The sequence below is a fragment of the Miniopterus schreibersii genome (assembly GCF_964146895.1).
Source record: "Miniopterus schreibersii genome assembly, chromosome: 12".
Taxonomy (NCBI): Eukaryota; Metazoa; Chordata; class Mammalia; order Chiroptera; family Miniopteridae; genus Miniopterus; species Miniopterus schreibersii.
The window spans coordinates 19,351,633-19,639,990 of NC_138112.1; positions in this window are offsets into that span (position 1 = coordinate 19,351,633).

Sequence of the window (288,358 nt, forward strand, 5' to 3'; positions counted from 1 at the left end):
GAAACAAAATTATTTTTGTTCCTTTTACACTGTTAATATGTTTTTTGTTGCTGCTGTTTTAGAAGAAATATAAGGAGACATTATAAAACGTCCCTTTTCTACCACAGCACAGTGTAACAATAGCCACTGCCTACAGAGGACAACAGAGAGTGAGAACTGAATCAGAAAGCAATGAATATCTGATGAAATTTTATTTTGAAAGAATAAAAGCATTTTTGCAAACATTCCAACTTTTCTCTTTTGAACTTTAAAAGTATTTATATTTCCAGTGATTCATAGTTAGGCAAATGTGTTTGTTTTGAGGAAATATCATCAAACAGCTGTCTTGTTTTAAAGAAAGTAGGTGCTTGTATATACCATTGCCATCCTCACCCATGCATTCTGTGACTGTTGAAAAACAAGTTATCAGCAAGTGACAAGAACATTTTACGTGGCTACAGGCATTCGCCTTACTAGGAATTTTCAAAGCCCAAATCTACATAAATTTTCAACTCTGACAACCATGACAGAGACTTGGTGAGTCTGGGTAAGAGTTAGAGATACACTAATTTAACGCTTCACTTTATAGAGAGTCAAGAATAATAAGTTGTTAGGAAAAATGGTTGTAGAATCAGGATTGGAGTGTTACTGTGACAACTTTGGCACTTAAGACCTTATGATTCTTGGTCAAGTTATTGAATCTGCCCCTGTCGGTTTGCTAGGGGTCCAGGTGGTCAAATAGGACAGAGAACAAAACTGAAAATAATAAGATTGTATTCACTTACTGTGACAGTGTAAGCAAAAGGGGAAAAGAAAAAAAAGACACTGAGTCCATAGTGTTCTATTTCCCCTCAGGAAGGGCACCAGGTGAGGGTCAGATGGACCAGTGCAGATGAAGGGACTTTTCTCAGTTCTGAGGAGCCCTGAACAAAAGGGGAGGGAGAGGTAGAAAGGTTACGAGTGGAAAAGTACTCCGTTAGGTGGACAGAAGCGTTATGGTCAAGACCCCTTATAAGGAGGTCTCCACTGAGGCACATGGTAGTGCCTGAGCTGAAGCTCTTGAAAAGGAATCTCCAAATGGAGGTGACTGAGCTGGGACCTAGAAATGTGTCTAAGCTTGGCTGACCCAGAGGGACCAAGTCTGTAACTGCAACTCCCTTCAGTACGGTACACAATGTCCCAGCTGTGAGCTACATCTCTGGGGAAGGCAGCTTTCCCCATGGGGCATGGCAGGCAAAGCCTTTGTAGTTGCCTGTGGTTGGTCATGAATGATTTCACATAGCTTTTCTGCCTGGAACTGGACTCCTCACTTCCTAGTAGCCAGAATAGACTTCAGTAATTTAAACAGTTGAAAATTCAACAGCTTAACATAATTAAGTTCCATTTTATGTTAATCAAGTAACACTTTTCCAAATGAGGGCTTAGGAATCCAGGCGTTTTCCATTTAATGGCATTGTCTTTATATTATGTGGCCTTTGAGGTCATTGTGAAAGAAAAATATATATAATAAAAGAATCTCAGGAAATTATGACCTGATCTAGAGTGGCATTTATGACCCCTGCTCACATCTCATTGCCAGAACCCAGTTATAGGCCTATAAACTATAAGGAATATTGGGTAACATAGGCTTCCTCTGTGCTCAGGAACAGAAATCAAATAGAATTTGATGAAAACAAAAATAGCATTGGCTCTACCACACACTCAGATTATTTTTTCACCTTTAAATGCCTATAGTAATACTTCATAATATTTTTTAAGGGTTAAGTGAGAAATTGCCTATAAAATGATTGGCATCACATCTAGAACATATCACTATTAGTATTACCTGAGGAAATCCCCGATGTTCTTAGCGAATACTTATTCTTACACAAACAATAAGAGGTATGCCAAGGCAGCTGTGATTGTAAAAGGTGCTATCAGTTCTCCAACTCCACTGAGGGAAGAAAAGAGAGAAAAGCAAAAAAGAGAGAAGAAAGCAGATTAATAACAGTAAAGGCACAACTATTTCAAAAGGAAATATTAAACAATAGAATTAAAATATTCGAGTGGAAAATTAGACATATAGACCACAAGAAATAATACAACAGTCCGGCCGGGTGTGGCTCAGCGGTTGAACGTCAACCTAGGATCCAGGCGATCAGGGTTCGATTCCCGGTCAGGGCACATGCCCGGGTTGTGGGCTCGATCAGTGACTCTCTCATCATTGATGTTTCTGTCTCTTTCTCTCCCTCTCCCTTCCTCTCTCTGAAGTCAATAAAGATAGATTAAAAAATATATATATGTAAAGAAATAATACAACAGAACATGAAAGTATAATCGATGATCATTTCAGGGGGGAAAAAGAAAACTAGAGTTGGAAAAATAAGTTTATATTGCAAAAATATATGTATAATCAAGAGTTCCATTTTAGTCTAAACCTTAATCCAACTGCACAGTGAAGGCAAGGCATCGCTTATCTGTCTTATGTTAAGATGAAAAACATTTTTCTGCGTGATGGATAAAATGATTTATTCATGAACAGCATACAAAAAATAAATCAGAGGTGCTGACAAAAGTTTTTAAATACAAAGGGTAATGTTTGGCAAGTAAAAAAAATACCAAAAGAAAGGCAAAAATAGGTAAGATTTGAAATATAAGAAATAGCTTGTTTAAAAAAGATGTATTCTTGAAAAGAGGTATGTACCATTGTCATTAGTAATATTCTTGCATATTTACCAGCCCTGGTAGACCTGCATTATTTGACAACAATAATTTGTCTCATTATATGACCTAACTACAAAATACAAGTATGTCTTTGTCTGACTTATTTCACTAGCATCAGTCCTTCAGTGTCCATCCACATTATTAAAAATGGCAAGATTTCCCTCTTTTTATGACTAAATATTATTTCATTACATATATACCCTATCATATACACACACACACACACACACACACACACACACACACATAATATTAAACATACATACCCCAACTTTATCCATTCATCCATTGATATGCTTAAGTTGTTTCCATGCCTTGGCTATCATAAATAATGCTGCTTGAACATGGGGTGCAGATAACTCTTTGACATAGTATTTTCATTTCCTTCAGATGTATACCCAGAAGTGGAACTGCTGGGCCAATGGCAGTTCTATTCCTAATTTTTGGAGGAGGATCTTTACTGTTTTCCACAGTAGAAACTGCTTTTGCTCCATCCCATAGATTTTGATATATTGTGTTTTCATTTTTGTTTGTCTCAAAATACTTCTTTATTTTCCCTTTAATTTTTCATTTGATCCATTGTTAGTTCAGGGGAGTGTTTAATTTTCATGTCTTTTTAAGTTTCTAGTTTTCTGCCTGTTATTGATTTGTAATTTCATATTACAATGAACCCAAATCAGCTGAGAAGTGGGGTAGTAGATGAAAGCAATTATTAACAATTTCAAACAAGGTCTGTAATAACTAAGCATATTTTCTTCCATGTTTTTCTGCATTCATTTGTGTATATTAACCACTCTCACTCTCCTCCTCTTCCCCAAACTATTTTATATAAGGTGTGCTAGCGAGGGTTAAACTAATGTCTCCTAGAAAACCAAAGGAAGATTTTGGCTGAAAAATGCGTAAAATGAACAACATATTTGGATAGATAGATAGTTATTGTGCTATGGTCTCTCCTTTTTTAGGGAGAAGGTGAACGTTAGTTTATACAGCATGTAATTTCACTGTAAAGAAAAGCACTCTAATTGACATTGATCTTTTAAATTAAACACTGATGAGAGACTGTACAGATGCTTGACAGGGAAAGGGGTGAATGGGCCAGACTGTCTTCAGGGCTCTCCTATCACAGGGGTTGGATGTTAAGAAACTATTTCAGAAACTCTGCTATTAGAGTTTCAAATTCAAAACTGCCAATGAAAAGCATTCCCTAGAAGATCTGAAAAATAAAAGACAAGCGGCAGCCATTATTTCTGCTATAGCATTGGCAAGAATGCAACAGCTTCAGTAGGCACCATAAAAAATTTTTTCCAAGTAGCTTTGCACATCCTGTGGCAAATTATGCGCATCGGTACTGCAGGCAGTTGAATGCATCAGAAGGGACTTCTGAGATTTCTGCTTTTTCTAAATTCCTGATGCTAGATGCTCCTTTATTTACCTTTTTCCCTCCTTGATCTTCATGACTGCTGTTCTTCCAAGGTTTTGTAAGCCTCTAATTTTCTCATGTAAATTCCATCTACTTTAAAACTAGACTCCGTCCCTTTGTATCTAACAAACGACCTCATTCTTGATTTATCCTGTACTAAAATGTGTCCTTCAGAGATGCTGAAAATAGTGATTTTTCTCCTTTAGATAAGCAGGAATGCATGCTATACTTTTCTGTTACATATGCCCCATGTTAATATGTAGGCAGTAAAAAATCTTGTTAAGTACACTGTATTTTTTTATATTTTGTATTGTTTGATTACAATTATGATTTCAAGGTTTGGAAATTTGGTCATTTGCCTGGTTATAAAGATTTAAGGCTTAGGACAAAGATCATGCTTGGCATGTATTTTAACCATGTTGCCTTTGGTGAGGTAGGGTGAGGCCAGATGCAGATCAAGAGGGAAAACCTGGGAAGAGTTTGAGAGTTTTGTTACACCTACAGTTGCCGAAGGAGAACACAGGATGCCTCACGGCTACCCCAATGCAGAGGCACCCTGGGGAAGCACAGAGACCAGTCTCAGGCAGAGGGAAAGAGGGCAACTGTGGACAACTGTGGCTTTTATTGTGTTGTTTTTTATTAGGAAGGAAAGGGTAAGACAGTGCAAGAAGGTTTATGATTTTTTCCCCTTTATATTGAATTTACTGGGGTGACACTGGTTAACAAGTGTTTTGATTTCTAATTTGGGGGCTAGGGGCTGCCCCTAGTTTTCAGGTACTTGGTCCTGAGGGATTGGGCCAGCTATAGAGTGCCGAGTGTCCTAGAGTGTGGGAGAAAATGGGAATATGAATTAATTGCCTTTTCAAGAAGAACTGATTGGCCTCTAGTCAGAGCTTCAAAACTGGGTATACACAGCATTTTTTCAAAAGCTCTGTCACAGCATGCCATACTGTAAGTACACACTCATACTTAAGAAGAAAATATATTTCGTGTGTGTGTATACGCAAACACGTCTGGATGTATGTGTGTGCATAAACATGTGCCCACACATTTGAGCTTTCGATGTTAAAAATCTTCATAGATTTTTACATTGTGCTGAGGGGAGCACTAGCCATAATTACCTGGCACAGTGCTTCATAATTTAATGACCGCTAGGATTTTGTAATAACAAATATTCATAATACATAGAAACCAGTTTGGGGGGGGTACTAAAAATACACCCTACTTTCTGGATATATGTATCCTTTAGATTATCCTCATATTTCTGGAGGTAAAAATAAAATCTCTGAAATAGTTATAGTGTACAGGGCCTACAGATTAGGGACTGTAGAAGAAACAGTGAATTTGAAGTCATAGAGAGTACCCAAATTAAGTTATAATAAACATAAAGAAATCACTCTAAGCACATCATAATCAAATTATAGAAAACTGGTCAGAGAAATTATTAAAAGTAGCTAGAGGACTAAAAATGATTACCACAGGGTAACTGAGGAAAAGTTTCGACAACACTTGGGACCTATTAATAACTAAAAGAAAATCATTGAAATTCAAATTTAACTGTGTCCTGTATTTTATATGGCAGCCTTACCAATAACCCAAAAGATATGCCATATGTTTAAAGCACGGTAAAATTACCTTAGGTAGAAAGCTCTGAGTGATGATCCGGTGCGCTGGAGATGAGACCAAAAGAGCTCAAGGGGAGAACTGAAGTTATTCCTGCTGGGGTAGTCAAGGCTTGAGACTTTGGTTTTTGTTGTTGATGGTTTTAACATGTTTGTTCACTTACCACTGCTTATTTAATGTTGTTGAACAGCTTAACAGTGGGGGGTAGTTTAGCATGGCCGCTGGAGCTCCTGTAGCATCTCTGTCACAATTCTGCTATTTTATAAGCAAGCCCTCTGTTTTCTTGACTGTGAACCTTTATTTCCTCTATTCAGTGTGTCTACTCTCTTTTGGATCAGGTTTATTTCTGCATTTTTCCTACTTACATTTCAAAGACAAGCTCAAAAGTAACTTCTCCTGTAAAAGTTTTCACAAGCTACAAAAATACATCACCATCCAAAGAGAAAAACTTAGAGATTACCCAACTTTTCCAATGTATACATCTAGTATAGTAATTGACGTATAATTTCTACCTGGATAGACCTTCTTCCTGAAAGACAGGGACAATATGTTATTAACAGTATTGTTAGTTACTATTTCCACAGGGCATAGATCATTGACCAACAAGTGCTCAAAATGTGAGTTCAATAAAATTAAATTTATAGGAATAAAAACTCCTTAGGGTGGCCAATAGTTTACTGACATTGTGCTAACACTGAGAAAGGGCAAGTCCTGCTATACTTTCTGGCCAGCTGCCTCATACAAAAAGATATCGCACATATTTGAGGGAATTGTTGCTGCGGCTCTTGAGGGAATTTATTACCAAGTTTAGCAAATGCGCTGGTACAGATCAATGGGCTGCTATGTTGACCTTTCACTGATTGTTTGCTTTGATTCGGGCACTTACAATAAACTATGCTCTCAGCATTTCAACTCTGCTCTTCAACTCCTTTTTTAAAATGTTGTGGCACCTTTGTCAATAGGCATTGCTAGAAAACCCAATTGATGTTTTTGTTTTTACTTCTTTGCTTTTTTCTTAGTGATGAAAAGTTTGTTTAGAAAATAGCAGAGATCTAAAAATGTCCCTACAGAATAGTAATTGCTCCTTACAGGAGATTTTTGTGTGGTGTGCAAATATAATTGGGTGTAATATGAAACTCAAAATCAGGAGTGCAGGATTGCACTACAAACGCATAATTACAAGCAATATTGGAGCTGAAGGATGTTTAAATTTCTCAATTAAAATATCATTTGTACATGTCTATGGAACAAACAAAATATAAACTAATAGTTCAACACTAACAAGGTGATGTATGTTGATAGAGATGTACCTCTCTATGTTCATGTTATTTATATATGTATAATTTTATCCCTTACAATTAACCGAACAATTTAGCGAGGTGAGAGTTAGATATGACTTATGGGTGAGTAAGGATATTCACCTCTTAGTAACAGTTGTGATTCCAGTAATTGAAAAAAATATATAGTAAGAATCAGTGCTAATATGTATTGAGGAGTTTCTGTCCACTAATTCCCTCCTAAATTCTCTTTACACATTTTCTCATATAATCTGCACAACACTAATAGGTTTTATAGATAAACTGAAGCCTGGAACAGTTAAATAACATCCCCACTGTTACAAGAGCTATAGGTAGGAAGCAAGATTTGAATGCCATTTCTGATCTCCCAAACCATGGCAAACTTCCTCTCCAGCCTTCTATAGTGTTTTATGACTAAGAAAACACAACTTAGGAATGGAGTGGGGGGGGAGGTACATTACGAACAAGAACACAAAAACTATAATAAACACTGAAGAATCAGGTCAAGGACTGATGTGAGAGAAGTCTAATGATGTCACAAATGCAAAGTTTTCAGATGAGGCAACTGGAATTGTCATGATAGATGATATAAAGCAATGGATTCATTCATATACTTGGCAGATATTTACTGAATGACTGCTATGTGCTTCCTAGTGTTCGAGCCTCTGCTAGTAGAGTGATAAATCCCATAGATAAAACTCTGCTCTTAATCAGTTAAAATTTGAATAAAGAGGGATAAACAAGCAGGTAAACTATTACATGAATGAAATCATTTCACCAAAGGATAAATATTATGGAGACAATAAAAAGTGAGCTATGGAGTATAAGTACTAAGGAGCTGCCAATTTACATTGAGTGATAGGTAAGGCCTCACATAAGTGTTGATATGAGGCTTGAATGACAGGATAAACACTTTGGCATATGGCTGATGGAAAAGCTTTCTAGGAAGAGCGAAGGTAGATGGCAATCATCCTAAGGTGGAAAAGGGTGTGTGCCAGTTGAGGAAAAGCCATATTCATAATTAGCAGGTCCTGATGTAAGATCAAAATGTGAAGCCCCTTGTTTAAAAGTATTAAGACTGTCAAGACAGCAACAGCAGATAATTAAACCAAATTGAGACCCTTCTGAACACAGAGCCCTGTGTGAGCGCACAGGAAACCAGCACTGAAAGTGTTAAGGGGAGACAGAAAATAAGATATGGCTGGAGGAGGAACCAGATTACACTGAGCCCATTGAGCCCAGGGAAGGGTTTGGATTTTATTCTAAGTGTGATAAGAAGACAATGGAAAACTTGAAACAGGAAGTGATGAGTCTGATTTATAATTAGAAAGGCCTAGCTATTGTGCAGAACGGGACACAGGGGCCATGAGGAGAAATCAAGGAAACAATTGTGAAGCTGGGTCAGTAGGTCTGGAGTTTGTAGAAAGACTTCAGAGGGAAGGACCAGTATTCATAAAATAATCAGGCAGTGAGAAACTATCAACAAGGGATATATAAAGATACATAGATGAAACAGTGCTGTATTAGACAGTAGTGAGGGGAGGGCAGTGTGTTGGCAAATCTCCCAAAGATAATATATATCCAATGTATACTGTAAATTTGGCTTCTATTAAATTGTATACTCTACAACTTTTAGATAGCCCTAATCTACACAATTTTCTTTAGTGTGAACTGCCTCTAGATTGTTGATTGTGAGATTGCTTTTGATTTTTGCCAAAATCTTGTATTTCTTGGTAACTCATGGTTGCAAATGATCAAGTGTACTTGAGAATGAATATTGGTTAATATTTTCTTTGACATCAATTAGTAAGAAAAGCATGAAACAACTCGGGTATTCTGGAATTTTATTCATTCATCACTGACTTAAGTGACTTCTGTGTTGAATAAGGTGTTTATTAATTAGATTTTTATATTTCAGATATTCATGAGTCACTGAAGTGACCCTTTCTTGGCTCTTGTATGTAATGCTTTTTTTTTTTTCCCAATCATAATCCACGCCTGCTTGGTTGTCCTTTAAAACATGATAAGAAGGCTGAAAAAAATTGTGATTTAAGGGAGTAGGGATTGAAATTCAAATCCTGCTGACATTATTCATAGCCCCCGTGACAATGGGCATGTTAATACTCCAGGTCTCCTTATCTGTAAAATTTATAGTGATGTGTAGATTAAATTAATAAATCTGATACCTTCCAAGTAATAAAAGAATATGTCCTCAGTTTTGTGCTATTCACAATGTGGTTATTACGGACATGACACCTACTTAAGTTTAATCTGAATTATTAATGTTTTCTTCATTACTTAAAAAATCAACAATACACTAGAGCCTTTGTAGTATTTCCTAGTTTCCATGATGTGAATATTCCAGCTGGGTCCAATTTAAATTTAACACTACGATGCCAACCAATGCAGAGTTAAGTAGAAATATACAGTAACACATTTATGCAGTAATAGACATTAAAATCTCAAGAGCATAAATAGTAAAATATGTCTAAAATGATGAGTTTTGGGTAATTATTAGTTTGATTGAGGTAACATTAGTTTACATTATATGAATTTCAGGTGTACATTAAAATTTAACATTAGTATATACTACATTGTGCTCACCACGGAAAGTCTAGTTTCTATGCATCCCCATACAACTGATCCTCTTTACTCATCTCTCTCCATCCCACTTCCCCTCTGGTAATGGCCAATGTGCTGTCTGCCTCTGAGTTTTTGTTTTGTCTATCACATAAGAGGGAAATCATACAGTATTTCTTTCTCCAGCTATTGTTTCTCCCTTAGCATAATACCCTCGAGGTCCATCCATGTTGTTGCAAATAGTAAGAAAGATTTCATATTTTTAATGGCTGAATAGTATTCCATTGTGTGTGTTTGTGTATTGCAAACCTGCTTATCCATTCACCTATCAATGGGCACTCAGGTTGCTTTCATATCTTGGCTATTGTAAATAACGCTGCAATGAACACAGGTGCACATATCTTTTTTAGTTAGTGTATTCATAATCTTTGGAAAACACAAAGTGGAGTAGCTAGATAATGTGGTAGCTCCAGTCTTAATTTTTTGAGAAATCTCCATAGTGGCTGTAACAATTTACATTCTCACCAACAGTGTATGAGGTTTCCCTTTTCTCCAACACTGGCTATCATTAAAAAGAAATAACAATTCTAGAAGATGTGAGGTAATATCCCAGTGTGGGGTTTTTTTTTATAATTAGTGATGCTGAGCATCTTTTCATGTACCTGTTGGCCATAGGCATGTCTTTTTTTGGAAAATGTCTATTTAGATCCTCTGCCCAGTTTTTAATCAGGTGGGATTTTGGGTTTGTTTTTTTTTTGGCATAAGTTTTGGATAGTAATCCCTTATTAGATGTATGATTTGAAAATATATTTTCCCATTTGGTAGTTTGCTCTTTTGTTTTGTTTGTTTCCTTTGCTGTGCAGAAGCTTTTTATAGTTAAGGTTAGTTCAGTTTTTTTTGTTTCCCTTGCTGTTGGAGTCAAATCCACAAAACATCACTAAAATCAATGTCAGGGAGCTTAACACCTACGTTTTTTCTATGATTTTATAGTTTCAGGTGTAATATTCAGCTCTTTAATGAATTTTGAATTAGTTTTTGTGTATGATTTAGGAATGTGGTCTAATTTTATTTTTCCATGTAGCTGTCTAGTTTATCAACACTATTTAAGGAAGAGACTTTCCTTTCTCCTTTGTATGTTCTATGTCATATTTAGTTATTCATATATGTGTGAGTTTATTTCTGGTTTCTCACTTTTGTACCATCTCTCTGTGTTTTCTGCTAGTCTGTACTCTTTCAGTATTGTTTCAACCCAGGGACTGGGATACATCTGAAGGCTTTGGTTAGTCAGGGCCTTATGGTTCCGTGCAAATTTTAGGGTTATATTTTTTCTATTTCTATGAAAAATGCCATTGGGATTTTGATAGGGATTGCATTGAATATACAGGGTATCCCCCCAAAATGTGTACACACTTTGAATGATTATAAAGTCAGTGTTTATTAATGTTCATTTTCAATATTTAAAAGAATCTACAGAGACATGAATAATTTTTTTTGTCAATACCTGTTTTCAAACTGTTCTGGTCCAGGCACTGCTGATAATGCAAAGCAATCAAAACCATCAATAATTATTTGTATGCCCTCAATTCATCAACTGTTGCCAAAGTCTAGTGTCATTTTAGGATAAATTTTCTTTATTCAAATCTTAGTCTGGCTTCAGTCATTATTTCAAATCAGTTAAACCTGAAAAAGAGTAATGTTAACAGCTGTTAAAGTATGTATGGCACTCTACATAAGTTGCTCTAGGTACTATGGACATTTTAACAATGTTAATTTATTTAATCTATCAACTTGGGATATTTTCCCCTTTCTTTGTGGCTATTTCAATAATGTCTTATAGCTTTCAGTATACAGGTCTTATTTTAATTTATTCCTAGGTATTTTTTTATTGTTGTTGGGAATATTTTTTTTTAACTTCTAATAGTTCATTCTTAGTGAACAGAAACAACAGATTTTTTATAGTGATTTTATACTCTAAAACTTTACTGTATTCATTTTTATTTCTAATAGTTATTTGTGGCCTCTTTTGAGTTTTCTAGTGATAGTTTTACTTCTCCCTTTTCAATTTGGATGCCTTTTGTTTTTCTTGTCTGATGGTTCTGATTAGGACTTACAATACTTTGCTGAGTAAAAGCAGTGGACATCCTTACCGTTTTTGATTATACAGTCTTTATTATGCTGTTACATTTTCTCTACACCCATTTTTATAATGTCTATCTCTGTTTGACGAGACATCATCCTAAACCTCCATAGTTATTCAAACAGGGTTCACTTAGTTATTTGCATATATTTACTGTTCCCCCCCCTCTTAAACTGGACAATTAAAAAATATAATATGCAAATCAAACTAACCAACCCTGGGGTTGTTATTGCTGGTGATTGTTTAATGACTTTCCTGGAATAATCTGTAAAGTCTGATATTTTTCAAGTGCAGTCATAGAAGTCTCTTCTATTAGTTTAGTGATAAACTGGAAATTTAACAGATTTCCTTAAATGTCTTGAAACAAGCCTTTCTACAGTGCTGTGTATATGTTCTGGGGTCTGCTTTTACTGTGCCTCCAGATAGTTTACAAGGCTGCCTTAATCTTACCTTTCAAGTCACACAGATGTGAGAAATTAGGATCTCTCCTGGACATGCAGAAAGCACTGAACATGCATGGGAGGTTTTTGTGTTCCCAGAAATATATAGGACGTTTGCAAAGCCCCATCCATTCTCCAGTTTATCCTTCTAATTTTTTTTTCCCACCATCTTGTTAACTCTAGTTTAGGTCTCTGCAATGTTAAACAATTGCCACTAATTGTTTTCTAAATTCACCCATATGGATAGGGCTGTTCCTCAGATCAGATAAAGCCAATTAGGTAATGAACTTTTCTAGGTTCTGCCAGATAGGTTAAATAGTGACAATTCTATAAAGGTAGGGGGCTCCGAACCCATTCTAACCCCTCAAGTGACGAATGGCTGTAAGTCTTCACAGATACTGCTGTGCTAGGGAGAAGGGAATAGGACAAGTTAAAATGCCACAAAACTCACTGTTCTTACCATAATCTGGGCTTTCTTCTTGTAAACTCTTCAGAGTATTGCAAATTTGAAGGTAATTTTCAGAGTCCTGGAAAAAGTTAATTTTCACGGTTTTTGTTCTTGTTCTTATTGCATTTAAGGACTTCTGAAATTCTCTATTTTATAATCTACAATGCCTTCCTAAACATACAAATGAAACAAACATTTTTTGTTTAATTTTGATGATGACATCACTCACTATAACCGTTCACATATATAAATCACAAAGTTATTGAATATCCTCAGTAATTTAGGTATTATTTTAAATAAAACTTTTTGAGGGAAACAAACTACCCAGTTTTTCTGAACAAATTACTTCCTTGCCAAATTACCCAAAATAACCCTAGGATAAAAAATATTTATTTAGCATCACCTGAAAATCTTTGAAATGATGTGCTTTGCATATCAGAACTACATAATTCTGATCTGAATCCCAGTCTTCTCATATCCAATCTCAACAAAACTTCCCTGAACAAACTCTTTTAGTCCTATTTGAGGTTGTGTTTTGAATACAGGGTGGTACAAATTAGGTTTACAGTTGTTCATATAGAAAAATAATACAAGAATAAACTCTAGCTCATTACTACCAATTGTAAACCTCCAAAATGCCCCAGAACTAATATTGTGTCAAGCATAGCTCTGAATTCTTGCTACATATAATAATTTAACACAACAACCCTGGGATAATTACTCAGAGATGTTAAATAACTTGGCAGAAATTTCCAAGCTACTGAGGGTTAGAGTCAAGATTTAAACCCATATTCTATGATTCAAAGACGGTAGTGTCGATTTCTATGCTTTTATGCATGTAGATAAAATATGCCCCTAAGAGATTATGCTAGTAAACAGTATTATCATCATATCCATTTTCCATAGCAAAATTATCATCACTGTTCTCAAGAGAGTGGAACAAGCCTACAGGAGACAAATCCCCAGGGTGTGCCTTAAACTCATAAGTTTTAAGTTGGAAAACATGGTGTGTTTTACTTAGGAGCTACTGGGCGGGGTATTGTATATGCTGCAACTGGCAGTTGTATTCCTAATAGAAACAGGCTTGGAAAAATGCCAGCAAAGCATGAATTAAATTTGCACCTGATCATATTATATCCACAGAAATCCCATAATAACTGGCAAGGGAAAACCCTAGTTTGTCAACAAATGCTTAAGGTAAACACGTTCTTCAATGTTCTGTGTCCCTGGTTCAGCCAAACCAGAGGGGAGCAATTAAAGCTATACCTGAAAAGGAGCAGCGTGTTCTTTCTTCACACACTGCTGGGGTTGACGTTTTCCATAAGCTGTGTTCCAAGGGGATACAAGCTGTCTGAGCGAGAAGTCTTCAGGACATGTTCTCTACGCAGTCATTCCTGCATTTTGCATGATTTGAATCACATTTGCTAGTCTGGGAAAACCTCTCTGCAAAGCCTCTGAATCATAAATGTGCTACATGATTTTCTAAAACATACTGCAATGTGATTCATACACCCAAGGGCAACATAGGGTATTAAATCAATGTCAGGCTTTGTTTTTTCCATCAGGTTTGATTCTGCAATAGGACTATTTAGCTTGAAGATATTTTTGTACTTTGAAGAGTAACTTTGAAACTGATAACTAAAGGAGGTCAAGGAGGTATTACAGATTGTGTTTATGTGTATATGTACAGAACAAGAAAAAGAAATTAAGAAAATTTGTATTAATAGATGCCTTCTATTAATTGTTGCATTATAGATACTCTTATGTTACAGCATATATAACATTTTAATGAACAACCAAACTAGTCTATAAACTCTATAAAGATAGAATCTTTTATTTGGTCCTATATTTCTAGCATATTGCATAATACACAAACTAATTCACAAGCAATTCACAATTTATGTTTATAATAGCCATGAGACAAATATTCCCAATTTATAGATGAGCTAATGGAGTCTCTTTTGCTGTTAAGAAACTTGCTAACTTTTTATCCTGCTAGTAGTGGCAGATCTCTCTGTAAATGAGCTCTCATCTGTTAAATGAAATAGTAATTACCCAATCTGTTTTGCAGGAAATTGATGGGATAGTGAATCTGATCTTTCTAGACATGGTTAATCATATATTTCAAAGATGATAGATCCTTTATGAAACTCATATCCCTCACTTTTCAGTTCAATCAGATGATACCCTTTGGTGTTGAGGTAGTACCCACTCAGATTGGGTAATCCATTAATAGAATAATTGAAAAATGCTTTTATACCCTTAACATTGCTAATGGTTTAATTCCACACAAGACACTCTTACTTTTATGTTATAATCCCACCTGTACCCCAAGGTCCAATTCAGAGTATACTTTACCATATATAACCTTTCCTAACCATTTAATTCTGAGGGCTATCTATTTTCTATCTGTGCCTATAATATTTGGTATATATTTGTAACTCACTTTTGATCAATTAACCAAATGTATTATTTTCTTTAACTTTCTGAATGATGGTCAATTTTATTTGTCAACTTGGTGAGGCCACAGTACCCAGATATTTGGTCTAACATTTAAATCAGCAGACTTTGAGCAAAGTGTATCACCCTTCATTTCAATCAGTTGAAAACTTTAATAGAAAAATAACTGACCTCACTGGGAGAAGATATTCTGCCAGCAGATGCCCTTCAGATTTGAACTGCAGCTCTTCTCTGGGCCTCTATCCTCAATAATCATGAGTCACTTCCTTAAAATAAGTCTCTCAAGCATCCTATTGTTGTTTCTATGGGGAAACCTGACTAACACACTCACTTAACTAGAATTTAGTATTTTATCACATTTTGTGTATTCCTTCAGGATCTTCCTTTCTTAAATATTTACAATACATATAGTATGAACTCTCAATAAAGGGCACCAGTACAGCACTTAGGTCCTATTTTCTGAGAGAACATTATTTTTACATCCACTCCATCAATACACCTAACAACTGCTTCTGTTACTGCACTGCTGGTCATGACCCTGAAACATATTTTTAAGGAAGTAAGTTTGGTACTAGGAGAATATAGTTCAACCCTTAGGAAAGAACATAAAGTTCATTCCTGTCCATTCAAGTGATAGTTATATATATTTAATAATGGCATAATACTAATTCAAAATAATTTCCACTTACATTGGAATACGTTTTCTGATTGCTTATCTGGTTGTGAAATAATTTCTGTTAGTGCTGTCAGTGTTCTTAAAAAGTCTGTTCATGATAAGGCAAAGTTAGATGGTCGTGGTATACTAGACTATGAGAAATGAATGCTAAATTTAGCCCCTGTATTTCTTTCACAGAAAGTGTCTTTCAGTTATAAATTCAAACATAAAAATTCACAAAGCCTGATGAATTAGGAATAAATTGCATTGTCACTGAGGTCCTAGGTGGTCTAAATTATACCTCAAAGTCTTAAAAATATGCTAGATATACAAAGTAAAAAGAAAATTCTTTGGTGTCAGATAAAGTATAAATACTAAATGCCAATTATGGTGTTAACCATCAGTCCTTAAAGCTTTTATACAACAATTAGATTATCTCAGAAATGTTAATGACTGTAGTGTGAAAGCAAGAAATCTTTAAGCAATTTTACAACATCACCCTTGGGCTGTATCCTCTATTTCATGATATAATATAAAAGAACTTATCTTGTCAGGAACAACATAGTTCTTAAAGTTAGAAAAAAAACCTGTTACTTTCTCAACTGATCTTACTGTATACAAATACATCTAGTGGATTTTATCGACCCCAAATGCCAAGTCTTCCATAGAAACACATGGGGCTTATGCTCAATGGCATGCTGAGAAATATTTAACTGGGTCTCAGAACAAGTCCCAGTCTGTAGTGTCCCAATTACTTTGGTGAAATATGCCATCATGGGTGATTTCGACCACTATGTGATCACTGAATTTGGAACTGGGAAGAGAGGGGTACAGTCAGCTCTCAAGAACCAGTATATCTGGTCCAGTACACCATTGCCCACTGGCCCTCATTGCTCCTATGTCTTGAATTATGTGATTAGTTGGGCTCCACAGCTTTGCTTAATCATTCACAAACATACCATTTTGGAAGTACGATTTGACACATTAACATTCCCAATTCTGATTAGTCTCTAGCAGATTTAAGCACTGAATATGTAGTAGCAACAACAGTGCAGCATAATTACATAACACTTTACATTGTATAAATCCCTACATAGATTATCTCATTTAAACCTCAATTTCCCTTTAAGTTATATACTATTTTCACATTGTATAAGCAAAATTAGACTTGTAAAGGTCAAAGTATTTGCCTCTAATGACAGGATGAGAAAGGACAGAGTCTCATGAAACCAAAAGAGATAAGTAGCCAGGAACACCACTGCTGAATGGTTCTGAGTTTCCAAATTTAATATAACACCAGAGAAGTAAAAAATTGTTGCCTATAGCAGGTAGCAGAAAATATACAAAGTGTGATATTGCAAATGTTTGGAAATTCATTCCCAACAAGCATGTTCACCATAGCATTTGATATTTAGAGAGGAGGAAAATAACTAAATATAAAGCATTATATTTGTGTCCTTGTAGGAAACAATTTTCTCCATTTCATAGGCAGGAAGACAAAAGTCAGAGGATGAGTAGTTTGCTCAAAGAAACAAGCATCAAAACAAAGTCTGAATTTTAAAAAATTCTATCAGTTTGCTGGGAATCATTGAAACAATGAAAATTTTTTTCAGAAATACTAATAAATTTTTTATAATCTTTTAAAAATGTTATCAAATATTTATGCTTATCTTAAATTAGATAATATAGGCTTATAGTAGATACACAAACTAAAAAGATTATACAAAAATTGTATAAAAGAAAACATTTTGTCTTGGAATAAGAATGTCAGGATATAGAGTCAAGATGTTTTAGAGAAGATACTGAATCCTGCCAATGCCATTTTGACTAATGAGTTGTAAGCCACAGTTTCTAATAAATATTGTTTTATATGTCATATTTAATATTGCCACTCACGGGTAATGCAAAAGTTTTAAAACTTACAAATGCAATCAATGTACATTAAAGAAAACTTAATCAATGATCCTACCCCAGAGATGTTTGTTAGATTTTGGTATTTATGTTGGAAAGTTTGTATTTCTCAGTTTATATATCTTTGTATGAGATCATTGAAAACCAGAATACAATGTTTGAAATCTGCCTTTCTCTTCAGTAATATTATTTTCAAATATATATTTCTGAATCACAATTATCAATGACTATATAACTCACCTTATAGGCACACAGTAATGTATTTACCAACCTGCTATTCTTGGATATGTTATTTTCAGTGTTCTGTAAGCATGTGTATATGACGGTTATATTCCTGTATATCTTTGTGAATTTATGTATCATTTCTTTACCAATTCTTATTCTTAGATACTGGATAAAGAAAATGGACATTTTAAAAAATTTTGATGCATATTATTAAATTCTCTCCTTGAAAGGTGGTACCAACTGCTAAAAACAAGAAAAAAGGACCAAAACAGCCTTTTATTCTATTACCCACATCACCAAACTGAGACTTAGTTCAGTTTTGGTTTTTCCAGAAATAGACATTTAAACCAGTCAATTGGGAATCACCTGATACAGTAGTTAGGTAATCTGTGTGATGAACCCCTGCCATCCCCTAAAGGACAGTCTTGGCAATAACCAACCTGCCTTACCCTAACTTCCTTGCTCCCTTCTGGCTATAAGAGTCTATCATTTTGTACAGCTCCTCGGAGCTCCTTTCTATCTTCTTGATCAGATCCTGCCCCAATCAAAGTGAGTTTTGGTCAAATAAACTCTTAAAAAATGTTTAATATATATTAGTTTATCTTTTAAAAGCAGGACCTGAAGGAGACCCCTCTGGCCCCCAGAGGCAACAAGCAACTAGGTACCTGTTGACCCCCTTAGGCTCACCGCTTCCTTGCTGCCTCTCCAGGTCACGGGTCAGTCCCTCTTGTATCCTAGCTTGAAGCTTTGGCCCTTTGAGCTTCTAGACTTCATTTGAGCATTTCTCTTTTTCTGGACTGGGTCCAGTGTGAATAAATGTAGTTTTGTGGCTGAACAAGTTGATCAACCTTCCCAAAGATAATCATAAAATACAGTGGAGGTCTCTAAACCTAGATAAGCCTATCCATCTATGAAAGTGTCCTACAGAAAAAGAGGTCTCAGCCAAGCACTCACCATAAAGGGTAGAGGGAAAAATACTTTTCCACTTCTACTGTTTCTGGTGACTAGAATGGGACCTGCTAGGACACCCTTCTCATTCCAGAGCGTGCACACAGAATCCTGGAAAAAGCCAGCAAACCGTGAGAATTCTTACCAAGCTCATTTCTCCAAGATCTCTATCTGTAGAGCCTGGTGGTGAGAAGGTGGTAAAATTTCACATTGTCTCTTTCTTTTCAAATTCAAACTGGCATGCAAAAAACCCAAAAACAAATTGTAAGAGATCTTTAAGTTGTAACACATGAATATTTTTATGGGGTACCCATTGGTTGTTGGTCCTTTCTAAGGGAAAGCTGCTGCCTTCTTGTTTGTCTTGTCTGCCTCGGCAAACTTCAGGCTGGGGACCCCCCCAAATTCTGCTGGACAGAAATGTAGATTGCACCCCATTTGTGCCTAGGGTCCTACTAACTATTGACAGCTCTTCAGGAAATTGTCTTTTTTAAAAATTGTCTTGAAGTGGCTCTAGGTCTTGGGAGGTTCGTATGCTTTGTGCCCTCTTTGGGGATGCATCTTACATTGTTTAATATTTACTGTTTGCCTCAATTGAAACAAGATATTTGAAAAAATGTTTGTCCTCTAAGCTAAAATAAAACGATGTGCCCAGAGGGAAAGACAGACACTCTGAAGTCTTTTGTGGAAGGATTTACTAAAACATTCCAGAGTCAAAAAGCTTTAGGTTCAGATGTAGGAACCCTTTGATTTTTATCTCGCTTGAAGATTTCGCTGATATAAAGAAGCAAATTGAGGATAATGGAGCTGGGTGGGCAGTTCAGCCCCTTGATATCACTGAAGCTGCAATCCAGTTCTTCGAGGAATTAAAAGCAGCATTGTGAGGTATAAAAATGTCAAAGCTCTATTTGTACGTGTGAAACTAACATGATATTGTATACTAACTACATTTCCCTATCTTACAGATATTTGCAAAACCAGAAATAGCTCCAAGTTCGTGTGCCTTCAGCACCCCTGACAACCTCTCCTACTCATCTTCAAAATGCTTACAGATATTGTAAAAGGTCAGGACTTGGGAAACAGAAGTGTCCTGCTCTTAAGAAAACGGAGAAAAAACATAAACAGTAATTACTTTAGGCTTCTGATCAGAGACAGATACACTCCAAAATCCTAGGAGAAAACTTTCATCCTTTCTTTGTCCCTTAAAGATAATAAATCTTACCAAGTCTTTGAAATGTAAACACCACAGGAGGCAAGTACAACACTGCCACGGTCACAGGAGATGGAAGGTAAATAAAAGGGGCAAAGAGGCTTCTTAAATACAGATTGTTATGAAGGCACCCTTGCTGAAAATCTAGACCACAGCCTTTATAAAATTACATCTAATCCTCACTTAACAATGTCAATCGGTTCTTGGTACTGCAGCAAAGTGATTCCACTTTTACCACAGCCCGATTGGCATAAACACGAATTAAATCCCTGGGGCATTTCATTAATGTTACAATGAAATGAGGTTAAACAAAACAATATTATTTGAGAACCTGCTATATGTTTCAAGAACACACACAAACCTTAAAAGTCTCTTTCACAAATATTAGTAAAAAGCTTTCGCCATCCGTCACTTGACCAAGTAACCTTAACTTATCCATCTGCCAGAAACGCAATTTTAATCCAACCGTTCTTTTATAAACTAGTGAGTTTTGCATTATTGTATCTATCTCATGGCTAAAATTTTTAAATGAAAGCTGCAAGGTCTCTGTTTGCATCTGTCTGTATGTTTATATATGTCTCTGTATACTGTATATGTCAAAATGGGTCATAGTTTTTCTAACTCTGAATGGTATTGCTAAAATTAATTTGTAAAGAACTTTATTTAATTGGTTGAAAGACAGTCATATACCCTCAGAAATATAGACTACTATATAGAGACTAGTAAAAACATTATAATGTCAATAGTGTGCTTATGTAAAACTAAAAGTTACATCTGATAAAACGACAGAGAATTCCTCTGGACTATTTGGTCTGCTCTTGATAAGAGATCGTGAAAGGTTTTTTTGTTGTTTATTTATTTATTTTTTTACCACCTTTAATCTACCTGGAAAGCAAAGATTTTGTGTCTTACCAAATGTTTTTCAAGGTCATATGATCTAGGATAATCTTCAGTAAATAAAAGCTCATTTCAGTTTGTTAGTTTAAATAAAGCAGGCGTGTCTTGAGTTATTACAATTGAATATATCACTTTCATTCCACCTAGGTTTACTGAAAGTCAAATGGGCTAATATTATCTCTATTACAAAATTTGTGAGCAAGAAAGTAACTTCAGATGATACTTAGGGTCTCATGAAATTTAGTCACTAATCTAAACATAATTGCTAATAGCAAGTAAATTAAAAAGATGTAAGATAAAAGTTTATAAGATTTTCAACAATAATCATTCTTTATGGTATGTCTACCTAAGAATAATTTGAGAACTCAAAACCTTAGAGTTATCCTGAGATACATTAAATGATGGATATTCATTGATATCTAGATCATTTCCAAAAAAGACAAAATACTGAAATATTAATTACTGAACACAGGTTTCTCTACCTTCGCCTTTCTTTTACAGGGGGACTAAAAAAATACGTGGGTCTATTTGTATACATATTTTCTGCAATACTGGAAAATTTACTATTAGGAAGAATATACTTCTAGAAATGATGCCTTGAACCTTGGGTCCACATCACCCAATAAATTAGGGAACCACTTTCCAGATTCTTGGAACTGTACACCAGCTGAAGATCTGAAATGAAGACTGACTGTAGTAGAGGTTTCTTCCCACAGGCAGATGGAAGAGCTGTCCATCTCAGGATGCCAAGATCACGATTTAAGATCTTTACATCCAAGATGAAACTTTTATTCCTTTTGCCTTTCTACTGCTTGTTTTCAATCCCCCTTTTTTAATGTAAGGAAAGACAATGCTCCTTTACTCTGGTACTATTCCTGAATCTTCTGCTAACGCAATAGCTAGCTGCCCAACAAAAATTCCTGGACTCTCTAGCCAGAGTTGTTCTTAATAATAAGACAGATATTATCTTTTAGTTGAGCAAGGAGGTATTTGTGTTATGGCCAAATCACTTATTGCCACTTATGTAGCTGAGTCTCAACTTCCTCAGAAGCAGCAGCCAGCTGGCTTAAGAAAGGGACCCCTTGAACTGGGCCTGTCTTTCACTGATTTGATTCCAGTTGGTTTGGCTCTAAAGTGAATTTCAGACACTGGGAACGATCGTGCTTATGATAATAGTCTCCCTCGTACGCTGTATTCTCTCAAAAGTTGTAAATGCATGTTCACAGCCACTAACCACCAAGATGATCCCCCTAAGATTAGAACATCAGAAACAGATCAAAGAGAATGACTGACTCAGGAAATGTGAAGCTGACATCATGACCCGTGAACACCCCACAGAGACCCAGCAGAAAACAACTGAGAACTCCCGAGCTGCAGGGAGATTAGTGTCAATGCCTTAAATTTTGATCACATCTCTCAGCTTGCCTGAGAGGCGTGATCAAAAGGAGGGGAATTGTTAAAAACAAGACAACTCCAGATGGAGTCACTTATGCTAAGTCCCACATCACCAAAACCAAGACTTAACCAGAAATGGAATCTTAAACCAGTCAATCAGGAATCACCTGATCAACACTAGACAATCTGCCTGATCGACCCCTGCCATCCCCTAGCTTAGGGGAAAGTAACTTTGCCATAAGCAACCTAAGTGTCTTAGTCTCTTTCGGCTAGAAAAGTCTTTCATTTTGTACAGCTCCTCAGAACTCCTTTTTATCTTCTACATTGTATGCTGCCTGCTTTAAATTGATTATTGCTCAAATATACACTTAAAATTTTTAATATGTCCATTTATCTTATAAAACAACCTAGACTTAGGCAGTAAGACTAAACAAGGTAAATATCAAATGTGACTGGGTTTATCTGACACTTGCCCTACTCATGTGTTTCCCACAAAAGAAGTCCTTGGCTCTTCCTGTCTGCCTTATGCAAAAATCAATACCGCACAAGCAACTGATACAACAAAACTAAAAAAGAAAAATTATTGAACAACTGCTGCAAAGCCCATAAGACACAGAGAGTGAGCACACCATGTGTGACTAATGAAACATTTAATGATCCCCAAGGTCCTCAGCCTTCATTCTTCCTACATTCTCTGTTTACTCCCTCAAGGAGCTGCCAATTTATTCAGAAGCCTAAGCACAATGAATGCTTTCCTATCCGCTCCTCACCCCTTGCCTGTGCTATCCCTCAATTTGAAAGGAGAGGCAAAAAGTCTCCTTAGCAATTTTCATCTACTTGCTTTCACTTGTTTCTTTCTTGTGGTTTCTTTTTCAGATGAAACCGTCAAATGAGTACGTGCCCATATGGATTCCAGGTGCAGAAATCCCAGATTCAAGTAGAGTAGACTCTCTCCCTGAGTTTGCAAGCCTGAGTTTCCTACTTATATAAGTAATAATATCATCGTAATCAGTTTTTAATAAGATTATTTAACCACGCTGGCAGTTACTTTTCCCAGTTCTGTCCTCTTAGCCCTTTAGTAAATCCTTGGAAATAAATATAAAATAATTGATTTTTCAGGTTTCACAGACAATAAATTGGAGAAAATTGTCTATATTTAGAATTGTCTGTGGTCTTGTTAAACATACTAGACATCACCCTTTGTTTATTAAGCCATTTTAAATAGCTATTTTTGATTGAACTATCTTGATAATTTTCTATTGAATTTATATAAACCATGGATAATATTTACTCTTATTTTAAAATCATTTTCATTTACACAATCAAACTTTCTTAACGCAGTCTTTATCTGGAGAGAATAATTTCAAAATTCCAAGTCTCCCATGGTTTTATGCAATGACTTTGGGGGTGGGGGCAGCAGGGGGGCAGTATCTGTTTTATATTTTCCCTATAAAAAAGGTATCAGCATTAAGAAAAAAGATTTAGAACTAAATAATCCAAGAGACAGTCATATGACATGTGAACAAATTTTAAAGGAGGGATTATCTATTACCTTTACATACCAGTCACTCTTCTGTCAGCTTTAAAATTTAAATCTAAAGTATTTCAACAAAGAGCTGTTTAGCTTGATATAAATAGGAATACATTTCAAGACTTTCTTCCTAATGCCCAGAATTTAGAAAATGTATTTACTTTAGTTGAAAATATTCATGTTTCATTCATATGCTATTAAAAAAATCACAACTTAATAATAAAAAATTATGTTAACTAGTCATTTCATTAACAGGAAGTGAGGGTTTTAAAACTGGTTTAGTGCTTTTGGTTTGTTTTTCTTAATATCTTTGCTCTTATTAAAGTAGTACGTTAAAAACATTCCAAGTAAAGATTATCTAGATTTCTTAGGCTAACTCTTCCATTCTTGGCTATGCATTATGTTGAAGAGAAAATGATATAGAACCCAGACAGCAGTGAAGGAGACTGTGAAAGCGCCAGTGAATGACTGCGTGCCAATCTACTCCATTAAGATTTAGAATTAGTTCTCTTTATGATTCGCAAGGTATTCTTCTGGCAAAAGAGAGAAAGGAAGTAAATGGAAATATAGAAAAAATAAGTATTTTGATAGATCTATTTGAAAAGCAATCCCTCACAACTGCTTTTCATTAAAATACAAACAAGAGCCTGGGGGCGTGACTCAGTGGTCGAACACTGACCTATGAACCAGGAGATGGAGGTTTGATTTCGGACAGCGCACATGCTATGGTTGCCGGTCGATCCCCAGAAGGGGAGGCAGCCAATTAATGACTCCCATCATTGATGTTTCTATCTCTCCCTCCCTCTCTCTGAAATCAATAGAAACAAGAAAAAATAATTATGACAAAATGTTAGAAAAATGTTTCACTTATATAAAATTTATAAAAGCAATCAGACCACAACTGCAATGCTGAAAATACATGTATTAAAATAGATATCTGATTTCATTGGGGTAACAGATGCTTGACTAATTCAAGATATCAACAAGGATGTGAAAACAGTAGGCTATAAAGTCACCCCATGATGTGTCAGAGCTTGGAACTTGTAAAAAATGCAGTTCACTGAATTGCTAGCTTAATTGTGTGAACTGCTGTTGCTATTAAAACTTGATTTTTAAAACTTTATTTGATTTCTCTACTGCATCACCACCCACAGCTTAAAGTATACTAATTATAGTTATAAATTTAAAAACACTGTGTACTGAAAATCTAAAAATTCTAATAAAATATGAAATTGAAAGGACATCTATAAATTATAGAAAAGAATTATGTTTTCTACAAATCACTTTTTTGGGGTGGGGGTGGGTACAGGGAGATGTGTGTGTATGTGGGGGGGGGAGTTCTTGTTTCTGTTTTCCAGATTCACTCTTATTGTTTTCATATTTCCAGGAATGCCAAGGCTGGTTACATAAATATGTTAAGCTAGGCAATCAGGTCACACTAATCTGATCTCAATTAAATTACTTAGCAGGAGTATACCACATGGAGTGTCTTCTCAGTAGGCTTAAAACCATAGATTATCAACAAAAAGTACTTTGGTAATGGGAGGCCAAAGGGGATGGAGTAAGAACTGTAGGGAAAAAAGAATCTAAAACATCCAGTATTCTTCATCCAGAAAGTAATCACTACCTGTTAGTCCATAGACATATAGATTAAGTACCTGAGTACTAGCACAGAAATTAATTCTGAAATTCAAGAATTAAAACCCCTGAGGAAAGTCACACGTCCCTTTCTTGATGCTCATAAACTCTCTCTTTGCCTCTGTCTCTTGTCCTCAGTTCCAATGTTAATTGCATTCCTTTTAGCCAAGAGTTTCTGAACCCACTGGGCGTCAAGGTGTGCTTTTTGTGTTAAGAGGTAATATGTCAAATAGGTTTCCCTGCTTCTAATAGGCTTCAATCAAACTAAATAGGACTTTAAACAAGCATTCCAAACTCCACAAGATCTGCAAGGCCCAGAGAAGGAATTTTGATGTGGATCATGGGCAAATTGAAATCAGGATTTTGGTTGTTGCTATGAGTTGTAGCTTTGGGGAAAAACACATGAAATGGCAACCTGGTTTTCTTGGTAACTCACATTTCTATTTTCTTGCCTTTTCACTATTTTGGTATCTCTATTTTGGGGCTTTTTGATCTTTCGGATCCATCTTCCCTTTATTATTTAGAATTCCCTGTCTAGTGCATTCAGACAAATCCGAGCTTCCCTTTATGGGAGGCCTCCCACCTTGGCCACCCAAGGGCTTAAGAACAGGATGAATAGAGGGGGATATGGGGCAGACTGGTTTTGCTTACCTAAGTTAAAGGCGTTTGGCTAGTCCAAACTCAACTCACAAAGGCATGAAATTTGGAACCAAAGCATAAACAATAATACACTACAAATTTGCCACATTTGCCAGATGTGTTCTTTGGACCTACTGCCCTTGGGGTCCTGTGCCATACTCTCATACACATACACAAGAAATTTTGAGTATTTGATATTAGGAACAAGTATTTTTCCATAAGATTGTTAGTGACTTGGACAGTAAAAATATTCCACCTCTCTCTCTCTCTCTCTCTCACACATACACACACACACATAAAATGAGCAAGAAATAGCCTTTGCTATTTTAAGCAACTGTGAAATTTTGGCTTTATTTGCTACCATAACAGAACCTAGCCGATCCAGACAGTTATGTTAGTAAGGAAAGTATGGTTTGACCTTAAATACAAATGCCAGTAGCAGAGAATATGGACCTAACCTAGTTGTATGTGCTTAAATGCAAATTAGTAGAGAATGTATTAGCAAACCTAAAACGCTTTGAGATACATCAGTAGAGTTAAATTTCATTGTTACTGTAAAAATGTACACGTTAAGCTTATATTTTGTCAAAAAACATGTATACACTGGCACATGGATTTTTTTCATATAATAGATAAAAATATGTTTTATAACATTCCCAAATTAAATAACACAAGAAATATGATAAATGAAAACATCAGGCTCTTACTCAAGAGAGATAACAACAAAGCACATGAGGGAAACCGAAATAGCCTAAAAACGACATAATGTATCATGCATCACAACAGTGAATTTTAAGTGGTTCGTGAAAACACCTTCTTCAGATTTCTCTCAAAATAAGTTCCCTTGAGTCCTATGTGTGAACGTGCTTTAAACAAATTTCTTATCCCCTTTAAAATGCCAATGTACCTCATCTCCTCATGCTTGGCAACAACTGTTGAGACAATTTCATTAGTTCAATATTGCAAGTGTTGTGTAATAAGAATTCCGAAATACGGGTGAATTTTATTATAGTGACTGCTGCATAATTTTTGGCCCCCCAAATACTATTCCTGGAAATGGCAGGAAACCAATTTAACATAGTCATATTTGCTGTGCATGAAGCAATATACAACTGGATGTTGCAGATACTTGAATTACGTAAACTTATATATGTCACCAAATTTTTTATTTAAAAATATGCAAGATATTCAAAATACATAATTTGACCTTTGGAAATATCTGGGTAAGGTTTTAATGTGATATTAATGAAACTCCTTGTGCTTGGGACAGTTTCTTATAGGCAGAGACTCATGTTTGTCCTGCAACAAAAAAAAACACTCCACATTGAAAGAAGAAAGCCTGAGTCTTTTTTCTTCTTTGAGGCTCATTTGACCATGTGGCTGGTTCAAGGGCTTTTCATTTTGATTTCTTATGAAAGCCTTAATTTAAATACAACACCACAAAACCCCTTGGGACTTTTATCTACAAAACAAATGAGATGTGTTACAGAATTGTCAAGTGACTCTGAAGCTCTTTATTAGTGACAGTGATTTCTCTTATACCTCTATGATACAACAGGGTTTAAATGCTTTCTGAACTCAAGTGTGCAAGTGGATAGAAACAGCACAGTTTAATGGGGGTGATATTAGAATCAGGATCAGAAAAACTGTTCTAGTTTATAGCTTAACTAGTGAAAATTGACCAGATGAAAAGGAGAATCACCTCTCCCTACCCCATATTATTCACAGGAAAATAATAATACTTTCCCTTCTCAATTATCTTCTAGAAAGGACAAAGTTTTAACAAATGAGTTATGAATTTCTTGTGTAAGTAAAAAGAGTAGAGGAAGGAACTGGTTAACCTCTTTGTTTTCTGTGTAGTTAGTTCCTTAATTTGGGGGACAATCATCTGGAGTTCGATACTAATCAGAGCAATAGCAGAACTGAAATTGTTCCCAGAGGCCAGCATTGGGCTTTTTCAGCCAGGACCTTAAGCTGTGGTCCAAGCTGAGAGTGTAGCCCCACAGAGTTCATTATGCTTTCTTCTCTTAGCCAATATTTTCTTCCAAGGAATTTTCCATCTGGAGTAGTGATGGCTAAGCCCAAGCAGATATTGCTGTGGCAGTTTTATATCATGGATTCAAGAGCTTCTTTCTTTAGTTGTAATTATGGGAGCCCTTTATAACCGAGTCCTGATAGGATGCATCTCTGTTTCACTTCACTTTCACCCCTTGTGTGAATTCCCTTTTGTTTGCACACTATCTGTGTGGTGTGCACCTCATTAATTCAGGTGGTTAGAGTAGATGATTCTTAAAAGTTCTTTCCTATCTCTATTACTTGAAATAGTTCTCATTATCTTTTGTCCTATGTCTTACACTATACACTTGTGAGCTGCTTAACAACATTTTGGTCAACAACAGAGCACACATAAGATTATAATGGAGCTAAAAAACTTCCTGTGGCCTAACATATCCATTATGGACGAAAACTCCCTTTTCTGGAAATGGATGCCTCAAAGAACTTTTCTCCACCAAACCACAGGATGGGGACATGACCTGCACTTGGATACTGAAACCCTTTTAGAAGTGAAGGGTCTATTGTCCAGGAAGATCCAAAACTCTTCAACCAAAACTTGCCCTGCCAGCACTTCCACATAGCTGTTCCCACCTAACCCCTTAAAAACCTACCCTGAATTCGGGATCAAGGAGACAAATCAGAGCAGTGTCTCCTGTCTCCTTGTGGGTCAACCCAAGAAAAATAAAAGACTGTTTCTTTTTCTCAAAAGCCTCTGTCATATTTTTGGCTCCTATGCACACCGGCAGAGGGCGTTGTTTGGTAACACCTTCACATCAGCACTAGCAGACTTACCATCCGCTTTCATATTAGGTAACGAATGATGGCTCTGAATTGTTTAAACCATCCAGATAGAGCAGTTAATTCAACATCAGTAAATTCAGCCTCATGTCCAGGTCTAGCTGTTTCTTTTAACATTGTGAACAAACTACTTTGGCCAGACATGCTGCACAGGGTTCATAGCCTGGGAACAAGAGACTATAACACAGTCTATCATGTTCACCTAATGATGCATTTCTCAGAACATAGCCCATCATTAAGCAATGCACGGCTGCACTTAAAAAACTTAGTATTAGAAACACACGAGCATTTTGGTGTTGCACACTGACCGCTCAATTTTTAACTTCCTTTTGCATCATGTTTTCTATTTGTAATTATCTCTCTTCTGGACTGAAACATGGACAATTTTTCACACAAAAAACAGAATAGATATTGTTTCACGGACCTTATTCTACCTGCACTGATTGTGTCTCAGTGTAGGAAAAAACAACTATTGTCCTAATCTGTTGCTACAACTAAACACAAAAACAAATGTAACAGCACCGTGGAAAGTACAGAAGCACACCCTCATTCAGTGAGCTTGCCATCAGTTCAGCAAACCTTTCTACGTACTATTTCAGAAGAAAAGGGAACCAACTTTCCCAGCCATTTATCAGAGATCACGAATCTATCATTTCTAGAAGAATAAGACATAAACACTAAAGTTAGAGAAGTGAATCAATATACAGTGTTTTTCTCCCATTTATTTAACCTCCCCTTTATGTTCTCAGGAAGAAAGAAAGAAATACATACTTACCCTGTTTGAGACCAAGAATAGGTAGCAAGCAAACAGCAGCATGTAATCAACAGATGGAGCACAAAATATAAAATGGTATCTTATCAATTTGATACCTGGAAGCATTTCCACTTTTTCAGAATGTGTATATAATGTGTGAGGTATATGGAATTCAAAATAAACCCTTCACGTTTCCTTTCCTGTATTTTATTGATCTAGTTGGCTTTATAAGACATCTTGGAAAACTTATTCAGCCATCATTAAATGTTATAATACCATTATTTTTACGATTACTGTAACTGTAAATTTCTTTAATAAACAGACAAAATGTCTCAGACTCATTCTGAACTAATCTGTATCTAGCACCCGTTGAGATTTCTTTTTAAATGAATTATATAAATTTCAAAAACGTGATGGAAAAAGTCTTCTTAGTACATGATGTTGGGAAAACTGGAAATCCACATGCAAAAGAATGAAACTAGACTGCTATCTGAAATCATAGTCAAAAATGAACTCAAAATGGATTCAAGACTTGGATATAAGATCTGAAACAATAAAATACATAGAGGAAAACATCGGCACTAAACTTATGCACCTTGGTCTCAGAGGGGTTTTTGTGAAACTTGATCCCAAAGACAAGAGAAGTAAAAGAAAAAATAAAATAAATAGGACTACATCAAACTAAAAAGCTTTCCACTACAAAAGTTAAACCACCAACCAAACAAAAGGTCAGCCAAACAAATGGGAGAAGATATTTGCAAATGATACCTCCACTAAGGGGCTAATAACCAAAATATGTAATGAACTCATTTAACTTCAACCACCACCACCACCAATCTGATTTAAAAATGGGCAGAGGACCCGAATAGACACTTTTCCAAGGAAGACATACAAATTGCCAACAAATATATGAAAAAGATGCTCAAATTCACTAGCTATAAGGGAAATGTAAATTAAAACCACCACGAGATACCACCTCACACCTGTTAGAAAGGCAGTTTTCAAAAAGACAAGACACGGCAAGGGTTGGAGAGGTTGTAGAGAAAAGGGAACCCTCATCATTTCACTGCTGGTGGATTGTAGACTGTTCAGCCACTAAAGAAAACAGCATGGAGGTTCCTCAAAAAATTAAGAATAGAATTAATATATGACCCAGCAATCCCTCTTCTGGGTATCTACCAAAAAAATTGTGAGAACACTTATGGGTAAAGACACTTGTACCCCGATGTTTACTGCAGCACTATTCACAACAGCCAAGACATGGAAACTAAGTGTCTTTCGATGGATGACTGGATAAAGAAGATGTAAAAATAAGTTTTTATCATATTTTATATCTTTGTAGCTCCTCAATGTAATCCATGGTGTTATCTACGTAGGATGTCAAGATAACCTTTTTTGGCCTTTATTTATTTTTTTTGGCTTGACATCTATTTTAGTATTCCAATTCTATACATTTAACCTGGTGACCGTATCCTATTATCTCCATCTCCTCAAGTTAATATCTATGTCCTGTCAATCACTGTTTAAACTTCTTGCTATATAAGACTGCCGGCATGCAAATTTTTTTGATTTACAGCCCCTTATCTTATTCCATTAATTTCTGCATCTTCCATTTCAGTTCCTGGCTGCCTCCCAATTCTGTCTAACTAAATTGTTTTAAGATGACTATCGGATATCTAGGTATTCATTATTTCTGGAAGCTGTCTCCTACCTTTCAACCTTTATATGATATATATAGCTGTCAAAATCCTGGACATAATCCCAAGCACTGAGTTTTCTACTAAGAAACATATTAAAGCTGTCACTGGGATATTGAGAAAAGACCTAAGAGATGTTAAATAATGGTAACAACCTTAATCAAATTTTCTAAGTTTTGTTACATATATTAATAAAAGGAATGAGTGCCATGTTTACTCTTTAAGGTCAATGAGAGTCAATTATTTTTCTTGATCTGTTAACAGATATATTGCAGAAACTGACATTCTTTTTCATCTAAAGTACAATTTAATGAACATTCTCAAAAATAGAAAGAACTGAAGTTTCTAAAAGGTTTTTGAGTCCTCTAAAAATACAAAAACATCTCAAAAAGAAGTGTCAAGTTCATTTATGTTCTTGAAGTTTTTGTTTGTTTTTTAATGTTTGTTTTTTATATGGCAGTAAGAGCCATATAAACATAAAATGGCATGTTTATTCGAAGCTTGATTCTGTATCAGTATTAATCTCTCATTTCAGATAAATAACAATACCTAATTCTCCTTTTAAAAGTTTATTTTTAATTGCCTTATTGATTTTAAGTTTTTCAAGTTGTTTGAAATCCCATCTCAGTTAAGTAAGACAATCTTCCTAGTAGATAACCGTTCACATTCTTAACCATGTTATCCACTGGAGAGGTTTGGCAATCAAAAATGACCAGATTTATGGAAAACCAGAAAACCTAAAATTATATTTTGCATATTTTAAGTTAAATTGTAATATTTTTAAATAAATTTAAATTATATGCTCTAAAAATTAAGTTACACTAAACACCATTGATTAGTAAAATGAAGCTTTCAGATATCAATAACAAATTGATTTTAAAGCATTGATTTAATGCATGTTTTTCTAACCTTTTTACAATATTTTTGTATAGCTCTTATTTCACCTGTCATTTCCTTAAATGCTTCTAGATTTATTTGAAAATACCATCTATAAAGATGTTAGTCTAATACAAAAAAGATAACTGCTCAGTGAATCTACAGGAACTTGACAGACCTAGTAGCTTAAAACCTTAAGTCATAGATAAGAAAAGTGACTCCTAAAAATGTGATTTCATTAATATCCTAGAGCAATTTTAGATCAAAACTGGAACTAAGACCCAAGTATTTTTATTTTTCATCCCAGTGTGTTTCCTACAACTACAACTTGAACACTCATTGGTAACAAACTGATTTCTAAGATATGTTGATTTCTCCTTTATTATTTTATAGAGGCATATACATATTACATGTGTGTTGTACATAATTTTAAAACGTATATTTATAAATGTGTGTTATTTATAGTTATGTAATATGTAGTGAAACCATTTACTACACAAAATTAGAGGTATTACAGCAACATCTACTCTTCTTTAAATAAATAATTGGTTCTAAATATAAGCCTTTGAGATTAGTAATCTTATTAGTACAGTGAAACATCTCTGGAATCAAGCCTCTATATTAAAAAGTAAATACCAAGCAATAAATAATTGGATAAAATGGAACCATATAAATGGCTTATCCAGTCATTTACTCATTTTTTTAATTTAGCATTACTGTTGAAAGTATTACAGATGTACCCCTTTTTCTCCCATTGGTTCCCTCTATCCTGCACCAACTCCCCCCCCCCCAGGCCTTCACCATCTATTGTCTGTGTCCATGGGTTATGCATATGTGTGTATAAGTTCTTTGGTTACCTGTTACTATTGCTGCATTATGTAAAAACAATAAGAAGCAACACTGATTCCAAGGATTATGATGGGAGTATTAAATATTAATAACCAGAAAAATAAATATTTTCAGACAGACAAATTCAATGAAGATACAGTACAGTGTGCTAAAGGGTAATGGAGAGATCTGGCCTTGTCTTGGGGATCAAAAAAGCTTTTCCCAAGAAAGCACTGTTTAAGCTGACATCTGAAGGATGGGCAGGAGAGGTACATTTTAAAGTATGATTTGGGGGCCCCTGCAGCAGGTGTGGCAGGGCAGTGAGTTCCAGACAGACAGATCAGATTGGAAAGGGCCTGGGCTTGGAGAGAGAGAAGCAATGGTGCAGTCTAACCTGGATGAGATAGAGAAAGCCTCAGATGAAGATGTAAACATGGCAGAGAACAGCTCCTGCAGAGCCATGAAGGCATGTTAAAGATTTTTCTTTATCCTAAGAGAAAAAGCGTTGTCAGTGAAGCATTTTTAGTTGAAAGGTGTAATGACAGGATGTCTATTGTGAGAGATCACCTCAGCTGTGGTATAGACTACAGACTGGGGAAAGGGCACAGTGGATGTAGGGACATCAGCCAGATGTTATAACAGTGTGTGAGAGAAGTGGTGGTGGTGACTTTGGTTCCTGGTCCAGTGGCACATACACAGTTCTGTCTCTGTAAAATCACTCAAGGATTGTATTAATCACGGATCTGCTTTAAAGGAGCAGAATGAGTTTTAGCTAAAGGAGTTTTAAGAGACTAGAGAAACTAACTGTGGAGGAGCATTACTAGTCAGCAGTCACTTGGCTTCCTTATGGATAAAAGTTCTTTGAGGCATCTGTTTCCAGTACAGGGAGTTTTCATCTATACTGAATATGACATCATTAGGCAATGGGAAAGGGAAAATATACATAAATATAAGCTAGCAAAACAAATTTTATAGAGGAGAGGGGAAAAATAAAAGTACTTATGTAATGTGTATTAACTGGGCATATATTTTGGTAGGCTCAATAATTTTTGCTTATGGAACAATTTAAATATTCTAATATGTTTATAGTATTTAAATGACATGCTTGAAGGATTTACAACCTCAAAATTACATTAATCAAGTCAGCCATAATTCCAGTCTTAATATTCTTACATCATAAAAATATCTCACAGTGTCTATAAATATATTCCTAACTATCACAGGTTCACACTTTAGTTTTAACTATAACAACTCAAACATAGCAACATATAAGTTAAGTGTCTTATGCTACAGTTATCTAATATTGTTTTAGTGTAAGCTTGCTTTTAGGCCATCCCCCTTCCCCTCTAGAGCAATTGAGACATCCTGATCCATGCTGATCTCCCCGACCTGCTCTACAGAACATTGCACTTGCAAATATTATTGCCTTGTATGACTTCTTAGTTGCAGGAGAAAAAAATAAATGGTGTGTGTTAATCAAAATTTTGTGGCACATTTATAGTAGTTCCAGGATCCATGACAATTCATCCAGAACTAATATTCTTAGTTCATCTTAAAAAAAGATTTAATTAATCAGCAACCCATTGAGGAAATATTATTGGCAACATTTTTACAGATGAGGTAAATGAGGTTTAGAGAAGCTAAATAAAATTCCAACATCTTGGGAGGTAAGATGAATCATATGGAAACAAGATGGTGGAAGGCTTGGGTTTTATTTTGTCTTTTTCCTCCAGCAAGAAATTAGGCAAACAAATGAGAAACACACACACACACACACACACACACACACACACACACACTCTACATGAAGAGACTGAAAGAAACTGAAACACGAGCATACACGAGGCTCCATCTGAGGAGGGGTAAGTGTATCCCTTACCCTTCCAGAAACATTTCAAAGTTTTCCAGGAGAGGGAAATACCTCCGTCCCTTTTCCTTCCTTACAGAAATTAACAGGTTTAATTTCAACATGAAACATTTTCCCCCTTATATACCAAGATATAGTTGAATAATTCCCAAGCACGACATGGAAGCTGCCTTATTTGTTGAAATGTGAACACATAATTACTGTCCCCTTGCATTATTAGTGAAGTAGTTGGTCTCATATGGCTATCCCAGGGAGCGTAAAATGAAATACATATTCATATACTCTCTATTTACTAATTTATAAGGCAGGCATTGAATATTTAATACCTGTATGAATTAATAGAAAAGCTATAATGTCAACAAAATGGATAGGCTATGCTTGAACTACTCTTACGTGCCCATCTCTCTCTCAGTTATCTATCTGCAAGAGATGTAATAGATAAGGACTGGGATTTTAAGAGCCCCTACATTTTGTTCATCTCAAGAGCCTCTAATAAAAAGCATCCATCTAGTATCCAAGATTTCCATGACATAGCATTTTCCAAAATGTTGGATTACTTGCTAGGGAAGCAGTTCAAAGAGATGATGCCGTATTTTAAAATCAAATACCCTCTCATTTCAACCTAAAAGAAATTCTAATATAAAGTTCAGGTGGTTCTCCCAAATTTAATGGGAGCACCTATTTTCATTAAATCTCTCACTTTGCCTGCTGGACTAACAAATAACATGGGCACGTTCACAAGGAGTTCAGCTTGTAGAAAGTGGGAAACAACCTTGGTTAAAGTTGTAAAGGACAACAAGTAGAAAACAGAAACCATATGCTTGAGATATATATATATATATATATATATTGTAAATAGCAAAGATTTAAACCAAAATGGGAAGACTGCAGCTGAATATTTCACTATGTGCCTCTAAGTGTGGCATCTGTGTGCCTAAGGCTTCCACTCCAGACCACAGATTTATTTGCCATGTTTGAATCTCTAAAGATTCCTCTCTGTGATTCATTTCCCCCTCAACCACTCTGAAGAAAACAAAATTCTCTTTCATTTGCTACCAAAAGTTTTTATCAACAATAAAACCACAGCATAGAGATTATTGCTTTCAGCTGCATGGGCAGATGTAGGCACACTCATGTCTAACTTGCTAATTGAATAGATCCATAAATTATCTGTGAGTCACAAATAGACATCCTGCAAAAGAAGTAAATGGTGTGCTTGAATTAGCTTCCACATTCTCCTCGATCTCTTACATTTTTAAACATTTCTTCACATCCTAGCAGAACATCACGATGCTATTCTGATTTTTTTCTTTACTTTTCTCCCTTCTGTTTTTTATTTATTTTTTATTTATTGCAATTTCATTTTTTAAAGTTGAAACTACTGTATTTTTCTTTACTTTAAAATCAGTGTCACAGAAAATATTTACTGACTATGTGCTGCATTTGAATTCTGTGTGGGTCATATGATTATTGCTTGTAAGTATCCTTAAAATATTCTGTAAGGCAAAATACTTTGCCCTCCTGAAGATTTAATTTACATTTTTACTACATAGTCAATTCTCCTTTGATGTTTTGAGATCTTTTCTTAGATAAATCCCAATATTGTTTGAAATTTAGGAAGCTGTATTTGGATTTTACCTTTGAAAAACTTAGGTACAGGGACTGATTTAGGTTTCAGTCTCTTAGCATTTATATGTTGAGGTAGAAATCCATACACTAGGCATATATATTTCTTTCAAAGCCTCAGTGTTTGAACCTATTGCTTGTGGGACATAGATAGGTGGTTTAAAAAAAGTTATTGGGCGTACGAAGGGTTGATTGGTTCACTTTTCTGAGACCAAAATTCAATCTTGACTCTTTGCACTATAGAATTTTATTACCTAAAATCAAATATCTTTAACATTCTGATTCTATGTCTTACTTAGGAGAAATAAAAGCTTATGTAGAGAAGATTATTACAGTTAGAAAATTTATATTTGAGACACATATTTATTCAGTTACTGACAAGCAAATTTAAATGAGTTATTTAACCTCCCTGGGCTTCACTTTTTGTATCTATAAAAAGGTACTAATAATGGCCAGTGCCTAGTTCAATTCCTGGGACTCAGTGTGCATTTCAGAAATGTTTCCTCACAGATTTATTTTATAGAATCATTGTAAAAAAAAAATCACATACTGTACATTAATGCATTTGGCACTTATAAGGCATATGAATGTATTGATTTTGGAAATTTTATTAACATTGGATACCTTACTATAATATTTGACAATTAAATAGAATAGGATTGTTTTGATGGAGAAAGGCTGAAGAGGCACCTGGCCATTTTTCATACACTATCTCATATAATCCTCCAATAATCCTTTAGTGTATAAAATATTATTTTCTACATTTTATAAGTGAAAAAACAAGGGTCTCCTACCCAAGGGTGCAGTTACAAAACAATTATAAATTTATATTTAAAATACAGGTCTCTTTTGACTCTGGAAATCTATGTTTTTATCTACCACACTATAGTGGTCAATAAGGGGGAAAACACACACTCAAATGTAACATTTCAAAGAGAGTATCTTCAAGAGTGTATGGCTCCAGGAGAGGGTTAAAAACACCAGAGCACAACATCATGCTGAGAAGATGAAAGAGGCCAAAGGGAACAAGCAAAGGTGGGGAGAAAGTACAAACGACGGCCTACAGAGCTTGTGGACACAGCAAGCAAGTTTCCGGAAACATGGAACTCCATTTAAAATATAGGTACAAAAAATGTATACTATAGGGAACTGCTTCAATCAGAATAGTTCATTTATTTGTCAATAACCACCACCACATTCTAGTGGCTTAAAGAAGCAAGGTATAGTTCTCATTTATACGTCATGTTCATTATTGGCAAAATGGAGGGCACATGATTCCTCAAGATGCTAAGAGATGTGCTTGTGTTTGTGGCATGAGTTCAAGAGGGCTTTAATTAATGAGGATTCAAGGTGCTTAAGCCAAGGCCATAGATGTATCAGAAACAGGAGAGAGAGGGAGGAAGAGATGGAGAGATGGGGAGGAGGAAGAAGAGGAGAGGACGATGATGATGATGATGATGAAGAAAGAAGGGAGCTTGACTGATAACAACACAAATTCACAGCAATGATTGTCCTGAGTCTCTTCTTTACATCTCCAATCAAAACAAGTCTTTCACCTGGCCAGTGTTGCTCAGCAGTTGAGCATCTCCCTGTGATTCAGGATATCCCTGGTCAGGACATGTGCCCCAGGTTGTGGGCTCAATCCCCAGCAGGGATCATGCAGAAGGCAGCCAATCAATGATTCTCATCATTGATGTTTCTCTCTCTCTCTCTTCCTCTCCCTTATATGTGGAACATTTTCCATGGGGGCCAGTGTGCCCACAGTGATACCTCTATCCCATTATAATAATAGACCAGACTTGACTAATCTGTGGAGTCACAGATATCTCATACATTGTAACATTAATATAGGTCATTGACTATTGCCACCAACTGTTTTAATGATGCTATAAAAGACCAAACCAAGATAACTAGATACCATATTTTATGTTCAGTTGCTGGCATGGTGTTAGCAATAGAAGAAATATCTGAAATAATGCCTGTAAAAGACAAAGGAGAATGGAAAAAGGAGTAGGTAGGGTAAACATTTAGATTGCAATGCTGGTCTAACATATGGAATGGAGAGAGGGATAGCAAGAGGGTTGAGTAGCAATATTTTTACTCTGTGGTGCAGCTGGGAAAGTCCCCTCTAGACCAATAGGGAGCTCAGATGCAGACATTGCCTGGAGAAGAGCTGTGGTTTGAGCAGAAATGGCCAGACCCCAATACTTGACCAGGTTCAGTCATTAGCTAAGGCTGAACAAGAATCTGGGCTCAGCTCAATTCTGCAGTGGGTCTCAAAGTTGCTTCAGTTGGAGCTGTCAACTTAATTTACTTCTCACAGATGATTGGCAGGATCTTTCTTTAAAGGAGGGCTAAGTGACAAACTTCCATAGCATCCACACATGCCTACAATATTCTGCAGAGCTAGATCAGATTCCAAACACTACATTTTATACAAAGTATAAGCAAATGAAAGTAGGTGCGTAGAACTGGAAAAAAGTAGAGGAAGGAATAAAGAAATAAATGAAGTGTAATCAAGATAAGAGAATTCAGAAATGTCTGATAGTGCCCTAAAATATAAGTATGATAGGCAGGAGGAAAATATTATCATAGAGTCCCATCAATGTAAGCAATATCCAGCGCCTAACAATGACAGTCTTTAGAAGTAGTGAGATCCTCATTCCTAGAAATACTCAGAGGTTAATTTACTACCTATCAGAGATATTGATATGGGATCGCTGCAAGAGAAGTTGGCCCAGGTGCCTTCAGCTCTACATGTACAGTGTCCTGTGAGTTTTCTAGACTTAGCTACTGCAGAATTTAGAGCAAGCCTCTTCATTTCCCCCACATTATTCTCGTTATGAGAAGTGAACAACCACAAAGCAGAGCAGCTTTTTGTAAATTGTCACCCAACGCCTACAACTGCAGTGGAATGCCATGTTATACAGTCATGAATCGCATCTCAGGAGATTAATAGGAGAAATAACTGATGTCATTCTCTGTGCTCCAAGTGCTTTTTGCATGTGACCTCATTAGTCCTCAGGGCATTCCTGTAAGGTAAGTTGGAGGGCAGCATCCCTACTCTCATTATGAAGAAAGCGAAATGAGCAGGGGGATGATGTGACTGGCTCAGAGTTCTCTATAATTCAGGTATATAGCGAGAAATTGAAATCAGGATTTCTGTCCCAATGTATTAAAAACAGGCAGTTTTAAAGCTGTTCTTCAAGGTCTGTAACTTAAAAACACTAACAAACACAATCTGAGAATATGAGAAAGAAGCAGTCCTCACCCTGTGGGCCCCAGCTATTCTCAGCGTGAACTTCCATTAGCCTCTTTGTGAAGTGTAACTGTGTGGAGGCTGATGTTGTGATGTGGCTCCAGGGTTTTAATAGAAATGCTTACTAGGTCCCAGGATGTAAAGCAATAAAATTATAGTCTCTCCTTTGAGTCAGGATGGTAGAATAAATTAACTTGCCCTCTAACTTGACCTAGCAAAACTCAGATGCCATTATTATCACTAATTAATATGTGATCACCCACCATGTAGTAGGTGTTGCTTTGCTCAACTAAATAGAAAAGAATGGAACTGAACAGATACAAGACAGCAGACATTGGTAGGGGGATAAAAAAGAAAAACAGGACAGAGGAAAAGCACTTAATTGTAATTGGGAAGACCTGGGTTTTTGTTGTGTTTTTTCTACTAACATTCTCTATGACTTAGAGCAGCTTACTTAATATCTTTATATATATTTCCTATTTTGTAAAAAACTAAATTCATAAATGATTCTGAGTTCAATCTAGTTCTAAGATTTTATTAATGGTACCTTGTATTTTTATATTTTTATGTTTTTAAAGACTCAAATCCTGAACTACTTCACCTTGACTGACAGACTGCTGAGGGTGTCATTTATAATATCACTCCTCCTCGAGCTCCTCCCATATATAGGGTTCCTGTATTTTAGTTAACAGAGAGGATCCTTTAATTTCAGTACAAAATAAAGAGGCTTTTAGAAGTATACTTTGGTGTAGGTTCTTTTTGTTTAACAGATGTTAGTCAAGTGATGCAAACATGTGAAGAGAGGAATGAAAAACCTGGCACTGAGCAAACATGGAGCCAGGTAAAAGAGGTTGAGATTGAGGGATGCACTCATTTCTCTTTTGGAAATAGGCATCAGAAACTGAAAGTCAGAATCACAGCCAAATTCTAATGAGGTACACGGAACTATAACTATTTATAATAGCAAATAATACATAACTAAATAATCGTTATGTATTATTATAGAAGATACAGTATGTCAGAGAAATGGGTTGCAGTCCCAGAACTGTAAGTTATGAGGCACTAAATAATTTTTAAGCGAGGAGATTTTAGGGGATGAGATATGAGTGAACAACAATTTTTAAAACATGACTTTGCTTCATGTTTAGAAGACAAGCGGGTTTTGGTTTCTCTGCCTTTTAAAAGTAAAGACTACTTCTGATTTCCTCTTTGACATATAGAGAGCTTGGAGTTGTTGCTCCCATCCTAACAACAAAAATAAAACTGAACAAACTGAAAAACAACTCTTCTTAGATCCACCAGAAAATTTGGGTCATAGGGCAGGCCACAATCCCCAAAACTAGAGACTGAGGTCGATATAGAGCGTCAAAACTTACTTGGCGCCCAGGAGCAGAAACCTGCTCTTGGAGCCAGTGCCAGCAGGAACACTTAAACTATAATAAATTACTGAGACTTCTGGTCACGATGGCTGTGTAGGTAAATGCAGTACTGGCATCCTCCCACAGCCACATCAAAATTACTACTAAACTACAGAACAACCATCATTTGGAACCACCTGAAACCTAGATGAATGGAAGTCCTATAACTAGGAATTTAAAGAAGCCACCACATCAGCACTGGCAACAGGGGTGGAGATGCAGAACGGGCTGGTCCCATACAGGGGATAAAAACCAGGAGGGATATCCGGATGCGGATACCCCAAGGAGCGAGAAGTCCCAGCTCCAACCCACAGTTCCAGGGCCAAGAAGCGATGTCCCCAAAACTTTTGACTGTAAAAACCAGCAGGGATTGTGGCTGAGTGAGACGGAGGCTGCTGGAGTCCCAGGCAGTTCCTCTTAAAGGACCAGCACACAGACTGACTCAGACTCACTCCTCTGAGCTCCAGTTCAGGGCAGCAGCTCGAAAGGCACCAGAGGCATACAGGGAAGAACTGAATTGTCTGGCATCAGGGTGAGAGCTGGGGGCACAGCTTTCTTCCAGATAAAAGTGCTGGCACAGCCCATTGTTTTGTTTCTGAGACCTCCCCCAACAAAGCCAGCAGGCTGGTGTCATATATGAGTCTCCATCAGCCTGGCTCACATTGCTCACCTCAGCCTAAAAATTCCTGGAGACCCTGCTCTACCCAACTTGTGGGCCCACCCAAGCTGTTTCCAGGGGGTTTTCCATATAAATGGCCTGCCTTGGCTCATACTTCAGACTTTCCTAAAATCTCTCAAATAAGCAGCATCTGGTATCGTGCCCCATACCACTTACTAAATGCCCCCAGGTCTGGCACTAGCAACAACCAGTATAACAACAGGCATATAGATCAATGAAACATTGACCCAAACCATTATAATCAATTAATATTTGATAAAGGATGCAAGATCACATACAATGAAGCAAAGACAGTCCCTTCAATAAATGATGCTGGGAAAATTGGACAAGTACATATAAAACACTGAAACTAGACCATCAACTTACTCCATATACAAGAATAAATTCAAAATGGATAAAAGACTTAAATGTAAATCATGACCCATAAAAATCCTGGAAGAAAACAGGCAGTAAAATCACAGATATCTCTCATAGCAATATGTTTGTCGATACATCTCCTAGGGCAAGAGAAACAAAGAAGAAAATAAACAAATGGGACAACATCAGACTAAAAATCTCCTGCACAGCAAAAGAATCAATAAAATGAAAAGGGAGCCCACTGTATGGGAGAACATATTTGCCACTGACACATCTGATAAGGGGTTAATTTCCAAAATATATAAAGAACTCATACAACTTAACAAAAGGAAGATAAACAACCCAATTAAAAAATGGGCAAAGGACCTAAATAGACATTTCTCTAAAAAGGACACACAGGTGGCCAAGAGACATATGAAAAAATGCTCAAAGTCACTAATCATCAGAGAGATGCAAGTTGATAATTTTTTATATCAGGGTGCTGATTCCCTTTTATCTTTTGTGAATCTATTACAGGTGTTTGCTTGGTGGTTATCATGAGATTTATATAAACCATCTTATAGGTATCAGTCTGTTTTTTTCTGATAACTTCAATGTATATAAAAACTGGACCCTTTAGCTCCCTCTTATGTTTTAATGCCATAATTGACCTCTTTGTAAATTGTATATTCTTTAACAAATCTTAATAGCAACAGATAGTTTAAATATTCTTGTCCTTCAACCTTACACTTTAGTTGAGTGATTAAGCATTATCACATTACAAAGTAGATTTCAGCTGAATAGAAAAAAACTTTATAATCATGAGAGCCTGGCTGAGACACCCTAGGTGCTCAGCAAACCTGGTCAGTTCCGCGATGGGCACATGGCTATGCTGCATTTCCTAGTCCCTTGCATCCAGGTGACTAAAATCTAGTCAGGAGAACACTAGCAGAAGCAATGTACACACACTCAGGCCTGACACATAAGATCTCCAATGCGTGACCCTCCATCTCTTTTTCTCCTGGGCCAGTTAAGTGGCGAGTACTATAAAGACTTAGAGGATGGTGGTATCATAAAACAAAAAGATCCTATGACCCTACTGATCTGAATCCCATGCTTAGACTTTACTGAGTGATAAACAAACTTATTTGTTAAGCTACTGAGATTTGGCGTTTATCTGTTACAGCAAATAGTATCACTTGCACTAAGTACATAGTCTTCAAAAACAAATTATATTTCCATGTGTCAGTCATTTGCTTGTTTTCTCTCACTTTCATACTCTGCTCTTTTTGGCAGAGAAACTGGCTCTTGAAAGTTTTTTTGTTTGTTTCCAGGTCACTTTGCCTATTGCTTTGATTAATGAAAGCTACCGCAGGAGACTAGAGGGTTAAAGGAAGAAAGAAGCCCAAATGTTTCTCCCCCTCCTTCAATACCCACTTTTGACTAAATGGCTACTTCTTTACATTGCTATGGAAAAGCTGAGCTCCTGCAAGTAGGACTTAGCATGGTTCCAGTTTATGGGGTATGGCTTTGGCTCCTAGGTTATGATAGCACAGTCTTCTTCCTTGGTCACTACTGAACCTAGAATTGAGAGCAGCCTCCTGTACTTGCTAATCTGTTACCTCCTATGTCTTGATTACTTTTACAGCTTTTCTAACAGCTTTATCATTGATTTTCTGTGTTAAATTCCTTCTATTTAGTTACCTGGTATGGGCTTTGTTGTCCTAGCTGGATACTGAAATACTATAGCAGTTGCTAGCAATGATATATACATAAAATTGAAATATAGGATAAAGCTCTGAGTTAGATGATATCCCAGGCCACTGTAATTTTATTTATTAAATGTCTCATTATAAAACTCAAGTAATAACTTTATTTCAAAGATTAAATAGAAAAGCTAAAAATAGTGTATTAGTATGTTTTCAGCTATACAAGAAAACTAACCTCAAGACGGCTTAAATAATATAATCCAACTACTTTTATAACTGAAAATACAAGGGTAGTGGGGGTGCCAGAAACAGTAATATTAGGGCCACAGTTCCATTCCTCTGTTTCAACTCCATGCTCCTCCATACAAAGTCTTCATCTAGAGAATCCATCTGGAACCTGGCTTTGGTTATAATTGCAACCTAGTGGTCAGTGGCATCTAGGTCTAAATGTTTCCTTGTTTAATTCCATAAACACTTCATTTACCATCATCCAGATGTTTCAAAGTCCTTAGGTTTGCTCTGTTTGTACTAACACTGAACAAATATTTATACTCAACGTAATGCCATGGTCTCATTGGCTCATTATCAGTTTCTCTAATGGTATTTGCTTACATTCATCATGGCCAGTCCTAGAACTGGACGCAGTGTCTGTCCCATCCAAATCATGTAGCTGTAACCCTTCCAGGGAGTGATGGCTCCCTAAAGGGAAAGCATGTTTTTAGAAAGAAGGAAATGGGAGATGGATGCCATGTACATATTCAACAAGTGTCCACTACAGTGAGTGTTTTGAATTTCATTTCTTCTTCTGAAATAGAACTTTTTTTTTTCTTCCTGTCACTCTGACCTTTACACAGCTCTGAAATTAGGTTAGTATGAATGGAATATATCTGGCCATCATCTGCTATCTCATAGGGTCTAATAGAATTTTCAGAAAGGGAGTTTTTACAGAAGTAATGGATAAAATGTAATGAAAAGCTGGATCAATGTTACTCCCTTAAAATCCTCTTGTAAAAGTAATTACTAAAACTCACTGTGAATTCAAATATAAGTGCATTTCCTAAATTACTTCAAAATGTACGTGGCCAATTAGGAAACGCATTTGTAGATTGCTTTGCTATAGGAGCTTAAGACATATTGAGAGTGATAAATATGATTAATGCAATAAAACATTATAGCCAAGATGTGTGGGTTTTCCTGCAGTACTCTTTGTAGAGTTTATAATCTATGACTTGTTATTAGGATCAAGCAATTAAACTTTCAGCAAGGTGCTATTTAATGTGCATATATTAATAGGTATCATGAATGTACCTGAGTGTTTAATCTGGCCAGAATACTGTGCTAAAAATATCTCATTTAGTTATCACTACAGTCTTATTAACACTATTACTTCCATTTATAAATAAGGAAGCTGAGTTTAAGTAAATAGAAAGAAGTAAAGGGCTCTTAAACTGCTTAAGTACAACTAATAATAGTATGTCATAGAAGACCCTTGAATTTTTCTTGATGTCAATTGATTCTTTACTGCTGTAGCCTGATCTTAGCTAAGTAAACAACTTTAAATAAAGTGGGAAGCAGCACTTTTATTTTTTTATATATGTTTTTATTGTTTTTTTTGAGAGAGAGAGGAATGGAGAGGGAGAGAGATATAGAAACATCAACATGGATCCGCTGCCTCCTGCACGCCTCCTGCTGGGGATTGAGCCTGCAACCTGGGCATATGTCCTGACTGGGAATCGAACCTGGACCTCCTGGTGCATAGGTCAATGCTCAGCCACTGAGCCACACAGGCTGGGCAGGAAGCAGCACTTACTTAGAGCAGGGAATATTAGTACCCTTCCCAATAATAGTAACGATAACAATAGAATCACATCTGGTTTAAAAGCTCTTAATGAACAAAGCAGAAAAAACAAGCCATCGAAAAATGAGTAGAGAAGGAGCCCGTATGTTACACATACTCCAACAAGAACTGCCTCTTTTCCAGCTTCACATTGACAGTGGCAAAATTTAAGATAGAACTCCAGAGCCACAAAAGGAAGCAGAAGATCTGGTGGAGCAGAGAGCTGGGAGCTAAGGGCATGACCCCTCTTGCTCTAACTTCCACATTGGCAGTTGTGAACAAGATGTCTCAGAACTACGTGCTCTTGGCGAGGAATCTAGCCTTCTTTCCTCTCTGTACATACAACTTCTCTTCCAGTCTTTATGCTTTTCATCTGATACCAAAACACTCAATATTCACTATGTCAGCCATCCCTCGTTTTCCCAATATAACGCACATGCAGGTCTGCACATTCCAAAATTTTACCCATCTCCAAAATTCTCCCCAGCTCCTGAAAACTTTCCACTGTTCCACTGGAACTCACATGCACTAATGAGCATAATCCCCTGTAATCTTAACACCTCAGAATGTTCCCTTCTCCTTGCTCTAACAGAAACTTCATCTACCTCTGAAGATACTGCTTCTGCAGCCTACTCAAATAGTGAATCTGTCTCTGTAATACCCCCATAAAATGGAGTGATTGCCCCTCTGGTTGTTGACACTTTCAATGACTTTCTTTTTCCTGAGATTTTTGTCACTACCTTGAACATTTCTGTCCCACTTTTGGCTGATTTCACTATCCGTGTAGATTATTATAGCACTACTGTTGACTTCTCAAGTCCTTCGCATCTTCCCTTCCATTCGTGATGACTTTAATTACTTCAACCATTCACTTCCTAGGCATGCCCTACATCCAGTCGGTGCCAATTGCCATAACCCTGTCATCTCGGTTTTAACCATCCCTACTCTCCAATGCCTCATGTGTCCAGCTCATATACTCTAGAACAATAGTAGAATCATCAACAATCCATTCACATTGATCAAATTTTTACTCTAGACCCCATAACGAATCCTTTTTTTCCTCTACCCTGGTAAGTCCCACCATCCAATCAGAATAATCACTTTCATCTTAAACTGTCCTTTCCCACTTTCACTTAATCTCTTTAACCTATTACATTCAGCATTTTGCCTATTCTGACTCTATATCTATATAATGGAATGAGACTAGAAACATATGCAAACATAGACCATGCCTAGTATATTATTAAAAAGAATACCAAACTTCAAGTATTCTCTTAGCGCTGCCCAGAAATCACATACGGTTTCCCTAGGCCACCAGACACTCTCCTGGGTAATATTTTCAAGCTTTCGCATTTCTCCTGTAAATCCTAATGCCTCCTGTATCATTTCTGTTTTAACATTACTTTCCATCTCACTAAATAAAGCAAACATTAAAAGCGGTCACTCCGTAATTATCTACCTACCATTTCCCCCTGTTATTATGGGCATGCTGCGTGCGTGTGAATGTTGATTTGTCCAGTCTGTACTAGAGCTCTTAGTCATTTGCCTACCAAGGAATGACTGCAGCCGTTTCTCTCCCTCTCCTGCTTCACCCAACCTTATCTAAGTCATTACTATCAGCATATATTATTATGCTGATGCATCTATGCTGCATATGCATATAATTTATACATATTATTTCTCCCATTAAAAATTAATTCTCTAATGACTGCTATTCTCCCCTTTATTTGTTATTTTTCCCTTTGGAGCAAAATTCCTTGATAAAGTTGTTCAGACTAGTTGCCTATAATCCTCTCTATATATACTCACTTCAATCCATACCAAAAGACATTTGCCCCTAAATTTTTAGCTAAATTCCTCTATTAAATCCAATGGTTATTCTTTTGTTCTCTTTTCTTGAGTATTCAATAAATATTTGGCACAGTTATGCATCTCTCCTTTAAGTATGTACTTTACTTGAATTTCAAGAACACACTGTCTGGTATAAATCCTGCCTCTCTGGTTAATTCATCATTGTGAGAGACAGAATAATGGTCTCACCCAAGATGTCCATGGCCTAATTCCCAAAACCTGTGAATATGTTTGCCTTACATGGAAAAGAGACTTTATAGATATGATTAAACTAAATATCTTGAGGTGGACATATTATCCTGGCTTATCCAGGTAGGCCCAGTGTAATTACAGGGTCCTTATAAGAGAGGGGCATAGGAGAATCAGATCAGAGAGAGAGACGTGATGGCAGGAATACAGGTCAGTGTGATGGAACTGCTGGCTTTCAAACAGAGGAAGGGGCCATGAGCCACGGAATGCAGTGGCCTCTAGAGGCTGGAAAAGTCAAGGAACCTGATTCTTCCCTAGATTCTCCAGAAGGAATTCAGTTCTGATGACACTTTGATTTCAGCCCAGTGGAGCCTATTTTTAGCTTCTGACTTTCATAATTCATAGAAAATTAATTTTTTGTCTTAACTACTAAATTTGCAGTATCTTGTAATAGCAGGAATAGAAAACTAATACAGGCATATTCTCCTCTTTTGGTCTCTCTTCCTAATATTGGAGCTTTCCAGGAATTAGTTCTTAATTTTTCTTACCTTCTCTATTTTCCTCTCCTCTCGGCTCCCCCTTCACTTTCTATCTCTTTCCTTACTTTCCCATCCCTTTGTTCCCTCTCCTTTATCTTCATTCTTTGAGTGATCTCCAGGTTCATGGCTTTAAAAAATATCTAAATGTTAATTATTCCTAATTTTTTAAAATTTCCAGGCACAGTGTCACTTCTGTTCTCCATACTTCAGTAATTAACATCTCTACTTAGAGCTAATGAACATCTTGGCAATGACAATTTTTTAAAATATATTTAAAACAAAAATCACACAAACATAAAAAGTCTTTCCTATGTCCATTAATGACAATCCCATTCTTGCAGCCCCTCCATCCAAAAACTTCGTAGTCATCTCTATATCTTTATTTTTTTTCTCAAATACCACATCTAACTTCTCAGGAAATCCTGTTTACCTGTAAAACATACCTAAAATCTTCTTTTGACTATCTACACTGCCGCTATCTTCACCCAACTGACCATCATCTCTCACTGGATTTTTGCAAAACTCACATCGATGCACCTATTAATTTCCTTCCTCACCTACAGTCTAATTTCCATGCAGTAGCCAGAATCATCCTATGAAAATAAGCTTCCAATGGCTTTTGCTTACTCAAAGCAGAAGTCAGTGTCCTCACAATGATGTATGTATGTATTTATCTGACCTCCCAATTGCTTCTCAGATGTTACCTTCTCCTACTCATCCATTTGCTCTTATTAATTACCAAAACATCGGCACTCTTGCTGTTCCATGCTTGTTGGAGCACTGGTATTGCATAAAAATATCCTGCCTAGATTGTTTTTCTGTCAAATATCCATGTGACTCACTCCCTTACCTCCAGTAGGTCTTGGTTCAAATATCTATTTTCTCAGGCCTTTCCTTACCACCCCAGCTTAAGTCATACTGCTCCCAACCTGTCACTCCCTATCTACCTGTCCTGCTTTATTTTCCCAGTAGCTCTTATCACCATCTCACACACTACATAGTTCATTTGTACATTTGTTTCCTGTCTATTTCTATCAGCTAGGATGTGAGCTCCATTAGGCTAGAGATTTGTTTCATTTACTGCTATATCCTCAGTGTCAAAAACAGCAACCAAAACATAGTAGGGGCTTGATAAATATTACTTATATTTAAATAAATATACTTTATAGCCCAGAGGACAGATAAGATCAGGGATTAGATTCTCTTAGAAATCAATTTCATTATCTTTCAGTAATGAATATTTTTATTCATTCATTTTTCATTCAAGAAGCATTTATTCATTGTTTACTATGATCAAGTCATAGTAAATTGATTGGCAGTAAACTGAAATTTTTAAAAATATATATATCTTTATTATTTCAGAGAGAGGAAGGGAGAGGGGGAGAGAGAGATAGAAACATCAATGATGAGAGAGTCGTCATTGACTGGCTGCCTCCTGCACACCCCTCACTGGGGATAGAGCCCAAAACCCAGGCATGTGCCCTGACCTGGAATCAAACTGAGATCTCCTGGATCCTAGGCTGATGCTCAACTGCTGAGCTGAGCCATGCCTAGCCAGGCAAACTGAAATATTTTGATAAGCATCATGAAGGATACAGCAAAGAACAAGACTCAGTTTGGATTTTGAATGATTCCTCTCAGGCAGGAATTTTTTTTTAAATCACAAAATAAAAATAATGCAGGAAAGACTATGGTAAAAACCAGGATAAAAGCAGAAGTGAGGAAGCTTTATATGTAAAGAGTGATTACTAAAGTATTTTAATCATGACAAATATAGAAAAAGTAATGTTGGACATTTCTCTCTAAGCTTCTGTTTAACCAAACTTTAATTCAGGATTATATTTATTCTCTAATTTCCCCCAAAATAATTTCTTGTATAATATATTAATTACTGTTGGCTCCAAAAAATTAGGATGCTCATGACCTTAACATATAAAAGGAATGTCAATTCATTTCTATTTAGCCATGATGCATGTTAATATTTCCTATAGAAAGGCAAGGTGTGTCAAACACTATATAAAATAATTATGTTGTTATGTGGGTCTAACAGCACTTTTTTCTACAAATAGATTAAATATCTTCCACATAATATTTTCTGATGTTCACCTAAGATGGATAGAGGCAGCTAGCATCATAGATCTGTCTTTCTTTAGACTCACCAGGAACAAAAATAATACTAACTTAGGCCATCCCTCTTGTAAATATTCATCATCATTCCACAAGCTAGATCAAGAAATAGAATAGTAGATGGACTAGGACCAATCCATCAACTTTACTTGAAGGAGCATATATATGCATATATACTGTGGACTGCAAGAAATAGCATTTTATTTAGATAAGGAGGTTGGCATTAGTATTATTGAAATTCTCAGTATTATTGGGAGCATAATTTAATATGGTGTATGTAGATTTTCTTTATAGTTTTTATGCCCCATACTTCTAAATATCACATAAAATATATGGATAATAGGAAAGCATGCATTCATTAAGTTAATAGTGAGAGTCCATAATTGCCAGTAAAAGCAAGTCAGTTCGATTAAATGGTTACATTATAGCAATATAGAAAATTAATTCCAACAGTGATAATTTTTATTATCTGAAATTCATCATCAGGAGAGAGGCATATTGGAATATTAAAAAAACAACAACTCTGCACATGCTCAAACTCATGACATCCCCTATTTTCACCTCCATTACCCTGGTCCACTTTTAATGTGCTTAATCTCCCAGAGTGAAAGAAGTAATTTTTACATTTTCCATTACTACATAAGAGCACAAAGTAGAAAAAATTATTTTTTATTAGGCCAGAGGTAGAAACTGCATTGGGTTAAGCATCTGACTCAGGTATCTGTTCCATTTCTGTCATTTAGTAGCTGTATGATCTCAGGACAATGATTAAATTTAATAGAGATATTATTACCTCAATTGGTAAATGGGACTAAATAGATCTGCCCTGCTCACCTTAAAAGTTTATAAAAATCTGATGAAATGTACATATGAAATTTTTGTTTTTACAACCATGAAATTGTTGCAATGTAAAGCACTTTTTATGGCATCATTCTAAGCTTCATCATTAATTGCCATTATTTTTCAGATTAATGCAATGTAGTTTAAACCACACTGTCAAACCAAACTTAGCATGCGACTCTGATTCAGAATTACATCTGAGCACCATCAATATATCAAGCTCTTACAGCCTACTTGTTTCCATGGTTACATTTTTCTCATCTTGACCCTTCAATAAGAATGCGTCTTTAATTTTTACTTTTAATACTTGAATTTCTTTAATCACCTTCCTGGTGATTTCATTGATGCCTGTATTTTCCACCATCAACCCTTGTGGGCCGATTCGGTAATCTTCATAGAGCAACATTCTGATTAACAACGTTTAACTTGTACAAAGCTAACTTCAGTATATCACCTAAACCTTACACTCCTTTCTGCTTTTTTAGGCTCAACGTGATGGAGTTTTTTGTTTTGTCTGTTTTATTTTTTGGGCATCTCTTTGTTCCTCACCTCTTTTACCTAATCAATCTCTGATACCCCTTGCTCAGGTCTTGCTCCCACCGTGGCCAACATTGGTAAGCACATTGGGATGACCTTCATTAGTAAAATAGATTACCCAATTTCATACACAGGGCTTTACATGCTTATCTATTGGACTCTTCTTAACTGCAGAGGCCTTTTTTCCTGAATCTAGCACAAGGCTTAGTGCAAAGTATCTGCCGGGTAGATGAAACTGAATTAATGCATAAAAATGTATTTCCTTCTTGAATCTTGCTTTAACTCTTGCATTCATCCTTTATTGTTTTGTTTTAAGGTTTGTTTATTTTGGTGTGTACATGCATTCCAACTTTAGGTTTAAATCTAGTATAGCTGTATAAGCTCTCTCTGAACTGGATAAAATGTGCTTTGGTGTATTGAGGAGGGCAAAAGGGCATATACATTCAAAGGACTTGTCAAATTTATAGTGAGCTGTGAATCAAATTCATGTGTTCTGAAACACGCACCCAAGTTCTATTCACATGTTCACACATCCACGGATTAAATATTTTTAAGTCACCTTTGTTAGGAAATTATTTACACAAAATAAAATGCATACAACTTAGGTGAACAGTTTGAAGAGTCTTGGCAACTTTATACATCCATGTAACCAACCCCATAATGAAGATATAGAACATTTTTATCAACTCGCCTTTGCCTCCTGCCACTTTGCAGTCAGTTCTACCCCACTCTTGGCACCAGGCAACCCGGGATCTGTGGCCCCACCCCTCCAACCCAGGCCCACAGGGAAAATTTCAGAATGCATAGCTCCTGAAATGTCCCTCCAGTACTTTCTACTGAAAGATTAACACTATAATCACTTTAAAAGTAAAATATTTAATGTTATCCCATTTTTTTATTGTAGAGCATAAATTGAAAGCTGCATTCAGAGTTGAGAGATAATGAATGAATAAATAGCATATAGGATGAGTTTTCTTAAATTTATAAGAAGCTCCAAACTATTTTGAAAGTAGTTGTACCATTTTACTCTCCTATCAGCAGTATGTGAGAGATGCAGTTGCAATACATTCCCTTCAACACTTGGTACTGGCAGTCTTCATGCTCTAACCACTCTCACGAGTCTGTAGTAGTACCTTGTGGGATTTTTTTTTAAGACATTTTTTTAGTGTAGTTTCTGATTCACAGAACAATTAAGAAGTATGGCTATTTCCCATGTATACCTGTCCCCCAAACATGCACAGCCTCCCCCATGAGTGGTGGATTTCTTAAATTGATGAACCACATTGACACATCATAATCACCCAGAGTTTGTAGTTTACATTAAAATTCACTGTTGTTTTTGTACATTTGATGACTTGGACAAATGTATAACATGTATCCATCATTATAGTATTATACTGAGTATTTTCACTGCCTTAAAAATCCTCTGTACTGCCAATTCACACTGCCCACACCCTGCCACCAACTTTAACCCTTGGCTACCACTGATCTTTTTACTCTCTTCATAGTTGTGTCTTATCCAGAATGTCATATACTGTAGTTGGAATCATGGATCCAACAATATGAAGCCTCTACAGATTGTTTTTTTATCACTTAGCAATATGCCTTTAAGTACTTGTACCCTGAGACCTTCTATGGAAGCCCTGGGCCTCTAAGTTCTCAGGTCTCAGGGGCAGCCATAGACTCTCAGTTGCATCCCAATAGAGGCTTCTCCACTGGGACACCCTCTATTTACCCCTACAGGTCACAGCCCCTGTACCTGCCCCCCAACAGGCCCAGTTTGGAGTAGCTGTTAAGGGCCAGTTTCCAGATTTCTCAGCACTGCAAGCAACAGAACTGGGGAGGTTACTAGCTGGAGTTCTCTACCCTCTACCTTCCTTCCTCTACTCTCCAGCCTTGTGCCCTAGACTCTGCCCCACCCTCCTTGCTTCAGGGGCACCAGGATCTGCCATGCCCCTTTGATTTTTATCTACTCCTCTGCAATATGGAGGCAAAAATGATTTCCTCCCCTCAGGGACCCCTTGCTCAGCAGAGGCTTCAATCTATGGCTAGATAGTGCATTTTAATTTTTTAAATTTTTTCTTAGTGCTGAATAATATTCCATTGTCTGGATGTAACAGTTTATTTATTTATTCACCTACTAAAGGACATTTTTGTTTTTTTTCAAGTTTTGGCAATGATGAATAAAGTTTCTATAACCATTTACGTGCAGGTTTTTGTGTGGGTATAAACTTTGGGTTAATACTAAGGAGCACAATTGCTGGATTACATGGTCAGAGTATGTTTAATTTTGTAAGAAATTGGCAAATAGTCTTCCAAAGTGGCTACACCATTTTGCATTCCCACCAGCAATGAATGAGATTTACTGTTGTTCCATATCCTCTCCAGCATTCCGTGTTGTCAGTGCTCTGCATTTTGGCCATTTTTATAGGTGTGTAGGGGTATCTCATTGTGTTTTTAATTTGCATTTCTCTGGTGGCTAATAATGTTAAGTATCTTTTCATGATTTTATTGGCCATTTGTACATCCCCTCCTGTGAAAAGCCTGTTCAAATATTCTGCCCAGTTTTTAATTGGTTATTTTTTATAGTATTGAGTTTTGAGACTTAATTTGATGGTCCAGGTATAGGTCTTTTGTTGGATATATTGGAAGTATTTCCTCTGCTTACCTTTTTATTTTTTTACATTACCTTCAGTATCTGGATAGTCAATCATTCTAATACTTTTTGTTGAAAATGTTATCCTTCACCACTGAATTTTCTCAGCACCTTTTTAAAAATTCATTGCCTATACATGCATGAGTCTGTTTCTGAGCTCTGTTTTGTTCCACTGATTTAAGCTTATTCTTATGTCAATATCGCACTGCTTTGGTTACTTTAGCCTTATAAGAAGCGTTGAAATTGCAAATTCTTCCTTCACTTTCAAAATTGTTTTGGGTTTTCAAGATAATTTGTGTTCTCATGTGAACTTCTGAATGTCACTTTCTTAAAAAGAAAAAAAAAACACTGGCATTGAGTCTATAGATTGATTTGAAGAGAATCTTAACTGTGTATAACATGAGGTAGGTTGGGGTGGTGAAGGAGAGCAAGGCAGTGGTTGTGACATTTTAATGCTATGGAGATAATGCTAATTGCAACATAAGATTGTGGATTTACTACTTCTATTGGCTTTGAAATACCCTTTAAAAAATGGAACAGTCACCCCGGCCAGCTGCCAACTTAACACACATTCAGAATGCTAGAGGATTCCTTGTAGTAGCTTTTAAGAAAACTCTAATTTTCTGCAGATTGTTAGAAAATAAGACCAAGTATCTGGCAAAGCTAAAAGGAGATCTACTTATATTCAACATACCTCTGATATAAAAATCAAGGTCCTGGTGGGGAAAAAGTGAGATAATGATATTTCGAATCTAGTTATTTTGATGAATAGGTATTAAAAATATAAATACTCGCAAGCTCTACAGACTTACAGAAGCAACCCTGACAATTCCAGAAGAGTCTACACTCAATAGAGACAATAATGGATATTGAAACAAGTGTCAAGTGTTTCATAAAGATAATGCTTATTCTATTTAAGACCTGCATCCACTACCCATCATTGCTGGGTGTGTGTGTGTGTGTGTGTGTGTGGAGAATAAAATATTATTCAGCCATGAGAAAGGAATACATCTTGCCAATTTGCAATAACATGGACGGCCATTGAACACATTATGCTAAGTAAGATAGTTAAACAAAGAAAGGTAAGTACTATATGATACCACTTATATGTGAAATCTAAAAGAGCCAAACCTGGAAATAAAAGAAATGAAAAAAAAAAGCAGAGTAAAAATGGTGGTTTCTAGAGGATGGGGCACGGGGACATAGGACAGATGTTTCTTAAGGGTGCAAACTTACAACATATAGTCAATAAGCCTTAGAGATCTAATGCACAGTACAGTAGATATAGAACACAATATATTGTAACAGACAAAGGTGCTGAGAGACTGTAATTACTGCAGGCACTGAAAGAAGGGTAATTATGTAAGTGATAGAGGTGCTTGACTTAAGTGGAATTCCTATCTTTGTGTAGCTTCTTTCTCTGCCCTGTTCTGCTTCCTTTCCTCCCTTACAGATTTCATGGTAAGAGCACACATTCAATAAGGGTTGGTTTCTTCTCTGGCCATATAACAGTGAGGACCCCGTCACTTTTGAAAGGTGAAATATGGGAGGATGATGCAGGGAAAGGGTGTGCACAATTTGGTGCAATCGTTCAGGCCTTAGATAAGTGGATTATAAAAATAATTCTAAAGATTTTGGCTATTGCTTAGCATAATTTTAATGCTTTCAGTAGAGCAAGTGATTAGCTCAGATGAATATCAAGCCCTCTATGCCAAAGTCAGGGGCCTGCTATTGCAACTGAATTATCTGGGTAGACTAAAGAACCCTGAAGTCTCCAATTACATAGAACTCTGGGATTTCAGGAGCTGTCTACTTACTTTGTCAGATGATAGAAGCCCCTGCTTTGACTGAAGACTTGGCAAGTGCCTTACAAGACAATGCTTTTCTCTCTCAAAATCTGCACCTCTCTCTCCTACTGGCCACCAGAAAATAAACATAATTATACCTAAGCATTACCCAACTGAGGAACACTGGGACTTGTAAGGGAAGAGAATGCTTATGTTCCAGAAGATCTGGCTGACACGTACTGGCAAGAGCTGGGAGCGTTTGCCTGACAGTAAATCCTGAAGGTGGTGGATAAAGAAGAGCAAACTATGAAGCTGGACGAGGGAGATTTTTTCTATATGGAGATCTCCCCCTTGACACAATATTTAATATCTTGTCAAAGGCCTGAGGATACAGCTCTAATGCACTCTTATGGAAGGCATAAGAGGAAGCTGATGGAAGTTTGGTAAAAACTATAAACCTTATTAAATTGGTATGGATGCAAACATTTCCAAGATAAACTACAAAAAGTGGGAACAAAGACTCAGAGAGATGAGTGTGCTAACGTGAACTGACCACATAAAACCAAGATACCAGGGGCTGAGGGCATTCTTCAAGAGGGCTGAGAGGGTGTTTTTGTTTACCAAACGGTAAGGAACATGCTGATAAGGGCAGGTAACAGCACCTTTGAGAAACACAGTAGTGGCTGGCTGTCCTTTGTAGTCGATTGGATATAATCTCTTCTTCCTTTTGAATTGCCATAGCATTTGATTATGTATTGTTTATAGGAACCTAACTAAATTCAAGCTTCGTATCATTTGTGTTCTTGTTTCCTTACCTTCCCATTCCCTCCTGTTTGATTCTGAACACTTAGCATTATGCCTGTTACATGATAACTGTTAAGCACATCATGGTTAAATTTTTAAACATGAAGTCCATTTATATCACCTGAAACACCAAGCATACTATCTTGAAAATAGTAGGCATTCAGTAAATAATTGTTCCAATAAACTGAGGTTACACTACCAAATTAATCTTCCTACAGTACCATTATCATAACATTAGTGCTCTACACAAATGTCTAAAACAATTTTCTATTAAGTTAGAGAATAAAATTAAACTCTTTTGTGTTATAGAGCCTTCCAACATCTGTTCCTAACTTTTGCACCTGCTCCCAAACATTATAACTAGGCTCATTGTTTACATCTACTCTAAATTAACCTTGTGCTTAAACTAAAGCAGCTTGTTTTTACTCTACTCTCCCAAATTCTCTGTACTTTCCATCTTAAATTGTATGCATATTTTTATTTTACCTCATAACCCATTTCTAACCAGCCTGGAAAAATTGTCTGGTGCTAACTAAGAATTCTTATTTTATGCCTCACAGCAAGTAAACTGGTCCCTATGGCTCCCCACTGTGTGCGAGGGTGCGTGGTGCAAAGAATGGGGGAAGAAGGCATGTTATGGGTATCATCTCTCTCCTTCCTTTTATTCCTACCTGCTCTCTTGAGCCTGAGCTTCTGAGATACTCCTCCATCTCACTGGTCTATCACTGGCTAAAGGATCCAAAGCCACTGTAATAAGTATCATCACCACCTGTACTTCTGTTATACTGTACACTGGCAATTTTTGTCTCAGTAAAACTCTGCAATTCTATTGTTCAGCACAGAAACTGTCAATTATAAAATTCATAATTCATCAAATAGAATTAAATAAATTATTCAAGAGAAGTATTATTCTTGGAAGAGTAATCAGGTAAGAATTTCTACCAGATGTTTTTACAATGAAGATATCATGAGCTTGCTAGAGGTGTTAATTTCAATCAAGTTTAATATATAAAACAGATATAATAATATCTGTGGACAAAAAAGGGGGGCTCTGTAATAAATTTGACGAGTCTAGCACCAAAAGTAACCTCATAAGATAATTTGATCATAAATTCCTAAATAGGCAGATCATGGTACATGGTCTCATCCCAGCCACATAACTCCTTTAGTAAAATGTGTATCCTTCTTTGCCTTAAGCAAGTCCTGTCCATTGTTCTTGTGCATCTAGGTTAACATATCTTTGAAATGCTAGACGCCTGGGAGGTATAACGATCCTCAAGGGAGCACATAGTACTGTGAGCTATAATCTTCCTATGTCTCTGCTTAATTCCAAATGTATAAAAGAAACTGCAAAATCGTCATTCTCTTGAGCACTTTCTGTCTTTTGAGATTTTCCTTTTCAGCACTTGCTGTGTTTAACTCAAACTCAGGTTAAACTCAAAAATCCTCTGCAGGTTTGGCCATTTCTTACATTGACATTGACATATGGTCAGCAGGATTCCAAAGAAGCCCACCCAGGCCCACCCCACAGAACAGGACCTGGTGCTGGGTACCAGCAGGGGGCCTGTTGTGAACCACTGGCTTCTTCTTTGCATTTGGGTGAACTTGGGTGAGTTTTCTCTTGGAGTGCGGACCTCCCTGCTTTACACAGCAGGTCTGGATTTCATTTGAGCGGTCTTTGAAAAATCTTCTAGTGGAAAAGGGTAGAGATAACCCAGGGAAGGAGAGAAAAAAATGGGCACTGCTTTTAATTTTTGCTTTTTATTGGAGTGTTTGCCTGAGAGTCTGAACTAAATCTTTGCCGGTAAATGAGACAACTCTCTTTAGCTCTGAAAGAGAAAGGACGCTTGCTCCCTCATCTCAAATCTCAGGTATTCTTAGGTGACTAAGAATCTTTGGGGGATTGTCTGAGGAAAAATCTCCTCTAAGTCATGAAGCAGTCCTATAGGAATATCCACTGTGTTTGACTCATCCTGAAACATGCACATGCAGGCTAGTTTTTCCTAGAAGTCTGTGCGGATTTCAAAAGAAAAATTAAAATTAACATGGGAAATATGCCTCCAAGACCAAGCCTCACAATTGTTAGTCCCCCATTAATACTCCTGCAGGATGAGGGTCCTTTGATACTTCTAAATTAAGCTTTTGCATGCACAGTTAGAAAATGTTGGCTATAAAATTAGGCACAGTGAATCAAAAGCATATTTAATTGGTCTCTTGAATCTTCAAAAAGATTTAGATAAATGGATCAACCTATTTTGTTGCTTAGGTGGTCACCCAATTCTTTAAAATACTAAAAACAGCTTTCCTTACTTTATTTTTTAAATTGATTTCAGGGAGAGGGAGAGGGAGAGAGATACATCGATGGGCTGTCTCCAGCACACCCCCCTACTGGGGATCAAGCCCACAACCCAGGCACATGCCCTGACCAGGAAAGAAACAGACCTTCTGACTCATGGGTTGATGCTCAACCACTAAGTGACACCAGCAGGCAGCATCCTTATTTTTAAAAAAGGGAAGGTCATTTGGAAGCTGACTTATCACGGATAGATAAAATTGTAAATGCCTCCAAAACAAAATTTGGATCCAACTATTCTTTTATAAATGAGTGAGTTATTCTCATTGCTAAAAGGTCTGTGTCTGTCTGTGTGTGCCTATATAAGTAAGTTGTAAATGTGAGATAATTTTCTGAAGATCTGTAGGATAACTTTTAATGCTCTTTTTAGGGAGTATGTAAATGTTATATGACATGCAAAGCACAAAAAATGAAACAAACAGCAAAAGTCAGATCATGATAGTTCACAGGATAGAAATGATCCAGGGTGTTTCTCACAATGAAAGACTTCCTTCCATTTACCTGCTCTTCCCTTCTCGGAAAATTCAGTCTCAACTGATATCCCATGGTTACTGTATTGTCCCATCCCCAGTAGTTCACAGTTTCAACAAGATGATGTCAATACTGAGACTTCCTAGAAATGAGCCTTCATGGTGCTGTGAGACCACACTATCCGACCAAAAGATTGGTCATCAATGCATCCTTCATATTGATTTATGACCAAAAGGTGGATTTGTGGATGAAATGCAGGCTCTGTAATAAATATGACAAGTCTAGTGACTGAAAGTAACCTCAAAGGGTGATCTGATCATAAATTCCTAAGTAGGCAGGTCATGGTGTGGCTTCACCCCAGGCATTTAACTCCTTCAGTAAAAGGTGTATCTTTGCCTTAAGCAAGCCCTGTACATTGTCCTTGTGCATCTAGGTTAACATAGCTGTGAAATGCCAGAGTAATTCTATTTTTCAGACCCCTTGGAGGCATAGCCACCCTTAAGGGAGCACATAATACTGTGAACTATAATATTTTTAATGCCCCCCTTCTTAATTCCAAATGAATAAAAGAAACGGAAAAACTGTCATTCTCTAAGCATTTTCTTAGTCTATTGAGACCTTGCTTCTAGGTGTGTCCTCTGCTTGGCTCAATAAACTCAGAAAAATCCTCTACAGGTTTGGACATTTCTTATCTTGACATATCACATCAAAATCACACCAAAGTATAGTTCAGAACAAATAGCTCTGTGGGGAACTCAGTTACCAGCTCTCTGTTGACCTAATTTCACTTGGTTTCATTCATTTGTCAGCCACTCAGCTTTCTCCCATGTTATAGCATCTTTCCTTATTACCCATCCATCAGGATGTCTTTAATTTCCAAAAAACATTTTTGGTTGAGTTTGGTAAGTGGTCTTGCAATAAACTCTCTTTGGACACAACTTCAATCATCCACCATGGTTCAGTGCAAATCAAATTTACTCAAGTCCTTTTTTTTTTAACCAGATGGTTAATCCAATTTTAAAAACTTGTAAATATCATTGACAAAGTGTCTCTCATTGTCCAAACTTTGTCAGAGCCTCTGAATCCTCTCTTTATTCCTTGACTTTTGATTTCCCCATTCATCTTTGCATTGTCCACTTTTAACAAGAATCTTAAGTAGATTTAGCCAGAATCCCTCACCCTCAATAATAATCTTTGATAGCTGACAAATTCCTCCCCCCACAACCCCCGAACATCCCCAGGTGACATCTTACTACCCTGGCCTGCCTTCAGCAAGAATTCCATTAGGTCACCTCAATGTCCACTGACCACCCTCACCCACATTCTTGACTATAAATCTATGTTTTCCTTCTATTCAGAATTGAGCCCACTTTCATTCTGATGTCTCTTTGCTTGAAAATTTATTTTCCCTTTTCAAGTACATTTATCTCATTTTTGAAAGTAGATAATAAACATTCACAGAAATAAACATTAATTAGTAACTTTCTTATTGATTGTTTAGGGAAAACCAATCATTCTTCTAAACCAACAGAGCTCTCTGGAAAATTGACTCCTAATTATTATGCCTTTGGTTTGTAAAAGCTTTCAAGAGCCCCCTTTTCTTCCCAATATTAGTGGTATTACTAACAATAATAGTATTTTAACAATACCTGTATTAAATAATAAAAAAGTCAATATCAGCACCAAACTGAGAACTCTGCAGACATGATAGTGTTTAATACTCTGTCAGTTTGTTATTCTCATTCCATTTCAATGCACTGCCTTATGACTGTGCAATCTGTATAGGAAAAAACCAGCACCAAAATCTAGTCATTCAATCGACCATACACCCATCTCTTCTTATTTTCTATTTGACTAGTATAAAGCTAAAATATCCTAGACATTTATCTCATTTTATGTATATTCTTTATTTGGTCTGAAGTACAAGCAGATCAGTTATTAATAAAACCATAAAAATTGATTTCCTTCCTTCCCTCCTTCCCTCCATACTTCATCTATTTCCTCTCTCCTTTCCTGCTTTTGAGAAAAATATCATGCTATCCTATTACTCACAAAAAGCTTATTTAAGTAAAACCTAAAGGCTGCATAATATTTCAGGACTATTTCGAATCATATTTAGTTCGACACTCTTTCTGTTCTATTTGGCATAAAATTCCACATAGGCAATTTTTAAACTGATCATGTAACAAAGAGCTCATACGAATTTACATTATATTTTATAGATGCCATATCCAAAAAAAATATTTCCTGCTTTCTTGGCAAGTTAGCTTGAACATATCCAATTTTAGATATTGAACATCAGCCAGTTTAGTATGAGAAGAGGCTGAGATACTTACATGCAATAAAAATATTTTTGCCAGATGTGCCCTGATTGTCCAAAAAAGTAACATTCCACTTGGGAAAAAATGTGATAGACTGTGCTCAAAGTTTTGGAATCTTCACCCATTCTTATTTTAGAAAGTGTGTTGCCGCTCATGATTATTATTTAATGTACAGGCATACCGTGTTTTATTGTGCTTTGCTTTATTGAGGTTACAGACGTTGTGTTTTTTATAAACTGAAGGCAAGACCCTCCCCACAAGCAAAAAATTACAACTCACTTTATTGCAATACCCACTTTATTAGGGTGGTCTGAAACCAAACCCACAATAGCACTGAGGTATGCCTGTACAAGTGTTGAGTTATAAAATTATTGCCTATAATTTACAAGGTGACTATTTAGTTATGCCATGTGGGGACATAATCCATATGTTAAAATTGTAGACATGTTTATGATGAATAGGGACCTAATATTAAGATAAGTCTCAGCTCCATGCTTTATAATATGAAAGTGTACTTAATAAGCAAATAAATAAAAATGAAAAATTGAAATTGGAAGCCTTTTATTATAAAAAACAATGACACACCATTATTTGCTATCTACAATTTAATTTATCCTATTTAAACCTTTTAGATAAAAGAATAAATAATTCAACACAATTTAACCATCAGTGATTTTATCAGAACATAGATTTCAAGACGACCTGGATTAAATAGAAAACCACACATTAAATGCAATTTCCTTACTTTTTAAAAAATTCAATTCCCATTGGAGGAGTAAGTGTAGGAAAGAAAAAGTCACATGTTGGAATAATGTCTGGCTTCTAATCAGCACTTTGACTCCTGAAGGCTAGTTTCTCTCTAATCACTTCACAAACCTCCAGAATTCAATTATTCTAAACATCAAATGAGGATTTCCCACCATGTACACAAAGGTTTGGAACTGGGCAGGATAACTAATGTAAAATGTTTTAATCCCTTTAGAAGAAAAATGGAGCAAAACTTAACAAAAATTTTAGTAACTAATGCTTACAAAATCCTTCCTAGAAACAAACAAAAAATTCTGTGTCCTCTGCATATGCTCACTCATTTGAACCTCAAAACAAACATATGAAACAATTGCTAGGATTATTATCTCCATTTTACAGATGAGGAGACTGAGTCCTGGAGTTAACTTGCCCAAAGTCACATAGAAATGCAAATATTTGAAATATAAACCCAGGCAGTTAGCCATTCAAGTCTGTGCTCTTAAATTATGCAAGACTGTCCCTCCGTGATTACAGTTGGCTGAAGTATTTCATAAAGATAATACTCCCAGCAAACATCATTAGTATATACACCCAGAGGTCATGGCTGACATCAGTAATTTGTCTGTTGGAGTCCAGCTATCTGTCATGTTACAAGGAGATCAGGCAAAGTCACCTAACTGTACCTGCTGCTTGTAAGAGTTAGATTTACATTTAGTCCTACTATCGCAAATGGAGTCAAGTTATGACCTATGCACAGACCAATTAAACACACACACACACACATTGTTAAATTCAGTGTTATCAAAATTGTGTTTTGGTCATTGATGTCGCTTTCCTTGGGTATCATAAATTTAAACCTGTCCTGGGAACTGAATATTCATTGTTATACTAACACCTCCAGAGAGTAAAAAGGACAATACTCTCCAACTAATTTTTTAAAGTGACTATGCCTTACACTGTAGGTATAGTACAAGAATGAGATATTATATGTCAATTTCAATCATAAAAATAGATGCAAAATGTCTAAAATATGAGCAAACCACATCAAGTAATGTATTAAAAAGATATTCATCATGGTCAAGTTGAGTTTATCTTGGTAAAACAAATGTAATTTAGCATCATGCTCAAGTTGAGTTTATCTTAGGAAAACAAATGTAATTTATCTTAGAATACTTGTGTGTGTCTGTAATTTGTATTAATAGATAAAAAGAGAAAAAAATAATGCCAATTATTTTACTTAATTTATCACCCATTTATTATAAAAACTCTCAGCACACTAAGAATAAACCCTACATTCTTAATCTCATACTGGGCATCTAATTAAAACTTGCAGCAAACATTATTCTAAATAAGAGTAAGAAATAATTAAGAAATTAAGTTTCCTGTGGCTGTTATAACAGTTACCATAAATTGGGCTGTTTAAAACAACAGATATTTGTCCTTTCACAGTTCTGGAGACCAGAAGTAGTAGTAGGCTCAAATCACGGTGTCAACAGGACTATGCTCCCTCTAGAGGCTTTCTGGGATAATCTGTGTTTTTTCTTTAATAATAGTTTATTAAATTTATTGGGGTGACAATGGTTAATATGAATATATAGATTTCAGGTGTGAGTTTCTATGTTACAAGATCTTCTTGTGGCTTCTGTTCTTCCTTGATGTGTGGCTGGGTCACTCTTATATCATCTTTTATCATACTTGGTCTTGGGTAGCTAGTAAGTAATGTGATACCAGGAAAATGCATTCTATAAAAATTTTAATGAAAGGAACAAAGCTGTATCTGTAACAGCTGTTACGACTGCTTGCATTGAAAACACCTAAGAATCTAAGGACATGGTTGTTAACTTAGTGGAGTTTTTGGTGTTTAGTTGTATAAGTTCTTTATAAATTTGGGATATTAACCCCATTATCAGATGTATCATTGGGAATATGTTCTCCCATTCAGTGGGTTTTCTTTTCATTTTGTTGATTGGCCCACTTTCAAAACTTTTACTCAGCGTAGTACTGGAAGTCCTAGCCATAGCCGTCAGATAAGGAGAAATAAAAGGCATACAAATTGGAATCAAGAAGTGAAGCTGTCACTATTTTCAGATGGCATGATACTGTATATAGAAAATCCTAAAGTGTCCACCAAGAAACTACTAGAACTGATAAATGAATTCAGTAAAGTAGCAGGATACAAAATAAATATCCAGAAGTAGGTTGCATTTGTATACACCAATAATGAACTATCAGAAATGGAAACTAAGAAAACAATCCCATTTCCAATCACAACAACAAAAATAAAATACCTGGGAATAAATTTAACAAAGGAAGTAAAAGACTGTACTTGAAAAATTATAAGACACTAGAGAGAGAAACTGAAGAAGATACAAGTAGAAACATATACCATGTTCATAGATAGGAAGAATTAACATCATTAAAATGTCCATACTACCCAAAGCAATCTATAGATTCAACACAATTCCTATCAAGATACCAATGGCATATTTTACAGAACTAGAACAAATATTCCAAAAATTTATATGGAACCACAAAAGACCCCAAATAGTCACAGCAATCTTAAGAAGAACGAAGTTGGAGGTTTCATTCTACCTGCTATCAAACTGTACTACAAGGCCATAGTAATCAAAACAGCATGGTACTGACATAAACACAGATATAGATCAATGGAACAGACCAGAGAGCCCAGAAATAAACCCACGAGTTTATGGTCAGTTAATATTTTACAAAGGAGGCAAGAACATACAATGGGGTAAAGAGAATCTATTTAATAAATGGTGCTGGGAAAATTGGACAGGTACAAACAAAAAAGTGAAACCAAACCACCTTCTTACACCATATACAAGAATAAACTCAAAATGGATTAAAGACTTAAATGTAAGACTCGAAACCGTAAAAATCCTAGAACTAAACATAGGCAGTAAAACCTCAGACATTTCTCATAGCAGTACTTTTTCTAATATATCTCTTTGACAAGGGAAACAAAAGAAATAATAAATGGGACTACATCTAACTAAAAAGCTTTTGCACAGCAAAGGAAAACATATTTATTCTTTTATTTTTCAGTTTACTCAACATGCCAAACTCTTTCCTACTTTAGGGTCATTGTATAATACCCTTACCCCCATTCCTCCTGGAGAACACTTTCCATATATCTTCACTTAACTTAATTCCACCTAATTTTCAGGTGGCAAATTCAATGTGCTTTCTCAAGGAAGTGTTTCCTTTCCATTTCCTGGCATTGTCCTGTCTTTCACACTCAATGAGCTGCCTTTTTAGTTTTCATCATAATGTTTGTTTCTATCGTAATTAATTATTGGATGATTCTTTGTTGAATTTTGCTTATCCCCCAACTCTAAGCTCACTTACAGGTCATACCTTAATTATCACTACATATACCCTTTTTCTAGCACCATGCTCTGCATTGAATGGGCATCAATAAATGCATGAATAGTTGAATAGTTGAATGAATAAAAGAAAAGTATGACCAAAGATGCAATAAAATGAGACTCTACTGCTAACACAGAATCTTGTAACTATTATACAATAAAAACTTATTTAACTGAATTGGAAAAAAAACTATTCATTGTTAACACTCATAATTTAAATATTCCAATGAACAGCTGATAAGCAAAAAAGTTTTTAAAAGTTTAACTTGGTCAGCATATATTGATTGAGCATCTACTATGCCCAAAGCATTCTGTTAATCTCTAGGGATTTAATGGTAAAACCAACACATATGCCCTGGCTTCAAAATGCAGGATAATTAGGCTGTGTTTTAAACTGACAGAACATCATTCTCTCTATTAGGTCATTAACCCACCAAAGCATAATTGCTCCCTAAAAGGCACTTTGAGCTGTTTGCCTGAAATATTTGAAAGGAGACTTCACAAAGGAGCCCTCTACACTCCCTTGACAGCGTATTTTATCCTGAGCACTTCTCACAGTTAGGGTGCTTTCAGGGTGCCAAGTCCAACTTTTTCTACACTATCTCTTCAAAAGAGATTGCTGTTTAAAGAACTTGCAATGAAACACAGGTATATTACATTATTATAATAAGCTATCAGTACCTTAATGTTGACATTACATATTAAAGCATCTTAAGAAATGTTAATATTTTAAGACAGAACAATTGAAATACAAGCCCTACGAAGCCAGAGATTTTATGTTTTGTTCAATGTCATGCCTCAGTGCCTAGAAAAGTACCTAGCTTAATAAATATTTATTGAAGGAGTGAGATAAATATATGCAAATATTTTTCATATGATTGCAGTATGAACTATCAAAAACAAAAGTATACATATATTTATATGTAGGGCCACATGGATATTAGCACAAATGACTGGAAGTGAGAGGAAAAGATTTATGGGAGGGATTGGAATTAAACTGATTCTGTAAGAACATAAAAGATTAAAACTATTAGATAGTAGGAAGGCACTCCAAGTAGAAAGAACAGCATGAGCAATGATGAAAAGGAAAGAAAGCAAAGGCTTACTCAGGAATGACTAAGTTAATTAGTCTGGCAGAAGTAGAGGTTTCATCAAAGTGTGAGAAAGTAACATTGATAAACAAAACACAGAATGATAAGCAATGCAGTAGATATGATAGGATTTTGAAGGGATATTGAATAATTTAGAATTTATATTAAAAACCACTAGAATCACAATCCTAAATTACTATTGCCATTTAATGAATATGTCACTTATCTCCCCAATTTAATTCTAAGGTTTTTTTTGTGGGTTTTTAAAATTTAATTTATTGGGGTGACAATGGTTAATATGCACATATAGGTTTCAGGTGTGGGTTTCTATGTGACAAGATCTGTATACTGCTCTGTGTGACCACCACCCGAAGTCATACCTTCTCCTGTCACCACATATTAAGACCCCTTCCCTCCCCACCCCCTTCCCTCCTGAGCTTGAGAGGTGATGGTTTTGCATTGAGATCCTGCCTTCTTGGATCCAGTGCTCAGGAAACAGCATTTAGTTATTCACTTTCCATATATTGATTGGGAGGCTACACTGAGCCTGGCACCACTCTGAAAACTGGCCAAATGTTTAACAGACAGAGATTGTAAGAGATTATCAGTGATCTTGGACCATGGACAAATTTCTATAGCTTACACAGGGTTTAGACCCTCTAAGGATGGATAGCAAAACCATGGAGCAAATCAATCTTTTAGCCATAATAACACCTTAACACCATCACAACTCCACAATTAATCCGTAATATATAATATTGTATAATTTACTATTTTTATTAAGCATCTCTTTCTCATGTTCCATTCTAGTCAAAAATCTAGTATAGCTCTGTATGGCCTATCATGTTAGGTTTAACTTCTGATTCTCATTCAAGCCTTTCAACCTTTTGTCACCTAATATGAATTCTCTCTCCAACAAGATTGTTTTCTAGTTATTTCCATTGAAGCTAAGAAACACAAACCAGGTCATAAACCTGCTAAGTCCTAAAAGCAGGGTCTGCCCTAGGGAATCTAGGGCATGGAGTCCATAGTTTATAAGACCATGCAAACCAGGCAGTCATTTTTCAACTCAGCACCCTGAGATAGGAAGCAGTTGGCTCCATTTAAATAAGTTAAAAATAGACTAACTAGCAGTTAAAATTTTCAACACAGCAAAAAGCAGCGAGGACAAGGTTTATTCTTTGATCTCCAAAGGTATGCTTCATTGAGTCTGATAATGGTGCATGACGTGAAGAATGCTAGCTATATGTACTCCAGTCTCACATTACCTGGGTTTTACTTAGTCATCAGTGTAATTTATCTAAGGGCAACTTGCCGATAAAAAAAGAGCTCAGCTTGAAGCCTTCTAGCTTACACAGCAGGAGTCTTCTAGAAATTTTACTGCTGGTAAGGAAATTCTTATTTATAGAATCAGGGATCCTTGTTAACATTTTGACTGCATTGGCTTGCAGGCAGAAAACTTGATTTTTTTTTTTTTTTCTATTTTCAAAAGGCTGGAATGTATGCAGAATTAAGTACTGGTTCTAAATACAGAAAACAGAGTAAACCAGGATGGCAGTAAAAGTATTCTAAAATAAAATATCTTTCTCATTGATTTAAAAGCACTAGATGCTTTGGGGCAAAGGGAGTTATAGATTAGAGTTATAACTAAACCCTACTGATGTGGTGTTCTCTGAGGAGTTGCAGTTTGTGAGGGTGTCCATGCTGGAATAGAGGAAGCTTGGTAATAATATTCAGGTAGATTTTGCACTGTCTAGGTAAACATTTTTACCAAGTTGACAAAAAAATAGTATAAACGCATGTTACAAATAAGGACACTTTTTAATTACATATAAATGAGAAAAAAGGAAATTCCAATATCAAATAACAGCATCTATAAATATTCCACAACAAATACTAAGTGGGTTATTCTCAGATATTTGCTAAGAGCTCCAGGTTTTCCTTTGGTCCTGCCTGAAAAGAAACTGATTGAGTTATCCCTGCTGTGCATGGTAGATGCACAAAGAATAGTTGCCTAGCTATCATCCCTTCCCCCCTCCCTCCCTCCCTCCCTCCCTTCCTTCCATCCATCCGTCCGTCCGTCCGTCCGTCCGTCCATCCATCCATCCATCCATCCTTCAGAGAGGTTTTAGTTATTAAATCCAAGTTGTGAGCCAAGCACTACCTCTCACAAAGGGGCTCAACAATTTAGTGAGAGACCAAATAATCCAAACACAACTCCTGAAGTGCTATTATAGTTTTAATAGAGAACAGACAGAAGTGTATGGAAGTGGAGAGAGCCTCTCTGTGGATGGGCTATTTGAGCTGGGTCTTAAAGAATGAGGGAGAGTTGACCAGGAGAAAAAGGGGGAGAAGGTTTTCTAGGTAATCATAGCAGCATATAAAAAGGTCCAAAGTAGCAGATTATGCCAACAACAAAACACTGGTGTACCCATGTCAGGGTGAGAAGTTAAAGAGAAAGTTAGATGTATAGGGGGCACTGATAAGAAATAATTTATGGCTGGATTTTATGTGGCAGAAAAAGACTTTTTATTTTTTAAAAATATAGGCAACATGCAATTAAAGATACTTTAAAATGAGAGCTGAGATGTTCTCATATTTTTGTTTAAAGATATTGACATGAGGATAAAAATTGACAATGACTGAAATGAAGATTTACAATAATAGTGAAGGCAACAGAGAGATTAGAGTAGACAGAAAGTAGAATACACCAACCTGAAAGGTGCAAGTGAATAGCCCTGTACAGGATTTGAAATGTGATACGCTTAATTTTGTTAGCTATTAATTTGGTTGCTATAATAAAACTTGAAATTTATATTATGTTTTATCACTCAACAACAGATTACACTTTGTTTTTACAGGAGAACTTTTTGTGTGTTTTATTGTCATTAAAAATTCTTTTTTTTGTTTTTGTTTGTCATCCTATATAAATTGTTGCCTTCTCTATGTTTTTCTAAACTCTAGAATACATTAACTATACTTATATACACATTATTTATGAGAAAGGTACTTTAGGCCTTGAATGTTATGCTGATATTAATATGTTATAATCCTTTAGTATCTTCAAACTTCATGTGTTTCTCCTGACAAATCAGGAAAGCGTTCATGGAAAAGTATGGCATTTAGAGACTAGTAATTTAGCAAGTGTCACATAAGAAAGTCAATATTTTAGCATTTTTACTCCAACTGTAGAATCAATTTCCCTACACCATACTATCTATTTTATAGATTTCTTAATGTTATCTGTATTTCAAATCATACTTAATTTATTTTCTTTGTATAACTCTGGATCTCTATGGCTTTACTAAAAACTGATAATTTTAGTTCAATCACAGAAAGATTGAAGTTACTAAAATTCTCACATATTTAAAAGACACTGGATGGAAAAACAGAGTACTGAGGGACCTGATCTTAAAATATTTATTTGAATATAATGAAAAAGAATAATTTCAAGTATTCTTCTTTGTAAAGTACTTAACACATTTGGGTGTTCAATAGATGTAAAATATGATAATAAATACTAAAGAGGCATCACTGTTGGAAGAAGTATATGTAGTAGAAACAATGGCATGAGCCATCATTCAAACAAAGGAGTTAGCATCAAGGTTATGAGCTTCATCAAGTCTTACTCTTGGTTCTTTATGAAAGAATGTCATAGATGAATAGTCAATAAACCTCAAGCTTTTGCATTAAATACGCTCCATTGAAAGGTCCAAAATCTGTTATGCTTGAGGACATAAAATTTCTGAGTGGTAGGGCATTCAGCAAACAGTGATCAGTTTAACTTAAAAACCAAATTTATTGCAATAAAATGATCTTGATTCAATTACTGCTCTATAGTGATGAATGCTTACCAATCGCCAATAAATCAACTCTCTCAAATAATTCTTAGAACCTCTAGAAATGTACCATTGAAGGCGTATGACCAGGTTGACAGGATTTCATTCTCATGGCCTCCGTCTATCTTACATTTATAGTCTTCTAGAATTTGATTTGTTTTTAATTTTATTATAGATAATATGAAGAAAAGACAATTCTGCATCAAAACTCTGGCCCATTTATGAACCAAAAGTTCCATTTCCTTAGATCTCTATATTGAATATAGCTGAGATATGCTAGAATTCCAAAACCAAATAAAAAGATAAAACAAAAAAAAAAAACTTCTATAATTTAGAAAACATTACTATCTTATTTTTTGTCACTTTCAAAAAATTGTTAAGTATATTCTTTAATTATTGTCTAATTATTTACTTCCCAACTGTGTACAATCTAGTGTTATGAAATCAATCATTCCACTGAATGACCTTTTCATTAAAAAATGCAGCAGTTACTTCTCAGCTCTCTCAAATGAAATCTTGGTACCATTAAATACTAAGGAACATGTCTTTCAGTTTTTTTCTTTATCTTTATTATGTTTAGCAGGGATTGTCAAACTGTAATGTGTTTCATTATCTATTGTGTAGCTTTCAAAATGTTCAGCTCCCAAAAATGTCAATCCATTTATTACTCATTTGTTCAATCCTACAACACAAAACAGTTTAAGGTAAGAGAGCAAATGCCTTAAAAAAGAGCTCCAGTTTTGTACTGTGTATTTTCTTTTATATATATGTACCTTCTTTTTTAATTTTGGTAAAGTTTATATGTTTGTATTAGTGGTTATATTTGCATTGACATCAGCACTTAATTTAATCTTTTAATCTTTTGTCTGTTGATATTAAATGGTATTTTTTTATTCCCACACATGAGCTATCTAGCAATCAGTGATTTAAATCTGTTTCCCTTTCTCTCTTCTTTCTTCTTTGATTTTTAGTTAATCTAATATACAAAGGTTAACTCAATGGACCAAAATCCTAATTATAAGAGCTAAAACTATAAAACTCTTAGAAGAAAAACACAAACTTTCATGATGTTGGACTAGACAATGTTTGTTTTTTTAAGTTGTGACACCAAAAGCACAGGCACAAATATGAAAAACATATAAATTGGGCTTCATCAACATTAAAAACATGTGTGTCATCAAAAAAGTAAAAATACAAGCCACAGAGTGGGAGAAAGTATTTGCAAACTTCTCTCTATAAGAGACTTGTATCTGGAATACATAAGAACACTTAGAATTCAATAATAAACTCACAATTATCCACTTAGAAAATGACCAATGGAATAAACAGATATTTCTACAAAGAAGATACACAAAAGACCAATAAGCATATGAAAGTTATTAAAAACCGTTAGCCACTAGGACAATGCAAATAAAAGCCACAACACTTCATACATACTAGGTAAGCTATGAAAAACACCACAAGCAAACAAAAAACCCCAACAAGTAATAACCATTGTGGCAAGGATGCGGAGAAATTGGAACCCTCACGCACTGCTAATGGGTATATAAATGGTGCAGCCTTTTTGGTAAGCAGCCTGAGAGTTCCTCAAAAGTTTAAACTAAAAGTTGTTGCCTCACTCCCAAAAGCAATGGAAGCACACATTCACACAAAAACTTGTACATGAATCGTCAGAGCACAGTTATTCATAAAAGTCAAAAACTAGGAACAACATGTCTGTGAACTGAAGGACAGATATACAAAATACAGTCTATACACACTAGACATTTTTTTTAATAAAGGGAAGGAAAAACTGATACAAACCACACATGGATGACCCTTGAAAACATTATGATAAATGAAAGCAGCCAGTACAAAATGACTGTACATCATATGATTCAACTTCTATGAAGCGTTCCAGACAGGCAAATTAGCAGTTGACTATAGTCAAAGAAAATGGGAGGTGGGAAATAGTAACTGATGACTAAAGGATATAGTGTTGTCTTAGGGGTGATGAAATGTTCTAACATTGATTGTGGTGATGGTTGCACAACTCTGAATATACTAAAAGTTATTGAATTGTACACTTTAAATAGGTACATTTTATAATATGTGAGTTATATCTCAATAAAGCTGTTACTCAAAAAAGTCAATTATTTTCTTCAGACATCATGTTTTTATGTTCTTTTGAAACCAGAGAATAGAATCCCTGAGTGTACTCTAAATTGTGGAAGTTCAATATAAATATAAACAGGAATTTTGATCAGTTTTCTGTCCTCACAAGAAATTGGAGAAACCGATCAATCAGATCTCATAGGGAGCCTAGAAACAGTAGCTAAATGGAGCTTCCCAGAGAATGGAAAGCTTTTCAGAGACTTAGAAATGTATGAGCCCTCTCAAAGACTGTTCAGAATACTAAGTATCTTAATAATCTAGGTTAGGTTATTTTGTAATGCCTTTTATGATATTTCTATATTTTATGGGAAGAGATGGCTCACAGTAAAACTAACACAAATATTTATATCATAACTATGTAAATAGTATGTATGAGTTGAACCAAAACTGTTTCAGGAAACAGAAGTTAAGAAAAACTAATTCAACAATACTTCAACTAAACCAGCTGAGTTTTTCTTTATCAGAGAAATCTGTATTGACTGGTACTTTAGCATTCAAAGGCATATGTCTTTTCAGTTAAATGGATACCAAGTGCAATATTGTTAGGAACTAGCTGGATTTGGGTGATAAAATATGAATAGGGTACAGTCTCCTTTTCAGAGTTTAAGACAAGAGAAGAAAGCATCCATTACACATGTGTATGAGGCATTTCTCCAGCTGATATGTGAAGTCAAACCCTTCCACAGTCCTTGATCTATCACTAGCCTTTTTAAACAGTCATTCAAGTTAAGGTCAATGCCATCATTTCTGATAAAACAGTATTTTGCTATCATAGCCAATATTCCTAATGCTATCATACTAGAAGTATAACTAGAGAGCATTCAAAGTAATTAATGTGGTCATTTGTGTATCTGGCCCTTATTGTCAATGTACTAAAATCCAATTTCTGTTTTGAATACAAGCCTAAAATGTCCACATTGTATCATTGAAACAGCAGATGTCAATTTGATAAAAACACTTTTGAATCCATCAAAGAGCTGTGCCTAGGGTAGCCATAAAGTCAAACATGACTGCCTTGATTGCTTGGAGATGAGACTTTCAGGGCCCTTTCAAATACGAGGTCATGCAATAAACTATCTTTAAAATGGCCTTCTGCCTTCTAGTTTTCTAATTTCTAAGTGAAATTGCTTAGCACCTTGAGAGGGTGGGGAATACTCATTAAAATAGACATTCAAAAGATAATTTATTTTGAAGGAGGGGCTGAGATGACAGTAGAAGGAAATGAAAAGATCAGTGTTAACTACCAACTGATATGGCTTCAAACGTATGCTCCTTATGAAACAGAAGTTCTTCAGAGTCACAGCAATTATAAAACAAGAGCTTCATCCTGTGGATTACGAAGGGATAGTTTCAGGTCCTCTGATGAATGCTGTGAGCCTCCTCAACATTCAGGCCTTTGCATGATAGCACTCCAGCTACTCGCAGGAAATGGAGCCCCAAATCAGCGATTACTTAGACTCTCGCCCTGACCAAAACTAACTGGATTTTTATTACCAGGACTTTAACCTTCAGAGCTTGAGTTACTTTGAAATGGATCAAATCAAGGAATGTCAAATAGCTGCCTTAATTTTAATAAAGAGAAGCGAATGGGTTATGATCAGTAAGAATAATCCATTATTTCTTTACAAGAGCACTGTCTAGGTGCAGACTAAAATGTATTTCATTTCTACTAAATAGTTAATTTTTAAAAATAGTAGCTAGAAGAGAAAATACTGACAGAATTGAAAAGTGAAACTGGGAGCCTACCAGTGAGGGAAAAAATCCAGAAGCTCACAAACAAAAGAAATAACTAGCAGAGTTCTCCAGGATCATTTAAGAGTATTAGCACATGGACAACAACCAGGGGGCATCAATTATAGCACATCATATCAACTCATGTGTTAAAATAATTGTGTGTCACTGAAATACTTCCAAAGTTCAATTTAGTGTTTTAGAAGATAAAGAATAGTGCTTGGAAAGAGCTTTTAAGAACACTTAAATTAATTCTGATATAAAATCAACTTTAATTTTCTTAAAATTCACATATAAAGAATGATCCTTTCTCTAATGCTTCAGAGCTCATGAGATGGTGCTGTGTGTGCTTCTGAATGGGCAGTCACACATTATTTAGGCATTTCAATCCTACTTAAACCTGGCCAAAAGAGCATGCTCTATTCTTACGCAGATTTATTCTACTTCTCACCTCTTTAGCTGCACTACAGCCTTCATGATCAAAATATCTGCTTTAAAAATATACCATAATCTTTTCCTAAGAATGCTGACCCTCCCTTCAAGGTTGTATATACCTAGGATCAGCTTCACAATATGCATCCAACAATAAAGCAAAATTTGAGGGTAGAAGGAGAGTTTATAAGATAGCAAAATATCTCCCCTATTGCCAATGCAAAGTGCATTCCTTTTTATATTAATTCCTTGGGTTTTTAAATGGTTTGGTCTAATAAGATACTTTCTATTAGAATGAAAATACCCAAGGAACTGGAACATTTCTTAAGCCTTTAACAGTGTCCTCATTAGTGATATTTAATTGACAGCTAGCAGACATGCCCGAGGGAAGACTGCACCTAGACTGATGAGCAACCGTGGAGTCATAGTTTGGGCCCACTATTGGCTTTAACAATTCTATACTTAGAATAATACTAAGCTTCCTCCTCTTTATTTCACTTGACTGTTTTAGGTTAATAGGCTCACTTTGTTGGTCATTGACTGTCTAGGTTTCTTAGAGACCAACCATGATATATTTGAATGTACCAATTTAAAGATAAACCCAAAGCAACTGGCTTTGTTTCCACCATTTCATAGCATATTTAGCTCCCCATAAGCTCAGTTTATATAGCAGTTTGGAGCTGGAAGAAAATCTTAAACTGTTTTCATATATCATTTTATTATTTTTATTTTCATTTATTTTTAAAATATGTATTTATTGATTTTATGGAGATGAAGGGAGGGAGATGATAAATAATAGATAGGTGATGATAGATAGATGATAGATAGATGATGATGATAGATATAGATAGATAGATAGATAGATAGATAGATAGATAGATAGATAGATATAGATGATGATAGATATAGATAGATAGATAGATAGATAGATAGATAGATAGATAGATAGATAGATGATAGATAGATGATAGATAGATGATAGATGATAGATGATGATAGATAGATAGATAGATAGATATAGATGATAGATAGATGATGATAGATGATAGATGATAGATGATGATAGATAGATAGATAGATAGATGATAGATATAGATATAGATAGATAGATATAGATATAGATAGATGATAGATGATAGATAGATGATAGATGATGATAAATAGATGATAGATAGATAGATAGATAGATGATAGATAGATAGATAATAGATAGATAGATGATAGATAGATGATAGATAGATAGGTAGATAGATGATAGATAGATAATAGATAGATAGATGATAGATAGATAGATGATAGATAGATAGATAGATAGATAGATAGATAGATAGATAGATAGATAGATGATAGATAGATAGATAGATAGATGATAGATAGATAGATAGATAGATAGATAGATAGATAGATAGATAGATAGAACATTGATGAGAGAGAAACATTTATTCGGCTACCTCCTGCACACATGCTACTGAGGATCGAGCCAGCAACCCAGGCAAGTACCCTGACCAGGAATTGAACCAGTAACCTCTTGGTTCATGGGTCGATGCTCAACCACTGAGCCATGTTGGCTGGGCTATTTTTATTTCAGAAAGTAATACATCTATAGGATTTTAAAAGTAAAATGGTATTACAAAGCATATTATGAAAAACAGTGATCCCTTGATTCTACCCTTCCTCCCTAGCCCTGCTGTAAGAATAAATCAGCTCAATATTTCAACTCTTTAACTGTTTCTTCTTGTATTTGCCTCCAAGTTTCAGAACGGCAAACTCTTAGACAAGGCAAGTTTGGATCTAGTTCCAGGAAAGTGGCCTGACATTGGATCACTCCTGCTAGATAATGCAAGTATTTCTTGGGATCTTAATAAGATTTAACAGCCATGATGCTGCTGACTTGCTGATTTGGCATGACTTTTTCATTTCTGTCAGATGCAGGGGAAGTTCAGACCCTGAACTACCAACTCTTCCCTGTTTATGCTTGGCCTAAAGCCTCATTTATGGGCCTGTGTAATGAATCTGACCCATCCATTTTCTGGTGATCCCCCCACTTTAGGTCTCCAGTCACCAAATGTGTATGCCCCTTGCCACTGGCACTGTCCAGTGTCAGGCAGTCCTGCAGGAGTGGCTATGCCATCTCCTCCAAGGGTTCTTACAACTACTGCTCCATAATACCAATAGGCCCTTCTCATCAGTTTCCTCAAATTGCTTCTAATGAAGAGATATATGCTCCAGAGAGTCTTTATCTGTGCTAGAGAAGAGACAAACAGTTCTTCTATGAATGGGACTACTCTTTCTCTACCCAATTCTACTCATTTACTGTCTGCTGGTGGTAGTGGATAGAAGGCAAAGGTGTCACCAATGTCAAAGGAGATCACATCCTAGGAATATGGGCATTATAGTCTAGAGCAGTACACAGAAGACATAATTGAAGGGTATTGTTACACATTTACACTATACAATTCTGAATTGTAAATTTAACAAAACCAGAAAAAGAATTTTCATTCACATACTCTTGTATACACTAGATAAGACTTCTATCTGTGACCATTATCAATATAACATACTAGCAGCTTTTCAGAGTCACTGGAAACCAGTATTCACAGAAAATAATGGTGTAACCAGCATTAATTAAGTGGAATTAGGGAAAGGTAGAGCAAGATCTATATTGTTTCAATGCAAACAGATTCAGATGAAATATTGCATAATGAGTAATAGTATTGCTATCTTTCTTTTCATGGGAGTGGGAAGATATGAAATTGGCCAGGAATGGAAAAAAAGAACACAGTGCTATGGTTTCTGGCCTGAACAGGAAGAGATGAAACCTAGATACCATCACACTTACAAACATGTAAATACCTCTTTTCTACATCTGCAATAAATCAAATTCTGATACCCTACATGGGCCCATGAACTATGTCACACATTTTAAATCAAATTGTTTATGCAAAAAAGGGCAATACAAAAATATCATCTTGTGTCCCACATCCCCTAGGGGAAAACCTGTTTCTAATTTAAAGTGCTACTATTCCCTGATTTCACAGATTTAGATATTATTTATTGAGCTTCTTTTGCAGATCAGAAATAATCTTTCTTATACATGTTAAACGTCATGTGCTATCATCCCATAGAAATACTTCTTCTACCTTCATCTGAGAAATTTCATAATTTTTGTTAAATATTTCATGCTTGCATTTTATAATTATTTAAATATTATTTATAGATAAGCCACATATTGTAGCATGATTGTATTTTATTTTATAGCATTTGTTTTTTCTAGAATTTGCTCATTTCTCAAATAAGGATAACAAATTGCACAATTTATAAGGTTGCTATGATGTTTAGGAAATTAATATATATAAAACACAAGAGTTATCCAGTCCCAGTTAGTGCTCTGTGTTTTCTACTGCTCTGTGGGTACTTAGCATTTTTCCTTCTCTGCATTCTCTAAAAATCTCTAAATATGGTCAGGTGATCAAGCAGTTATGGATTTGTTTTCCCCTTTGACTGAATCCCTCCTAAAGTGCTCCACCTTCCTGAACTGGCCTTTGTTGGGGACTTTCTAGACTACTACTGTCAGCATCCTCGTATTTCCCTTTGAGCCTCTTGAGTATTAGCATCTTTGTTTGGTGAATGATGAAACTTTAACTTCATTTATACTCTTGTATTTTGATTGGAACATAGTATCTCCATAAACTCTAAAAAGGTACATGGAAGGTAAAATTTACATCTTTTGTATATCTGAAAATATCTTCATTCTATACTGCACTGGAATAGTTTGTCTCAGTGTGAAATATTAAGTTGGGCAATAGCGCTGTGTCATTCTGATTTCCAAGCATTTTATGTGATTTTCATGTTAGATAGGTGATAGATGTAGATATTCCCCTAAAAATCTATCTTTAAGAGTTCAGAAATTGCACAATCATATGCCTTATTTTGGACTTCTTATTAATTTATTTGGACTCCTAGTGGGTGGTCCCTTCAATCTGTAACCTCATGTCACTTCTACCGAGGGAAAGTTCATTATAATTCTTTTTATATCATTGATAATAGCATGACACTTTCACATTTTAAAGCTCCTAGTTTAAATCTCTAATTTATGTGGTTTTTCTCACCAGTTTTTGTTGTTTTCTGTGTTGTTCTCCTACCTCTGGGTCATATCCTCAACTTTCTTAATAAGCTTTCAAATAAAATGTAATTTCTGTTAAAATTTATTATTTAAAAATTTCAATACCTATGTTTTAATTCTCCGAATGAAAATCAGTTTATTTGACCTGTGAGAATGTTTCATCCTATCTGTATCAGTTAACTTCCTGCTGTTTATATGTCAAGTCTACCCTTGGCCCTAACAAGAATGGCGCACTTGTTGTCCTTACACATGGTTACCATTCTCCCCAATTCTGTGAAACCTGACTTATGCCATGAAGTGGAATAGTCTTGCCTCTCTCTCTGCCTAACCCTCACCCAGATTACTGCCTCGCTTTCTCAGCCCACACCCTATAAACCATGCACTGAAGTAGCATCGTTCACTTGACCTGTTTAGCAAATGAATGTTTAGAAATTGCCATTCTGAAAGCTGAGATGAAATAATGAGCACACCAAGCTAACAGTTTTCAGAACATACACTCTGCCAGCACAATCTATTTTAGACAAACAATGAGAGGCTTAAAATAGCCATAGTGTCGTGGTGCCCATTTTGAAATGAATAAAACGTTTTAGGTAACAAAAGGACATGTTTGCTCTCCTTCACAAGGTCACAAGGCAGATTAAACATGTTTCTGTGATGTGCTATTGTAAAACCAGGAAAAAAATAGCATGACCATGACTTTATGGATATGAAAGTCATATTTGTACTTTCTAGAGGCTTTTGGTTGTTATTTTTTAAACTAATGATAAATTTTCCTTACAACTTAGCAATAGTTCCACATAATTATTTTTCCTTTTAAAAAATGTATTTCTTTTTATAACGTTATTACTTTGCATGTCTCAGTGCAAAATAAATCTAAATACTACATATGTATAAAAGAGTACCCTATTTAGCTATAGCATCATAAAGGATGGCATTTTAAAATTAATAGTGTGGGGCATAGAATTAATTAAATTATGCTATATAAATTTTCAAAACCTCATTCTATTTTATATTCATACTGTATGAAAATTATCTCTTGCCTGTAGAACCTTAAAATATAAACATAAGAAATTTGGAAGAAATTGTAAAGACCTTCATATAGACATGGTAGTGGCATAAATCATTGGCACACTTAAAGAATATACATGAATAGAATTTAATAAGTGGGCTTTTCATAGAGTTTGGGTGGATTAAATATTTCATGATAGATGGTAAAGTACCCAAGGAATATCAACAATGATAAGACGTTACCACCATTATCACCATTGGCCTGATGGGACAAGAGGCTAAGGCAGAACTTATTAAGAACAGAAGCCAAGGGAGGGTAGCTGACCAACATAAGTCAAGGCCCTAGAGGTTCACAGACATTGTCCAAACTACAACAAAACCTTGAGGAAGCATGAGAGAGCAAAGGAGAGTCATACCAAACGTTGATATCACCTTTCTTTTACACATTTTCAATTACTGTTCATTTTTTCCCCAAATCAAGGGAAAGAGGGGCTCATACACTGCAGTCTAGAGAGGTTGGTTAACATACTTAGTCACGGAGCTGAAAAGAGTATTGTATAAAACTTGGGGGTACACCACTGCCTTTGCCACTCCACATTCATTTGCTATGCAACAATCATTATAAGTCATTCAGATGAAGAAACTTCCATTCCTCCAATAAAGAAAAAAATGCAATGTCTCAGCCAACATATAAAAGCGGGGTATGATTAAATCAGTAAAAATTAGTCAGCAGCAGTACTGGTATATATGTTAATAGAAAAAAAGGACAGTGTGTGAATAATTAACAGCAGAGCTGCGACAGTCCCCATTTTGTTGCTGGTAATAAGTCCTAAATCAGTAATTCTGGCTTCCTTTTCTCACATTCTCTCTTCCCCTGCCTTCTGCCAATACATCAGCTCTTTTGTTTGTTAATTTGTTTTTATTTTTAACAGGGATGACTCAAACTCCTATCACTAACATTTTTGAGTCCTTATAGGTCCTATCTTCATGAGACTTTTGCAGTTTCTCATGAGTCATTATTACTGAATATGGGAAAACGGAGTTGCATCCAAGTCAGTCTCTGCACTCTAGACATCATCCTACTTGTCACACTGGTAGCCACAGTCCAGTTTACCTGGGTTATGGAGAGCAGGCACCCTGGCCAGTATAATGACTCAGAAGCATGCTGATTCAATAGCCTGAGGAGAGCAAAATTGTCTGGAAGGAATCTCAGCTTCTAATTAAAAATAATTTTGGCTGTTTCCTAGAGGAATTACTTTCCTCTTGAGCACTAGTACTTCCAAACCTACCAAGCCCAAGACTGTGGGAATAGGAAGAAAAAATAATTTTAATAAATTGGTTGGTACAGTCATGAGGGGCCACTTTCAACTTCACTTCTTAGTTTGTGGAGCCTCAAAAACTAGAAAATCTGAAAGACATCAGCCTATACTGGCCTTTGTTTTAAAGCATTTATCATACCCTGTTGGCCTTTGTTTTAAAGCATTTATTATACTCTGTAGGATACTGTTTTACAGCAGACTCTGTAATTGAGACTTCAATAAGCTTTCCTACAGTTCCATCGCATGATACAACCAGTGATTGTCATCAGTGGAGAACCACTGATGCATTTTTTTCATTATAAAATGTATTCTCTAGACAGAGATGATGCTTTTTAGGTATCTTAGAGATGAATAAAGCATTCTGAGGTGATGCTGGCAAAACTTCTGCAAGAGGAAACTTCAAATGTATGTACAGATTTATGTATCCATTCCCATAAGGCCAAGTTATGCCCCTCCATGATGGAAGTAATTCAATGTACTTAACCCACGGCCAAGTAGTGGGCATAAAAGACTGCTATACAGGCTGTTGGTCTGTTGCTCTCAACAACTCCAGTAACCAGATCAACCTTAGTGAGGAAAGCACATGTGGTTAAGTGCTTGGGTAGGTTTTGTCCTGGCTGCTATCTCCAGATTATACATAGGAACCTTGACCAAGCACAAGAGCCACTGTGGAAAGAGGCTTACTGACATCTACAGAAGGAGTAATCTTGTCCACCTGATCACTGATAAACTTCTCTGTCCAGAACCCTCTACTGGAAATTTACATGAGTACAGGTATAGTCACACTGTGCCTGTTCTCTAAATACTTCTTCTGAAGACCTCCTTATAACTGATAATCTTTTTCTTTCCAAGTCTTTGGCAAGTTGCCCAATTCATTAACCTCTCTCTCTATAAGTCTAATCTAAGTAGATGCCATTTCTCCTTCTAGACGGAGTAGACAATAAGATTTGCTGTCCAAAGTTCTTCCCACTGGTAACTTTCCTTCTCACAGTATATATTAGGGCCATTAGTAAGCAAGGTTATAGCACAGGACTTTGTATTTCCAGTGGTGCCAGATATCATGCAGATTTACCTACATGCCAGGCCCAGACTTGGTTAGCTTGGTCCCCTGTTAGGTTCACAGAGGAAACTCCACAGAAGGCCATAGTTTTAGGTTCAGAGAAAGATAGCAAAGTCTTTAGAGCAGGTACCATCGGAATATGAGCCACATTTGCATGCAACTTACTTGTGCCCTCAAGACGTCCTTGGGTTCATTCACAATATACAATTTTCATTTAGTAATAGAATGCTGTCTCACATGTCCAACTTTCTGATTGAGTGTATCAGATAATGCATATTTCATAATGGACATCTTGGGTTTCAGAGTCACTTAGTGTCCCATGATCAGGCATTCTGCCTCTGCACGGGTCTAATAGCAAGATAGGAGCTATTTTACTAAAGGTAAAATTTTTGTCAGCACAGTATAGCATGGCCTTACTTCCACATTTGAGAGTTTTCACTTAGATTCTCTTATTGGGACTTGCTTAAAGATTCAGACAAGTACAGTTTAGAGTGTTGGGTCATATGATTCAAGTGGCAGGGATGCTTTCACTATAGCCTGGATGTGATATAGAGCCCTTCCTTGCTCTGGAGATTGCTGAAATTTGCAGCACTACAGATTATCTGGTAAATGGACCAGACAATCACACTGTGTTTTGTTTTTGGTTTTTTTTTTTTTTTGCTTCTAAAATTCAAAGAATCTCTCATCAAGTATTCTTATTTCAACTTAATAGATGATTTGAAAAACAGTAACTTATTTTTCACTTTCTTTAACAGGCATTTCTTGGCATGCCCAGAAAACTGAACTCCTACAATTTTCAGAGATGTGGCCAACACCCGAACCTTCTCATAAAATTGGGTACTCTTGTTATCTGCTCACCAGGTTCAATTAGCACGACATCAGTGTACTGAACAAAGGTGATATTCTGAGGGATATCAAAATGAGCAAATTTCTTGAAGATTATACTGCAACAGAAAACATAAGAGTTGACATAATCCTGAGATAAGAAAGTAATGATATACTGTTCTCCCTGAGAGATAAAGGTGACCTGCTGCTGATGTATACTGATTGCATTGAACAAAAATAACTTCTTAAGTCAATAGCTGCACACCACTATTTTTTTTCATATCAATAGGTAATGGTAGCTATGACAAGTGCCACCATTTGAATAAATTTACAATTATCTAGTCAACTGTAAGACTTATCTGTCTTTCTCACTGGCCCCAGAGGTGAGTTATATGGGGATATATAAAGGATCACCACCAAGGCAGCTTTGACATTGATGATGAAAGATTTCTTAGAAATGTGTTATTATCTTTGATTACTATTTGGCTGAGGTAATAGATGAGGTATGGCAGGTGACAATCCCAGGGATCCTTTCTACTGTGGCACTCCACAGATATGTTAGGGAACCAACTGAGAATTCTGAATATTGATAGGTATATCTATCCCCACTCCACATTCTGGGACAGAGAAAATAATTACAGAATGGGTCCATGGATCCATGTGACTCATTTTGAGATTGACTTGGACCAAGACTTCATCTATCCCCTGACTAGCAAAATTACAGAGGTAATTAAACACTCAACAACTTTGTATACATAAAAATAAATTGAGGACTAGCCCTGTGTTTGTTCATATATCTCTGGAAAATATTACCTTGATTTTCCAAACACCTATTTTTCTTCAAGTTTAGTCTTAAATAACCAAGCACTTCAAAAGAAAATATTGCCTTGGTGTTATATCAGCCTTCTTACGTTTAGGCTGGTCTTATCATTAAAAAAAAAAAAAAAAAAAAAATGAACAAATGACTCTTGTTTTCTATAGTATCATTCATCCCTCACTGATTAATTCAAGATATTTATTGAGCACATACTAAGAGCTAAAAATACCACTGGTCCTTGAGGATAGAAATACACTTACCTTACTCCAGTAGAACTTACATTCTTAGTTAGAAACATGCATATAAACATTTGATTACAGTATGAAAATAAAAAGAAATGAAAAGTAGAGTCAAGATAACATATGTAAAAGAGATATTACTTGGTCTGAGAGTCATCGAAGACTTCCTAGGAAGCAGATGTTTGAGTTGAAATTTGAACCATACATAAGGTATTAATCAAGGAAAGGGAACTGGGACGGAAGTATTAATGAATCCAAAATTCTAGACAGATGAAAAAATATGATGGTCTTGAAGAATTCAGATGTATGGAGGGTTCTAAAGTACACACTAATGACCAGACTCATATAAGTTTCATTTTATCATTGAGGGTGATTTACTTTAAAATGGATAGGTTTACAAATATCAAATATATTGTAGATTATAGCAGGAGGTGACAATCAATGCCTGGAGAAGCTCTCCTATTTTATGCTGACACATCCATATTTCAGCACTTAAAACAAATTAGATTTTCTAAAACCCAAGGAGCTGGACATATTCAACCCTTCTTTGTGAATAAAGCAGATCTAATAATTTTTTTTTTTAATTTTTTTTTTAAACATATCTATATTGATTTCAGAGAGAGGAAAGGAGAGGGAGAGAGAGAGATAGAAACACCAATGATGAGAGAGTCGCTGATCAAGCCCGCAACCCGGGCATGTGCCCTGACCAGAAATCGAACCCTGATCGCCTGGATCCCAGGTCGACGCTCAACCGCTGAGCCATGCCCAGCTGGGCAATAATTATCTTAAATCTTGATCTAATTATGAAATTTCAAAATATATACATGGAAAAATCAGCTCTATAGATTCATATAGGTTCAAGGGTCCACATAGATGTAAGATGCATATCAGGATATTTGAGTAGTTTTGTATAAAAATGGAAAGGGATTGAAGCAAGAGAAGGCAGGCGTGAAAGAAGCAATAAAGATGTAGCATAGCAGGAGTTCCAGTCAAGATGGCAGAATAGGTAAAGGCTACACTTGCCTTCTCACACAACCACGTCAAAATTACAATTAAATTATGGAACAGCCACTCTTGAGAACACTCTGAAGGCTAGTTAAATAGAACTCCTATAGCTAAGGATACAGAGAAGAAGCCTTGTTGAGACTGGCAGGAGGGGCAGACATGTGGCACAGGCTGGTTGAATTTTTATACACCAAAATTAACTATCAGAAAGAAAAGATTGAAAAAAAAATCCCATTTACAATGCATAAAAAAATCAAATACCTAGAAATAAATTTAACAAAGAGGTAAAATACCTGTACTCTGAAATTTATAAGATATTGAGGAAAGAAACTGAAGAAGATATAAAAATAGAAGCATATACCAGGCAGAATTAACACTGTTAAAGTATCCTTATGACCCAAAACAATATATAGATTCGATGCAATTACTGTCAAATTGCCAATGACATTTTTCACAGAACTAGATGAAATAATCCTAAAGTTTATCTGGAACCATGAAAGACCCCCACATAACCAAAGCAATCTTGAGAAAGAATAACAAAATGGGAAGTATCGTGCTACCTAATATAAAAACTATACTACAAGGCTGTAGTAATCATAACAGCAGGGTACTGGCATAAAAACAGGGATATAGATCAATGGAACAGTATAGAGGTCCCAGAAATGAACTCATGCTATATGATCAAGTAATCTATGACAACAGAGGCAAGAATACACAATGGGGTAATGACAGTCTCTTTCATAAATGGTATTGGAAAATTGGATACACGCGAAAAAATGAAACTAGACCACCTTCTTACACCACATCCAAGACTAAACTCAAAATGGATTAAAGACTTAAATTGAAGACCCAAAACTATAAAACTCCTAGAAGAAAACTTGAGCAGTAAATTCTGACAACATTGCTCTTAGTAATATTTTTTGGAAATGTCTCCTCGGGCAAGGGAAACAAAAGAAAAAATTATCAAATGGGACTACATAAACTAAACAGTTATTGCACAGTGAAGGAAACCATCAACAAAATGAAAAGACAACCTACTGAATGGTAGAAGACATTCACCTATGATACATCCAATAAGGGTTTAACTCCAAACTCTATTAAGAACTCATCAACTTAAAAACAAAGACCAACCAACCAACCAACCAATTAAAAAAATGGACAAAGGACCAGAATAGACATTTGTCCAACAGGGACATACAGATGACCCTCGGAGACATGAAGAGATGCTCAAAGTCACTAATCATCAGAGAAATGCAAATGAAAACCACAATGTGTTTGTTATCACCTCACACCGGTCAGAATGGCTATCATCAATAACATTAATAAATCAACAATAACAAGTGCTGGCAAGGATGTGGAGAAAAAGGAACCCACTGGGTATTTTTCCAAAAATTCTAAACACTCAAAAAGATATATGCACCCCTATGTTTATGGCAGCATTATTGAAAAGAGCCAAGATATAGAAGCAACCTAAGTGTCCATCAGTAGACAATTAGATAAAAAAGAAGTGGTACTGTATAAAATGGAATATTAATCATAATAATGAATGAAACCTTACCATTTGTGACAACATGGATTGATCAAGACAATATTATACTAAGTGAAATAAGTCAGACAAAGAAAGACAAGTACTATATGATTTTACTTCTATGTAGAATCTTAAAAACAAAATAAATGAAGAAATAAAACAGAAACAAACTTGTAGATACACAGAACAAACTGATGGTTGCCAGATAGGAGGGAGTTTGGAGGTCTGGGTGAAAAAAGTGAAGGGATTAAGAAGTACAAATTGTGAGTTACAAAATAGTCATGGGGATGTAAAGTACAGAACAGGGAATATAATATTGTAATAATACAGAGTAATATTGTAATAACTCTGTATGGTGTCAGGTAGAAACTATACCTATAGGGGGGATCATTTTATTAAGTTATATAAAAGTCTAACCATTATGCTGGACTTGAAACTAATATTAAATGTTAACTGTAATTAAAAAATAGAAATTACTTTAAAGATGTAACATGTCATAAACTGCAGGACATGATTAATTCAATCTTCGCCCCTGAGATCCACTAAATAAGAAAAAAATTTAAAACATTATACTCAATAGGATACATATGAATATGACATGAGTATGAAACTTGTTTGTAACCTTGGATGGTTGCCTTTGGGGTATTAGTATTATAGTGCACGTTATCTTTTACTATTTAGAAAGTATAACATTTAAAGGAAGTTTAACTTGAACATAGGCGGCAATTGTCAAGATAGTTGTTGAGGCAGAAAGAACCCAAATCATACTAGTCCTTAAAATTTCTGTTAATGACCCCTGAAAAGATATTGTAGGGCTTTAGGGAAATTATTGGCATGAGCATATTTACATTTATAGATACAAAGCAGTAGTTCAGCAGAGAAACAATTATAGACTTGAAAATGGTAGTGACTGTGGAGATACAGAAACATAAATGGATCCTAAAAACATCTTCAAAGTTTCTATCAGCCTTTCCTCTGATCATCAACTTTCTGCAGACAGAATATTTAGACATTAATGTTAAAGGAACACGGAGATAATATCTCTAACAGAACATAGGAGTCACTTCCTCCAAGAACTGTGGTTAGAGGCACTGAGAACATCAACTTTTTAATGAAACCTCCAAGCTTCGCTAGCATGGAGTAAATTGAACACCTCAGCACCACTATATTCTAGTGCCATATTTTTAACAGCTAGGTAGGGAAAGAATGAGAGAAGTCACTTTCAATGTAAGTGATTATTACTTAATTTACAAAGAAATTAGTGCTAAGAAATCTTTAGAAGTTAATAGAATATCATTACTTGGCTAAGTCACAGAACATAAAACCTGTAATGCAGTAAGCCAGGCATTTTTCATGCAAGTACTTGGTTCCCTTTATGCTAAGAACAACGGTGGAGCAAAACTCAGAAACCTTGAAGTAACCACTTTATAAGCTTAAATAACTCTAATGAATTTCTATAACAGGCAATTTCTTTCACACATTAAATTGTAGAAAATTATGTAAACCAGTACCATGAAATTATCTGGTTCTTCTAGCTGAGAAATGATTCAGAGCCTGTTACATAAACCTTTGTGGGCTTCCTATCTGATCCTGATGTTCTTCTTTACTTTAAAATGCATTGTGCTCTCTGATTTAATCACCACAAAGTACAGATGACTCCCTACAGCAAACAGGAAATATATAGCATGAAAAAGCTATATTCTCCATCTTTATCAGTAAAATCCCTTTTAAATAATGTTGGCAATGAAAATATCCACATAAGAAAACATGAAGTAACAATATCTGTTGCCAAGATTCAACTTGGGAGTTGTAAGGGTCAGTATCATTAGTCCACTTGGTTAACCTATAGTCCCTAGTTATCCAACAAAACACTAATCTAGCTGTAGCTGTGAAAAGCATTTTGTAGATGTGATTAAAGTCCATAACCAAACAACTTTACATAAGGGAGATTATTTTAGGTAATCAGGGTAGATCTGATTGAATCAGTCAAAAGACTGTGAGAAGAGAACTGAGGCTAAACTCAGAAACAAGCTCCACTCGTAGCAGTTTCTTCTCGCGCTGAGTGCTCCAGCCTGTCCTACCTGATAGTCTGCCCTACAGATGTCACACCTGCTTTATCAGCTCTCACAAGTGTGTAAGACAGTGTCATCTTGCAATAAATATCATAATATGTACCTCCTATTGTCCTGTGAGTCTCTGATTGTACCCTAGTTGATACAGGGATATTCTGAGAGTACGAGCTACTCTACTGGTTTAAGGTGAAGAGGTGTGCAGTCCTCAACACTGGGGTGCATCTAAGCAAACATGGTCTTCCCTTTATTTATTTATTTATTTATTTAGTTAGTTAGTTAGTTAGTTAGTTAGTTACCAGTCCAGGGAGGAGGGTTTCCATGAGGTACGAGTGGTGCAAAGAGAATATCAGACATTACCGTAAAATTTATCAAACTAAGATGCTCTCCTAGTTCTGATAATATATGTCCTAACTCCTCCCAGACCTCAAAAACAGCAATTTTTAATACTATATTATTAATTTACCTTCATGAAATATTTGGTAGCTCCAGCATAATCCTTGGAGGAGGGAGAGGGGAATAAGCCATAGAGGGAGAGAGGAAGAGAGAGAGAGAGACACCAGATGTAAAATAAAAACATATCTTTAATAAAGAATCAGAATCTATATGGGAAAACATACAGAAAGAAGCACACCACCTCCTCTAGTTTACAGGCATAGTTCATTTATCCAGAGCACGTGGTCTCCTGCATGGCAGTCACCCTGCAGAGTTACCAATTTTACTTCTCTCATGAACAATCTCATTTTCCCCTACCATCTAATACATTCTATACCCTCTCATTTCTTCAACAACCAAAACAAGATACAGTGAGAGACAGGAATTCCCTCTCTGAATTCCTTACGACCGCCCTCTCAGTTTCAGGGTTTTGGCCAATGGTGTGGATCTTTCCTGATTGAATGACACACGAAATACTCAGCCCTGACTTGAGGCTTCTCCAAGACAATCCTTTTTATTGAGAAATATAACACGGCGAAGGCAATAATTACCCACATTATATAAAGTGGCTGTTAGGAAGTCTGGATTAACGCAGCTGTATAATGTAGCAGAGACCACTATGCATGTTAAAAAAAAATAGCTCTATCTGGTGTTTGCCTCCATTTCCGACAGTCATGTTTACTGTTGCTTTCCAACCTCCCCAGTCCTTAAGTAAAGGTCCTTGTGACATGTCACCCAACTATCAGATTGTACCTGTTGTCTACATAGGTCAAAATGGACATTTAAATAGAATAGAAAACACCTGCCTACAACTTTTGATTTGATGGTAACACTAATACACACACACAGTCCTTTTTTGTGTGCCACTAATAATGTATAATGTATGTTCCTTTGAATTCAACAAATGCCGGTTCATTACCTTATCTCTGAATACACTCTTGAATAATTAGAGAATGGACAATTTAGTGAGAATGGTTTTACCTTCATGGAGTTTGCTGTCTAATTGTTCTGAAATCGTGTAACCATCCTAGAATTCAGCCTTGTTGCCTATTAAATGAGGCCCTGTTTTTGTTATGCAAACCCCTTATCTCCTCCCTCTTTCCAAAGCCCTGGGGGCAAAGTTGAGGGTGCAGGGTTAAAAGAGGAAGGAGTGCTTTTTCTTCCATAAAAACTTAGGAAGTATAAAGTCAGGAGATTAAGTAATGCCTAAATCCAGTCCAGAAGGTAAAATCCATGAAGTCAAACTTGGAAGAGTATAATTGCTGCTAGAACTGAAAGCTGGTTTTGAAGGCCAGGGTTTGGAGTCAAACTCGAAAAGGGAGGGAAGCCAGAATCACAAAAGGAAGCTGAGTAGAATTGGAGACTAGTCCCGGGCAATTTCCTAAACAGGTGTTGTCTATTTGGCATTTGTATAGGGTATGAATAAACTAGGCACATTTGAAGAGCTTGAGATATAAAATTTAAAATGTCTGCATAAAACAAAAATCTGAAGGTATTTTCCTACCTCTAAAATTTTTTGCACTCAGATATTTTTGAAACACTGATGCAGATGAAGTATTTGGTTTAATTATTATTATTAATAATTACTTCCCTTTAAACTGTAGCAGAGAATCAGCTTGAACCTCTGCAGTGCTTGGCTGGCAAACCAGGCAGAAGTTTATTTTCATGCAGAATGAACGAACTTCCTGAGAATCAGAATAAATTCAACCTAAGGGAAAAGGGAACGAATCTCAATGAGCCTGACCAAAGAATAAAGGTATGTCCTCAAGGGTGAGGCTAAAAACAGCTTGATGGCTCTCTGCACCCTCTGTCTCATTCCAATACCCACTGCACTCATGTTGACCCTTCCAGAGAGCCATCTGACAAAAGGAAGGACATGGGATCACAGAAGCAGAAATAGAATGAAAACAAAAATTGGCATAATTTCCTAAAAGTGAAATATTCATTGTGATGCAAACAGTGCTGCTGATTAACCCTCAAACCGATGTAAAAGAAACAAGAAAGATGTTTTCACCTACCGCATTATCGAACAGAGTAAAACTTGAGCATCTTGAAGATTCATGGCCTACATTATAACAAGGGACAAAAGTGACAGGAGGATGTGGCAGTTTCCAGTGGACCCCTAGAGGAAGACAGTGAAGCAGCAGCTTTATCCTGAAAGACATGATATGACTCTATGTAGATATAAGGCAGCCTCTGAGGTCCTCATAAATACTTGACATTCTGCATGAGCAGATGGGAAAAGCCAGGGGGATTTGGATTGTTAGTTACTGTAGCTTCATGTATACCCATGGGCCGCTTTACATGACCTCTAAAATTATTTGAATCCAAAATATTTGAGAACAAAAGCATTGACATATTTGTGTATGAGCATATTTGCAAACAAGCAATGGCTTAAGAGGATTGGCAGTAGGCTGTTAAATGTGTGCCACTAATTCCCATAGTTCAGATTCATAAAACACATGATTCTATAATCTAAATACACATTATGTGGTCATCAAAATTAAATTTCTCGAAAATCCTAGATTCAAGAGAGATTTTTTTTTAAAGTCTAAAAATAACTATTGGGTGACCTTGAACCAACAATCGTCAGCAGCTTCCTTCACAGGTAACCATTAAACTAAAAGTAACCATTCATCCTGGGTCATACTGGAAGGAAGTCTCATCAGTGCTTGATAGAAGAGTTTCTGCTCCCTCTTGCCCTTATTCTGCCATTTATTTCTATTCTTTCTTTGATATTATACTGCTCTTGCTGTTGCTCAACTCCTCTTACTATTAACTTGACTCCTTTTTCTATCAAATGTTAACTCATCTTTTCTGCTTTTTCTTCCTCTTGACCTTATTTTCATGTGTCTTCCTAAACTGTTTTACCTTTTCTTCCCTTTTTCTACCCAATTCTTTTTACCATGCATAAATACACCTAGGTCCTTCTCGAATAACTATGCCCAAAATAATCATGCTTTCTATCCTACAGGATTTACTTCATAAAATGGGATATAAAGATGATACTTTTTGAAAGCCTTTGTATTCTATCACCTATACTGGAGATGATAGAAATCATTAATTAGTAATTAAATGGGATGAGTGTTTCATGAATTATTTTTCCTTAATATTATAGCATCATATAAATACTCCTTGAATGAATAATTGAAATGAAAATTCTCTAAACACTAAGTAGGTTTATACCCCGATCCTGTATGTTATTAAACTGTAGTAAAACCTGTCAAAAATGATTATTTTGTCATGACTGGTTTCTCCTTCTTTGAGGAAGCAAAGGCTGTTTTGATATTTTCTGTGGATACCTATTCCTGGCTCATCACACCAGTTTGTAAGGCATGTTAAATGAAGACAATTCTAGTGTTCAGCCCAGTGAGTTGTTGCAAGAATTAAAAGAAATATTATGAAGACCATATCACAATTCTGGCACATAGTCAGAGTGAGGACATGAGATGACTTTTCTAATACTGGCCAAAGTATAAACATTATTTTATTATGTGAACACTGAGGCTTGGTGATTAGAGACTTAGAGAATCATGGTGAAACAATTATGAAGAGCAGATATGGGATTTAAACTGGATATATGCAACCCTACAGTCAGTGTTCTTAATCAATATAGCCCTATTCTAATTGATCTACTCAATATTCCCTTTCCTGAGATGCACTAGGGTCTTAGTTGCCCTTCTAATGGATGGATACCTCTTGAGTGATGTGGAAGAACAGAGAGAAAAAAATCAGTTAATAGAGATCATGTGTTCCAGTTCAACTCCATTTATAATTCACTTATTGCTCCCAATTAAATATGCACATCGCACAATGTTAGACAAATATATGCACCTGAGTATTTCATTTTTTCCTCATTTTTGTGAGTGGAGTTGTGGGAAAAAGGCATAACTAGAGCTCTCGCTAGGGGTTAGAGTATATCACTACCAGTTGGCATATGGTAAGTATGTAAAAGTCTCTTCATTTTAAATGAAGAACAGTTATATGCATAAAATATGAGTATCGAATAATTGTTTGGTAAGAACGTGGTGGACCTTGTATATAATCCTAAACCATTTGAACTTTATGAGGGAAGCAAAAGAAGTGAATAAAACTTTTGGTCGGAAACAATTTCTTTTGGCACAAACAAGCTTGTTAAATGAAAACAGAATTGAAATGCTCCTAAACTGTTTGCAATCTATACTCTGCCTGTATAAAACTTCTCTCTGCCAAGAGGTGCAACATTAGTGAAATATATGAGATTCAAAAAGTCATATCCTCAGCTCAGTATTGGTATTTGGAAAAACTAAGGTGAGAAGTTGTCGAGGGGGTGATCTCAGCATGCTCCATAGTGGTTTAAACAGGATATTTTTTCTTAACATCCTTATGAAAAATGTCTATAGACTTGGAGAAATCAAAGGGTATGTTATTTCTCTCGCACAGCTGTGCCCTTCAATTTCATTCAAACTGACTAATTATAAGTTTCTTTTTTATTGCAAATAAAAATGCTTCCTTGACTAGAAAGATAAATCTGTTATATAGCAGAAATGTTTAATGCTGAGTTTTATGGTACTTATTTATCCACATAACCACTTACTGAATTTTTACCAGCTGATCGTAGTAGGTAGGCAGGATTCTACATTGACAATAATTTTTTTTTCAGGCAATATATTTTATATTTAAGTAGGTATGTGCTTGAAGGAGAGGGATAGGATAGAGAGAAGAAATGGAAATCTGGCCAAATGTTAATATCTAGTACTGGCTGCTACTGAAGACCTCATGATGTTGGTTATTTGTTGCACATTAAAAATAGGAAGGAGCAGAGCCTGATAACTGTGACACAAAACATGAGTTTTTCACTTAGCATAATACTCTCCATGTCCATCCATGCTGTGGCAAAAGGTAAGGTTTCCTTCTTTTTTACGGCTGAGTAGTATTCCACGGTGTAAATGTACCACAGCTTTTTTATCCACTTATCTATTGATGGGGCATTTGGGCTGCTTCCAAATCTTGGCTATTGTAAATAATGCTGCAAAGAACATAAAGATGCATATAATCTTTCATATCAGTGTTTCAGGTTTCTTCAGATATATTTCCAGAAGTGTATTCTCTGGGACCATAAAGTAGTTCTATTCTTAATTTTTTGAGGAAACTCCATACTGTGTTCCACAGTGGGTACACCAATCTGCATTCCCACCAACAGTACACGAGGGTTCCTTTTCCTCTGCATCCTAGCCAACACTTATTTGATGTATTGATGATAGGTATGAGATGATATCTCATTGTGCTTTTAATTTTCATTTCTCTAACAATTAGTGACACTGAACATCTTTTCATATGTCTATCGGCCCCTTTATGTTCTCTTCAGAGAAGTTTCTATTCAGGTCCTTTGTCTATTTTTTAACTGGATGGGTTTTTTTTGGGTGTTGAGTTGTAAAAGTTCTTTATAAATTTTGGATAGTAAGCACTTATCAGATGTATCATTGGTGAATATTTTCTCCCATTCAGTGGGTTGTTGTTTATTTTGTTGGTTTCCTTTGCTGTGCAAAAACTTTTTAGTTAGATGTAGTCCTATTTATTTTTTCTTTTGTTTCCCTTGCCCAAGGAGACATACTAGAAAAAATATTGCAACAAGAAATATCTGAGATTTTATTGCTTATGCTTTCTTCTAGGGTTTTTATGGTTTTGAGTCTTACAAGTAAGTCTTTCTGAGTTTATTCTTGTGCATGGCTTAAGAAGGTGGTATAATTTAATTTTTTTCAAGTATCTGTCCAATTTTTCCAACACCATTTACTGAATGGGCTATCTTTTCCCCATTGTATCTTCTTGCCTTTGTAGAATATCAACTGACTGTAATTGTGTGGGTTTATTTCTGGGCTTTCTATTTTGCTCCATTGATCTATGTGTCTGTTTTTATGCCAGTACATGCTGTCTTGATTACTCTCGCCTTGCAGTACAGTTTGATATCAGGTAGGGTGATTTCTCCAACTTTGTTCTTCTTTCTCAATATTGCTGTGACTATTTGGGGTTTTTTTGTGGTTGCGTATAAGTAAGCCAGTCAGAGAAAGACAAATACATATGATTTCACTTATATGTGAAATCTAATGAACAAAATAAACAAAATAGAAACAGACTTACAGGTACACAAAATAGACTTATCAGCTGTTAGAGGGAAGAGGGTTTGGGGGGGGGGGAGGCTGTGTGAAAAATGTGAAGGGGTTAATGAAAAACAAAAACAAAACCGATAGACACAGACAATAGTATGATGATTACCAGAGAGAAAGTGGGATGTGGGGGGTGGGGTAGAAGAGGGTAAATGGAGGATAAATAGTGATGGAAGGAGACTTGATATTGGGTGGTGAACACACAATACAAGGATGATATATTCTAGAATTATACACCTGAAACCTATGTAATTTTATTAATGTCACCCCAATAAATTTAATAAAAATGAATAAAATTTAAAAACCCATGAGTTTCTCAGTTGATGACTATTTCCAAGTACCCAGTGTACACATATGTCCCCTGTATATTCTATGGAAAATTTCAAATTAGCAAATAAGTCACAGAAAGGCAGAGTGCAATGGAAGGAGAATGGCAGATGAAAATGCTAAATGAAAATCAATGACTGAAAGCTCAAAACATATCTATTCCCATGTCTTTGTCTCTGCTCTTGTACTGGGCTCTTGTTCATACTATAATACTTGAAATTTCCTGAACATATATGCCCTTTCTCACCTCCAGAACCCTGCATGTGCATGACTGTAAATTATTTGTCTTTTACTAGACTCTGAGTCAGGCTGAATGTGTCTTTCAGGAAATCTCTCTTTACGCTTCTCTTGACTACATTAGTTGTCCCCTCTCTCTCTCGCCATTGCCTCCATACTTAATTCTAGCAAAGCTTGTGCCATATAGATTCCAAACAATCACCCTTTCCCCATATGACTGTAAGCTCACTGAATTTGGGACCAAAATATTTTATAGTTCAACTACTATCATAGTGTCTGGATGTCACATGAGCTTAAAAACTACTTTTCTCTCTTGAATTTGGAAATAATACTGAATTGACAGTCAAGTGCCCAAGCCTGAGCTCCACAAGTAGTTAGCTTAAAAAAGAGTATGGCAAGTCATGTTAATTTCAAATCTACACTATTAGAATCACATTTATTTCACAAATTCATAATAAACATTCTATGAAATAACATGGAAAAGTGCTTTAGCTGTAAAATAACATTTTAATATTAATTTTAAATTGGATGGAGAAGTTATTTATATGAACTTGTATGTTTTACTGGTTGTTATCATCAACAGCAGAAATTGAAGGCACATCCTGATAAGTTGAAACAATATTATTTGAGAATAGCCCATAAAATAAGAGAAAGAGAACAGATGCATTGTTTGTACATGAGATATGAAATTAGGTAAAATGATGAACTCAAACTGAAAGCAGAAGAATGCACTCTCAGAGAACTCTTTGGAAAACTCAAGGTAAACAAGTAGAAAAGTATATTTGTTGAGACTGCTAAGTCTATGAGGTTTTGAAGGCTTAAGAGAGAGAAAAGGCAGATAAATTTGGTCAGGAGACATTCATAGCATGGATATCTTTAGTAAGATCTATTCAAGACCTGTCATTTTACATTGAAATAGCATTTAATTTCCTTCTGCTATAAGCAATTTACCAGGATCTTTCACTGGACTGATCTGAACTAGAGTCCCTAAGAAACAAGAACCATTAAATAATACCTAGTAAATTTGACAGTTACTGACAGTACAGTATGATTTTTATGCCTCTTAGCCTTTGCCATTTTCCATGTCATTTCTTAGGTTTGGTTACAAGATGATTATATTTTAAGTTCTATTACTGAGTTGTATACACTGTTCAGTCCCTTTTCCCAGTCCATTTTGAGAACATGAGGAGAAAGTCATAGCTAACCAATTAATCCCCCTAATTATTAAACTTTATTTCCCCTTCAGCCTCTGATGGCCTGCTCCATGCTGTTCACCTAACTGTCTGTCCCCTGCCACCTACTTGCACAGAGCCTTGAAGGTTTGGTCAGCACGCCAAGATTTCCACAGCTTTTGCAAACACATTAAAAACACATTACAACCCTTTCTGCAAATCTGTCCGTGTACACCAGCATGTCACAGTTGCATCTCTACTTTGCTTTACGTCTTACCTATGCATTGAATGCCTCTCAATTTACTCAGTTCACTTCTGCAGTGGCCTCAGGGTTCATGTTGTCAAGTCCTATGATGTTCCATGTGAAGCTGATCACAGAGGCCAGCAATACCACCCCTACACATGAAACCATCATTTCCTCTTCCCTTAGCAATCCATTGACCTTCTCTTCACTGCATTTGTTCCTAATATTTGTTTTCTTGTTTTTAAAGTTGCACTGGACTTCTTATAGATTCTCCTGTAGAAATCTATAATCTGTAATCTCTTCCCACCCAAATAAATTACTCTGATATTGGTAAATGGAATTTCTCCCCTGTAACTCCTGTTGCCTGCAACGGTCTTCTTATTACTCCCCATCTCATTAGTTTTCCATTTCCGAGCTCAGCTGAGAGGTAGAATGTTTTACTCTTGCCTGACTTTTCTTCTCATTCTCTCCTTCCCTTTAATTCAATTACAGGGGTAAACATCATTGATCGACTGGAGACGGTCTTATAATGTGAATCTCAAAGGACTAATAACACATGCATCATAGATCAAAGTGGTAAGCACTGTCTGTCTCTATGTTAGACTGGCTGCAAAAGATCATTGTTTCCAATGGAATTGTTACTATTGGTGCAGCAATATTTGATGTGCACAAATCTTGGAGAATATTTTACCTAAAAGTCTCTATCTCTTTCTATATCTTTGTGTCTAATTTCTGTATAGCTGAATTCCCATCAGGCAACCCTAAGCCTTGAAACACTGTACATTCATTGCTAACACCAGAGTTTAGCATATGGCTAATGTTGTATTTTTCTTGGGTTTTCACCCTTTCAATTTATAGGAAGAGAGAAACAGATATGTTATGTACATCTACATATGCAAATACTTACACATACTACAATTGAACAGTGGTGAAGTACAGAAGACAATTAATGGATAAAATTATAACATTACTGGGCATTTATTACGTAACATGCTCTGTGCACAGCACTTTAAAACACCTTATTTCTTGTATTCCTGTAAGAGAGCTACTATTATCACCCTAATTTACCTAAAAGAAAAGCAGATTTTGAGCCTAAGCATCTTGTCTAAATTTTCATTGCTTATAGGAGACCCGACTGAGATTCAAATATATGTCTTCTGACACTAGAGACCTAATTCTTATTTCAAAGTCACCTAATAAAATGTCACAAGAAAATTATATTTTAATTGGGTCTTAAAGGATAAATACAATTGTGACACATAAAGATGGTAAAAAAAATTCCTTCTAAAATTAAGAAGCAAAAGGAGTGTCTCTTTAAAGGTGAAAGCACATTCCAAACACACATCATAAAAGTTTAAAGAGCAGCTCCATTCCATTTTTCAGAATTAGTATAATTCAATAAAAGCCAAAGTTAGGGAACATGAAGATGATAAACATCCCTACACCAGGGAAATATGTAGCCAATTTTTTCTACTGAGAATATGGAACTAAGAGATCTTTTAAACTGAAGTTCGACTTACTGTGCCCAACACAGTTTTGAGCACAACATAAGCACAAAGTAAACCCTGTACAGTTGATTCCTGGGCAGATTGACAGATTGGCAACCAGGAAGGAAACAGTTGCTTTTTCTGCCAGCAGAAATGTTGGAAAGGAGCAGGAGCACACAACTCACGACAATTGCAAATGTAATCGGTTTAAATATAGCACTTTATGGTTTATAAATTTCATAAATGGTGAGAAATAAAGGGCAGTTGTTATAATTGTCCCCATTTCCAGAGGGGAAACTAAAGCTGAGAACTGACTTGCTGCGGTGAATCGGTGACAGACCGGGACGCATGATCCAGTCATCTGTTGCCAAGAGAAAAACAGTAACAGCAGCACCATGAAATGCATGGAGATGCTTGTCTGTTCCTCACAGACACACATCATCACTTCGGGACAGACAGTTCTTACTCCACAGTGGTCTATGCAGAGTGGACCCCAGCACTCCACTCTGAGCTGACCCTTCAGGACAGAGGCTGACTAAGACAGTGTCCAAAAATATGCCGCTGATGTCCTCTTGCTCTTTTCTTTTCTTAACGAGTTGGCTTCCTGAGGATGCGATATTTGCAATCACCTGGCTATGTAAGCTGTGCTGGCTCACCTTTTCACACAGCCTGAACGACAAAACACATTCATAGCTAGGGTGACTTGGGAATCTCAGTAAGAAAAGGCTTCCCACTGGCCCTCCTCTTAACATGTAGATGTGTGAGTTTGTTTGTTTGTTTTAGGGGTGGAATATGGCTTGCCAGATGCTATGGTTTATAAGGTTAATTGCTATATAATAACTATAAAGGTAAGATTAGAAAAAAAAGAGACAACATGGAAACATGTTTTTGGAAAAGCAGACTGAGACTGGAGCTCAGTCTTGGACTCCCAAATGTCACTTCCTGGCCCATTTTATTGTACTTTGCCCTTTGCAGTTAACTTCCTACCCACTGATCTCAGGATATTCTGTATTCATTCAGGACATAGCAATTACCCTTTATGGGACCCACAATTCAGCTATTCAATTCTAAATACCCTGGACACCTTTAAGAGATCTTTTTTATTACCAGCACACAATTCTCAAGCAAGAGAATAAAGCATTTTCTCTATCTAAAGCCCTGTGCTAAAGGTTTGGACTTCAGAGATTTGCAAACAGTGGCTTAAATAATACTTACTATGGATAAGCTCTCAGAGGTGTCTGAGCCCCCATGCCCACCTAGGGGAAGGGCTTCTTTGTATATAACTCTTCTTTTATTCATTCTATTTCTATTGAGCTTTTTTCCCTCTAAATCAATGCCTGTTCCTACGACTTTGGTACTGAGGGTTCCTCCTCTTTTATGTAGACCTGGAGCCTCCAAACCCATTAATCATTTTAATTTGCTAACTAGGATAGAGTACAGGATGAGTGGTTTGAGAGCTTCTGATGGGCAGTGATTATCTAGTGTAGGCTGAGGGAAAGCATTTTCATCTCCCTTTTTTTTTCAAACATTATTCCATTGTACTATAGACTATGCTAAAGGGAACAATCCTCGGAGGGCAGGGAATAAATGAGACGACCTTAATGGAGCTCTCTCGCATCTAATGTCTATGACTCTTTAATTCAGTTATCCTTCAGGCATGGAAGAGCTTTCCATCATTACTCCTGTCTGACTATCATTGTTCCTTCACGAAAGCCTCTCAAGGCATGTTCCACTTTTTTGCCTGGCTTGAACCTCTGGTTCGTGTCACCGGCTGCCACTGTGGATGCAGCTTTTCAGCCCTTCCCGAATCACTTCCCGGTGTTCCTCCAGGCTGTTACGGGGAAACCTGGTAACAATGTCTCTTTCCATGACAGATGTGAAAGCATCCCTCTCTGCCTTATGACAGGTACATTCCTAGCAACACTCATTGCTGCATATTTATCTAGGTTAATATTCTAGAGCTAGAAACCAAGTAGTTTATATGTATAATTTATAGATAATTTTCTGCTCCTCCTATTATTTGAAATTCAAGTTTACTGTCTTATGAATGTTTATAATCTTGAACAAGCAGGGCTCTAGGCAAAACATACCCTGATGCTGTCTCCTCTGAATCAACAGTGGAGACCTGCCAGAGAAGTGACTCTGGTTGAAATGGGAAAGATTTAAGGAAACAAGGAAAGAATAAACACACTTACACAGCATTTCTCCAACTGGTGGAGTGCAGGTGGTGTTAAATATCTAAGACTTTATGTGTAGAGTTTGCAAACTGTACACATACAGTTTACTTATGTTGCTGAGTTTAAAAATAAACTAGTGATCCTTTCCATGACAACTGGTTTCAGCTGTAATTCCACATGCGCGTGAACTTGAAATAAAGTTGTTTGCAGATATAGGGGAACATGCATATATTACTAAACTTTTATTTTTAATGCTGAGCAGGCCAATACAGGTCAGCTTACTGAACCACTTTTGAGGATGTGTGTCTTTCAGGGACATGCAATCAGCAAGTGCTAAATTTCTTTCCAATCCTTCATTTTATCACTGTGTTGTCTGAATAGAAGATCTGGCCACTATTCCACTAGGAACTGTGCAGCTGGGTTCCATCACCACCTGGTGTGTCTAGAAATGAATGATTCCATGAATTCCCTGTCTTAGCTATCCCCACCCAAGTGATCAAAATCACTCTCTAGTGGCTAATGTGCCCCAAATAGAATTTTTTGTTTTCTCTTATGTATCACTTGATGCAAGGAATATATTTATTCAAAGTAAGAAGCGTTATTGTAGTCTGAAGTGTAAGAATACAAATGCAGATGTTGTTATAGGTTCAGATGTAGATGCAGGCACAGGCAGAGATGGCTCTAAATCAGATTTACTGGTTTTAAGTCCCTCTTCTCACTCTTACAAATTCTGCTGACTCTAAGTAATTAATCTTGATAAGGTTCTGTTTCCTCATTTTAAAAATGGGGATTATTTTAGACTGCCCTCATAGGATTCTCCTTTGTAATAAATAAGATCATAAAAATACAATTATTAGCAGAGTAAAATACATGATAAATGTTAATCATTGTTACAGAACACACACAGTTAACTTTGGAATTAAAGTTTTCATTTCTCCTGTTCTGGAAACTTTAATCTGGACACATGTTCCGCTCCTCATCCTACCATCCATGATAAACACACTTGGGTACAAATCTAGACAATCTAGCATCCCAAGCTATTTACCTGCTTGTAGTCTGTTTCTCTGTCTCTGTCTCTGCCTCTCTCTCCTATCATTCTCTTAGAGTGCCTTTGTTTTTATGTCCATCTGAAATGTTTTGTCCCTCCAGGGTATCATGTGGCTGGTTAATTCTCATTATTCTCTGAGATTCACCTCAGGTGTAACTTCCATTTAGAAGCCTTCATATAACCCTTTTCTTGCACAGGATATGGTAGAAAGTTATTTCTTTGGTGTCGTATTATATTTTACATAGATGTTATCACCTGCAAAATTGAATTTCAATTATCTATCAGTGTGCCTATCTCCAAATGATCTGTCAACTACTTGAATTAGAGGACAAGTAAATACAAGCATATACTTATTCATATAAGTATTTCCAGAGGAATTCAGTGAATGATTGAAAGAATGAATGAAACAGATAAAATTCCATGCTTTTACCAATAAATTTATTACCAAGTGTTATTATGCACAAAGAACATATGTCTAGAATCATATGCAATAATCAGAAATCAACCAAAGAACACTCACATTCTTTTAGTTCAATGTGGGTCTGAATAAATGAACTGTGTTTTAAAGAGATAGCTGTATTTCTCTTGAGGTAACCCCATAAATTTACATTCTCTACCAGGGCATCCATTTGCACTGAAAAATATTCAAGACATATCTAAAAGGCAATGCCTATTCTTTATAGTTAATATAATCCTTGATAACAAACAAAGCCTGCAAAACTCATAAATAAAGGTTAAATTTAAACTAGTTTACTAATTAACCAATGGTGGTGATAGGGAGGAAAATCCTGAGAGTGCAATGGGTGCTTCCTGGCTGCGACCAGAAGTAGAGCGAGAATAAAGTAAAAAGTGCAGAGGCTCCTGCGTCCTGCGTGAGAAAGACTGATAGTCATTAGGGACATACCCGAGGTGGACGGTGATTCAGACTATTACGGTCAAAAGTGAAGAGGTAAATATGAGGCCACAAATAAAACTAGAGAGAAATAAGAGGGAAAGCAGGAAGCAGAAAAAAATAATAAAATGTTGGAAGGAGAAAAATGAAAAAGGTGAGTAGGAATAAAGAACCACAGGATGGGAACCCCGAAGTGAGAACTCAGAATGACGTGGTTATAGAAGAACAAAGGGGATTTCTTTTAACACTTTAATTTTTAAGAAGCCACAATATATAATAATGAATTGCAAATATAAAAAAATCTCTTAATATTTAAATTTTAATATGAATCCTGACAATAAAATCATGTGTCAGAGAAACAACAAAAATAATCTGCTTATTCATATACTGCCTTGGGGGTATAGTTCAATTTCAAACTCTAATAATTAATATAGGAAAGTATTCTACCCAGCATTTCACAAAATAAAATTTTCAGATAGCATGTCTGAATTACCTCAAATCTTTAATTTATTGGGTTTTAAATAATGCAGTTTTGCCATTTGATCATAAATTAAGCAAAGAGGCTATGATGACATTTTGTTTTTAACTTAATGAGTTATTTGGTAATGATTCCTGCACTTCTTGCACGATGTTAACATTAAAGACCTTGATAAATTGACAAGCTAGTTCTAGGCTTACACTCTTTTTTGATAGTATAACTTTTGAATTTGTTTATGGTTTGCCAAAAACCCTAATGAGGACACAGGCACATATTCTTTGCTATCATTTATATTTCACATCTGTTTCTTGTTGTTACAAGATCTTCTTGAACTGAGTTGGATATGAACACTAATTATTGTACCCCAAACATCAGGCTCCCCATATATACCATCTCCTGTATTGCCTACTTGAATATAGTGAAGGATTAGATAATCAATAGCATAAATATGTTTAATTATGTAAGCTTCTAAATCCTAATAATTTTTACCATATGTATATAATAGAAGTGGATTCATTACATCAGGGATAGAAAATAAGACTTCCATGTTTGCACGCTTCCCCATCGTCCTGTGAAAACCATATTTTACCCTGAGATTTAGAATGTCTCTCAATGTTCAGATCTGGACAGGACTGCCAATTAGAGTCAGCATATGTGTGAAAGCTAATTTAACATCTCTAATTAGAATACAAGATGCTAGGATATAAGTGAATTATACATCAAGAGACCAGAGGCATCTGGGTAAGAAAGATCATTTTAACATGAAATTAGTATGGTGGGTTAAAGAGAAATTGGAGAACTACACATACCATTTCTCAAAGAATAAGTTGTGATCTAAATCCAGTGTAGCCTAAATAGGCTGTGGAAACCAGGAATGCATCTTATTGCTATACAGAGCTAGAAGAGATGCTTCAGCTGCAACTATTCTTTTATATAATACCTCAATACTCCCAGCAGCCTTATATGTTCAGTACTATTATTAGCACCTGCCTTTCCTTGGTAAGCAACTTGAGACCCAGAGACAGTTAATAACTCATCTGAGTTAAACTGGATAATAAAAGGTAGAACTGGAATTTGAACCAGATAACTCGGCTTCAGACCCAATGTTTTTAACTATTAACCCCATACTTGCTTCAGCCTACACAGATCTGTTAGAGGAACTGAAGAAGAACTTGTGGGTGAAAGTTGAAACTCATCTACACTTTTTTTTTTTCCTTTTAAAGTATGTGTTTCGAAAAAATTTACAGCATCCCTTTATCTGGGTTCACATTAGTAAAAAAGTCAGTTTTCCAGTGGGAATGTAAAATTCCTGATAAGGTACAAACAAAGGCAGAATATTTATTTTGGCAAGTTTGCCACTATTGGTAATTTTACAACTCCTGCAATGTCAATACCAATAGAGTTGAAACTGTCATTTATTAAAATTCCATGTACCTGAAGGTATACAATTCAGTTGGGCAAACAGGTGGTAAAATAGCTACAAAAAAGAGCTCAGATTGAAATCAAAACACCAGTGGATACTATAATTACTAAATTATAAACACAGAATCATAATTAAAAGTAATTATTGAGATAATTCTAGTGACAGAAGCAAGCAACATGTTTGTGTTTACCAGTGAGCACACCCAATACCCAAGAGCAGTTCCTTATGTACTACTGAGAAAAGTTTTAATCTTGAGTGTGTCAATTGTATCTTCCCTTGATATTTTTACTGTGTTTTATTCTTAAAAAAAAAAAAATGACTGGAGTATAAACTAGCACTTTGAGATGTTGCTCTAAAATGAATCTCTCCTGACATGGATTTATAGGTTGGACTGAAGTATATTTTAACCTCACGGTTTGGTTATTTTAATGCTATTTTAGATGTTTCTAAAAATTTTAAGTGTCAAACCACATAAATTTCAAATGTCCCTTAAAGCCATTTAGACATTTTTCTCATTACTGCTGATGAGTAAAAATCATTTTTGGAGGCAGTAGTATATGGGCTTCACTATCTCATTTACCCTGGATATGAGTTCGCTTCATTCCCAATTTTTATAGGCAATAATGCAGCTGTGCAAGGCATTTGCCAATTGTTACTCTCTTTTTTGTGTGCAGAGGAAGTGATGATGATTTAGCACTCCAACACTCAGGCAGACCATTCCTCTCCCCCGCACTTCCCCGCAGAGAACACACACCAGATCTTTCTGAATATTTAGGAATAGCAGTATTCTATGGGACTTTCCTAGTTGTCCAACTGTTTTCTAAGTCCACAGTAGTAAAAAAGAACCTGAAACAGATCTTCAAGGTGTGTCCCCTACTCCAAAACACAGCATGATATCCATGTGCTCAACATACTACGAATATGAAGTAGGCTAGGTATTATTCCTCACCCGCCTCCCACCTCCTTTTCACTCAAGGGAAAATTAGCAAATGAAAATGAATGGAAGTACAATGATTAAAATCATAGTTCAATTATAATCTAGTGTTTTTTAAAGTAAACTCTAAAATGTATTGTATTTGGGAAATATTATCCCTAGATACTAACTCTACAGACCCTGCAGTACTGGAGAGAGCTGATGTGAGGAAAAGGCAGAGCTGGCAGGTGGGGTGAACCTGGGGAAGGGTACAGAGACCAAGAGCCACACACAGCAGCGACTACCAGCAAGATATTTAGTGACGTCAACCAAGAGCCCAGAGATGTTCCAAACACTTTGGTTCCCCCCCCTAGATGGGGAACTACCAAGGCTGTGAGCCATTCCCTCCAAAATCAACTCCAGAGAAACTATAGAAAAACAAAACAAAAGAACAAACAATCCAAGAAAAGATGAATCCCAGAAAATGAGTTTAAAAATACAAACAAAAAGAAGAAACCCAATAAAAACCCCAACATGTCTTGGGGGGAACTGAAGGCTATGCTGAAAGTGACTGTTGTGGACAGGAGAGGATATGGGAGGAAAGCGGCTCCAGGCTGGGCATAGAGTGAATGAGGTGGCAATAAGAGGGGTACTTTTGGAAAAGCTTTTAAAATTCATCTCATACTCCCCCAGGCCAGCCCCCTGACACAGTCAATTCCCTTCCTTGCAGGAACCACCTGTGCCAGGCGGCGTCTTCTGATACAAGGGTCTGGGGGTGCAGGCGAGTCAGAGCAGGCGGGCGGGCGGAGCTGGTGGCGGCAGGTGAGGCCTGGCCAGCTCTTCCTGAGTGCTGACTCCTCTCCACTCCACCCCCACCTCCCCATAAACTATTCACACTGCCTTCCCCAGGGACGCCTTTGCTTAGCTGTTCAAGGTTTAAAACCTTGCCAGATTTGTCTTCTTACGTGTAAGAACAAACAGAAGTGATCAAAATTGATTTTGTACTTAATGAAGCTCTCTGCTCCGTCCGTTAAGTCACCATGACTGACAGAACGGGGCCTGGCCTTGGGTCCTTCCTCAGTACACACAACCAAGCAGAGCAGCCGGTACTCCTAGGAGAACAGGAGTTACAAGCTCAGATGGCACCACCCTGGGCTGCCAAGGAGTTCCTTACTTCAAAAGAAACAAACTGGACACCATATACTATTAAAAGCAGAGTTGTTGGAACACAGGAACCAATTATTTAGACTGTGTGTAGTAAATATTCAGAAGAAGACAAGGGAGGGTATTGGCATCGTGACAGAAAAATAAATCATAAAATAAATTTTAATATTGGGTATAAAATATACTAATGGAAATGAGGAATGAATCCATTAATTAAAGTCAGTAATACAGAGGAAAAGTAGAAGAAATCCAGCATGGGGGTTGGGGGGGGGGTGGTAAAACCAAAACAAAAAAAACACATGAGCTAAAAAATTAGATTGAAATTCTAACCAACCCAGAGGACACAAGAAGAAGGAGGAGACTAAAAATTATGTAGCATAAGAGCTAAAAGATATGAAAGAGAATTTAAACTGTCAGAATACATATTAGGCATCCTAAAAACGGATATGAGAAAATAAATGGAAAATGTTTAAAAAGCCAGTATTAAAGATAAAAGAGACCTGAGCTTAAACTGTCAGAAGAAAAAAGGAAAACTACAAATTTAGACATATTATGGAATATACTTAAAATATCAAGGAAAAGAAGAAAATTCTAAATGTTTTTAAGAGAAAAAACAGGCTACCTCTAAAGGAACAGGAATCAGAGTGGCATCAAAATTGTCACTAGTGACCTTAGATATTAAAAAGAAAATGGAGATTTTTGTGTGGGTGTTGAAGGAAAATAATTTTGAATCAAATTTTCTATCATGTGTAAATGATAAAAATAACATTTTCAATAATAAAATGCCTCAAATAATTTCTGCATGAAGTAAAACACTTTTAAGAGGAAATGCTAAAACAACAAGAGACACAGGAAACACTACTAGTAATATGTGAATTAAAGGTGTTCAATTATTTTGATGAGGTGTATTAGTGTTTATAATAAAGATAATATGAAAGGAAAACCTGAAACATATATATGAAGTTGAATTAAAGACAAAGAGCTTTTGGTGATAGAAACTAGAAGGGAAAAAGAGAGACATGAGGAGACTAAACTACTTGAACTAGAAGAGGGAAGACATAGAAGATTTTGTGTTTAATAAGGTAGTGACAGTGAATAAACATGAATAGAGATCTTCAATAAATAGCAACAACCTCTGAAATGAAAATAAAATTATTACTCTTTATATCCATCCAAAAAATGCCATTTATCTAAAAGGGGGGACAGGAAACCAAAAGATTACAATAAATAGAATATAGAAATAAAATGTCAAATGAATCCCAATAATTTTATAGTAAAAAGTGTTAAATCACTTATTAAGTCAAATACACTCAGGTGTGATTTTAAAAAATATAGTTCAAAGAATGAGTCAAGCATTAAATTAAAAGATTAAATAAAAGATAAATGATTAAAAATAAAAGGTTAAATAAAAGATACTAGAAAGATTAAAAACAAATAGAAAAGAACATATCAAAGATAGATGAAAGGAAGCTGGAATTGAAATATTAATAATTGACACAAATACATTTTTAAGACAAAAGATATTAGAAGAGGCAGGGAATTTGTTATACATTATAAAAAGGAGCAGCGAACAAGACAATATACCCAACTTTGCAGTCTCAAAACACATCTAGCAGAATTATGCAGTAAAAAGCTAAGCCAAAAATTGCATTCAGAGGTGGTATTATGTGTCTATCAGAAACTGATCATCAGACAAACATCACATGATATCACATATATGTGGAGTCTAAAGAATATAATTAACTGATGAACAAAATAGATTCAGTGACATAGAAGCATTGACCAGACTGATGAATCACAGAGGGAAGATGGGGGAGGGCGGGTAGGTGGGGAGAGATTAACCAAAGAATTTATATGCATAAATGCATAACCCAAGGACACCGACAATAGTGTGGTGAAGGCCTGGGGTGGGAAGTGGGGGGAGGGTGGAAGAGGTCAGTGGGGAAAAAAGGGGACATCTGTAATACTTTCAACAATAAAGATAAATTTAAAAATATGGAGAGAGAGATGAATATATCCTATACAGTTAATTGACTTTGTACTGGGTATTTAATATGCTTTATACTATTCATTTCTCACAAAACTTCTGTAAGGAATATATTTGTATCTCTAACAAAATTAAAGTTAGAAAGGTTGAATAATTTGCTCCAATCATAGGCCAGTGAATGGAAGTTCTGGCATTAAGAATACCCTCATTATCTGACTGGATATCAATCCCCACTGCCTCCTGACACGCCGACCTCACCAGAGAAAAGCAAAGACCTCCAGTATGCACAAACACTCCCAAGCCAAAGAGCAAGTCAATACTGACCAAGTGGGGAACAGGAACAGAGCTATTGTCATCAGGGAAAAAGAGTCTCACAGACTTGAGGCAAAAAGACAAAGGTCTACTATGGGGCTCCAATAAAGAGGGTATGTTTAGAGATTCCTTATACTGAGATTCCAAAGCCTTGCTTTTTTAACTGTGTGACCTTAGGCAAGTTTTTCAACTTTTCTAAGCCTAGTTTCTTCAGTTTAGAACAGATATAAAAAGAAAACCTTTGCCCTGGCTGCTGTGGCTTAGAGGTTAAAGTGTTGGCCTGTGCACTGAAGGGTCATGGGTGGGTTCGATTTCCAGTCAAGGGCACATATCTGGGCTGCAGGTTCAATCCCAGGGCCCCAGTCAGGGCACATGCAGGAGGCAACCAATCGATGTCTCTCTCTCACATTAATGTTTCTCTCTCTTTCTCACCCTCTCCTCCTCCCTTGCACTCTCTCAAAAAAAATCAATGGAAAAAATATCCTTGAGTGAGAATTAACAAAAAAGAAAACACTCATAGAATTGTCTTGAAAATTAAATGAAATATTGCATATTAAGATCAGAGCCTGACTCAAAGTAGTTACTAATGAAAACAAAAACAAACCTTGTATAATTATTACTTGGTAGGCGTTATTGATAGAATTGGCAATGGATGGCTTAAGCAAAAGACTTATAATAGTTGGTCTCTACCCTAACAAGGTAATTCCTGAAGGACCCTGGAGGTGTTTAGTTTCTTCTAAGTCTCCTTAGTACTTAATGGAGAATGCCCTGTATCTCTCCAAAAGAGATTTCAAGTCTGAATTATGCTATTTCAGCACCTGGATGAAGAAATGGTGGGTCTGAGTATAGCAATCCAATGACCCTGTCCCTTTCCCCTGTGGCTACTGTTGGTGGCAAATCCACTGCCCACTCTAGGTGCAAGGAGAGGGAATCCAAGCAGAGCTCAGGAGTCTCATGATCAGATTTCATACTCATGATATCATATTTACTGTAAAAAGACAGAACACTTTTCTCCTAAGTTCTGGATTAAAGCATGGATGCTCACTGTTTAGACTCCAATTTAATATTGTCGTGGGGGTTCTAGCCAGTTCAATTATGCACATGACTGGAAAGGAAAAGAAAAACTTTTTATTTTCCAACAATAATAATAATAGTAGTAACTTATATGGAAAAATACTAAAGACACTAAAAACTACTAAAATTATAAGTAATTTAATATGATCATAGGATACAGGATATAGGACTAATATAAAATATCAACTGTGTTTCAACATATCGTCAACAAATAATTTGAATTTCAAGTAAACTGCAATTTAAAACAGCATCGAAAATTTTGACTTAAACATATATTTCACATGTATATCTTTACACTAAAAATTACAAAACATCCCTGAGGGAAATTAAAGATGACCAAAATAAATGGAGAAATGTAATATGTTCAAGGATAGAAACACTTGCTATCATTTAGAATAAAATTCCCTTTAAATTAGGTGATAGGCTCATACAAATTCCACTAAAAGCCAATTGTAAACATTGACAACCTGATACTAAAATGCATATGGACGTGCAAAAAGAAAGGACAGACAAAATAATTGACACACAGGAAAAATGTTAGAGGACTTATACTACTTTTTTGAATACTTATAGAACTACAGTAATCAAGATAGTGTGGTATTGGTGTAAGAATAGGGAATAGATTGATGGGAAAGAACAGAGAACACATGTATATGGTCAATTGAATTTTCAACAAGGTGTCAAAGGAATTCCATGGAAATAAATGGTGCCGGATAAATGGTGCATCACTCAACAAACAATGCTAGATTTCCTTCATAAAAAGAAATGTTGGATATGTAATTAGAATAAAAGTGATTCTTAATCCCTAGCATAAAAGCTAAAGATATAAAACTTTAGTTTTAGTATAACTAAAATTAAACTTCTAGTAGTAAAACTTTAGTTGCATGAAAGATAAAGATATAAAACTCAGAAAAACGTATAGTAAAAAATTTATAAACTTGAAGTGTAAAAAGGATTTCTTGGACAAGACACAAAATGCACTAGCCATAAAAGGAAAAAGTTATAATTTGTATTAAAATTTAAATTTGACCTGCCCTTCCAAAGTCACCAGTAAGCAAAGGGAAGGCAAGCCTCCAACTGGGCACAAATAATTGCAATCTGGCAAAGGACATGCATGTATCTAGAATATATAAAGAACTTTTACAATAGGATAACAAAATAAATCAATGACTCAATTTAAGAGGGGACAAAAGATTTGAACTGATACTTCCGAAAAAGTACACAAATGCCAATAAACACATGAAAAGATGCTCATCACGAAAATTTAAATTAAAACTACAATGAGATTCTACTACATATTTATTAGAATAGCCAATATTAAAAGACTGACCATACCAAGTTTTGGCAAGTGTGTGGACCAACTAGAGTGCTCATGCATAGGTTTTGAGAGTGTGAAAAAGTACAACCACTCTGGAAAATAGTTTGGAAGTTTCTCACATCATACGCATGTGTAGCAGACCCAGATGTGTCGCTCAGCTTTCCCTCCAAGAAAGCACACAAGACCCAGTTGAAAGGAGTGTGTGTAGCTGATCATTTCCAGCTCTTAGCCCTGCAATGGACGGCCTTAACTTTCAACCTGAGATTATGCTGTTCTCAGTGTGGCCCACAACCGATGACTGAGCAAGGAGGTAATACAAGGGCCTTGCCATTTCTGTATTGTATGAGATTCCTTTAATTGGCAGTTTTTTATCTGGGGTATCCTTTTGGGTGATCACAGACCTGTTCAGGTCTATATTGCCACCCGATATCTTTCCCTACCAATCCTGTTTCACTCCTTTTCTTTTCACAGGTGTTACTCCCCAATAAAATGTTTGCATTCCTCTCTGTGTGACTGTGTCCCAGAAAATCCAACCTATGACAGCTGGCACTAAGAGTGGTGTGAGGAAAAGCTGTAAAGTGAGATTGAGGGACTGGATTATCTATCTGCTAGCTGGGAATGAAGACTCCATCCTGGTGGTAGGTGGTGTGAAGACAGCTTCAGGCATAAGATGGGAACTCAGTTAAAACTTTCATCTGCCAAGAGCCGGGTGATGCTGCTGGAGGAGCATGCAATCGCGCATGTGATGATAAATAAAGGGTAATGGAATTGGGTGGTTATTACCAAGTGGCCTTGATGCCTTCCAGGCAGATAATTTAAAGAGCTGATGGCAATTAACAAACTGATAACTGAGTATGAGAGTCACAGAGTTCTTTTGGTAGCAGGCAAATAAGCCTTCATTTTATGCAGTGAATGAGCATGAAACAACTGAAGATAAAGCCAAGGCAGATATAGCTTATTCCAAAATCACTGCCCTTATTTGGAACTCCAAGGGTTCTCACAAACAGGATGGGAATATTTGGGTGGATGACCCCAAATGTTTACTTCCCAGGTTTCTCCAAACATTCTGGGCCTATAGAGGTGGCCCACCCTGCCTATTAAAGCTAGCACCCTACCTGTGCAGGGAAAGAATACATAATTATTTCACCCAAAAGACAAAAGTGATCACTTCAAAAGTGCCCATATCTCCTCTCCTGGCTGCCAACCTATAACTCTATGACCAGACTCTGTCACAGTGTCACCCATCAGGGGTAAGCTGAGCCTGATAAAGCAAAAAAGGGGTTTATCCCAAAGATGCTGCCCTTCTCAGAAGATCCAACCTGTGATATATGATTAATCCCCTCCCAGATATTTACCAAAGATGATTAGTAACTGAGTTCTCAGAGAAGACGACATCAAGATGGGCTTATATGTGTACAATAAATTCACTGGAAGAAACACATGTAAAAAGGTAAAGAGGAATTTATGTGGTGAGAACTGTCAGAGCATAACACAGGTCTGACATCTGTGGATAAAAGAGAACAAAGAATGAATCCAATAGGAATAATCTCACACTGCAGTTTGGAGGAAGTTTCTGCCTGACTGATGGGATACTCCAAGAAAATATGGCCTGCTGGAGAAGACCTGTATCGGGTGGAAATGTCTCAGCTGGAGTCTTAGTCATTGGTGAGGAGCAGCCTTGGGAGAGTGTGACATGGCGACCACTGCAGCACATGGAAGGTGTGACCGCTGGAGATTTCAGGCAACTGTGCTCCCTGGAGCAAGTGATCTTGACAGGATATCTGGGTAGCACAATTTCATGGTCATAAAAATAACATGTGACTACATAGGGACTGTACACAGATGTTCATAGAAGCTTTATTCCTAGTGGTCCAAAATGGCAAAACAATCCAAATGCCCATCAATCGGCAAACAGTTAGACAAATATATCCTTACAGCGAAATATTACTCAGGAATAAATGAGGCAAACCATTTACCTGCAGCAACACGAATGACTCTCAAAAGTTTTGAGCTGAGTTAATGAAGCCAGAGAGAGGCGATATACTATGTAATTCGATCCACATAAAGTTCTAGAGCAAACAACTCTAGGGAGCAAACAACTCTGATCAGTGGTTACCTGGGGCAGGGATTTTAGGGAAACTGATGACAGTCAGAAGAGAACTTTTGGTGGTGATGAATGTTCACTATCACAATTGAGGTCGTGATTACATGGGTGTATACGTTTGGTAAATTTATCAAGCTGTATTATGAAATTGGTTATATTTTATTGTACATTTTATTGTGTATTTATTTAATGGTTTTATATTTTGTAAATTATATCTCTATAAAAATAGTTGCTATTTGAATAATCCTATATTAGAAATAGCCCTTCTTTTTCTATATCAACTAACTATAAAAATTAAATTCAATAAATATCCAGGAGGGGACACTAGTTCATACTTCCCATATGACAAAACTTTAAAAAAAAAAACCACAATTTTTAAAGTATATATATATATTATTCTTATTCCAGAAATGAAGCAGTGGAGGCTCAGCAATATTAGTTATCTCACTTGTAATCACATAGCCCCTGTGGGCAGAGGCAAGTCCATGAGATGACAAATTCTAAGCTCTTCCACTGTGCTGTTATCTCATACTTTGATAGCATAAAATATGCCAGAAAACACTTCCAATCATCAGTTTGTGTATTGACTTAAGAATGATTTTTAAAAATCTGATATCTTAAAATGCTTATATTTTGCTGCTTAGCTCTGTGATTTAAGTGGCCCATTGCATAATAATAAAAATAATACTCTACCATGAATTGATGAAACTCGATTCTCCCTGAGTTTTTCATTAATAAATTCGTAATATAGCTCTTCTGAAATTATGTTTCATCAGCTATTTCCAGGATTCCTTAATACTACACTAAAGAGTGTTACAAAGTTAATAGAAATAAAATGGATTTTCAGAGGAGATTTGGAGATAGTTAAAGCCATTGATTCAGAAAGACAATAGTGTGTTAAAATGCTCTAGAGAAGGTTAGGAAAGGCTGCCTTTATATACACAAGTCAAGAAGGCAAGCGCCCAAAAGATAAATGATAGTAAGAGGAAAATGCAGATCAATACACCTGGAATGTAAAAAAAATCGAGAAGGCAATTTAAAAATGGATGTCAAAGTAAATAGAAATCAAGTGATTTATATAAACTAGAATAATATGTACGTATCTGTTCTTAGTGAAGAAGTAATACTGCGAGTCCTATAGCTCACATATAAAATGAAGCAAAACCAAAAGGGAAGGAAGAAATCCTGTTTCAACACAGGTAGCTTTAGTAAGTAAGGGTGTGAACATTCATTTGTTTTTCAATGCAGAGGCACTGCTTTATTTTTCAGTCATCACACCATTAAAGGACTAAGACTCGATTACTTATAATTGTCCCTTGGTTTGTCTGGGATTTCAAGCTCATATAAAATTTTCCATTTACATTGAGGTGACACTGAATTTACATTTAATTGCCCCTGTATATATACTTTGTCTGAATGTTTCTGTCCCCAGAAATTCATATATTGAAACCAAATCCCTAGTGTAATGGCATTTTGAGGTAGGGCCTTTGGGAGGTGATTAAATCATGAGCTGAAGCCCTCCTGAATGGAATTAGTGTACTTATGAAAGAGGCCCTAGAGGTTCCCTCATCCCTTCTACCATGTGAGGTTATAGCAAAAAGATGGTTATCTATGAACCAAGTGGGTCCTTGCCAGACACTGAATATTCCAGCATCTCGAGCTTAGACTTACTTCACAGTCTCCAGAACTGTGAGAAATAAATTTCTATTGTTTATAAACCATCCAGTCTATGTAATTTTGTTACAGCAGCCTGAATGGACTTAAGTAATACACTTCTGGATATGGGACGCTATTAGTCCAATCATAGGTAGCAATTCCTTATATTTTTCTTAGACAACCTCAATATAATTGGCTCTTTTCTTGTCCTCAAGAATGATTCATTTAGTGCATAGTAAAGTGATATTTACTTCTTTTGCCTTTTAATGACATATATTTGATGACCATATTATCACTGATATAAAAAAAATCTCAGATTACATGATCTCTTTATTACTACAGAAAATATTTTATCACATATAATAGGGGTTGCTTGACCTCTAAGGATAAAAGTCCTTTGTTTATTCCCCACCCCTTTAATTCTATCCAAAAGATGAGGTACACTAATATTATTAACTGGATTCTAAAATACTCTTTGGACAGTTCTTTTTTCAGGTCCAAAACCTCACAGAAATAACTTGGTCTACACTGTGTAACCCAATACTTTTACTCCTTTGCTATTGGCACTAAAGCTTTGACTTTTCATTCCACAGGTATTGTGGAGCCAGAGACTCACATTTGCATATTGGGCTAGTTTTTCCTATTCTTTTGCTAGTGGAAGTTTCCACTTTGATGTGTGATCACAACCTCCCAAACAGTGTCATATGTGCTTCTTCTGTTTTGTTTTATTTTGTTTTTTGCCTATTTTATGTGACTTTCTCTTTAGTGACCTTGTCAAGAAAGGGGATATTAGAGTCATTGTGTCAGGTATTTCTGAATCCCATGGCCTGGTTTTGAGAGAAAATAACATTTTAATTCAACATCATAATGATTCTTGAATTTCAATATCCTCAACAAAGTACTGTGATAGAACTAAGACCAAATGAAGACATGAAAAGATTAGGTTTCTACTTAATATATAGTAGAAGTAACATCCTTGATTGCTTATAAGATCTTAGAAAGGAGTTTTTAAGTCTAAATTTCTACTGAGGAATGAAAAAATAAAAATAAATAGTCTTGGCTGGTGTAGCTCAGTTGGTTGGAGCACGGTCCATGCACTGAAGGGTATGATTCCCGATCAGGATGTGTGCTGGAGGCAGTCAATCAACATTTCTCTCTCACATCTCTCTTTCTCTTCCCCCCTCCCTCTCCCTCTCCCATCCTCTTTCTCTAAAATCATTAAAAGCAATCCTCAGGTGAAGATTTAAAAAAGTAAGAAGAAAGGAAAGGTATTAGGATACCTGCATTAATATAAAACAGAAACCCCAACATATTAAAAACTTTCAGTGGATTAAAAAAGAAAATTTGTTCTGCAAATTTTGAATTTCCTCTTCAATTCTAAGACTATAAAAGGTTTCAAAGAGTAGAGCAAGGGATGAAAGAGAAATACTTCTTTGGAGAAAGCAGTTGTTATGGTTGGAGACCCACACTTACCCTCATTCAACCCCATCACAGCTTTGGGGAAAGAATATATGATTCTATCTTCTAGTCCTGTCATTAATAGATCTCAAGGTGGATCCCTTGAACACTGAATTGTATATCCCGCAGCTGGGATACACAGAGGACTGTTATCTGCCTCTCACTTGAAGAAGGCATGGCACCAATGCTTGAGCAAATTGTGACACTCTGCTAGAAAAACTGGAGGACAATATAAAGACAAAGAGAGGAGATTTCAGCAATGTGATAGGTTGACTCTCCCAGGGTTCACTGGGTAAGAAATGCCTCAGTCTTTGTAAAGAATGAAAGATAGGACACATGAGAGAGAAAGTCAGTGTGAGATCACCAAGAGGGCTGTCTGAAGGGTCTCGCAATTTAAATTCAGCCCAAGGAGGTTGGGATTTTATCACTGGTTGCCCATAAGCAAAGCAGGATCAAGCAACCACCAATGAGAGAGATGTATCCCCTGGCCTAATGAACTTATGATGGGGAAGTTTTAACACGAAGCTTCCTAGGTATCCAATGAATACCAAAGAACCAGTATAAAGTTACTAGTTCACATAAAACTGTGTTAATGCCTTAGCTCTCCTCTCTCACCCCTGCTTTAACAGAGCAGGTTCAAAAATAACATTTATGAATGATGGAGTTAAGGAGAGGGGAAACCAGCCACTATTCCCAGTATAGACTTCTAGGCTGAGGAAAGGAAGATTTAATGCTAAATTAAGTTGTAATTTAGACTATAAATGGAACTGCCTATTATAATTCCATAAATGAGACTATATTTGTGGCTTAAAGTAATTAAAGGCCTTTCTGTTTCCTGAAAAGAAGCATGAAATACATGGACTTGCTGATGAGCAGTGAAAATGACCTCTACTGAATTAAGTTTAAAAGAATAAACTGGTAGAATTACACATCCACTATGAGACAGACAGCATGGCTGTTAAACACCCTAGTTATACTTTTCTTATTCCAGGAGACATACAAATGTTATTCACTACTTCACATTGGTCCTATGTGGTAAATATTATAATTCCAATTTTACGAAGAAGAAAACCAAATTCAAACATGCTAATCAAGTTATCCAAGGACACTAACTAGCTGAGCTGGAATCTGAACTCAGGTGAATTTCAGTATGAACACTATGTACTTTATCCTATAGAAAATACTGGCTTTTGAACAACTCCACAACTGGAATGGGTTACCCCATGAAGTAGAGTTTGGTATTACCAGAAAAAATTCAATGAGAGTAAATTATGCAGAGAGTTTCTTGCACATAAACTCAATAGTCATTTAATTGTCTTTGATAATTCAGTCACAGCAAAAGAGAAAATGTTTGTAAGGAAGACAGTATTTCAGAGTTCAAATTGCCTTTGACTCTGTATCTAATTATCACACAACAAAATATTAGATGAGGCTTCATGAGTGTAGGACCCATCTGGTCACACAGAGCATCATGCTCAGAAGGGCCTCAATGTCACTTAATATTCTACTATTGTCATCTTGAAGTTTGTAATATTTTTTACCTTTGAACTAGTGTTTTATAAGTGAAGTTTATTGGGACAATGGAGCATTCATGTAAGCAGAGAACATAAGTACAATATGTGTCCACCATTCCTAACCACCCCGTTCACATATAGTGTTTATGATGCCCCATAAGCATAGAAGTCAATTGGACTCACAATACACAGGAGGTCACCAAATAGACCTGCAGGTCAACAAAACTCAGGGTAAGTACAAAGATAACTATTATGGAAGCCACCGCCCACTCTCATAGTGTATTGGCAGAATGCACACATATCAGGAAGTAAAATGAAGACAACTGAATTCATTTCTGTAACATTTCTATGATTCTAAAAAAAAAAAACTATTATGCATGTATGAGCTATAACATTAAATGCTCTTTTCATTTAAAAATAGCACTGCATAGTATAAAAAGGAATGACAAAACTTATACTAACGACTTAACACTTTAATGTTTCTTTATTAAAATGTCAATGAAAAACCATGACCAGTTAAGAGAGACCACAGAAGAAAAAACATCTATAATTTATATCTGTAATCACAGTTCTCTTCCTCCTTAGAGAACAAAGGGCCTGCATTTTCATTTTGTACTGGGACACAGGTTTTTTTTGGCTGCCTCTGGTCAGGTAATTTCTCAGACATTGGCTGCATATCTTCTGTGGTTCCTGTTCCTACAAAACCTCCCCTTGTTTCCAGCTCCATCAGGGATGCCCTCCTACCAAAATGCCCCTGGTAGTTCTAGCAACAAGGCTCTTTTGGTGACTGCTGAGGCGGTCATCCTGCGAGATTCCACCCTCTACCAGGCTCGGGCTCTGTGTTAAGGTAACTTCACCTCCTGGAACCATCAGGGCCAATCTTTGGGGTTTGAGGTAAAAACGATCGCAACTAAACCTCATGACTTGAATTTGGGATGGAAGTCAGGTCCCCAGAGGAAGAGTGAGTTTTGCCAAAAGAAAAATAATAGTAGCAAAAATCAGCCCTCTCTCAGACCATGAAATGAATGCTACAAGGAAAATGATCAGTTTCTCATTCAAAAGGGGCAAGAGCGCCAGGCACTGAGAAAGAAAGCTATGCAACACAGAAGCCACCTGTCCTGTAATTTTTGAAACCACCGCTGCTGGAAGTCAGGTGTAATGAAGTCCAGAAAGAATCAAGGGATGACTCTGGTAAGAGAGTTTAGCATGGAACTAGGCTGTGCAAAGACTGTACTTTTGTAATTTGCTTTTGTCATTCCTGAACCCTCCTCCCTCAGTGAGATCTCTTTCCAAATTTGTATACCGCGCAGAAGGTAATAGTGCCACACAAGGGGATCTCCAAAGGCTTCCACCCTCCCCTGAGCCCAGATCGTGGCTGCAGAGGCTACTTGTGTCTAGGTGAACAGCCATGGTGAAGTAGTTTGAAAAGAATTCTGTACTCACAAGTCTATGGGTAGGTCCTAAACACCTTAGAGGTAACCAGCGGGAATATTCTCAGAAGTAGCTGGGGGTCAGCTTGAGGAGAATCATCTCCATTAATTAAGCCAATGGAACTCATTGTCACTGTGATTTGAGTTACAATTACACAAAGTGTAATACCTTGACAGAGAATAGAGCTAATTAAATATGAGTGACTTAGTTGTTTCTGAAACAGTGAATTTGCTATTTCTTTAGATATAAAATTGATAGAGGTGCTGTTACTTGACAGAGTGATATTTTGTGTTATAGTTTGAATCAACAAAATATTCATAGAGAAATACATTATTCTTTGCACTGATAACAGGCATATTCTCTGCAAGTCTCTAAGATGTTAACAATCAACATCCATACCTGGGGGATGGGCCTACCAGCAGTAAAGGGATCTGGAAGGATCCCCAACAGCTTCAACATTTCACATGTTTTTAAACATGAAAAATTCATTTAATGGAAGTTACAGTAGAGGCTCTTACTTCTCTATATAGACACTGGCATTTATGTGCTGAATTTTCAGTGTTATAATGTAAGAAGGAGTATTACACAGAATCCACTGGAAAACAATGATATGATTTAAAAATATTTTAAGGGCATTTTAAGAACCATCACATTCTTAATTTGTGATAATTCTTGAAATTCAGCTAACTTCACTCCAGCATAAAAAATAAAATACAAGATTCAAAACTTCTTTATTACTCAGTTTCTAGGAAACAGTATTTTAAGAGCATGTGCAGAAGCCTATATTTATAATCAAGGCTTAAAAAATTAGAGAAACAAAAAAGTTTATGAAGGGTCAGGAATTTAAGCGTTACTCAGAAAACACAAAGATTAATTCTAGGAACAAGTTAAGAACTGATGATCTAAAAAATTATCATTCAATTAAATTCTTTATCTAAACGAAACATAAAATAAAATGAAAAAATATGTAAATATTTTCATAGAAATTAAGCATATAAAAAATTTCATACCTTACTTTATATATTTCCTAATTATAAGAAAATTATAAAGATCTTAAAGTCGTATATCCAGATTTGATATATTTTTTTTTAATCTGACAATTAAAGGACATATGGGATGGACTTAAATTCAAAAAGTGAATTCTGATTTTATTAGAAGCATGAAAAGAAACACATTTTCCACTTACACAGAATAGGAGAACTTCAGAGATAAAGACAATTACACATCGATGAGAGAAGATCTTTTATTTATGAACTCATTCTACTAATGCCCATTGATAATATTCATTGTGCCGGCCATTTCACTAGGCTTAGGAATGCATGAGTGATACAATAACCAAAAACACCCGCCCTCATAAAACTTACATTCTTTTAGGTGCACAAAAAAGTAACAATGTAAAAAAATACGTTAGATGGTGATAAAAGCACAAAGAAAAGTAAAACAGAAGAGAAATATGGAGTGTGGAGGGAATGGCACCATTTCAAGTAGGGTGGCCAGGGCAGAGTTCACTGAAAAAGTGACACTTGAGTAAATACCTAAAGGAGTTCAGCAACAAGTCACGCATCTCTGTGGAGAGAGAGCTTTTCAAGCACAGGAAACATCAAATACAAAGATCATAAGATAGGATCATGTCTATCGGGTCCTACTAGTAGTAAAGGAGCTGGTGTGGCTGAGCTGAGCCTATAGCGGGAGAGTCATATGGCTGCCTTGAGAAAGCAAAGGGAGGACATTGAAGAACTTTATCAGGACTTTGTCTTTTACTCTAATTAAGAATAGGAGCTATTGGAGGGTTTTCAACAGGAGACCGATAAGATCTGACCTATATTTTAACATGATCACTCTGGCTGCTGAGAGAACAGCAGCAAAATTGCAAGACCACCCAGTTAGAAGTTTCTGTCAGAAATCTAGTCAAGAGGACCAGAGCAAGATGTTAACAGTAGAGAATCATAAGAAATGGTCTGCTTTTGAATATAGCTTTAAAGATGCAGCAACAGGGTTTGCTTATTTTATGTGAAGTGTGAGAAAAAAAGAAAGGAGTTAAGAAAGATTCCTGGGTTTTGACTTTAGTAAGTGGAAGACTGGAATTGCCATTTATTGACAGTGAAGGTAGGATGAGCAGGTTTAGGGGTGGGGGGAGAGGAGTTCAGTTTTGAACATAGTAAATTTGGGATGCATATTAGAAATTCAAATAGAATTGTCAAATAGGCAGTTGGATAGTTAAATCTGGAATTCAGAATTCCATTCAACAACAGTTTTCCTTTTCGGACATCTATAGAAGTCATTTCTTTAATACTGAACTTTAATTCTGCAAAACCATTTCTTTGGGAAGCTATAACATAATTCAAAAATGTTACTTTTGGTGATACAACTGATTGAAAATATAGAAAAAGTGGAATTTTGGCAGATTCAATTCATGTCAAGGTCCTACACACATTCTAACCATTTTATTGTGAGATAAAACAGAAAATAGCACTACTAGTAAGACAATGTGAATTCAGAGGCCTTAATTCTTTTAAAGGAACTTAAATTGAGAATTTTTTTCCTCAAGCTTGTGAGGATAAATGTCTTTGCATATGGAAAGTTGTTCATAAAGTATTTCTGATGAAAACAGGTTATGCAATATTATTTTAGATGATATGTTTTGTAAAATGTGCATTAATAGTAGGAAGTTCCTATTATCTTAGAATTATATCAATTCTAAGAATTATCTCAAGCCTTGGAGAGTAAATTATATTTAACTGCTATTTCAAAGAGAGCAGCCGAAACAAGTGATCAGACACATGCCCAGAGTACTTGCTATAAGGCTGAAAAATGTGGACTCTACCATCCCCTTATTAAGCCTATTTGCCTATATAAATGCAATTTAGAAAATTGAGAACAACCATGACCTTCTAATGAGCAAAATGAGGAGGGCTGGAAGAGATTTACTAATAGAGAACAAATAGCCCTCCCAGAAGAGTGACTGGTAGATTATTATCTGGTTGAAGTCCACTTTTGACTTTGAACTTGCTGATCTATCCTCTGAAAAAGAAAAAGTTAGCAAGCAGCCACTGGGCCTGGTGAATCAGGTAAATTTTGGTGCTGCTAGAAGCTAGCCTGATACAGCTAGGCTTTGGTGTTCTCTGTTGAACTTATATCACAGAACATCAATATCACATGAGGATCCTGCAGTGGTGATGGATGTAGAAAAGGGTAAGACTACATAGTCGTGTTTGATCACAAACAAAACATCAACACTGTCTAAGCCAAAAAAAATGACCCAACATGTCCCTACCTTAGCTTATGTGAGGGACAGTTGTATCTATACCAATTATAGATTTAGCCTCATCATAGTCTTCCCTCATTCTAGATAAGATCTGTAAAGCATCCAGTCTTAGAATTACATCTACTTGCTGACAGCATATGCTACAGAGCAAAACCCTGCTTCCTTAACCCTCCACAAAAATCACCTAACACAGGCCCAAAGACAATAAGCCCTTTGTAACATATTCTTACATAGATTCCCACATTCCCCCTGTGGTATACATTCTCCCATGCTGCCATGAATAATGGACACAACTTACACATCTGCTGGTCTTTGTCTGGAGGGCATTGATATCTCCAAGTACATATAATAAAAAAAATCTGGAGACAGAAGATACAGAGTCTGCAACCAGACGTTTTTTTTTGTTCCTCTGATTTGGTTAGGATGCTTTCATTTCCAAGAACAAATGAAAAGACTACCTGGTTCTATCTACCTTGTCAATCTCCAGTTCAAGAGGGCTTATAATAGGGCCAAAGGATTCCAGAAGTTAAACAACACAGGAGGTTTGGGTCAAGTCAATACATTGTACCTCTCAACTCAGAAAATTGGGTGATAGGATGTTTCCTCAAGAATTTACGTAAGATGCCTGGCCGGGCATGGCTCAGCGGTTGAGCGTCGACCTAGGATGCCGGCGATCAGGGTTCGATTCCCGGTCAGGGCACATGCCTGGTTGGGGGCTTGATCGATGATTCTCTCATCACTGATGTTTCTATCTCTCTCTCTCCCTCTCCTTTCCTCTCTCTGAAATCAATAGATATATTTAAAAAAAAAAGAAAAAAAAGAATTTATATAAGAGCCTTATGGGAGAGCCAACATTTAGATGCCTAGACACATAGAGGGAATCAAAAGTAAAAGCAAAATGTTACAGAAAGAGTAAATGGAAGACTTTTCATACACTTCTCTATGCCTTCTCCCAATTCATACCATTTGAGGGGGGAAACAGGGAACCAAAGGATGCAGAAAAGTGAGGTGGTGTAAGTAGAATGAAAGACTCAGTCTACCCTCTGTCCCCACATAGATTCCTTGTGTCAAAGCTCAATCATAAGCTTACAGGAGATGCAAAGCAGAGTCTTCAAATAGTTCAGAGGCTGAGTCTGCAAATTGGGAAGACTGGACTAGATTTCACTTAAGTGACCTCCAGAACAGAAAGATCTACCCAAAACATCACTAAAGACTAAAAAGGGACATCTCTGTACTTCCTGCTCAATTGTGATGTAAACCTAAAACTCCTCTAAAAAGTAAAGTTTAGTTTAAAAATAGTGTTTCGACAATTACTCTTGGAGAGGCCATACGAGTATCATTATCCTGTTCATTTTGTATTTGCATTAAATTTCATGTGCCTTGATGTGAGAAAACTTATTTTACATGCTTTCTGCATCACCAACATCTAGCATATTAGCTTGAATGTAGGTAACTTTAATTTTATAATAAAGAAAAATACTCATTCTGAAAACTACAAAGCCTGAAGAATTTCCTGAAACTGAGCATACCAGCACACCTGTGTAATCAAGACCCAACTCAGCACCGTAAACCGATCCCCAGCCCATCTTCCAGTTGCCAACACCCCCCAGAATAACAACTACTGTAACTTTTATAGCATCCGACTATCTTGTCTTTGTAGTACTTTACTTGGAGGAATCCAGTATGTACATGTTTGTGTTTGGCTTCTTGATTATATTTGTGAGATTTGGCCATATTATTGCATGTAGTTGTATTCCAATCACTGTTGTATTGCTGTGTGGTATTTCATTGATCCTTTCCACTGTTGATGGACTCTGAGTAGTTTTTAACTTTTTGGCAGTTACAAAGAGGGCAACAAATACTAAAAGTAATTTCTGTTGGGTAATAATCCTAATGAGAGGAAACTTATGCTTCTATAGTGAGCAAGTGTTGGGCTTTAGAATATGCAGACTTTTTTCTACAGTTGTTGAACCAATTTACACACCACAAATAGCGTATGATAGTTCTGTTTGTTCCATGTCCTCAATGACACTAGTATTTTTTCTAGAGTTTGTCCATTTAACTCAAATTAATAAGTTTATTTGTATATATTTTTCATATCTTCTTCATCTCTGACGCCTGTACTATCTGTAGAGATGTACTATTTCACATTTCACATATTAGTAGTGAGTTCACTTATTTTTTATTAGTCTTGCAAGAGGTTTATTACCTTAATTAATCCTGAGAACCAACTTCAGAATATGTTATCTTTATTTCAAGTGTTTTTTGCTCTTATCTTTATTATGTCAATCATTCAGTTTTATTTGCATTATGGTTCTTTTTCCAAGTTTCTTGATGTGGAATTTTAAGTTACTGTTTTTTAGACTTTTCTCTTTTCTAATTTATAAATTTCCTTCTAAGCACTTCTTACCACTAGTATGTTTTTGTCATATGTTAATTGTCATTCAGTTCAAAATATTTTGTGTGACAGACTTTATAAAGACACAGAAATGTTAAAAAATAAAAGTGTCTTTAATTGTGAAGGGTTTGATATTTTACCCTACTTACAAGGTAACAAATTAGCCTTCCATATTTTCATGTATGCTGGCAGAAGACACGGAAAATTGGATCAAAAAACTTTATTCCTCATGGTAAAGCAAGCAGCAGATGCACCTGTCCCACAGGAGTGAAGTAGAAAGGCCCAGGTGAATCCTGCACATGCAATAGATTTACCTTACAGCTGAGGAATACCTAGTCTGGGAACCGCATTGAGAGTAAGCCTGCATGACAGGTGCCCCAGAGGACGGAGACATTATTTTTACCATGTTGGACAATAAAAAGACAACTAACTGATGGTTGTCAGAAGGGAGGGAGAGGGGAGTTATGGGTGGAAAACATAAAGGGAAATATAGACAATAATTCTGTAATAGTAATGTAATAACTTTACACTGTGACAGGTAGTTACTAGACTTAGTGTGGTGAGCACATTGTAAGACATACAAATAAAGAATCACTGTGTTGTATACCTGAAACAAACATAATATTGTATACTAACTATACTTTAATTTTTACAAAGTAAAATAAAAACTAACATAGAAATTTAATTTTAATATATTTTATCCAATCTGATAAATGCAAAATACTACTATTTCAACTTACAATTAATATAAAAAGTATTGAGATATTTTACATTCTTTTCTCTTTTTTGTACTAAGCCTTTAAAAATTTGGTGTGTATTTTTATTACCGCATACCTCAATTTAGCAACATTTCAAGTGTTAGCTAGTCACATGTGGCTAGTGACTACTGTATGGACAGACCAATTCTAGAAACTATTGGCTTGTTCTCTAGTCAGCCTTATAGGTCAAAATTTAGCAAAGGTCTTGGGAGACTGGCCATATCTACAGTCCCTCACTTCTCTACCATGTCACTCCAACCATGCACACAAAACATTTCAAAGCATTGCTATATTCTATTATCCCATTGCAAACTCTATTGCAAACCCAGATCAACAGCCTTATTAGCACTAAAACGTGAAAAATGGCCCCAAGAGAAAATGTCTGCCAATTCTCAGCCTACCTATGAAAGCTTGTCTCTTCTCCAGAATTTTAGACTCACTCTGATTGCTTCCCACCTCTTTGATGCCTTTATTCAGCTTTTCTGGGTTTAGGTTGGTTTGTATCAATCATACCATTGGCCTGCCTCAATCTGCTCCATCCCACCTGAATGCAGTTAGTTACAGAGACTAAGTGTAGAGTTTCCTATTAATAATGAAGGATTTTTTTTCAGGTTTAGGGAAGATATATTCCTTACAAAACACTTTTAATTTACAAAGTTTATATTTGTTTCATCTAAAATTCTTCTGAGTTGCTACTTTATTAACTTGTTCAGGGATGTTAAGTTTCCCTGAAATCTCTATCATTTCAACATAGCTAATATCTTGAATTCACAGGTGCAGGTCATCAGTTAACAGTCTTGTATCTAAGATTAGTTTAACAGAGATAATAAGATGTGGGTTCTACTTTTTCTTTTTGCTTTTTAAACAGTTTCAATTAGAGTTGAGAGCCAATAATATGTTAGTTTCAGGTGTACAGCATACCAGTTAGACATTTATATAACTATCAAAGTGATCCCTTCATAAGTCTACTACCCACCTGGGACCATACATAGTTATTGCATTATTATTGACTATATTCTCTAAGCTGTATTTTACATCTCTATGACTATTTTGTAACTACCAATTTTACTTCTTAATCCCTTCACCTTTTTTACCTAACCTCTCAACCCTTCCTCCCATCTGGCAACCATCAGTTTGTTCTCTGTAACTGTGATTTTGTTTGTTCCTTTATTTTATTAGATTCCACATATAAAAAAAATCATATGGTACAGTATTTGTATTTCTCTGTCTGACTTATTCATTTAGCATAATACCCTCTAGGTCCATCCATGTTGTAGCAAATGGTAAGATTTCATTCTTTTTATGGCCAATTAATATTCCACTGTACATATGTACCACTTCTTTACCTAATCATCTATTAATGGACACTTAGGTTGCTTCCATGTCTTGGCTATTGTAAATAATGCTGCAATGAACATAGGAATACATATATCTTTTGAATTAGTGTTTTGAATTTCTTTGGATATATACACCCAGACAAGAAATTATTGGATCATAAGATAGTTCCTTAATTTTTTGAGAAACCTCCATACTGTTTTCCATAGTGGCTGCACCAATTTGCAATCCCACCAATAGTGCACGAAGGTCTACCTCTTCTAAAAGAGACAATGTAACAGAAATGGCCAATTTTAGGCCAATATTCTGTTAGAATTTTTAAAAACTTTTACTGTTCAAAGAAACAGGCTTAAGATGACTTTCTAGCCCTGTTTTTCTGAATTACTATAACAAATTTTATAATGAGTTTTGGATATAAATATTTTATTAGAATATATCTGCAGAGGTACTACATTTACCAGTTATGATTTAACACTTTCTTAATCTATATGCTCTGAAAGCTAAGAAAAATGTTTTTGTTGAACCCTATAGGTTAAATGCACAGGACCCTTTCCTTACCAATATTTGAAGAGGAATCTTTGGCTGTTTGCTTCAGGGGAGATCATTAATATAAATCCCAATAACTGGACAAAAGCAGTTCATGCATTCAATAATTCATTAAGCTAACATTTACTAAGCACCTATTACATTTTATTACTATGTTAGTTATCAGAAAAGCCAAAAGAATACCATAAGACCCAACCCTGGAGAGACAATAGACTTGTTTAAGGAAAAGATGTGTGAAAATTCACAGTATATGTGCTATATAGTATATAGCAGTATATAGTACTGTTTTCAGAGTAGCAATAGAACTCAAAGAAATAAATTCATATTGAAGGAGTAAAGAATCTAAGTGAGATTTTAAAGATAGATTTTTAGGATGAGTAGAAAATAAAATGCTATAAGAGGTAAAAAAATTTCCACATGATAAAATAATATTTATAAACCTATGGATGGGTAAACACTTGGAATGATCAGAAAAAAAAAAGAAAGAAAATACCAGGTATATTATAGCTTATGAGGTTGTTAATGCTTCCTGAATATTTTTCTTTGGGATCAAGTGGGCCCAGTAGCTCATGAAGAGGAAACCTGTTTGGAATACTAATTGGGGTTTGGTATACAAACTAAAACTATCTAGCCATAGTATTCTTTAAAATGAAGTTAACTAACGTCAGTTAACACTTAAAACAATATTAATTTAATGAATAGTGTAAAGAAAGATATGATTCAGTATAATATAAACATGTAGAATATTTATTAATCTATATAGTTGTACATGTTGATATAAATACTGAATATAGACTTTCACAATCCACAAATCTGGCAGGTTGAATTTTCTAGGAGGGCCAAATAGATTAATGTCTCATATGGGTATACTATTTATCAAAGTGGATGCCCTTTATGCCCATAAAGCTATATTATAGTTCAGGAGTAATTGATAGAATGTGTAGCAAAGATAAAACTACTGTTCTTATGTTTTGAAGATGGAGATTTTAAGTAAGAATAAAAAAATGCAGAGTCTTTGTTTCATAATTAATGATCTCCAATATGCATTGATATGCATTTGCAAAGTATATACTAGAGTAAGTGCTACAATTTTTACTTCGGCCCTTATTTTGAAGCCGATAGATCCACTTTCTATTTATCTCAGTATAGCTAAACATGAAATAGAAGAAACCAGGAGAGTGTTCTGTCCATGACCATAGTCCCTGGGTTGAAATAGGGAAACTTTACCCCATCTCCATAAATAACTAATTTTCACTATGATTTCAGACTGTATTTAACTGTTATAAAGATGAGACAGTGCTATTTCAAAAGGTAGCATGTCAAATAGAAGTATGTTGATTTGAGAATCAATCAAATAAATTTGGCAGTAAAAATGGAAAGAAAATGAACTTCCCGAGACAATCTATATATAAAATATTTCCCCTTGACATGTGCTCTTTGAGTAAAGAAAAGTACTGTTTCTTTTTTTATTTCAGAAATAAAATATATACAGTTTAACATCTGCCAAGTTAACCATCCTTTGAAAAGGGAATCTGCTGAAGGATGTCATCCATTGTCTAAAACTTTGCCTTGTTAAAAATTAGAAAGGAGGGGGGTCGTTAGACGTTGAATTTTATTTGGCCCAATGTGGTTTTCAATGACTAATTGGTTGTAAAAGAGAGAGCAAATGTTAATATTCCTAACATGTGCCTCATCAGAGCTAGATTTTTTTTTAAGTCAAAATAAGTCCTTTTTTTATGCCCCTAGTGAAATAACGTCAGCAGGTGAGTTATTTGGCAGCACATAAAAGAGTCAAGACTGAAGTTTCTCTGATTCTCAAGTAAAGTGAAAACCACTGTGATTTGAGAAAAGAAAAAACAATGATACATGTACATGGACTAGGACCAGCACCAGCAGCCAACAGCTAAATATTTGGCCTTTAATCTTGCAATTAGTCAATGTGAAAATAAGAACATGCATAACTCAATAAAGAACATTTATAACTGTGTCCTTGGCGATTAGGCTGACTGCCATCATCCCATATTCCAGGGTGTGGATTCTGAAGCAGATTCATCTTGCATGCCACATTGGATACAATGGTAGGAGTTGCCTGGGGCACTATATATTTAGCAAAATTCTGAGGTCGAATTTGAGTAATTTCAGAAAAATTGTCATGATTGATGAATTATGCATAGTCCTGGAAAGAAACAGAATGCCTACCAGGTGGCTCAAATGAAATTTAATGAAGGTTACTAGTTAGGGAGCTGTGGGTAGTGTAAAGGGAACTTGTAAAAGGTACAGAGAAAACCCTAGGACTAAACGGGCAGGGGTAAAATAATGTTACCATATCCTTTGTGAGAGCTGGCTCTGGGGAAGTGGTGTTCTTGATAGGAGTTGTGGAGAACTGAGGAGCTGCTTTCCAAATTTGGGGCACTGAAGAGAGGAGGGAGTAAGGGAGAAGTATCTCAATCATTTTTCCTGCATTCTGATCTACTGTCAGTCCTTCCCATTGGCCAAACCAGAGGTAGGCTGATAAATGAAACACTTAGAAAATGGCTTTAAAAAAACACACCTTGGTTTTAGAATTTTCCAATACCCATCAGGCCCACCCTGGCCAATTTCATTCACAGATGTCATGTCATTGAACTGGAGTTGAAAAAGTTGCACACAATTGACTCTCTCACAAGCTGATGTGAACTGGCTTCAGCACACTAATGGTTTAAACCTAAACAAAAGCCAACCACCAAGGAGTCCATGGGAATAATGTATGACATGTGCTTTTGGGGAATCTAATTTTTTTAAATGGTTCTATCAGCCTGAGTCATGAAAGAGAGAGAAGGGGGATGGCAACAGGATTGAGCTTTATGTCCATCAACAGTGGGGCAACAAATGAATGAATTTTACTCATGTGTCAGAGTGGACATTGGATAAAATTAACTATAGCCCTAAGACATGTCCAATGCAAGGATATAGGAGTGGTGTGATATAGACAGAGATGAGGGACTCCCAGATACCCAAGGATTCAGAGAAGAAATCTAAGTGGCCAGATAGAAAAAATAAAAATATTATTTGAATCTTAGGACAGTCCAAGCACACAAAATCACTTTCAAGAGAGAGAGTGCACTGAATATTCACAATCCCCAGACAGCCCCAATGTTAAATCAGAGCAAGACCTAGCAAGTAAAAATCATAATTCTTTCTTAGTTATCCCTAAGTCGCTCCACCTTCCAAGTACTCAAATTCTGGGCGGTCAGGAGCCACAGCTAGTTAACTTGCAGGAGGTAAAGAAACGTGAGAAGAGAACACAGAAAATCCAGCCATCCCCCTTTACCACTACAATCTTTTCAAGCATAAATCAAGTTCAAAATGAGAGAAGTTTGAGGTTCTTATTGTTACTTGGGAATTAATATTAATGTCTAAAATAAGATAATTTTGCTAAGAAAAGTATATGTAACTCAAGTATCACAATAAGCAAAGAAACTATAAGGCATTGAGAGTACAAATCAGAAAAAAGGAGATAAATATGAGTATATTGCTACTAAGAAAATTAGGAATTAAGTTTGTAACATGTATCATTTATTGTTTGAATACAAAAAAAGAATTCAAAATTATAGGGAAAAAAGAGAATAAGCTAAATAGAAAAAAAAAATGGGCAAAATGCCATTAACAGGCATTTCCCAGAAGAGAAAATATGAAAACACAGCAAATATTTGAAAGCTGTTCACTGTTTAAAAAACGAAAATACAAATCAAACCCTGAACAAAATATACCAACTATATAAAATAAAAGCCTGATAAGTAAAATGCTAATAAGAATGCAAAAGAAACTTACATACTGCCAATAAGGTATAAACTGGAACTTTGAAAATCTATTTGGAATCCCTAGTAAAGTTGAAGTAAGGCCGTCATACCGCTTCAGTAGGTAATCTGAGAGTGGGGATCTCAGAATCCCGCCCACCTATGGCTTCCTGTTAGGATTCGCCCCATGAGGATCGTACATGTCGCCTGGTTAGTCTGTAAGGGAAAGTCTAACTGGTAACAGTGGTTTCCAGTTTGTCCTCTGACCTTCACTCATCACCCAGCCCAGCTTTGTCAGCCCTGCTGGACATGGTGCTGCAAACTCAGAGGCAGTGCCCGCAAAATCCCAGCAAAATTCTATAGTCTTCTACATCGAACTTCACAATTCCACTCTGGCAGCCAGATGTGCCTCGTTTCCCACAAGCTTCATTCAACTTTTTGAACCACATCAAGCAGAAGTGGTTACTTTCCTGACACTTTTCAGACCTTTACTTCAACAAATTTTGTAAGATTAATTGCTATAATAAATTCCATGTTCCATAATACTTATAGCACTTCTGCCATCCTGATAAAAAACTAACCCATATTTAATTTCTGATTCTGAAAATTTATTCTTACGTACATATTTTGAAGTATGTCTTGTCCTTGCACACCAGAGAAAACAGCCCAAGTGCCCATCAGTAGACAAGTGAATAAAAAAGCAGTGGTACATTTACACCGTGGAACACTATACAGTTGTGAAAAGGAAGCATCTCTTACCCTTTGAGGCAGCATGGGGGGACCTGGAGAGTATTATGCTAAGCGAAATAAGCCAGTCAGAGAAAGAAAAGTATCACATCACCTCACTTATATGTGGAATCTAATGAACAATATAAGCTGATCAACAAAATAGATCAGACAAGGAAGCATGCAACAGACAGAGGGATCCCAAAGGGGGGAGTAGGAAGAGATTAACCAAATAACTCATATCCACATATATGTAACCCATGGACACAGACAGCAGTGAGGTGAAGGCCTGGGCAGTGGGTAGGGCGGGGAGGGAGGGATCAATAGTGGACAAAAAGGGGATATCTATGATACTTTCAACAATAATATATTTAAAAAATAATATTTTGTGTTTTGAAATTTTATTGCTATATATTTGTAACAGTAAGACTGAATTAAACCCAAATACCCATCAAATAGAAAATGGATAAATAATGTGTTAATATAGTTTCTTACAGAAGAAATAAATTATAGCTTCCATATCAATATGGTCAAATCTGGGGAAATATAATATTAACATACATCTTATGGTTCAATATATAAAATGTGAATTATCTTTCAAGCATAAACAATATATTTTTGTGCTATACTTACATATTTGGCAAAATAATTTTAAAAAGGGGTAGGAATTACAATTGCTAAATTCAGGATAATAGTAACTCTAGAGAGGCAAGACTTGAATGGAAAGTGAAAGAGACCGGGAGGTAAGTGTTAGGGGTTGAATTGTGTCACCTGCCAAATTCATATGTTGAAGTTCTAACCCCCAGTACCTCAGATTGTGACTTTATGTGAAGATAGTGTTTACAGAGATAATCAAGTTAAAGTAAGGTCATTAGGATAGGCGCTTATCCAGTGTGACTAGCATACTTTAAAAAAAAAAAACTTTGGCCACAGAGACATATGCAGAGGGGAGAATGTGAAGACAGGGAAGAGGCCACCTAGAAGCCGAGGAGAAAGGCCCCCCCCCAGTGCTCAGAAAGCACCCACCTTGCCAAGCCTTCTCCTGACACTTCTAGCCTCCAAAACTGAGGCCATCCATTTCTACTGTTTAAGCCACTCCTTTCGGTTCTGTTTGCCTGGAGAACACTGGCTAAGACCAGGAGAGTCTTGAGGCTTCACCGTCTTCCACGCAGTGGAGAAACGCCCGCCCCACGAAGCACATTTGGACAGGCATTGGTGACAGAGGATAACATGGCTCTAGGAGCACAACCCATCCTGTTCTATATGTCAGCTCGCTGATTACACAGTCATCTCAGTCACACTAAGTGTCCTCAGACAGGCAGTATTAGTCCCATTTTAAAGATGTGCAAAAGAAAAGTTTCTGAGTTTCTAATTAACTTACACTAAGTCACGTAGCTAGCAAATGCCCAATCTAGTAGGTGCGCTTTTTGTGAGCCTGAGGAGTACATTTACACAAACAAGTTGAACTTAATAGGCCACTGTTATAACAGGCGACCCTCTCTTGAGAAGCATGTGCACTCCCTTTTCTTCCTTTATAAGGCCCATACCCCTGTTTCTCATCTTAGTTCTTCTAGCACCTTGGAGTAAGTCCAGCCAAGGACAGAATGTCATGAATTTGGCTCGCGGTGATTTCCAAACAGCTAATCATCAAAAGCGCCTGAGCAAGGAACATTTTAAACTAAAGAGGAAGTCCTAGGTTTGCAAGATGCAATGGCCAATTTCTAAAATTTTGTCCATATTTTTTGACATTTATTGAGATATAAATGACATTTAACATTATATAAGTTTAAGGTACACAATGTGTTGATTTAATACACTTATATATATATTATAAGTGTAAAATTATTACCATCACAGCGCTACGTTCATCTTGCCACATAATTACCATTTCTTTTTTTGTGGTGAGAATTCTAGCCATATTTTAATAAATATGTTTTTGGTTTTTTACTTTTTAGAGAGAGAGGAAGGGGGAGGGAGAGACAGAGAGAAACACTGGAGTGAAAGAGAAACATCAATCTGCTGCCTCCTGCACACACCCCAACTGGGGATCGAGTCCCCCAGCCTGGGCTTGTGCCCTGACTGGGAATCGAACCAGCAACCTTTTGGTGCATGGGATGATGCTCCACCAACTAAGGCACACTAGCCAGGCTCTAGCTATATTTTAAAACTATCTTCACCTGAGAGCAACAGATATAGTACAGCTTCTCTGAAACCCTATAGCATTTATGTAACTAGTTTTATACATATTAAATTCTATCTTGTGTTATAGTTATCAATTTAATATTTTCCTCAGATATTAGGTTAATATTTCTTGAAATTAGACTTCATATTTAAGTAAAACATATTTCCCCCCCCAAAATAACATAATATTTTGTGTACACAGAGTTCACAAAAGTAATTTCAGGTCAAAATAAATAAGTAAATAAGGCTTTATATATTAGGAAAGAGCAGAATGGTGAAGTTAAGAATAATTAAAAACAGGTGAACCTTACAACATCGATGTAGAGGTGAAAAAAGCAGAATAGAAGTATATAAAGGAATGTTATAATGTGTGAAAGTGGTAGGATGTTATACACATAATCCCATGAAATCATGACTAGTATTTGAATGATTTTAAAATGTTGAGTAAATATATTCATTTTCACAGATCAATTATTTTGACCTGAAACTAGTAGGACCTATAATTTATTGAGGACATTCTAGGTGCCATAGACCCTGGTCTACATACTTTATTATTTTATTATTTTATTTTATTATTTTATTTTATTATTTTATTTTATTATTTTATTTTATTTTATTTTATTTTATTTTATTTTATTTTATTTTATTTTTATGTATCTTTATTGATTTCAGAGAGAGGAAAGGAGATGGAGAGAGAGACAGACAGAAACATCAATGATGAGAGAGTCATTGGGGATCGAGGCCCTAGCCTGGGCATATGCCCTGACCCAGAATCAAACCTCAATCTCCTGGATCCTAGGTTGATGCTCAACTGCTGAGCCACGCCTGGCCGGGCCCTGGTTTACATACTTTATTTACTTTATGTTATTCTCATAGCTCTGCAGGGCAATTTTTACATTTACATTTTATAGTTGAAGAGACTGAGAACTAGTATCTTCTAATCCCACATAACAGTTTCCTAGATCTGTGTATGGTCTTGGTACAGTCATATGAGGACCACTGCCCTAGGCCAGGACATTGATTTTTTCAAGCATACCTCACATCTATTATGTCCAGGGGCCCATATTAGTCACTAAAATCCAGAGGACTAGACTTCAACTAAGTAGCAGACTGGAGTTTAATTCACTATTTCAAACATTCAGTCACTATTGAGGTATTTTTGAGTCACCTTGTCTATACCAAATACTGTTCCAACCTGTCCATAGAAATAACTATGGTGCATTCATTACTTTGAGGAACTGATTTAATCATTAATAATCCTATACATTCATCTGTGAAACAGAAAACATTATTTTAACTCCTCTCATATTATCATTGTGATAAATAGCTTATGAAAACAATTTAAAAACACTGAAGGAAAAGCATATTAGAAGGAAAAAAACTCATAAAATATTCCCTACGGTACTGGGTCCTTACTAAAACAAGGCACATCTGCTTACAAGGCATTTATTCATAATTACAGCTTTGTTTTTTAATTTAAAATAAACCTGTTAGCTTAAAATAAATCTGGCATTAAAACAGTTTTCATATCAAAATGAATGTGTTGTTCCCCAAAGAAAGTTTGATAAAAGCCATTTAATTGTATAATCTTAACTGAAATTAGCAATGATAGGTGTTTAAATAAGCAAATTCCAATTACTATTAACATAAGCAATTCATTATTCCAAATATAATCAATGTAGCTATTAAAGTACTGTAAACAGAATCATTATCAATGTGAATTATATTACTACACCATGCACAGTCCATCAGATACACTCTTATGATGAGCTTTATTTTTTTGTACTTTGTGTGTTTATATAGTACATATGCTAAACATGTATATGTAAATATGCTACTTGTGAACATTAACCTTTGTCATTTTTTTCTTTTCAGGTTTTTAAATAAAAGCTAGAAGGGCACTGTAGATTTGTAAATAATACATGCCAACAAAAACCTACTTTATACTAAAACCCATTGACTAAATATAGCTGGTCATGTCTTTTGGCTCTAATTTTAAGTTCTAGGTCATTTCTATGACTTTTAAATCTTTTTTTTTTAAAGAGGTATAACCTCATCATAGTGTTATCATTCCTGTGGCTAAAACATCTTTATGTGAAGTATGACTAAACTATAAAGTAAGACATTTCGGATAGTCTGAGTCTGCCAGTTTCATACAAGGTGGTAGCGGTGATGTGTGTGTAGGGGTGAGGTGCAGGGAGGAAATAAAGATTAAAATGCTTCTTGGAGGAACAATGGCAGCACTGATCAGGCCAAAGTCTCTCTTAACCAAACTCAGAAGACTCCACCCCACCACACACATGGGTGTAAATGGCACTGGGATTAACCAGTCAACCGATAAACTTGAAAGAGCACGTATTATTTATTTTTTACAAAAGAAGAAACTGATTCTATAAACTGTCTAAATATTATTTTTTCCAAAGCCACTTAGTTTGTTACTAGGTACTTTGTTGACTGTTAAAGTTAAGGAGGAACATGTTCATCTAAATGCAGAGTGGATATTACAGAAACAAATTATGTGAAATTACTTTCCAGTAACTGATAGGGTTGGCAACATTATCCTAGACCACAATTATTTTTGTGAAGTCTTGATGATTATGAAGGGAGAGAAACTGCTTAATTAATTTTGTCCAACATTTTTTCCATCCCTTTGTGAGGGTGATCTGTCTTATTTACATAAAATTGTTTTGTTATACAATGACATAGCAAACTTCTGCTCTGAAAAGAAATGCTTTACATCAATGAAGAGTCAAACTTGGCATCACAATAAAATATGCCATTATTATTGGCAGAGTTGCTTTCCAGTATACTACCTTTTCGTTTAGGAAAACAATCCTCTAACGCCCCTTCTCTCTTCTGACTGCCACCACTGTCCAGAGCTTGGGACTTGGATTCCATTCCCTTGAAATAGTAAGATTACAGACTGGCTCCTACAACACAGAAACTAACTGAAAGGAGAAAGATTATTCAGGGAAATCCCTAGGAAGAAACTTGAATTGAAATAATTATCACTGACAAAGTTTGTTCTTACAATTCCCTTTAGTTTTGCCTAACTCTTCAAGCAAATTCTCTTCAATGGGTAAGCTTGGTATCGGCAATTACTTTGGTAAAAATATAAAAGGGTCCCACCCACACAAGGCACAAAGTAGCAGAAGCAGAAGTTGCCTCAAGTTTGCATATGAAAAATAGGGCAGTGATCTACAGCCATACTTGTAACAAGTAACAACCAGAACGCACTTGCAAAATATGTAAGCATTCCTCATGGATTCCTGGAGAAACCATTAGAAGAGACTCTATCATAGCCAAGCATGAGTCTTGCATCTTAATGATTTGTTGTGCCTTGTTTTAGAATCATCAGCTGGGGATACCAGATACATCCAGTTTGTCACCCTGCACATCCATGTAGTACAAGATGCAGTTTTAAAGTTTCCTTGTCCTGAAGCATAAATAGTACCAGGGTTGCTAGAGGCTGGAATTTGAAGCAATCCATTACTAAAATGTCATGCCACAAATTTGAGTTAAGACATATCATAGCTCCTATCATTAATGTCCTAAGGCTGACATAGTGACCATTTATAGGTATAATAACTTAGTTAAAGAAGCCAACCTCTTTGGTCTACCAAGTTTGGAACCTAAGTTTGAGATCACCAAGATTTAACATAAAAGTCATCATCATATACCTCTATGTCTTATCTCTTCTAACTTACTTGATGACCCATTACTATTCATGATATTTTGAAATTATCATACTCAATAAGTTGAATTACATTGGGTTCTGACTGTAGCAGCTGAGCCTTCCTATTTTTAAGTTTTCATTTATTTTTGATTAAAATTTTAGTATGTGAAAATAACCAAATAAAACCAACATAGAACTATCCTTACTGAAATCAGGTCTGCTAAGTAAGGATCAGCATCTGGTCCTACCAAGTGGGAAACAGGATTAAGTGGGAATCAGAGACTATCCAATTTCCATTTGCTGTCATCACAAATTGTCTGCTAGTACATCTTTATGACTAAATAATAATTACAAGGAGAGGGTTCTGGTTCCAAGATTTAGATGAATCTCAGTTTCTCTCATCACTGTAGCTCAAATGAATATAAATAAATGTGTCCATAGAAACTCAAAGTAGCTTGGGAACTGGGTTAATTTTCAATTGTGCTTATAAATGCCTTGCACAGCAATGACAGCCTGTTACAGGGATCAACAGAATTAGTGGGAGGACATCAACTTTAAAAATGTGAGATTGCATTTTCTTCCTGAGGACACAAAATGAGAACTGCCAGACACACACAATGAAAGCACAAAATAACTTAGGTAATAAAATGAAAACAAACAAGGAGACTCTTTATAGACTCTATTAATCTTTAAATCTACACTTGAATGTATGATTATCCCTGGTATATAAAAGAGAAATCAGGCTCACCTAAGTCAAGACACTGGATTAACACCATTTTCATATGAAATGCAGAATGGAGTTAAAACCTAGATCTTATTACTTCAGGAGCCATTCATTTCCACTGCCCCATAGTACCTCAAGTTCCAGGGTGTGTATCTCTTCCGAATATTCCCCACCCCAGTCTCGAAACCATCACTTTGTTATATCCTTTAGTTTTCTTGAGTTTTGTTCTGTTTTCTTTTGAAATTCAATGAAAACAGAATTTAATAGTATATCCTTGCTGTGTTCAGATTAGATCACACATGGAAAGGGAACTTCAGGTAACAGGCATGTTTTTTCATACACTGAAATAATTAGCATTAACAATGAGATGTAGTTAGAGGACTCACTCTGCTTATTAATTCAGCTAACATAACCCGAGAAGAAGAGAGCAAGCTGGTTTTACTTTATGGCACACCTGGCTTCCTGCGGCATAGACAAGCATTGCTGTGGAGACAGAGAAGAAATTCTCTATCTCAAAGGAGAGCGGATTTTCCTTTAAGACAAGCAATTATATTACATTTCCTGCTCTATTCTTCCATTTTGTTGTTCACCAGGACTGAAATAATAGATTCATGTGCCCTAAAGGTAGACATTATTAGTTGCTCACTTGAATCAACAAAAGTTTCCTCATTAACAGAAGGCTCCCCCATGCTGGGGTTAGTCATGGTTATGCATAAAGCAGCAAACTTCATTAAATCAGTACTTCCATGTTCTCTTTTGATCTTTACATTTGGAATTTATGAAATAGTTTACTGAACTCCCTCACATTTGAATATTTTTACAATTAATTCATTAAATGCCATCCAATCCATTTGTATGTTGTTTTCTTTGTAAATGTGCCCAAGTCTGTAGCAAGAATCACACTCCTAAAATGACATAATCATAAAATTGTGAAGTTGTCATAGGAATGGAAGCTGGGTCTTGATCTTTACTGCACTTTAGAAGAGAAAAGGTCTCCCTGGCCGGTGTGGGTCAGGTGGTCGAGCATCCTCAGTATGGGTCATGCAGGAGGCAGGCTATCGATGGTTCTCTTTCCTATTCCCTTTCTCTCACTCTAAAATCAATGAACACATATTTAAAAACAAAAAAGAAAAGGAAGCCTGAGAAAACAAAGTCTCAGTACTGTCTTATGCTGCTTAACAACTGGGATACCTTCTGAGAATGGTGTCTTTAGGCAATTTCATCATTGTGACAACATCATAGCGTACACTTACGCAAACCTACTAGGTGTAGCCTACTACATGCGTAGGCTGTATAGCATAGCCCACTGCTCCTAGGCTACACACCTGTCCAGTGTATTACTGTACTGAATACTGTAGGAAATTATAATACAATAGTAAGTGTTTGTTACCCAACCATATCTAAACAGAGAAAGGTATAGTAAAAATGTGGTAAAAAATATTAAAAAGTGTTATATTTTTATGGGGCACTTACTATGAATGGAGCTTGAAGGACTAAAAGTTGCTCTGGGTGAGTCAGTGATGGGGATGCTTAGTGAATCTGAAGGCCTAGGACATTACTGTACACTACTGAGACTTTACAAACACCGTACACTTAGGCTACACTAAATTTATAAAACATACTGAGAGTAACTCAAGCACAAGAGAAAATAATACAATCAAGAGACCCAGTAAAAAGGATGTTTGAGGCAGCTTCTGGCATAACATGGCATACTGTTTTATGAGAAACTTTTTTTTTATCAATAGAAAGAGTACACTCCAAAATAACCATAAAAAGTATAGTATAGTAAATACATAAACCAGTAACACAGTCATTTATTATCAAGTATTATGTATTGTACATAATTCTAATTGTATGTGCTATACTTTTCTCTGGGTGTTTAAATTATTTTATCACTCAATTTCAACACATTAATGTTTTTGGTCCCTTCCTCTGTTGCCTGTTATCTAAAATAAAGCTACTATTTAAATGCACATTTTATGGTACATTATTTTATAAGGGAAGAATACTTCAGAGATATAAACAGTGTTGTAAGCTTGGATTATTGATGTATCTTAAACGAGGTCAGAACTGCCCCTTTTTCATGTTTCCTTTCTGTCCTGTGCTATACTTTCATAAAACTGGCAGTACAGGTTGGTTTACACCAGCATTACCACACACACGTAAGCAATGCATAGCGCTATGATGCTATGATGGCCACAGTGTCACTAGGAGATAAGAATTTTTCAGCTCCATTGAAATGTTATGGGACTATGGTCACTTATGCAGTCTATGGTTGACCAAAATGTTGTTATGCAGTGAGAGACTGTAGCTCAAGTTTCTCAAGGCATAGTCATGTCACAGAATCAATGCATGCCTTAAGAAATGTTTATTCAAACTTCTGTTCTGTTTTCTAAAAATTAATCTCTTATTAAGAAAAGATGAAATGACCTTGGATATAATTTAGTAATAATTTAAGTATGGAATGTCCTGTGCTCTGAACTAGATATTTGACTTTGAATCTGGCCCCTGGTCTTCCAAACTATGATTATTTGGCTGTTTGGTGTAGTTCTTTAAATAATGCATGGTACTTGTTCCAATAGCCATTAGAATCACATGTCTCTTACTTTAATCTCACATGAATTCTCATTTATTCAATAAAAAAGCCAATATTCTGAAAATGATTTCAAGGATTAATAACTCAATAATTTAAGCCATCAAACTAGTCTTTCACTAAATCTTTTTGCTTAAGTGATTTACAAAATGTTTGTAGTTTAACTTAAGTAGTTTACAAAACTTTTCTTGCTTTGACTTTGAGATATTGTAGAGTAGAAATTAGATACATTAGAGAAATTAAATTTGTATATAGTCAGTCATAGAGTGTGCTTATAGTAAACGTTTCAGTACAAAGACCAAAGGTAATGTAATGCCTCTCTGTGTGTTTATAATTAACAACTTTGGAAAGCACTTTCATATATGTTTGTCCGAAAATACTAATGGTTATAATTAGGATCCCAATGAAAAACACAGGATGGGGAGTCATAAAAACTGCACAAGTTCTGATTGTGTTTCTTGCTGACTATAGCATCTTGGCCCTGTTAAGTATCCATTTTGGACTTCAGTTTTTTTATTTTCATAAAAAGATTGTAACTCTGTACCCATTTAAGAATTATATAAGGTTAGATTAAATAAATTATGTAGTTTTAGTGCAAAGTATAAAGCACTATGCAAATATTAGCTGCTTTTATTGTAATAAATATATATTTTTGTCATCTCCATGAATCATCCAATTTTGAGTTTATTTCTGTTCATTTTACTCCTAAATAGTTGCTTCCAATAACCTTTTTTTAGAAAGTATCTTTATCATCTCAAGTTCTCTGTTCCCCTAGAATATTTGAGCATTGCCTCTTCAAAAGCATGTATTTCCTTTTATCGACTGATCTTTACTTTAGATTAGACTATCACTATTTAGAAAGTTACATTAAAAAAAAAAAAAGAGGAATAAAGTATCTTTATTGGTTTCAGAGAGAGAAAGGGAGAGGGAGAGAGAGAGAGACAGAAACATCATTCATGAGAGTCATCGATGGGCTGCCTCCCACATGCCCCCCACCAAGGATGGAGCCCGCAACCAGCACATGTGCACCAACTGAGAATCAAATCTCAATCTCCTGGATCACAGATCAATAATCAGCCACTGAGCCAGGCCCAGCCTGGACTTTATTCCTCTTTTTATACCTGAAACATCTTTTGTAGTATAGCAACTCCTATCTACAAAGTTAAGCTTCTCTTCAGGCCTTCCTCAAAATACTATCCAAAGGATGTAATAGATTTGTAAAGTACTTCAAGTTTCCTTTGGGATCTTATCAATTTCCCAGTCAGAGAAGCCAGTGTCCTTGTAATATATCAGTGTAGAGAGTGTGTGTGTGTGTGTGTGTGTGTGTGTGTGTTTCTAGGGGTGTATGAAGTGTATGAATATGTGTATGTGTGTATATAAAATTGTGAGAATATATTAATAGAGAAAAACATAATAGTTTTATTTAAAAACCATGGGAACAGGCCACCCAGCCAGGCTCCAAACTCCATGAAGACACATACTCCTCTGTTCAGGACACTGCCCTGTGTCTCTTCGTTTGGATGTTGGGCAAGGGAAACAAAGGAAAAAATAAACAAATGGTACTACATCAAACTAAAATGCTTTTGCACAGCAAAAGAAGCCATCAATAAAATGAAAAGGGGATCCACTGTATGGGAGAACATATTTACCAATGATACAGCTTAGAAGGGGTTAATTTCCAAATATATAAAGAACTTATACAACTCAACACAAGGAAGACAATCCAATTAAAAAATGGACAAAGGACCTGTAGAGACACTTCTCCAAAGAGGACATACAGATGGTCAATCGACATGGAAAAAATGCTCAACGTCACTAATCATCAGAGAAATGTAAATTAAAATCACAATGAGGTATCACTTCACACCTGTCAAAATGGCACCAATCACAAATCAATGAACTACAAGTGCTGGGGACAGTGTAGAGAAAGGGGACCCCTGGTACACCGCTGGTGGGAATGCAGACTGGTGCAGCCACTATGGAAACAGTATGAAATTTCCTGAAAAAATTAAATATGGAACTGCCATTTGACCCAGTGATTCCACTTCTGGAAATATATCCTAAGAATCCTGAAACACCAATTCAAAAGAATATTTGCACCTCTATGTTCATAGCAGTGTTATTTACAATAGCCAAGATGTTGAAACAGCCCAAGTGCCCATCAGTAGATGAGTGGATAAAAAAGCTGTGGGACATTTACACCATGGAATACTACATGGCCATAAAAAAGAAGAAATCTTACCTTTTGTGACAGCATGGATGGACCTGGAGATGATATGCTAAGCAAAGTAAGCCAGTCAGAAAAAGACAAATACCATATGATCTCACTTATATACGGAATCTAATGAACAAAGTAGAGCCAGAGACATTGATGCATGGAACAGACTGACAGCTTTCAGAGGGGTAGGGGGACTGGATGAAAGAGGTGAAGGGATTAGCCAAAGAACATACATGCATAACCTATAGACACAGACACAGACACAGTGTGGTGATGGCCAGAGGGAAGGGGGGCAGGGCTGGGTGGAGGTGGCAAAGGGGGGGGGGAGTGGCATTTATAAGAGTGTTAACAATGTAAGTTAAAAAATAAAATAGAACGAAGGGAACAGCTGGTTGTTGAAAACAGTGACCACAGAGCTTGCCATACGCATCTCTACAGGAGATCCCCACTAGTGCAACCCTGTCGCTGCCAAGCACCCTCTGAGCTGCCTCCCTTTCAGAAAAGAGAAACTGCATCTGGAAAATTACTAAATTACTATTTGAACAACAAAGGTCAAGTGGAGGAACACTCAATTCGTTTCCTCTTGTTTGTTTTCACTTGTGAACTGCTGGGAAGTCGCATTGATTGGAAAAAACTTCAGCCAGGCCTAACTCTCTCCCCCACGTGCCTGCATTTCCCAAGGAAGCCTGTAGAAACGCTTTCGCTAGGCGGCTGTGCACCTTCTGTCCGGGCCTGCCTAAATCAGAGTCGATCCTATTTCTTCCATTAAAATTAGTGGAAGCAACAAACAAAGAGAATTTGGGGGGAAATGTTAGGCGAACCATCAACCTTTTCCAGGAGAAAATACTATAAATATGCTACCATCTGATGAAAGATAAGAAAGACTTTAATTATTCTAGAATGTAGAAGACAGGCAATGCCGATAAAACGCTGATCATTCTTAAATGTCTATTTCTAGCCTGGACCACTCCCCTGAACTGCAGAATCACATATCCAGCTGCTCACTCAAGACCTCCCCTAGATTTCCAACAAGCGTGTACTCAGTTAATATGTGTACAAACTGAGCTCTTAACCTCTCCTCTCCACTTACTCCCCTAATTGTCTCACACTTGCTCTTCTGCTCACTCTCCATGTCTGTAGGAGCTAATTACAATCTCCTAGTTACCTATTAATGGAAGTTTTTCTTTCACATTCCACATTTAATTTGTCGGTCCATCTTGTCTTTATTTTCAAATTACATCCCAAATCCAATACTTTTATCACCTCTAAGGTTACCTATTGCTAGCCCCTGGCATTTCTCATCTGGTAAATCTCAGCATCTTCCTAATGACACAGTTGCTCTCCTTACATATTATTCTCAATACAGTAGAGTAATCCTGCTAAAAAAAAAATAATGTAGTGTCACTCTTTTTGCTCAGAACTCTTAAGCCATCTCATTCCACAAAAGTCAAAAGCCGTATAATCTATATGAGCCAACGTATACCAGCCCCCCTGCCTCTTTGACTTCATCTTTCACCCCTCTCTTACTCTAATGCAGCTACTCTGCCTGACACACTCAGGTCACATTTCTGCCCTCGGCCCTTTGCACTTGTTGTTCCACTGCCTGGATTACTCTTCTTCCTAACATCCTTATAGCTTGCTCTCTCACCTCTTGCTAGTTTTTACTCCAATAGTCCTTTTTTAGTGTAGTCTTTACTGACCACACAATCAAGTACAAACCCTCCAAAAAGGCCCTTCCTGCTATAACACTTATCACCATCTAACACGATATATTTCATTTACTTCATTTATTGCTAAGCTCCTGTTGCTAGAATGTGAGTTTAATGAAAACAGGAGTGTTTGTTTTATTTCCTGCACTGTCCCAGAGTCCAGACTTTTACCTGATGAAAGAAGTGGCCAATTTTAATAGCATGTCTACAGAAAATGCCAAAAGCATCTTCATGTGGCAGTTTCTTCATATGATCCTTAACATGTCGGGAGAGGATGGAATAAAGAAATGGTGTTTGGGTAAGGAGTTAGAGTAAGATGAGTCATATATGGAGGTGTTTTGGTTTTTGTTTGTTTGTTTGTTCTTAAGGTTATAAGGGGGATAAAGAATAGAGAAAGAAGAATAAATGGATATCACATCACCTGGAATTAAAATGCATTCTCATCCTGATTTTCTCTATAAATACTTGAGACCCATAAAGACCTCTGTTTCTTTGAGTAATTTGGGAAAGAATTCAGTGCTTTACCCAAGATAGCTACATACCATCTGATTTTATGTAATATTCCAACTATCAGAAAAATAGGGTATATCTAGAAAATATGAGTTACTACACCTATTTCACAAAGAATTCAGTTATAGTAAAAATGAAAGAAAAAATCCAAAGCAGATAATATATAGCTTGGTAGCTCTGACATTTTTCTAGCATTTTTACCTCATGATTCTGTATGCCTTCTCACAGATTGAAAATGGAAACAAATGACAACCCTTAATTCAAATTTGCTACCAGTGTCAATTTTTAGAATTAGTTTTCTTTAAATAAGTTGACTATTTGCTTTGGGGAAAAAAAAACCAAAACTGTTTGGAATGGCTTTTGATGGAAAACTAAGTGCACAGAGATTCCAAAAGTCAAATGTTTTTCTCTCTGATTGAGTTAACATGATGGCACTCTCAGAATCAGGTGACATCAGAAAATGTATATCCTGAGGTATACAAGCTTTAGCTAAAATATAATTTGTCTGTATCTTAAAAATCTAATTTGTTTTCTATATGACTTTACCTCTCCCCTACAGAGCTGCAACCTATCTAAAACCATAGTCATTGATCTGGGGTAAAGTTTGGTCTCTGAGTATCTATGGATATAATTTTTAAAATGTTGTTTCAATTTTGCTCCAAATTTAATCTATAGCCAAATATTAAACATTTAGGTAGCCTGGCCAGCATGGCTCAGCCGTTGAGCATCAACCTATGATATAGGAGATCGCAGTTCGATTCCCGGTCGGGGTCCTGCACTTCTCCTTGAGAGCTCTTGAACTCAGACTGAAATGATTTTCCTACAATGCAATTTGATCATGACTGCTACCAGATTTTCAGTATTAATAGGACCTACCTATACCCTTTGCAGGGCTTTACACAGTTGCCTTCACTTACTCCCTCTTTCCTTCCTTCTCCTTCCTTCCCTTCACCTCACCAGAGTCAAGTGAAGATCCAGCTCCACCAAATAGCTCTTCCTGTTCATATCTACTTAGCTGCACACCTTGTCTCCTTGTCTTGAATACATCTCATTCCAGAAGACTCTTACATATTTAAGATACACAAATAACACCTCTTCTGAACTACAAGTAGAGTTAGTCACTTCCTCCGTCACCCTGCAAAACTTCTCTAGGCTTTTCCATAGCACTTGTTATTATGTTCTAATTAAAGGTTTATGGGAAAGTAGAGTTCAAATTGCACCACCAAGGGCAGTTGCTAAAAACAATCCTCTACCCACGGAAGACCATTACGCAATCAGTGTCTATGTGCCTCCTTCAGAACTTTCACATCTCTCCTTCTGACGGCTCTTGAATTTTTCAAGGGGCTTGTTATTGTTATAAGAATGTTCTGTGAGTATCTCTTATTGTTCTAACAAGCCTTTTGTTACTGCTTCTAAATTCCTATTCTGGTTACCAGCTTAAATTTCTGCTCCCACCTAAGAATAAAGTTTGCCATGATTTTGCCAATTCTAGTCTCATGCTAATGTCTGCCCCTGAACATTACCATAACTGGAGCCCTATTATCACTTAGACGAAATTCCAGTCTTTGGACACATCTAATATTATGTGCCCTCGGCTCCCAAGCACTGTGGGTACATAAAGTAGAATTTAATTCTCAACTCCCAGTTGATAACACTTTGTCTGGACAATAGCCAGAAAATACAGTAACACCTGCCAACCTAAGTAAATACCACTCTCCCTACCTGTGGCTACATCTACACCCACAGCTCTCCCACTTCTTGCATACATTTTTTTCCACTTTCTGGTTTTTGCTTCTTTGCGCTATTTATATCCTGCTGAATTCCCACTTATGACAGGTGTAAGTGATGGCTCCCATGGGGAGAAATAAAATAGAGTCTATTAAAAAATCTATTCAATATTTTTAAAATAATGGTTGTGGAAATGTGGTTATTTGGGAAGAATAGTTTGCAGAGGTTTTTGTTATCTCTCTATAAACAAACACCCATATGATAAAGGTACGTAAAAGGCAGACTGAAGGAATAGGGTGTTATTCTTTCTAATCGTTTCACTTTGGGAAATTGTGTGTGAACAATAAGGAAAACAAGCTTTCAGATCCAACCACTTGCATTTAAAGGGCTCTGATTTCTTCCATTTTGGTCATTTCTATGGAGCTTCCACCATAAGCTCTAACAGAGCTTGCCCCTCTTAGTGCAAGGTTACTAACACGATAAAACATTTTCACTATATTACTTCCCTCATCTCATCCAATTTAATGCCTTTAATTTAACCACTCCCTCTTTTCCAAGAGTTCGTGCTTCCTCCTTGCCTAGTACAAAATACCTGACTCTCCTTTGAGAAAGGCCCCGGGAAGTAGACTTGTAAAGGTCTAATAGACTCATCAGATATGGTTCTCAAATGTTAAATGCCACACTGACATTCAAAAATTCATCTTGGGTCCCACAAAGGAAAAAAAAAAACGTCATGCCACTCAGAGTTCAGAAAAGCACATCATCTACTGAGTAAGGATAAGAAATCTTTCTGGTCCTTAGCAGCATTCTTAATCTTGATCAAAGGACAAAGAATGCAGCATATTTGGTAGCAAAATTATATTGAATTTTATTGTTTTGAAAGAATTCTGAAAACAGTTTTCATCAATTTCTGCATATAAGCACAATTACATTTGCAAATATATTTAATGATCAAAATCTGTTTGCCCTTGGTACATATTTATCATGGATTTTAGGCTTAAAACTAGAAAGAAGCTCTAAAGTAACAGTATTCCTATCCATTTATGAGATTATTAAATAATAGAGAACTGCTATTCTAATTTTAAAATTATCTGCCACACTCTATTTTATGTCTTTTCAGAAAAGGAGCTGCTGTACTAAATAATTCTTTGTTTACATGACAATTACTCCAAAGGGAATGAGAACTTTTAAAGATGCAGCTGTGTCATTCATCTTTTTATTGCTGATGTCTAGCATATATTGCTGTTTATTTTAGGCTCTCAATAAGTATTTGTTGAAAGAATGAAAATCTTAAACACAGAGGGTCCAAATATACAGGAGCCTTTCTTCCCTTGAAACACATATCTACACTGAAAAAGATATCATTCCTTTTATCTCAGCTTGCCTCACAAAACCAGGTTCTCAGTGGGTGTTATATGTTGATGAAGTTTGTGCCACCCCAGACACCCATTGATGCGATAGGTGTTCACTCAGTCTCTACTATACCTCAGGCGGGTGATCCTCAACCACGGCTCTTCCACATACAGTATTGAAAGTTTGTTATATGATGCCAAGATATAGATAGCTCATTTTCCATTTTACATAGCACACAGTTTAAGCCAGTGTATAATATGAGATTGCCATGGGTTTCTCAAGCACATGTATGTTACTGTCACATATGTTATAGAAGAAATAAGGGTGGGAAACAGTGTGCTAGAGACCGTATCAGGGTGGGGAATGTCTGGCCCGTGGGCTATATGGCCCCAGAAATCATTTGGTCCAGCCCTGCGAAGGCAATCACAGGCAGGACTCAAAATTCAATAAATCTAGTTTTTTTCTCATAGCTAATTTTAGGTTGATAATTTTGTAGGGCCCATGAATGATGTTATAAATATCCAAATGGCCCTTGGCAGAGAAAGGCTTCCCCACACCTGCAGATGATCCCAATAAATACATTTTACTAATTAATCTGTTAAGCCTAAAATATAAAGAAAAAATAAGTTTATATTTTACTAGATTATCCTTCCCCCTCCACACCCACTACACACAATTTTACATTAATAATCCAGATTTACTTGTTCCCTTTTACCTTCCTTGAACCTTACAGCAATAATAGGTAGTCTCACAATCCCCTATTGGGTTTTAAGATATTTAGGTTGGGCCAATATAGAGCCAGAATTCACCCCTTGAGGAGTCTTTTTCTTCCACAGTTCAACTCGTAAGTCCCATAAATGTTATTGCAGCTGTAACCCTATCTTGAGTTGGAAGCAGGTTTTGCTGGAAAGATTTATCCTTGTCATATAAGATGGCTTTATAGCCATGCATACCATTTATTGGGCTGACACTGAAGGTGTAATTTTTCTTTGGGGAGAAAAAAAATCTAAATCTCTTTAGGGAGTGTGATGAGTGGAGGTGATGCTTATGTGCAGCTCCATCCATTATTAACGGGACAATTAAGACGGGATTTCTGACAGGCGATCCAAATAGGGCTCACCCACAGCTCTCCTTTCCAAATTCTTTTCCTCCTGCTTCTTTTTTTTGAAGCCCCTGATCTTCATGGTGACTCCGTAGAAAAACTTATTATCAAAAACACTCAACCTAAAGCCATACTTCTCCCAGAGGGAATTACATTTTTACAGGAATCAAAGTCTCAAGCTGAAGGAATCAACCGCCTAGGCAGGATTTCAAGAATGTCAAATGCACCAATTAGCCTCTTTAAAAAGTCTTGTTAAAGAACCTTTTCCCCTTTACTTATGCCATAGAAGAAAGTAGTGAAAATAGAAATAATAAGACTAACATTTTGAGTTTCTTGAAGGCTAAGCCCTTTTAATAGAGTATCCAGGGCATAGGTTGGCCTTAGCTATAAAAAGTAACAGTGCAGAAATGGACAATGGCAATTTAGTTCTTCCAGACACCTTTTCTGCACACAGTTCCCGTTGTTCTACCTGGACACTCTTCCTCGGCTCTGATCACTCTTCAACTCCATCCTAAGCCAGGGTTTTGGCACATACTTGAAGCTGATGAACTCTAATCCAGCCATTGATTCAGATTCTTCGGATTAATCTTTTTATTTTATCTCTTCTAAGTTTCTAGTAATTTCTCAGTTATTCTAGGATACTCATAGTTCAGGAGGAGAAATATGAAAGTATTTACCTCAAGGAGTTTAAGTTTAGATTCATGATATACTAGGACTAGAAGGAATGTTACTTATCTGCCAATGTGAAAATCTGGCAGCACAAATGAAGAAACTGACTTCAGGAGAGGTTAAGTGGTTGGTAAAAGTCAAAATGACTGCTTATGGGAGAATTGGTTCCTGTTATTTTATGAGATTATCTGCATGCATAAGACTGAACTCTAGCTTGAATCTCACTATTTTTCCCACTTTACTTCTGTCCAAGCCAGTGCCACAATTCACCCATTTTCTACAGAAAGTCTCAACATACTGGTGAGTTATGATTACTTATGAGAATGCACTAAACTCTACATTTTTTCTAAATTTTTTATTTATTGTTTTTTTAGAGAGAGAGAGAGACAGGGAAACATCAATTTGTTGTTCCGCTTACTTATGCATTCACTGTTGATTCTTGTATCTGTTCTGATTGGGGATCGAACCCATAACCTTGGTGTCTCCAGACAACAATGCTTTAACCAACTGAGTTTAACCAGCTGAGCTACCTGGCCAGGGCTAAACTCAACTTAATACACCCTCCAGAAATCTAAGCCGGATAACTAAATCTGATTGTCATGCATGTAAACATGAGGGAGCTAAAAAAAAGTTTAGAAATAACTGAATTGAGTACATGTTATATCCCACAGTGCTCATCGGAATGTTAATAGCAAAGACGATAGATGAGATTATAAATGATCATGAGAGTGAAATGATTAGATGGTATATCAAGCCAAGAAATACACAAATCCTGCCCCGACTTAGCTACCCTTTTATTTATGATTCATGCAACAAATAAGTGCAAAAGAGACACCATAAAGGGGGGAAATCATTATTTTACCCAGGCTTATACCCTAACACTTTATTTTTCAAGGTTAGAGAAGTTACATAGGCCTATGAGATTACTTTTTATTCCTTAGGGCTAAACCTCAATTTAGGGATTTAACCACCCACCGAGCCAAAGGGAAGAGAGGAGAATGGGGTGCCATAGCTGGCTGGGTCAGCTCATCATTTGTGCAGAACTCGTGTATTTTTAGTCCTCTCAATGACACTAAACCAAAAGATGACTGAGTCTTACTATGAAGGTAAGAGGCTTCAGCCTGACTGTACAGAAGGAAGAAAAGAGTATGTATGTATAGCGTATTAACAAAGTTACCGTGCAAAGTTAATACAGGCAAGTCTGTATCGCAGAATCAAACTCATCCGAATATTCTCCTCCATGAATATTATGGAAGTGGGGTAAAGGCATTTAGGAGGAGCAGAAAGAACTAAAACTCTTCTAATCGCCTATAAATATATATGGATTTCCTGAAAACAGAAGCCATATTCCAGATTCTCAATCTCTTAGTGTGAATGAAAAGAAAATCTACCTAGCATAAGTTAACTGCCAAGATGCGATATAAAATAGATAATTCAGTGCAAACCTCATTTGTAATATGAAATGATTTCTATATAAATTGATCTTGTCATGGACACATACATTCTAGTTCTATCCTATAAAGACTTGAATTAGAAATTCCAAATTTCCAACTTTAAGGCTCTTCTTCCCACGACAGAAGAGTGTTTTACAGGCAATAAACAGGTCAGCTACTGTCCTTGGTTTTTATTTTTAGCATAGGTCAAACAGTGACTTTGAATCCCCTATAATGCGAAACATATTATTAAAGAGTGCAGGGCCCAGTCATTTACATTTCAACAGGAAATATGTTTTACTCTGATATGTTGGCAGTGGCTCAGTGCAAATGACCGGCTTTCACACATTGACGTTTTGCAAGGTTTTAGAGCAATTGGCTTGAAATTCGGAACACTTATCTCCGAGTTTCATACCTCTGGTATATGAAGGAGTGCTTTTATGGAATTTTGTCCAGTTATTTATATTGAATTTGACCTCCATAAAGTTCTAAGAAATGAGAACAGTGTTAAACTGTAGAGTACAGTTTTTGCTTTAAACAAAAGTTAATTTATTTTTAGCCTGTTCTATGGGATCAGATTGGGAATAGAAACATTCATGTTTATGCATTGCCCTCATTAAATCATTTTAATCAACAAACAACACTTTTGAAGCAGCACATTCTATTAAAATGCTGCAATGTAGAAAAGAGCACATGAAATCGACATGGAATGAAGCATTATGATCGTTTATTAAACTCTTTCAACTGCAAGTCCTATTTCTATTTTCTCTCAATTATTTTGAATGTCACAGATTAATCTAGATGCATTTTAAACTTTCTCCTATTTCAAAAGTGTCCCAAATTAGGGCAAACGATCCACATAGAAGCAGTTTAATCCTGATATTAATTGTATAACCTTGAGAAGTTTTAATTTCTCTGTCTTAAGTTTTCTCATTTGAAGAAAATTGGGATAAAGACATAATTTCTACCTCACAAGGTTGTTATAAAAATTATGTGTGAAAATGTATATACATGCTTCTAATATTTTATCCTAAGTCATAAGTGGTCAATGAAATTTCAGAATTAAGGTGTAATCATAGGTAATAAGGAGGTGACTTTTCCAGCACTTCTTCTTATCCTGTGGAGTACATGTGATTTAGCTCTTACAAAGTTATTTTAGAAAATCTAAGGCATCATATCATTGAAAGTTAACATAAATGGTACAGAACATACTCTAGCTATTTAAGAAAGGTGGAGATGCATAACTTTTTTATCCACTCATCTACTGATGGGCATTTGGGCTGCTTCCATCGCTTCGGTAAATAATGCTGCAATGAACATGGGGGTTTATATATTATTTCAAATTAGTGTCTTGGGTTTCTTCAGATATATTCCCAGAAGTGGGATCACTGGCTCATAAGGCAGTTCCATTTTTAATTTTTTGAGAAAACTCCACACTTTTTTCCATGGTGGCTGCACCAATCTGCATTCCCACCAACAGTGAACTAGGGCTCCCTCTCCGGCATATCCTTGCCTGCACTTGTTTATTGCTTTATTGATGATAGCCATTCTGATTTGGCCATCTGTATGTCCTCTTTGAAAAAGCGTCTATTTAGGTTTCTGCCCACTCTTTAATTGTGTTATTTGTTTTTGTTGAGTTGTCTGATTTCTGTATCAATTTTGGATAGTAATCCTTTATTGGATGTTTCATAAAAAGCAAGGTACAGCCCAGCTGGGTGTGGCTCAGTGGTTGAGCATTGACCTAGGATCCAGGTGATGGAGGCTTGATTCCCGGTCAGGGCACATGCCCAGGTTGTGGGCTCGATCCCCAGTCAGGGGTGTGCAGGAGGCAGCCATAGAAAATGGGATACTATTTGCCTATAAAAAGTAATAAAATCTTACCTTTTGAGACAGCATGGGTGGACCTGGAGGGCATTATGCTAAGTGAAATAAGTCAGACAGAGGCAGACAAATAACATATGATTTTACTAATATGTAGAATCTAAAGAACAAAATAAACAAATAAAATAAATAGAAATAGACTCATAGGTACAGAGAACAGACTGAAAATTGCCAGAGGTGTGGGGGTTTGTGGGGATGGGTGAGAAGGGTGAAGGGATTAAGAAGTAGAAATTGGTAGTTACAAAATAGTCAGAGGGATGTAAAGTACAGGACAGAGAATATAGTCAACAATATTGTATTAACTATGTATGGGGCCAGGTGAGTACTTAAAATATTGGGGAAACCACTTTGTAAAGTATATGATTTTCTAACCACAGTGTTGTACCCCTGAAACTAATACAGAATAATACTGAGTGTAAACTGTAATTTAAAAAATAATAAAAGAAAGGTGAAGATCAATGTAGACTACAGTCGGAGCCTAGCTTCTTAACTTAGTAATCGGTGTGCTTTCAGAAGAAATCAGTCTGTTTTCTAAAAGTTTCTCACCTTTAAAGTGAGTATAATTATTTGTATCTTCTTGGAGTATTAATATGAGGTAAAAGTGTCTTCAAATGCAAAGTTATATTGCAAATTAATATGACTGTCTTTAACATCATCTCAGAAGATGTCCAATTTAAACAACTTTGAGAAATAAAAAGAGGAATTGAGGAATTTTCTCCACTATGTCATGTTTGCTCCATAGCATCAGTATTTAGCTTCACTATTACATATCAAATTTATATTTTTAGAGTTAAATATTAGATATCAGGGTAAAATTTAGCTAACAGTCCTTTCAGCTTTGATGTTAGTTGGATTTGTATAAATCTGCATAAATGTTTTTATCAGATGGATGATTTAAATTAAGTTTTGTAATTACAATGCAGATCTTTCATCCACAAATTAAAATATATTATGTAAATATCCCAAATTAGATTTGGGGTTTATTGTAATAAAGATTCACACATGGCTAATGAGACAATATGACATTTATATTTGCATATTGTATTAGTTTTTGTGCAACACTTACACAATTATCAAATTCTGTGCAAGGTTTTATAATTTAAATGAATGAACTTTGAAAAGACACAATCAATAGCAAAGCTTGGTGTTTAGGTAAATTTACAACACTATTCTATTTAGCTAAAAGTGACACTTGCTTGTATTTATCCCAACTGCTCTGATTTAATTTAGATGGTGTGTGATGATCTGCATGAAGATGACTCTCAGCTCAAACTCATTTTGTTTACATTCTCATATCTGCTATCCTTCTTTGATTATGGGTATATGTGTTCTACTCTAGCTTTTTGCATTTATGGAAAAGGGAAATGACTGCTTCCATTCCCTCCATTATAAACTTGAGTGTTATGCAGAGTATATGCCCTGTAATAAGGAAAATGGATCCTGTGGAGATCAAACATAGTCAATATCAGCTAACCAATGAGAATGAACCTCACTCTTTAACATATTTCAATTATACTCTGGGAAATAAACCCACTTTTCTGGAGTATCATGATGTCCCTCTAAGCTCCAAAAGGTTTTAATAGAATAGAACCCCCATGTGATGGTCAATTTTGAGTCAACGTGACTGCCCTACATGTTGCACAGAATATACATTATTTCTGGGTGTGTCTGTGAGGATGTTTCCAGATGAGATTAGCATTTGAATTGGCAGACTCATTAAACAGACTGCCCTCCCCAGTGTGGGTGGGCATTATCTGATCCATTGGGGGCCTACAGAGAACAAAAGGCAGAAAACAAAGGAAATTACCCTTTTGTTTTCCTGCCTGCCTACTTTAACTAGGATATCGGGTCTTCTGCACTTTTACAGTGATTATCTGGAGAAGCTGACTAAACTAATCTATAGACATCATCCAACTTGTAATTTTTAATTGGATTTCTTCATGGAATTAACAGTTTTATTTCATATGAATTATATCCTTTCTGATTCCCAGGAGCTACTCTTAGCCTTTATTTTGAACAAATAAGTTTTCTGCCCTGTGTGTTTCTGACCATTAATTCTTGCTTTTGCTCCAACATAGCATTCTTGACCATTCCAGGTCTGAGTTGTCCCTAGACTTCCTGTGCTCAAATAATGCCCAGTGCATCTCTGGGCTGAGTGTTCAGTTGGAGCCTAGCATAAATTTCAGAAATTAGACCACAGAATAATGATATAAAATATATGCATATATGCATAACCCAGGGACACAGACAATAGTGCTGTAGTCCTGGGGGAGGGGTGGGGAGGGAATCAATGGGGGGGAGGGAAGGGGGGCTTCCATAATACTTTCAACAATAAAGATAAATTTTTTAAAAATGTACTACACCAATGCAAGATGTTAGTAATAGGGGAAACTGGTGGTGGGGGGTGGGGGGTGGGCATGGGAGTGTATGAGAACTCTGTCAGTCTTATTTTTCTGTAAATGTAAAACTGTTAGGGGGCAAAAAAAGAATATTGGGGACTAACTGTAGTTATAAGAAATGTTAATCATGCTCTGTTAACCATGATTGTTCTGTTCTGACTAGAGAAAGCACATTCTAACCTGGCTAAGAGTTGCATGCTCTGGGACATGGGAGTTAACCTTGGAATGTGGCCCATTCTCCTTTTCGGAGAACTGCCTATCACCATTGTTACCAAAACAATGGAGTTCTGAAGGTGCCCACCCTTTGTGACCCCCAGCCCACATTCCCTATAACCTGTAACCATCATACCTTGCCTACTTCCTCATGCATGCAATTCCTACTTTCCCATGTAATCTTTGTTCTTCTATCCAATATCAGCAGCTGGGTTATAGGGTAGGTGGTAGAGCAGATTTTTGTGGATGACCCATTGCTCTCCTATATTGCTGGCATTATTGGAATAAATGCGCATATATGATTCAACTCTGTCTCTGTTTAATTGGCTCAAGTAGTGACGGGCATCCCCGACCCATTCATTGTCTGGTTTCAAAACTACTCTATGTTTATTAATTTTAAAAAATAGTGTCAAAGAGCACAGTTTCAAGAAAGACTCTGCCAAATCTAGATTCCAATACCCCCCATAGGTCAGCATAAAAATGGAACATATTATAACTGTTAAGAGAATGTATTCCATCATCAAACCACCCCAGTGAACACTAAGGTTGTCAACATTCTAGACTTTTCTAAAGTGTAAACATTCTAAAAATTAGGAAACCAGAAACAAAAATATGCTTAATGATTTTTCATTATACTGAAAGAGGGCTAAAAGATAAAACTTAAATAAAAATTGGAGACTTTTTTTTGTTTCTTTGTTGTTTTCTTTTGAAGAGACCTAAATGCAATGCCAAGAAATAACTTCTGCAAATGTAAAAGCATTTTTAGTTTTCTTCCTCTACCCTAAACCCATTATCTTTACTTACCTATTTCCAACCCTGATTATCCTACATAAAGTGTAGTTATTTCCCTCCTGAATACTAGATAGAACCTAATATCTGACTTATAATCAAGATATACTAGCATAAACTTAGATTTCTTACTTTTTAAATGAAGCTGAATGTTATGTACAGTGAAATGCACAGATATCAACTGCAAAATTTGATGAGTTTGATTAATGTATACTTCTGTGTAAACATCTCATTCAAGACATACATCTTTTTCTGCTCACTTATTTTTCTAAAAATTTTATTAAGTAATGACTGTTTTATATGCTTTATTATAATATCTTCTTTAAAGGGCATATTTTGTGTATGTTGACTGCTTTTATGTATAGTTACTTGACCTCAAGGTCACTCATCTCTTCACTCTACTTTTTATATATGGCCATTTTAAGATTGCTGTTTATCTTCAATATAAAATGAGATTAAGATAAATAGAATTTTGGGACAAGCACTTGCTTTTATTTATTTACTCATATAAACCAAAACTTTTGAGGAAAAAATATATTTACAACAATAGTTCTAAGTACAGTTGTACAAGTGAAAACCTAAGCTACCCCAATTATAAGACAGTAATGTGAAAATTATGTTTCTTCCCTAGTAGACATATGCTGCTAAGTAAATGACCAAAGTAATAAAGCATCTAGTGGGAAACTACAATATAGGACTAGATGATCTCTAGGGATCATTTCAGCTCTAGAATATTTTGATTTATCAATTGAAAAGATAATTAAGAAGAACTATTTATTTAGAACTTATTATATACTACCAGGCAATGATGTTGTTACCATCATAATTAGCTAGTTAATGTTAATAAAGAAAAGAAAGCAAAGGGAAGTCAGACATTGTAAGCATGGTCACCTGGGAAGCTTTACCAGGAAGCTATAGCTTCACACAACATTCCTCCAAGAGAATTAACACCCTTCCCTTCGCCCATCCCGTACTGGATTGTTGGGAAAAGAAGGGGAGGCAGACACATGTGCAGTAAAGTGAAATGGCACAGGGGACACGCCCAGGGAATGATGGATTGGCTAGGGGGTGGACCCTATCAGAAGCTGGGAAATCTTGGAAAGCTAATTGGTTAGTCTGAAGAAGCTCCGGGTTAAAATATCCCCATACAAAGAGTTCCCTCTCTCATTAGCTCTTGCTCCATGGCCTGCACTTGCCCCTACATTCCTGTGTTATCTTTCCATAGCCATGTGGCCTTGGCATAGGCCATGTGAACTTCACACGCAGGATGCTGGGCTGGACTGCAATACGAAGCAGAAACTATGGGTAGTGGCCTTTATTCTGGCCCTGCTGGAGGCACAATGAGACTTTTTTTTATGGCCCTATGGAGAGAAATGGGACATGGGAAACCAGTGGTTTGTTTCCACCTCAATAAGTGTTACTCATTCTTCCCTGGAGTCTCAGGAAATTATTTTTTCTTGCAACATTTCAAGAACTCCACTTCCACTGATAACAGTGTTACATTTACAATTTCCTTTAATTCTAACAATAACTCTGTGACAGAGTTAATACTATCTACATTTCATAAATAAATATAAAAGGAGTGGCAAATGTCATGATAGGATTAAGTGGCCAACATGAGAATTGAATCTATATGTAATCTGGCTCCAAATCTTAGTTTTTAATCTTCTACTGCCTTTTTCTTTATGCCTCTCTCACATCTTCTCTAAATTGTTTCTTCTTTTTTGAGTTATCTAAAAATAATTGTACTTCTAATGACATTGGAGAACTATTAAAACAATTCACATAGATGTCCCTTTTATCAATGGGTCAGTTATGACAATGAAACTGGGGTCCATTCCTGAAGCATAGACCTCTTTTTCCTTGGATCTTCTTAATACCACTAGTCTAGACAATACAGACTGGTGGAAATGTTTCACTATCTGTTTTTGTCACTGGAGCAGCAGGAACAGAGGCAACCTTATTAAAGGCATAATTATTAGTGTCAGTGCCTGGAGATAATTTTGTTTCTTTTGTCTAATCATATCTAGGAACAAAATATTAGGGTTTGAGAGTGATCCTTCTTAAAATGATGAAATAGAAAAATAGAATGTTAAGCACACAACTCTAGTGTTTAATTGCTATTGCTGTAACTGTTATTGTTGTTACCAAATCTCTGGAACAAAGGCAGATACAGCTTCCACCACATCCTCCTACCTACTGTGTTGAATGTGTTCCATGGCTCAAATGGAGGAGTTGCAAAGATTTTAAGTAGTCATTTGTTATCTCATATTATGGTGCTAATATAAAATGAAGAAACTGTTTTCCATGACAAAATGTTAGTAAGAGATACTGCTAATGAGGTTTTTGTCATATTAATGAAAACAAATGCCAATGTGATATAAAACTATTATGAATAAAAATTGTTAATGTGGCAGCCCTTGCATTGTAGGAAAAATCTTGAATATAAAGCAAAGATATTGCAAAAAAGAGTGAGAGCAAGAGAGAGAGAGACTGAAGGAGAGAGAATGATCCTGAGTTATTTCAATCACATCAAAGGTACAGAATAAAAAACAATTAAAAAGAAAAATGATAATATTAATATACAGAGAAACAAAAAAAATCAATGTAAATGGATCTTTTTATATCTGATCATAAAGTGTTGGACTAAAAATTTGTAATTTAAGTCTCTGTGGAAAGGAAGTAAAATAAAAAGCACAGAAAGCACTTGACAAAGAAAAACATGTTGTTATTGTTAGTATCACTCATAATATAACTCCTAAGAAGAGATTCTTATGAGATGACATATATGTCTTTGAACATAAAAACAACTTATTTTCTTACAATAAATGCATTTGCATCTATTTAATTATTTAGATATTCTGAAAACTGAAAGGTCCCAGAATGGCCTTTACTCATATTGTACAGCCTGTTTGATCTACCACCTACTTTAATGATGCTGTAGCAATATTATCAGAAGACATATTTACTTTGTACCTGCCAATACATGTGATAAGTTATATATGAAGATCATTTATCAAAAGTATTTATTGACTACTGATTGTTAACATAATCACTTCAAGAGGTATGTATTCATTCTAAAAAATAAAGCCTGAATTTTTGAATATGATATACATGGGGCATTATAGCTTGCTATTAATAAATTAGAATTGATACATTTGCATATTGCAAAATAATTACCATCATAGCATTAAATAACACCTCCATCATGCAACATTTACCATTTCTTTCAGATTTACTCTTAGCAAATATATAAAACAGTATTGTTAACTGTAGTTCCCATGCTGAATATTAGATCTGCAGAATTGATTCATTTTATAACAAAGTTTGTATTTGTTGTTAAAGGCATAGTTCTTAAAACTATGTCTCAATTCTTAAACCATGAACACAAAGAACAGTATATAGTATACAGCAATGTATACAATAGAGGAAACTAACTTCAGAAGGAAATAAGATTGAGACAAAATAATAAAACTAGTCATTTAGGGTTATATTAGGATTATAGATCATGCTACTAAATTGTCCCTATGTATTATTATTCTCTTGTTTTATTTAATCTTTTCAACCAGTCTATGAGAGAGGTAATATTTTTCACCCATTTTGCAGATAAGGAAACAAGCTGAAAGGCTGATGTCAGCATCATGGTGGCATAAGTCATTTCTCTTTTCTCTCCTGTTTTTGAAACAACTAATTAGACATTCATGACTGAATAAAAGTGCCTCTGCACCTTACCAAGGGACCCAGGAAGTTTCCAGCCCACCTTTGCATCCAAAAATAAACAAATACCTAGGTAAGGGCTTTAGATCCAAGGGAGTGGGTTAATGTGCCCCAATTCCACTCTCCACGATCAGGGGGAAAAGAACCCCTGGAGAGTACAAATTGGATAAATATTCACCTGCAAGAGTTGATAAAAGTTGAGCTTGTCTGAGGGCAGATTCTAGCATACTACCTGAATAGGTTAGAAGTAATTTTGAAAACAGTATAGGAAGGAACTTACTGAAGCAACTCCCTATTCCTCGGGTAAAACTACAAGGGGTTAAGCTTTTGGTAGCAGCACCGGAGACCTCTCCAGAAGAGGAGGTGGAAATGGGTTTCTTCTCCCATGAGGAGTGAACTTCTGTAGACAAAGAATGTGAGGAAATAATAGGCCATGGCCAGTAGGCAAAGGAGAAAACACAAACTTGAAATATAGTGCCACCTTTTGGAAGACAAAATAAAGTTTTCTAATAGCCAGCCTGCTGAATTTTAAGAACCAAAGACATAAAACCTTTGTTAAAGAGTTGTCTGCTACTTCACATGGGAAAGCAGAAATGCAAGCCTACAAACACTTTTTAAAAATCAAGAAAATATGGTATCACAAAAGGAAAATGATAATTCTCCAGCAACTAAATCCAAATCCATGGAATATTGGGACTTAAATGACAAAGAATTTGAAAGAGCTCTTTTGGAGAATTTCAATAAGCTACAAGAAAACTCAGAAAGGCAATACAGTAAACTAAAAATTAAATTAGTGAACAGAAGGAGTTTCTTAACAAAGATATTAAAATTATTTTTAAACACACACACACAAACACACACAAAACATTCTGGAGCTGAATTCAATGAATGAGAGGCAGAACACAGTAGAGAGCATTGGTAACATGGCAGAACATACAGAAGAATAAATGAAATAAATGACTTGTAAGATAGAAATAGAGTATTAATTTAGAACAGAGAGAATTAAGATTTTTTAAAAGTGAAAATACCCTACAAGGGCTACCAGATTCATTAAAATATTAGAATAAGTTGATTTCCTAAAGAAGAACACAGGGAGAAGGGGACTGAGAGTTTACTTAAAAAATGACAGCTGAGCCCTGGCAGGTGTAGCTCAGTTGGTTCAGCATTGACTCATGCACTGAGAGGTCACCGGTTCAATTCCTGGTCAGAGCACATGCCCAGGTTGCAGGCTCTATCCCCAGTAGGGGATGTGCAGGAGGCTATGGGTGGATTTCTCAGCAGAAACACTAAGGCCAGGACAGAATCGAATGACAGTAGAAAGATAAAAATTATCAGCCCCAAATACTTTATTTGGCAAGTTATCCTTCAGATATGAAGGAGAAATAAAGACTTTCCCAGACAAGCAGACATTGAAGTCGTTCTCCACCACTAGACCTTCCTTTCAGGAAATGATGAAGGAGATTTTTAAGCTGAAATAAAAAGATGCTAATCGGCAACATGAAAACATATAAAAGTACACAACACACCGGTAAAGGTAAAAAGTAGTCAGAATTAGAAAACAGTAGCCCTATATTAAGATGGTGTGTTAACCAATTAACTATAGTATAAAAGTTAAAGGAAAAGAGTATTAAAATAACTATAGTTACTTTAATTTGTTAAATACACAGCATAAAAAGAACATCAAAAATATAAAGGGAGAGGAGGTAAAAAGTTATAGCTTGTGTAGGTGAATGAAGATAAGTTGCTACCAGCATAAAAATGGACAGTTTTATATAAGATGTGTTTCATGTGAGCCTCATGGTAACCACAAAGCCAAAACCCAGAGTAGAGTTACAAACATAACAAAAAGGCATAAGAGGGCATACAATGGAAAACCACCAATTTACGAAGGCAGGCACAAACAGAAAAAGAAACAATGGAAAGAGAAAACCAGAAAGCAAATGATAAAATGGCAGTAGTAAGTCTTTACATATCAAAAGTGCTCTAAATGTAAATTCATTGAACTCACAAATCAAAAGACCCAGAGTGTGGATGGTTAAAAAAACAACAAAAAACTAGATTCAATGCATGATGCCTAAAAGAGGCTCATTTTTAGCTCTAAAGACACACAGGTTCAAGGTGAAGGGATGAGGAATTTAGTCCATGCAGGTGAAAATCAAATAAAAGCGGGATTTGCTATATGTGTATCAGGAAAAAAAAAATAGATTTTAAGCCATAAGAGAGAATGAGAGATAAACATATCATTATATACAGGGTGGGGCAAAAGTAGGTTTACAATTGCTTGTATGGAAAATAATACAATAATTAATAAATAATAATACAAGAATAAACTGTGTTTCATGTACTCAACAACTGTAAACCTACTTTTGCCCCCATCCTGTATATATAATGATATAAGGGTCAATTATTCAAGACGACAAACAATTTTAAGCAAATACACACCCAATGTTAGAACACCTAAATGTGTTAAACAATCATTAACAGATCAGATGGGAAAAAGAACAATACAATCATAGTAGGGGACTTCAATGCTCTACAGTCAGCAATGAGATACATCATCCAGACAGAAAATCAAGAAGGAAACATTGGAATTGAACCATACTTAAGATGAAATAGACTTAACAGACATTTTTAGAACAATCTAACAGCAGCAGAAGACACATTCTTCTCAAATGTGCATAGCACATTCTCCAGGATAGATCACATGGCAGGACACAAAACAAGTCTCAGCAAATTGAAGAAAACTGAAATCATACCAATCATCTTTGCTGACCACAATGATATGTAATGAGAAATCAATGACAGGAAAGCTGGAAAATCTACAAAGATGTGGAAATGAAACCACACTTCTAAACTGCCAATGGGTCAAAGAAGAAATCAAAGAGAAATAAAAATTTAAAAAAATCTCAAAACAAATTAAAATGGGAATACAACATACCAAATCTTATGAAATGCTGCCAAAAAGCAGTTCTGATAGAAAAGTATTTAAGAGTAAATGCATATATTAAAAAATTAGAAAGATCACAAACAACCTAACTTTATACCTCAAAGAATTAGGGAAAAAAATTTCTGCCCAAAGTTAGTAAGAGATGGAAATAATAAAAATCTAAGCAGAAATAAATAAAATAGAGACTAGAAAAAAATTATTATCAATAAAACTAAGAGCTCTTTTTAAAAAAGCTAAACAAAATTGACAAAATTTTAACTAGATTAAGATAAACAAAAAAGACTCGATTAATATTATAAATGAAAGGAGACATTACAATTGATACCACAGAAATAAAATACTACTATGGATAATTATAACTCAACAAATTAGATAAACTAGGATAGGTAAATTTCTAGAAATACATAACCTAAAAGGAGCAAATTAGGAAGAAGCAGGAAATCTGAACAGATTAATGAGTAAAGAGATGAATTAGTAATCAAAACTCTCCAACACAAAACCCCAGGAGCAGACTGCTTCATTAGCAAATTCTAGCAAACATTTGAAGAATAAATAAATAATAAATAAATAAATAAATAAATAAATAAATAAATAAATAAATAAAATGCCAATCCTTCTCAAACTCTTCCAAAAAATCAAGTGGAGAAAACACTGCCAAACTCCTTCCATGTGGTCAGCATTACCCTGACACCAAAGATTATTAAGGACATTGTAAGAAAAGAAAACTATATACCATTATCACTTATGATTATAGCTATAAAAATTCTCACCAAAATATTAGCAAAGCAAATTCAAGAATGCATTAAAAGAATTGTATACCAAGACCAAGGGAGACTTATCCGTGGGATTCAATGGTTCAACATATGCAAATCAGTAAACAGAATATATCACATTATTAGAATGAAAGACAAAAATATCAAATGATTATCACAATAGATGCAGAAGAAGCATCTGAAAAATTGCAACACCATTTCATGATAAAATTGGGTATAAAAGAAACACATCTCAACATAATAATGGTCGTATACATCAAACCCACAGCTAATAATATGCTCAATGGTGAAAAACTAAAAGGTATTCTAATAATATCAGAAAAAACAAGTAAGATACCTACTCTCATGACTCCTATTTAATACAGGACTGAAAATTCTAGTTAGAGCAATTAGGTAAGACAAAGAAATAAAAGGCATCAAATTGAATGGAAGTGAAATTGTCATTATTTGCAGGTGATATAATTTTATATATAGAAAATCCCCAAGACAGCCAAAAAACAGTTGGAACTAATCAATGATATCAGCAAAGTTTCAGGACAGAAAATTAACATAAAGAAAGCTGTTGCATTTCTATATACTTAATAAAACATCTAAAAAAGAAATAAACTATCCCATTCACAACAGTGTCAAAAATAAAATACTGATTGTTCTAACTACTCCACAAAAACAAAACAAAAGAAAACAATAAAATACCTAAAAATAAATTTAAGGGAATGAAACATCTGTGCAATTAAAATAAGACTTTACTGAATGAAATTAAAGAAAACACAAAATAATAGAAGGATGGCCCATGTTAACAGATAAAAATTAATATTGCTAAAAAGCCCACACTACCCCAAACCATTTATCAACTCAATGCAATCCCCACCAAAATATCAATGGCATTTTTTACTGAAATAATAAAAAAAAAAAAACTCCTAAAATTTGTATGGAACCACAAAGAACTTACATAGCCAAAACAATCCTGAGAAAGAAAAACAAACCCAGAGTTATCACACTTTCTAATTCCATACTATACTACCAAGCTATAATAATTAAAACAGATACATAAACAAATGGTACAGAATAGAGAGTCCAGAATTAAGCCTTACAATCAACTAACATTTGACAACCAAGCTAAAAACATTCAATGGGGAAAGAATAGTCTCTTCAAAACTGGTACTGAGAAAGCTGGATAAACACATGCAGAATTCATTTGGACCCCTATCTTACATCCCCACAAAAATTAATTTTAAATGGATTAAAAACTTAAATATGAGTTCTGATATCATAAAACTACCAGAAGAAAATATAAGAAACTTCTCAACATTGTTCTATGCAATGATGTTTTGGATATGATACCAAAAACACAAGTAAATAAAAGCAAGAGTCAGCAAGTGGGACTATGTTAAACTTAAAAACTCTTTTCAGCAAAAGAACAAGTAACAATAGAAAAGTCAACTTACTGGATGAGAAAAAGTTTTGCAAACCATATATCAGATGAGTTAATATCTAAAATAAAGAACTCATACCACTCAGTAAGAAAAGAAAACACGCATCTGATTTTTAAATAAGCAGAGGAACTAAATAGACATTTTTCTAAAGAAGACATCTAAATGAAAAAATGTTCAGCTTTACTAATCACCAGGGGAATGAAAATCAAAATCACAATACGATGTCAACTCACACCTGGTAGAATGGCTATATCATCAAGAAGACAAGAAATAACAAGGGTTGGCAAGGGTGTTGAGAAAAAGGAACCATTGTACCCTATTGGGAACCACTATGGAAACCAGCATAGAGATTCCTCAAAAAATTAAAAATGGATCTACCATGTGATCCAGCAATTCCACTTCTGGGTTAAACCCAAAGGAAACAAAAATGGGATATCAAAAAGATATATGCACTCCCAAGTTTATTGCAGACTTTTCACAGTAGCCAAGGTATAGCAACCTAAGTGCGCATCACTGGAAGAGTGGATAAAGAATACATGGCATAATTACTCAGCCATCAGAAACAAGGGCATCTTGTCATTTGTGACAACATGGATGAACTTTGCAGACATTATTCTAAGTGATATGTCAGACAGAAAGACAAGTTCTGCATGATAGCACTCACATGTAGAATCCTTAAAAAGCCAAACTCATAAAAACAGTAAAACGGTGGTTACCAGGGGATGGGTGGAGAGATAAGACGGATATTGTTTAAGGGTACAAACTTAAGTCCTAGAGATAGCACAGTATAGTGAAAACAGATAATATTGTATTACAAGCATCAAACGTGCTCAGATACTAGAACTGAATTATTCCATCAACTAAAAAGAAGTAATAATTATGCAACATGATAGAGGTGCTAATTATCACCACAATGGCAATCATAGTAAAATATAACGTGTCAAATTAACATGTACACCTTAAATCTACACAATGTTATATATCAAGTGTATTTAATAAAAACTAAAAACTAGTTCAGAGATTTAAATATGGTACGGAAAATTACAGCAAATAAGTTTCTCAATCAGCATTTGAACTTTGCCACTTTGTTGAAATGATTAGGATCATTACCAAAAAAACAAACAAGTGTTGGATCAGGATTCCTAGTAAAGTAAAAAAGTGACATATAAATAGGGGAAAACCAGTATGAAGCTGAAACTAAATCAGTGAGTTCCAACCTAAATGCTGATGGCCAGGATCAATTTGAGGGAAGTCCCCCAAATTCATGAGGGTTAATAGTGAACATGAGGGGCATATGTTTGAAGTTAAGTATATTTTGGAAATGTAGGCTTTTTAAAATTCACTGACTATATAAATTTATTATATCCACTAGAAATATCTTCAGGGTCACCAAATATAATTATTTTGAAGTTTGTTTTTATTTGGAAATCTCACAGCTCTGTTTTCATCTACCCTCCCTATAAAAAAATAAACAAAAACCAAAAAGGACCCAGGGTTGGTTTTGGCAACTGTGCAAGTATTTTAAAAGTTGTGACTGAAATTGAAAATAAAAATATCTCTTAGATATAATCATAGACCTATTTCTTTGAGTCACTGCATAAGCATTTCTTAATTTCTAGACAAGGTATTTGCTCTTTCATTGAAAGCTAATTGGCATTTCTGTCATTTGAATACTTTTTAGTTTTACCAGTCTGACAGAAGCATTACATCACTTTCCTATGCCTATTAACTACAGTTGTGTGTGTGTGTGTGTGTGTGTGTGTGCGCGCGCGCACACGCGTGCACATGCATGTGTGGGTGCTCACATTTAAAAACTGGGCATTCAATTAGCCAATCCTCTCTGCTGAACTTGTCTGACACAATATCTGCTGTAGTAAATGACAAGTATACCTTTTTTTGAATGCATATCCAAACAGATACCAATGGCATCCATTCATAAGCTGGCTGTCTTGTTATATCACTAATACATTGCCAAGCTCACGCTATAGCCTGCTAAGGAAAAGCCATTGAAGCTTTGTAGTTTTTGAAATGTTTTTATCTTATCAGATCATGTTTGTAATATCCCACTGAACTAAGTCATTGTCAACCTGGAGACTGCAAAGTATCTCCTGGAAATTGTTACACTATTCATTCATCAGGGGACCAAGATAATTAACTCATCCATCAATGCGATGCTTGCTTGGATGTGTGATATTTCCTTGTTGTCCTGACCTTGGTGTGTCTGGAGCTCAGATAAAGCCTTGATGGATATGTGAGCAGTCATAACTACCTCAAGGCTTGAACAGCCCAGTATTCTCAAAGTGAGAAGAACACTATATTTATCCTCATGTTTTCAATCATCTTGACTTTCTCCTACAATGTTCAACTTCAGCACAACTACTCAAGCTAAATTAGTTATTTCTTCTCCGTGTTCTCACAGTCCTTTCCCTGTTATAGTCCCTAGCACAATGTATTATGAATATTTGTCTGTTTCTCCTAATCTAATGTAATCTCTTCAAGGTATTGGAATATCTTACTTAACTTTGTTTCCCTTGCACAAACCTACTAAAAATCATATAAAAATTGATTAGTAATAATTATTAAATAATTTTAATTGTGTTTTATCATTTGGTATAGCTACTAGAATAATATCCTTTGAAAGAAAAATGGAAAATATTAACTTACTGAGCACCAAACATAAGTCATAAAATATATTAGAAAAGATGTTATAGATTTAAAACCACTTAAATATATTTAAGCCTGAACTATGCCAGTAAGGCACAAAATAATTTTTGGAAAGTAATTTTTTTTCTTTTAGTTTCCCCAACTAAAAAATAAAAGGTTCACAATGCCTACAACCTAGAATTCAGTGAAAATAAATGAGGAAAATTATTTTTAAAAGATTTTTGAACTGTAGTGTACAACTTAAAAGAAGCAATTATCATGAGTCTTACTATTGTTAATGCTATCAAGTTTCAGCTTTGTTCTTCCTTGTCATGTTTACAACATTTGACACAACTGATCACTCCCCTCCTGGAAAAAACTTGGTTTTGTTTTCTCCATACTCATCTAATTACTGTCTCAACTACTCTTGCTTTCATCTCCTCAGATCCCTAAAGTCTTAAAGAAGGAGCTAGTTCCTACATCTCTTGTCCTCCGTATCTACTCTTACTTTTGAGATCGCATTCAAACTTATGACTTTAAATTCCATCTGGTCTGAAAATTCCTAAACTTTAAAAAAAAAAAAAAAAACTTGACCATTTCCCCTGACTGCAAATTCACATATTTGGCCATTAGATATCTCTGCTTAGGTGTTTAAAAGACATCACAAGCTTAGCATGTCCAAAACTGCACTCTACCACCAACCCACTTCCATTTGGTTCTACCTGCAGGCTTCTCAACCTTAGTTGACAGAAACTCCACTCTTCCAAAAGTTCAGAAATCATCCTCTCCCTCTCATACTTCACATTGAGTTCATCATTTAATGACTATGCTATCAAAGTGTAGACAATATCTAATCACTTCCAACACCTTCATTGCCACATTCTCATCTAAGCCACCATCTTTTGTCCAGATTATTACAATAGCTTTCTCACTGACCTCTCTTCAGTCCTTTCCCTACTACAATGTCTGTTCAAAGCCATTTTCATCTTAGAAATAGTAAAAATGGTCTATAAGCCCTACTTGATCTGTAAGCCTCCTATACCATTAACACTGTCATCTCTGTGATCTCATCTCCAACTCTATCCCCAGTACCTTGCTGGACCTCAGCCACACTGCTTCTCAAGTGCATTATCCATTCCCCAGCCTCAAAGCCTTTGAACTTTCTGTTCTCTGTTTGGATACTCTCCCCCAAGATAAATCAGTCTTTAGGAAAAATAAAGACTCATTTTCTCACCTCATTCAAATCTTTATACAGTTGTTACCTTCTCAGGAAGGTCTTCCCTTACTATCCTATTTAAAATTGCAACCACCAACACCCTATCACCCTTTCCTGCTTTATGGTTCTCTAAATCACTTATGTTCTAAATTTATTTTAAAATACCTTCAGATTTATAGAAAAATCATGAAGATACAATAGTGTCCCCATATACCTCAAACCCAATTTTCCCGATAATTTACATCTTAGGTTAGTATGGTACATTTATCATGATTAATAAACCAATATTGATACCTATTATCAACTATAGATCATATTTTACCCACAGTTCCTCAGTTTTTTCCTAATGTCTTTTATCTGTTCCATCAGGATAGCACATTACATAATAGTAGTCCTATCTCCTTAGGTTGTTCTTGGCTGTGAGAGTTTCTCAGACTTTTCTTGGTTTTGATGACTTTCACAGTTTTGATGGGTATTGATCAAATATTTTATAAAATTTATCTCAACTTGAATTTGTATAATGTTTTTCTCCTGATTAGTTTGGATTTACAGGGTTTTGAGAGGAAGAGCACAGACAAAGTACCATTTTCATTATGCATCAACTTTCTAGATAAAATTTGAAAAAACTGGTATCTTTACAATGTTGAGACTTCCAATCCACTAATGTGGAATATCTCTCCCTTTATTTAGATCTTTGATCCCTTTCATCAGTGATTGGTACTATTATGAACATAGATTCTACATGTATTTGATAAGATTTATATGTGAGTGCTATAGTATAAAAGAGGTTATCTTACTTTATAAAATTTAGCATATAAAAAAAGGAGAGAGCTCATGAAAATGGACAACAGTGTGGTATTACGAGTGGGAGGAGGGTGGGTAGAGGTAGAAGAGGGCAGAGAGGGGATAAATGGTGATGAAACAAATAAAATTTAGCTTATAAATATAAATTTATGGGAGACCTCCATTTATAATTATATTTATTTTTACATTTGCGATAACCTCATTTAAATTATTTATATTTTATTTATAATTATATATAATGTATATTTAAGTTAGCTATATAGTTAATGTTAAGTTCTTTAAGGTACAACATAGCACAGCACACTAAGTATATCTGACTGTAGTTCAAGTAACACTAGAATAGGAGTGAGAGGCTTGGTGGGGAGAGGAAGAGCAGAAGGCCACATGCTAAAGGTAAACCTGCCTGGACTTCTACTTAGGTCATCACGGGGATTATCTGACATCTCTGAAACTGTTTTGCAAACTTTAAGTCTCTGTAATATATAAGGATGAGTAAGAAACATAACCATCAATCTATAAATAATTTTAGCATTTGCAACTTTTGCTTATTTAGAAGAATGTGATAAGAATAAATTATAGGAAAATCACAATGTTGCATATTAAATGCAATACCCATACCCCGTCTACCTCCTTCCATTCTGAACCAGCTTCCCAGATTATCTTCCTAATTTTTACCAGACATAATAAAGTGTTGGAATACACAGGCTAAAAATATGTGTTTATAGAAACCTGGTTCGAAGGACAGCTGGCATACCCTTAAAATAGTATATTATATGCATTACTCCTCATAAATGTTTTAAAACTCTCATTAAGGGGAAAAAAAGGAAACTTTATCCAAAGAAACCTATTGCAATGCTGTAGCATATTGATAGCAGCATATATCATAAATATATATTGAAATTCTATATAACAAATAGGAGAGTTACAAATAAGATCTAAGAGAAACAAATCTTCTGAGTTGCAGCACATTTTTCACATTCGAATTATAATGGTCAACAATGATCATAACACATCAGTACCCCGAATGGTAATAAATCCTCTGTTCTCATATCCCAAGCTCTTAAGAAGAACTCGGGGCCATAGTGGCAAGGTTTATATTTCACCTTGTCTTTATATTATCTAAGATATACATCTATGAGCCTATAATATGCTTAACGCATATTTATATGCATGGCTGCAAGTAAAACCTATTGCCCAGGGGCTCAAATATTCAATAACTGTTGTTTTCCATACACCAAAAGAATTGAAAGGGCCAAAGAAATCATCAAATATCGACATAATATTAGTGACACCAGATAACTCTTCACCTTTAACCACCCTAGGAGAGGCAAGCCGTAGAAACTGCCTTTCAAAGTGAATGCTGATGTTTTTCTTTATTTATGTGTTGTGTTGGGTTACCTCTGAGTTCCCTGACTTACAATATATAAACTTTCCTGGCAGGGAAAGTTTAGAAAGAACCAGGAAATGAACCTTATTCTACTTTTCAACATGTAAAAAGTGGAATTCTTGGCCCCGACTGGATAGCTCAGTTGGTTAGAGCATCATCCCGATATACCAAGGTTGAGGGTTCGATTCCCAGTCAGAGCACATACAAGAAACAACCAATTGATGCATACATAAGTGCAACAGCAAAGTGATGTTTCTCTCTCTCCATCTCTCTCTCAAAAAAAATACATAAAGAAGAAAGTTGAATTTTTATTTCCATTTTTCAGCAAATATGTAAAATTTACCCTAAAGATCTTTAATGTTATAACAAATTAACAAATTATATTATATACATCTAAATAAATTGAATTAAATCAAACAGATTTAGATTAAGTCACTTGGTCAAGATTTTACAGCTTATGTATTTGGAGCTAGGGTTGGGACACAGGTCAGATGGACTCAAAAACATTCTTTAACCACTTGGTAATACTACATTTATTAAATGTCAACTCTATGGCAGGCACTGTATTAGGTAATAAAGAAATAAAAATTAATGATACACTATTTTACTTGATAAGCCCGTAACTGCCCCCCCTCAAAATAAAAGCAGCATATAATACCATATTAAGTGTGGTGATGGAGCTGAAGTGAACCTCATATTGTATGAGAAAATGCTGCACAGAGGGGCCAGTATTTGGGCAGAGATTTCAAATATCTCTAAGCATTTGCTAGAAAGAGAAAGGGCAATGAGAAACCTCTAGAATCCTAAATAAGACCATCAATGGAGGTTAGCCTATGTGTGGCAGTTGGTAGAGCTTTTATATATTGGTTGAAATAAAAGGGTATAAAAATACAAATGTGATGAGGGATGTGAGACATGTGTTCTGCTAAAATACATAAGCATTTTTAGTTTGTCGAATTATATGGTTTAAGGGTAAGCAAGTCTGGCAAACAGTTGTAGAGAGCAACCACAAGTCACTAAGGCATTGCACAAATCAAAAATTTTTACAGTCCTTCCTTTTCACCAAAAGAAGGCTTTCCTTTTTGGGCCATGTCCAGGTCTATGCTACTTAGAATCCTTGTCAAATCATGGTATCTGTAGTCTATACGGGTTAAGAATTTTTTAAATGCTTTATGTGGCTGAATTATTTACTATATTATCTGTTTACTGAGCAGATAAACAATAGCACTTAAGACTCAATATGGCTGAAGGGAAGATGAATAGAGAATAATTATTGGCTATACATATACAGTTCCTCTTAATCACATTAAGAGAATTTCAAGATTTAGCCCAAAACAGTGATCCTATCTCCTGCGAGAAGATTCTCCAACTCCTTCCCTAAGACAAATTTTTTTTTCCAGTGGTGTGTTAACATTTCTATTTTTTGCATTTGTTTTCCAGATTTTAGTGATGTTAAAGATCCTGCACAAATACCTAGGCATACAAGAACAGGAATCCTCACTGAAGACTGTACAGGTACCATATCTGCAGGCTAGAACATTGTCTACTGCTACTTCAGTGTACTCCAACTTGACTGTTTCGGGCTACCTATAGCGGTACTTGTTGATAATTTTTGTGATATCGCCTGTTTGGTTGATTTTCTCTTAACCACAACATGGAGAACTTGACTACAAATCAGGCCTCTAAAATAAGTCACCATTGATATGACTGAGGCAAAAGACACAATCCAATAGTCTTTTTGAATGAGCAATTTATCTTTGTTAATCACAAATCCTACTATAATGTTAAACTTGTCATATATAGAGTATTACCTATATGTGGGACACATCTCTCTCTTGCTATTCTGTAAGCCTGGTAGCACTTTCTAAAGCTCTTTTGTGCCAAGTTTTATAGTATAAACAGGGAGACATCCCAGGAAATATGTTCAGCTGTTGAATACAAGACTATAACATCAACATACTGGATAATAGTTGAATGTCTAGGATCTATTTAGATATTGGTTTAAGACTTGTGAGAAATGTGGGGGGGCCTCCGTGAAACTGTGGGACATAACTTCCTAGGTGCATTGTTGATTCTTCCATTTCAATGAAACATATATTGACTATGTGGGTGAAAAGGATTTCTAAAGAGGGCTGCACTTAAGTCAACCACAGTGAAATAAAATAGAAATAAATAGCATCAGGTAGAGAGCCAAAGAGAACAGTGCTGGATGTGAAATAATGAAGAACAGAGGTATCACTAAATAGTTAATGGCCAGGAGATACTGAACAGAGAATATCATAGGCTATTAGATGTTGTTATTGTTTTTAGGAAGCAAATTATAAGATATGGATAATTAACCTGTCTAAATTAGGTATAACATGCAAAGCCATGGGTTGGCAAAATTTCCCTATAAAGGGCAAGATAGTAAATGTTTTAGGCTTTGGGGGCATTCGGCCTCTATCGCAGCTACTCAACTCTGCTGCTGTACTGTGCAAGCAGGCATAGACAATATTTAAACAAATAGGTGTGGCTGTATTCTGGTAAAACTTTATTTACAGAAATAATCATTTGACTGGATTTGGACCATGGGCCAGTTTGCCTAGCCCTGCTTTAGAGTGAAGTGCTTTTTGGATACTCTAGGCAGAATTCTAAGAATGATACCCAATTACCTTCACCCTTGTATAATCTCCCCTTTGAATGTAGGCAGAAAAGTATGCAATATGATGAATTTGATCGAATATCATTGCTGTCATTATATCACATTATATGGTAAAAGGGAGAATATTTGCCTATGCCAATTCAAATACACGAGCCCTTTAAAATGAAAAAAAAATCTCTCCAGCTAGCAGCAGAAGAGAAAGTCAAAGAGATGCGAAGCCTGAGAGGAATTCAGCACAGGAGGTGTTCCAACGCAGAGATGGAAAAGGCCCTGATGAGGAACTGTAAGCAGTCTTAAACTCCAAGAGCAGTTGTCACCTGATAGCCAATAAGAAAACAGAGAATTTTGTTCTAAAGTCAAAAGGAACTGAATTCAGCCAGTAATCTGAATGTGCATAGACACAGATTCTTTCCCGGGAACTCCAGATAGGAGCCCAGCCTGGCCAACACCTTGTTTCTTGCTTTCTTGGCCCTAAGTAGAAGACCCAGGTGAAACTATCTGGACTTCTGACTTACAGAAATAATAAATGTGTTGTTTTAAGCATTTAACTTAGTGGTAATTTTTTACACAGAAATAGAAGGCTAACACATTTAACCTCTTTACAGATCTAGTGTCGGGGTAGTCAAACAGGGATCTAGGGGAGTCGGTGGTAACCTTGAGTGATGCAGCTTCACTTGATGTTCATCAGCTATTTGTAACAGCTTTGAGACCAGACTCTCTGGAACCTCTTCAAGTTCTATCTGGGACATGGTGAAACAACCTGACAATAGGTTTCAGATGACAATGAGGAGGAGGTAAGGATGTTTCCTCCTCAGAAAAATTTAAAACTAGCCCATCCCAACTACATCATCTAGTCAGAGGACCCATTTTCACAGTAAATATTTCCTCAACTGGTTCAAGGCACTGAATTACTGAAGACACAGCATGTCAAAGAGCCTAATGAGATAATTGAGGTAGGTAAACAGTGAGGGGTTTAGCAATATGTACCATGGACACATTATTTTTGACTCCGAGGAAGGTAGAATGGTAAAGTGGTGGGAAATGTAGTGAATGTGGTAGCCTCCATATTTACAATGAAATCTGTTTTCTTAGGTAAGAGTTAAAGGATAGCATTGAACAAAGATGAACCAAGTCTCTCACGGTAATTGTAGGGGCAGAGTCATAGGTAGTATTCTTAATTTTGGTTGGTCCCCTTTCTACTGGCTAGAGCTGGACAGTTATTTTTCCAGTGCTCCAGAGTTTTCAATATAACATCCTTAGCAATGGGCGGTCTCTTTTTGGCCTTTTAATTGCCATGAGGTTGGTCTGGATTGTATCTCTCTTTTACTTACAGAATTTCTTCTAAAAGCTCAACTAAGAGCTGTAATTCCTGAAGGTAGTGATTTACTTCTTTCTTTTTCTTTTTCTTTTTTTATTTTCTAAGTTAGCCATTTCTGGTTTTAACCCAGCTACAAATAGAATGGACAGCGTGGTTGATGTGAGAACTTCAGGTCAAGGCCTGACTCTTTAAAGGTCATAGACAATTTCTGAAGTCTAAAATGGAACCATCTTTTTGATGCCCATATGATTCAATAAAAAATCATTCAACTTTGTCAAGAAACCTTTGAGAGATAGAAAGTGAGATCGCTTTTCTCACCCTCTGGCCTTAGTGTATTTTAAAGATGTAAATTGAAATTTTTCTTTTCAGTCTCCCTGATAGTGTACCCATTCGATCTTTCAATTCATGTTTTGGCATCCTGGAAACCAATAAAGAGGTGAAGTAATTAATATAAAACAGGAATTCTAGAGATAAACCCCTAGGATTGTCCTGAATTCTTTCATAATTTCTCCCTCTTACTTTAATGATATTCGAAAACTTGAAAACTGCTGTTTCAGAGCAGGTGTCAGCCAGCTACAGCCCATGAGCCAAATCAGGCTCAATGCTTATGTTTGTAAATAAAGTTTTATTGAAAGGCTGTCTGGTGCTCTCACACTATAGAGTTGAGTAGTTGTAACAGAGACCATATGATTCACAAGACTAAAGTATTTACTATCTGGCCCATTACAGAAAAAGAGTATAGGCTCTGGGGTAAGCCTATGAGGATTCAAATACTGGTCATCCTACTTATCTCTGTGATTGTAAATAAAGTAGTTAACTGTTTTATGTCTCTATTCACTCAACTATAAAATGTAATGTTCATACAATGTTCTCTACTGTGTATAGCACATAGTAAGTGCTCTAATCTTAACTGATTTTTAATATTCACTTATTCCAAGTGAATATACTGTTGGTGAGAAAGATTTTTCACTATTAGACATTATCAAAAATATGACCATTTTGCCCAGCTGGGCATGGCTCAGCAGTTGAGCATAGTTTGATCGTGGTTTGAGCAGGAGATCATGGTTTGATTCCTGGTCCCCAGTAGAGGACATGCAGGAGGCAGCCAACCAGACTCTCTCATCACTGATGTTTCTCTCTCTCTCTCTCTCTCTCTCTCTCTCTCTCTCTCTCTCTCTCTCTCCCCCCCTCCTTTCCTCTAAAATCGATATATTAAAATATATATTATATATATATATATATATATATGTGTGTGTGTGTGTGTGCATATATATATATGTGTGTATATATATATATATATACACATATGACCATGTTAACCACCACTGTTGGTCATTTACTCTGTACCAGGTAATATGTAAAATGTTTTAGGAATACTTAAAACAGTCTTAGGCAGTATTCAGTGGTATCCTAGAGCAATATTTAGACACTTGCAGTTTTATTTTCTTTGGGGTATTTTAGAAAAGAGGACAAGCGGTGCTTATCATGGTTAATATGCCCATACACACTTTACTCTATCAACCTAAGAGTGAAATCCGCCAGTCTGTGACACAAGTTAGAGTGCTGATATTAACCCAATTTAGAGGGAAGTTATGAGTGACATCAAGCAGCTCTGTAGATCTCCCTAGTAGACAGTGCACTAGATAGAATAGCAGAGCATCTTCGAGGGCATTTGGAGGTGTGCTGACTTCAGAGGAAGGTGCTGTATGCCTATGAGCTATGGCCCATTTTAAAATATCACCTCTATTTCAAAGATACCAAAACTCTGGTAGTTTACCCAATTTTTAATGTGCAAGAAGATTGTCAAAGCCAAGATTTTATATTTTGCCCTCCAAAAAGTGCACAATTGTGAAATTCTAATTCAAAGTAGTTTATCATTCTGACCTATTCCTCATGGCATTAAGAAGGATAGTTCTGTATGGACGCAGCAGTCAATTTTACTCCAATACACATTTTAAAAGTAACAACTCTATGACATAATTTTGCTCAGTGCTATGGAGATGTAAAGACACTAACATGGCCCTCTAGGAGTTCAGGTTCTAGTTGAAAAGGTGGGCACAACATAAACACTGAAGGCGGCAGCAATAAATGTTACAAGTACAGACAATATGTTCTGAGAATACCTTCAGCTAGGATATGGTAAAAGATCTTCCTTCCGCATTGCTATCTTAGTCTGCTGTTGTTAAGTGTGATATTAAGGCTGCAGTTACCTTGGACATATTGATTCCAGAAATTTTGCTAGTTTATCCACGCAACTGTGATATATCAAAGTTCACTGGAATTTTTATAAGAATAATATTTTTTCCACATTTGCTAAATGAATACTGGTTCTGAGCCATAGATGTATACTGCAATAATAAGATGTATAGCTTCCAAACCTGACAGAAAATTATCAAAGATTAATAAATTGTAACTGTGACTTACCTCATCCAAAAGATACATCAGGCCAAAATGCACAAACGTGGCTGGTTCTCCGAACAGCACCTATAAATTAACAATAAAAAGTTCTCAATTAGATTATAAATGATATACTTTGTGATTCCTGACATTTCTCCTGATTTTATGTTTAACATGAAGAAATCAATCATGACATCCCTATCTGGAGCCAAACCAAAATGTAATTCAGTATGAAAACATTAATCTTTGCAGTTAATACAAATGCTATAAATTCTCTGTTATATCATAGTTCATTTTATATTACAAGGGAGAAAAATCATCTGCGAGGCAAAATTAAATTTTACCCCAAATGACAACTAACATAGATACATCAAAATACTTCAAAGCAAGGTTATCCTTACATTTAAAATAGTGAAATTTATATGTACTAGATATAATATCTAGCTGAATTAGCAAACTAAAATAATCTGTAAATAGACTAAGATGTCTAGAAACACCCAAAGTAACAGTCAAGGTAATCTGTAAGTAATCTCAGTGTTGAATAATTGGAATATGATTATTTAATTAGAGAAACTAGCAATTGTATTATATGCTATTAGGGACAATAGGATTGTTATTTAAAATAAAGATTGAGAAAAACAGACTGAGAAAGCAACAGAGTTAGAGAGAAAAACTCAGAGAGGCAAATATCAGGCTTCTTCCTGGGACAGAGCTTTGATTGAAAATAAAGGGTCGTCTACGGCCATACCACCCTGAATGGGCCCGATCTCATCTGATCTCTGAAAATACAGGTTGTTACCCCCACCAAAACATGTATATACACTTTCAATAATTATTAATTCCAATGGCTTCAATGTGAAATGAAAGAAACATCAATTGAGCTAGCCACTGTAAAGTGTGTATACATTTCGGGGGACACCCTGTATTGCAATTTTCCAGGCTTGTCTATATCTAACCTGATCAATTTTTTTTTTTTCAGACCCATTTGAGAATTTGACTACCTCTTCAGAAATATGTACTGCTTCAAACAGGTTATAGTTCCCCTAAATTTCATTTATGGTCCTGAGGTTAAGAAGACAGGTTACGGAAGCTGAAATTCTTTAAGCTTCCTTAGTTGGCAGTGTTCCTATCTTGCACCAGTTCTCATGCACCCTCAGTACACAAGCAAAATCAGGTTGCTAAGGACCAGACAGACTGATTTGGTAGTTAAACAACCTATCTATCTATCATCTGTCTATCATCTATCTATCATCTATCTATATATATATCTATATCTACATATAGATAGATGATGATAAATATAGATAGATGATAGATGATGATAGATAGATGATAGATGATAGATAGATAGATAGATAGATAGATAGATAGATAGATGATAGATGATAGATAGATGATAGATAGATGATAGATAGATGATAGATGATAGATGATAAATAGATGATAGATAGATAGATGATGATAGATAGATAGATGATAGGTGATAGATAGATAGATGATGATAGATAGATAGATAGATGATAGATAGATAGATAGATAGATAGATAGATAGATAGATAGATAGATAGATAGATAGATATAGATAGAGATAGATGATAGATAGATGATGATTGATAGATGATAGATAGATAGATAGATAGATAGATAGATAGATAGATAGATGATAGATAGATGATAGATAGATGATATATAGATGATAGATGATAGATAGATAGATGATAGATAGATAGATGATAGATAGATAGATGATAGATAGATAGATAGATAGATAGATAGATAGATAGATAGATAGATAGATAATCATTTTATGGACTCCTTTCTAGACTGACACCAGGCCTTTTCTAAGCTGCCTTTTGTTTTGCTATGAACCTTATATATGAACACTGAATCTTTAAAACAATAAGAAAAAAGAAAAATACCAAATTTATTATTTTACTGACACTACTTACATATGAATTATTCGGGACTATAAAATGCACAAGCTATCTCTATTTTTAATAAGAATGCTTTTCACTAAAATTTTATGAAACAATATTCTGAGGTATCACCTATCTCAGTGAAACTTCTGAAATTTATATCGATCTATATGTTTTCTCTAGAAATAGCTTTCAATCTTCAAAGAATTTTGAGTGAATTCTTACTTCAATCTTGGTGATATCACCACTGAGTTAAAGAGGATATTAAATTAATCCATAAGAATTGTCCATGCAACCCTCCTTTTTCATCAGCAAATGTATTGAAAATATGTTTTTCTTGTTTTAATTTAATATTTCCATCATCATTTATCTCCCCTATACCTTCCTCCCCCCTCCAAAATCACTACTCTGTTGTCTGTGTGAAAATATGTTTTTCAATGTATTGAAATATATATAGAAAGATGCTGTCATATTATTATGGATACCATCTCTCTCACTCAAGGACAAATTATTGGTTAGATGGATAATATATATAATATATAACTGTACGTGGAATCATATCACTATTTCAACTATGTATTTGTACATACACACACTCATATGCATGATGCATGTAGGTATATACATACTACAACCAACAATTCAGTGTCTGTGAAAGCAAAGAAAAGTAACTGTACCTGGAATTACTCTTATGGAAAAGTGACCCAGGTGAAACGTGAATGTGTTCATTTAGTCCGTCATAAGGAGCAGTGCTAGCCAGGTTTAATACTTCTGTTGGGACTTATGCCACAATAATATAATTTTTTCATTCCAAATTGCTACACAAAAATAGGTGAAAACAAGAATATCAGGTCATCAGCGATGCCAATGAGAAATGACTGTGCCCTAGTATGACTCTCAGAGGGTCTTTTTCTTGCTTCAACAGCAAGCAACGTTGAATTTGTGTGGATAGAGAGATCCCTGAGAGAGAACTCCCTAGGTAAAGATAAAACCAGCATGGTGCTTGGAGCAGACTGAAGTTCAATGGCGTTCTAGGAAAATTACAAAGTAAAAATGAATGAGAAGTGGCATGGCTAAGACTTCACATGGAAGTCAGAATAAAGATCATCATTTCTGTTCATTTGTGATTAGCATGTTTATGCATATAATTTGAGATTTCTCCTGAATTCCCCATGTTCATGTTCAGTTTACAAGTATAATATCTGGCACATACGTTATAAGGTTTGTAGCTAAATGAAACTTCTTAGAATAGCTTGGCCTGAGTTCCTGCATGTAGAATAGAGGACGATATTTGTTTCATTAGCGTCTGTGAATGTTCCCAAGTAGTATTCACATATCTAACAAAGAGGAATATTTTAAGGACATCTGTATCAATTACCTGGTCACATACCTCTCTGAACACACACAAAAAATGATGTCTAATGAAACAACCTTTCACACTCAATTCATCAATTTTCTCTCAATCCAGTTTCTAATTTGGGATTCCTTGTTGTCATTAATGGTAAACACTATTTACTCTGAAGTCCCCAGTAGAAACCTAAAAGTTATCTATTCTCCATGCCTCCATTGGTTTCAGCCATTAGTCAAATCCTTTATATTTCAATTCCTGAAATCACTTAAATCAACTTCCATCATTGCCAAATTTGTCATTTCCTTAGTGTGTGCCTTCATCACACCTCACCTAAATTACTACCTAGCCTTCTATAAGGTCTACCTACCTCAATCCTGCATTAAGAACTTTGATAAGAACCTTGATGGCTCATAGGATCATGTTCAAAACAAACAGATTAGCAATGAAAGCTAATTCTTTTCACATTTGCTATCCTCATTTTATATTCCTCCTTCCCAAAATTCTTTGCATTTTCATATCTTTGCTAACCCACATGCTATTCTTTCTTCCTCGATTTCTTTTTACTTTTCAATTCTACACACCTGTCAAGATTTCTAAATTGTGGATTCCATGATGTCAAGGACCAAATTTGTCTTCTTGGTAGTTTTCCTATCAGAGCCTACCAGACCGTTTTTGAATAAATAAATGAAAAAATGAACTTCACCATTATCTCTTCCAAAAAGCCTTCTCTATTGGATTAATACTCTTCCCTGTTCTTGTATCTGAGCATATCTTTATTACAACCTATGACACTGTACTTTCATGTTCATTTCACTGACTAAATTTTGAGACTAGTTAATAGGGGGTTATCACCAAAATTTCTAAAAAACAAAAAGTGAAGAGAGATAACTGGGATTTACTGTTACAGTGGCTCTTAGTACAAAAGCCACAGAGACAATCCCCTCATTTGCTCTTTGGAATTACTATTTTTGAAATTTAAGCCCTGAAAATGTAATTGTTCATTCTAAATTTGCAACTCTGATGAGAGTGATCTCTTCACAGGGAAAGTGTTCTATTGAAATACAGAAATTATTCAGATGCTGTGCAGAAAAGAATCCGGGTGAGTTTAAGTAGTGATTCTTCAACACAGTTGCACAAAGAATGACCTAAGATTGTGGTTTAATTGATTAGAAGGACCTGGCGTCAGTGTTTCCTAAGATCTCCCCAAGTGATTTTAGTGTATACTAAGGGTTGATAACTGCTGACTTGGAAGGGCAGACTGAGTGGCAAAATTGCAACAAAAAATCTCATGTACAGAATATTCACTCTCTCTTTTGAATTTTAAGATTCCAGATGTTCTTAACTAGCAAAGAGAGAGACTGTATTTTCATCTCATGGCTGATGGATTAGCCTAATGATTGTAACAGCTAGCATTCACTCTACACTGAGCAACTTATAAATATTATCTCAACTATCCTCAAAACAAGAATGTGATTATGTATTATTCTTATTTCACAGATAAGAAAAACAAGTCCTAGCAAAGTTAAGCAACTTTTCTGTGCAATACATAGAGGAATCAGAAACATGGCCAGACCTGGCATTCTTTTTGCCATCAGTTTCTGCACTAACAAATCTGCATGTGAGGTTTCCCAAACTTCCCACTTCCTCTCTGAGCTCCCACCTCCTTCAGAGGTAACCTGAAGACAAATTCAAAGATTAAGGATCTGCCTGGCCAGTGTTGCTCAGTGGTTGAGCATCAACCCATGAACCAAGAGGTTACCGGTTCAATTCCCTGTCAGGGCTCATGCCTGGTTTGTGGGCTCAGTCCCCAGTAGGGGGCATGCAGAAGGCAGCCATCTCTCACCAATGTTTCTATCTTTCTATCCCTCTCCCATCTTCTCTCTAAAAGTCAATAAAAAATATATTTAAAGAAGATTAAGGATCTGTCTAATTTCTTCAGTTATTTTCTTCTGATCATGTAATAGAGGCTAATTTGAAAGACCTTCCTTGGTACCTTTAACCTGTATGGTTATGAAATCAGCAGCAGGTCTCAAATAAGGGCACTGGTGTGAGAGGGGTTTGCATTAAAAAGTGTTTCCCATTGATTTTATTCTAAACTATTGCTTTTAGGAAATGTGTTAATACTTCCTGATTTTATGATGGATTATGTAAAGTGTTCACTTGAAATCTTGGTTCCATTTGTTAAATAAATTCTTACTTGCTGATTAAATATACTCAAGTTAAATACAACTGAGATCTCTCTTATTTTTGAATATTCATTGAAATGCAAGAAGGACTGAATCTTTAAAGGGCCATTATCTCATTAAAGGCTTGAATCATCATAGTCTATGTTGGTCACAGGGTGCAAAATTCCTCTTTCTTAGCACAGAAATATTAAGCAAATAGTCAAAAAGCCAGTACACTACTAGAAGAACTAGATGAAAGGGCAGGCCAATCAGACAGGTTCTCTGAGCACTAACCTATGAGCAACTTGAAAACATCACCCATTGTCTCAAATTGCCAAGAAAAATAGTGTAAGAACAGAGTAAAGTGTATGGCTGGAAAGAATACTTCAGTAAGAATTTAAGTGGGAGATGAGACCAATAAGTGACCTAGCAAAACAATTTGAGTTAGCAAGACTCCCTTCTAAGAAAAGTGTTATTCTGAAAAAATATGGCTTTGGTTTTCCTTAATTATGGAGAGGAGATCAAGTACTATCATCAAAAGCATCTTTATCTTCTATTTCTCACACAGTTCTCATCTTGTCTCAACCAATTTCGAATACATTTTTGATGATCATGTATTCAAAGGGGGAAGGGCCAAGGGCAAATTACTAGCCTGCTCAGGACAACCATAGGCCTCTTCCTGTTCCTCTTAGCAAGCATAGGACGCCAAGGATGAGATCAATACCTACTTGTCTATTAGTAGAGAGGGAGGAAGTTGTGTGCATTATCAAGTTCCCTCAAATCAAAAGCATCTCACCCATTAGGGGTAAGAGCCCACTTTCTAATCCTCTGTTAAATCTGTTGATTATTAACACTCTAATAGAAATAACTTTTATCCAAAATGTATGATTATTTTCACCTAATTCCTAAGAGTGTTAAAAAATGAGTAGAGAAAGTAAATGAGTGTCTACCACCCTAGATCAAACGACACCAATCACTGCAATAATCTCCTGAAGATATCCCTGTTTTATTCCATGTGATAGCTCCATCTCCATGCAGAGTGATATGAAGCAAAATGTTATCATTCTCTAAAAAAATATCTATAGCTTTCCAATGTTATTGAAGTTCATCAAAATATTTACTTTAGAATATAATGCCCTATATGGTTTGTTCAAACTACTTCAGCTAGCTTTCTCCGTCAACACTTGCGAGGCAATAAACACACCAGTCTGTGGTAGGTATACCCCCATCATAGGGTCCTGTGTGCTTCCAGCACATGTGAAATTCCTCAAAGGACTTTAACTGAATTCCACTGAATTTCTACACCTCAGCAAGTATCTACTCTGAGGTGTTTTGAGTCTCTCTTACAGACAAGCAATCCTGATCTCTATAAACCATAGTATTTGCTTGAGAGAGAAGCACAACAGCTAAAGAACTTTCTAGGCTTTTGAGTCACTTTTTCAGGAATCTCCCATTTGTACACTCTGCTAGTAGAGACTGAAAGAGTATTAGTGGTAAATCTCCAAAGAACAGCTTGGTCATCTCCTAGTAAGGGCGCACTGAGCAGCTCTGTTTAGGTGAGTGTACTTACTACATTTTGTGTTATGGTTTCAGACCTCAGTTGATAGACTTTTATTCAATATCTTTCAATATTAATGATATAGCTGTAGAGAGTCTTATTTGCCTAAATTTTTACATGCAGTACAATGTTATAGTTAACCTAGAAAAGCAATCTATCCAAATGTACATTAATTACTGCAAGGTCAGAGACAATAATTTTCCTTAAATCACAATTTATTTGTGCCAGAGAAGGTAAGGCCTGAATTCAAATTCTGACTCTTCCATTTACAAGTTATGTGACCTTAGACAAATTCTTCATCATTGCTGAGACTTTTTCTCAAATGTGAATTGAAGATCTGATGCAACTTCAAAAGGGTATTGCAAAGATGAAACACTTTCAACCTTATAAAGTTTTCAACCCTTGCATATTAATATTAATATTAATAAAAACATCTAATTTTGAAGTCCTATTATGAACAAGAAATAGAATTCGGGATTTTTATATATTAGTAAATAAATCCAGAAATTTACATAAGTAAATTAAACTTTTACTTTTATATTTACACGAATATAATTACTCTCTGGATTAGAAAAGATTCATTTTCAAACCACACAGAAAAACTTGATATTTTCCTTCTATATTCTCATTGGGGATACATTTCTACCCTGACAGGTAAGAATCAATTCTCTGTTCAAAATAATGACCCTTGGTGAAAAAGCTTAAAGTTAATACTTTCCAGCAGCCACTAAGTTGATCCTATAAACAAGCTTGTGAAAAAGTTCCTTTTCTTATTTCCATTTTACCGATTATACAAATTTTAAGCTCCAAGAGGCTTCTCTAAAAGACCTGCAGGTATAGATGAAAACACAGGACATAAGCTCATGTCTTTTCATTTAAAATTCCTATCATTTGGGGATATATATATATATATATATATATATATATATATGTGTGTGTGTGTGTGTGTGTGTGTGTGTGTGTGAGAGATGTGTGTGTGTGTGTGTGTGAGAGAGAGAGAGAGAGAGAGAGAGAGAGAGAGAGAGAGAGAGAGAGAGAGAGAAACTGGACACTAGTGCATGCAATTCTTTTTATTATTATTTCAATAATAAAATTTTGTTGATCTCTGAAAGTCCTGTATTTTGGCTTTTTATTATAGTAATCTGCAGATTGATTAATGCCCAGAATCAAGGACGTGGTTGACTGTAACTCAGTACTTATTCTTTCTCAGGGCTGCCATCTACCAGTAATAAGAAAGTTTGCAGTTTTCCTAATTGTAACAATACAGAGTAAAGAGAAATATTTTCACTATTTTGCTTTTGGATTAAATTTCTAGAAATGTGTTGAAATGTTAAAATTATCCACACATACCCAATGTTTAGAATCTCAAAAGAATCAGGCCTGGAGTACATTTCTACCTGAACCAGGCCTGAGAATAACAGAGCATGTTTACGCCATGACTCAGGTGAACTAGATGGAGATCCAGAACTCCCTAAGTAAAATACCCCCTAATATGGCATAAGTAGATGTTCAATTAAATCCATGTACCCCTAATCTTGACAGATAATATCTCTATTGTGTTTATTGTATTATAGGTTTGCTTCAATTTTGTTTTACCTATATTAATTAATATTAATGAAAATACTATGAGGTACTTAAAATCCTTATTGTCTTAGTGATGGTTAATTCTGTTTCAATTTGGCTAGGCCATAGGACGCCCAGATATCTACTTGTAAACATTTCTGGGTGTGCCTGTAAAGGTGTTTTTGGAAAAGATTAGCATTTGAATTGGTGAACTGAATAGAGCATATGGTTTTCCCAAGTGTGTGTGGGCATCACCCAATCCATTGAGGAAATGAGTAGAACAAAAATGTAGAGGAAGGCTGGATTTCCTCTCTGGTGACTGGTTGAGCTGACACATGTGTCGTCATCCCTTGCTGCTCCTGGTTTTCAGATTTTTAGATTCATATTAAAATCTATATCATTGGTTCTCCTGCTATCAAGCCTTCAAAGTGTGCCACTGGCTTTCATGAGTCTACAGGTTTCAGATAGCAGATTTTGAGACTACTCAGGCTCCATATTCATGTGAGCCAATATTTTATGATAAATTTCATTCTAGAGATAGAAATTGAGATAGAAATCAAGATAACAATATACAGGCATACCTGGTTGTGCTTTGCTTTGTTGCACTTCACAAGTATTGTTTTTTGTTGTTAACAAATAAAATGTTTGTTGCAACACATCATCAAGTGTTTGAATTCCTATTATGAACATCAAGCAAGTCTTTCAGCACCATTTTCCTAACATTATTTGCTCATTTTTTGTCTTTGTCACACTTTGGTAATGGTACAATATTTCAAAATTTTCATCATGATTATATTTGTTATGGTGATCTGTGAGCGATGATCTTTGATGTTACTGCTATAATTGTTTGGGGACACCATGAACAATGCCCATATAAGGCAGCTAATTTAATGAATTAATTAATGTATGTGTTCTGAGTGCTCCACCAACCAGTTTCTCCCCCTTCCCTTTCCTCAGGCCTCCCATTTCCTGAGACACAACAACAATGAAATTAAGCAAATTAATAACCCTACAATGGCTTCAAAATATTCAAGTGAAAGGAAGAGTCACATGTCTCTCACTTTTAATGTAAAGCTAGAAATGATCAAGTTTAGTGACAAAGGCATATATAAAGCCAAGATTGGCTCAAGAGGCCTGGATTTTAGCCTAACAGCCAAGTTGTGAATGCAAAAGAATTTTTGAAGGAAATTAAAGGTGCTATTCCAATAAACACACAAATGATGAGAAAGCAAAACAGCCTTATTGCTGATAGAGAAAACTTTAGTGGTCTGGATAGAAGATCAAACCAGCTACAACATGTTCTTAAGCCAAAGCCTAAACCAGAGAAAATTCCTCTCTTTAATTCTATGAAGTGTGAGAGAGGTGAGAAAGTTATAGAATAAAAGTTGGAAACTAGCAGAGGTTGGTTCATGAGGTTTAAGAGAAGCAGCTGTCTCTATAACTTAGAAGTGCAAAGTGAAGAAGTACTGATGTAGAGACTGCAGCAAGTAATCCAGAAGATCTAACTAAAATAATTAATGAAGGTAGCTACAGGCTACATTAAGGACAGGCTGACTCTCTTGTTAGGGGCTAATTCAGCTGGTGACTTTAAGTTGAATCCAATCCTTATTTACCATTTTGAAATTCCTGGGGCCTTTAAGAATTATACTGAATTTATTCTGCCTGCGCTCTATAAATAGAGCAACAAAGCTTGGAAGACAGCACATCTGTTTACCACATGGTTTACTGAATATTTTAAGCCCACTGTTGAGAACTACTGCTCAGAAAAAGATAGATTCCTTTCAAAATATTACTGCTCATTGAGAATGCACCTGGCCACCCAAGAGCTCTGATAGAGATGTACAATAAGATTAATGTTGTTTTCATGCCTGCTAACACAGCATCCATTCTACAGCCCATGGATCAAGGCTGTTTAGTACTTTTTAAAAAATATTTTTAATTAAGGTAGGTACATTGTTTTTTAGACATAATGCCATTGCTCACTTAACAGGCTACAGAGCAGTGAAAACATAACTTTATATGCACTAGGAAACCAGAAGATTTGTGTGATTTACCTTATTATGACATTCTCTTTATTGTTGTGGTCTGGAACCAGCCCACGTATCTCCAAGGTTTGTCTGTATAGATATTCTTTTGTTTCTGTTTCTTTCAAGAACCTTAATATACACTCTATTTCGCATATATAAAACTGATATTATAGATGTTAAGTAGTTTTCCAAGGGCCAATTTTCAAACGCACACATTCTGGATGGAGGCCATGCTCTTAAACTTCATATATTGCCTTTCTACCCCTACATGTTTAAAATGTGAACAGAAGAAAATGATCAGAGAGATAGTATCTAGTTTATAGACTCCAAACAGGAAATTGTGAACTATAACTGATGTTTGAAAAACATTCCTCACAGTAGTAGAAGAACGGAAATCTATCACTCTACCTCTCAAACAGCTTATGATCCTTTAAAAATAAATTTAGTTCTTTGAGCCTTAGCTCTTCATTTGTAAAATAAAGCAAAGGATTAAACATTAAACAACCCTAACAGTCTAAGGTTGTGATTGCAGGATTATGTCTTTTAGATGATGAGAGTGACAATGAAGCTGATATAAATTCATTTAAACTGGTGAATTTCAGCACAGAATTATCCTTCTAGGTTCAGCTTTCCAGTATAACCTTTATGAATTTTAAGTTTGCACACCTCCATGAACTGTAAATGAAGGTTTCATTAGAAATTGTCTCATCACACTGTCCCATTTATAACCCAGGTGAGTTCCCATTGGGTGTGGCAAGATGCAAGAGAACTGAAAATCTAATTCTAAAGCTCTGATGTGTTCACTGGAAATAGAATCACAAAATCTTGTTTTATCCTATATGACCTGGAACATTGTAAGACAAGCAAATGAGAAAATACAGTGTTGTGAAGGGAAGGGAAGTACTTAAAATCCAGTGGTCAGAGATGAGAACTATTCAGATATTGTATTGAGCCCAGGATTTTGTGTTTTTAATTTTTGGTCAATATATACCACACAAAAACCATTCAAGTAATTAAGGAAACCAAAGTGGTGTTACTATGCTAATCTCTTCCACAGATAAACTGTCTTCCTGGTTTCTACTTCCATAAACAAGAGTTACAAGTATTCCTGGACCTTTCTCCTAAAAGCAACAAACAGCAAAGCTTCACACTATTAACATACAAATAAACTCTATGCTTGGGGGGGGGGGGGGGAATCAATCAAAATTAGGGCCCCAGAAGCAGGAAGTAAACCTCCCATCTATCTTGTGACTGTGATGGGTATAGTTCCTATAAACTGCTTGATTGACCTTTTAATGCCAACATGTTTGAAGTCCCATCATTATGATTAATTTATTTTTCATCAGTGTTCCCATGAGTAAGCCCAAATCTTGGGCAATAAGAAGTTAAAAAATCCAATGAAATATTATAAAATGTCTTTAGAGTAGGAAAAAATTCACCAAGATATCAAAGTGTTCATGAAACAGTCCCAAATCTGCCTAATCAAAGTTAGATAACAAACAAACCTTCTGATATTAATTTGCTTTTCCACATGAGCAGTATAAATATCAAAAGCATGTGTTTAAAATTTACAACAGCTAAGTTGTGGAAACAGCCCCAGTGTCCATCAGTAGATGAGTGGATAAAAAAGCTGTGGGACATTCACACCATGGAACACTACACAGCTGTAAAGAAGAAGGATCTCTTACCATTTGGGACAGTATGGATGGACCTGGAGAATATTATGCTAAGTGAAATAAGCCAGGCAGAGAAAGACAAGCATCACATGACCTCACTTATATGTGGAATCTAAAGAACTTAATAAACTGATGAATAGGAATGATTCAATGACATAGAAGCATGGATCGACTGACAAATCTCAAAGGGATGGAGGGTGGGTGGGTGGAAGGGGAGAGATTAACCAAAGAACTTTTATGCATGTGTGCACAACCAAGGACACTGACAATGGTGTGGAGAGGGACTGGGGAGGGGAATGGGATGGGTCATTGGGGAGAAAAAGGGATATCTGTAACATTTTAAACAAAAATTTTAAAAAGTTTTTAAAAAGACCATAAATATTCTTCAGTGCTCCTTATTTACATTTCTCAATACAAATTTTATAATTTCCAATTATTTTATATAAGCATATACAAATAGAAACTAACATAGTCAAAGGCAAATATTAATAGAAATGACTAAGATAACACTACAGTTAAAACATGAAGATCTATGTCTTTGAAACTAGATAATGCTTTCAAAGTCAATTAAGGCTTGTCACAATTTTCAACTGTAGATGAGGTCAAGTTCCCTTGTGCCATTCTATAAAGCTTGGTCTTTAAACTAAACTGATCTTGAAATGTAATGGATTGTCTCTTCAGGCTTCATGTCATTACAGGACATTCGATAAGAGTATAGTTCTCTTGTTGAAGATAATAAATGACGACTGGGGAGCTGTGTTGCATTGCCCTGCAAAATCACAGCAATCAAGGGAATCATTTAAAATAGGCATCTGCCTGTTCCTTTTCTCAAGCAGCCTTCCTCTACTAGAGTAAATGCTGCAGATGGTTGCACTAGAGGAAAATGAAACAGAAGTAGACCTGATGGCCCTGACTGATATTTCTATGATGTGCCTAGCATAAAAATATGCACACTAGATAAAATTATGAGTAAAACACAGAATGACTGGTAGCTTTCATTCACCAACTGAAACATTTATTAAGCAACTAACTCATTTACACTGTAAGTAAAAAACTGCTGTAGACATGTGGTTACACATATGAGGGAGAAATTAATTTTGTTGGTGGGGTGTCAAGGAAGGCCTTACAAAGGATTGGACATATGAGGGGGCTTAAAAAGTAAACAGGATTTGGGGTGGCAGAAAAATTGTGGCTCTAAAATATTTCAAGTAGAGGGAATACCATGGAACTAAGAAAGTCCATGGCATATTGTGGGATGACTAACAGGTCAGTGTTTGAGAATACAGGGTGGAGGGTGGGGTAGAAGGCTAAAACACAATGTGAGGTTCAGAGGACCACACAAATTTCAAATGTGTTCTATAGGCAATAAGGGAATCAACAAATTTTCATGTTCCAGTGTTTCTCAGGTTACTACAAGGCTAGAAAATAATGCCCCTCCCCCCAATTTTCTATTATAGGTTACTCTTTCAGAAATTATTTTTTGAGAAAATACTCTGGGTATAATGCAAAAATAGAAAAAAAAAACATGCAATATTCAATTACTGTTCTCAAGGAGCTTAATGTCCACTGGAAAAAGCAAGATTTACAGGAATAAACAGTTAAGCACAAGACAAGGTAGTTTGCAAATAAATTTCAAATCAGAGACAAAGACAAATCCAGTTTGGCTCCTGTGATTTCCAACTCTCAACTCTTCCAACATCAGGAGGTATGTGGTAAGATACAAGAGGCAGGGGAAAATATCGAATACTTGGGAAAGCTAACCATGTTTCTACAAAATAGATTCTCAATTTGACTTCGCCTGTACTTCCCATGTAGAGGTAACTTCTAAAACTCATGAACACTCATTATCTATTATGATCTGCTCACATCAACTTCTGACAAAAGTAAAGCTACATATGAGCCTTTTCAATTTTAGAACAGTGATCTTGATGTCAAATGTAAATCAAACTGTCTTACCTTCTCCCTTCCAATCAGTCACTTACTCATTGCCCAGTGTTCATGGATACTCAGCCCTTCAGTCCCTGCTCTCTAGAGAATATTTACTGTCATCTTCTTCCTGCACCTTCTCCCTTAGGCCCTAAATTGTCTTATTTTAACTCGAGTTTGTAGCATTTCTATCTTTCATAAATGACTTCTCAAGATTAGTTCTGATTTGTTTTCCTGTCCCCTGTCCCTAATTTCATCTTTCTCCTGGGCTCTCCTATAACAGTGATTTTCAACTCCTTTTCATCTCATGGCACACACAGACTAATTATTAAAACTGTGGCACATCAAAAAATATATTTTTACCAATGTGACAAAAATAGGTATAATTTTGACTAATTCACAACAGATAGCTATGGTTGTGTTGGCTATTGTCATTTTTTTATTTGACAGTCTAAGGGAAAAGAGGTTAGTGCCCCTGATTAAATAGGTATTGCATGTTTTAAAAATTCTTGCAGCACACCAGTGTGCCATGGCACATAGGTAGAAAATTACTGATCTATGAGAGTAAAGTTACTCTGTATAGTTTCTAGAAGCACCCTTTTCAGCTTTGTGCCTTTTAAAAAAGAACAGCAGCCCTTGCTGGTGTGGCTCAATTCATTGAGTATTGTCCCATGCATTAAAGGGTCTTTGGTTTGATTTCCTGTCAGGGCACAAGCCCAGGTTACGGGTTAGATCCCCGGTTGGGGTGCATGCAGGAGGCAACTGATTGATGTTTCTCTTTCACATCAATGCCTCTCTCTCCCTCTCCCTTTCCCTTCCTCTCTCTAGAAAATTAATAAAAACATATTTGAAAAAATTAAAAAAGATAGCATTCTTTTATAGGTATTAGATTTTTCAAAGGAAATCCTCAGAAAAAAAGGCTGAGGAAAAACTGACACACTAGTCTAAGCACAGGAGACTAGAGAGCCCTAGAGAGGTAGAAACTTCATAACAAGGAACACAAAGAGTCAGAGGTAAAATCAGAGGAGCATTCTGAAATCTTCGGTGGTCCATAAGTCAGAGCCTCTTAATCAGCTGACTTGGCAATGATGAGATGGCCCAAGATTTGGGTCCAGGAAAGACCAGATTATATATTATCTTTAAAATATATTTGGGAAATAATGCTAAAAATAAAATTCTGTGAACTGTACATATTATCTGATACTTTAATGCTTGCTATACTTTTACTCTGAGATCTTTATACTAGTGATTTTGTATATTAACATTTTTAACTATCAAGTTAGTAAAATGTAGACAAAAATTTCCCCTTTGAGAATTCCAAGAAAAGTTGCCTTTTAAAAATTCAAGAAATTTTATATTAAAATTACTTCTATGTAATTATTCCTCTGAAATATATAATCAGTTAAGGAATAACAATCATAATGGAGTCAAGAGAGGTCATTTAGTGTCTAGTTCATGAAGTTTCATAATCTGAACCAAATTTTCATAAAAAAGTACACATACATATGGGGAGAGATCCAAGATGACAGTGTGGTGGAAGGTACACTCACCTCCTCCCAGGACCAGACTGGAATTACAACTAAAATATTGAACAATCAACCTGAATACCCAGTTAAAGACAAGCTGAACAGAAGACTTAAAACCAAGGATTTACTAAAGAAGACACATATGAAACTGTTAGGAAATGCAGAGGTACAAAAAGGTCTGGCCCTGTTCCCATAGGCAGTGGGTAACATGCTGGAGGGATATCTCAGCTGCAAAGGTTTCCCCTTGAGGAGTGTTGTATATCAACCCCCTTTAGGCTCCCAGCCCAGAGCACCAGAGCCGGGAAAAAGCGCACACATAACATCTGCCTGTGAAAATCAGCAGGAATTCTGTCCACCAGGGAGATATGGGAGTCTGCTAGAGACACAAGCACCCTCTTAAAGGGCCAATGCACAAAATCTCATTTGTAGTCACTCACCCTTTGAGGGAGGGCAGACTGGTCAAAAGTTGTGTGAGGAAAGACTGGGGTTCTGGGTTCATGGGGAGAGAGTTGAAGGGACAGCTGCCAGGATCCCCGTGCTAAGTCATTCTCCCACAATGAAGATGCTTCTTTCTTAGGTGAAACATTCCCTTCTTTACAGCATCAGCCTGGGGGAATGCAATAGACCCACCCTCTGGACTCCCTGTCACCCTACCCTGAGAATCTTGTACTCTGCTGAGGAGTACAAGATCTGCCTGAGCCAGGATGTAGAGGTCCAAGCAGACACATGATGTGTCACTGACTGAGTTGTGTGGCTTTGGGGCAGGGTCATTACACCCCGTTTCTGGTGAATCTGACCAGCACCTCCCCTCTTGGTAGATACACTAGCCTGACCCTCTGGGCTCTCAGGGGCCCCACCCTCCCAAATCCTGGTGGCTGGGCCCTGCCAAGGAGGTGTGGACAGAATCTGATGGAAACTGACTTGTGTGATTCTGGGGTGGGGGCTACTCCCTGCACCTTCCCTCAAGCCTAACCAACGCATTTCCTTAGCCCCACCTTCCCAACTCCCAGTGGCCCCAGGTTGTTGAGTTCAGGTGCCCAGCAGAATCTGGGACAGACTGAGTTGTGTGGATCTGTGATGGGGGCCATTTTTCCCTCATACATCTGAGCAGTGCAGAGCCTTTCCTTCACAAAGCAAAATTGTGATCTGTTTGGGCCTGATGAGCTCTACTGGCCTCATGCTGATGACTTCGTGAGAGCCGAAGCCACCACAAAGTTATGTGGGCAGCTGGCAGAGGGCAGTTAGACTTGATATACCATGACACTTTTACAGAGTGGCCTCAAACCCAGCACTGACACTGAGTTTAAACTTGTATCAATCTGGTAAACACCACAGTCCCCTAACTAGTAAGCACCTGCACAGCAGTTTATACACACTGTGGTTGGGGTCAATCTCATGCACAAACAGGCCAATAGAAATCAAAACTCAATACAACAGGAAGGCCCACATAACCCACAATAGAGACAATTCTAGAGTACCCAGCTTAGGTGATCAAGAAGAATGTGCCACTGAGTCCCACAGGACACCTACTGCATAAGGCTACCCTACCAAGACTGACAGACATAGAAGATCTACCTAACACATAGAAACAAACACAGAATCAACCAAAATTGGGAAACAACAAAACATGCCCCAAATTTAAAAAGGTGAAATCTCCAGAAAAAAACCTGAGTGAAATGGAGGCAAACAATTTACCAGATATAGAACTCAAAATAATCATTTATAAGGATGCTCAAGAAACTTAGTGAGAACTTCAGCAACATGGCAAAGAACATAGAAACCATAAAAAAGAACCAGTAAGAAATGCATAATACAATATCTGAAATGAACAATAAACTAGAAAACAGCAAATCAGAGCAGCAAAATGGGGAAAGAAAAAACTTGAAAAAAATAGGGGGATAGTTTAAGGGACCTTTGGGATGACAGGAAGTGTAACAACATCCACATCATAGGGGTATAGAAGGAAAAAAGAGAAAGCAAGGGATTGAGAAACTGTTTGAAGAAATAATAACTGAAAACTTCTCTAGCCTGGTGAAGGAAAAAGACACACAAGTCCAGGAAGTGTAGACTCCCAAACAAGATGAACCCAAAGAGGCCCACACCAAGATACATCATAAATGAAATGGCAAAAGTTAAAGACATAGAGAATCTTAAAAGCAGCAAGAGAAAGACAGTCACCTAAAGGGAGCTCCCATGAGACTGTCAGCTAATTTCTCAACAGAAACTCTTAAAGCCAGGAGGGACTGGCATGAAATATTCAAAGCGATAAAAAGCAAGGACTCACACCAAGACTATTTTACCCAACAAGGCTCTCATTTAAAATTGAAGAATAAATAAAGAGCTTCCCAGACAAGACAAAGCTGGAGTTCATTTCCACCAAACTTGTATTACAAGAAATGTTAATGGGTCCTGAAGGAGAAAGAGAAGGGAAAGGAGAAGACAATAACACAGAGGAACATAGTTATAAAGAATAAATAGCAATAAATACATCCCTATCAATAATCATGTTAAATGTAAATGGCTTAAATGCTCCAATCAAAAGACCCATATATGTGACGTCTACAAGGGATCTACCCCAGAATAAAAGATATGAACTAAAGATACGCAGAGTGGTAGTTGGTTCCAGACCTGCTAGGAGCTAGCAGGTAGTGTTAGAACTAGAAAAGATGGTTAAGAAATTCACCAACCAGGTAACAAGCTTAGAGATGGGCAAAATGTGAAAAGTGAAGATGTATAGTCTAGTTCACTCGCTGTAGCTGGAATAAAATTATGATAATGGGATGAAACTTTTCACTATAATCAAAGCTCTCAATGCTGCATCATCTTCCAAAAAGACTGCAGAGATCTGTTTTCCCCACACACAAATGAAAAATACAAGACTCATGCTGCAATTTCTACAAAGCTTGTCGTAAAGTTGGATTTTGTAGTCAAGGCAGATCACCTGGTCTTTACGGACATACTTGGTTTCAAACCTCAAGATTGACATTCCTGTGGGCAATTTATTTACAGATGTCAAAATCTGCAGAGTGCTGGAATAAATATTGCAGAATGGAGCAACTCCATTAATGTAGGTATAACCAGATGGTTGTATTAATTGTGAACTGATTAAATAAACACTAGAGGAAAAATACAGTAGAAAGGATGGTTCTGGTTAAAAATATTGTTACATTTTTAGCTGTGCTTATTCTTAGGAGATGCATGCTAAAGTACTTAGAGGTAAAGTTTTGGGATGTCTGAAACTTATTTACTATTCCTAATCACTTGCAATAATATGTCAACATATTTTTTAAACTAGGATTTATGTTTATATATATAAATCTAGAATTTATATTTGAATTTTTAAATCTAGAATTTTAAATCTAAAAGTTATAATTTTAAATCTTTAATTTTTAAAGCTAGTTGGTGGATGTACAAGTGCATTTTTCTAGTCTTTCATATTTCCTTTAGGTTTGAAGTTGGAATGAACATTTTCCCTTAAAAATATATTCTCATAAAGTTTCACCTATTTTCGTTTCTCTGCACATAAAAATGATTACTGATACAATTAAACTTCCACATTTCAGGCTCTTGCTACACCTCTTAATGTAGCTTTTTAAAATTTATTTTTATTTTTTATCTAATTTATTTGGGTAACATTGGTTAATAAAATTATATAGGTTTCAGGTTTACAATTCTATAATACATCATCTGTATATCGTATTTTGTGTTCACTACCCCATACACCAATATTTTTTAAAATTGTTTTTATGGAAATAATTTGGCATCCATATACCTCATGAATACGTAAAAATTGACTTTGATTAGTCTGCAGTTCAACCCATCCATACTTAGCTCTTTTCTATTTTCAACAGTTTCCAATGATTCATGTGTCTCTAAATCACTTTCAGAAAATATTTGTTAATCTCTGATCTGATCAAGAGCCAAAATATTTTTGTTTCTGCAGCCTTCTGGGTTATTCTGTTCCCTGGTGGTTCTTAAGACGAGCTCTACTTAAAAAATGTCCTCCCTGCTGCCATTTAAACTGATCTTTGTTACTCCAAATTAAATCCATTATTTCTAGCCTATCAATTTTCCAACTTGAATCAGCACCCTTTAAGATTCCCATCTGCTAACTATTGTGAGGCCAGTTTTTTTTAAAAAAAAGTGCCCTTTCTATCCTGACCTCCTCAGGCCCCTGGGCAGCTCCCACCACCACAGACCTCCCAGGCACTGATCTTTGCCTGCCGGGAACGTCTGGGCTCTTCTGTGCAGAATCCACTTCCACAGATTTGCAATCAGACTTATAAGTGGTCAAATTTCAAAGAGATTTCAAGCCATGAGTAAAGTTAACTCCCAAGAAAAACATGAAAAGTCCCTAGGATATAGATATAACAGACTACAATAAAAGAATGTAAGAGGGTACTAATTGAAAAATCCCTGAGTTGAGAACCAAGAAAATTGGAATCAGTCTACCTGTGGCCTGAACATACGGTTCAACCTTTGCCCAGCCACTGCACATTTTACTTCCTTCAACTATAAAAGGATTAAATAGACCTCTGTGGTCCATTTCAACTTTATTTTTAAATAAAATTGTTTTATGTTTATAAAAGTAATTTATGCACAGCTTGTAGAAAATTTAGAAATTATTTAAGCATATAGAAAATAAATATAATTCAAATAAAATTGTTTAGAATTGCCCACTTTTAAATTATTGGTGCATATTCTTCTCTTCTTGTGTGCATGCATGTGTGTGTGTGTGTGTTGTGAGTATCTGTGTGTGCATATGGATATAAACAGATTTTTTAAAAATAAAATTATAACAATATTTTGGGCTCTGTATTCTACTTTATTAAAATAATATTCTATGACCATTTTTTCTGTGTTATTAAATATCACTTGGGAACTTGTCTTTTAATGGCCATATTACATACCATGGATGTGTCATAATGCATACTCATCAGCTTTAATAATCTATTTTTCAGACTTTATAACATGCTAAAAAATATACTCATTAATAGACAAAATTGTTTCCCAGTTCATGGATTTTGTCAAAGCAAGTTTAATACCACCAGCTTGAGGGTTTCATTATTTCTTACAGCAAAGCAAAGCAAAGATTCTTTTTTCTAGAAGTGTTTTCCTCTTGAAGAGATAATACCTTGTAATTCTCAATAGAGCTTAGAAAGCTGTAAAATGGAAATTTTATGTGGTTTTAAATAGCTTTTTTTTTTTTTTTTGCTAAACAAGTAATTGTATCTTTTTGGGAGAACTACTACTTTTCTGTGGATATTGAGAAACAATTCTCCATTGTTTCTCACATTTCTGATTATCTTGTGAACTGGCCAACTGAACAAATGGCCTTGTTTGGACTACATGTTTAGGGTGTTGGTAAAGTGAAGAGTCTTGGAAGATAGCATCTTCCTTCAGAGCAGAGAACTGAAGTGTTTTGTTTCTGTTTGGGATTTTTTTTCTGTCTAGTTATCATAAAGATAATTCCTCTTTCAAGGGCCAAGTTAGTGAATGTGTTTGTTGCCCATTGTATTAGAAGATTTAAGTTTTCTAATCTTGACATTCTTCAAGTTGTGATGAGCATCTACCTGGCCTCTTTACTTTGCCCCATGGGACTTGGGTGATAAAGATATTCAAAGTGAGTGTGAAATCCCATACTGATCCTGTACCATGAAGAATATGTGTGTGTGTTTTCTATGACCCAAGATTGCTCCTGTCTTCTGCGTGCATTCACAAAATTGTGGTGAGTTAAATTATCCGTTAGGAACTAGGGCAAAATCCAGACCCTTCACAGTTCTTAATTTTCTTATGTTACCATAAGAAAACAAGAATAGTCATGAAGAGTAGCTTCTAAGAAGAAGAGAAATTAAGGCCATTTAAAAAAACACTTGTAAAAAACAAATCACTGGCCTAGGCAAGGTATTCATTTTTTACTAAATTCTAGGCATTATGGTCTTCCTGGAAAGTATTACATTAAATTATTAAAAAGTGGTGATTACTCAGGACTGTCTACATAGCCTTTGTGTATACTAAGAAGTTTTTTCTTAATTTTCTATACCCTGTACAATTTATTACAGAGGCTCTATCTACAAAGTTAATTTTTAAAAAGCAAACCAGGTAGGAAACTTATAGGTATATTTCAGGAATATAATATGCTGGGTTTTGGTTTGATATAAAGAAGCTAGGCTTCCCTTGAAAGACCTATCCCTTACCACACCAATATCCTTCTTATAAAGATAATTTTTAATATAATGAAATTGTTATGTTCCCTGAATTTAATCTACTTCCTTTATGCATATCCCCATAGACTGCTCATTCCCTCCAGCATCTATATTATTCAAATATTTGTAAGTAATTATTACAACCTTCTAAGTTATTGCATGGCTAGTTTATTTAGAATTAGGTTCCTTCCTTTTTTTCTCACTAGTTTAAAGATAAATTCTCTCATATAATTTTAAATTTCCACCAAAATCTTATCTATAAAATCATTTCCATGGGATTAAGCATATGTGGACATTTATTCCAGTGACCTGACAATCCTGGGCCAGAGCATTGATATCAGTCAAGCAAGTAGGCTTATGGGTTCACTGTTTGTAGCAATCCTTTGAGAGCTTGACTGAACTTTAAAGCCCATCTCTACCAGCACCTTCAATGAAAGGCAATGAAGCCGAATCTCTTGAGCTTAAATGACTTGTCCAACTCACAAATAGACTATTTCAGAGACATCCCCACTATAAAATGCCAATGATTAAGGGGAAACAACACTCCAAATTTACCAAGTCACAGGCAAATTCTTGAGAGAAATAAAGAAATATCTGCTCCATGAAAACACATAAAGAAGTAGAAAGTAACAATTGCCACAATCATCACATTGAGAATTCAAGTGTTTGTTAAGGACTTACAAATCCTTTCTAAAGCAAAAAGAAATCCTAAGGACTAGTGAAATAGGTCACAGGCACAACTTATGAAAACCCAACATAGAAATGACACTCATTCTGAGAAAATGTATTTTAAGGACAAATTACCATAGCAAAAGAGAGGTATGGTCTATAATAGATAAGAATATTTGTATTAATTTTGCAAAGAAAACAGTGTTTTAAAAATACATCTGGAGATTTCAGGAGTTGGACCATAGATCCCAATTTGAGAGACATTGGATCAGGGGGGATCTAGACATGTGTGTTTTTTTTAAAAAAAGATCAATAATAGGTCACATCTACTGAAATGAAAGTTTATACAGGGTACAAAGAAAGAGCAAGTTCATTATTAAGCTACGTTTTGAAAAATGAGACACTACTGGCAGGCCAACAGTATGTTTGAGTGGGGTCACTCTAGGAAAAGAGAGCATCAGAATAAATACACAATGTCCTAAAATCCTGGACTACCACCATGGTTAGTGAAGTTGCTATGCTTCTTTTAGGCTAATGGTAGGAGCTGAGCAAGGAAACATGAAATACCAGAAGAAGGAAGGAGAAAGTGGAGAAAAATAATGTTGAATTCAAAGGTGAAAGACAGATGTAAATAGTTTAAGGGATGTCAACCCACTGGAATCAGAATGACCAGTTGTCCTGGTTTACCAAGGATTTAGGGACTTCCAGGACACAGGACATCTTTGCTCATTAGGAACAATCCCAGGCAAACCGAGATGGTTAGTCATCCTAGTAAGAATATAAACAAATCTACTTGCTTGTCATGGATGTTGTTTTCACAAACTCTGTTTTAATTTGTACTACATTAAATTCTCTCTAATGATTTCATATTTCACAACTCCTCTCACACTGATTGATGGAATGAACTCACTTCAGCATCTAAATTCTGTCCTAATCAAATTTCACATGATCTCACTTATATGTGGAATATAAAGAACTTAATAAACTGATGAACAGAATAGATTCAATGATATGGAAGCATGGATCAGACTGACGAATGTCAGAGGGATGAAGGAGGGCAGGTGGATGGAGGGGGAGAGAGTAACCAAAGAATTTATATGCATATATGCACAACCCAAGGACATGGACAATGGTGGGGAGAGGGACTGGGGAGGGGGATGGGGTGGAACGGGTCATTGGGGAGCAAAAGGGACATCTGTAATATTTTAAACAAAAATAAAAAATAAATTAAAAAAATAAATTCTGTCCTATTTATCATCATAAAAGTATATTAAAAACCTTTCCTCTTCAACTTCAAAGTTATTTTCCTTTCTTCCAACTTAGGTAGAGCCATGTGTGGATCCAGAAATTGAGGGTCATGGGGTGTCTCCTCTCTATAAACCTCTTCAATTCCCACACCCCCCCTTTAGTGGCTAGGTCCTCTAATGCAGTGGGCAAGCAAGAGGGGTAAGAACTTTTTTTTAAAAAAAGTTTTAATTAGCAGGTTTAGATTGATATCCTCCCCTTGGTAAGTTTTATTATCTATGGCCTCCTACTTCTCACTCATCAACTGTTTCCCTATGTCAACAAAGGTGGCTCCAAAAGGCAGCTGCAGTGGGTCAGTCCACCCATTTCTACACAATGTACCAACTGGCTAAATGTGCTTCTAGCTCCTCAGCAACAGTTGCTCAATCACGCCTAAATCACTTGACCAGACACCACTGACTTGTTAAATTACTTTGTTATGCTCGCTACCACAACAGCAACAGCAGAAGCAGCAAACAAACACAACAGTCCTGTTATTGGTTGCATGGATTCAAAAGCTCAATTAGCTAATTAGCAATTGTGGAATTTACTTTAAAAATGGTGCCTCAGTTTCCTTAACTATAAAATAAGTATAATAATATTGTATTTTAGTATCCGAGTAGTCAAAAATACCATACAAAATCAACCTACATATGTAAGAGCTCTATCACAATAAAAGTCCATGTTTTACTCATGTAGTAGTCCAGAGCAGGGATGGAGATTGTGGACCACCGTTCCCATTGTGATGGCTGATAAAGTTTGTTCCTTCTCACATGTGGCTCCGCCACCCCCCGGGGCCTTACCCTTGACATAACCAGCTGGCAGAAGGGCAAGTGACTGAAGAGAATGCACAGTAGCTTCTTCAAGGCCTTGACCCAGAAGCAGCACATATCCCTTCATCTCACATTCCACTGGCAAGCATTTGTCTCAAGGCCACACCTAGTTTTACAGATGGCTGGGAAATAACATATAAGGTTTTTAGAGGATTAAATAATATATATAATGAGCTTTAAAGAATGCATGTCACAGGCTAAGCACTCAATAATAGCTATTATTACCTGTGACTTAGCTGTCCTAAGGTCTTGAGGGCTTTACAGATTTTTTCTAAGTAATGCAAACTAAAGGGTGTCACTTTGAGGGTATCTCAGCAGCAGGAATGATATTAAATAGGAAAGATAAAATGGTGTGCCTTTGCTTTACGAATTCTAAAAATAATTTTTAAAAACTTGAGAAACTTTAATATTCATGTATTCATATTCTAAAAGTAACTTCAGCATCTTTTAGAATAAAATCTTGCTGGTAATCGAAAGAATCCATGCATGTTATCCTCACTCTTAAGTCAGTGACACTTCCCACTTGGAACTTATGCAGCAAGATGCAGTCTTGGATTTAAGATCATTTCTTTTGATAACAGTGTGTGACTGTTTCCTCCTGGCTGTGCAAGATTAATTGACACTGATTACTTCCTCTTAACAGTGAACCAGAGTGGTTTGCGGATGACACTGCTGGGCTTCCCACCCTTTCTCTGTGACCTTCAACAGAGTTGAAGCCAACTCCTCTCTAACACTTTCATTAATGAGCTGATGCTCCCATTTTGAGTGTATTCCTGCAATCTCATCATGAAACTTCTGACAGTTTTAGAAGTTAATGGACTTCAAATGACTATTCAGCAAGGTGTATACATTTACAAATCACCAGGTAGCCACCATTATGGCTTATATTTGATTAATAAAATTATATTCCCAAATAAGCAAAACACATAGGCATGCTAATTATATTACTTGTTAGCTGAAGCTAGTAATTGTCTCCCCACTGGGCAGCTCCCCACTTTTATTTTAATAATTTTCTGGCTGACAGAAAATAATCCCTTACAAAATTACCAGGTACTATATAACACCTACAAAGCTAAACCCACACAATCTACTTCACCCCTCTTCTCTGACTCCAAAGCTTTTAGACAAAAGAAGCTGAATTAAATTTTTCCTGAGTTCTTGATTTTTGTATTGTGAACTTATTTAATGACTCAGGATAAATGTGCTGTTTTCCAAGATTTATACAGCAGATATCAAGTTAGAAGTTTATCTTTCCTCACTGAAGAGACTTAATTTCTTTCATGCTAAAAATTCCTTCACTAGATAATAATTTAACATTTATTTGAGTTTCTTGTAAAGTCTGACTTTTTTTTAATCTTCACCTGAGGATATTTATTTTTCCCATTGCTTTTCGGGGAGAGGGAGAGTGGGAGGGAGAAACATCAATGTGAGAGACACACATCCATCGGTTGCCTCCTGCACACACACCCTGCCTGGGGCCGGGGATGGAGCCTGCAACCGAGGTACATGCCCTTGGCTGGAATTGAACTCCGGACCCTTCAGTCTGAAGGCCAGTGCTCTAACCACTGAGCCGAACTGGCTAGGGCCAAGTTTGACTTTTTAATGTTGTTTTATTTTCTGTCTATTCAAATTGCAGCCAAAGAACATTCCAGAAATGTGGAAACTCAGAAAACATGTCATTCTTTTTCATTAATTCAAAAAAAAGTTAAGTGGACATTTACTATGCATCACACACACTGTTGGATCCAGAACTACTGTGAGGATGACTAGGAACACAGAGAAGACAGACTGAAATAGTATCTTAACAGCAAACTGAATAGATGAGACTTAGCTGGGAAAAGAGAGTAACAGATAAAAGACACCTATTGTGTAAGGGTCCTATAGTCCAAAGATTATGTTGTTACAGGTCTTTGAAAGGAGGCTCTGACTTAAGTTCAGAGAGAAAGGGGGGTGAGTGGGGGGGGGGGATATTTCTCTTTCTGGAACAGATGTGAACTGTCAGTGGGAATATAGGGCCGCACTGCCTTAACATTTTACAAGCTCTTTAGGTGTATTTAAAGTTCACAAATATTATTATAATAGCATGGCAATAATTACTTTTCTAGTTTCCCAGGCTTTTCTGAGCTCTTCTCAGAGGCTATGAGATCCAACATTTAGAGAACAATCAGAACATGGGGCCAAAATTCACACTCAAAGGGAAGCAGTGGAGAGTGCAGGTCGGCAGGAAAGGAACAGCAGTGGGGAGGCAAGGCCTGAAACTGCCTCCCCGTCTCAGCCATCTCCTGGATGGAAAAAACAGTAAACTGCACAGGGACGGACAATTTCAAACCAATCAAACTGATATCAATGTCTTTTTTCTCCTACAAATTGTTAAATTTAAATATAAAAATAAGGTGATGTGTAAGACCATACTTCAAATGTGTGAAGTGCTGTAGAAACTGAACATAATAGTATTAGAATCTTTCATGAAGATAAAAGGTTATGAAATCAGGAGAGAATGTAGAAGTCAAAATTGCTACGTATCTTGAAAACCTCAAAGTCACATTGGAAAGTAGCCATTACACTTTTAAGGTTTCATTCCCTTTTCTTTGGGGTCATATACAACACTTTCCATACCTGTCACTAATTGGGTAATGTTTTAAGTAAAACTTAAGTACATGTACTTAAATACAGGGAAGGGTACAAATCACAAGCCTTCAACTGGATGAATTGTCACAAAATAAAAACAAAGCAGTAAAGAATGTAACCAACTCCCAGAGCAGTAACATACAAATACTAGTAACTCAGAATCCAACTTGTGTCCCTTTGGAAGGGGGGGGGGTGACAACCTCCCCTTTTCAGGATGACCATTGTCCTGATTTTTAATACCGTAGATTAGTTTTGTCATTTTTGAACTTCATGCACATGGAATCATGCGTCTATAATCTTATATCCGGCTTCATCTACAATTGTGGGTAGTGGTAATTCAGTCTCATTGCTGTAGAATAGTCCATTGTGTGAATATACCACAATTTTAGTTGTGTTCTACCTGACAGACATTTGTGTCATTACAGTTTAGGGCTAATTTGATAGTGATGTTATTAACACTTGTACACACCCTTTGGTAAGCACATGTACCCTCCTCGTTTTTTCTTGTTTTAGTTTATACCTAAGGCTGGAACCGTTGGATTATTGGATATGCATATATTTATCTTTAGTGAAATTGACAAAATATTCTCCAAAGTGATTTTTTTCTCTTATCAGGGGTGTATGGGAGTTCCTATTGTTCCACAGCCTTGTCAAGGAGCAGTACTGTCAGACCTGATATTTTTAATCATCCCAGAGGTCTGGAATAGAGTCACTTTGTGGTTTTCATTTGCATTTCCCTGTCGACTAATAATGTATAGCCTAGCTGATCACAGTGTGGCCCAGTAAGTAGCAGCACCTACATCATCTAGGAGCTTGTTAGAAATACAGAATCCCAGGTCCCACCCCAGATCTACTAAACTGGAACGTGTTTTAAAGAGATCCCCAGTTGATGTGCATGCAGGTTAATGTTTGAAAGGCACTGGTGTAGGAGCATCTTTCTACATACGTTACTGACAAATTGAGTAGCATGTTCTAAAAAAAAATGCTTTTTTAAGTCCAGTTTCTGTATGGGGACCTAGAGAGCTGGGAAGACCATCACTCAAAAACTTAGAGCAAGAAAACACTAGACAAAAGGAGAATTCACAACTTTTCTTGAACCCATCAAAGAATTCATGTACCAAGATATCTAACTAACTAATCTACCCCAAATCTGCAGCACATTACTTGTTTACCTTTGGCAGGCAAAACTGAACACTGGTTAAAAATTAAAACAAAATTCAGCTAGCATAGTTGAATTCAAGACACCCAGTGTGGGCTGGCAAGAGAACGTGAAGTTCTTAGTAAACACCCCACCTGCTAGAGACGCCATACAATATTGAACAGAGTGATTATGGCAGGTATCTTTCCCTCTCTAAGGCAAAACCTTACAATTTAGTATGATGCTTGCCCTGAGATTTTTGTGAATATTCTACAACAGATTGAGGAAACTCTCTTCTCTTCCTAGTTAATTTGTTTCTGGTTTTGCATGAGTGACTGCGAATCGTAGTAAACGTATGTTCGGTTCATTAGTCTCCCCTTACCTGTAGGGAATATGTCCCAAGGACCCCAGGGGATGCCTGAAACTGCAAATAGTACCCATCTCTATAGGTACTATGTCTTTTCCTGTGCATACATACCTATGATAAAGTTCAATTTATAAATTAGTCACAGTAAGAGATTAACAATAAAATCTTGGAAAATGCTATTCCATCTAGTTCTGAATGATTATTCTCCAGATCCCTGATGCTTTTCATCACCTGATTTTTCATTTTATCAGTCTTCCAACAGTGATCAGCAGGAATACTGAGGTATTGAAAATGTCTTAATCCTGCCCAGAAAGAAACACATCACTTGCTGTTTCTTTTTCTAGATTATTATTTTACATACAATTCGAAGGGGTGGAGTTTGAGGCCCGTTGCCTCAACTTTATCCCAAAATATGTGTCCTACCTAATTACGCTGAAAACAACTGCCTGCAAAAAGTTTACTTCAGAGGTGAGAAAATAGAAATTTAAGCCAGAACCTAGAAACTGCTTGTTCATATAACTTGGTAATTTTTTTCCTTCTCATTTCATCCTGGCTGATCAGAATTCAGTAACACCTATACTACAGACGGCCTGTGTGGTGATTTATGTTGTGTTACTTGACTCAGCTCCTACTCCTGAGACTGAGTGTGACCCACAATGTCCCGTCCTCAACAACCCTCAGCTCCTGCACTCATGCCTATGGCTTTTTTAATGGGGTCAATCCACCTCATATGTGGTCTTCTTTTCCTGCATTACCGCCTTTTTCTTCTATTTTTCTCTGGATTATTGTCTTTTCCAAAGAACCTAGCCTTCTCAGTTTTGTCGTTTTTGTCATGTTTGCCTCCAGCGATGTTTCAGGCAGAATTTGCTCTAGGACCTACTTGTTCATTTCCTGGTAGGCCTGCGCATTTGCAGAGCACTCCTCAAACACTGTATTTCAAGTAAATCAAATTTTTCCTATCAGGCTTCTTCGCTCTCCAACTCTTGTATATAGTAGGTGCAAACACCAGGTTTCAATATACATTTTCTCAAAAAAACAATAGTATCACCAGGAAAAATAATAGCAGTTGACTGGTCCACTCAATCTTTTAAAGACGGCCTCAAAGATACCTCTGTTCTTGAATATTTTTATTTCTGTACTCAATTGAGTATTTTATATTTTTATTTAGACTGACTGCTTTCTGTCCACACTTCTCAGAATACCTATATATTTCATTCACTGTTAATTTTTTATTACATGCTTGATTCCTAAGAATGTTAAAATTACATCAACGATGAGAAAGAATCATCAATTCACTGTCTCCTGCACACCCCCCACTGGGGACCGAGCCCAAAACCCAGCCATGTGCCCTGACTGCAAATCGAACCTGGTTCATAGGTTGACACTCAACCACCGAGCCACACCCAGTCAGGCTAAAATTATATTTTTATCTCTCGGTCCAAGTACCTAGTACACTGTTAAGTACAAAAGAGAAAATAAACAATCATGGAGAATCTATTTGCTTCCATCTTGGTCATGTGTGCTTTCTTTGTGTTTGGACATTTTTTTCCTCTTATATTATTTCCTGGTTAGTGGCCACATAATGCTGGTTATTTTGTGTGAAGTATGACTTTTGATATGTGCTATTCAGATAGACTAAGGCTTAAATTCATATCTAAGGGGACCCCAGGAGATAAATAACCAACAATGCTCCCACAGCCTGCTAACCTATGCTTATGGGATGAAGGCAGGTCCAGAAAACACTTATAAATTTAAGATGTGGAGCCAGAAAACTTTAATATCAAGAATCTATTTCTTAAAAAATGAAGTATCTATAATGATTACTACTTGATATGCATAAAATTCAAAATATTCAAATGTCTTTAGTCAAAGCTCTATAAAAGCTGACTCTGACCTACATCAATAGTGTTATCTCAGACTGCATGTATTTTAAATTGCAATGAACGTAAAATTGCTATGATTGTCTACATTTACTACTATAGTTTTCCGCCTCTGACTTTGCTTAGGCCTTTGAATCACAATAATTCTCAGCATCTCTACCTATCAACTTTCAGCTTATATAATTCTCCCATAAAGCCTTCCCCGATCTGCCACTGAGAATGCATTTCTCTCCCTCCAAAGTTCTAGTCCTTTGTTTATATTTTGTCCTACATCTTAGTCATTTATGTTTATATCTGATTGCTCCTACCAGCTTTTAAGATCCTCCGAGTTGAGAGTTCTATTATGTATTTAGTGCTGTGTAACTAATTACCCTACAATGTAATCATGTAAAGTAATAAACATTTGTGGGTCAGGGATTAGGGAGCACCTGAGCTAGATGGTTTGACTGAGTCTTTTATAAGGTTGTGGTCACAGTGTGACCAGAGCTGCAGTCATCATATGGAGGCTTGACTGGGGCTGAACGATCTGCTTTCAAGTTGGCTCAGTCACAGGGCTATTGACAGGAGGCTGCAGTTCCCCTTCAGTTACTTGTCAAAGTGCTTGAGTGTTCTCACACATGCCAAGCAGCTTCCCTCAGGATGAATGATGGGGGCCAAGAAGAAAGGCACATTGTCTTTTATAACTCGGTCTCAGAAGTCACACACTATCACTTCTGCCATTTTCTTTGTTCGAGATGAGCTAGTAAGTAGAGCCCAAAAAGTGGGAAAGAAAAGTTCTACCTTTTGAAAAGAGGAGTAGCAATTAGTTTGTGGATATATTTTAAAATTACTCAGAGAATGATATCTAATTAATATCCACACAATTACATCACAGAGAGGTGTGCATTTTGAATAAACACATGAATAGATGAAGTAGCATTAACCTAAGTAAATTGTACTTAGAGACTATAAAAAGTATATAAAAATAAATCCTCTAAGTCCTAGAGGAGGAATATTTATATAAATGTTTACATTTTGGGTGACCCTGCATCCTATTTTTCCAAGGACAGTTCCAATTAGTGTCTATTGTCTAGCATCCCCTGCCATTTCATAATTGTCCTGGAGTTTTTCTTTAAATGAACTATTGCTATCAACGGTGGCACTAAAATCAGTTGGCATTTGTTTGGCAGACCTTCCCTCTTTACTTTCAGCCTCTGCTAAGGCTTTGGTCTAGAGTGTGCGTGAGAAATGTGTAGAGGAACTCTCTTAACACATGCTTAAACTGTGAAAGATAACCTTTGGCAACCCCAGCCAGACACCACGTAATAAATACTTCCATTCAAAGACAAATGGAGGGTATGAGTGAAAAAAAACCAAAGTATTGCCAAGCAGAAGCAGCTAGAACAGCTGACTGCATCTAGTCTTGGCATCAGGAGAGAAAGTATTCAATGGTGCTGCACCTACTAGTCACTTATGTGCTAATCAATTGTGCCGTATCCTGTGCGATATTACAAAGCCACCAGATGGCTGTCTCGGTGAGAGTTGTAGTACTTTATCACCTAGTTTTAAGTGAAATATGAGCAGGTAGGAGAGGCTGAGACTCATTCTTGCCATAAACCGCACCCCACCCCAAAGCCTAGTGACATACCATCGGGGGGAACTTACAAATCCAGAGCTTCTCCCTGAGGGGTGGGGATTTATACCCCATATCAGGCACCCCAGCTTCTAAGACCTGTATTTGAGAGGGGAACCCCCAAAACCTCTGGCTTTGAAAACAAACAGGACTCACATCCACTAGACCCAAAGAACAGTAGAAAATTGAGAAACAGCTCTTAAAGGGCCAGTACACAGGCTCACCCACTCCAGGGCCTAGCCCAGAAACATTTGAAAAGCGCCTAGACTTTGTCAAAGAGACTCATTTAAAGCATCAGCCGGCAGGGCAGGGTCCTGTTGGGATACTCTCTGGGGACAGAGGCACTTAGGAGAGCCATGTGGCCTCTCTCTACCTCACTGAGGCCAGTAGGCTGGAAGTGGCATTTTCTTTTCTTTTAGCCAATAGGCAGTCTCTGTGCTCTCCCTCTGCCTCGGTCAAGCCAGCGGGCACAACCTTGGCATTATCCTCCCTCAGCCACTAAAGCCAGCAGGAGCCCTCCTTGAGCTCTCTTCCCTCCGTCTTACTAAAGTTAAGGGCACATCTTTACACTCTCTTTCTTGCTAAAGTGGCGAGTGCCAATTTTGCTCTCCCTCTGCCACACTCCACAGTGCCAGTAGCTCCCAAAGGGGATCTGTTACACAGGACGGCTATCTGTTGTTGTTGTTTTATATCTGGTGCCCTAATTTTTGTAGTTAAAGCACAGGGGCAACTCTTACACATCTGACTCTACAGACCAGGTTGATTTGCATTCCTGGCCCCAATGGAGCTGTAACAATTGGAGAGACAGTCTTCTGTAGACGTTCACCTCAGGTCTCTGCATGAGTCGCAGAATGAAACATAGCCCCAGCCTTGCTGAGAAAGAGGCCCATCTGGTATCCAAGAGCTTCTGTCTGAAGGTCAGGCTGCTGGTACAGCACATTTCTAGAGGCCTAATGTAGTGCTCTCAGTGACCAGAGGCCAGTGGACAGTTTCTGCCTCACTCCAGCTTGCTGCTGTCTCCCAGAAAGGAGCTTCTATCCTTGTTTAGCATCCCAATTTCTGCAGGTGTTACCAGAGGACCCTTCTACATCACCTGGTCAAGCCAGCAGGGCTTATGCTCATGAGTCCCACAGGAAGAAAACCAATGAAGAAAGTGCTCGCAAACAGCCACAATTCAGGGTGCAGAACGAGGCACCAGACTCGGGGGTTCTCTGTGAAAAGAGACCTGTAAGCTTACCAGCAGCCTGAGGGGCAGGTTTCAAATTAAACACACAGCTAAGGGCTAACTATGAACCTTTCTAGATATTGTGGAAGGCGGGTGCTACCTAAATGATCTCCCTCTACCATGCTCTGTAGTACCATTATTTGCTGAATGAGAGCTCTTACATGTGGCCTGTGCCCCAGTTTTTATGTCTGGTGAACAGATTTTCTGTGGCTGCCTCACAGGGGATGTCCTTTGATAACCTGGCTCTGGTGCCAGCAGGGCATGAGCCTCTATTTTGACAACTGTTGCCCAAGAAACACCTCCAGGTCACCTGGTCTGGAGGCCAGGAGGATTCACAATTGTGGAACCACAGGACTGTATATATTTACATACTTTAAAAGCTGATACCTAAGGGTCTGGCTTCCGATCAGCCTGAAACGAGGTGCTGACTGAGATCCCTCCTTTTGAGATGCTGACAGGCCTCAGCATATTCTCAACAACTGGCAGTTATTAAAAATAAAATAGGCTTCTTCCCAGCCAGGTGTTGCTCAGCGGTTGAGCATCGACCTAGGCTCCAGGAGATCGCAGTTCGATTCCTGGTCAGGGCACATGCCCAGGTAGTGGGTTTGATCCCCAGTCGGGGGCGTGCAGGAGGCAGCCGATCAATGACTCTCTCATCATTGATGTTTCTATCTCTCTCTCCCTCTCCCTTCCTCTCTCTGAAATCAATAAAGATATATTTTAAAAAATAAGTAAAATAAAATAAAATAAAATAAAATAATAAAATAAAATAATAAAATAAAATAAAATAAAATGAAATAAAATAGGCTTCTTAGACAATTACAAAGGTTCAAGAGACAACCAAGAACTGAGGCAGGTTGAATGATGTTTCATCTCCTGCATAAGGCCACTCCTTCAGACTGGAGAGCTGGCTGAAACACAGAGTTAAGCAAAATGAAGAAACACAGGAATATGTTTCAAACAAAAGAAAAGAAAAGTCACAGACATCCCACGTAGTGGGATTTTCACTGCTACATCTCCTAGGGCAAGAGAAACAAAAGAAAAAATAAACATGTGGGACTACATTAAACTAAAAAGCTTCTGCACAGCAAAAGAAAACAGCCTCAAAATACAAAGGAACCCCACGGTCTGGGGAAACATATTTACCAAGGATGCATCTGATAAGGGGCTAATTTCCTAAGTGTACAAAGAACTCACACTACTCAGCAAGAGGAAGACAAACAATCCAATTAAAAAATGGGCAAAGGACCTGAATAGACACTTCTCCAAACAGGACATACAGATGGCCAAGAGACATGAAAAAATGTTCAACATTGTTAATCATCAGAGAGATGGAAATTAAAACCACAATGAGGTATCACTCCACACCTGTCAGAATGGCACAATCAACAAATGACTCCTGCTGGTGAGGGTGTGGAGAAAGGGGATCCCTAGTGCACTGCTTGGGGGGAATGCAGACTGGTGCAGCCACTATGGAAAACAGTATGGAGGTTCCTCAAAAGATTAAAAATCAACCTGCCTTTTGACCCAGTGATCCCACTTCTAGGAATATATCTTAAGAATCCTGAAACACTAATCAGGAAGAATATATGCACCCCTATGTTCATAGCAGCACAATTCACAATAGCTAAGATCTGGAAACAGCCCCAGTGTCCATCAGTAGATGAGTGGATAAAAAGCTGTGGGACATTTACACCATGGAACACTACGCAGCTGTAAAGAAGAAGGGTTTCTTACCCTTTGGGACAGTATGGAAGGACATGGAGAGTATTATGCTAAGTGAAATAAGCCAGTCAGAGGAAGACCAGTACCACATGGTCTCACTCATATGTGGAATATAGTGAACAAAATAAACTGATGAACAAAATAGATCCAGAGACATTGAAGCATGGAACAGACTGAGGGATCTCAGAGGGAAGGCAGGGAGAAAAATTAACCAATGAACTTATATACATATATGCATAGTCCATTGTCAGGCAGTAGTGTGGGGAAGGGATGGAAGTGGGGGGGAGGGGATAAGTGGGAGGGGCATCTGTAATACTTTCAACAACAAATATAAATTTAAAAAAATAAATAAATGAATAAATAAGTAGCAAACAAAACAAACTCATTGGTACAGACAAAAGATTGGTAGTTGCCAGAGGGAAAGAGGGCTGGGAGAGGGCCAAATGGGTAAAGGAGGTCAAATAGATATACTATATGGTGAAGTGTGGAAATTAGGCTTTTAGTGGTGAGCATACAGATATCTAATTATAATGTTACTTACCTGAAATTTACCTGAAGTTTATATAATATTTATCAATGTTACTTAGTCAACAAATATTTCAAGATATTAGAACTATGTAAATGTAATTCTAAACATTGTATTAGTCTTCTTTTACTCTCAAAATGATCATGGATAGATGATTATATGGCCAATCTCCTTTTATTATTTTAAGATTCTATTATTCTCTCTAGGCCTCTGCATTATCCCCCTTAAATTAAAAAATTTTATAATCTTTGACATATGAAGAATGACTTCCGATTATTTCTTTAGAAACTAGTGTCTTCATTTTTCACATATGGTGACATGAACTACCCCATGAAATTTCATGTCTATCTTCCTGGGGAGATTTTGTAAAAGATGAATGTTGAATTTCCTATTGATAAAATGTAAGCTTGAAAAAGATTATATAAGTTCGAATCCAGGTTCCACCAATTCCTTACCACTGAATTTTAGGAAGTTACATAATCTATTTGCAGCTCTCATTGTTTATTTATATTATAAACATAATAATACTTGCTTCCCAAAGTTTCTGTAAACATATCATAACTCACCAAATTGGCAATGATCTAAAACAAAGTGTCATGCACTGCTAGTGGGATTATAAATTGATACAACCCCTATGCTTTGGCAATAGTTAATGGAACTATAGGTGCATCTATCTTTCAACTCAGCAATCCCACTTCTAAGAATATACCCTGAAGATGCACTTCTCAAAATAGAAAAATGCGTAGGCACAAAGTTAGTCGTTACAGCGTAATTTATCATTGTAAAATATTGTAAGCTAACTAAATATTCAAGCATAGGAGATACATTGACTAAACTGTGTTATATACATCACATGTATGTAATACCATAAGACTTTAAAAAATAGAATGAGTTCCATGAACAGATAGAGGGATTTCTAGCAGGTATTACAAAGTAGAAAAAGAAAAATATAAACTAATATATGTCAAGTTTTCTCTTTTAAAAAGGATAGGAAAACATAAGTTTGCTTATCTTTCCAAAATATATAGAAAAGATAAACAAAAAACAATGAAACTGATTACCTTGGAGGGAGTAGGGAAAACAGTGGAATGGATATAGGAAGAACAGATTTCTCTGAGTATGCCTTTTTGCATAATTTGGGTTTTTTTGGAAGCATGCCAATGTTGCACAACAAAATAAAAGTTCTATAATAATGGCAAAGGAGGGAAACCTAAAACTGATAAAAAATGCTAACAGATGAATACTTTTGAAGAAATATCATAAACACACTGGAGAAAGAAAAAACAAATATTATTTGTCTGTATAGCCTCAGTCTTGGGTGGTATGTGTTAGTGAGGAAAGGGGATATCTACAAGTAAGTCCTGGACTCCCTACAGAGCTCTTCATTTTTTAGTTGTATGAGCAAAAACATTCTGAAAAAAAAAATTTAATAAAATAATCTATTTTTAATTAAATTTATTGGGGTGATATGATTAATAAAATCATGTAGGTTTCAAGCGTACAATTCTGTGCTACATCATTTGTATATTGCATTGTGTGTCCACTACCCAAAGTCCAATCTTCTTCCCTCACCCTATATTTGACTCCCTATACCCTTAACTAACCTCCCACCCCCTTCCCCTGGTAACCACCATACTGTTGTTTGTGTCTTTGAGATTTTGTTTGTTTGTTCATGTGTTGCTTTTAGATTTATGTCTCACATATAAGTGAAATCATATGGTTCTTGACTTTTTGACTTATTCTGCTTAGCATAATATTCTCAAGGTCCATCCATGTTGTCGCAAATGGCAGTATTTCATCTTTTCTTATGGCTGAGTAATATCCCGTTATATTTATGTACCACTTCTTCATCCAATCATCTTTGGAAGGACATTTCAGTTGTTTCTATGTCTTGTCAACTGTAATAATGCTGCAGTGAACATAGGATTGCATATATCTTTGCAAGTAAGTATTTTCAAATTTTTGGGTAGATACCCAGAAGAGGGGTTGCTGGGTCATATGATAACTCTTATTTTTTGAGGAATCAATACAGTTTTCCATAGTTTACATTCCCACCAGCAGTGAATGAGAGTTCCCTTTTCTCTCCAAACTCTCCAACACTTACTACTTTTCTTGTTGACAACCATTCTAAAAGGTATGAAGTGGTATCTCACTGTAGTTTTGATTTTTATTTCCCTGATAGCTAGTGAAGTTGAGCATCTTTTCATATATCTGTTGGCCATTTGTATGTCTGTTCAGGACCTCTCCCCATTTTTTTATTGGGATTATTTATTTGTTTGGTAAATTCTATGAGTTTTTAAAAATAGTTTGCATATTAACCCCTTGTTGGAGCCATTGTTTGCAAGTATCTTCTCCCCTTCAGTTGGTTGCCTATTTTAGATGTATTGTAGAATTCAGAAAATTAATAACTATACAGATATTGGGAACCAAAGTATTTAATGGTGAAGGAAGAAAAGAAAAATTTAGAATAGCGGAATACAAGAAAGAACATTTGTGAATGTATTAGATTTGGAGGTATAGGTGTAAACTCCTGATTTCTCAAATGTGTTTGTGTGTGTATATGCGGGAAAATTTGTAAACATGCTTATACATATATGTATGTGTATATACATGGATACAGATATATAAACATATGAACATATACCTATGCATGTATTTCCTAGCTCTGGCCAATGAAAGGGCCTAGAATGAAATGTATCCAAGTAAGAAATAGTATATCTAGCATTCAGAGATCTTTTCTGATAAAATTCCCCACTAAAAGGAAAAGGTTGTTTCGAGGTCTATGATGTCATAAATAAAAAGCCGTCAAAAAATGGGGGGACATGTTACACGGGCACAGGTGCTAGCTTGAAGGGGGCCCACTAGTCAAACCTGGGATAATCTGAACACCAAGATCATTAAGTATGATAATTACTGGAAACAAAAAAAGTAGAAACCTATCAGTGTACCTCAATCATTAATAGACATCAGTGCACATAGAAACATGAATTAATACATCTATAAATAAGAGGGAAGATGTTGCTTACAGTGGAATGGCAAGTGTCAGCTAGCATATGCAGAACAGGTCCTTGCATTGGGAAATCATCCTCTTGCAACCATATAGTAAACTTTTGTTTAGTAGAGAATCATCAATGGATAAGGTTTGGGGGAAATTTCAATGAGCACAGAATATTTTCATTCCTCAAAAGTGTCTCCCACAAATTGCTTATTAGTTCCAAGGGGAAAAAATAGTAAATTATACGATAGAGAAATCAGGCATCATCCTTGTCTGGGAATTCAAAATTGATATCACCAGACACCGCCAATGCTTTCAGATGCAATACCTGAGAGGAACACAAGATCATGTAAATACTATTCCAGCCGGGAATATATAATAAGGACTTAATGATGAGGAAACATCAGACAAACAGATTGAGGAACCTTCTATTACATATAAATAGAAGATAACTATTCTTTTAAAATGTCAATGTGATAAGATAAAGTAATGCTGTGATACAGTAGTTGAATCTGTTAAAAAGGGATAAAGTTGTTTTCTGTACTTATTCTTGTAATTTTCCTATAAGGTTAAAATACTTGCCATGTGACATGTAAAAATAATAAGTTAGCCCTGGCTGGGTGGCTCAGTTAGTCGGGGCAGCTTCCTGCGCACCAAAAGGCTGCGGGTTCAACTCCCAGTCAGAGCACGTACCCAGGTTGCGGGTTCAATCCCTGGTCAGGGCGCCTATGGGAGGCAACGGATCAATGTTTCTATGTCACATCAGTGTGTTGTTTTTTTATCTCTTTCCCCCTTCCTTTCTCAGGAAAAAAAAAAAAAAAAAAAAAAATCAATAAAACATACCCTGGGGGAGGATTAAAAAGAAGTTGTAACAAAAACAAAGTATTAATTAACATTATTGAGTTTGTGACAAGTATAGTAAGTCCTTAAAGAACAGTAATCCTTAGTTAGGGCCTCCTATTATCCACTTTTTACAAGTAAAGACACTAAATTCAGTGAGACATTGAGTGGAAAATGACTGGCAAATATTAAGAACGAAGTTGAGTTAGTTTCCTTAACTTTACACATTACTATTTAACGTTGTTTGAGACAAGCCAACTGCTTTAAAACATTTGTTTCCATCACACACACACACACACACACTCACACATCTCTTTTGTACGCTTATTAAATTGTTCTTTGAAAGTTTTCCATTCAGGAAGAAAAAAGACCCTGAAAGGACAAAAGGCTACAGCTAGTCTGTCACCTTTCTATTGTCCTTTCCTCTGACTTCCTCTCTATGAATTGTTTAGGTCATTTGACACTTGTGGGTAAGCCAAGTATATCTCTTCTTGTGAATTCCACTCACTGGTATTTTCATGAACACCAAGCAGTTGTGATGAGATGCCAAGTGACACAGGTGAAAAGCAAACTCTTAGCCTAGACTTCAGATCAGACTTGTTGAGTTCAACAGTGTTCTCACAAATCTATTTTAAAAATCAGTGTAATTGAAAAGCATCAAGGTCTCTGCTTTGTGTCCATATGACTTTAATAGAAGCCCATCTTTACATAAAAATCAATCATTTTGTAGATAAAGGAAATTGTGAGGTTTTGTGTTTTTTTGAGATTCAGGGAAATAGTTATTCAGAAGAGTTTAAACCTCAAAAAAAACAAAACACTTCTTTTTAGTATGCTACTTTTTAAACAAATAATAAATCCAAAAACCAGGCTTTAAATCATGTTCAATGCAAACAATGGGGAACCACCTTGAAGAAACCAGTATTAGGGTAAGTTGAACACCATACAACATTTCTGGTATCAGTCCCCTGATCCACAGATAAATCTTCAGACTAATGTGAGAATTTAAAAGTGAAAAAACATTGGGTGGGGGGGGGCTTGTTTCTTTTTCAGTTCTTCTAACAATATGCTTCTTAATATCACTTTCTTAATAGCCACATCTCCCTGACATGTTAAGCAGAAGTAGTCTGTCCATGTTGGGCACAGTAGGGAAACACAGATGAGTTTAGTTAGCACGTCCTTACCAGCAAGTGCCCCGCCAGTAAGTACTGGGAACCTGAAACTACGGAAAATGTCTTGACTGCTTAGATGGTCCCTCTATTAAACGTCATTGTTAGTAGCATTTGGATTAACTTTTGGTGTTGTTGCTGCTGCTTTTGGTGTTTTTCTTTGAATTATTTGAAACAGTAATACATTTTATATTGACCTTTTAATTTTATATTATAGGGATAATCAGTATCTAAACCAAGCATTTTTCACCATATGCCAGGACTATCACTGTAATCTCTTGGTTCATCTCCCAGTCTCTCGGTTCTCCTCTATTTATACCTTCCTTCCATTTCTATTTTAAAATGCCATCCTGGTCCCAGTGCTGCAGGCTTCAATCCCAGTAATTAATTCAAATTCCTGCCTCTCCATTTTATTCCTCTTGTATGATTGAAAAAATAGTAAATCTTACCACTGCTTTCACTGAATATTACATGAAATAACAATGAGAGCAATCCGTCTGCAATATGTGTATGACCTGAAAGAAATCAAGGTGAGAGTCTGTTCTTGGGGACCTGGACTTCGGGAATGAGGTGTGCTCAAGATGTTTCAGGCAGGTACAAATAGAGATTCATTCTGCTGCTGCTGCTTTGTTTTCCATCCCCCCACACACCCAATCAGGCAAGTAGCCATTTCCCAAATGCCTCTGTACAATGTGAAATTTTGTGAATTCATCTCTTGATTTATATTTGGTTCACCTATGCTTGGTATTTTTCATGCTTTTCTTTTCAAATTTGAGAGGGAATTTTTCTTATTTTATGTCTCCTAATTTCTTGGCCATTTAAATACAGGGTGGGACAAAAGTAGGTTTACAGTTGTTTGTATGTAAAATAATAATAAGAATCAGCTCTGTGGTTTACATATTCACAACTGTAAACCTACTTTTGCTCCACCCTGTATTCACAATGAGAGTATCTTATTTAGAAAATTTATCTTCTGATGTATAACTACTGCTCCAACAGGACTTATTTTGCCATTTTTATTTCATTATTATCCACTTATTATGTCTTGGTTATTGATTTTTTTTCTCCTTGCTCTCAAGACATTCACAAGTTAAATGACAAACTTAACTGAAAAGAGCAAACCTCCAAAAATGCATAGAAGTCACAGATAGTAGGTCCCATTTTAGGTCCAGTATCTGCAGGTTACACATTCAAATAAGCAGCAGTCTAACTCCAGAGGCCTTAAAAAATGATGTGGCTCTTCACCCGTCAGAACGGCTACCATCAATAAATCAACAAACAAGTGCTGGAGAGGGTGCGGAGAAAAGGGAGCCCTCATGCACTGCTGGTGGGAATGCGGACTGATGCATTATGGAGTTTCCTCAAAAGATTAAAAATAGAACTTCCTGACCCAGTGATTCCACTTCTGGGAATATCTGAAGAAACTCAAAACACTGATTTGAAGGAATATATGCATCCCGATGTTCATTGCAGCATCTTTTACAATCGCCAGGATGTGGAGGCAGCCCAAGTGCCCATCGGTGGATGAGTGAATAAAAAAGCTGTGGCACATTTACACAGTGGAATACTATTCTGCTTTAAAAAAAAAAAAAAGGAGGGAAATCTCACCTTTTCCAACAGCATGGATGGACCTGGAGAGCATTATGCTAAGTAAAATAAGGCAGTCAGAGAAAGACAAATACCATATGATTTCACTCATATGTGGAATCTAATGAACAAAATAAACTAACAAACAAAATAGAAACAGACTTGTAGATACAGAGAACAGAAAGCTGTCAGAGGGGAGGGGGTTTGGAGGGCTGGGTGAAAAAGGTGAAGGGATTAAGAAAAAAATCTTGTAGACACAGACGACAGTACGGCTATTACACAGGGAAAGGGAAAGGGAAAGGGGGGCAGAAGAGGGTACAGGGGGATAAATGCTGATGGAAGGGGACTTGACTGTGGGTGGTGAACACACAACACAATATACAGCTCATGTATTATAGAATTGTACACCTGAAACCTATATAATTTTATTAACCAATGCCATTAAATTTATGACAAATTTAATAAAAAATTTTAAAATAATAATAATGCATCTCTTTGCAGCTGGTTTCTTTGAAGAGACATTAATGTGGGTTTACAACCAACCCTCTAGACAGCTTCATGAATTCCTTTTGATATTTTTCCCTCTTTCACAAGTATACCATACACAGAAACTGCTAAAAATTCTTTCTTTCTTTTTGCCTCCACAGGCTCCATCCCACTCCCCATACACAGATATGATATCGGACAGCAACTACCTTTGAATCATGCTGTTCTTCTGCCCACTGGGCTACACAAACACACCATATTTCTAAAAGAGCTTTCCAGAGAAATCTAGTTCATTGTGGAAGACTGAGTCATTGTTTCTAAATATTTGCTGCCCCTCCAAATAGAAGACTACAGGCATAACTTCTCTCAATGCACTTTATTGCCCTTCAGAGATGTTGCTCTTCATTAATTCAAGGCAAAGTCCTTAACCAGCAAAAAGATCACAACTTGCTTTAGTGTGACACTAGTGTTTTTGCAATGGTGTAGAACTGAACCAGCGATATCCTGGAGGTATTCCTGTACATTTCCTGAACCTTATCACACACAGGCTTGATAAGGTGGCTTTTTTTAGCCAATAATTACAAATGGAGTGTGTCATTTTAGGATGGCAGATTTAAGGGCCATCATGAGGAGTGGTTCCTATGTTCACCATTCCTCATGTCACTATTATGAGTGATGTGGACATTTAGCATTATTGAGAAATAAACGTTGTCATGTGTAACTTACTAAGATTTGTGGGTTAGTATTTTCCACAATGTAACCAAGCATGTGTTTTCTTAAATCGTTTTTTAAATTTATTTTTTATTGAAGTATAGTTGACTAACCAGACACCTCTTGACCCATACGTCCATTCATCTTTCTCTTGCATAGTGGTGTTGCACGCCTCAACACCTTGCTGACCGGCTACCTCGAGCCAGGACTTGCCTGTGCAGCCAGCTACTTTTCTGCATTTGAATATTAAATGAAAGCATCTGAATAAGCTTAAATGTACTTTATTTTGTCATATCTATTTCTATTACCGCATGTCAAAATTAAGCATATTACTCATCATGTCTCTGGAAATACTGACAAGCTGATAAAAAGGTAAGCATAATGAAGAAAACAGTCTAGAGTGCTCTTTTAAAACTCCACATTGCTTTCAGACCTTAAAATTACTTAAATTGATGTAAGTGCAGACACGAGTTATCTCATCAGCAAGGTACAGGATATTTGGAGAGTAAATTGCTCCACAAAATATAAAGGCTGACTCTTGAAAATACAATATTAGAAATATAAACAAACAAATAAAATAAGAGTAAAGTAATTAATTCTGATGGAGAAAGGTAAAGTTTTATGGAGGTAGGCCTAAATCAAGTAAGCTAATCCATTAGAGGGCTTTAAGGAGCACATTGTACAAAGTAAGCCAGAAAGAACTAGAACCATGCCAATTAGCTACTACCAATAGCAATCCAAGTTTTGGAACTTTGACACATGCCAAGAAAATCAGTATTAACCTTATAGCACACAATTGGTTATGCTTAGATATTTTTGTTGGATTTGTTTTTAAAGAAAAGAAAATTCCAGAAAGACTCTGCAGAGGAACTATAAAGTCATGACTCAGAGCAAGAAGTAGATTCATATCGAATTTCAGCTTAAAGGAGTAATTACAACAAAGAAATGAAGTGTGTGGGGGGGGAGGGTGTATTTATCTTCTATCACTGCTGTAAAAATTTATCAGAAATTTAGTGTCTTAAAAAACATGAATTTATCATTTTATAGTTTTGTAGGTCAAGAATCCAGCATGGATTTCAAGGAGCTGACCTCAGTGTGTCAGCAGGATGCCTTCCTTTCTGGAGGACCTAGGGGAGAATTCATTTTCTTACCTTTTCCAGCTTCTAAGTTTCTGGATTTTCTTTCGGGCTTGTGGCTCTTTTTTCTACACCAGCATCGTGGAGCCAAGCCTTTCCCATTTTGTAATCCTACAGACTCTGCCTTGTGAGTCCCTTTCCCACTTTTAAGGATGCTTGTGATTACATTGGACCCACCTGAATAATTCAGGATACTCCCCCTCTTTCAAGGTCAGCTGACTGGCATCCTTAATTCTATTCGCAACCTTCATTTCCCTTTGGCAGGTAACGTTACATATTCACAGGTGCCAGGCATGAGGAGGTAGCCATTTGGGGGGAGCCACTATTCCACCGCAAAGGTGATTCTGTTTTCCAGTCAATACTGAGATTGATGTATAATTGTCCTCCAGGTGATGCCAGGTCAGATGTTAAGAGGAATTGCAGCACTGCTCTCTCCCTTGGTTTTCAAGGCAGGCCCTTTAATGCCTGCCGAGGCTCATCCAAGAACTCTGCTCTGTCGCCTACAAATATTAAGAGTAAAGTGCATTTCTACCAAGAGCTTTAGCAAACTTTACCTGTGTCCACCTGATAGACTCCCAGCGTTTGGCTGTTTGTGAAACCTTGCTTCGGAAATCATCTACATGACTAAGTGCCTTCTTACCACAGGCCTAGGTCCTTCACGAAGGAAGGTTATATGTGGTCACTGCCACTCTCAGGCTGCTGCAGCCAATTGGAAATCAGAAGCTGCCCTTTCAATCTCTAGGTCAGCTTTGAAAGAGAAGTGTAGGTCTACAAAATAAAATGTAACTAGCATCAGAGGATGAAAGGAATCAAAAAATCCTCAAAGCTATCAAATGATATTAAAGTCTTATTCCTTTGTGAAAATATTTGTAACACCAAACTAATCCACCAAAGTGAATTTCAGTTATCATAAAGAACCCAGGAACTGGGAAGGAAATTAACATGTAAATAATTTTGTTGTAGTTGCATCAGGTGAGATGATTTAACAAAATCAAGACAAACGCTGTGCCTTAAATCGATCCCAGATTTATTGCGGTGTGTTCTACTTCGTTATCAATTTATTTTATTACCTGCTAGAATTGTTTAGTATTAATATCCTCACAACCTACCACTAACAAATTTTTTATACTTTTAATTTTTTAAGGCTTTTTGGATTAGGTTTTGATTAAAGTGAGCAAATGACAGAGGGTCATGCAAAATAGTAGGATGATTCATAGAGTGAGTAGGAGGTATACACAGCAAAAATCATACAAAAGACTTGAAAAGAAAAAAGGCAAAAAAATCTCCTCTTTAGAAAGTAGCTTTTATATCAGGATCAATGAAACATGGCTAGTTGGACTGAATTCAATTAATTGCTGACTAAAATTAAAATATGTTCTGTGTATCAGCACAAAGTCCTCCCTTGACCACTGTAAATATTCCCATGTTCTTCACACAGGCATCTTTAGGGCCCGGTCTACTTTCTGTTATACCTTCACAGACAATTACATCTTTCTTGAGATATCATGTGCATTATATTTTATAGCACTCCAGGTGGAGTCTAACTACTTTATATACAATAAGGCCATCTCTTTGATTTATACTGTATTTCTCTAGAATTCTGCTTGCCTTTTTCAATATAGAATTATAGTGAACTTCAAGCCAGGGGGAATACTTTTATAATAAGTCCCACATTTATCTGCAACTGCTTGTGTTCTGCAGAAATCTTAGTTTTGGTTTTTTGAGGAGTTTTTTCTATTATGGTTTTTGCAGAATTTGTTACACTATTTTGTTCGAACTAGAATTTAGTTGCATCTTAGCAAGTGTATTGGGGAAAAAAGCTTCTTTTTCTCAACCTTCTGTTCTTTTTCACACCTTGAATCTCCTATCTACGATCATTTCCCAACAAAAGCATACTGTTTTCACACAGTTGTACATATTGAGCTAAAGTTAGTGAAAAGTTCTAGATATATTTTACTCCTTGATGAAAACAAAGTTGGTGCAAAGCGGCTGAAGAAGAGCTTTTGATTAAAAGAGAAAAAAAACACACCAAGCATTGAACAACACCTGGAAGGACAATTGGAAAAAAAGCATTTCTCCTTTCTTTATTCCTTTCCTCCCCACCCTGAGCTTGCAGAAGAGATTATACCTTTACTTTCCCCTGATCGATGTTAATTTCTCTCCCAATTCTCACCTTTACTTGGCCTCATCATTTTTTTAGCCTGAAAAGGGTAAAACCAATCTGAATAACACATAGAAAAAATATATTTTAACTGTATTTGTATGTATATGGATACTAAAAACCAACAGAACTATTTTATAGCTTAAAGAGCACAAAAATAATCAGAAGGAAGATAATTGTAGACTTATATCTTCTCTAAAAACTATGCTATTGTTACCTCCTTTACCTTATCTCAATAGTACTATATTGGATATGATAATAGAATTTGCTTTTAATTTTGGAGTTTCAATAGTCTGGGGAAGAAGGTAACAAGAGGCTTTAAAAAGAGAGAGAGGTCAGTGAAGCCCAAACTTAAGACCACGCCAACAGAAATGAGCACTGTGTCTCAATGACCGGAGAGCAGCATAGAGCCCCAGAGCACCTACAGACCATTCAGCCACTTGAGTGAGGACCATCCATCACCTGGGTGGAGTTGCCTTATAAACTGTCTTTCTAGCTTTTGTCCTGTGAATACTTTCATTGAAAAGCAATTAATACATTACAGTTTCATTTGTTCAGGAAGAGTAAAGACTATCTGAGACGTGAACGTTGCTTGACCCAACCAAACTGCCCCCTTGCAAACAACTTACTCCTTTATCAATGGTTAATTTCTCTCCAACTAAATTTAGATCCATGAACATCTAACCTTACACTTGAGCAGGACTGAGTGGATTTGGATTGAGATACCCCTTCAAATTTGTACACACAGTTGTGAAAACATTACCTAAAAAGTAAATTAATAACTCTAAGCATCATTCTTTCATTAAAAAATCAATTGTTAACAAAGACCTCAAATAGGAAGTTATTCCTACTAACAGAAGGGGTTGAAATGTCTCTTCTATCACTCATGACACCACATTGTCAAATGAGAAAACAAGAATTACTCAGATCATGAAAATAACCTTATTTTTTATATTATCATCAAACCAGTATATCAATCATAGTAACAAACATTCTCAAAAAAATCTCATCATTTTAAAGTCCTAACCTAACTCCTTTAAACACTACTATGCAGAGATATTAGGACAGCATTCAATTAATAAGTACATCAACATTCTAGTAGCAAAAGGATATTAATACCGGTACATGAAATCAGTGTGAGAAGGTAATATGGGGTGATGCTTAAAACCACAGGGTCAAAGTAATAGCACAGCCTGAACTCACATTATGAGTTAGAACTTCAGCTCTGTCATATGTACTGCTAGTATGTTGACTGAAATTATTGTATTGATAAAATTACCGGTATTATTATGTGCAAAGCATTGCATTGGTTGGTTTTAAATATTATCTATAATCCAGAAACATGTTTTGCTCATGCTGTTTTCATATCTGCTATGCCTTTCTGCTCACTGTCTCATGCACACATCCTGCTATCTAAACTTTAAGGGCAATTCAAATGTCATCACCCCTGGAATTTTGTAAATCTGCATCCTGCAATACCTTTTACCACCACTAGACCCAGGTATAATTGATTAATCTCTCCTTCTAATATGTTCCCATAATACATTTTACATAATTCTATTGTTTGACTTAATTATATGTTTATATGCCTAAAAGAAATATAAACTTCACAATATACCTTGTATAAATTTCTCGTATTGTTCCAAACATTTAGCATATCCTCAAAAATAATGGCTTATTAAAGATGAAAGTACATGACCATGAACTCCAAAGAGCAAACACATGAGAATAACCGAATCTGGAACTGTATAATATGGTTTACAACAGTTCAAAGTTGAGAGGAAGAAAGTAAACACACAGCTCAGTAATTGCATTGAAGAGAGCAATAATGACAAGAGGGACATCAATAACAGGAAGAATCAGGTAATGTTTTTCAGAGATACTTTTCATTAAAGTAATTAATTATTTAGCAAATGAAAGTATGTAAATTTTGTGCAACTAAAATATGAAATTATGAGAACTGAAAAGAAAACTAAAACACTGACCCAATCACCAGTGAACAAAAGAAGGTCAGCAGGTCTCTGCATTACAAGGATCAGAGATTAAAATCATAAGGCATCTGTTCATGGTATAGCAGCTGATTTGAACTCTTAGGAAAATAATTTTATTATATATAGAATGCTTTTACTCTTTTAAAATTATATATGTTAATAGCACCAATTGAAATGATGCTATAAGTACCCATCATAATAGAATAATAGAAATAGAAATTCCATAACAAATTTTTTCAGTGCTGGAGAAAACCTATTTATTCATTTATTTTTTTTTCAACTATTTTTAATTTTTTGTTTGCTATAACTTAGGCATAGTTTTAGGTACTAAATATAGAGAAGTTATCAAAAAAATCATTGACCTCATGGAATTTGTTATTTATTGGATGGATACAGACAATGGTAAAATACACACATAACAATGAACTATATTAAATGAGGGCAGGTGCTATGGATAAAAAAGAAACAGGTGAGGGGAGAAGTGTGATTTTTACAGGATAATCAGGGAAGCCCACACTGAGTGAGATTTGAATAGAAGTCTGAAGACAGCACAGAGCAAGCCATGTGGATTTTTGGGGAAGTGAATCAGTACAAGAGAATAGCAAATGCGAAGCCCCAAGATTTGATGTCAAACAGCTTGACACCAAAGACTATGCCCCTAATATTAATGCTCTACACTTCCTTGTCGGGCCGTTATGAGAATTAAATGAGTTACTATACAAGGGCACTTATCATGGTGCTTTAAAAAAAATCTAATTAATAGGAGAAAAATTGTAAATGCTTACATAGACCAAAGCAGATTGTTATACAGACCTTCTACTCTTCAGTAATATAATAGTGGCACTCTTTATCAGTATAAAATTATGGCAAAATTGTGGGATTGAGACTTACTAATAATGGACCTCAAAATGATATGTTAAAACTAATTATTACTCAGCTATGAAAATGTTGTCAATATAAAAGGTATTTTCCTACCAGACTATATATGACTTAGGGACAAGCACCAGTGGAGTTTCCTGAGTACTCATTGGTGAATATTTTTCCAAACTTATTGCTAGCAGATTTTATCCAACTGTGTTTCATCAGGAAAGTTTTAATAAAATGTAAATAAAAACCCTATCCCATAAAATGTTCCCTAAGTTGAAGAATCTACACATTGTGGCACTGCACATGCCCATTAATGTCCTCAATATATTCCCAGAGCCAAGGGGCAGATGTACTGAGCTGATGGAGACACATTCCCATTAAACTACACATCGTGACCGAATCTGCATCACCCCATCAGTTACAAAATGTTCTGTTGACACAGCTTCTTCTGGCCAAATGATTGTTCCTGAATTCATGCTTATAGGAAAGCCAGGCGGCCTTTTAGACTGTGATGACGTAACTCACAGGTAAGCTCAGACGAGGCCGAAGGTTCAATATTTTCATGAACATCACAGACAAGTTCAATTAAGTATCAATATTGTTATTTAACAGAGAAAGTTAAGAGCTGTGATGGTCACTAGCTTCCCTAAGTTGACTGTCTCTGGGTCAACACTTTCATTTAAATGGTGGCCTCCATCAGCTTTTCACCCATAGAATTCAAATACAGCATCAATTACTTCAACACTCCCTCCTATATACATATCTGAGCAATGCCTTCTCTTTCCCTAGAACCATCTCCCCCCTGAGCACCTCAAAGAGGTTCATAGCTTGAGTCCACCACACAGACTTGCAATATCTTATCTTTTCATTATATTCTTTCAAAAAGTCATATCAATCTATATTATTCCTCTAGTTTTGCCTTTCTCTGAGACAGAAAGTTACAGATTTCAGAAATCTTTCCAAATTATTATAATCTCTATTCCTTTTGATAAAGCCTATTTTTCTGAAAGCTCAAGTGCCCCCTTTACCTATACTATTATTCCTCCATGAATTCTCTAGATAACAATGTAGGTATAATTTAACATAAATTGCCACATTTAATTCTCACATAAAAAAGCCTGTACAACAGCCATTATTATTTCTTTTTAAATATAAGACTGCTTTTTGAACAAGGTAGATAATTAATTGATTTTAAAACCCTTGTTCACTCAACTCCACCCACACTTTTTCCTTATGATATGTTAGAACATAAGAAAATGGTTATGAATTCAAGAATTCAAGATGTCTTGTCTAATGCTAGGCCCATTTAAGCACAAGTCAGAGCCAATTTCAATTTTTCCTAAATGGCTCAGTTTTTGTATTTTCCTGCTCTGCTTTAAATTATCAGCCCTTTTCTTTTTCTCTTCTGTTCATAGGCATTTTTGTGATGGGTATAATTACCAACAATAAAAATATCCTCCTTTCAGTTATTGTAAGTTGCTTATAAAATGCCACATCTACTATTGCTACAATTTGATTCTGAGCTTGTTAGCAGAGGGAGATCAAAGCAATGCCAAGTTCTTATTCTTTTAATTATTTGAGTTAATTTGTGGTCTGATTGCTCAAACGTGGTCAGTAGTGCATTGTGTATTTAATGTCTCTGACAGTAGCAAAATATTATTGCTATCAATTTTATATTTTTATATAGTAATAACTTCTGTTTTAGTAAATATTTGAAAATGTCCTAATTAATATGCTCTGCAGATAAAAATACACCAAAGTAAATATGTAATCTCATATCTATATTTGTAGCAAACTGGCACTCAGACTGTCTGACCTAATGCCTTCCCCTAAGAAAATAAAAATATTTTAAAATTTCCTATTTACTTCACAAAATGAAGCATATAGCTAATATAAAATGTAGATCTATATAAAAATAAAAGTAATGCATTAATGTTAATGATATCATTGTAATTAACCTAATTATTAAAGCAGAAAAGCAACAAAGGGAAGGCCAGATATTATACTCATGTCATTTGGGCAGCTTCACCAAGAAACTACAACTTTACACTCCCCAGGGGTCCAGCAGGGAAGATAGACACATGCCCAGTAAAGTTGGGGGGACTAGCAAAGATTCTTGCTGTCAGTCACACCTGGGAATAGGTCACTGGCCAGAATAGGTAAGGGCCACTACAATAGCATGAAATTTGGGGTATTAAATCCCCTAAACAAAGAAGTTCGCTCTCTTGTGCTCTTGTGCTCTCTGACTCTCCGGTTGCTCTAGGCCGCCCTTGAGACTCTTGTTGCAGGGGATGCACTCCCTGGGCTCCCCTGCGTTTTGCCCACGTGGCCCACACACAGTGGACAAACAGACTGCAGCTAGCCTGGCGCTGCGCTGGACCCAGCTGCAACATGGAGCAGAAACGCTAGACACTGGCTTTGCTTGGAGCTCTGTTGAAACCCCAGCTAGGCCTCTTCCAGGACTGAAATGGGACTTTGGAAACCCAGGGATGTAATACCGTGCAAATAAAAATCACTCTTCCTCCCACGTGAGTCTCAGAAAATTCTTTTTCTCAAGATAATGTAAGGACTCCACTCCCAGCACTTAGAGGGGAAAGGGGAACCCCAATTTCCCTGATAACAGTAATATGAGGTGAATAAAAAAAATTAATGTCTTAGGTCAGGTCTCCTAGAAGCAGAGTCAGGCACCGGGATTCAGGCACGTGGAAATTCTTGAGTGCTTTCAGGAGAAGGCGAGTGAGGGAAGCGGGAAAGGGCAGAAGCAGGAGCTAAATGGAGATGTGCTCTCAGCTGGAGTCTAGCTTGAGCTCCATGCCTCGAGGAGCTCTGGAATTGTGGCGTACAATTCAGCAGCCACTTCACATTTGTATCAGTTGTACACTTGAATGTGGCTAGTTTGAAGGTTGAATTTTGTATTTGTTTTTATTTTCATTAATTTGAATTTGAAAATTTACTCCATTCAAGTATTAGAAAACTTTTAAACATGTTTGGAAAACTAGAGCATGTGAATCTATTGTTCAACTGTAAATATTATAATACCTAAATGCAGATTAAGTATTTTTGATGAAAATGTACTTGTCAATCTGAGATATGTGATAAGTTTAAAACACACACCTGAGTGTTAAGCCTTAGTATGAAAAATAATGTAAAATGTATCAATAATCTTAATATTAATTACATATTTAAATGACATTTTGAATATACTGGATAAATAAAATATAAATTTTGCCTGTTTTTTTAATATTTTTTTAATGTGGCTACCAGAAAATTTTAAATTTCAGGCATAACCTGCATTTTATTTTTATTTCTATTTAGCAGTGTTCTATAACAACCAAGAGAACTTCATGTCATGATGGAAATATCCTATATCTATGCTGTTTAAACAATAACCACTAGCCAAAGGTGGGTCTTGAGCTCATAAAATGTAGCTAGTGAGACCAAGGAACTGAAATTTTCAGTGTCATTGATTTAAATATAAACCTAAACAGCCACATCTGGCTAGTGGCTGCTATATGAAACAGTGTAGTCAGACTATGACACAGTAGAACTGGCCACACCTTAGTTGTCTTAGTCCATTCAGGCTGCTCTAACAAGTACCACAGGTGCAGTGGCTTATCCACAGAAATTTATTTCTCACAGTTCTGGAGGCCGGAGGTCCACGATCAGGGTGTCAGCATGATCGGGTGAGGGTTCACTGCAGAGTTGCAGCCTTCTCAGTTTCATCCTCACGTGGTGGAAAGGGTGAGGGAGCTTTCTGAGATCTCTTTTATAAAAGCACTAATCCTATTCATGAGGGCTCCAAGCTCAGAACCTAAGCACCCCCAAAGGCTCCACTTCTAATACTATCACATGGCTTTAGGATTTCAACATATGAATTGGGGGGAACAAACATTCAGATCATAGCAGAGGTTGGGGGATCTTCCTTTACAGCCAAAGGCAGTTCTCTGAAGGAGTATCCTTGAGCAGTTAGCAGTCAACTTTCACAGCAGCTGGGGCATAGAGGTATAGGCCAGGTAGAGGAAATACAGTCAGAGCAGCATCCACCGCAGGGAGACGTTTATAATAAAATGGCACACATTTTAATACATAAATTCTCAGGTACAAACACAGTTGAAAACAAAATATTCAGACATTTAAATCTGTTCGTGGAATTACTATAAATGTGACAGCTACTGATACAAGCTAATATCGGTGGTTTGTGTAGAGATTCAAATACCACAAACAATGTTGCCTTAAGAAATACAATTTTCCAAAATGTAGCTAAATCTTGGGAAAATCTGAATTTAAAAAAGAGAATTCATCTTCAAATGACACAGTAGTTATATTTTTTAAAATTCAGTGTACATAGAAACTGTGCAAAAAATGTGCTGGGTGAGTTCTGTTTGGTTCTAGGATTGAATGATGACAAGCCAGGCCTTCACTTCCACTCTGTCCAGAGGGACATTGGAAAGTTGTGAAAAACTTTGGAATATTCTTCATTTTCGAATTGTGTACACATGATGGTTAGCTTTCTTGACTTACTAACATCCCCTCTCAATCACTGGAAGAGAAAAATTCCCAAGGTATCTCCAGGGGTCAGTACAACTTCACTGAGAACTATTGGTATAGGCAATTAATCTTGGGTAAGTGAATTGGGAACACAGGTATGTTTCATGATGAAATATTCTACATTCCACAATTAAATTCCAAGGACACTCTAAAAACTCTTGCACACACACACACTCAGACACACAGACACACATACATTAGAGAGATGATTGTTAGAAAACTACAATCATCTAGTTAGAAAACTACAATTTTATATGTAATAACATAAAAATAGGCAAATAGAACATATATTTTTTATTTATATTTTATATAACATGTAAATATAAAAACAGGAATGTAAAGTTCTGTTCACTGGTCAAATGCATATTTATAAGAGAATTGTGGAATTCATAGCTCTAAAACTTCCAGATAGCATTCCAGAAGCGTACTGATTAGAACCGAATGACATTCTAATGTTATGGAAAGAAATACAGAAATTACAGTAATTAACAGAGAGAAGAATGTCAAAGTAAACTTAGAGAGAGAAATTCTTCTCTTATTATACCGTATTTGCAACCTGAGTTGCAATAGTTGGTTTTCCTTGAACACAGGACTGTAGTCATTTTGAGTAGTCTTTCATTTAAGAATAATAATTAGGATATGAAAACTTCTTACATCAGGTACTCATGCTACATAAAAAAGTGTCCATTGGAATTCTCAGGGTTTTACAGTTAAGAAAAATAATCTGGCTTTCCCCCATTGGTGCATCCAGGTTATCAAATATCTTGCGAACTATATTTTAAACAACTCTGAAATCCCCTACCCTTGAGTTTGTCCTGAAAGAAAATGAAGAGCAGAAAGGACAGGCATAGAAGGAAAACAAGATTGCCATCTCATTAGCCGGATGATTGAAGAAAGATGTGCTGGAATATCCCCTCATGCCTAACTGCCTTCACGGACCGCTTAGACTTGCCCTATTGCCTGAACCTGCTGAAAAAGCCTTTCAGCCACCGCATAAATTATTTTTCCTAGGGAAGAAGCATTAAAATACCAAAGAAGTCTCAGCGGGCAGAAGTATCCAGAGAAAACTAGATTTATGGGGAAATAAGTGTTGCTAATAATTATAGTAATTACTACTCGGAAAAAAAGATATTCTTTATTAAAATCAACTTCTTTCCGTAGGACCTGAACTTCATCATTTCCTGTATTTTCTCAGAATACAGTTCCACAGTTTTATCTAGCCGCCTGCAATCATTTAACTTTTTGTTCTCTTTTGTCTTCCTGTTTAATCCATTCTTTATATTCATTCCACACGGATCCTAAAATTACTCCTTATGGTTACCCCAGGGGAAAAACTATAATGTATGCATTACACCAAGTTTAAATTATCTGGTTGGCTTTCAAAGTCTCTAACAGTTTGTCCCACCCAACATTTTCATCTGAATTTTTTACTATTCCCTGAAGTACTTTCTTCCCATTGTTCTACTAAAGCTTAATGTAGGGTGTTCAAAAAAAGGGTGTACTCCAGGCCAAATACTTGAAAATTAAAGGCAACAACCGTAGAGACAGCCTAATTCTCCCATTTTTCCCGATAATTATTTCTACAGTTCTGATCAAGTAATGTAGTCTATTACTCTGTTACAATATTGTTAAGTTTAGGAAAATACTGTGAAAGGTTGCCTTAGAAGAAAGCTTTTTGGGGTTTTTTAAAAACTCCTTTCTATATAAACCTTAATCATACTATCCTATTTTGGAGTTAGTCTGGAGATAGCTAAATCCCCAGTTCCCATAATATTCAAAAAATCTTCATAAAATCTCCTAGATCTCTTGAACTAGACTAATTTTAATTCCTTCTGACTTTCTCCAAGACTCAAAAAAGATATTATTAATGTAAAAGAATAATGTGGAATTAGTTACACATTACATATCTTCTGAATCTTGGTATGTTTACTTATTCTGTTGACCTCTATCTGGAGTATTCCTCTAAATACCAATTAAAAGGCCTATAAATTATTTTAGTGTCAGCTCGGTGTTTTTTGTTTTTCCTATGAATTTGTACTAAATGAGAGGGATAATTTGATTGCAAGAAAAGGTGACCAACTAAAATATAAATAATTTTTGACCTCATGGCTAGCAAATATTAAAAATTAAAGAACAGCCCTAGCCAGTGTGGCTCAGTTGGTTAAGCATCATCGCAGTCCCATGAACCAAGAGGCTGCCAGCTCAATTCCCAGTCAGGGCACATGCCCAGGTTGCAGGCTGGATTTCCAATAGGGGGTGCGCAGGAGGCAGCCGATTGATGTTTTTCTCTCTCTCCCTCTCCCTTTCTCTCTCTCTAACAAAAAATCAATAAAAATATATTTAAAAAAATATTCCATTAAAACTGATGTAAGCATTCAAGTGAATATATTGGCTTATATAGTTAAAACATCCTTCAGGCATGGATGATTCAGGATCTAACAAAACAGCATGAGGACCCAGGCTGCACTGATCAGTTGGCTCTGTGACTCCACGAGTTGCCTTTATTTTCAGAAGAGTGCTTCCCTTCAGTGACATGATTATTGTTGCAGATCACAACATGAGAAAAATAGCAGTTTAAATAAATTTTGCAGGGATATCAGGGGCCCAAATTGGGCTCCATGATCATCCTTGAACTAGCTACGCTTGTTTAGTGAATGGAATACACTGACTTAAGCTCAATCCACCTGCTGTACCTCTACCAACACAAAACATGTAAAAGAGAGTAGGCATAAAAATGCAGAAAATTCAGGGTGTGGGTTTCTCAAATTAGACTTAATGGAGGTTAGGGAACAGGATTGTGGATTTACTCATTCAGAAATGTTTATTGAACACTGTCAATGAGCCAGAGACTGTGCTAGGCACTGGGGCTTTAGCACTAAATAATCAGACAATGTCTTTAGCTTTCATGCATATTAGATTGGTGAGGAGGGGAGATAGAGAACCTATTTATTTCTATTTATACTGAAACTCAGAGAAAAGGCAGATGCATTGAAATGAGCCTCACATTCTGTGCCACATTTTTCATTATGTATTTTCAAATCCATAGGTGTCGGAGGGCCTGGTGGCTAAGAAGCTGTGCTGAAAGTGGTGCTTAAAATACATAGAATTGAAATGTAGACAGAATTCTATGGTAGAATAAGGCTAAATGGAGTTTAAAATGTTTAAGTTTCTAGCTTTATTGAGAAAGTATTAAAAGTAATAATTGACTGAAAGCACTTCAAATTCCATATAGTAGCTAAACAGTAATGTCCTTTATGCTATTTGGATGAATCGTTGCAATTGCTATTCTTAATCTTTATCTTTAATATTATTTATTTGGCTCTCTAAATTATTTATGTGCATAGTTATTTTTTGTTATTTTTATTTGGTTATGAGGTTTTTTATTTTGTTTTGTTTTGTTTTTTTGCCATCTACACCAGTATAGCTTATTGTCAATGGTGACGTGACTTTACAATTGAACTACTTGCCGAGGAAGATAAAACTTGCAAATAAATTTATAATTCATTTAAGGAACTTCACAGGAAACTATTTGCTAAACATCAAATTGTTCAATTTTTCAATAGACAGCATTAAAGAACTATTAACCTCCCAGGATTTCAAGACTGCTTATGCTCTTGACCCAAAACTTCCATCTTCCTCCAATTCTCAACTATTTTATCATGATCCTTACCCAACCCTAATCAAGCCCCTGCCTTAAAAGATCCAGTGAAAATTAGACTCCATAACCTTGTTAACTGTCCTGAATTTGCCCTTCTGACTTAGACACATTACTAAGACTTTGTCAAGGAAGAGATCTCCCTTACTAGCTTTGCCTCAAGAGGTGATTTTAGCGATATTTTTCATGGAGCCAGAATTCAATAGCCATGAGAGAATTTAAATGCTGCAATTCTCACTTGTAGTGCCTGCATATACTACTTGTTGATGAATAAGTGAATGAATTAAAGGTTCATTCAGAATCAGAATAGATCACACTTTACAGTACTAAACTTAAATTTATAAAAATTCTATAGCAGATTTGCAAGAATTATGTTGATAAAGCCCTTAAGGTTATACTGAACTAAAAGGGTTTGTCTGCCTGTGTGCATCAAAGCCCAATCAAACGTTAACAGGAGTTTACAGCAAAGAAAGCTTTATTAGTTAAGGAAATGGCACCAAGCCCAGAGTAACATGTGAGCTCATACTCAAAGAGCTGGCTCCCCAATGGCTTCTAGAGATTGGATTGTATAGGGGGAAATCATTAATCATGATGGAATTAGGGTCATGGTCTCTATTGATTGGTGGGCACTAGGGTAGGGGGTAGTTGATCATTGCATCCGGTCCTGGTGTCAGCCATGGCTCACTCTGTCTGGTTTCACAAGCATATGGTCAATGGGGTCATTCTGCTTTTCTGGGTCTGGAGCTGAAACACAACTGAGGCCTAAATGTTATCTTTAGTTTGACTAAAACACTGTCTGTGTGATTAACAGACTTGGGTTTTGTTCCTAAGATTACTTGATGCTGACCGGAACCTCGTTGTCCTGCGGGCTTAATGATTAAGGGAGTGAACATGCAAGGGAGAGGGAGGTGGGTGAGTCAGGGTTCTGGATGAGGCCAGTTTGAATAAAGGAAAGAAAGGAGAAAAAAAATCATTAAAAAACTGAAGTTTCTTCATGGTTACAATACCATTTCCACATTTCTGTTTCCTTCTTAAAGAATATTTAAAGAATTCTGGAGGGAGAAGTATGAAAATCTAGCTGAAACTGTGTCCATCATTTGCAAAGAATGGAGTTAAAAGTAAACAATTTGATTATTTATTGATACCTGATGAGAAGGATTACAACTTTAGGTTGTTTATGAAGTGTTTTCTGATGAAGTATAATTAGTAGATCCTCAAAAAAATCCTCAAAATCTTTTGTGCAATCTTTTTTCTCTCATCATTGGTAAGTGCAAAGACCTTGTTGCAATTCATGCAAGATAAAGATATATCAGAAACACAAACTAATAATCAAGGAATATTTATTTTAAGCATTTGACCCACTTAAGTAACTGCAAGTAATGGCTTATCTTACTACTACTTCCTTAAGGGGATTTCTTTCCTAAAATATAAGCCAATTTTTTATTCATGGTTAAAATGTCAATTTTCCATGATTTCATTAATCTAAGTGTCAGGATCAGAACTCAAGATTTAGAGTTTTAGCCTAAGGTTGATTAGACAAGAGAAGAAGAATAGCATTGACTCTTCTGTCTCACAGAAAGAAATAACGCAAATAGGTACAGCCTCAGGGTAGCAAACAGTATACATTTAGGCTGTCAGAGTCCTCCTGTCCCAGTGGGATCTCTGTATGAAAAAAGGTGAATTCAGTGAATGGTAAGGTAGGCGGTGATTCCCAGTTTCCAGCTTCAGTCTTTGCTTTTGAGAGAAAAAGTCTTTTTCCTCACATGCATAGAGGGGAAACCCACAACTGCATCCTAAGGCAAGGTATCCCCATAGATAAATATAGTTCAGATGGAAATTAAGGACAAAAGGTAGCCTGGTGATTTGGGGTTTGCTCCTACTGGGCAGTTAGACAAAATAGACTGTGAAATGCTTTTGTAGACAACAAAGGCCTATAAAAATGCTAACCCATTAATCATGGGTGATTTTAATTACTGTGATATTGATTAGTATAGCAACTATGCAAAATCTAAGCCAGACACTGCACTTTCCTGAGCTTGCTTTTTTTCAGTCCTCAGTTTCATGAACAGCTGGCTTGACCAAAGACTATTTTAAGACACTAAAAAAGAGCAAACATGAATAAAGTAAAGTTGAAGGTTGTAGAGGGCTATAGCGAGAAGTTATTGAAGACAATGGAATTCTGGTTTCCCTTGGAAAACGAATTCTTCAAAAAATACTCTGCAAAGTGTTCTGCCTCCAGGGAATGATTCAGTCAATTTTTTACAGTAAATGTATGAATGGTTATATTTGGTTTATCCCCTAGATTGAATATATGTAGTTATTTTCAAAGATATATATTTGATGTACTTTCTGAAGTATATATGTAAATCCTGTGCTTTGGGACCTATCCTCTCTGCTTTTGTGGGAATACTGTCTTCCCACACACAATTTCAGTTGCACAAATGGCAATAAATAAACTCCTTTGATTTACGATGAAAGAATATATCTCATAATATCATGTCAGATTCACATCTTCAGGCACACTACAACTCAGACCAGAGAAAACAAAGTTTCTTTCCTGTAACTGATCTAATGGTCTTTGCAAGCTCTTAACCAGCTGCGTAGTGATCAATAAATTTAGGTTTAAAAAGCTTCAACAAAAAAGAAAAAAGAGAGAGAGAGAAAACTCATAGGCATGGACAACAGCGTAGTGTTTGCGTGGAGTGGGTGGAAAAGGGCATAAAGGGGATAAATGATGAAGAAAAAAATAAAAGTTAATTTAAAAATACATTTTAAAAAATGCAAACATTCCATTTATTACCGTTAACTTCTTTTGGTTTCAAATACTCTCAAGCTTTCGGATTTAATTTCCCTGCCCACATTACCGTCCATATAACTCCTGAATATCTAGGGTGGGAATCTTAATAGGCCTCATGGAGAATTAGGCAGGCAAATGACAGGGAGACAGACCAGAAAAGACACAGAGTTCCCACGCATGGGTCCTTGCTCTGTTTTCCCAAGCAAGCAGGGTGTTTAAGCAGCCAGGTCTGTCATTTTTCGGCCTCTGAGCTAATATCTCTTGAGATGCTTCATGTCTTAATTAATGTTAAGCTGGCACTGGATGATGAATTCCCAACTTTTCTCCTTTCGGTCACAACATGTCTATGTACTGTAACCACTGGTCCTCACTCCAGGCTTCTCAGTTTATTAGACTACGCAGTACGCCTGTGGTTCTCCACAGGCATGTGCAGAAAGTTAAGGGCGTTTCGCATCCTTCAGTGGGCTCTGGGAGCCAGAAGCATGGTCTCGGGCTCATCAAGCTATTTCTTCCCCACAGTCACTCACATGCCACAGAGAACTGGCACTGGGACACGCGAGGGGTCCCCCTAGAGGACGGCGGCCTCTCGGGGACTACACCCTGGAAAAGCAGCTTCTCACATGCGTAGTAGCTGGTAGTGATTTAAGATTAGAAAACTAGAGGAAAGACTTGTCTAACTTTTTCTTTCTTTCCCACCTTTTCTCTGAGGGATGCTACATTCAAGCCAATAAGCTTAACAATCTATTTTTTAAATGTATAAAAAATAGTTTTTAGTTGCACCTAAAAAATAGACCCCCTCATCTTAATAAGTAGGACTTATGTGCCAGGCATCATGCTAAAATATCTTATTCAATCCTTATGTGAAACTTGTAAATAGGTATCAATACCTTATCAATTTAATGAGTGATTTCAAGGCTTAGGGAGGTTAAATGACTTCTCTAATGCCATACAACCAGAAAGTGTTCAAACTGGTATTTACACCCAAGTATGTCTGACCCCAGATCGATATCTTTAAGGGTTCTGATCAAATGTAGGAGGAGGGAAAAGTGACTCACCCACATCTATATCCTCATGAAAAACAATTATCCAAGAAAATCAAATAAAACCAAGCAAACATAAAAAATAAAAACTTAAGAATCCATAAGTTTTAGTATGATATATTAATTATTGTTGGAATTTGGAATGAATGTGTTGGTCTAATAACAGTATGGAAGATCTATCATCAAATACAAGAAATTAATGCTTTTTAGAATTCCAAACTAAAGGATGCCCATATATAAGCATAAATACATACTTAGATCTTGAACTCAAGTTTCACTATTAAGTCACTCCATACTAGAAATATGTAGAGTGGTTTTTCTTTCTCACAGTAAACTGTAATAAAATATATAGAACTGGGAATGGTTCCAAGGAAAGACCCTTAAAATGGACATTTTGTATTGTTTATGCAACCTGGATTGAAGGAGTGATTACCTCAACACCAGGGAAAATAAATTTTAGGTGGCCCATAACAGGTGGTCATTTATAGTATGCAGTTGTTCTTCCTTCTTTCCTTTTTTCTTTCTTTCTTCTTAAAAATCATTATGTAAGTTTCAGGTGTACAACTTTATAATTCAACATCTGTGTACACACTACAAAGTGATCACCCCCAAAAGTCTAGTTACTATCTCTCACCATACATTTGACCTCCTTTAGTCTTCCATTAACCCCATCCCCTCTTGTAAGTATAAATCTGTTCTTCGTATCTAGAATTTTTGTTTTGTTATGATTAGTTGGTTTATTTGTTTGTTTTTAAGATTCCACATATGAGTGAAATCATACAATACTTTTTGTTTCTTGACTTACTTCACTTGGCAAAGTTCCATTCAGGTTGTGGCAAATGGCAAAATTTCATTCTTTTTATGACTGAATAATATTCTACATCTTTATTAATCCATCGATGGACACTTAGGTTGTTTCTGTATCTTGGCTGTTGTAAATAATGCTTCAATGAACATCAGGATGCATATGTCTTTTCAAATTAGTGTTTTCATATTCTTCAGATAAATACCCAGGGCAAAATTGCTGAATTATATAATAGTTATAGTCATAATTTTTTGAAGAATAGTCATACTGTTTCCCACAGTGGCTGTACCACTTTAAAATCTCACCAGCAATGTACAAGGGTTTTCATTTCTCCACGTGCTCTGCAACACTTGCTGTTTCTTGTCTTTTGATATTAGTCCCTCTGACAGGTGTGAGGGGATAACTCATTGTGGTTTTGATGTGCATTTTCCTAATAATTAGTCATGCCGAACATCTTTTCCTGTGCCTGCTGGCCATCTGCATGTCTTCTTTGGGAAAATGTCTCTATCCAGGTTCTCTGCCCTTTTTTTCATGGGTGTATTAGTTTTTGATGTAGAGTTGTATGAGTTCCTTATACATTTTGGATATTAATTCCTTATCATATATATGATTTGCAAATATTTTCTCCCATTTAGTAGGCTGCCTTTTTGCTTTCATGATAGTTTCCTTTGCTGTGCAGAAGCTTTTTAGCTTTATGTCGTCCCATTTGTTCAAGAGCATGCAGTTTCTTATCACTGAGTGGGATGGGATTTGGATTTCAAGTGGCTGCTGCAAGTGATCGCTATGATTGCAAGGAGGATTTGGAGACTGAGAGTGAGCTGGCTTCTTTAGGTTGAACTGGATGCCATAAAGCAAAGGAATTGCAGCACAGGGCCTTAAATACTTGGCTTTACCTCTTTCTGTATTTCTCTATTCACCAGCACCAATAGGTTTAGGCTTCTTTGAACCTCTAAAAGAATCTCTTATCTCTTACAACTGAAAGTCACTGACTGAGACAACAGTAAATCAGACACAGAAATCAATTTTAGGAGTTACAGAAACACAAAGTAATTTGAGTCCCCGACACTGCCAGGTCTCTTATGAGAGAGTCAAAAGTGAATTTGGAAAGAGGTTCTCAGAATCATAATGGGAACACTTGAGTGAGTTACAATAAATACAAATCTCATAAAACTTCAGAACCCATTAATGTTCTTTTGCCTATAGAAGTAGCTGCTCTGCACCAATTTGGAAGAAAGCCGTGGCTTGCTTGAAGACACTGAAAGGATCTTGCCTGTATCAGTCAGAGTCTAGTCAGGAAACAGAAACCATAGAGATTATTTGAACAGAGAGAATTGTATGTGAAAAATTACCAAACTAGGAGTAAAGTTGTTAGCCAAGAAACTGAAAGGATAAAATGAGAACTCTAAGGTATTTTAAAGGTAGCAACTGTGTACCTAAATCTGAGGAGGGAAAAGGAAGTGGTTGGAATTATGAAAACTGAGAATCTGGGACACAGACTTCTGCAGAGGAGACACTAGGCCGCTGGGGGCTGGCGCGTCCAAGTAGGTGCATGATAAAGCTGGTTGTGCCAGTGTTGGCAAAATGGCAAACTGGATTCATTTACTGCAACTGGAAGAAACTGCTACTACCAGGGTGAGGAACCCTTAATGAGGGCATCCTGACAGGAACCAGGAGCAAACAGGAAACTCAAGAGGAAAAACCTGGAAGAAGCAAGAAGGTTCTTTCTTCTCTTGCCCTGCAGTCTCTTTCTAGTCCCCTTTATTGCCTCTTCTAATGTAGAGACAGTTGGCCAAGCAGGGACGTATTTGCAGAGACCCAATTCCAACATCATGAAGAATGCAGAGGGCATTGGCATATCACCATTGGCACCTACCTCAGGAGCTGGTTATCCTCATGCCCTGCTCCTGTCATCCTCGTGGCTTTCAAATCTATAACCAGGGTCATATCCTAACACGCCTTAGGAGGACAGATGGAAGATCTGACTTGAGGGGAGACGGTTTACACATGAGAAAATACAGCTGCAAGATTTTGCTAATTTATATAGTCAAAAACCGTCGGAATATGTATGGCGATGGATTCCATGGCTTCTGACAGGGAATAGTGAACACAGTATCAGAGAAGTTGAATTTATGATTAAGAATGAAAATACCAGAAATTTTGGATTCAAATTTGTCTCTACCATTTGCAACCTTTGTGAACGTAGACAAGATGCTTAACTGCTTTTTGCCTAATTTTGCCCATCTATAAAATGAGAGTCATAATTGTATTTACCTCATGTGATTGCTGTGAAGATTAAATTGATAGATGTACGTGTTTAGATACGTATAGGAAAATATTAAGTATAAGAGTGTTAACATAAAAGGAACTTGGGTAGCTAGAAGCAACTCTAATAGTCTGAGTATTTCAATGAAACTTGGATTCAGCATAATCTGAATTAAATAAAGTTGAAATATTAGAAATGTCTTATTTAATATAATGGAAGAAATCCTACAATTTAGGAAGATGGGAATGCTGAAGTACATTTTTTATGTGTTATCTATTCACTTACCCCCTATTTATATCACCCTGGAGGTTCACCAAATAAATATTAGTCTAGACTTCCCAAAGGGACTTGTATCCTTTTACCAAAACGGGTATACATGTCATACTGAAGAAAACGAACAACTTTTACTTTTTAAGGATTTTCATACAGTGGTTCCCAGATAACAGTAATATTTGGGGTCTCCCATGTGACTGAGGTTTACCAGTCAGAAGAAGAGTGTATATGGGCTGGGTGATAAATGGAGTTTGGCTTGAGTTCATCTCCAACAGCAGTTCTGTTAAAGCAGCCCTCTATTTTTTTTTTTTTACCATTTTTGATTACATAATTGAAACAGACAAAGTTGGCAGCTAACAGAATTCCCACATGGGTTCCCTCACTTGTACAATGAGGGTTATTTTGCTTGTTAAGGTATGAATTTCTCCTCTGTACCAACATAATAAACCAAATTCAACCTTATAACCTTGTTGCGCCACAGGTATTAGTGCCATCAAAAGTTTTGAAGGATGTCAAGGTGGTGATTTCTATCATGTCTCCATTTAAGTAATAGAAGATAGGCTGGTGTTGTGAAGAGAAGATGGATGGGTCTTGGAAAATGACAGTGAAGCATTTTCAACATGATCAGGTGGTTCAATGCAGCTGGAGCTGCTGTTCCCCTTGTGGTCTCTTTATTCCAACTAAATAACATTCCTCTGACTATGGGTAAGCCCTTTTCACTGTGCAAATACTTCTTCCTCCTCTGTCATAACAAGAAGATGCAGTTTGCTTTAAGGTCAGCAGTGCACCTTTGCTCTCCTACCTCTGGTTCTCTGCAGAAACTGGCTTCAAAAACCTTGGTCCTCTTACTACCCTACAGGATATTATGCTGATTCACTATATTGATAAGATTGTTTTAACTGAATTTGGTAAGCATAAATGCTCCAAATGCCTATACATACATATATATGCAAGAGAATGGAAAGTAAACCCCTCAAAAACTCAGGGTGTCACCTCAATGTCAGACAGTAGCCTGGGGATATTGAGATAACCTGCCAAAGTGAAAAACAATTAACTTCATTTTGCACAACAGCTACTTCCTCAGTAAGGGGTAGTGGAGTTGTTGGTGATGGTGGTAGAGTAGGCAATAAGCCAGGCATGAGCAGAATAGGAATGATAGGACAGGTGCAGAGGGTCACCAGGGTGGAGAGCCCCAGGTGCCTAGCAACAGGCAAAACTACTAGCCCTTGAATGACCACTCCCTTAAATATTAACCCCTGGAGATGGCATCTGTGTTTCTGCTGTGTTTCAGCTCCAGGCCCAGGAAAGCAGCAAAGCCAGATGAAGGGACATGATGGCTGACTTCAGGGCCAGCTGCACTGACTAATGACCCCCTCCCCTGGCACTCACCCATCAGTGGAGACCATCATCCTAAGGAGACACACCTGAAAACTGATGATATTCTATAGAGATGCTCCTCTGAGACTGCCAGGTAAAAGCCCTCTGGACAAAGGACCCAGCTAGACTCTCTCTGTAGAGTATGCCCACCTGTTTCCCCACCTCCTTCCCCTGGGCCCATTTTCCTTGCTTCAGTCTTTCTCCTAAACTCCAAGGTCCCTCCTTTTGCCTCTGTAACTTGTTTCCTGAGACCATTTCTTCTACAGCTCACTTCTGCCTCTGTGACTTTCTAAATAAACTTTCTCTTACAGTTTGAGTCTTGACTCTAAATTCTTTCTTAGCAGAACTCAAGTGCTGAGGTTGCTGAACTGAGGTTTGGTCTTACTCCACTGGCCTAACACCTGGTGCCATTTCACCTCTAACGGTGTGAGTTGACATGTGATTTTGAAGCCAACAGTACAGTAATATCACCTTATTTAGTTCCTCTTTCCAACATTTTAGCAGTCACCAAAATCTTATATTAAATTTCTTTCTGCTTGAAAATCAGTGGTTTCTATTATTCCAGTGCATCACGATGAATACTAAAATAGTTTGATATTATTACTATAATAAATGGCCTACATTTAGCAGCTTAAAACAATATACACTTATTATCTTACAGTTCTGGGGAACAGAAGTTCAAAATGTGTCTTACTGGGCTAAGTAAATCAATATGTGTCAACAGGCTATATTCCTTTCTGAAAAATTTACTTTTCTTACTTTTCTAACTCCTAGGGGCTGCACACATTCCTTGGCTAGTGTTGTTATTCCATCTTCAAGGCCAGCAATGGTCAGTCAGTCTTTCTCACATTGCTGCACTCTGGATTCTAACTTTACTGTCTCTTTCTTTTGCTTACAAGGAATCTTATGATTACATTGGGCCCACTCAGATAATCCAGGGCAATCATTCATTGCAAGGTCATCCAATAAACAATGTAAGTCCACCTGTGACCTTATTTCCCCTTGCCATGTAACATAACATATTCACAGATTTCAGAGATTAGGACTTGAACATCTTTTTAGGACTATATTCTGTCTACTACACCTACCTTTCCTTTCCCTCTGACCTCATATTTCTATGAAACAGAATTTTCATTTAGTAAACTTCTTGACCTCTCTCTTACTCTTCAGAGAAATCACAGTGATTTTACTGAACTTGAAATATATACAGTTGACCCAAATCCATGTGTAATTTAAGTCAGTCCTCCGCATACACAGATTCCCAAATGTGGATTGAAAATACAGTTGACTCTTGAACAACGTGTGTTTGAATTGCATGGGTCAACTGTGTATCTTTCAAATGAACACACATGCCACATCTCGTGAATTCTCCCAGGGCATTGCTAGGGTGTAGAAAGCATACATTGTACTATCTGTTATTAAAATTAAAATTAAAAAATGGACACCACCCTTGAAAATTCCCTGGGCAGATAAAACCATTTTAGTCATACAAATAAAGCTTAATTGAATTTATTTTGCAAGACTCACTTGACCTGGGCCAATTCTTGCTTATGCCTCTGGAAAGCACAAGCAAAACCTGAACTGTTTCCCAAGGTTGATATGAGGTAACCACTGAAAATTCAAAACAAAATTATTAAATAAAAGATGAGGATTGCCATTTCCAAAGCTATGTTCTTACACTAAGTAACATTTTAAAATTACGTTTATTATTGCTCTCTGACTTCAGCTGCATTCAAATCATTCCATAATTTTTTGGCATGAGTGATTATTTCAATATTTTTTCAAGTGTAGTTTATTTTATTTAAAGCATCATAAAATTTGTTGCTTAGCCATACCAGAATCTCTATGCACCCACCCCTAAAACCTGGCTAAATCTCATTACTTTCTTAGCATTGACTTAGATACTCCTTCATGTAAAAAGAGTTTTCTGATATTGTTTAAACTTTCTTAGCTACCCCTTCTATGCAACTGCATAGTGTTTCCCTTATTGCCTTTGTTTCTGATGCACCCTGTTAATTTATTTATCTCCTGCACTAGAAGGCAATTTCTCCCATAGAAAAAATAGTATGTAAATCTGCTCACCATTTTATCCACAGTGCCTAGTACAGTGACTTACTCATTATGTGGCATTGACACAAGTAAATGCATAAGATTTATTATTGAATTCCTTAAGCTTTTCAAATGTTCATCATTAACTTAGTGATTCATAATGGAGATATGCACTATTAAGGTAGTGCTGTAGTAATACAATGGTACATTTTAGTTTCTGGGCTAAATTGAACTGACAACCAACAAGATTTATTTCTTAATGGACACATTTATATTAATGCCAAAAAAGAAGGCAGCAACGTTTCATTAGCTTCTTCTCATTTCTGATGCTAATTTAGATATAATGTGGTGGTCGACTTTTTTCCCCTTTCCTCAGGAAACCAAAAGATAAAGCTTCATGATTACAATGAACCACACAAAGCAGCAAGGGGAGAGCTAGATGCTCTTTCCTCAGGTTACCATGTTTTGATTCTGGTCATTATAACAAAACCGTGACTCACTCATTAACTCCTGGTTATTTCTAAGTATAGAGCAATATGCAATTCTTAATATTTAGCTCACAGTTTGAAATGCTGGTTGTTTCCAGCTGGAGTTAATTAGTTTTGGTAATATATTCAGCAACTTTGTCAAATTGAACTATGTCTCATTTCTCTTCAAATCAGTGTACTGTTTATCATACACAGTAGCATTTTTCCTGTGAGTTAGTATTAAGGCCATGCTTGTAACAGAATAAATAAGTCCAGCCACTGGCTAAATTATAAAATAATAAATTTATCTGTAGCGATGTCCTTTCTCCTCCTCTAAGTGTCCCTTCTAGGTTGTATGAACCAAAATCACCCAATATTTTCCTACTGTACAATAATTTAGAATCCCATGGGAACAGACAATGTTTAAAACCTTTCAAAATACACATACGTGCATTTAAATTCACATACCATCCCTGTCGAATGTCCCATTGTCTTACACTTTGTTATAAATATTAAATAAATTAAACAAATATGCCAAACTCTCTAGCTTCAAATTCTGTACATTACCACCCTAAAGGTTAGAATCACTAGTTCAGAGGCTAGATAAAAATCAAGGTTCTTTAATATGTAACATTCATTCTTTCAATAAATGCATAGTAAGCTATTATAATGGAAAGGAAGGAAAATAACAATATGGTAATGCAGCCAAATATTAGTTGATTGTCAGCAATTCACATGTCTGTCATTAGTAGATATAACCCCTACTTTGTGCTTTCATCATTCATATATAGAACTTGGCAATCACTTGTTTTTTGAAACTATTAAATGGTTTTATTAGATATCATTTCTGATTGATGGTTAAGTCCTAGAATTTATGGGCCAAATTTATGGAAACTACATGTGTCACTTTTCTATTGCTGTGTAAAATAGTCTCACAAATGTTATCAGCTTAAAACAATATGTATTGTTTCTCTGACCATTTCCATGGTCAGAAGTCAAAGACTGGCTAGCTGGGTCCTCTGTTCAAGGTCTCACAAGTCTAAAATCAAGTGACAGGCAGGGCTGCAATCTCATAGGAAACAGAGTTTTCTTTAAAGCTCATTCAACTTGTTGGCAGAATTCAGTTCCTTGAGCAGTTATCAGCAAGGGACCACTCTCACCTTTTTAGGTTGTCTTCAGGTCTTAGCCATGAGGCTTTCTCACCACATGGCAGCTTATTACTTCAAAACTAGCTGAGTAACAGCCTGCAACTCTGCTAAAATAGAATCTTACATAACATGACTTAATCACAGTCCAGGTTCAAGAGGAGGGGGTTATACAAACCGTTACATCAGGGAGAAGGAATATTGGTGACTATCTTAGAATCCTGCCCTGCCATATACCTTTAAAGTTTTTTTCTATTTTCTATTTAAGAAGTGGCCTTGTCCTTCAAGACACTAGTTTTGTGAATAAATAATGTGAAATAGGCCTGGATTCCATAATGCAGCAACAATTTAGCTCAATTCAGAGAAAATCTGCCAATTTTCCCAGAAAATTTTTCTTTCTAAAAAAAATACTGTGGTTACTTTCTCTCCTAACAGTGACAACAAACTCTTTTATGAAAAGCAATCTATGGAATGTCATTTAGGATTATGTTTAAATTACCAAAATCAAACTGTATCAGTGATGATGGCTTATAGCCCCAAACATGAGTTTCGAGTCAGTGGTTTCTACGGAATTGGGTGTTTTTCTAGCTCCCTTCTGAATATGATGATTCAAGGTGTCTTTTAGACCACAATATGCTACCAAATTTCCTCCTTTATCTTTCTTATTTTAGAATTTCAAACTTTGCCAAGTACAGAAGATTCTGTTAATTCTTTAATACTCTCTTATATTGAATATTCTGTATAGAAAAATGATTTAAAATGCTTTAAAAAAAACAATACTGGCGCTTTATAGACCCAAATCATACAAAAACATGTTCAAATTCAAAATGTATTGAATTCTGTGTATACCTAACAGATAGAGATTTTTTTATTATTATTTCAAACACATACACTGATTGCAGAGGGACATTTAAAGAAAATTAGGTTCTGAGTATAGAAAAGCTAACTGAAACTCACATAGACACACCGAACCATGACAGAATAATCAATTTAATAAACCAAGTGGTTTCTTTTCACAGGAGTAATATCATTAACAAAAGGGCTTTGAATATTATATATAATATAATATAAAGAACAAATAAAATGATGGTTTATTTTATATCTTGTGAAGTAGATAATTTTTCTCCCACACTCACTGTAGAAATAGGGAAGATCATAAAGATAGAGGAGTCTCGGTCATGTACATACCTGGGGAAAACCAAACATAGACACTCCCATAAAGTTAAGGTAATACAAAATAGCATAGGTGAGGTCTACTATGTATTTGATGAATTTAAGATAAAAGCAGATTTTTTTTTATTTGAGTATGTAACCAAATAAAAAAATATTTTCATTAAAAATAATCTGACATGTGGCCCAGCCAGCATGGCTCAGTGGTTGAACATTGACCTATGAACCAGGAGGTCATGATTTGATTCCCGATAGGGGCACATGCCCAGGTTGCAGGGTCAATCCCCAGTTGGAGGACATGCAGGAGGCAGCCAATCAATGACTGCCTTTCATCACTGATGTTTCTATCTCTCTCTCTCCCTCTCCCTTCCGCTCTCTGAAATCAATAAAAATATATTAAAAAATAATAATAATCTGCCATGTGAGTTAATATTGCAGATTCTGATACATTCTAGTATGGGTATCTTTTGGATTCCTGGACCAAATTCCAATGTTGGGGGGGGGGGGGCAGGGAGAATTTCCCTTACACCAAAAACAATTTTCAGACAATAGCAGGGTGTCCAAGAATTCAACTAATTTCTGAAACTATCTACCCAGAGATAGTATCAGATTCCACAGTTTGAGGGGTCAGTCCTATAAAACTTCCCCTTACCCCCTCTGACATATTTAGATGCCAACCTTGAGCCTAAGCTCTTATCTGGGTTTCTGATCAACAGGCTATAGGCTAGAGGTTCCAACAACCCCCTCCAAATTAGAAAGCTAATCACAAGTCCAGCTTGTTGACTGTACTTCTGATCTATTGGCTATAAATCAGATTCCCATAACCTTTTCTTTGGCTTTAATTAACTTGCTAGAATGGCTCACGGAAGTCAGAGAAACATGTTGTTACTGTTCCAAAGTCTGTGTGCCCAATGCTTCAAAAAGGCCAAAACTCAAAACATCAGAGTTTGGAATAGAAAAGGTTTATTGATTGCAAAGTTGCCAAATCCAGAAGATGGGGAGCCTTAGTGGTTCTTCAAATCCATCTTAAGAAAGCACAGAGTTCAGGCTTCTTTTATATCAGGGAAGGGAAAATGGAAGGGCTATTTTTGTAAAAACTCAGGCCCCAAGCAGAATTTCTAACAATTAGCATGTCCAAAGCAGGAGCTATTAGTCGGAAGGCCCAAGTAAGATGGGGTCAGAGAAATGAAACTTTCACTCTGTTACAATGTTATTTACTAGGTCACAGGTTTATTTGAAAAGGATATAACTCAGGAATAGTGAGATTGAAAAGATGCATATATAAAAGGGGATGTGGAACACACTACTCTCCCTGAATCTCTGTGTTCATCAACCTGAAAGCTCCCAACACTGTCCTCTTGGGTCTTTATAGAAGCTTCATTACATAAGCATGATTGACTAAATCATTGACCACTGATGATTCAATTTCATTTCCAGACCCTCCCCTTCCCATTGGTCTGGGGCTAGGACTGAGAATTACAACCCTCTAATTACAAAGTTGGCTCCACTAGCAACCATTCCCATCCTAATTGATTTGGAAAATTTACTTCAATAACATATCAAAAGGCACCTTTACCGCTCTCAACACTTAAGAAACTCTGAGGTTTTGAAAGCTGCGAGTCAGAAATTGTGGACTAAGATAAAATAGATAAAGAGAAATATATATCTGAATGATCAAATACATTTTCTTATACATCACAATATTGCAGAGTAAAATTGAAATGAGATGGAGAAGAAAACTTTTTTTGGCACTGGATAGATTTGTAATTAGTTTGGTTGATATAATAAAACAAAACAAAGAAGCTGACCATAAAGTAAATGATTAAATTTAATAACAATGTGTTTCTCTGCATGACAGAATCAGGACTGCACTCTAACTTTTCTTACTTGCTCCTGAATTGAAAATTATGAAAATGTTTAATTCTGAATTTATAAACAAGAAAGCTAATTCAATAACGTGAGGGCTTCCTTTGTAAGATGTCTGAGTCATCAAGCTTTTCTATACCATTCTTTCGTCTGTCTTACTGAATTTACATATTATTGCCAGTGTTATGCTTTGCCCCTCTTTTCACTAATCAATTGTAAAGCCTTCTAGCTTTCCCCTATATCTAGGTCATATCTATTGACAGAGCATAATATGGGCAATTATTAATTTTTTAATTCATTAATTCGTTTATCCATATATAAATATCCATTCAGTCAATATTTAGAGAGTATATCAGTCAGGGTTTTACTAGAGAAACAGAAATAGTAGTGTATATATATTGTATACATATATATATTATCAAATATCAACTACACACACACACTCATTGCAAGGAATCGGCTTACATGATTGTGGGGACAAGCTAGGCAAATTTGAAATATGAAAGCAAGCCAATGGGAAGGGAAGGTTTGAAATTCTTGGAGCAGGCTAACGCCAAAAACCATGGACAGAATTTTTTCTTCTACAAGGAAACTTCAGTTCTTTTCTTAAGACCAATCAGCTGATTAGATCAAATTCTCTCAGGTTAAAGAAGATTCCTTCATTTACTCTTAAAGTCAACTGATTGAGGATGCCAATCACATCTACAAAATAGGTTCATACCACCCCTTAGATAAATATTTGTTGACTAACTGAATACTTTAGCCTAAACAAGTTGACACAAAAAATCACACTATCAAATATATGAGAGGTGCCATGATTGGCACAACGGGAATTGCTACAATGATGAAGTTGTGTTCAACTAAGAATATGCATCTCCAAGTGGGAATCCCTCTACCTCCTACCATGCTTTTGGGACATGATAGTATTTCTGATATAAAATAAAAGGCTCAGTCAGTCACTACTGAGTTAAACTACATATTTTAGCATTTAAAATTCCTGGAAACTCATAAGTAGGGGATATAAATTATATTGGTCTGAAAATAGGAATTAAAACAAACTCCACATGTGTGTTCCTATACAGTATTTCACTGACCTTTTCATATAAATTCTTCTCTCTGAGGTTGGGCTGACATACATCAAGCCTGTGAAGGCCACACTGAGACTCCTAAACCTGACCTCCTAGTGCCTCTTCCTAAGAATATCATTACTGATCTAAAGAGCTCAACTAATGGAGTTTAAAGTGACAGAGTCTTTTATAGAGTAATAAAACCTTTTAAGATGTACTTCAGGGGCTTCCAATCCTCCCAGTAACATAGTAAATATAATGAACATAAAAATTATCTTTGCAGCTGTTGTATGTGTCAGTAGCAATAATAAACTCTCAGCACTGCAGAAGATCAAATAGCATCTGGTATTTTGATTTACCCAATTTAATCACATGGAGTTTGAACATTTACTACTTTACAAGTTTTGTTTACTGATTTACAAGATTTTTATAAGATTATGTGAAATCCTACAGAACACTTAGCATGAACTCATTCCTGTACCCCACAGGCTTACAGACACTGCCAAAAGGACTCTCATGCATGGATTCAAGGAGGGATATAGCATTATACAGTAAAGAGCATGGAGCGAATGCAAGAGAGCAGACAGTAGAGTCTTACAATTTGTAAGAGTATAATGATTTATATCACAATATTAATAAACAAAGTTAATAAACTTTTCCTAACCTTTAACTTTCATATTTGCAGGTGTTATCTTGATGATGACTACAGACATTTACTAAGATCACCAATGATGTCTCTTTTTTACACAACAGATCTAGAATCTTTATTTAAGACAAAACATTTTTATAAATCAGAAGTTTTGGGGGGTTTTGGTATTTTTTTGTTTTTTTCCAACAAAGACAATAATAAGTCAATTTATGAAGCTTTGTAGCCTGATGGATACCTTCCCAGAAATCATGAAAATCCATTTCTGCAGTCCAGTTCCCTTGTTTGCAGTTCCTGTTGCTTTCTTTGCATTGCTACTTTATAATACTAGGAACCGTGAGACAGAAATGTCTTCCACATCATGAACTTTTAACATGGTCTACTAATCATTATGTAATATCAAACAGCTCTAATTACATCCAAATGTTTAATATCTAGACAATATACTCAGTTTATATGTAATGTTTTTTTTCTTGAAACTTTTATTCATATTATATGCTATTTATATAAAAAAACAGAATTTAACCAAAGAGTTTTGTGTTGCATGTGCTAGTACTATGCTAAGCATAAGAAGTTCAAAATCAAATAAACATGATTCCTGCTGTAACAGAGAATGACACCTTTGAAGGAGGTGAGTGAAAGTACAGAACTTTTCTTTTTCATCACTCTCTCAATACCCATTAGTATTAGCTTAAGATTATTAGGCAGGCATAAAGTTTCTATAGTAAATGTTTACAGGGAGATCACATACTTTTATTTTAAACCCAGAAGATACATTTAAAAAGGGAGATATAGTAAAAAGAATAAAAAATTAAAGAGCTTACTTTCTTCTAGCCATTAGAGAAGGCAAGTAGTTTGCTTTCCCTGCCACTCCCCTCCACCCTTAAAAAACTAAAGCCAAAATATGTTTGCTTCTTGAGCCACTCTAGCCAGGGCTCATTTGTTTTTTACTGATGTCCTGGCTTTGAAGATAATGTTCTGCAGTGATGTGTTGGTGCTTGGTGTGTGCCAAGTGCTGCTTTGGTAGTGCTTATGTTATATGTGCAAAGATAAAGGATTGCTCTCTCTGCATGATGTAGCCATGATTGCTATTATTACTCCTTGTCAAGATTTACCAGTCTGGAATCTTCTTGTTAAGAAGAAAAAGAAGAATTTGATAGCTAAAGTAAATTGGACTCTGGATGCCCAGGGGATATCTTATATGCCTATTCTCTTCACATGCAGAAATTGATCACTGTCTCTGCAAAAGCAGCAGCTAAAAAACAACAAAAAATGACTGACATTTTTATAGGGCAGAGAGGAATAACAACTGACTAAAAAGAGGAGGTCAACTTCCTTGAGGTCATGGTCGGAGGGCATGGGCTTTGAAATACAGAAGGAGGGATTTAGGCTTCCACATGAGAGGAAGTTAGCTGATAGAAGAGATTCTGTCCTTCCTGACCGTCCTTCTATCTTGCATAATACATGTGTAATCCTACTTAGTGGTTGACAAATCAATAAAATCATAACATATAAGATGCTTAACAAATTGGTATAGGTTAATATGAATCTCTTGCCACTATACAAGCTAACTAATTGATCATTTTTATTATGAGATTGGGGGAAAAAACTGGTTAATATGCCACCTCAAAACATATACTTAGCAAGCAATTACTTTAAAAGACTTGGTAGAAATATATGTGAGGCTTAACATACTTGGCCCCTTCTTGCAGAATTCAGTAAGTTTTGTAAGATAGAGACTTAATGGGGGGGGCGGGGCGGGAGAAGTTAAAGAAGACTCTTTTTACCTACAGCCCCAAATCTTACTGCTGATCATCTGATAATAGTAAATTTTGCAGAAATAAAATATCAAAATTCTTTCTCTCATAGTGAGGCCCATGCATGCAAAACCAGGAGGCAGGAAACAGGGTAAAACCTGGATTCAAGGAGGTTTGAAAAAGTGGGTCTAAGCTGCCAAGCCTTTTTCCAATACCTATCGCCCAGCACAAACAATTTATTCCATCATCTAGAATGTAGCCAGTGATTAGATGCTGACTTGTTATGCTTCATCTTAGACCGAGAGACTGAGTACAGCCTTGAGGGCTGCAATTAAAAGATTGACCCTGTAAGCACAGATACAGTTTAAATGGCCCTTCCTCTATTATATATTGGGCTTGGTTTCTAGTCCAGGTTATGACCAGAAATTGAATTAGCCAACCAGTAACCACAGTAGGGCCCAGTAAAAATATAGGGACTTTAATTGCTCAGGGAAGGTGTCTATCCCTAGACCTTCATAATGGTACCAATATGAAGTGTACTTTTCATGTGATGGAATTCCTAAAAAGGGAAATCTGCCTCTAGCCCCACAGAGTCAAGCTCATGGGGGACAACAGAATATGGATATTCCCCCAGGACTCAGGAACTGGAGCAAGAAGTGAAAGACCAGAGACTAACTCCACTGGTAGGGAAATTAGTTCTTGTTATTTGTGTCCAACAAAATTTGGAATATTAGCAGCTCTCTCTATGGAGCACACCCAGTGGTCATCCACTTATGTGGTCCCTTGCGTATTTAATCTGGGATGTCCCTGTAACTAGCATTACCTAAGAAAATGTGGGGAGGGGCAGAGAACTGGCCAAAAGAAGGTAAAGGGATTAGCCAAAGAACATCTATGCATAACCCATAGACAAAACAGTGTGAAAAAGAAAAAAAAGAAAAAAAGGGAAAAAATTAGGTGGAAGTAACAATTCTGAGCCTAAGCTTTAAGGCCTGAAGAGCCTGCTAGAGAGCCGTGAGCCAGCATGGAAGAATTCCATCTACCCCACTACAGTCACCACACAGAGAGACTGTGTGGATAAGACAAGTAGAGAGACCAAGTGCACAGAGTCACCCTACGTGGGACGCAGGAGTGCCCAGCTGGCCTCACGGAGCGGTGCAACCTCAGACGGTGCCAGATCCAGCTGCCATCAGCCTGCAGCCGCAGAGAGAAAACAAGTGAGACCCACAGAACCATGAAAGGTAATAAAGTGATTGTTCTAAGCCGCTAAGTGTTGAGGTGGTTTTGTGAGCAGCAATAGATAACTGGAACAGAAGTTGTCAGCTTCTTTAGTGTGTGTGTGTTTTTTTAAATTTCTAAATAAGTGTTATTACTGTGGTTAGCCCACTCACCATTCCGTAGTATATGGAAGGTCTTAGAATGAGTTTAAATTAATCATTTAGGCATAGACTGTGTGAAGGCACATTTAGAAAAGACTGATTAGAATGTTCACCACCATTGATCCTGGATCTGGAGCTGAATGCAGCTTCTACACATGAGCTGAGGTTGTGGGGAAAATTATTAGAGCATTTTGGTTTTATATAGAATAGTTGTAATATGCTCTGAGGAAGCATGCTTGAAATAATTTGTATGAGGAAAAAGAATGCCTCTGAGGGTATATGTTTCTGCTTGCTTTTTCTAGAATCACTTCCCTACTTTACCTAGTAACAGAACCTTCTTTGGTGAGGAAACTATTGCATACAGTTTGGGTGGTACAGATGTCATCCATCATAAGATACTGAGCTTCTAAGGAAGGCTATTTATGTACAGGTTGCTTATCTAGAGAAATGGGAGTCTAAGTTAGCTGCCAGCCTGCTTGCCTACAACGTAGGGGGAGTTTGAAAGAGAAGCCAGACCAAAGAGAGAGAAAGGAAGAGAGAGTGAGCGAGAGAAATTTCTGCCAATGTTATTTAAGCATCTGAACAGGTGACATGAAGCCTGAAACCTTCCCCCCAAAATGAGCCTATACAGTCTCCTTCTTCTTTCTTTACTATTGTTATTATGATCATTGTCTTTATTATTTGCTTTCGAGCTGTTTTTCTATCATTTGTCATGGAAGGAGTATGACTAATGTCGGCATTTTTACAAAATTGTACTATAACTTCCCTTAAGAATCAACTAAACTCATTACACTAGACAAGTTAAACATAAATAATCGGGACCTTCTCCTTTCCCTGGGAGAGGCATTACAGAGGGTCAGATCCTGAGATGTTGCTCAATGCCGTAATGGTTCCTCTCCAACTGAATTTTGCACAGTGTTTTTCCCCCTGGTCTCTGTCTTAGAGAGTGGCCAACTTTCTGGTCTGTGTCATCACGGCCTCATATCAGGTAGGGCGTCTGGAGGCATGGGCATCAGGGACATCATTCATTATCATTCCAAGTGCAGGGCATGTTTGCTTTAAAAACAGAGGTCATGGTGAGAGGAAATTTAGGCTTCAATATGGGAGTAAAATCACTGGTTGCCAGGAAGAAAGCATTGGAAGCTTTTCTCAAAGTCTAGGGGATTTAAGCTAAGTCAAGTTTTGTGCCCTGAAGTCACAACAGGGTGGTGGATAAGCAGAGCTCAAAAAGCGGGAGAGCAAAGTCTAGTCATGCATCAAAATGGGTAACATTTCATAATAGGATCAGAGGATGCAAGGGTCCTACCCGAAGGGATCTTGCTGAGCACATGCCTTTTGCTCACTTGGTGTGTGTGCATGTGTGTATGCGTGTGTGTGTGTGTGCGTGTGTACATGCACATAGTTTGAAGGAAGATGTCATAAAGATGGTCACAACAAAAAGAAAACCTCAACTGCCTTATTAAAACCTGTACCCTTTGACTTTACTTTTTAAATGACTATTTTCAAAATCGTGCTCCATGGAACGTTTTTCTCACACTATGAAGCATAACTAAGAGGCCTAAGACTGGGAAGCAACATATATCACATGCTCCCTTAGAGGTCCACAGACGATGCAGTAACATTAGAGATGGCAAGAAGTCCTACGCTAAAGAGATTACTTAACATTTGTTAATCTGAGATTAGTTGGCTCATTTAGCACTTATTAAATCTCAGAGAATCAGTCCATTAGTGCTTACTCTGGGAAAAGATTGGCTTATTGAATGCTTCCCATGAAATTGTCATGCTTCTAAGCATGGCATCAAGATTTTATAACTTACTCTAAATTATCTTTACATGCCTTCAGAAAAATCCTGGTTAGGTTGCAGTGACCCACTCTTATATCCTAAATGGGACATAGGCTTTTTTGCCACCCTGCCTCTCAGCCTTTATCGATCCTTTAATTGAGCTCAGAATTCCCCTTCCTCTGTGAACTTTTTCCTAACTCCTCAGTAAACATGTGATGTTTCTTTCTCCAAATATTCAAAGCAGTTCTTGGGTCTCCATGAAGCACAAATTTGGCCCACCGTTAACATTATCTGTTAAGTTACAAAAACCTTTGTAGGAAGGATTATAATTAATGTATCTCCTATATCCTGATGCCTAGCAGAGTAATGTAAATATATGGGGGGATCCACAAATATGTTGAATTAAATTGATCACACAAAGTCCTATTTACATGTTTGCTAAATGGGGGACATTAAACAATAATGATGTAAGAGAGAAATCACGTGTGGTAACAATGTGACGATGTGCTGCTGTCATCTAGGCATGGAAGCTTTTTACCATCTCATATCAGATAAAAGTGTGATGACTCTTCCAGGCTAGTCATGTTGGCTCACTGCTCCTCCCAGGAGATCAGCTAGCATCATCTCCTCATATTGTACTTGTTCAGACCAGAACATCCAGAAATGACAATTTCTATGTGTTTAAATATCAGAAATTCTCCAGGGCAGTCTCTGGTTCTTTAATTCTCCATTCCATAGTGCTCTTCTGGAGATAACGAGGCACCTACATAATGCACCCCTACCATCAATACAATAACAAGTGTTCCTTGGAAATTATTGGGAAGTCTTATATTGAGGCGCATGCAAAAATCCAATGGGAATTATTATGCTGGTACCTGAGAAGAGGCACCGCATAGCAAGGTGGCCCATGAAAAAATTCTGCTCTTGGAGGTAGACAGTAATCTGGATTCCTGCCGCAGTACTAATCAGCTAGATAACAGGAGGGTATTCACAGAACTCTCTGAACCTACTTTCCTCTTTCCTTATTCACAGAAAGAGAACAATAGCACTGATTTTACAGTATTCCTATATAATTATATAATAGATTATGTGTAAAGTGACTTACATTGAGTTACCTTATGCCGGATATTTCCCATATATGGAAACTTGATTTCTTGGTCCTATATGATATAAATTTAGGACATAGAAAGCACAGGTGTATGTGAAGGACTCAGATACTTGTTTAGTCTAATAATATTTTCTTGAGAATCCATCTACAGTATGTCAATCACCATGAGTAGGAAAATGAATAAATATTTCTCCTATCGTTACAGACAAATGATTAATCAGATAATTATCAAATGATCAAAACTAGTTCCTTTCCTTAAAGACAAATACATAATCAGATAAATATCAAATCATCAAAAATAGTTCAGGAGTAATGATAATAGAGCTATTTTGAGTACTATGGGAGCATGGCGAACGGGGAACCGTGGGGGTTTTAGAGGGTAAACAGTGCTTCTCCACTTGCCTCTTGAACTGAACACAAGGAAGGGAAGAAATGGGTGTGAGAAAATACCCCTTTTGGTGCTGATAAAAACAGGTGGTTGTGGTGGGCTTGCTAACAGAATCCTGCATTGAGACAGAATCACTCAGTCATAAAAGCTGTTGTCACCTCTAAGAAAGAGACTTTAACACTGTGCTTATGAAATGGCCCAGAGCAGTGATGGTTACAAGCTCTCAGCTGACAAGCTTAATCCCAAGGAAGGAAGGAAAAAGTGGTCCTCACAAGCTAAGCTCAGTTTTTCAAGATTTTACCAAGAAAAAAAAAAAAAAACAAAACAAAAAACCTCTTACTTTCCTGGGGTAGAAGGAGCGGGAAGAAGAAGAGACTAGAATAACTCACCAGAGTCCTCTCCACGTTAGAGTGGGAAAGAATTTTCTCTATGAATGAAGCGCCTGGTCTATTTTAGGAAGGATGACCATGCACTTGTGTTAGCACTTTCCTGTTTTCCTGGTGTAGTTTTTGTGTTCCTTTTCACTCTCAAGTGTGCTTTAACAAAAAAAAATTTTGTTTGACAACTTATGTGATCATAATATCAGGGGATAAAGCAGAATTTTTCTGGAGGTAGAGATTGTGGCTCAGTCTTTGGGAGTGAATAAGGGTTAGTGAGTTTACAAGGAAGGGAAGAAGTTCTACAGAGGAGAACATGGGAAGGAATAGAGGAGACCAAAATATAAACTTCAGGAAAGCATGGAGAAAATAACCTGAACCAGAAAGAGTGTGCCTTGTTCAGAAATTCTAAAACTGTATACGCTGCTGGAGCATCGAATGTAAAGCAGAAATGGTAAGAGACTGAATTCAGGATCCTACTGCTGGGGAGAAGGGCAGTTCCAGGATCCTTTGCTACATTATGGGTTTATATAGCACAGCTGAAAATATTAATTTTCATATTCAGCATAACTCCACTGTCTGGCTTTTAAGGACCTCCACAAAAAGTTGGGTAATAATGGATATATCGTAACTGATTTCTGCCATTATTCCCCTATTATATATACATATCTTGTTTCCTGGATAAACTGAAGGAATATTTTAAGACTCAAAAGTATACTCTCAACTACTTAGCACTGTTTGAAGAATTTTTATTCCTAGAATAACTTAAAAATTTATAATGTACTTAAACATGATATACTCGATTGAGGAGTTTATTCAAAATTACTGAAAACATGTTGGTTCATAGTAAAAAACACCAAGATACTCAAGCACATATATTTACATTTTAAGACTAATTATCATGTGTTTAGGTAATTTCAGGCATTTATTTTTGGCAAGTTCATGAACTGAATCATAAAATACAGTGATTTTTTTCTATGGGAAAAAAATTCCATGAAATTCAGAAAACTAAAAAAATATTATATTCCTTATTTCTAAACAAAATCATATCTTTCAATCAAATTTCACCTTTCACATTTACTAAGAAGTAAATTCCACCATAAAAATATTTAATAGCTTACCAGCTAGAAATGGTAAGAGGTAGCTTCAAATTTGAAATCATTCTACATTGTCTCAATTTATACCCATTGAGTGTCTACTGATCTACTAGATATTTTATGTATGTTATATTTTTATTATTCACAACAACCCTATGAGAAATATATCTCACATGAAGAATTTGAAACTGAGAGATGGATATGTTCATAATTAACCAAAATCATGGCACCAATAATTAATTAGTAGAGCTTGGTTTTAAATCTAAGTCGGTCTGCTGCAAAATCTAATGGTCTTTTGATTTTATCACATTGTCTCTTTTGCATTATCATGCTTTTAATTAGATCAAAAAGTGGAACAACTGCAGCATTTCACTTAAACATGACCTAAGTTTTAGCTGTTTTTCAAACAATCAATTTAATGATAACCACATCAAAATCAGTTGAGAACTTCTGAAAAGGAAACACACTATACAACCTCCTGTGCCAGAAAACCTCCCAGCTCTCATAGTTTCTAAGTTCCTGTGCAGAAACAAGCTACAAGAGGAAGAAGCATTGCCATGGTTTGTTTTCTACTCCCCTAAAGCATTGTCATTTGTCTTCCCGTGGCTGTACTGTCACCTACATCACTAAATCATTATGTAGAGTGGCGCAAAATCATTCCTCTTTCCTACACGCTCCTTTTTACTTTCACCTTATTTTTAGCCAATAGATGTTTTGATTGAAGGGGGGGAAAATCATTTCAAATTTAAATTATCCAGTAGCACTCCTTAGACTGCTCCAAACTTCAACCTAATCCACTTAATTAACTTTCTATTCTTTAAAAGAATTTTTCAAATGAAAAAGTCCCTATGAACCTCTGTAAAGAAAGTTCCTATGAGCCAGGAAGTATTTCTACACTTTGACAAAGACAACGTCTACACATTATCAGGTGCACTAGCAGCTCAGAAAGCAATCGTTCTTCATTTTAACACCCAACTCTTGGGCAAGAATAAATAAATATAAGAAGCTCTAACCCTTTACCTGTAGAAAAGGAATCCTAAAGTGTTATGCTTTTGCCATCTGTGAGTGATTGTTTCTGAGTATACTGTACTGAAATGTTAGAGGGTGGAAAACAAATTTTGCAGGACTAAGAGTAAATTGATCAGTGTGATTTTGTTCAGTGTATTTGTTCATGGTAGAGTCCTTGGGATTTCAGAGGAATGAACTTCCCATGAGACTCTTAAACCAAAAAGTCTCTTACTATAGATAACCTAGATCCTTTATGGTATATTTTAATCTAGATTTTTTCTTCCCAGTGCCTTTCATTCAAAATACTCTAGAAAAGCAAATTTAAAATGAACTCTTTGAAAGACTTCTTCCTTTATATTCCAAAAGTGAAAGTATTTTAGTCTTTTGGAGAGAGCAAAATTCTAACCATTTTTCAAGGTTCCACTCTGCAATATCTCCTAGCTATACCTAACAGTTATGGGATGAAAATATGAACACAGGACTCAGTTAGAGTCCCACTGAAAATTAAGAGATTAGCTCATCCTCTTAACATGGTAAACTTCACCTAACCGTTAAAAGCTGTAGCAAAATCTATATTATGGCCATGTAGAAACAAGTCCCAAATATGAACCATGGCTAATAGCATTTACCTGGGAATTTCTCTGCACTATATAGGTAACAAAAATCTGTCAAAGTGTTTATACCCTTAAAAAGCTTATTTTCTACAATGTATGCATCATTTTTGTTTGTTGTATGCCTTGCACTTCAGTTGGCCATAAAATCGCATGCCCACTGATGCAAGAAAACAGAACAAAAATAAATAAGTGAAAGAGTCAACTTCTGACTTTCAAGTAAGGGCATATAGAAAAATAGGAAAAGGGCAGGTAATACTGCCCGAACCAGAAAAGATGTCCACATTGGGATACTGGGGAGAGCTGGAAGGGAGTGAAGAGATCACTGAAGTGACTAGAGCTGCGAAAGAAGTCTGAGCCCACCAACCACTGAGGTCCCCCATCTCCTCTTGCAAAGCTCCAGTGTGAAAAGCTATGACTGAGATCCCTAGTTTTATGAGGAACTAAGAGAAAAGTGGTGGCCCATGCCTCCTGTCAGTAACCCAGAGAGGCAGGAAGATACCAGAGGTGGCTGTGTGATATATTTGGGCAGTTCCCCCAATTCTTGTTATGGAATGAAAATAATAGAAATACTCAAGAACATCTGCAAAGGGAGCAGGATTTTCAAGATATCTACACAGAATGCTATTTTTATTGTGAGCCCAGGAAAAAAAAAAAAAAAAAGGTGGGGGGAGAGGAAGGAAGGTTCTTAGCATAGTCTAGGAAAAGGGAAAAGACTAAGTGAGGGCCAAGATACCATCCCCCATGCAAATACATCAACATATATAAGCATCTCTTGAGTGTATATAGGTGTCTGAGGACATAGAGAAAGATCCTATATCACTAAGTTGTTTTTAAGCACCCACAGAATGGAGACCTGAAGCAGGATAAGTTATAGAAAACTAAGGAAACATATATGTTTTGTTTTACATTTGAGTTTCTGCTTAAAATTGATAACCTACAATAAGGTACTCATCAAGTGTTATATTAGTCATCACTATCCTCTTTTAACTAAATTTGAGTTTAATAAAAGTAGATGATATTTATTGCACACTTACAATTACCAAATCACAATGTTAAATATTTTAAATTTATTATCTAATGGAATTCTCACAAAAAGTCTGTTAAGGAAAGTATTATTATCATTGCCAGGTTACTGATGAGGATGATGAGGCTTAGACAGAGTTAGTATATTAGAGAGGATTAATAAATTGCCTAAGGTCACAGAGATAATAAGAGGCAGAACTAGAGTTCAGATCCACCTCTGTTTGCCTTTAACCCACGTACAGTGTCAACCTGATGCAGAGAGGAGGCCCTCCCTAGAAGTTTTGTAGAAGCATAAAATGTTGCCTTATTCCTTCAAGGAATGCAATTGCTCAGAGTCAGTCTTTCTCAAAAGAAAACACTTCAGTCTCATCACCTCTTCCACAGGTATACACAGCCCACACACATACCAATCCTTGTCATTGACATGATGGTCAATTGACATGAATGTCATTGACGCTCTTTTTTTACATAGTTTTATTTACTCTCCAAATTAATCAGCCTGGAGTTACCCTTTTCTATCTATAGGCTTCTGCTCCCTGGATGTTCTTCAATGCCCTGTACAATGTTAGAATTTTTTCCTTAAGATGTTGTCCCACGTACTTTTAATAATCAATCATTGTCTTATCATAAGAGACATTTGAATTTGAAGGGGAAAAGTCTTTCTCATTAAATGCAACTTATGATCATTGTTCTAGCCCAAATGTCTGACTAAGAACTCAAGGGAGATCTGTGATATGAATTGAATTAGGTAAGGAGGGCTATTCCAACTTAATCAGCTAGGAGAAAGGTGATTTATAAGATTAATGACAAGAGAAGGAGGAAAAGGTTTGGGGGAAAGCTGGAGATTCCTGTGTAGAGCACAGGTATAGAGGTAATTTAGAGATGTTCAATAGGCTAGCAGAAATTCAATTGCAGATCTCTGGAAAGAGGTCAAAACTACAGTCAAATATAGAAAGAAAGAAATGGGCAGATACTTGAAATCCAAAGTGAAGAAAAATTTTCTGACACTGAAATGTGGTGACAGGAAGATTAAGGAAACTCCAAGGTCACTAAAATAACTGCCCAATTTATTCTGACTCTCCTATTTTCTGTCATCTCTTCTACCAAAATTCTTGATACACTTTTCTCCTGACATCTTTAAAAACCAGTTCCTCTATTTTATACATGTGGAGAACCTTTCCAAACCAATAATAGTAGTTCCAACTGCTAAAAAAAATGATGGAGGAAAAAGCAAAAATTATGCGAGCACTAAGATATTAGAAAGAAATTAGACATAAATTCTAAAAATTTTGAAATATACCAAACTAGACTTAAAGCACCTTTTTTTTTTTTTTCTGTAGTTAAAGAATAGAAACATTTAGCCCTGGCCGGCGTGGCTCGGTTGGAGCACCGTCCTGTGCACCACAGGGCCGCAGGTTCAATTCCTGGTCAGGACACATGCCCGGGGTTGGGGTCTGATTCCCCTTTGAGGCTCATGCAGGAAACAACCCATCAATGTATCTCTCATTCTGATGCTTCTCTCTCTCTCTCTTTTCCCTCCTCCCTCTCTAGAATCAATTATTTTAAAACAAAAGAATAGAAATATTTATATTTTGTTGTATTTTTTAAAATACCAATGTATGTGAGGCCTTCCCTTTCTTGTGTTTTGGTTAAGATGTGCTTACTTGAGGAGCAGCTGTGTCTAATGCTAATCTAAGTGACAGCTTAAGCATTTCCTTTCTGTTTCTCACCCTACTGAACTGACAGTTCTTATACTCAGATATCTGGATGTTTCAGGCTTTTATGCTTGAGTAAAATATCATTTGTTATATTACTAAACTTGACAAGCCACTGCAAACTGAGACTCTTTCCATCACTGTCCTTTTAGGTTTCTGAACCTAATGAAGCAGCACAGGTTTGCTTCACCATGAATTAGCAAAGGTGCCATTAGCAAAAATGTTCAATTAATGCTTAGGTTTTCAATTGGTCTCATACCTAAAGCTATAATGGTTCCTTCTTAAATATTAACAACAGTATGTACTACTGTAATAGCTTCTATGAAAACTCAAAGGGAGGTGTTAGTTATTATCAGTGTAAATTATAACACTAAAGAAACCCAGGGGTTCAAATGAAAGTCCTACACTATACCCTTTGAACGGAAAAATCTAAAACTCTAAAAATAGAACTGCAGGGAATGAAACTGAAGTCAGGAAAAGGGAAGTAAAGTTTGTCTAAATGTTTTCAATTTTAACTTCATTTGAAGGGGGAGACTAGGACCCTAACTTATTCCAAGGCTCAGAAGTCTTTAATTATTCATATGGAACAAAGAAACAGTGCCCAGGATGCAATGAGACACCTGCAAGACAGTCCCCAGAAGGAAACTAAGGATGTATAATGTTTTTTCTTTTACGTCCTTACAGAAGCTCTATGAAAAATACAGCTTCATCTTTTCTGAGACCTGCAAGGGGGAGATACACTATGGGCATTTTCACAGAAACTCAGCCTTCTTAATATTATGATATTAAATGAAAAAGTGGTCTGTCTAGAATTTTTATGTTTTCATTCTTTCAAGTTCAGTACCTGTGAAAACTGATTATCCCACTTTCTTCCAATTAAATTGAGAGGAGGTCTACATGAGACTTTCTGGTGGTAGAACCAGTGGCCATAAAATCTCAGACATCTCACATAGCAGAATTTTTGCCGATACATCTCCTAGGGCAAGAGAAACAAATTAAAAAATAAACAAATGAAACTACATCAAAATAAAAGCTTCTTCACAGCAAAAGAAACTACTTTCAAAATGCAAAGGGAGCCCATGGTATGGGAGAACATATTCGCCAATGATACATCTGGTAAGGGGTTAATCTCCAAAACATATAAAGAATTCATACACCTCAACAAGAGGAAGACAAAAAACCCAATTAAAAAATGGGCAAAGGACCCAAATAGACACTTCTCCAAAGAGGACATACAGATGGCCATGAGACACATGAAAAAATGCTCAAAGTCACTAATCATCAGAGAGATGCAAATTAAAACCACAATGAGGTATCACCTCACACCTGCCAGAATGGCACCATCAGCAAATCAACAAACAAAAATGCTGGTGAGGGTGTGGAGAAAGGGGAACCCTGGTACACTGCTGGTGGGAATGCAGACTGGTGCACCCACTATGGAAAACAGTATGGAGGTTCCTCAAAAGGTTAAAAATTGAACTGCCAATGTACCTAGTCATCCCACTTCCAGGAATATATCCTAAGAAACCAAAACACCCATCAGAAAGAACTTATGCACCCCTATGTTCATAGCAGCACAATTTACAATAGCTAAGATCTGGAAACAGCCCAAGTGCCCATCAGTAGATGAGTGGATAAAAAAGCTGTGGGACATTTATACCATGGGATACTACGCAGCTGTTAAAAAGAAGGGCCTCTTACCCTTTGGGACAGTATGGATGGACCTGGAGAAAGTTATACTAAGTGAAATAAGCCAGTCAGAGAAAAATATCACATGATCTCACTTATATGTGGAATCTAACAAACAAAATAAACTGACGGACAAAATAGGTCCATAGACATGGAAGCATGGAACAGACTGACAGATCTCAGAAGGAAAGTAGAAGTGGGGGGAAGCAGAGAGATTAACCAAAGAACACAAATGCATATAGGCATAGCCCATGGACACAGACAATAGTCTGGTTAAGGCCTGGGGTGGGTAGGAGCCAGGTGGAGCGCGGCAAAGGGGGGAAAATTGGGGACATCTGTAATACTCTCAATAACAACAATGAAAAGTTACAAAGGCACAAGAAAAACTGAAGACTTTATTTCTTCCTCTGCCCATATTAAAAGAAAAACATACAAAAATCCTAAAATCCTCCAAAATGTAAAGAAAACTGTCCTGGACATAATCCCCATGTGGTTCTCTAATCTGATAAATGTCCTATCTCATTCCTCTCTCAACCTCTGCTCACGCTGTTCCTCCCACCTGGAGTTCTCTTCAGACCCCTCTTTATTATACAAAACCAAGCTCATGTTACCTCTCTTTGGAAAGTATAACTATAATAACTTTGAAGGTCTGTCTTCCCTCTTTCTGCACTACTGTCCTTTGTAAAACTTGGCTTTTATTTTTGTGTTTTTTGTTTTTATTTTAATTCTCACTCAAGTATATGCTTATTGATTTTGTAGAGAGGGGAAGGGAGAGAGAGGGAGAGAGGAACATCGATGTGAGAGAGAACATCAGTTGGTTGCCTTCTGAACATGCTCTGACCGGGGATCAAACCGTCAACCTAGGTCGGTGCCCTGACTGTGAATCAAACCTGTAACCTTTTGGTGTACAGAGTGATGCTCCGACCAACTGAGCCACACATGCCAGGGCTGTATTTTTCTTTATTTAAACCATCTTCCGACTAGGACATAAACACTTTGAGAACAAACGAACACATCAGTGTCATAATGATTATGACCTCCATCGCTCTGACTACTGTCGTAGAGAAATCTGTAGATGCCTAAACGAGCTATGCAGTGAGCTCTGAATCTTAACTCCTCTATTACTAGCGATATGATTTTGGGCACACGTCAAAATGTTATTTGCTTCAGTGTCTTATTTATAAGGACTGAGTAGGCTCTTATGTGTAGAGTACTTAGCACATATCTAGTACACAGTAAGAGCCTAATGAATGTAGATGAGTCATTTGGCTATTAAGAAAAACATAGAAGTGCTGGTTTGCACAACTCCAGGAGGCACCATTTATATTGCCATCTATGTGAATAGCAGGATGGAGCTCTACCTTTATTCTGTACATCACATTGGTGTATCATAGTCACTGTTTTTTCCTTTTAGTGTAATTAGTTTGGCCCTGTGCTAAGTTTTAAGAATATAATAAAGATACAATTTCACTGCCCTTCTGTAAATTATCATCTACTATAAAAGGAAGTCTCATTTTATTACCACGAACATACAATGTTCAGTCCCTGGCCCCCAACAGTTAGTGTAGGAGTTGAGTTCTTTATCCTGTGATCACTTTGTGACATTACTTTGCTGCCAACCGCTAAGTTCAAAGTTTTGATAGAACATGTCAGACAGACATGCTCTGCCAGCATGTCTCATTCCTCCCTACCCATTAATCTATAAAGATAAAATGAACATGTAAAGCCATGGGATTCTCCAAGTCCAAAAGTTAACACACCCCAAAAAGCTAAAGCAGACCTTTTTTTCCTTTCAAGCCCTTTCTATTAGCTTTTCCTTACAAGTTGTGAGACATGCCTCTCATTGGCTAAACTTTGATTGAAAATTCATTTCTGCTTTAGTAGCTCTTTCTTAAATTTTACTTTTTTTTTTCCTTTTTTCTTTTTTTGCCCTATGCCATCTCTTTCTTGTTGGTCTTTTATCTCCAAAAAATAACTTTCTTCAAACTGAGATACCTCAAAAGTGGAACCAGTAACAGACTGCTGGTAGAAAGCCTTTTTGTGTAAACACAAATGGCCGTATAGGACACAAAGTATCCCTGCATATCACTGCTCTGTGCAAACAGCTAACCTTGAGCCCCTTCCCTTGAAACTATCCTTTAGATTTTAGTTATATCCAAACATCAATAATTTTGCCCCATTGAATAGAGATATCAAGCACCTACTCTACTCAAAGTTCAGAATCCACTAAGGCAAATAGAGCGGGTAGGCAACCATTAATAACATGTGCTTGAGTAGTAGATTAATTATGATTGCTTTTAAATCTCTCTTGGGGCAATATTCAAGGTAGATAGACCCCTGGAGCTCTGGGACATCAGAGTAAGACAGTGCTGCCATCCCACACCCTGAGCTCCAAGTCTCTACTCTTGCTTTAGCAGAAGTCGTATAGGGGCTCTGCAATTCCATGTCATACTGGAGAGATCTTCTCTCCTGCTCCCCTCCAATACCCTACCCTGGCCACCACTTCATTTGTTTTGAGATCATTAAAGTTAATCATATGATGCCTTTGTCCCTATTTTCATTAGTCACCTTAAAAATAATCATCTCACAAATTCTACTTACCCACCACATTCTAATTTTGACATAAGTCATTGTGTTACCTTTTGTAACTGACCTACCACTGTTCTTCACTTTCTAAAGTCTTCTCACTATGTCATGTGGAACTCACTGTCATTCATTAGAAAAATCGTCTGTATCATCAAGCTCTTCTCTGAATGTTTCCTTTGCCTTTTGAATGTTTTCTCTTTCTTTGTCTTCTAATGGAAATTCGGTTCTCTCAGAGGCTCTCTTTTCTTCCTATTCGGATTTCTCACATGGAGGATGACTACACCCCCACTCTCTGCATGGTAGACAGGTCGCGCCCCTTGGTCTTCATTGTCAATTTCAGACTATTCTTAGTCCATCTGCCCTAAAAACCACAAGCTTTGAATCTTAGGCTCCAAGACCATAACACTCATTACCCCTCTTTTTACTGCACTCATCTATAAATTCTAGTTATTACCAACTTGTGCTAGAAGATTTTATATCTTGACTCCCTGTCACTTTCTCTAATACTACTCTTGTCATATTTTGGGTGCCTAGAAATTAAAAAAATACCAGGGATTTTGGTTTCTTTCAGCAACAGCAAGGCCAATAGATCAGGTGACAATCACCACTAAAAAGATAATTTGTAACTTACGGTTCTCAAGGAAGGGGGCACACCGTAGTAAGCAAGACCACACAAGGGAGTGCTAGGGTGGGCCAGGAGGCCAGGGGAACGCATGGGCCAGGTCCTTTTACTGGAGGAAGGAATGGGCAAGGCAGAAAAGGTAGGCTGAGTAAGTTTAGGGTTGGATAGTTTTAACAGCTGTGTCTTATCAGCTAAACACAGAGGAAAACACACCCCCACGCTAACTAATATCACTTGAATTTCATGATCATTGTTCCAAAGATCATTTTCTTATTCCTGTCAAGCAATTAGACTACAGTTTTTTAATTCAATCCCTCTCCCAGCTCCTAGACAATTATTTCACATAATCTCTCTCTTCAAATCTCCAAAATCTTCTCCCTATGCTCACTCAGTTGCTGACTGTTTTCTGTCTCACTTCCACAGGTTCCTAAGACCACCTCTACACAGCCTTCCCTGAAACCATGTCCTTGGTCCCTTCCTTTTCTTATGGTGTTATAAATAACCCGAGTAGTAGGTAACACTGCCACTTCTGATTGTGAACTCTGCCTCATCCCTTCTCCCCTAGTTAAGGTCACTGCCCCCACAATCTTTCCTCACTCTCCCTTTCTGTGGATCACCTCCATTTTCACACAAACATACTCTAATTTCTGCTCCTGTCCCTCAAGACTCTTTAGATTCAATTTCTTCCCCAGCAAACTTCACATTTTTGTAATTCCATACAACAAAAGCCTTTGAAAATTTTGTCTATACTTAGTTTTTGTGTGTGTGTGTGTGTTTGTTTTTTCCCCATTTTGGCCCCTCTTATTTTATCTTGAACCTAACAAATTTAGACATTTCCCTCCTGCCACTCCACTGGAATTTCTATTGTTCAAGGTCACCAGTAACTTCTGAATGCTTATCCCAATAAATAAATCTCAGTGTTCATTTTATTTGACTTAATAATATAATTTGGCACCATTAATTACTCTTTCCCAGGGGAGGGAAGGAAGAAAAACCTTCTATTAGTTTCCTAAATGTAATACTCTCCTGATTTCCTTTTCTACCTGACTTCCTCTCTCTTATTAGACCCTATTGCTTACTTTTTTCTTTGTTCCCTTACCTTTTTAAGGTCAGAATGCTCTAGGTCTGAGTTGCTGTACAGTTTTTCTTCTCTATATATACTCATTCCCTTGTCGATCTTACCCAATCTTATGGTTTTGAATACATCTAATAATTGAAAAACAATCATACTGCTCAAATGTATAAAATTAGGTCAGAGTTTTCCCTGACACCCAAACTTATATAAACAAAATGTACAAGTAAACATAGTCTTGGCATCTCCATTTGGAGGTCCAATATACATCTCAAACTTAGCACATTTAAAATCCAATCCTGACCTCCCACTCAAAGCTTCTCCTATAGTTTCCCCCATCTAAATAAATGGCAGCACCAACATTCTAGTTGCTCTGCCAAAACACAGTTTTCTTTCATATTTATCAACATCTCTGTTCTAAATACATCCAGAATCTGACCTCAGGTCTCCACTTCCACCTTATCTCTTATCTGGATTAATGCAGTGACCTCCTAATGTCTCCCTGCTCCTGCTCTCATGTCTCACACTTTTCTATTTTCAACACAGAAGCATAGCTTCCCATGTCACCCAAAATAAAAACAAATCACCTACAGCAGCCCACAAAGTCCTACAGGAGCTGTTCTGTCCCCTCAGTCCTCTGATCTCATTTCTTCCTGCCTTCCCTCCTGTCATTGGGCTCCAGCCACCTTGTCCTTGCCGCTCCTCAAATATGCTAGACTCACTCATGCCTCGGCGCTTTACACGTGCTTTTCTCTAGAATGTTCTCTCCCCAGATGTCCACATTAGCCCACGCTCTCACCTACTCTTGGCCTTTGCTCAAATGTCCTCTTTGCAGTGAAGCTTTCCAAAACACCACATTTCAAACTGTGGGCCTCTCCCCATCATTAGCTCACCTTTTTCTTTCCATTGTTGTCCTCTATAGTGCTTTAAACCATCCACTATACTTTATATTTTAATAATTAATATTTTTATTTTATGTCTCTCTGCACCCTCCTTCTCTTCCCTCCCCAAAGATTCCACCAGAATGTAAATTTGGGGGGGAGGGGGTGCAGGCATTTTAATCTACTGTTCACTACCGAGTCTCCAGTGCCTGGTACAGTGCTGAGTATACAAGAGGTGCTCAATTAATGTGTGTTGCATGAATATAAATCAAAAGAGGTAAGAAAGAATCACAGATCTCCACATCCCCCCACCACTTCAGACAGAGAGCTTTTTTACCTTTGTCTCTGAATCTTTTAAGCAATTCCTTATGCTATGAAATATTTTCTATTAATCATGAACACCTCATTAGGAAACGTAGTCACTAAATTTCCATTTCCATGACATTTTTTTCTTACATGTCCAATGCTGACTATACATTTCAAGAATGTGTGCCATCTTAAACAGGTACCAGGTGAGAGGAGTGATGGTGCCTCTTTCCTGGGCCCCTGAATTTACAGCTTTCCCCGGGCCCTCCTTGATCACCTCCTCTGCCTGCCCCCGTGCACTTGCTAACATTGCAATGCACGGACTGTAACTGAAAGAAAAATGGGGTGAGTGCATCATATTTAACCCAGTTATGTAGGCACAGCTTTTGCCATCTCTGGATAAGACTGGCCAGGCTTACAGCTAGCTATTACCCGCTTGGATGATTTAGTCTTCTCTTCCAGCCACATAAAAACGCCAGCTGCTACTCACTTGATTGAAGATAGAATAATGTGAGCATCTAGTAAAGAAGACAGAAAAATAACACAGCATTTGTGATTCATGTGTGTGTATTAATTCTCATTCTACTTCCCTCTTTCTCTCTCCTTCATATCTCTTTCACAACAGACTATGTTTACCCCAATATTGAGCCGATTATATTACTGTATTTTTATTTTCATTCTGGACTATTTGTTCTCAAAGTATATCTATCTATTCAATTGGCTCCTGTATGAAAAAATTATTGATAGCTAAGTCCACATCAGAGGTTTTCGGGGAGATACAGCATATTCTCCCAACGGTCTAAAGAAAAGATTTATAATGTCATTGTAGAATATCATTCAGATACCTGGCCCATTAAGTTGCAATTGATGCTTAACTAATGTGCTTTCTCTTGAAGTGCCTATCTTTCCACAGCAATGGATAGCAATATGCCAAGGAGACGGAGACAGGATGGGTGAGAGTTCAGCTTGAGACTGCTATATAGGAGAAAGGCTAACTAGAGTTCAAAGGGAACTTTATATTCATATACAATCATATATGAGGCAGTAGACTTTCTTTAATCAGATTAAAAATTTTTATCTATACTAAATCTCATATTTTTATTGCCACTTGTAACTAAATTAAAGAAACAGAAAATTGCAGTATTTGGATTTATAAAAATTTAAATCAGTTATGTAGCAACAAAAAAGATTATCACATACTCTATTTTTCAGACCAATTTAAAAAAGAAAAAGAAAAGAAAAAACCCTTTGCCATTCAGGTTCATTTTTTATATAGCTATGTTCTTGATTTTCAGAAATGACTCTAATGATGGTCCATTTGTAATCATTCTTTTAAACAGAAGATTTAAATTTTCACAGAACGCTTGCTGGACATTCCTGCGTTGATATCTAGACAATCCTGCAAATGCAGCACCTAAAACCTGAACTGCTTTTCTGCACCAAGGTATTGATTCCTTTTTATTTGGGGGAAATAGAATGGCATAGTGATTACATGAGTGTGAGGCTACAGGAGTCTGAGTTTCAGTTCTGACACTGACCAGCTCTTTTGCTCTGGTCAAGTTTGTTAACCTCCATGTTCCTTAGTTTTTTCTTCTGAGAAATGGGAATAATAAGAGCGCATCACGGGTGTGTTGTAGAGCTCACAGAAAGCTCTATATGAGTATTAGCTGTTTTATTGTGATATTTCTTTTTTTCCTACTGTGACTAAGAGCAATGATCTACTTTCAAGTTACCCAAGCTAAAAATTGGAAGGTCATATTTAATACTTCTCGTTCTAAAATAATTTAGTTACCAAGTCCTATTTCTATCACTGTAAGAGCTCTCTTATCTGCCCCTGTTCTTTTCATTGTCTCTGCTATTATATTATTTCCTACCTAAATTATATTTCTCTGTATTCTTAACTTAGACTCAACTGTTCTACTTCATTCCAATCTGCCATACTGCCTTCCAAATTATCTTGCATAAAAGTGAGGTAAGATCATGCCTCCCCCATTCTCTAAAACCTTCAAAATCTCCCCTTATCTACAGAAAAAGCTCCAATGTTTTTAGAATGATATTCTATGTTTTCTACAATCAAATTTTAAGCTACCCTTCCAAGTTTTATGTTCTGGTACAATCTCTACCTTCTCCATACCAGGCTTTTAACACCCATTTTCATACATCTGCATCTTTCTTCATACGGTTCCCTCAACCTTAACTACTTCTCTACCTACCCAAATCCTATTCATTCTTTACACCATATCTTGAAGTTCCTTTGGGAAATACTTTCTGAGCCATTGTAATTCACGTATTATCTGTCATTCACCATGAGTAGCCACTACTGAAGCGGCTACTCCAGTTTTCCTCACATACATTATTAATGTATATGTCTGCCTCCATGTGCAATCATAAACTGCTCGAGAGGAGAGATTGTATCCTGGTCCAGTTTTTACCTTTAGCACCATCCACACTGCCTATCACAAAGATGCTCAATAAATGTTCATTAAATAGAATAGCCGAATGTATTCCAAAGATATTTATTAATGGTATTCCCTTGTCAAAAATTCTGCTAAACAACAGAAACAATCCATGGAACCAGAGTTCTTGCTCTTAATGAGCTTAGAGTAAAGTAAATTCAATTTTGTGAGATCTATGAAAAGCAATTGGATCTGCATGATTCTCAGTTCTAGGATTGTTCCACACAGATGTGCCTGAGGGTTGAAAAAAAAAACCCACACAAATCAACCCATGTGGAGAAAACAGAGTCCATATCTGACTTAGCATAGAAAAAAAGTCAAATCCAGTCATACTATTATGGACTGAAAGTTTAGTTCCAGGAGGAGATTAACAACAGCAAGTATTAATAATGTAGAACAATGATAATAATACACTGCCATAAAAGTTATGTAAACGTGGTCTTTCTCTCCCTCTCTCTCAAAATATGTGCTGACCCTTCTTGTGATGATGTGAGGTGGTGCAATGTTTACATGATGAGATGAAGGGAGGTACTCAGAATAGCATATGCAACCTAAAACTTTTTAATTGTTTATTTCAGGAATTTTTTTTTAATGTTTTTGCACCACAGTGAGTCACTAAAACCGTGGAAAGTGAAATTGCAAATAAGGTAAGACTACTCCACAGCAAGAAGGTGGCCATCTGCAGGCCTGGAAGACCTCACCAAGAATCCAGTCTTCTGGCTCCTTGATCTTGGACTCACAGCCTCCAGAGCTATGAGAAATAAATGACTGTTGTGTAAGCCTCGCAGTCTCAGACAGATAGGCTTATATGTTTTTCAGCATCAGTACTAAAGAACTAAGAGTCCCCCTCAGTCTTCAATCTACCTACCTCCAAATTCTAGAAAGCATGTGTGTTGAATCTCAATCAGAACACACTTTCCAGCACTGTTCAAAACTAGATTTCCAGAACAGATCAACCTAACCACTTACTGTGTTCTCACAGCACCTGGTTTATAACCTTGCACTTTTATTGGGTCATTTGAAAAATACTGGAAAACACACAAAACAGAATTTACCTATTATAACATTGCTTTTTATTTCTGTTTAAAATAAATGTCTCTCCATTCACCAGCACTACTCAGAAGTAAATTTATGAGAGCTCAGTTTTTCCTAATTTTATATTTTAAAAGCAATTTTATATTTCTTCTTTCATAAGCCTGAGAATTTTTAGTTGAACTCTTTAGCCACAGTATCTCGCAAGGTGCCTCATATGGATGTTGTGCTTAACATTAACCACCGTCATCTCTTCAATGTTTCCTAAGTGTTTGGAACTACACTAAGTATTTTAAACATACAAATTTTCATCTCACAAAAGCACTAAAAGATAAATGCTACTGTAATCCCTACATTTTATAACAGATAACTAAAGATTAGGGAAATTAGGGAAATTGTTTTATTACTTGTGAGTGTTGAGTGCTAGATTTAAACAGTAAATCTAATTCGAGAAACCCTGTGTCAATGCACTCGATTACATTGTTTTACCAACTATTTTTTAAGAGAATCAATGTTGAAATCCCATATACAGATGATTTGAGAACATAAAACTTTTTAGTTTAGTCATTCTGCCCTACATGTCAATTTTAAGTCTATTAAACTTATAGAGAAAAATTTGTTTTGATAACCCAATGAAAATGAAAGAATGCCAATTCTTAATAATTCTGCTAATGGAAATAATCTATAGAAAAATTGTAGACTGCCCAAACTCATTTGTTTTTGCCTTTGAAGTTAATTATATGAGTTTGTATAGAATGTTTACCTTCCTAATTACATATTCCTTAGGCTTAATACTGAAATGAGACTGTGCCCTGGAATAACATTTTTTGAGCCCCTTCTGATAGAAAAAAACAGAAGGGAAAATTTAGCTCCTGCTAAATATTCTAAAATTAAATATTTGCAGCATATAACCTTTAACATGGCATATCGACTTGCAGGTAACTGAGAGATTTAGAACCTGGCCTCCAACAGTGACTAGGACAAGCTTTGGTGCTGCACGCGACTTGATCAAATACCTCTCCTCTCTGAAACCAGGCTGCACATATTACCTTTACTGCACACTGGCACTTAATTATTCCTGATCCCAACTCTGCTAATTACTAGCAAATGCTCCTGAGATACTTATATTAACTCAGCTTCTCTAAAACGAGAGGATGAGGGTATTTCGATGAACTTGGCTTTTCCCTTAAGACTGGTGTTAATTCTTAAAGTATTTCCATAGAACCCCAGCTCTTGAAAATACAGCAGAGAAGCAAACAGAATAGAGAAACTCTAAGGTCCATTTCTAATGCCAGCAATTCTAAACTCCATGACACCTTATATTAAATGAATATTTTATTTTGGTGTGTGCACGTCTTAGTTCTTCAATTACCCTGCAGGTTCCCTTGAGGTCAGAGACTGTATTTTACATAGTTTACTGAATCTATGTTAAATGTTCAATGAACGTTTGCTGTAACGATGAATGAACAGACACCATTCCACAGCTACCCGACCCAACATACTCCTGAAGGACAGGAACACAGGCTTATGTAACTTGGGGACATCGGGTGCACTACTGAGTGGGAGGGGGGCCATGAAGAGTGCCTCCCAGTCCTCTAAATGCAATTAGTTCCTCTTGAGAAAGTTACTGCTCCATTAAACACACTATTTGTGCAATTTTTTTTCTTTTCTAGCTGGCTAAAAGGTCTTTTTTCGTGTCTCTGGTTCTATTAGTATAAGTGTTCTCTAGTTACTATACCTCCTAGGCCACAATCATTCAACTGAGATGGCAGGTTGGATCTGCCCACACCCAGCCACCCAATTCCATGGCCATGGGACACTGGCACCTATTCCTACACTGTATTTTCCTGTCTATTTGGCTGTGAATGTAGTTGCAAGTAGACAGTGTTGTCAAAAGCAAGGACAAAGATTTGGGGGGGAAGCTTCTCTTTAGAACATTAAGTAGAACATAAATAGGTAGGAGAGATGATGTGGAGAGAGAATTTGCCTGAGGCAAATTAATTAATTAAAACAGAGAAATTAGCTATTTGAGGGAACACTGTGAAATATTTGTCAAGTTAAGTACATTATTAATTTTTATTAAGTATGTGATGCATAATATTGCTTTGTTTTGTCTTGTGGGAGGTGTGTGTGTGTGTGTGTGTGTGTGTGTGTGTGTGTGTGTGTGCGCTCCAATGAGTCCACTTGCAGTTACTTCCCACACTTTGAGCTTCAGAGGTTACAACAAAGCGGGGGTGGAGAGCATATGGCTCACCAGCTGCTAATGGTGTGATTTGCTTCTTTTTGCTCCTACGTTTTTCTCTTGCTTCCTCAATCTCTAAGGGAAGATGAGTAGTTTTAAAAGCTGGTTGTAGTTCACGAAAAACAAAGGTCTGATCTAAAGAAGGGACAAAAGTAATTCAAGGATTTTTCACCTTACAAAAGAATTCACAAAAAGATTTCTTTAGTATACTTCAAAGACTAAATTTATACTATTACACTTAACCCATTACTTTCAGGAGCGCATGAAAGTATACATAAAGTACACTTAATGATATATTTAAGTTAACACAATATATGGATCCCCAGGAATTAATGACAGAGAGAATGACTTGGAACATGTAATATTTTCTTCAAATCTATCTGATTTATTTGAGATCCTGGTAATGTCATCCAATGTTTATATTCTTGCTGAAAACCATAGATCACGCATCATTCATTTATTCACCCATTCTCTTTAAAAAATGAGTTCCTGTTATAACCTACTTAATTTTTAAGTGTCTTACAGTCTAAGAGACTCTGGCAATAAACAGAACTGCTTGCATATTCGATAACAGCAAACAAACAAAACACATTCACAGGTAATAACAGAGAGAGAATATCAGTGGGCATTGCTAATCAACAGCAGCACGGCTTCTTGAAGTCAGGAGTCTGAGCCCAGGGTTATTCATTTGTAATCTTTGGTAAGTGTGCCGTTATCTCTAGACTTCAGTTTCTTTTCTCCGAATGGTGCTGGTGGCCTAATTAAACTAACATATGTAAATTATTTAATATATTACCTGGAACAGAGTAGGTTCACAATGATCATCAACTCTGTTTTGTGTAATTAGTATTACTATTTTATCATTATCGTCACTATTGTTTGCCTTATCTTAAATAATTTAAATTTTTTTTCTTATTTCTTTGCCAGGTATGAACCAGCCTTTTACACTCAGCCATTAGTCTTCCCAACTCAGAAGTCAGCATTTTCAGTTAGGTAATTCTTCATGCTATAAATGGAGCCATTTATCAAGACTCACCAAATTTCTCCCTCATGGGCAAGAAGAAGCCACCCTGGAATATTCCCCGTCCGTTGAAATGTGTGCTCGGGCGGTGACACGGACGGAAATCAGTGCAGCGGGAGCTAATGATCTGGTTCCATTAACAATCGCTCATTTGGGTGGTAAGTGACCTGAGACCAAGAGAAAATGCAATTTTGTCTGCCAATACAGTAAAAAAATGGTTGCCGTTACAGTTCTATAGAGATTATAATCAATGATACTTTTTATTGGCTCAATTGAACTGCATTGTAGCCAATTAAATCCCTGTTTTGATGACATGGAGTAAAATAAAAGTGTCTAGTATCTTTGATGGCTTGTACAAAATTAGCTCACGTACAACAGCTTTAGCCTTAATGCCATTTTAATGGCAGGAAGTCACCTTGTTCAACTGACAAATTAACCTGCTCTCTAACCAAACTATTTTGATCTCTGGACTGGAAAAAAAAAAAAAGTTTTCACATCTTCAAAGAAGAAAATGATTTTCCTTCTACCTACTTCTAAATTCAGGTTTTTGTCGTTTCTTTAAATATATGGCGCAATTTTGACTTATATGGAAATTGGCAAATTTACGATTTTATTTCCAACAGATTGTACTATGGAGAAATCATTGAGATCTTTAAAGCTGTCACACACTTTTATTATCCAGAAAATTATATGAATAAACACTCATGAAATATTATTTTATCTAACGTTGTTTAGATCTAATTATGCCAAAGTATGATTTTCTTTTCACAAGAATTATTATGGAATACAAATGTGAGTATATAGGATAAAACTTTTGGTTTAAGTTAAGTTTCCCAACATTTTGGGCTTTGCCTGATATTCTCCATGTTTTCAAATCACACCACAGTTTTGTTTCGAAGAAGATATGGACCCTGAAGCCATGTAGACCTAGTTAATTTGGCACGACCCGTCTTAGTGCTGTTTTCTAAACTTCGTTATCAGAAAGCTTTCGTAACATAAAAAGGACATACGTCAGTAAGATCCATTTTGTATCAGAAATTTACTAAGAAGAGAAACTGAAACAAGGGAGAAATCTGTTTCTTCTTTGTCCTTTCTGATATTTTAAATTGATTTTTACTTCAAACGTTACTGAGCTCTTAGTTTGGGACAGACACTGTGCTAAAAGCTAGATATACAAAGATGAACAGAACACGATAATTTTCTTTCAAATGTTTAGTCTTGTTTTTTCAACTACTGAAAAACAAATTTCGCCTTTAATTGGCTGGATGATGCTGAAGGAAAGTGAGAAAGTGTGAAAGGCAGGAGGTGAATGGAGCCAATTGGACAGCTGTAAAACATCTGTCACTAACATGAGCACTGTAGCTATTGTGTTCAACAGAACTGGCGCCTGCTTTGAAGAAACAGCCAAATCCTTTTATCAAAAGACCTGTTAGGACACTGATGGTCAGCACCCTATTTAATTACCGACAAAGGAAACTATTGTGGTCTAGGGAAGAAACTGAGAAATAGTTGAGGTAAGAATAAAAAACAAAAACTTAATAAAAAAATAAATATTATTGTTTTAAACACTTTTTATTACTTTTTTAAGCTGTAGGCACCAGGAAAAGCACATGATACTTTCTTTTTTTTTATAACAGGTTGGTTGGTTCATTTGATTGTTTTAATTAAATGTAAAAGTATCACATTTAAAATAGAATCTGGCCCTGGCTGGTGTGGCTCAGTTGGTTGGAACATTGTCCTGTACACCAAAAGGTGGTGGGTTTGGTTCCCAGTCAGGGCACAAGATTATGGGTTCGATACCCAATATGGGAGGCAACTTATGGGAGGCAACTGATAGATGTTTCTCTCTCTCTCTCTGTCTCTCTCTTCCTCTCTCTGCAATCAACAATAAAAAAATAGAATCTAGGGGAAAAGCCCCTGCTGAAACAGGTGCCAACATTATATCCTGCATTCCTAACAAAAGTGGAAGGGTCCTTCACTGTTCCCTTATAATGAACTGGATCATGAAGCCAAAGGCTTTGTCAAGTAGAGCATTAATCAACCACTCCTCTGCTGCCAGAATGCCATCTCATCCCTCTGGCTCCACATCCCTCCTCACTGATAGCTTTCTTTTAAAATCTAAATACTAAGATATGCAGAAACAACTGGGTAGAAATTGTAAAGAGTCCTGGATAATGCAAAGAAATATTCACATTATGATTATTATAACACTATTTTTTAAAATTATCTTTAAACAGAAAAGACTAGATGAAAGCCCACTAGACAGCATATTAAGGAGCTGTCCATGTATAGACCTGAAATAAGGAAACTTCACACACATTCAGGAAGGTATCAAGAGAGACCTAGGGGAAATCTGCATGGATCTCTCCACAATTTAAGTTGAATAAATAGAAAGTCAGAATAAAATGATATATATATATTATCTTTAAAAAAATCCCCACAGAGAAACAGATAGGATATAATATTCTGACCTCTTCTCTGAATCTTCCAATAGCTTTCAAGTGGCATGTAAAGCTATATTGTAGCCTGAAGGAAAATAAAATATTTATTATATAAATATTTTAACATATTTTAATAGATAAGTTTGTTCCAGATAATTAAGGTATTTTTTAATGTTAAAAAGTTTTAAAGTAGGTATATTAAAATTCGTATCATTAAGTTTAAATATTTTATTTATACCATAACAGAATTTTTAAAATAATTTTACTTTCTTGGTTTTAATAGAAAGAAACTCATTGACAACATTTTTTACTTTAAAAAAAATTTTTTTAACTTTATTTTTATTGTTGACAATTACAGATGTTCAACCATATTTTTAACATCTACTTTCTTTTATCTCATTTTTAGTTGAAAGAATTGCCATTCTTTTAAAAAATTTTTGGAATTTATTGGGGTGAAATTGGTCAATAAAATTATAGGCTTCAGGTGTACAATTCTATAATACATCATCTGTATATTGTACTGAATGTTCACTACCCAAAGTCAAGTCTCCTTCCATCACCAGTTATCCCCCTTGACCTTCTTCCATGTCCCCACCCCCTTTCCCTCTGTAATCACCATAACAGGATTGAGTAAAGAAACAAAAAACTCATAGACATAAAGCACTGCCATGTTTAATAATGTAGTGCGATCAAGTAATGATAATAAATCATTTTAATTATTTTTTTACTTAATATCACTATATATCTAAACTTTCAGGGTGCAACTAAACTGATATTTAGCAGAAAATGTATAGCCTTAAATGTATATGTTCCAAAACAAAAAAGGCTAATAAATATTAAGCCAATTATCTTTCTTAAGACATCAGAAAAAGCACAAGAGAACAAATTCAGGTAAAGGAGAAGATAATGAAGAGAAGAGCAATAATTAATGAAATAGAAAACAACATATAATAGCAATTATCAAAAAAGTCAGATGTCATTTTTATTTGGAAAGACTAATATAAGTAAAAAAAACACACAAAACTTCTGTTGATGTTAAGCAAACAAAACAGAGAGAAACTATCCACACAAAGCAATGATAAAAGGGGACAAATAAATTCAGCATGCTTTTCAAGAATATTAAAATAGTTGAAAATATTTTTAAATTGAAAGGTAGATATACCAAACAAAATAAACATCTTTATGCTAATGAATTGCAAAACATGAAATTTACACATCTATATAAAAATTTAACTTGCCAAAATTGAGTTAAGAAGATATTTACTTTGTATAAACCACACTCTACTTTTTAAAAGTATTGAGCTGAAGCTTGAGCTAAAAGTCATTCTCTCCACACCAGAACCCAGGAATTCCACTCCAAAGAGGAGTTCTTATATCCACCAAAAGACATGTTCAAGAAGGTTTATCACACTTTCATTCACAACAGTCAAACTCTAGAAGCTCTTTGAGCACTCATGAACACTAAAATGGGCAAATAGGTAAGAAGTTAAGCATATGAAAAAATATAGTGCCTTCAAGGCTCTGAACTAATTTTTTATGATGAGAATATAAGTGTTAGGGTGGGAATCAAAAGTGAAGTAGCCTAGCTAGAAAGTTGGGAAAGTCACAAATGCCAGAGAATCATAAAAACCGTATTAAGGAGTTTGTACATTTTATCAAGAAAGGCATTGACAAGTTTTAAGCAAGAAAGTACTATGATCAGATGAATGCATAGTTTAGAAGGAGGCTGTGGCTGCAGAGAATAAAATGGGTTGATACAGATGGTACTATTGTGGATGCAAGAGTATTGGCTCTTTCATAGCACCCAAAAAGCTTCTTAAATTTAACTTCTTACAGAGGCTTTCCTTAATTTTTCTAAAATGGGTACCACTCTGTTACCCACAGGGCTCAATGTTTTTCTCATACTCCAGATGTTTAGAATTTTTCATCATTTATTGAAATTGTTTTTGTTCATTTTCTACTGTCTTCTAAGATGTAAATATCCACAAGAGCTGAACCTTTATTGGCCTGTTTCCTGTTGAGTCCCCAACGCCAAGAACAATATTAGTATATAGGAGGTATTCAATAAATATTTGTTATATTAGTTAATAAATGATTCCCCAAAACAGTGCATTCTATTATAGATATAGTTTAGTGTTTTGTAGATGAGATATTCATGTTATTCTTCAATCTACTATATAACTGCTTGCACAGTTAATTCATACATTTTAATAAATGATAAAATATAGGCAATATACATATATGTTATGTATTATCTCATAATATATAAGTATATTTATGCCTGTATTAACACATGCCCGTTAGTACAGGCAAGTGTAAGGGATTTCAACTCTCTGAAAACAAGCTCATTCATACAATAACTTCTCAATATCTTTGCTGACAGTGTCATTTCCAGAAAACAAAAGAAGTTATCAGGGAATTTTGGTGCTCTTCTGATCCTCATCTGATCATCAAGGAAAAACTGTCAAAATTGAATCCAGTTCAGACTTGACAAGATATTGATCTTTAGTTTTCCTTTCTTGTAATATCTTTCTCTGATTTTGGTACAGGTCAATGCTGTCCTATAGAATGAGTTAGGAACAGTTTACTTTGTTTCTATTTCCTGGAAGAGATTGTGGAGAATTTCTATCATTTCTTCATTAAATGTTTGATAGAATTCATCAGTATAAACATCTTGGCCAGGTGATTTCTTTTTTCTGAAGTTATTAATTATCAACTCAATTTTTAAATAGAGTTGATAATTTTAAATAGAGTTGAATAAGTGGGTTATTCAAGTGATCTATTTCTCCTTTGTGAATTTTGGTAGTTTGTGTATCTCAAGGAATTGATCCAGTTCATTTAAATTATTAAATTTGTGGGTACAGAGTTGTTCATGATAGTCATTTGTTATCATTTAATGTCCATAGGATCAGCAGTGATAACTCCTCTTGCATTTCTAATATTGGTAATTTGTAACTTACATATTTTTCTTTACTAGCCTGGTGAGAAGTTTATCAATTTTTATTGTTATTTTCTAACCACCATATTTTGGTTAATTGCCCTCCCTGCCCCAGCCTGGAGAGTAAGCCTTTACTATGGAGAAGTGTTTGGAAATATCTGTCATAGCCAACAGCTCACTGAAGCTCAGTCCCTTTTTCTTCTTTCTCTGCTTCACTTTATTTACTTTCAATTTCTATCCTTCAAGTTCACTAATCATATCCTTCGTAGTCCTTTGCTGCTAATTCCATTCAGTGTAACTTTCATCTCAAAAATTACAGTTTTCATCTTCAAGAATTTAACATGAGTTTTTTAAAAAGTATCATCTATATTCCTAGCTGATATGCTCACTTTTTACTTTAGCTTAGTGAATATACAGAGTTAACATTGTTCTAATTTCCTTACCTACTAATCCTATCACCTCTGTCATTACTGGGTCAGTTGCAATGGATTGATTTTTTTTCCCCTGATGAGAGGTTTATTTTTCCACTTCTTTGTATGTTTAGCAATTTTTTATTGGATGTGAGTGAGAGTCTCTGAATATTACCTAGCTGAGTGTTGAATATTTTTGTAATTGCATAAATATTGTCCAACTTTATTCTTAGACACCGTTAAGCTACCTGGCTAGAGTTTGGGTTTTTCAGCTGAGTTTTTCATTTAAACTTTGTTTGATGGGACTGTATCATTGTTTAGTCTCGGGCTAATTTTCTCCACTAGTGAGGCAAAATCTTTCTGAATACTCATTCTGAGTACTTGTAAATGATAAGGTTTTTCACTATAGGTAGTAAAATCAGACCTAGTCCTAGCCCAGCTTTGAATGGTTTCTCCACATGCGTGCACTACTCAGTTCTCAATTTAAGACAGGAGAGTGAACCTGTGTGTATCTCCGGACGGCTGTCCCTTTGCAGCTTTCTTCATTTGGGGACCCTGTTTTGAGCACTCCAGGCACTTTCATCTCCTTGGTCTCTCATCTCCTTAACTGAAGGAGTACACTTGCCACTGCTTAGTTTCCTCTCCTGGTGTCAAGGCCTGGAAACTCTTCAAGCAGTAAGCTGAACAATTAAAAAGCCTTACTCATTACTTTCTCATCTCTTAAGGAGAGCTTCCCTTCACTGCCTCACATTCAATAATTTTACATTTGTAGTTCTATATATTTTATCTGATTTTTTAGTTGTTTTGAGTGGGAGAATATATTTGGACTCTATTATTCCATCTTTGCTAGAAGTAGAAGTAGCAAGTGTATACTTTTTTCACATTGTATAATGAAATGTTTCATCACTTGGGAATCTGCATAACTGCAAACCAATGTTTTTTCAATGATTAAAGCATATTTCAAATCATGCAAAAATAAAATATCTATTCAAATTGCAAAACAGACCAATTGATTTTTATGTAGCAGAGTATAAAAAATAATTTATAGGGTTTCAGAGCCCACAAAGAAAAATCTCTAAAGTTATCTGAAAAGACAATAAAATGCTTCTTTTTTTAACTACATATGTATGTGAGAGCAGATTAAAACAATATATAACAATACATTGAATTGGCAAAAGTATAAAATGTCGATAAAAATATAAAATGATGACACTCCTCTTAAAACTCTTTGTTTTGGAAAATAGAGTTATTTTTTCCTAAAAGTATGTTATTTGGGTTAACGTAAAAGGAGTTTAGCATTGATTTAAATATATTAATAAATATACGTGATTTTTAGAATTTCTCAGTTTTAGTTTAATATGGAAAATATGTAAATATAATCTATGTAAACAAAAACTCTTTGAAATCCTTAATACTATTTTAAAATGTAGAGTCCTGAGATCTCTACATTTTTGAGAATAGCTGTATCCCACAAATGAGTCTCTGACTGTTCTTCCCTAAGGCTATAAAAAAAAAAAAAAAAGCAGGCAT